The sequence below is a fragment of the Haliotis cracherodii genome, unplaced genomic scaffold (assembly GCF_022045235.1).
Source record: "Haliotis cracherodii isolate W230 unplaced genomic scaffold, xgHalCrac1.p SCAF_13, whole genome shotgun sequence".
NCBI classification, from domain to species: domain Eukaryota; kingdom Metazoa; phylum Mollusca; class Gastropoda; order Lepetellida; family Haliotidae; genus Haliotis; species Haliotis cracherodii.
The window spans coordinates 13,691,215-13,979,572 of NW_027266268.1; the positions used below are offsets into that span (position 1 = coordinate 13,691,215).

The 288,358-nt window shown below is 39.9% G+C and overlaps 8 protein-coding genes and 1 pseudogene across 8 annotated transcripts; 8 read left to right on the forward strand and 1 right to left on the reverse strand.

Annotated features, from left to right (window-relative positions):
- Window positions 1–7,206: 7,206 nt before the first annotated feature.
- Window positions 7,207–125,469, forward strand: LOC139459655 (neuronal calcium sensor 1). Its single transcript, XM_071241260.1, has 8 exons — window positions 7,207–7,598; window positions 48,033–48,057; window positions 57,930–57,978; window positions 110,788–110,877; window positions 116,557–116,635; window positions 120,368–120,456; window positions 121,327–121,404; window positions 123,137–125,469. Exons 1-8 carry the CDS (start codon window positions 7,535–7,537, stop codon window positions 123,236–123,238), a joined length of 576 nt encoding a protein of 191 aa, XP_071097361.1. The 5' UTR covers window positions 7,207–7,534; the 3' UTR covers window positions 123,239–125,469.
- Window positions 125,470–133,461: 7,992 nt separating this feature from the next.
- On the reverse strand, window positions 133,462–158,313 carry LOC139459656 (protein GPR107-like). The gene is made up of 15 exons (XM_071241261.1): window positions 158,194–158,313; window positions 154,666–154,785; window positions 151,278–151,331; window positions 150,367–150,464; window positions 149,276–149,651; window positions 144,447–144,551; window positions 143,578–143,705; window positions 141,681–141,756; window positions 140,713–140,786; window positions 139,240–139,357; window positions 138,745–138,875; window positions 137,958–138,051; window positions 135,804–135,851; window positions 135,516–135,676; window positions 133,462–134,308 (listed from the first exon to the last, which is right to left on the reverse strand). The coding sequence occupies exons 1-15, from the start codon at window positions 158,296–158,298 to the stop codon at window positions 134,191–134,193; spliced, it is 1,806 nt and encodes a 601-aa protein (XP_071097362.1). The 5' UTR covers window positions 158,299–158,313; the 3' UTR covers window positions 133,462–134,190.
- An 8,378-nt stretch (window positions 158,314–166,691) lies between these two features.
- On the forward strand, window positions 166,692–170,204 carry LOC139458946 (uncharacterized). The gene is made up of 4 exons (XM_071240383.1): window positions 166,692–166,979; window positions 168,195–168,276; window positions 168,815–168,988; window positions 169,984–170,204. Exons 1-4 carry the CDS (start codon window positions 166,692–166,694, stop codon window positions 170,202–170,204), a joined length of 765 nt encoding a protein of 254 aa, XP_071096484.1.
- An 8,447-nt stretch (window positions 170,205–178,651) lies between these two features.
- Window positions 178,652–192,415, forward strand: LOC139459657 (uncharacterized). The gene is made up of 10 exons (XM_071241264.1): window positions 178,652–178,752; window positions 179,061–179,130; window positions 183,995–184,119; window positions 184,571–184,735; window positions 185,215–185,261; window positions 186,893–186,957; window positions 190,066–190,190; window positions 190,641–190,805; window positions 191,214–191,260; window positions 192,259–192,415. The coding sequence occupies exons 2-10, from the start codon at window positions 179,075–179,077 to the stop codon at window positions 192,325–192,327; spliced, it is 864 nt and encodes a 287-aa protein (XP_071097365.1). The 5' UTR covers window positions 178,652–178,752; window positions 179,061–179,074; the 3' UTR covers window positions 192,328–192,415.
- Window positions 192,416–195,141: 2,726 nt separating this feature from the next.
- Window positions 195,142–205,323, forward strand: LOC139459658 (uncharacterized). The gene is made up of 10 exons (XM_071241265.1): window positions 195,142–195,250; window positions 195,516–195,585; window positions 196,942–197,066; window positions 197,485–197,649; window positions 198,129–198,175; window positions 199,807–199,871; window positions 202,968–203,092; window positions 203,549–203,713; window positions 204,122–204,168; window positions 205,167–205,323. Exons 2-10 carry the CDS (start codon window positions 195,530–195,532, stop codon window positions 205,233–205,235), a joined length of 864 nt encoding a protein of 287 aa, XP_071097366.1. The 5' UTR covers window positions 195,142–195,250; window positions 195,516–195,529; the 3' UTR covers window positions 205,236–205,323.
- A 2,734-nt stretch (window positions 205,324–208,057) lies between these two features.
- LOC139458947 (uncharacterized) lies at window positions 208,058–211,761 on the forward strand. Its single transcript, XM_071240384.1, has 6 exons — window positions 208,058–208,166; window positions 208,432–208,501; window positions 209,858–209,982; window positions 210,407–210,571; window positions 210,981–211,027; window positions 211,610–211,761. The coding sequence occupies exons 2-6, from the start codon at window positions 208,446–208,448 to the stop codon at window positions 211,676–211,678; spliced, it is 462 nt and encodes a 153-aa protein (XP_071096485.1). The 5' UTR covers window positions 208,058–208,166; window positions 208,432–208,445; the 3' UTR covers window positions 211,679–211,761.
- A 9,531-nt stretch (window positions 211,762–221,292) lies between these two features.
- Window positions 221,293–241,019, forward strand: LOC139459481 (sushi, von Willebrand factor type A, EGF and pentraxin domain-containing protein 1-like). The gene is made up of 23 exons (XM_071240921.1): window positions 221,293–221,307; window positions 221,943–222,003; window positions 223,437–223,508; window positions 224,364–224,471; window positions 225,168–225,239; window positions 225,872–226,054; window positions 226,449–226,622; window positions 227,825–228,045; window positions 228,396–228,550; window positions 229,187–229,359; window positions 229,921–230,139; window positions 231,109–231,282; window positions 232,059–232,235; window positions 233,050–233,267; window positions 234,146–234,306; window positions 234,851–235,020; window positions 235,661–235,879; window positions 236,801–236,971; window positions 238,278–238,495; window positions 239,194–239,354; window positions 239,884–240,053; window positions 240,417–240,635; window positions 240,955–241,019. Exons 1-23 carry the CDS (start codon window positions 221,293–221,295, stop codon window positions 241,017–241,019), a joined length of 3,576 nt encoding a protein of 1,191 aa, XP_071097022.1.
- A 9,114-nt stretch (window positions 241,020–250,133) lies between these two features.
- On the forward strand, window positions 250,134–260,439 carry LOC139459482 (zona pellucida sperm-binding protein 3 receptor-like). The gene is made up of 12 exons (XM_071240922.1): window positions 250,134–250,344; window positions 251,352–251,522; window positions 252,851–253,068; window positions 253,767–253,927; window positions 254,458–254,627; window positions 254,991–255,209; window positions 256,218–256,388; window positions 257,698–257,915; window positions 258,614–258,774; window positions 259,304–259,473; window positions 259,837–260,055; window positions 260,375–260,439. Exons 1-12 carry the CDS (start codon window positions 250,134–250,136, stop codon window positions 260,437–260,439), a joined length of 2,154 nt encoding a protein of 717 aa, XP_071097023.1.
- A 2,311-nt stretch (window positions 260,440–262,750) lies between these two features.
- On the forward strand, window positions 262,751–282,433 carry LOC139458948 (uncharacterized; annotated as a pseudogene).
- Window positions 282,434–288,358: the final 5,925 nt, after the last annotated feature.

Sequence of the window (288,358 nt, forward strand, 5' to 3'; positions counted from 1 at the left end):
ATTGTCTGGAGTCAACATTATTGATTACATATTCACTGTGCAAGAATATCACATTATAACAAGCAACCAGTTCATAACATCACATAAACTGCACAAAAGCGAGAGGCCATACTTGATTATCCAGCGAGTGTCTTATATATCTCCTTTCTATGATACACTGTATAATCGAAAATGGCGTCTAGAATTTTTTGGCAAGTCTAGATCAAAAGAGTATGAATTAAGTATTGTTTTGGGTTCCATTTAGATATCATTTTGTTATTTTGTAGATATATATTTTTAAATAAAGATTTTTTTCTGGTACTAAATTTTTGCCTACCCAATCACCACAGGGATAACAAAACGAAAATAATGAACGCTTTTTAATAGTTTCGTTTGTTTGTTAGTATTCATGCTCTATAAAGAGACTGGATCACGCTTGACACAATTCCGTTACTCCGAGTATTTCCATGTAAAGACATCGGTGAATGTGTGAAAACGATCCGAGGACTAGAAGAAATCTATCGTTCCTGTCAATACGTCTCTATAAAACGCTGGGGAGCAATAAAAGAAAAGTGTTCACAGAAGAAAGAAACAGAGAACAAGCAGACCAACCGCGGACTGTCTGTATTGCAATGTAATTGAAAACAATGCCGCGACTGATTGGATCCCTCATAGAAAAAACACGCGGCTAGGAAGCCTGTTATGTAACACTGTAAGGGACATTTACGCGTTCTCGGGCGTTGGAACGACAATTAAATATTAAAGCGAAAGTAGTGAGAATGTCAGATTTGGCCACATTTTTGTAACTTTACCACAATGTATTTTTTTCGCAATCTCAACTTGTTAAAACAGGCCGAAATAGAAAATCGGGAAGGCGACATTTACATTTTTTTACACTTTTTTTTCATGTTCATCTTGCGTCCAAAAGTCGAGATCGCGGGAATGCCCCTTACCGTATTCCATAGTTTATCCTTTACCAAACTGCAACAATCCAGCGGTCAGCAGGGTAAGGCTCTGACTATGAGACTGAAATATGCGTTTGGGTAATGTTTGTGGTAGGTAATTAAATTTTTGTACCTACAGACTTTCGCTTAGATTAACATATGTAATGAAAATATTAGGAGATTCTTGATAAAAGTATAGAGTTCGACGTTTTCCTGGACGTTTCAATATGGTGCGGCTATCAACATATTTCAAGGAATTAATCTCTAATGAAAAGGCATATTCTGCTTTGCTCGTCACGCCGAAGATCCGGGTTAGATTCCCGACATGGCTACAATATGTGAAGCCCATTTCTGGTGTGCCCCGTCGTGATATTGTTGGAATATTGCTAAGGGGCTGTAAAACCATACTCACTCTTGTGAACGACTATCACATTATTGGGATTTGATATCACTAGAAACTGACAATGATACTATTATGTAATAAGTTGGGTGTATGGACAAAGCGTATTTCAGGGGACAGCGCGCCAATTCAAAGCGTATTCAATACATTCATGACAATGAACACTATTCAGTTGCTTGAATGATACTACAATGTCCCTCATCCAGCATGACACACGCTGACTTGGTTGATGCATGTCATCGATCCCAATTGCGTGGATCGATGTTCAGGATATCAATCACTGAATTGTCTGGTCCAGACTCGATTATTTACAGACCGCCGTCATATAGCTGGAATATTGCTGGAATATTGCTGAGGGCGGCGTTAAACAACAAACCAACCAACCAACCAACCAACCAACCAACAGCATGACAATGCAATGTATTCTTTTCAATGATACAACAACGCAGTGTATGCTATTCCATGGTATGACAATGCATCATATTCTATTCAATGACGATGTGGGTTAGCTATTGTCACATCACTGCAAAGCTGTACAATTGATTAGAAACACAGTTTCAGATTTCAGATGTTAGGAAAAAACCCAAAAAAACCCAACAAACCCAGAGCGACTGAAGAGTATAAGAAAAGGCGGACATTCGCTTAAAATAGAGAGGTCATTTATTGTTTATCAATGTCAATGTACAATATCAGCTTGTTTGTTTTCTTTGGCCACATGTTTTTGTTTTTATTTTCTAATACCGTGAGTGTAACGAAAGGAATCCTTCTTACCGGTTGATGGCAGTAGTTGCGTTGCGTCTCGTTATGATGTTTATGACCGTTTTTTGAAGCGATCTGCGTGAAACTTTAGCCGACGCCTCGCATTTATTTTACCCGCTACTCGCCCACATGCTCAGGAGATTTCATAAATGAATGAAATGATGTCTTAAACATCGATTATTATAACAATGACATTATAGATTGGGCGATTATGACACTCTTAGGTGGCTCCGTACCGTAATTATATTATCGTATAATAGGAAAAAAATATATGCATTACGATATTTACGATACATTCACCTAATAATCTCTATGTAATAATCTTGCTTCATAAATATCACCAGCAAGCATGCTTGTAGAAAGAGCAGACCTATTAATCACTGGATTGTCTGGTGTAGACTCGATTATTTACAGACTGCCGTCAAATAGCTGGAATATGCTGCGTGAGGCGTTAAACAACAAACCATCCAACCAATCAACCTAATTGATTACTGAGGATTGTGTGGTCACAATGTCCCCATTGTGTGCCACCATACCGGCGTATCACGCTGTTCATACCATAAAGGGTTTCGCTGAGCCAGATTCGATTATTTACTGGCCCCTGTTGGAATATTAATGACTGAGGAGCAAAACAACGCCGATTGTTTTGCATAACTTGTACATTAAAACTTATATTTTGCTGGACAATATTTTTTGCGAAAGTAATTGACTTAAAATATAGGGAAGAGTAATTTGTTTATAACACGCCAACGAAACATGTCGATAATTCGACATTGTTAGTTCAGTGTTGTTCACATATCGAATATTTCAACATATCTTTAAATGAAAAAAATAATAGATCCTGATTCAAGGCATTGTGTGAAGAGATAACTTCACACGACGTCTTCATCAATTCTTAAATTCTAAATCATGAATCGAGAACGTTTAAATTTTGCTGTTGGCCAGAAATATCGAATTCATGGACATGCATTATACATTTTTAATATTTCAGTCAATGCTGAATATCACGAAGAGGCAATAACTGTCCCATCGTCAAACACAAAAGCCACTCGTCATCCTGGAGGTGTTTGCTGAAACATGCACCACTGTCTCCCTCAAGTCGTACTTGTAAATGTCAAGGGCGTTCGAGATGCAAACATGGCGATCTCCGTCGCCAACAGCAGTGTACGCCCGTCTCCTTTAGTCGTGACACATGCCCAATGTATGACTTCATGAGACTTGTCGCATGCATTTGGCTTTTATCCGACCACTTGTAAAGAAATTCACGAAACGATAAAGGAACGGCTTTTAGTTGTCAGACGTTAACACTTTTGGTTAGATTTCTGGCATACCGACTCATTTGTTGCTTCAGCTCTGCTTGGCCTGCAACAACGGAAATGCTGTCATACTGTATGTATATATCCTCAGGGCAGCCAGGGATTACAACAAATATTTTTTTTGAATTAGGTTCGCATCGGATGTACCCAGATGAATCCCTTGAAAAAGGTCAAATGTCCAGTTTCTAGCATGCAGTCACAGAGGTAATACCACAAGGATCTAAAAATGCATTTGGAACTGGGGGAAACGTTCGTCGCCCACTTCGACCAGCTTAAATGTATGCGCGTGGACTTTCTTTTTCACTCTTTCTTCCATTTGATCACCCCTGGCCTTTATGTGTATGTATTGAGATTACTGCCCCGGGTCTGCTGTTTTCGCGGATACCACACTGTTTTGGGTTTTCGAGTGAGTGAGCTAGTTTGGTTTGACGCCGCTTTTAGCAATATTTCAGCAATATCACGGCGGGCGACACCAGAAATGGGTTTCACACATTGTACCCATGTCGGGAATCAACGTGACGAGCGAACGCTTTAACCACTAAGCTACACGACCGCCCCTTGGGTTTTTGACGTTGGTCTTGTAGTTTAATGGGTTACTGATATAACTTCAAGTGGCCATAAAGTAATTATTTTGGTGGTATTTATTTATTTTAGTGATACCGTCGAAAGCACATTTCCAAGAGCTTTCCATACATCTATAATGTATGATTTTCAAGAGGGCTCACGTGACCAGACCCTATTGCATTATGGTTTGAAACCGGGTTTGGATGTGCAGGCCTAGCGGTCGGGTAGCCTAGTGGTTAAAGAGTTCGCTCGTCACGCCGAAGACCCGGGTTCGATTCCCGACGTAGGTACCATGTGTGAAGCCCATTTCTGGTGTCCTCTGTCGTGATATTGCTGGAATATTGCTAAAAGAGGCGTAAAACGATACTCACTCCCTCATGTTGCTGGGAGAGGAATGAGTTAATATCTGGCACAAAGCAGCTCGGTGACAAATGCAGCCCCGTGTTTAATAGCCTCCTGCGTGCAATTAGGCGTCCACTGTCATGTTGGTATATACACCCACAGTGATATATCTGCTGATAGAACCAAACTACACATGAATATATCGCAGACTTACCACATGCCGTGAGAAATCTAATCACTCGCGTTGGTCTGCAGATGCTGTCTTCCTGGGCTATAGACGAATATCATATTTGTAAATAATCAACGATGACGAAGATTCCAGTGACAACTGTGTAGAATGGGTTTGCACTACACAGCGAATATTGAGCACTCACAACCAGTATTGGTTGTCGACATGTTTACCAGGTGTAGTAATCAGTGTGTGAGTGAATGTTGTTTATCGCCGCAGTTCGCAATATTCAAGTTACATTACGGCGATGAGTATATGAACAAGTCGCTGAAAGCACGAGCAACGGACCACGCCATTGGGGCACGATGACGCGCAAGCAGCCAAGTCACCAAGTCTGACCACCCAATCCCCATTCGTGGCATCTTATACGACAAGTATGGGTTCAAGGTACTATTCAACCCAGGAATCACTACGGGGATTATGCTTGTCATATGAAATTACTAAGGTGTATTGGGTGGTCAGACTTGGTGACTTTGTTGATAACCTGTCATCGTATCCGGCAGACAGAATGGGATGTTGCTCACACTATTGACCACCGAGCTGTGACATATTTCTGACTAAGGTGTAAAGCCATACAGACATATCAGACACTGCTTACACGTGAAGATCCCTCTTAGAATAGGTCTTCAGCAACCCAAAAGGCGACTTTGCTTGTCGTATAAGGCGACTGAAGGGATCGGGTGGTCAGGCTCGGTGACTTGGTTGATGCATGTCATCGTATCCCAATTGATTAGATCGATGCTTATGATGTCAATCACTGGAATGTCTGATTATTAACAGACCACCGTCAAATAGCTGAGTGCGGCGTTAAACAACAAACAAACACTCCATGGTTATGGAATGACTATTTATTTATCGATGTCTGAATGGGAAGACGATCAGCTGTCTGTTTCGAACTGGCTGCATCAGGTGAGCATCGTAACCAGGGGCAACGGGTGGCTCATTATGTGACTATAAAACGTCAACGCCAGTGAATAATCACTCTCCTTTATCTTCCGAAACAGACTTCATTGGCCGTAAAAAGCGAAATAGCGGTGAAAATTATATGAATGGATCACTGAAATGTCCTGCTCTTGTTGCACCCTCTACTCACACAATTTGCATAAAAGAATAAGTGTTTCTTTGTTGTCTGACGCAGAACAGCAATACTCCTGTAAACAAACCAGACAATCAAGTGATGGACCAGACAATACAGAGATAGTGACCAGTGAAGCACTTTACAATTATCTGGACACATTTGTGACTCTTATCTTAGTTGAAGCATAAGTGTGTGTGTGTGTGTGTGTGTGTGTGTGTGTGTGTGTGTGTGTGTGTGTGATCCCATCCCAATCCCCAGTTACGATAAGAGGTGACTAACGGGATCGGGTGGTCGGGTTTGCTAAACATGGTATCCGATTTGCGTAGATCATGTCAGTCATCGAATTTTCTGTCCCAGACTCGATTATCTACAGACCTTCGTGATATAGTTGGAATATTGCTGAATGGGGCATACATACAAACACACTGTAGTTATAAATTCAAATTAAATAATTAAATCAAAATTTAATTTCAGATCATGAAGCCACTATTATACAAAATCCCGGATTCGCCTTGCCGACAATTAATCCTTGTGAAAGTTGTTTTACGCTCTCATCAATATCACAGCTGTCATCATGGCGACTTGTGAAAAAACGAATCTGCGCATGTTTACAGTCTTTTTCATGGACTCAGTGTTTAATGTCATGCGACAGGTGCTTTTGCAGTCAGGTCTGCACATTGGACACATTCCATCTGTTCTGTTTTTACACCGAAACACTATCGAAACGATATTTTTATGATATTTTAAAATATTAATGTAGTTCATCGCTTAGCAGTTGCAGTTATAGAGTAAAGTGGTGAAAAACATTACCATGCTTACATGCACATAGACAGTTCATTATGATGACGCACATATTTTGTCCACAATATTGTTTTTTTCTGGTTTGTTGTCAAGGCTCCTGTGACTAGTAGTACCAGCCATAAGTCACATGGCACTGCCATAGAAAATCAGATACGAATAACATCATCATTATTTCTTTGAAAACATTGTTATCGTTTTTGTGAAGCCATAGTGTTCGAGTAAGTCGAACTTGGCCCCAACGGAGATTCAGATTCTTTGGGGTTGTGAGGGTTTATCTCCCCTTATCAAATCGATACCAGATTCGCTTTTAAATATCAAATTATTGCATTAGTTTGATTAAAAGGTGATGGTTAGTGGGCGCGCCTCTCCATACATCAACTCACTGACTCGCGTTAACTTCATGTATTGTAAGCCAACGATCAAATATAACGCTTCAGCCAACAACTTATTTTAGGAGATGCTCTTAAATGGGAACTCGGAAATTGTTAAAAAATAATAAATGTTAAACAAGTGACAATTTAAACCTTTCAAGTTAACAGCCAAGGTATGAGTTGTACATAAAAACACTAGCGGAGCATTCAACGACTTCAGTCAATGTAAAAATGTTAATTATATGGACCATTTCGTTGAATTATGAATGAAACTAGATCACGTTTCAATGCGATTACAAACATACCTTAGTTCCTCATGCATAGCCATCGGACGAGCGAGGATACGCAACAAGACACTCCCACAGAAGCTAAGAGGCCCAATTCCTCGAAGCCCTTTCGCTGCACGTGCCACGAGACCCTGCCAAATCACGTGACAGAAGTGTCGTCTGCTTGTGTTTTGATCACTGGCGCGAATCTAAGAATGGCAAAGTACGCAGGCATCGGACCGTAGGAGAATTGAGGGAGATCAGCCGACGCTAGGATGAATACTACTCTGGAGAAGCTGTGTATGAGAGGAATCGTGGAAGTTTGAGATCGGCAGTGGAAACGCATAACCAGATCGCGCGCCACAGACGAGAGGAACGGATTGAGTTACAGCCAAGTTGGGTTGTCAGCGTGATACTGTGTTTGTGTGGCTACTTGTTGTGTTCGCGTTCACGGACCAGTCAGCTATGATGGACTTAAGGACATCATGGGCAAAAAGAACAGCAAGCTAAAGCCGGAGGAGATTGAGGAGCTTAAACGGACAACCTATTGTAAGTACAAATGCAAAATTGGACAAGATTTTCCACCGATTTCCTTCTCTGACGGACAAGGGCGCCGAGTGTTCGCTCAACTTGCTCCGTCTATCAATATAGTGGGAAGTCGTTGTCGGATAATTAGCCAAGGGTAGTGTTGAGACGCTCTGATCTAGTGATCACTGCCGACTCCATGAGGTTTATGATACTGTGTAGCCTTTCTCAGATCCGAAAGTCAAGAAGAGTTTACAAAACAAAGACCAACATACTTAAAGCTCCGTCTCTTTGAATGTTTACCATTCCGCTTGCTGTCGGTGTTCTATATATAACACCATGACATTAACATGTTTAAAACGAATTTTGAAGACAAGATCCAAGCGTGAGGCAAAAGGTCGGGTTGGTTTTGCAGAAATTCGTTTTATTTCCAATATCGTATGCCTATGGCGTGCAGTTATATTGATTTCAACACACAGTCGGTGTTTAACTTGCGATTGTACTGTTAAAATGTTCTCTCCTGATGCCTAGAATACGCCGTATCTGCCTATGAACTAACCAGTGTCGAGCTGAATTGATAAGCGGCCAAACCTACCAACCCATGCATTTTAAAGTTGGACTTGATATATTCTGCAGCATGAAACATTATTCATTTTCAGATTCCCTGTGGCTATGAGTGATAGTAGGTTAGGGATCTGTGTTCTGTGGTGTTATTTATACCGTGCATGTTCAGCACTGATGGTTATTGCCTCAGGAATCGGAGAATTCAATGTGAGCAGCTATATTATACAGTCTAATTACTGCTGTCTATCCCTGCCCTGTAATATTCATATGTACGCGGGATGCTGAAAGTATTTGGAACATGTTTTTTGTCAGTTGCAATTTTGCACAATTACATGTTGAAAACTGATACATGGAGACAACCTGGTGAATAGTGTGTTCCCTCAATTCGAAACTAGCAACTGACAGCAAGTATTACATTCATTTAGAATGAATACTAATTATTGTGTCAGGCCATGGATCATATATAGGCCTGTGGTCAGGTTGACCTGGTCCTAATCCACAAGCCAGTCAGGTTTCTGGCCCTTGGGTGCTGGAAGTCTGTCACAAGTTGGCTGTCCAATGTTATGTTGGCTTGACATTTTGGTAAGAGGGCAATGTGCTGGCAGACCAAGAAGATTGAGCTAGGTACATCATCTGAATAGCCCGTCAACAACTGACTACACTACAGAACTACTTCTGACTACACAACTACTTCTGACTACACAACTACTTCTGACCACACAACTACTTCTGACTTCACAACTACTTCTGACTACACCTAACAACTACTTCTAACTACACAACTACTTCTGACCACACCACACAACTACTTCTGACCACACCACACAACTACTTCTGACCACCCAACTACTTCTGACTTCACAACTACTTCTGACCACACAACTACTTCTGACCACACAACTACTTCTGACCACACAACTACTTCTGACTACAGTTCTCAACTGCTTCTGACTACACAACTACTTCCGACCACACAACTACTTCTGACCACACAACTACTTCTGACTTCACAACTATTTCTGACTACACAACTACTTCTGACCACCCAACCACTTCTGACTTCACAACTACTTCTGACTACACAACTACTTCTGACTACACAACTACTTCTGACCACCCAACTACTTCTGACTACACAACTACTTCTGACCACCCAACCACTTCTGACCACCCAACTACTTCTGACCACCCAACCACTTCTGACCACCCAACCACTTCTGACCACACAACTACTTCCGACTACACAACTACTTCTGACTACACAACTACTTCTGACTACACAACTACTTCTGACTACACAACTACTTCTGACCACCCAACTACTTCTGACCACCCAACTACTTCTGACTACACAACTACTTCTGACCACCCAACCACTTCTGACCACCCAACTACTTCTGACCACCCAACCACTTCTGACCACACAACTACTTCCGACTACACAACTACTTCTGACTACACAACTACTTCTGACTACACAACTACTTCTGACCACCCAACCACTTCTGACCACCCAACCACTTCTGACCACCCAACCACTTCTGACTACACAACTACTTCCGACTACACAACTACTTCTGACTTCACAACTACTTCTGACTTCACAACTACTTCTGACTACACATCTACTTCTGACTACACAACTACTTCTGACTACACAACTACTTCTGACTACACAACTACTTCTGACTACAGTTCTCAACTGCTTCTGACCACACAACTACTTCTGACTACACAACTACTTCTGACTACAGTTCTCAACTGCTTCTGACTACACAACTACTTCTGACTACAGTTCTCAACTGCTTCTGACCACACAACTACTTCTGACTACACAACTACTTCTGACTACAGTTCTCAACTGCTTCTGACTACACAACTACTTCCGACCAAACAACTACTTCTTACTACACAACTGCTTCTGACTACACAACTACTTCTGACTACACAACTACTTCTGACTACACAACTACATCTGACTACACAACTACTTCTGACTACACAACTACTTCTGACTTCACAACTACTTCTGACTACACAACTACTTCTGACTACACAACTACTTCTGACTACACAACTACTTCTGACTACACAACTACTTCTGACTACACAACTACTTCTGACTTCACAACTACTTCTGACTACACAACTACTTCTGACTACAGTTCTCAACTGCTTCTGACTACACAACTACTTCCGGCCATACAACTGCTTCTGACTACACAACTACTTCTGACTGCACAACTACTTCTGACTACACCACACAACTACTTCTGACTACTCTTCACAACTACTTCTGACTACACAGGGCACCTACTTCTGACTACACAGGACACCTACTTCTGACTACACAGGACACCTACTTCTGGCTACACACCTACTTCTGACTACACAGGACACCTACTTCTGGCTGCACAGGATACATGTCTGACTACACAGGACACCTACTTCTGGCTACACACCTACTTCTGGCTACACACCTACTTCTGACTACACAGGACACCTACTTCTGACTACACAGGACACCTACTTCTGACTAAGCAGGACACCTACTTCTGACTACACAGGACACCTACTTCTGTCTACACAGTAATATTTGAATGACGTCATTAATACTATCTGGATGATGGCAACAATATGCTGGTGCCTGTGAAGTAATATTTCCACAAGTGCACATATGATTTGTATGAACTCTAACCCTATGGGTAATAAAAATAACTTATTATATAGTTGCCATTAGTTTGACAGATCTCTACCCACTATTTAAAAGGGCACGCCAGTCAAGGAATACTTGCATCTGTCACTTTGCCTCTGTAATTTTGTATTCATGTTTCTTGGATTATTAGCAGAAATCTTCTGGACACGATGTAGTTCACCTAATTTTGCTCTTCTGGCAGCAAATGTTAGAATGCCACTAGGCGGTTATTGATCAGAGAATTAATCACCTTGTTTGTTTCATATAGTCTGGAAATCTTCAGTCTTTCCCGAATGCTGTAGTTATTGAGATTAACATCAATAACAGCTTCTCATTCTCGTACAAAGCCAAATTACTTTCTTTGATTTTCGTGATAATTTCTTTTTGTTTCTTTTTGTTATTGAGAAACATTCCTATTGGTATGGAGGGTGCTTGTAAATATGCCAAAGTTTTCTCTTATTTAGAGTTAGTTACCAATTTAATCTTACATAAGCTATTTGTAGTGTTCTTGTCAGTTTGTTCTGATATATTCTGAGAGACAAAAGGTAGCCAATCTCACAGTTTACTCATCAGCTGACAAGTTATGATACGGATGGGGCACGCACATGTTCTCCATGTGATAAGGGTATCTGGAGAACTTCTCTCAACTGACATGGGCCTTCTGTTGACAACATACATAGAAACAAATGTAAATTCTTCTCTAATTATATTTAGGGCTTCAATAGCCTCGGTTTCAAATGAAACAAATAGGGTCCCAGCACTCTTGCTTGTTGTGAGAAGCAAGTTGTTTTTTTGTTGTTTAACGTTTAACTATATGATGGCGGTCTACCAAGTCAACGTGCTTGACCACCCGATCCCGTTAGTCGCCTCTTACGGCAAGCTTAGTCGCCTTTTATGGCAAGTATGGGTTGCTGAAGAACTATATTATCTCTGATCTTCATGGGTTGCCTGGTGGGTTTGAATGAGTGAGTAAATAAATGAATGTTGTTTAATCTTGCAGTTGACAATATTCCAGCTATTTTATGGCAGCCTGTAAGTGATCAAATCTTCACCAAGCAAACCAGTGATTGAGAGCATGAGCAACGATCCATATCATTGGAACATGATGACATGGTATCTATCAAGGTTGCTTTCAAGATTATTGCGCTTATAAAGTGACATGCATACATGTTTGGGTGTGGATGGCATGTACTAGTTCGGTTTTATAGTGCTAGTCCATTGAGACACCATGCCTCAGTTTAACATGGATGCCCCACTCAGACACAGTATACTGACTCCGAGACTACCAGCCCTTGTTTTATCTCCTCACTGCCAAACTCCAGGCATATTTACATCTTTTGGACTTGTGAATATAAGGGTTAGAAATAGGGTGGGACCATCCAAATTTACTACCCGGGTACCCACCCTCCTATTACCCCAACTCTAACTGGGTACCCATTGTAGGCCTCAAGAGATAGGTACAAAATGTCTGATTGGAAATTCTTTAAATATAGCCCTGGCAAAACGTACATGTATTTAGATACATGTATTAAACAATCTGGCCATGCATACACTGAAGTTGACTTAAGCTATATCTTTATTGAATCTCATTAAAATCAGATCAAAGTACTTGCAGCTGCTAAACAAAGATCTGAGGACATCACATTACTGGTCGTGTCAGAATGACCTTTCGCGAACTTTGACCGACCACTGAAATGACTAACAAGAAGTTGACATCAGCCAATTAGAAAGCAACTTTCTCAAGCTTTACTGCCCTCGTTTCACCCTGGCGACTTCCATTTGAGACTAAGTTTAATCTTTATTCAAAAATATAATAGTTAGAAGGAATGGGTGCATAGTCATAAAGTAATGCGAACATTAGTGACTTATAGTGTAGCCATAGAGTTCTAGATAATTTTTGTCATTAAACAATATATCACGTGACTAACCACGGGGCCAGGTAGTCCTGTTGGTACCCTGGTCCTACTCAGTACCCACCCGACACGAGTACCCGAGTTACCCGTCCCAGCCCTAGTTAGAAATGATCTTCAGCAATTCATGATTGTCACAAGGGCAATTAACGGGATCGAGTGGTCAGTCTCAGTGACTTTGTTGATGCATGTCGTGATATCCCTGTTATCGATGCTCATGATGTCAATCACTGGATTGTCTGGCCCCGACTTGATTATTCACAGACTGCCATCATATAGATGAATGTGACGTTCAACAACAAACAAACAATATTCAAACTAGGCTTAGAAACAATTGGCCTGTAAATAATCAAGTCTGTGCCAGACAAATCAGTGGTGTTATCATGAGCAACATCCAATGCCATCAAGGAACTAAGTCACCGAGTCTGACCACCCAATTATTTACTGACCACTGTCATAGAGCTGGAATATTGCTGTGTGCAGCATTACACAAACAAAGAAACAGCACAGGATCAGGTGGTGGTGTAGCTTAGTGGCTAAAGTATACACCAGTCACTCCGAAGGGTTCGATTAGGCATTTAGTTGAAATCGTACAATGGACTTTTATCAGAGATTTCTTATGATTATGGAAAGGGTTTTGTCACCTTTATCAATCAGTGGTAGAAACTAACAGTTTTAGTCGACTAGTCCTTATGATGATAACATATTGCAAAACCTTAAAAATGGCAAATTTCTACTTGTCCTTATGATGATACCTCAACTATGGGGCAGTTTGGCAAAAACTACAGGACTAGTGCTAATTTCTTTAGCTGTTAATTCAGTACAGTGTTTGAAAGTACAGTTCTGATGTCCTCTGCCGTGATATTGCTAGGATATTGCTGAAAGCGTTCTTAACTCAAACTCACGCATTTTACAAATGTAGATGTTGCTGTGACAGCCCTATTCGAAAGGGTAAAAGAGAACCCACAGATATACTTGACTAAAACAAATACCTGAAGATTTTGATGGGGTACAAATGCTCCACAATGCTCCTGTCTCACCATGATCAATACTTCACAGGCTTGTATTAACTATTGTATTCCGTGTTGTTTACGAGTCGATGAAGTATTAATGTCTGTCTCACTGTATCAACAATACTTCACAGGCTCATATTACCTGTTGTATTCCATGTTGTATACAAGTCTGTGAAGTATTGATGGTGGTCTCACTGTATCATCAATACTTCACAGGCTCATATCAATTATTGTATTCCACGTTGTATACCAGTCCGTGAAGTATTGATTTTGGTCTCACTGTATCATCAATACTTCACAGACTCATATTAACTATTGTATTTGACGCTGTATACACAACCGTGTGGTATTAACGTTGGTCTCACTGAATCATCAATACTTCACATGCTCGTATTAACTATTGTATTCCACGTTGTATACCAGGCCGTGAAGTATTGATGTTGGTCTCACTGTATCATCAATACTTTACAGGCTCGTATTAACTATTGTATTCCACGTTGTATACCAGGCCGTGAAGTATTGATGTCGGTCTCACTGTATCATCAATACTTCACAGGGTCGTATTCACTATTGTATGTCATGTTGTATACACAGCCGTATTGATGTCGGTCTCACTGTTGGCGTTGTCTATTTCAAGACATGATCGATGATTGATCGACCAGCACAGATTTAGATGATCAGGTGGACGCAGGAATGCTGTTGATGTGTTTTGTTGAACCAAGTTAGCCTGCTACAAAAGGATTGTATATTTGCAAATCATGTTCCTTGTGAAATTAGATCAAGAAAAATATTTATAGATGTCAAACAAAGAAATATTTCTCTGCAGTATGTTTAGGATGATAACATTGTCAATTGTGGTACTCTTCTTGGTTTGTTGGGAAAATAAATTAAATTATTAAAGCAAGAAAATAGTTCATTTCTTTCTCACATACAAGTTTCAAGTTTTAAGATGTACTCAAAGGATTTTCACTTGATGGGAGTGACTATTGAAAAGAATGAGTGAGTAAGTAGGATTTAATGCCTCTTTGAACAGCATTTCAGTTATATCTACTTAATCAAGTTGGACGAACAAAGAATCACTGTACCTGCACATATTTGTTGTTTAACTCTGCATCCAGCAATATTCAAACTGACCCATAAAGATCAGGGTTAGAATAGGTCTTCATCAACCCATGCTTGCCGTTAATTGCGACTATTCTTGTAAGAGGCGACTAACGAGATGGGGTGGTCAGGTTCGCTGACTTGGTTGACACATGTCATCGTATCCCAATTGTGTGGATCGATGCTCATGATGTTAATCACTGGATTGTCTGGTTCCGACTTGATTATTCACAGACCACCGTCATATAGCTGAATGTGACCTTAAACAACAAACAAACAATATTCAAATTAGGCCTGTAAATAATCAAGTCTGGGCCAGAAAGATTTGTGGTTGTTATCATGAGCAACATCCAATGCCATCAAGGAACAAAGGACTATGATTGTCGTAAGTTCATGTTAACGTATGGAGCTACGATTGTCTTAGCACTAAGATCACTTTGTGGAACAGGGCCCTGGGTGCTGTTGTACAAAAGAACCTTAGCACTATGACTGTTGTAGGTCTATGTTAAGGTATTGTAGTTACGTCCACCTTAGCGCTAACATCGCTTTGTACAACTGCATAACGACCTATTCTAACCTGTGTCCTCATGGGCTACAATCAGGAGAGAGCTAGTGACCTCTTCTAACGTGTCCCTAAGGAGTTAGACAAATTTGAAATAGAAAGGTGTAATTAAGAGAGGGCAGACCAAAATTTCTCAGGAAGGTTCAAGCACACTTTCAAGACCGCCACAACAGGGCAGGTCTCTCTGACAGAGATGGATATATGGACAAATAACCCTGCCATAACAGGCATCAGTTACGGGAGAGTCAGATGGTTATTTGACTTGGTCTAGTTATTGAAGTTGGAATTGGGTCGGTTGAGTGCGACAATCAATAGAGGCCCAGTATGGTCTTAATATAGTCTGTCTCACAGTCACTGAATCATATTATTTTCCCTTTTTTCCCAGCCCTTACTCTCATGGTATAGCTGTAGATGAAGCAAATCTAGATTTTCCCATGGTCCAGAAAGCTGGGCTCCTTTTCTTTATAAATGAAATTGCTTGTTTCTTTCAAAATTAATATTTTCAGAGACTGAGTCCAGATCTTACTACTAAGAGACGGTGTAACAGTAATTTCTGGAATGATTGTGCAAATGAGTGAGTGAGTGAGTTAGTTTGGGTTAATGCCAGGTTGATATTTCAGGTATATCATGTAGTGTCTGTCAGCTTGGTGTGGGGGGAAAGCCTGAATGTCTTTTATGTTTATCACTTTGGTGATACCAATGACAAACCAAGCATGATGCTGACAAACCAAGAAACATGATCAAGGCGAACCAATATTCAAACCCACGATCATAGGTTGCTGTGACAATGAAGGTCTGCACAGTGAATTGCAGCACCTTAGGACGACTGGCCCACCTGCACCCAAAGGATGTTTGATTGTTGATTGTGTTTGGAAGAGGTAGAACAAATGTACCTTGACAGATGCTGGACTCCATCTCCTTCTTGGAATGTTGAGAATTCTTATCTGCCATCATCCAATGGATGGATGGATCCAAACAAAGGGTGAGGTATGGTAAGTCGCTGATTAATTTGATTCTTTTGGGGGTTGGTGTGTGTGTGTGTGTGTGTGTGTGTGTGTGTGTTTTTGTTTTGTTTTCTATAAACAATAACTTGTTCCAGGACATATTTAACAAATATGATTTGGCTTCAGGCCAAATTACGAATTAGGCAATCTTTATTTATCCATCCCCCATCCCACCAACCGGATTGGCGAGCAAGGGCCTTTTTTGCACACTCACACCCCCCCACCCACCCCCGGGAAGATAATATGGGAATGGATCAAACCTTTTGGAAATTGATATGACACATATTAGATAAGTTTATATGAATGTGAAATATTCTTTTTGTCTTAGAATTGTATATATTGGACTTAGGTTGTTTCTAGTGTTATTCTTTCCACATCACAGCTAGGAACACCAAGAATTTCAAGGGCTTGTCACATTGCACCCACGTTGGGAATTGAACCTGGGCCTTCAGCACGTAGAGCCAAGACTTTCACCACTTAGCTACCCCATTGCTCCATTGTCATGATGTGAATATATCATAACAGAATACCTGGTGAAAAACAAATTAAGATATGCTTAGAAGAAAATTAATATTTTTTATGAATGTTTAAAAAATGGATTCCTGGAACAAAAAATAACATAAAACAGAAGGTGGAAACATTATTCCACAAAGGGGACAAACTAAAAATAAAAACAATGTTATAAAACACAGACCAAACAGGAAGAAAAGCAATTGGTAAGCAATCAAACTAGACAGCCATCATGACGCATGAAAGAGCAGGAATATGAGTCCTGGTTGACCTAGAGGGAGGATGATGCTAGCCAAAGCTGCTTGTCCAGCCGGGCGGTGTATTATCCCCCAGTGATGAGGAGGGACAGTCCTGGCATGAGGTGTGACAGTCCTGGCTGCAGCTTACATCGCCACCACTGACATCCTCCCCCCCCAGCCCCATGCGCTAATTACAACATCCTCTGTATTTACACTGACAGTATGCTGTTATTAAGTATTAATAGGTCTAAATAGGTCTCTAATGCTGGTCAGGAATGTGACATACAGTATATTTGCAATTTTGAGTGGTGGGCTTGTATTCAATTTTCATTTATCATCATACTTGTTGATGATAATATTTACAGTTACATTTACTTGCGGCAGTTTCTTGTGTGAGTTAAAGGTACAAGTTTTCTGCTGTCAGTGCTGGATCATTCAACGCATATGATGTGTTTTCTTGTGTTTAACTTTTTTTCTGAACATATTCATTACTTAGTAACAAAATACAATTCAAATTGTCAATTACTGATGAATAAGTATGAATAAGTGATGCTTTGCTATTTAAACTTAAGATGTAAGTATTGCAATACAGAAAGCTAGATAGAAGGTGGAATACATAGTATTTTATCAAGATCATGTGAACCAATCAGATCTCATCATTCTGACATGGACTTATAAATAATTATGCCACAGTCTTGAAATGAAAATACAGGCATAGACACCATTAGTCATATCCAAGTAGTGTGTATCTTAATTATTTATTCTGTTGTTTTTTTAAACTTTTGATTTTTGCCCGCAGCAATGATGTTTGGTGTGATCACTTAATAAAGTCAAAGAATTATTTGTTAAAATTATTCATAATGACATTATTCATTTTATGTCAGTCCAATCTGTAATGGAGAAATTGTGAAACTGTTGAATCTACTTCCGTAATAACCTATTGTTGCGTCAGTTTTACAGGTTGGAGAAAACACGCTTACGATGTTTTGGTAGACAGAGCATGCCCTTTGGGAGAGGGAAAAACAAAGGAGGCGAAGCCCCCGCGGTTTTTTCGACCCCCAGGGCATGCTCTGTCTACCAAAACCGAGGGAAAGTGTTTTTCCATACTTATAAACCGTCTTAATTGATTAAATGTTATAATGAGCATCTATAAATGAGGCGCTTCATTATAGCGCTTCCTTGAAGACGTGATATCATAACTTGCAGGTGAAATTTGCGAACTTGCCAGGCGGTCAAGAGCACTTGGATGTGTCAACAACAAAACACAACTAAAATACTTACTGTTAAATGAAAGTGAAGTCTTTAAATGTTTGTGTTGCAATATTCCACTTCTTTAAACTTTTCAAAATGAAAATTCGCAAATTTAAAAGGTGTCTTTTGCTTTACAAGATTTACGACTTTAAACAATCCAACTGTTACCTAGAGGTAGTTGTGACGTAACGGCTAGCAGTTACTTCACGAGCAAATTGTGCCGCATTGATGAGCACTTGTTTAAAAGCACGTTTTGAAATCTCGCTGTCCTTTCACCAGAGACTATTAAGTGGAAAGATGAGCGACGACGACTTTCATTTTGTTACCCAGTCTTCATTCACTGTACACATGACATTCAATTTTAATTGAATTAAAATTTTGAATTGCTACTTGTAGTCATTTTTTCAGTTACTTGGTTAAACCTGGGATTTGAGGTTTTACATTCAAAGTAAAACCTCCAGAACGAAAATAGAACCTCATAATAGGTTTTACTTTGAAAGTAAAACCTCTTAATAGGTTTTACTTTGAAAGTAAAACCTCACAAAAGGTTTTAATGCCTATAGAAAGAACTCTCTTACTTAATAGAGATCCCGATGAATAGGTTTATAATTGCACAAAATGTATGTTCACAATGACCAGTGAATTCCTGGCCCAGAATCAACTTCAACAACAATAGTGTGACATATTATGGAATTCAATTGAAAAAAAAACAAAGCCGGGAGCTCTGAAGTTCTCCTACACTCTCTATATTGAGATTGATGTGGGCAAACGGCGCCTGGTGATTCTCTGGCTGGTACATTTTGGTGTAAGCTGTGTGGGAGAGGAGATACTGTCCATCATATATATTATGTACAATAATATTGATGTTGGTAGTAAAGTCGGTGAGCAGTCACAGGGGCAGTTTTCACATCTTCTATAATTACCCTAGCAGGCCCCCAGGACTTGTGGCTGGCGAGGTGAACACTGAGCCTTGGAGGTCCTCATATTTAATATTCCATTCTCCGTGGAATGGTTTCTTTTTTGTTACTTGTTTTTGAGAGAAGTGTATCATTTGTAAAAATTCCATAAATGAAGTTCCCTTGGGAATTGATCCTGGTTGATTGGGCATCATGATTGAGTAGCTGGATAGCACAGATGAGGCACTTTTTGCCTTGATTGAATCATACGCTGTGTGGCAAATATGCCTCTCTTTTGTATGCCTCAATTTGTTTGTATGGCTTGACTAGCTTGGGGCATGAGGGGGTTGACACTGGGTGTATGCTTGACTAGCTTGTGGGTGAGGGAAGGTGACACTGGGTGTATGCTTGACTAGCTTGTGGGTGAGGGAAGGTGACGATGGGTGTATGCTTGACTAGCTTGTGGGTGAAGGAAGGTGGCACTGGATGTATGCTTGACTAGCTTGTGGGTGAAGGAAGGTGACACTGGATGTATACTTGACTAGCTTGTTGGTGAGGGAAGGTGACACTGGATGTATGCTTGATTAGCTTGTGGGTGAGGGGAGGGACACTGAATGTATGCTTGACCAGCTTGTTGGTGAAGGGAGTGACACTGGGTGTATGCTTGATTAGCTTGTTGGTGAAGGAAGGTGACACTGGATGTATGCTTGACTAACTTGTGGGTGAGGGGAGTGACACTGGATGTATGCTTGACTAGCTTGTGGGTGAGGGACAGACACTGGGTGTGTGCTTGATTAGCTTGTGGGTGAGGGAAGGTGACACTGGATGTATGCTTGATTAGCTTGTGGGTGAGGGGAGTGACACTGGGTGTATGCTTGACCAGCTTGTTGGTGAGGGAGAGACACTGGGTGTGTGCTTGATTAGCTTGTGGGTGAGGGAAGGTGACACTGGATGTATGCTTGACTAGCTTGTGGATGATTGAAGGTGACACTGGATGTATGCGTGACTAGCTTGTGGGTGAGGGAGAGACACTGGGTGTGTGCTTGATTAGCTTGTGGGTGAGGGAAGGTGACACGGGGAGTGACACTGGGTGTATGCTTGACCAGCTTGTTGGTGAGGGAGAGACACTGGGTGTGTGCTTGATTAGCTTGTGGGTGAGGGAAGGGGACACTGGATGTATGCTTGACTAGCTTGTGGGTGAGGGAAGGTGACACTGGATGTATGCTTGACTAGCTTGTGGATGATTGAAGGTGACACTGGATGTATGCTTGACTAGCTTGTGGGTGAGGGAGAGACACTGGGTGTGTGCTTGATTAGCTTGTTGGTGAGGGAAGGTGACACTGGATGTATGCTTGACTAGCTTGTTGGTGAGGGGGAGACACTGGGTGTGTGCTTGATTAGCTTGTGGGTGAGGGGAGTGACACTGGGTGTATGCTTGACCAGCTTGTTGGTGAAGGAGAGACACTGGGTGTGTGCTTGATTAGCTTGTGGGTGAGGGAAGGTGACACTGGATGTATGCTTGACTAGCTTGTGGGTGAGGGAAGGTGACACTGGGTGTATGCTTGACTAGCTTGTTGGTGAGGGAAGGTGACACTGGATGTATGCTTGACCAGCTTGTCGGTGAGGGAGTGACACTGGGTGTGTGCTTGATTAGCTTGTTGGTGAGGGAAGGTGACACTGGATGTATGCGTGACTAGCTAGTATGGAGTAAGTGCTTGTTGGATGAGGGATGGTTAGCACTGTTCTGCATTATCCCAATATTTCTTATTGTTTTAGTAACCTGGTTTGCAGATGCACCAACCCAAAATTTCACACTTGTGGAAAAACTTTCAAATGATGAAGAGGTTTTTAATCATCCCAAATAGCTGTTGACTCAGTTATGACAATAGGAAGGAAGTAATAGTTGGACTTAATGTTTTTCATTCTAATTTATATCACCATTGTTTATTTTAATATATTTTGATTATCTGACCTTTGATTAGGGAAAGAAAATCTATAAATGAAATAATAAACTGGTCTTACTGACAAAATAACGAACTCACCTTGGCCTGTGTGGGAAGAGGAATGAGTTACTACGGGCCAGCTGGTGAATTGTGTCAGTGAAAGTGACAACCCTTTCCAATTACATGACTATTCATCTGTGTCAGGAAAACGAGGATTCAGCAGCAGCGTTCGTTCTTGTTCCTCATTGAAAGGTGAGAGCACACATAATACTGTCAGTGAGTGAGTGAATGGAATTTTGAACCACATTCATCAATCTTACAGCGTTTTTCTGTACAACAGTGTGCAAAGCAATCCTGCCTCAAGGTCCTTATGAAGCCCTGTTTTCAATGGACATGACAATTGCCTTTTTCAGTAGTGGGATATATCTACCATTATAATTCTATTGAGTCCAGAAGTGTGGGTCGTTCTGGGTCGATCTGACTAAAACTGTATTGCAGATTTATGTGTAGTTGCCACAAAGTTTCTAATCCCATGTTGGATTGTGGGATAAAAATAAATATGTAATATAACAGTAATAGTTTCCTGACAGCTTATTTGATCATTAACACACAAACACTGTAGACAACAGTATGAAATCTGTGACATCATTCATTGCAATAATGCACAAGCTCCAACCTCTCTATCATCAGCCAGTCATGAAACAGTCGTCAGCTAGTGGGCATGGTCTATCATTTTAGGTTCATGGAAACAATAAAGCAAAAATAATTGCTTATTAGCCAATCAAATGCCATGGAATCACTTTCAATTTGTTTATTGAGGCTTATTTTGCCTATATTTAATGTGAAGATGCTTAGATTCACCTTGGGTGTCCTCCCACATTAAGCTGACATATGCTGTGATGTAACTGGAATACTGTTCAAGGTGGGTTAAAACCAACTCGCTCACTTACTCATTTTGGGTGTCCTCCCACATTAAGCTGACATGCTGTGATATAACAGGAATATTGTTCAAGGTGGGTTAAAACCAACTCGCTCACTTACTCATTTTGGGTGTCCTCCCACATTAAGCTGACATGCTGTGATATAACTGGAATACTGTTCAAGGTGGGTTAAAACCAACTCCCTCAATCATTCTTGTTGGGTACTGCTGTAGCAGCCATGAAATTTCTGTGTCTCATTCTGTGTCTCGGGTAGCCTATTGGTTAAAGCGTTCGCTCGTCACACTGAAGACCCGGGTTCGATTCCCGACATGGGTACAATGTGTGAAGCCCATTTCTGGTGTCGGATGGTCAGGCTTGCTGAATTGGATGAAGCATGTCATCATATCCCAATTGTCTGGATAGATGTCAGTCACTGGACTGTCTTGTCCAAACTTGATTATTTTACTAAACAAGTAGAAAAGCAATTATAGCTGGAATATTGCTGAGTGCTGCGTTAAACAACAAACAAACAAACAAAACTAGACACTGTTGTACGATACAACTCCATAACACAACCGAGTCACACAGCCGTCAGGTCTGTGTGAACTGTTTGAACTCCATGGGGAACACTGCTCTCAGGTCTCTGGACAATCTCAACTCTGTGAGGAATATACAACCCTGCTACACAATTGAAAGTCACACATCTCTTAGGTCTCTGTGGACTGTCTCAACTCCATGGGGGAACATACAATTTTGTTTGTTGTTTAACGTTGCACTCAGCAATATTCCAACTATATGATGGTTGTCTGTAAATAATCCAGTCTGGACCAGACAATAACAACTGAAAGTCACTGTGTGGTTTGTCTCTACTCCTTGGGGAGCATACAACTCCACTACACAATTGAAAGTCACACAGCTCTCAGGTATCGGTGGACAATCTCAACTCCTTGAGGAACCCTCAACTCCACTGCACAATTGAAAGACCCAGCTCTCTGGTCTGTGTGGACTGTCTCAACTCCATGAGGAACATACAACTCCGCTACATTAATGTAAATCACACAGCTCTCAGGCCTCAGTGCATTTTCTCAAGTTCACCACTCCTTTGGGAACATACATCTCCTCTACACAATTGAAAGTCACACAGCTCTCAGGTCTCGGTGGACTGTCTCAACTCCATGGGAAACATGCAACTCCACTACACAATTGAAAGTCGGACAGTTCTCTGGTGTGTGTAGTCTCAACTCCTTGGGGAGCGTACAACTCCTCTACACAACTGAAAGTCAGACAGCTCTCAGGAAGTAAATTGACGTGCAAGAAAATTGCGGTGTACCCATGTAAACAATGTTTCAAGCATATCAAGAAGTCTACATATAACATCTTAAGTATGAGTCGCAGAAACACACCGTTGTGTTTCCTGTAGAACTGGATGTGAAGGACTTGACATCTAATGTGATATTAACCTAACTGTAATACATGTCTCTGTTTGCAATAGTTAGCTGCAAAGCACCAAGGGTGATTACTTTGGCACTATAACAGTTTGTCTGCACTGCACCCATATTGGATCACTCTGATGCCTCAGCGTCAATACTGGAATCAATTCAGGCTACAGCCATCGTCTAAGAGTCTGTAGATTTAATAGCCTGATATTTGACAGAGATATATTGGCATACATGAAGGTCCAAAGGTTTCCCTAACTTCAGATATGTTCAAGGAGAAATGCCATCATTGGGGGAAATGCCTTGCGGGAATTGTGGTAATAACATGATTTCTACAGAGCATTTTTATTAAGGATTAATCAGATGACTGGAATATAATGTGTCTGTGGAACTGGATATTAGCTGGGCATTAAACTAAGGAATCCATGGAATTGGTAAATTACAATACTTGTCACCATTATAGGAATGTTGAACTCATGACTCTGGTAGACTTGACATGGAATGTTCCCTATTTACTGTGAGATGAAGATATGTTAAAGAAAACTTGCCTGAAATAGTATCTATGTACCCAAATTTGATGTAAGGAGAGTGTTAACAATATTGAGTTTGATTAATCAGATGACTGGAATATAATGTGTCTGTGGAACTGGATATTAGCTGGGCATTAAACTAAGGAATCCATGGAATTGGTAAATTACAATACTTGTCACCATTATAGGAATGTTGAACTCATGACTCTGGTAGACTTGACATGGAATGTTCCCTATTTACTGTGAGATGAAGATATGTTAAAGAAAACTTGCCTGAAATAGTATCTATGTACCCAAATTTGATGTCAGGAGAGTGTTAACAATATTGAGTTTGATTAATCAGATGACTGGAATATAATGTGTCTGTGGAACTGGATATTAGCTGGGCATTAAACTAAGGAATCCATGGAATTGGTAAATTACAATACTTGTCACCATTATAGGAATGTTGAACTCATGACTCTGGTAGACTTGACATGGAATGTTCCCTGTATACTGTGAGATGAAGATATGTTAAAGAAAACTTGCCTGAAATAGTATCTATGTACCCAAATTTGATGTAAGGAGAGTGTTAACAATATTGAGTTTGATTAATCAGATGACTGGAATATAATGTGTCTGTGGAACTGGATATTAGCTGGGCATTAAACTAAGGAATCCATGGAATTGGTAAATTACAATACTTGTCACCATTATAGGAATGTTGAACTCATGACTCTGGTAGACTTGACATGGAATGTTCCCTGTATACTGTGAGATGAAGATATGTTAAAGAAAACTTGCCTGAAATAGTATCTATGTACCCAAATTTGATGTAAGGAGAGTGTTAACAATATTGAGTTTGATTAATCAGATGACTGGAATATAATGTGTCTGTGGAACTGGATATTAGCTGGGCATTAAACTGAGGAATCCATGGAATTGGTAAATTACAATACTTGTCACCATTATAGGAATGTTGAACTCATGACTCTGGTAGACTTGACATGGAATGTTCCCTATATACTGTGAGATGAAGATATGTTAAAGAAAACATGCCTGAAATAGTATCTATGTACCGAAATTTGATGTCAGGAGAGTGTTAACAATATTGAGTTTGATTAACATTATATTTTTTTTGAATTTTGTTAAAACTATGATTTCAAGTGTATAATAAGTATCCACTAGTATCAACTCTAAAAATAGTTAATTTTCTTTTGCCCACTGCCCCATGGCCTATTTACTAAGAAAATCCTCAAAACAAGAAGTTAATTTGGTCTCGCTTGATAATCAGCAAGCATTATCAGATAATTTCTTGAAGTCTTAGGTTATTCCACACCAGAATGGATTTGGCAGATGAAATGGAAAGGTTTGGTCTGTCTGTCCCATTTATCTGCATGACCTTTGAATATCTGTACGAAACTTTTCACCCATCAAGCAAGTGCTGAAGTGGTGCAAAAAGTTATCTGGAATTGAAGATGCTGCTATTTTTCTATGTTGTATAGCAAAGATTTGGAAGCTCGAAAGTTCCTTGAAATATGTTAGGTCTGTGATGTTGTTTGTGCTGAAGGCATTTTACAATGTCTGAAGCCAAAGGGGCTCTTATTTGGATACTGTCTAGGAAGGGTGGCATGTAATTATTCTTACCAAGCTCCCCACAGTGACTTTTCATTGCTTATTTGTCGAGGTTAACAATGTGTCCCGAAAAGCATTGGAGTGCTTACACACAAATTAGTTCTTTGTTGTGTTTATGAGGGCTGGCTGAAAAGTTCTGAGCCTTGTTTTTAATCAACTGCCCTGATGGAGTTGGCTGCTAGTTGTATTTCAACTCAATCGCTTCCGAAGTCCACATACTTCTGATAAATATACTGAAGTGCCTGGATCCCATGAGTGTAGAAGACTTACTCTTGGTGGTGTAAAATACCTGCTTCAGTAGAAATGACATCATCATTATTTGCACAATGCTTGCCAAACAGTTCTTTCTTCAATTTTGGCAAGAGGTGCAAATCTGATGGTGCCAAATCTGGTGAATATGGAGGATGTTCATTGAGTTGAAAACTGGTTGTTCAGTGATTGGTGCTGGTGGAACAACCCACCTTCAGTGAGTATTCCACGTTGTTCAGCCTTGATATTCTTACAAAGTTGCCTTAGTAGATCAGTAGTTGTATAGTCTCTGGCTGATAGTTGTGAACCCAACAAAAATCAACAAAATCAAAATCCATTTTCATCGACAGGGAATACCCATTTTGATGCCTGCAGAAATATGCTGCCTGCTTGGGTACTTGGTTCAAATTCATCCTGTTAGCATGGAAAGTATTATACTAAATACATACTGTTAAGGACATTACTGTTCTTATTTCATAGGTTAACTCAGAAGTTTTCACCTTCCTTCGTATTTGCACTTTTACTTTTACAACACTTTTACAACATATTTTAATGAACTGATTAAGCCCTCTGGGATTGCTTCAATGCCTGTTTTGGATGGAGGAAAAAAAGTTTCATTTTAGGATTTGGTTTCCAGTTTCCAATTGGAGATGTGATTCTGCACATTAACGCAATCCAGCTTTCATCTAGACAGTTATGCCAGTTTCTCAAAGGCCCTAAACATCATTAAGTTTGAATTAGGGTCCCATGACCTGACATTGAGGCTGTGCATGAGGGTATGTAAAAGTGCTCTCACATCTGTTTCACTTTGAATGGCATTTCTTTCTTTTGAGTTGTATATTATGCTGGATAAATGCAGGACACTTTTCTTGTGCAAGTATGCATCACCTATACCCTAAAAAATTCAAGCTGTTAGAAAACATGAAGGATGGAAGAAAAGTTGAATATTCTCTTCAAGGTGTCTAGAATTACTTAAACTTGCAGTGAGTGGCAAAGTACATTCAACATGGTTGCTTATAATGTGGAAACATCAGTTTATCCAGAATGCAACAATGTAACGTACATTATTAGTAGTATATATATTATCCCCTCATTGTTGGTTACATGGTTAACTCTGCTATGACAATAATATATAATGTACATTAGGGTGGGGGGTGGGGTGGGTGGGGGGTGGTGTGTGTTACTCGAGTACCCACCTCTCTATTACTAGACCCTACCTGGGTAGCCACTGTAGGTTCAAGAGATATAGGTACAAAATGTCTGATTGCGAATAGTTTGACCGTAGCCCTTGCAAGAAGTATTTAAATACATGTATAAAACGATCTGGTCATGCATACACTGAAGTCGTGTGAAGTTTAATCTTTATTCAAAAATATAATAGTAAGAAGGAATGGGTGCATGGTCAGAAAGAAATGCGAACATTAGTTACTTGTAGTGTAACCATGGAGTTCTAGATATTTTTTGTCATTAAACAATATATAATAAGACTAACAACTGGTCCGGGTAGTTCTGTGGTTATCCAGGTCCTAATTAGTACCCACCCGACCCGAGTACCCAAGTTGCCCATCCCTGCCCTAGTACCCAGGTCCTAGTCAGTACCCACCCGACCCGAGTACCCAAGTTACCCGTCCCTCCCCTAGTACCCAGGTCCTAGTCAGTACCCACCTGACCCGAGTACCTGAGTTACCTGTCCCTCCCCTAGTACCCTGGTCCTAGTCTGTACCCACCTGACCCGAGTTACCCGTCACTGCCCTAGTACCCTGGTCCTAGTCAGTACCCATCCGACCTGAGTACCCAAGTTACCCGTCCCTCCCCTAGTACCCAGGTCCTAATCAGTACCCACCTGACCCGAGTACCTGAGTTACCCGTTGCTGCCCTAGTACCCTGGTCCTAGTCTGTACCCACCCGACCCGAGTTACCCGTTGCTGCCCTAGTACCCTGGTCCTAGTCTGTACCCACCCGACCCGAGTTACCCGTCCCTCCCCTAGTACCCAGGTCCTAATCAGTACCCACCTGACCTGAGTACCTGAGTTACCCGTCCCTGCCCTAGTACCCTGGTCCTAGTCAGTACCCCCTGACCCGAGTTACCCGTCGCTGCCCTAGTACCCTGGTCCTAGTCTGTACCTACCCGACCCTAGTACCCGAGTTACTTGCTGCCCTAGTATCCTGGTCCTAGTCTATACCTACCCGACCCGAGTACCCGAGTTACCCGTCGCTGCCCTAGTACCCTGGTCCTAGTCTGTACCTACCCGACCCGAGTACCCGAGTTACCCGTGGCTGCCCTAGTACCCTGGTCCTAGTCTGTACCGACCTGACCCGAGTTACCCGTCGCTGCCCTAGTACCATGGTCCAGAGCTCCAGATAAGCTGCGTATCTGCGTGAAATACGCATCAGAAATCCAGAAATACGCAGTAAAATATATTCCAAGCGTATCAAATACGCAACGAACATTACAGATACGCTACAAAAATAAAACGTGTGCGTATCATCAAAATATTGTGAAGTAACCCTGCGTATTCGATTAGCAAATCAGCAGCTTATTTTGAAATTATAAACGGGCATTCCGTCAACCTTGCCAAACTCCACGATGACAGTCACATCATGATCATTTGCCATCACACTTTCTTGTGGAAGTATCGTAGTATTTTTGAGTCCTATAAAGCTCTCGAACCCACACGACACCAGTTTGCAGGGACTAGATGAATAGTGTTTTTAAATATTTAACTTAAATACCCACATGTGTAAAAAACTAGTGGGTAACAGAAATTTGAATACGCAGATAGAATTACTGATACCCAATGATTTTAAAATGCATGGGTAAAATACCCACAACACCAAAAGCTTATCTGGAGCTCTGATGGTCCTAGTCTGTACCCACCCGACCCGAGTTACCCGTTGCTGCCCTAGTACCCTGGTCCTAGTCAGTACCCAACTGACCCGAGTACCCGAGGCGAGTGACTCGTCCCAGCTCTAGTGTACATGCAGAGTAGACACCAATGTTCATTACCAGCAACTCCACAATCTCATTAAAATCAGATCTTAGTTCTTGCTACCACTAGACAAATTTCTGTGGTTGAAAATATGTCTCAAAAGTTTTGCATTATGACCTATAGTTACATCAGTTTTACTTGTTCAAAATGCACGTTTAGAATGGCTCAGAATCAACTGCAAGAACAGTAGCGTGGCATCATCACAATGGTTTAATGGTAGGGAAACATCAGTTTATTCAGAACAGATGACCATGGCCTTGAGTGATGGTGACATTATGCTCAGATTTTCCTCAATTACAGTGTAACATTATTCTGGATAAGGTAATGGCGAGATTACTCCAGAATGAGATGTCATTGCAAACAACATGAGAAATTGATTTGAAACCCCTGACATACTGCCAATATAGAGACTACTGTATAATGATTGTATTGATCAAGGCAGGCTGCTAAGTAGCGACCATTTTGGTCCCCAAATGTGACTTAAATTTAGGTCAATCATAGACTTATCTACTGCTCGCCACTTGACTACCTAAAAGTAAACATAACTGGCGACAATATCTGTTAAAGATACCTGTTGGCTCTTAAAAACTTTGGTTTGGCTCCTAAAATATTCATGTTAGGAACTTGGCTCCCTAACAAAAATACGAACTTCGAGGGCTGCAAGGAAATCCATTATGTATAGATGAATATAAATGGACAGATTTATGCCAGAACCTAAAAACCTCATGACAGACAAGATTATTGATGTAAACACAGTAGGATCCTGCTGCTGTATCAGATTGCTCATATTACAGGGTTTTACCTTACAAAACTGAGGGGCCAAGGCACCTCCAGTAATTAATTTCAATGTTTATTACGAGCTGTTTATAACATACTGACGGATATGGCAAACATATATTTTGGCCCCGGCCTTTTGGTGTATAAATGCTATATATATGCTTATAACCAAATTATAACAAATTAAAATTAGTGGTCACTTCAAGTATTTTATAACTGTAATTTATTATATTTAACCACAGGGATTTATCCAGACCTGCTCAGTGCCCAATATTTGGCCCAAGGTATGCAGCAAATGTAAAAAAATATTGGGAACTAAACATTTCCCAATTCACGTTACAATGTATTAATATATATAACTAATAAATAATTTTAGGGCTTTGTAGAAATAACCTGTATTCACTTATAGCAAGAACAATAAAGAGGACTAGGTGTTAATGCTTTGTATTAATATTATTGCATAAGTGCAATCTCAAAATACCTCTGAATTTAAGAAAATATGAACTAAGAACCCCAATTTTGAACAAAATAATGATTTTCTCCAATTTGCCTGTCAGGGGCACTGAATTAAGAATCCTAGATAAACCCCCTGACTTACAGCTCCTTCGTACGTACTTCTTCAGAATTTAGTAAAATGAATATTATTGTGCATCTCTTGGAACACAATACTTTTTCTTCTCTTTGTATACATCGTGTGATACCCTGTCATATTGCTAGCAGGGTTTTTCTCCGTGAAAGGAGGTTCATTTTGGTATCACTAGTTAAATGGTAAAGATGAATGCAGATACTTCACAAAGACATTTGGTGGAGGCTCGTGCACACAGTACCATCGGTGACCGTTAACTCGTTGACCCACATCTACTGAAGAAGTTTAAACAGGGAAAGTAGACATTTGGGCTTTGCCTTTTCATGCATCGTTCTGTGTACCGTGTTGTGACCTTGTTATCGAGATACGTATAGTATCACAATGAACTACGTGGATCCTAACTGCCTAAGCTGAAATGCTCCGTTTCCCAACTCATACTTTATTCACAAATCAGCTCTATGACTCAGAGATTTGACCTGTAGTGCTATTTTTCATCAGTTGTCCCAAGGACCAGCATCTTCAGTTATCCTGTGTATTATGTCTCCATTCCATTATGATGAAAATCATGGACCCATTTGCTGCTATAGCTTTGTTTTGCGACTGACTTGAATGGCACGATGCTAACAAAGGATTTAACAGGATTTAATTGTATTTTCAAATTAGCAATACTGTGTTGTTTGTTTGTTGCGCAACGCTGCACTCAGCAATATTACAGCTAAGACAACGGTATGTAAATAATGGTCATCGTATCCCAATTGCGTGGATCGATGTTCATGATGTCAATCACTGGATTGTCTGGTCCAGACCACCATCATATAGCTGGGATATTGCCGAGTGCAGCGTAAAACAACAAACCAAACCAAACCAAAACTAGACTGAGTGAGGCCAACCAGTGTTACGATCAGGTCAATGATTGGAAGGTAATCCAAAATGTCTCCAATTTACCCCATGCTTGCTGTACGAAGAGAAGTGAATTAAGGCTTGGTTGTTTTTACTGCTGGAATATTGGTGACTGTGGCATTGAACAACATTCACTCACTCTGAGAACTGTATGTTATTCTTCAAATCAGTGGGATGTGCAATGAAACAATTGTAGCTAAATGACTTCTGAAATCGGCCTAGATTGTTAAGTTTGTGACTGAAGTTGAATGGGCTTTAATGACTACAGTGGTTAATTTATCTAGCATTTCAAAATAACTGCCTGGGGCAGGCAAATTGGGAAATAAACATCATTTTGTATGAAGTTAGTTTTTTTTTGTCAAGTTATTTCCTTCATTTCAGAGGTATCTTAATATTGCATGCAATGCAATTGAAAATGTAAGCCGTAAAGTCTTTCTGTTTATTGGTAATGTTATTACAGTGAATTACAGGTCACATTGTGAAGCTAACCCAATCTTTATGACTTTGTTTTGAGAGCCTGATTTGGGTAATTCCAATTCCTATAAGGAATATTTACTGACTTTTGGTGACTTTGGGCTGAATATTGGCTTCTGAGAATGCCTGACAAATCACTTACATGATCATAATATTGAAAATAAATATTGGTTTACATTTTCAGGAATTTATTCCTTGTGAATGCTGTAGGTCTAGTGGTAAAAGATGAACAGCACTTTACTTAGGGCACAAAATATTATGTTATATCATACTCATCAAACAATTAATTCATTTTATTATAGTTATCATTATGTTTCCAGCTAGGAAATAGTGATGGGCATTGACCTGAATTCCTGTTGCAATTTTTACTACAATATTTTTCATTTGTAAGTGCTTAAGAACATGAAAACAAACCACATTTCCTCTGGACATTTTTAATAACGTTCAGAGCTCCAGATAAGCTTTGGTGTTGTGGATATTTTACCCATGCATTTTAAAATCATTGAGTATCAGTATTTTCTATCTGGGTATTCAAATTTCTGTTACCCACTAGCTTTTACACATGTGGGTATTTAAGTTAAATATTTAAAAACACGATTCAACTAGTCTCTGCAAACTGGGTTTGAGAGTTTTATAGGACTCAAAAATACCACGATACTTCCACAAGAAAGTGTGATGGCAAATGATCGTGATGTAACTGTCATCGTGGAGTTTGGCAAGGTTGACGGAATGCCCGTTTATAATTTCAAAATAAGTTGCTGATTTGCAAATCGAATACGCAGGGTTACTTCACAATATTTTGATGATACTCACAAGTTGTATTTTTGTAGCTTATCTGTAATGTTCGTTGCATATTTGATACGCTTGGATTTTATTTTACTGCGTATCTCTGCATTTCCGATGCATATTTTATGCAGATACGCAGCTTATCTGGAGCTCTGAACATTGTAGTTTGTTGGATGTTGGTATGGCCAGTAATCGACACATTATACAAAGGAAACTGGTCTCAAATAGTTTCGCACTTTTTATACACAGGAAACATTTACTAATTTCATAAGTTCATAATTTCTTTTTGACTTGTCCATTCTTATGTAAACTTTTCCAACAAGATGAAGATATGCATGATTTTGAAAGATGCAATATACTGGTATTTTCCAAGCATATTGTGATACATATTCTTTAGTATGTCTTGTGGTATACTGGTAAAACTGCACATCTCTTCCAGGAAATCACACAGCATCATTCTTTGTTGTTTGTTTGCTGTTGGTACAGTGGTCACATGGGACACACTTGTATGCCTGGGACCTCAGTTGGTTGTTTTGTTGTTTAACGCCGCACTCAGCAATATTCCAGCTATATGACGGTGGTCTGTAAATAATCGAATCTGGACCAGACAATCCAGTGATTGATATCATGAGCATCAATCCACGCAATTGGGATCGATGACATGCATCAACCAAGTCAGCGAGCCTGACCACCCTATCCCGTTAGTCGCCTTAATTGACAAGCATAGTCTCCTTTTATGGCAAGCATGGGTTGCTGAAAAAGAGGAGCTTGGGCTAATGGAGTAGTGTAGTAGTGTTACACTGTATACAGAGATGCCAATCATTATCATTTTGGTGGAATCATCATGATATTTGGAATGTAATTTTGTAAAAAAAACAATGTCAGTAATTTAATGTATTTAAAGACCTTTCTGTAGCATTTGTCACATGTCCAACGGATCAATAGTCAATTAAAAATCAGTTGTTTTACATGCAGTTTGTGATCGAAAGATTTCCAGATTTTGAGGAGTTGTGGAGATAACTTGAGTTAAAAAAGTGATATTTACTACATCATAAAGGAAGTTAAAGACAACCAATCTTCTACATCTGACTATAGCTTATCTGTCATGGCTGATAATGATTTAAGATGGCCAGGACAGATGAACTGTAGTCATATGAAAAAATCTACTTGATATAAACATATTTATTTTCATATAGTGGAGGGATTGGCAAACAAGAAAATTTTGCTTATCTGAATGCCTCTCCCAAACATGATACATATACAAATTACAATGTATTGAAAGTGACTTGAGAAATAGCATATATTATATACATGTAATTGACATTAAAGCTAAGTATTGTTCTGTTAGTGTTTAATTACTTGATTATCTTTCGTAACTACAGCTAGGTTATTATTTACATCCAGCACAACAACATCTCAGACAAAATCTCTAAATCGGCAAAATTTCAAGATTTGTTACAGGTGTTAAATGTGAATTACCATTTAGAATTGAATTTATATCGTAGCCTTTTATGAAATAATACATATTTTGCCTTAATGTACTGTTTAAGGGACACTTAAGAAATAAATAAAGTGCATCTTCTGTGTGATAGCCACAACATCTTGGGCTGTCGGATATAAATCTGGCAAATTTGTCGTTGTTAAGATCACTGCAGCCAAGCCTTAGGCGGAAGTGTATAACCTGACAGAATCTTGATCTGTAATTTACATCAACGTATATACCATTCTTATTATTGCTTTTTATTAAACTTCCTAAGCTACTGGCATTGGTGTATTCAATAGGGAGTGAGTTCCAAATAATAGCTGTATAAATGATATGGCATAATTATTTGTTTTACGCTTTATGTTTTGCAGCTGTAAGCTGTTTCTCAAATTATAATCACTTGCATCCGACACTCTATTTGGAACTAAGGATGAGAGATAATCCGGAAACTAGATTGTTAACCATTTTATAAAAGATATTTAACTTTTAAAAATGCCTTTTTTCTTCTTATGACATAAGAAAAAAATGTACCTTTAACAAGTCCTGTAAATCCGACATGGTTGGTTGCATATGATTATGTCGGATTAACATTTTTGTCGGATAAACGAAATTAAATTGTATCAGCGTTCGTGATAAAAAATCTGATAACTTCATGATAGGTAACGATACAAACACGTTATAAAAAAATGAGAAATTTAATGTTCATATTGTTATATTGTTTGCGGAATATGTTTTCTTATCAGGCAAACTCTAAAGCTAAACACAAAACTACAGTTAGGGCTGTATGGCTGATTCAAGATGTTTTGAAAAGCATAGTCTGGAATGGAAGTTGCCAGTTTGAAACTAGAGCCACAAAGCTCAAGAAAGCTGCTTTCTTAGTGGCTAATGTTGACTTCCTGTTAGTCATTTCATTTGTTGGTCAAAGTTCGCGAAAGGTCATTCTGACATGACCTAGCTGTATTGGGATGTCCTCAGCGGTAGCAGAGGACCACAGAGCTCGCTGATCACTGTCGGATCAACAAAACTAATTAATGAGTGATTTTGGTCATTCGTTGCAATTTAGGTGTGTCGGAGTCGGAGTGCGAGACTGTCGGATTAACGGGTCTAAATAGAACTGATTTAATTGGTTCCTATCATTAGTGTTGTGGGGGCACGGGTGGCCCAGTCATCTAAGGCACCAGGATTTGCTGTGCAGAGTTGCATCCCTTGGACACGCCAGAAATCTATGATTGTGGGTTCGAATCCCCGTTCGCCCCGATTATGTTTCTAGGTTTGTCAGCACCATACCCGTGCTTGTGGGTTTCACCAAAGTGGTAAACGTCTAAGTCCTGCATCACTTCAGGCTTTCCTCCCACATTAAGCTGACATGCCGTGATATAACTGGAATACTGTTAAAAGCAATGTTAAACCGAACTCACTCACTCACTCATTAGTGTCGGATTAACGAGATTTGACTGTGTGTTTTCATCAAAACCATATAGTTAATCATGCTGATAATGCATAGACTTTTTGGTTTTTGAAAATTACCAACTTCAGACACACATTAAACACATTATTCTTTATTGCCTCAATTTGGGCAGAGACTATATAAAGAGGGACAGGCCATGCCCATGAGTGTAATTGATACATTGGGACGCCCTGCTGCTTTTCTCCTGCAGAGGTAAGCACACATGCGCAGATACTCTTATCCAAGGACTTCCGTAGTCTAGCAAACAATCTTACGCAATGCTTAAATCCTGGGAGTTAATTCCCTTCGCTTCCCCTCTAGCTGACATTATGCTGATATTTCGAGTATTAGGCTGAGTGCAGTCAAAAAATAAATCGTATCGCTTCAGGAGAACGAACAGAAAATCGATAACACTCTTTGTCAATGGAAATGTGAAAATTGCAATAAAACATGTCTAGACATGATGATTTACCTTTTCAAATATATTTCTTCTTATGCTATTTGACCAAATTTACCTGTCGTTTAGCAGAGAAAGTAGTCAAAACATTACGTCTTTACAATATTAATTTCAGCAAACACCGTCTCTACATATTCAATGTTTTTTCTAAAATTCACAAAAATCAGATATGAACTTTTAAGATATTTGCTACATGCACAAAATACTGTTCAAATGTTATAATCTACTTTTAGTTTATTATGACAATGTTTAACCGAGATACATGTACAGTAAGATGTAGGGTAATGATGTGTGGTGGACAAAAAGTAATGAGGTAATGAGGTAATTATTGTAGTGATACTTTTTGATGAACAACCTTTACAAAACACCCAAATAGATAAACAAAAATTATGCCACTACAAAGAATTATCATAAATCTTCCGAATGACTCCAGTAAATAAGGACTTAGTTTTGTATTGAATGGAGTAATTTCTACTGGAAAATGGACAAATTGTGAATTTCTTGCTGGCTGCTATTTTCTTTTTGTATGATAGAACAATGGGATGTTGTATGATGTTTCTATTTGTGAATACGCAAGAATGTCAACGTATACATACAGTTATACATAAATGTCAAATGTCCTTTAAGAAATCAAGAAAACAATCATAACTCAACGTTTATATATTTGTAAAGGGTTGGACAGATGATTAGTCAATTTTCAGAAAATCTTGTAAATCGTCTTGCGAGAAAGTGCCGCTTGGTCTTACCAGGCAGTAATCGATCACCAACTAGCCTGAGGCCTATCACAGGTGTGGTCTCTCATTTGGGGTTGGCATCTGTGTGTTTTACCCTAGATGGTCGAGGATGATTTTAGTTTCCACAAGCCCATGCATCCACTTCCTGTCAATGGATAGATGTAAGCAGTTGTCAGACTGACATTCTGTGATTGTCTCAACGTCTGATTGATGGTCTGATTGTCTGGTATTCCAAGTTTCTTGGACACAAAAAAGATATGAATGCAAAAATGGTACTACCATATTCAATCTGGAAATGGTACTACCATATTCAATCTGGAATAATGAACTAGCTGCAATGAATAATATTCTGCTGTCAATTTTTTTACCCATTCTGTGGCCAATGAACTATTCAAATTTTTTCATGTTAACATTTTTATGAACAGCTTTATCTTAAAGCTGTCAGCTATGAAGTTATGTCAAAACATCACTGACTGACAGACTGACTGACTCACTCACTCACTGACTCACTCACTCACTCACTCACTCACTCGAGTAATTACAAATTACTCAGTCTAGACAAAAGCTGTTTATAGGCATTTCAAGATGAAGATCAACACATGTCAGCCAACATTTGAATTTATTCCAGGATTAGACTGCGTTACCATGATGTGAGGAGAGCAGTGTCTCACAAGTCTGTATTCATGTACTTTGTGCATGAAATCGTAAAGCTGCAGCATGTTGGAGTTAAAATGTAGCAAATCAAATCACTGATTAATTAGTTCTCTGTCAGTCAGGTTTTATGTTTTACAATACTTAGTTTGAGGTTTTAGATTTAACATATTTGCTTTCAAGGATGAAACCCTCTTTTGACTACAGTTTGACTACAGTTCAGTTTAACTACAGTTCATTTTGACTGCAGTCAGTTTGACTACAGTTCAGTTTGACTACAGTTCAGTTTGACTACAGTCAGTTTGACTACAGTTAAGTTTGACTACAGTTCATTTTGACTAGTCAGTTTGAATACATTTCAGTTTGACTACAGTTAATTTTGACTACAGTTCAGTTTGACTACAGTTCAGTTTGACTACTGTTCAGTTTGACTACAGTTCAGTTTGACTACAGTTCAGTTCGACTGCAGTTCAGTTTAACTACAGTCAGTTTGAATACAGTTCAGTTTGACTGCAGTCGGTTTGAATACAGTCAGTTTGAATAGTCAGTTTGAATACAGTTCAGTTTGACTACTGTTCAGTTTGACTACAGTTCAGTTTGACTACAGTTCAGTTTGACTACAGTTCATTTTGACTAGTCAGTTTGAATACATTTCAGTTTGACTACAGTTCATTTTGACTACAGTTCAGTTTGACTGCAGTTCAGTTTAACTACAGTCAGTTTGAATACAGTTCAGTTTGACTACAGTCAGTTTAACTACAGTTCAGTTTGACTACAGTTCACTTTGACTAGTCAGTTTGACTAGTCAGTTTGACTGCAGTTCAGCTTGACTACAGGTTCAAACTCCATCATACTAGAGAACAACCTTAATACAATCAAAACTTGACATAAAGCTGAATAATTTAAAATATCCTGCTCAGGAGTAGCTTAGGGGAAGCACTCTTTGACTGAAGCAGCAATTATTAAGAAGCTTAGCTAACCCTTCTGAATAGTCTCTCATATGTCTTTTGATGATTTTTGTATAAAAAACATTAAACCACTGATTATGTCAAATATCAATCTCATTCAAATCAGATCTAAGTTCTTGCTGCCGCTAAACAAAGATCTGAGGACATCCCATTACAGGTCACGTCAGAATGAACTTTCGTGAACTTTGACCGACCACTGAAATGAGTAACAAGAAGTTGACATCAGCCAATTAGAAAGCAACTTTCTCGAGCTCTACGGCGCTTGTTTCTACCTGGTGACTTCCTGAAAACTGAACAAATGAACATTCCGGAATGTCTAATATATGGTTGAGATTGTCTGGCAGTGCTTCCCATGTACTGTGCAACGCCTCCTCCATTCAAATGTTTTCCCTTCGGAAGCAAGAGATAGACGATAATTTTGATGGAATCAATCCTACGGGCTGTGACAAACATTCAGTTCAACCTGGCGACTTCCATTTCAGACTATGCTTGAAAAATATGTTGACACAGTTCTCGATTAAAATTTTGAAAACTGAACAAACGAACATTCCGGAATGTCTAATATATGGTTGAGATTGTATGACAGTGCTTTCCACGTACCGTGTAACGCCTCCTTCGTTCAAATGTTTATCCCACAGAAGCGAGAGATAGACGATAATTTTGACGGAATCAGCTCTTTGGGCTGTAATTGTCGTTCGGAATACCCCATGTTAACATTTTCGATGTTGCATGATTAGAAAACACAATCTGGCTGTCACTTTCATGATCTGGTAAGCGACGCTTTGATTAGTTGGATGAAAGGTCGTTCTGATGTTACCCGTAATGGGATGTCCTCAGATCTTTGTTTAGCGATAGCAAGAACTAAGATCTGATTTTAATGAGATTGTGTCAAACATGTGCCTTACTAATAACAACAACAAAATTATATCTTTACAGTTATTAGAGTTTATACTCAGGGAGTAATGAACTACTTTCAGATTTCTGAGAAACACTGCAGGGACTATTAATTATCACTGGATGTGATTTTATTAACTTACTGTAACTAAAGGAATATAAGTGTTATAAGTGTTTCTGAAGGGGTCAGCTTATCACCCCTCTAATCACTGGTGCATAACTTTGTTTTGATAACACTGTACAGGGGTAGAAACTAACATTTGTAGTCCACTAGTCCTTACAATGATAACATGTAGTAAGACCCTTAAAAATGGCAAATTTCTACTTGTCCTTATGATACCTTAACTATTGGGCAGTTTGGCAACGACTACAGGACTAGTGCCAATTTCTAATTCTGCTGTAGACGAGTGGAATCACTGGGATGTGCATCAGACTCAAGTACTTAAATTCATTATCCCCCACCCCAACAAAGTTTGACGTCCATGCGTCTGTGTGTGCATGCGTCCCGAAATCGTTTCCGGAGCATAACTCAGAAACCGTTATATTTCTCTATGAAACTTTGCTTGTCTATCAGATTCATCCTGAACTGGTTCCTTTTGCTATTTAGGAATTTTCGAAAATTTTATTTTTAACGTTTCCATGGCAACAATTGGATGAGGTTCTATAAGGGTGGTGTTCGTTTCTGGAGCGTAACTAAAAAAACGTTAAATACTTTCTTACAAAACTTTGCATGTCTACCAGGCACATACTGAACTGGTGCCTTTTGATATTTAGCACTTTTAGAATTTTTTATTTTAGAATGTTCATTGCAGCTATTTTGACATGGGTTAAGAGAAATGTTGGGTCAGTTACCTGGTTTGGGACCATAACGTGTTAAAATGGGCAGGGGATATAGATGACTTCGTTGACTATACGCTTGTTCATGATTCTAACCAAAAGACAAAAACTTGTCTTGGTATTGAAAGAATAAATACCAATTACCAATGTTGAGAAAACTGTAGCAGCAGCAGCCACATTGACAGACCATGAACAACTTCAGTAGAATGATTCACTGTGTGACTGAGCATTGATGTTATGAGCATCTATCTTATCAATTGTGATGTGATGACATGCATCAAACAAGTCAGCAAGCCGTTAGTCGCCTTTCATGACAAGCATGGGTTGCTGAAGACCAGTTCTAACCCGGATCTTCACGGGGGTATATATCTCAGTGTGTCTATCAGCTTCATGAGGGAGTTTAGACATTTACCTTTGGTAGTAGACATTTACCTTTGGTGAAATGAGCACAGGTATTGTGCTGACAAATCAAGAATCCTGATCATGGAGAATAATTAGAACCTATCTGAATTCTGACATGAATTAGGGCAATCTCATTAAAATAAAATTCTTGATCATTACCGCTACTCAAAGATCGGAGGACATCTCGTTACAGATTTCGTCAGAACTAATTTTCATCCGACCACTCAGAGTGTCTCTTACAAAAAGGTTAAGACTTGGCATTCTGAACGAGTATTACATGCTGTACAACTGATTCCGAATGCATGATATCATCTATCTGTTGTTTCAATGGGACAAAAGTTTGAAACAGAAGAGACTTTCCACAGCCAGAGGAAAGTACTTTCAGACAAACTCAGCCATCTATTTGACATTCCAGACTTTTTGTTTGTTCAGTTTTCTAATTTTAAATCGCGAATTTTGTCAAATTATTTTTCATAGCATAGTCTAGAATGGAAGTGAAACGAGTGCCATAAAGCTCAAGAAAACATCCTTGCCTTTTTGTTGTCAGTTTAGAGCCACCCTCAACTTGTTCCAACTATATGTATATGATGGCAGCCTGTACCATGTTTTCCTGAGTGTACTGTGCACCCAAGTATAATGCTCACTCCCCTCCCCAGATTTAGTATTTTGAAAATAGGAGAGATTTGTTTGAGTAATATGTGTAGAAAAAGATTACATCATATCCCTTCAGCAAATAAGGTAAATGGACAGGTGACAACAAACTTGATCAGTACCAACTTAAATTTAGAGATAAAACATCACTAGACATGTTGATTTACTGTTTAAATTGTATTTCCTGTTCTTGTATTGTATTTCCTGTTCTGTTAGACATTGTTTTACATGTGTATTTTCTCAGAAACTAAGCCGTAAACAGCATTCAGCTATACACAAGTTTTCTCCCAATCTACTGGTGATTTGGTAAAAAATTACCCAAGAACATAACTTCAAAGCATTTTGATGCAATGATCGGAAGAATTTTATCTGAAACTATTATATTATCAGGAATAATATATTCCAATATCGTGTTATTTTACTTGTAGATTTTACTATATTTATTTACAATGGTAATAACCATAAGTGTAGCACTTTGGAACAGCTGATTGCTATTGCCAGATGTTTTTGGCGCTTGGAACAATTTGATCAGTCACTGTCAAGGCTCCAATGCTAGCGATCGCAAAATCTTCATGTAGCCATGTAGTCAAACTTCAACAAATATGACAAGTCAAAGTATGGCTTTTATGATTTTTATATGTTCATGATAATGTCTTTACTTTGGGGAAAACAACATCAAAACTCATTATGGCGTGTATAATGTGCACCTACCTCCACACAGCGGTGTTTTTATTTAAAAAAGTGCACACTATACTCAAGAAAATATGTTATAATTGAATCAGGACCAGACAATCTAGTGATTGACATTGTGAACAACGATCCTTGCCCTCGGGGAAGGAGAACATGCTATCAACAACTCACTGAGCCTGACCACCCAATCCATTTGGTTGCCACTTACGACCATCATAGCTTACTGGGGACCAATCCTAACCTGGAGCCCTCATGGGTCCATGCTGTGTCAGTACTAGGAGTTTCACAATGTGCCAACGTTGCGTATCAATACACATACTTGATAAATGGCTGCTAATAAGTATCGTGATACTTACTTTGAGCGTTTTTTGCATGCACTTCTCACTATTCCAGGCTGAGAAGGGGTTATTGCTATTGCCAAGTTTTTATTAGACTTGATTGTTTGTTTGTTTGTTTGTTTATTGTTTAATGCCACCCTCAGCTATATTGAAGCTATTTGACGACAGTCTTTAAATAATCGAGTCTGAACCAGACAATCCAGTGATCGATATCATGAGCATTGTTTACTCACTTGGGATACGATGACATGCATCATCCAAGTCAGCTAGCCTGATCACCCGATCCCGTTAGTCGCCTCTTACAACAAGCATAGTGGCGTCTCACGGCAAGCATGGGTTGCTGAAGTTCTATTCTCTACCTGGATCTTCAAGGTCTAAACTTGAATGACTCATTACAACAATTTTATGCAGATTTAACATCATGTTTCACAGTAGATGGTAAGGAAATGCTAGACAGAGTAGTTATCAGATTAAGTTATTGCGAAACTCCATTAATATTAATTTTTGAAAATAGATACAGCCTTAAAACATGCATCGATATGTGGGTAGGCGTATTGTTATTGTACCCAACTTGTTGCCTGCCAGGAAGTGGCTGATAAAAGATCCTGTTTGGTAACAGCCAGTTTATGCCTGGCAGCCATTGCAAAAAAAGCCCCATGTAGTGTGACAGTCAAATTTGGGCAATAAACTGTCTTGGCGTGAAATAGCCGTGATAGAAAACATTCGCACACAACTAGTGACATTAACTTAACAAAATAACACTTTGTTGTGGCGTTCTTTAGACAGTCTGCAAGCTTGTTGTCACATACGTGCAATTAAGATGTTTGGGGAAAAAAATCCTGGGTATAAAGAAAACCAAATGGCTCCCATTTGCATTAGATTCTGTCATTTGTCCTATAGCTTGAGACTAGTGAAATGTTGGAAGGATTAGGAAGAAGCAGTAACATATCACTGACCAACTCATCTGAAATGAATTGTGCTTTTCATTATTTCATGGAATGTACATTGTGTACAATGTAAAATAATGCTTAACAGCCTTAAAAATATTGTTATGACATATCTGGTGTTGTAAACCTTTTGTTGTTTCTTACATTATGTACAGGCTCTTTAAGGTTGTTGATCAAATGTACAAACTTTAAACTGATTTACCCAAATATCAATAATGATGGCTCCTTGAATAGAATCCGACCTCGGAAATGTCGAACAAGTCCTTTTCACGTCGATTATCTGTACCTTTTCGGCTAATACCGATTGTCATATCTCTCCCATTTTTGGATGCGATCGTTCGGCCACTGCGTTTATCTGTATAGCCCAGCTTCATCTGTGGGGAACAACTTACTAGACACTTCCCTCTAAAAAAAACGTCTCCAATATATGACGTCATCAAGTTGCGAGCATATATTCGAATCTATAGAAATGACGTCATGATAGAACAATATTTTAACATGAATTAAACCACGCTTCGTTCTTCATTGTTCTTTGCGATTTATAGCGTAGCTTTCTTATATACGGCAATACAGATCATATTGTTACAGAAAATGAAGCCTTATTTAAGACAGTCCAACACTATTTATGTAGTACTAAAAGAGCGTTCATTTGAAAATGCGCTTCTGGTGACCGCCATGTTGATTTCGAGTGTGGAGGTGAATCACAGTGTACAAGACTGTTCATGAGGTATGAATTCCCCTCCCCCCCCCCCCCCCCCAAAAAAAATAACCAAGCCCCATTTTTTATTATCGCTGCATAGGAAACAACCTCTTTTAGACACTTGACACTTCTTGAGGTATGTATTTATCTCCCGCCCAAACAAAGTATTGCAAGGCAACAAATTGGTCTATGGCAGGTTGGTTTGGTAGGTAACTCATAAACTGGTCAACATTTGTGCATCAAACCTAGTTATACACATCAGGCATGCGCTGAATAGGTAACGTTTGCTATTCTGGAATTTTTGGGTATTGCTATTTTTTCATTTCCAAGGCAGCAATTTGGACTAAGCTTCAAATGAGGGTAACAATCATTTTGGAGCATAACTTGTAAACTCTTCAATATGTCTTTGTGAAAGTTTGTATACACATCAGGAAAGTGTTGATCGGGTGCCTGTTGCTATTCAAGAATTTTATAATATTCGTTTTTTGCAACAAGTTGTACTTCAGGGTTCAAATGAGGTCTTCAGGGTTCAAATGAGGTCTTCAGGGTTCAAATTAGGTCTTAAGTGTTCAAATGAGGTCAAGGTTCAAATGAGGTTAGGGTGTGTTTCCTGAACAAAACTTGTGATTCATTATGTGACATTCGACTCTGAGAGCATTTAAGTTACTCATAAAGTCAATCACTGGATTGTCTGATCCTAACACAGTTATGTTCAGGCTGGTGGAATTCTGTTGTGTAAATTTTCAATTGCGCAAGCAATTGTATTTATACACATGAGGTACATTTTTATAGTACCTGTGCCGACAACAAGTTAGTCATCCAAATTTCAGATGTGGTGTTGGTGTGTTCCTCTCTTTAGGGATATCTGTTGGCCATTTCCTTCTACATGTAACTTTGTTATTGTTTGTGTGAAGTGTATGAGATGACTCAAGTACTCTGTGATATGCCAGGTATTCTCATTTACATGTGAGCCAAGTGTATACACTTTACAATGAGGGCGTATATTGGGAAGTTACTCACCATATAGACATTTAAGAAAAAGAATTAACATTAGCATCGTATTTATCAAGAGTAGCACACATGGATGAAATCTGCATGAAATTTGCTTTTGGTCACTTAAAAAGAATGTTTTATAATTTAAAGTCAGAGTTGATTAAAGACTGCTATTTTATATCACAGCAAGATTACTGCTAACTACGTTTTAAGATTGCTGTTACATAGTTTGGATAGTCACCAACTGTTACATAGTTTGGATAGTCACCAACTGTTACATAGTTTGGATAGTCACCAGCTGTTACATAGTTTGGATAGTCACCAACTCAAATGCTTCATCCTCTGTGGGGATTCAGGGGTAGAATAGGCAGGTTGTATGAGGTGACGATGTGGATCAAGTAGTCATGTAAGCATGTTTTTGTTCATCCCATTTTAGTTCCGGCTTGGAACAAATATCAGGAATAAAAGCAAAAAATTGCTGTGTTCCCACCCTGTAGAGAAAAGTTCCGGTTAATTTTATCAGAAATGTTAACCGAATTGTCAAATAGGAATTTTCACACATACGCTATTTGTTCCAACTGGAACAAATATGTTGCAAGTATTTGTTCCATGTTAATGCCGAGCGCCAGGCAGGGTGACAACAAGTACCATCTTTTAACGTCTTTTGGTATGACGCGGCTGGGGATTGAACCTCGGGCCTTCCGCTTTCCAGGCTGACGCTCTACCACTAGACCATGGAGGCAGTCCTGTTAGGCATGACGAGCCACTAGATCCCACAGAAATTGGACATTAAATACAATGAAATACAAGGTAATATTGCCCATCCTTACTGCTACCAATTTTTACTGTCAGCCACCAGCAACAATTGACAACAGCAAAGTCCCCCCTAGATTCTTATTGACTTATAATTGCGATAAGGTGTCAGGTGACCTCAAGGACAATCCCATCCAAACCAGACTTATTCAAAGTGTCCACTTTCTAATGTGCTCAAACCAATTAGATAGACTTGCCTGTATTTATAATCTAGATTGGTTTTGGTTAGATTAAATTAGATATTCCACAGTCATGATGAACGAATAGCACCTGTGAAATAACTAAATATTCATACTGCTAAATTGGGCAACACACTAACAAATAGATACTTTGTCCACAAGAGTACATAGCTGTATATACCGTAGTTGGCATAATAAGCACCCAGGGCGATATTTTACTAATATATTAGCTAGTGAACAATCCCAATTAGCACCCTCTCTGATTGACCAGTGTACACAAGACTTATTTATTCATGCATAATACGCACTCGTGTGTTATATGCATCATTAATTATGGGCATTTAAATTTTAGAAAATATATGTCGTGTATAATACACACAGACTTTTCTTTTGTATCATATTGTCAGCATAAACCACAATATTAACAATGTTTCAACTCTGTTACCAAAACTATATTCTAATAGGAGCCCCCTTTTTCTAATTTTCAGAGAGCCATGACCGCTTATTACGTCGATTTCGGTATATTGAAAATATATATATCGATCAGTGCTTCATAGGAAACATGCATCAACGTTTTCATTTACCCTGTACTTTGTCACTGTTCCTTATTCAAACAGCCATATATAAGAGCACATTTTTATAATGCGTCATACAATAGGTATGTCAGGGACATTTTTCCTTGTCATTATATATTAAGTTAAGCTGTTTTTCTATGTGTTAGATACGTCAGAGTTATATTGGTCACTTTCCCCACTGATTCAGAGACGTAAACAAGGACTTTAGGATACAAGGACCAGTTCTCAGCATATTACATCAGTCATGAGAATTGCATTACGATTTATTATTGTAATTTGTCTCTCCTCTGGGTGGTACGCTCAAAGAACTACAACTGTTATTATTAAACAGTGCAGCCGGACAGGCTCCTGTAGAAATATTTGAGGTAGAGATGACACACGTCAATTCTGTGTTCGAGTTATTAGATTCTGCGTTCACTTGTATAGTAATCAAATTGTGGAAGCAAAATAGAAAGGGAGCACTTGCTTTCATTTTAGGGTTTTGAGAGTTTGTATCATCGAAGGCTTTGATATGTACTTCTGCATCAAAAACAAATGTTTTTGTTTTGTGTTTGAAATAATGAAGAAAAGATGCCGTTTTTCAATACCAAGTTAAATGTCTGAAATAAGGATCGCTACAATTACAGTTTTTGTTAATTGTGAAATATACCGTATTCGATGCAATAAATGCCCAGGGCGCTCTCAATATTAGAAATAGGGGGCTCTTATTAGAATATTATTTTGGTGGAAAAAACAGAGTTGAAAGATAAATTTCATGGTTTATATGCTGACAGCCTGAAATGTTTATATACGACAGATATATTTTTCCAGAATTTAATTGACCATAATTAAGGGTGCATATATCACACGAGTGTGTATTATACGTGAAAAAATAAGTCTTGTGTACATTGATCAATTGGAAGGGGTGCTAATTGGGATTGTTCACCAGCCAATATGTCAGCAATTATCGCTGTGGGTGCTTATTAGAGCGGGATGCTTCTTATGTCGAATACGGTAAGCTACTTTGATCTAAAGTATGTATCTTATTAATGTACATGTGAGATTTCTCTTTGCAATTCATTTGAATTGTTATGTTTTGTGTTTTTGATGTGCTATGGCTACACATGCTCTGATTATATACTGTCCTCCATGTATTATGTCAGTTATTGCTTTTTCACCATCTCCTCGGAAACCAATGTGTTATCTTGGTTACATTTGTGTGATGACCTCAATACTCTAACCTATCCGTGCTTGTTTCAAGCATGCATATGATAAGATAAAATCTGTGAGCTCTCAGGAATAGCTTGCAATGAGAAAACAAACTGTTATACGTGTATTCACATATTATTCCAGACACATGAAGATCCAGGTTAGAATCTGCCTTCAGCAGTCCATGCTTGTTGTAAGAGGCGACTAACGGGATTGGTGGTCTGGCTTGCTGAGTTGGTTGATGCATGTCATCGTATCCCAGTTGCCTGGATCGATGCTCATGATGTCAATCACTGGATGGTCTGGTCCAGATTAGATTATTTACAGACAACCGTCATAGAGCTGGAATATTGCTGAGTGTGGCGTTAAAAAACAAACAAACAAGACATTACATTCTAATGAATTACTTTAACTGACAAACATTCCCCTGGCTGCTTTTCAGCTGTTTATAAACAGGGACAAGGCTCTGAATAAACATAGATTAAATATAGCCAATGGCTTAGTTATAGTAATTGAAAGTGGATAAGACACATGTTTAATTCATTTCATTTTTTGTTCCAGTTTCTGAAGGAGAAATCAGGCAATGGTGAGTACTAGGTTTCCTGTCTTGATCGTAACCTAAAACTCTGCCTGGACAGCTGGTGGTTAGATTCTACTAGAAGCATCATTTCTGATGTGAATTAAAAAAATAAATTAAAAAATATGAGCTGTATTTTCCCCTCATGCATGGTGTGTTCCCAAATCATATAACCTCTGGGGCACACTATTGTATGACTGTTTCGGATCAGTGTTGGAATCAGTTTTATTGTTTTGTTGTATGTTCTTGTTTTAATATTATGTTGTAGTACTGTATTATACTGAAATGGAACTTGCTCCTGTCTAGACTGTGGATTGATTGAAATGCTTTTCCTGTTCTAAATTGCACATGCAGGATTGGAATTTACAGTCCTTAGACCATGTTATTTTTCTTCCCACCTAGCTATTACTGTGGTGCTATACATATAGTCAAAATGAAACAAGTCTAGATTTTCCTCAGGTTCAAGAAACTCCCATCTCACTTAGGATTCTTTTCAATTTAGTTGCTTGTTTCTCTCAAATTATATATTTTCAGAGACTAGAAGCTAGTCTAGCCCCAAATCAGAAGCATATCTTATAATATACTGAAGAACAAGATTTTCTGGGTGCTTGAAGACAGATCAATGTTAAGGAGTTGAGCTGGTGATAGGAATTAATTTTAATCATAGTTTGCCTCGTTCTTAAATAGGCTGGATTTTTCTATGGATGTGAAACGTTTTATTTTCAAGCATGAAAGAGTGTGACCAGCTAGCTTACAGATAAAATCACACCTAGAATTCTATGGCTGTTACCTCTGACGCTTTGGTCTTGTTTTACCTCTAAAAACATTTTACTGGATCGGAAATATTTTCTTTTCCAGAATGAAATAATGACTACTTTTACGGGTTACCGTAATTTAGATACAAATATTCATTTACGATATCACACCCCAAATCCATCTTTTTCATCAATTTTGTCTTGAAGCAATGTTGAGGTGATCATGTGAATTTGGGATTAATAAAGGCCCCACAATTTGATATTGATTGGTGCGGGATGAGACACAGATTTTGTTTGAGATAGGATGGTTTTTTTCAGTCACTGTTTCAAAACATGTAATTTTGTTCTAGCCCCTCGATTTAAAATGAAATTCTAAAATTATAGGACGACCAGCATGTCCTACAAGCAAATTATTTTTTCAGTGAAACCAAAGGACACATGTTTCAATCCGTTTTACAGGAAAATACGAAAATTTCAGGGCCTCTTGCTCCAAGAATATAAAATAGTTAGTATCAAGGCCAGTTTTATCAGCAATAAATTTTTAGTGTGAAGTTTACACAATATAAGGCTTTTCCTTTGGATGAGAGGTCGGTCATATGACTGGGAAACTGAAGTGCACAAGTGTTTAAATGATACAATTTGGCGTTCATATGGTGTTCACAATTCCTTGGGGATCTTCGTCAATGCCCTTTCACGAATACATACAGAAGTGTTGTTTCTGATCATTTATACCCTTTAATGTTGGAGTTAGCGTTTTAGAATACATTGATAAACGTCAAAGTGTTAGACTTTATGATCGTTCATGAATATCCTTCATGAATATAAGTGAACCAAACAAAAAAATGCGGGACATCCAAACTATCGCAGTATCGACTTAATCAGTTTCTAGACTGACAGTGACACTCTACAACAATCTGTGAATTTACCTTAGTGTCTATTTGACACATCTTAATATTCACCTTTCAATGATCGGCCAATTGATCAATGATGACTGACACATGTAACTGTCACAGGTTCATTAACAACTTTGGAAATCTCTCCCATCATGTTTATCGTGTCGTCCATTTTGATGTCTTGTACTTGGGGTTCCACCTGAACTGATGGTGGAACTTGGTTTGTTTTGTTTGTTTGTCTGTTTATTGTTTAACGTCGCACTCAGTAATATTCCATCTATTTGACGGCGATCTGTAAGTAATCAAGTCTGTACCAGACAATCCAGTGATTGACACATCTTTATATTCACCTTTCAATGATCGGCCAGTTGATCATTTATGACTGACACATTAACTGCCACAGGTTCACAGACAATCCAGTGATTGACATCATGAGCATTGATCCATGGAGAGATACTCTACACAGGAGATGTACTCTGGGTAGCTGTTCTGCCCCAGAATCTACACAGGAGATGTACTCTGGGTAGCTGTTCTGCCCCAGAATCCACACAGGAGATATACTCTGGGTAGCTGTTCTGCCCCAGAATCTACACAGGACCTATACTCTGGATAGCTGTTCTGCCCCAGAATCCACACAGGAGATGTACTCTGGGAAGCTGTTCTTCCCCAGAATGTACACAGGAGATGTACTCTGGGTAGGTGTTCTGCCCCAGAATCTACACAGGAGATGTACTCTGGGTAGGTGTTCTGCCCCAGAATCCACACAGGAGATGTACTCTGGGTAGCTGTTCTGCCCCAGAATCCACACAGGAGATGTACTCTGGGTAGCTGTTCTGCCCCAGAATCTACACAGGAGATGTACTTTGGGTAGCTGTTCTGCCCCAGAATCCACACAGGAGATGTACTCTGGGTAGCTGTTCTGCCCCAGAATCTACACAGATGTACTCTGGGAAGCTGTTCTGCCCCAGAATCCACACAGGAGATGTACTCTGGGTAGCTGTTCTGCCCCAGAATCCACACAGGAGATGTACTTTGGGTAGCTGTTCTGCCCCAGAATCTACACAGGAGATGTACTCTGGGTAGCTGTTCTGCCCCAGAATCCACACAGGAGATGTACTCTGGGTAGCTGTTCTGCCCCAGAATCTACACAGGAGATGTACTTTGGGTAGCTGTTCTGCCCCAGAATCCACACAGGAGATGTACTCTGGGTAGCTGTTCTGCCCCAGAATCTACACAGGAGATGTACTCTGGGTAGCTGTTCTGCCCCAGAATCTACACAGGAGATGTACTTTGGGTAGCTGTTCTGCCCCAGAATCTACACAGGAGATGTACTCTGGGTAGGTGTTCTGCCCCAGAATCTACACAGGAGATGTACTCTGGGTAGCTGTTCTGCCCCAGAATCCACACAGGAGATGTACTTTGGGTAGCTGTTCTGCCCCAGAATCCACACAGGAGATGTACTCTGGGTAGCTGTTCTGCCCCAGAATCTACACAGGAGATGTACTCTGGGTAGCTGTTCTGCCCCAGAATCTACACAGGAGATGTACTTTGGGTAGCTGTTCTGCCCCAGAATCTACACAGGAGATGTACTCTGGGTAGCTGTTCTGCCCCAGAATCTACACAGGAGATGTACTCTGGGTAGCTGTTCTGCCCCAGAATCCACACAGGAGATGTACTTTGGGTAGCTGTTCTGCCCCAGAATCCACACAGGAGATGTACTTTGGGTAGCTGTTCTGCCCCAGAATCTACACAGGAGATGTACTCTGGGTAGCTGTTCTGCCCCAGAATCCACACAGGAGATGTACTCTGGGTAGCTGTTCTGCCCCAGAATCCACACAGTAGAGGTAGAGGTATGGTCATTTTGGGAACATTGTGCAACATTTTGTGATAAAACTCAGGATCATGGTTAATATTTCTTTGAAGTTTATCATTCTTAACTTTTTCTGCAAGAAACAACATGAAGAATCATTGGTAAAATTAGCATGTTTGTACATAAAGGCTGTAGAGATTATTTGCCGAGCGTTTCCTTGTAGTGAGTATCATCTAGTTGGAATAAGAATGTGTATGAGACAGAAACACAAGGATATCTCTTTGTCATATCATGTCACTCTTCAAGTAATCAGAGTTTAAGGTGTATCTATGTTCAGTAAAACACCAGCAAAGCAGGCAATGCCAGGATGAGCGTCCTCATTTGTTATGTAGTGCCAAATGATTTGCAGTCATGTTTGTTTACCTGAGCTCTCAATCATCCAGGAAACCTTTGTTTAAATTTTATGGGAAGATTGGCGGCCCAGGTGGACCTGTCATCTGAGGCACTGCAATAAGCTGTGTAGAGTTGCATCCCTTGGGCACTGCAGAAACCTATGACCATGAGTTCGAATTCCGGTTCACGCCGATTAAGTTTCTAGGTTTGTCAGCACCATACCCATTCTCGTGGGTTTCACTAAAGTGGTAGATGTCGGAGACCTGCATCACTTTGGTCTTTCTTCTCATATTGAGCTGACATGCCATGATATAACTGGAATTCTGTTCAAATTGGCGTTAAACCCAACTCACTCACTCACAAAGGGCCATTGCTGGTCAGCAAGTAGGCGTCATAATGATGCATGGAGCTGACTCAAAGTAGTTCCTGAAAGGTGACCTCATTTGCATATTTCAAATCATGACACCAATTTTATTGAATTGTTTTTTTTGCATCAGAAACTGATGATAAAGCTACCAATTTCTGCCTCAAAAACACCAAATCACAAATGAAGGCTCTACTAAAATCCCAACCTTACAAGTAGGATGTTTGATCAATTAATTTCTTCGGAATACATGTACTCCGCTTTCCCTCTCTTTAAGCAACTGATGATAAAGCTACCAATTTCAGCCTCAAAAACATCAATTCACAAATGAAGGCTCTTTTTTAAAAAAAAAACTCCTTACAAGTAGGATGTTTGATTAATTAATTTCTTCGGGATACATGTACTCAGCTTTCCCTCTCTTGAAGCAAAGAGGGTTTTAGCCCTGGCCTATGCAGGTTTACTCGGTATGCTATACAAGAGAAGGGCTTGAGGCCTGCAGTGCCCATTGATTTTGCACTTACAACCCAAAACAAGATTACGCAAGGCAGCTCTCTCCTGCAGACTTGTAAAACACCAGTGGACCAGAGCAGCCATGTTAGCCTTTAGTAAGAGAAGTTGTGTTTTCTTGTGATCTCATCAAATATTCTGCAACTAGGCTTTTGGGAATTAAATGTTTCATTTTCTATCATAAGGATGCACTGAACTTGGTTTAAATTCAATCATGTTTCTACTTTCATGTTTCTAAATTCTAACTAAGATGTTATAAATTTAAAAAAATAATTTTTACACCATGCCTTCAGCAGGGATATAGCTCTTTGGGGAATGAAGGACAAATTTGTCGTCACTGTTCTGTACATTCAATACAAACCATTAAACACAATGAGCTGAATACCTGCCCTAACAACATAAACATAATGATCATGTTTCCAGCTCAGATCCCAGTTGTCTAAGGTGCCACATCCCTGGGGCATGCCAGCAACCTATGATTGTGGGCTTAAATCCTGGTTTGCCTCGATTATGTTTGTATGTTTGTCAGCACCATAACTGTGCTCATGGTTTGAGACCTGCATCACTCCAGACATACCTCATACAGTAAGCTGATACGCCCTGATGTGACGTGAATACTAGATCTATTTCAAAGCGACATTAAATCCAACTCTCACTCACTCACTCACTCACTCACTCACTCACTCACTCACTCACATGATTTTAATCCATGCACAAGCAGTTGGAATATGATGCTACATGAAAATCTACATGAATTTGGACATTTTTTACAATAACACAATGTTAGTTATTAGACAAATTATTACAAATACTAATGTAATGGATGTAGAGCAGAGTTGTCCCTTATGGCTGCCCGGATTTCTTTGGTCATCGGATCAACTCTCAGTTTGCCCCAGTTGGATTAGTGAGTGAGTGAGTTTGGTTTTAGCAATATTCCGGGAATTTCACGGTGGGGGACACCAGAAATGGGCTTCACACATTGTACCCATGTCCTGAATCAAACCCTTGTCTTCCACATGACGAGCGAAGGCTTTAACCATAGGCTCCCCCGCCGTCCCCCAGTTGGATTAGACCCACGGTGTGTGAGACAGGGATTTACCTCGGTCCAGGGGACACTCAGTAGGGGTACACATATGTTAGGGGTACAGGGCATGAACATGGGGATCCATTGCGGGCCACAGGTGACACACTTCTCTTGAGAAGTTTAATGGTGTAGTGATGTCATTTAGTTCCATAGGTTCAGAAGCCTTTAGCCTATTCATTCCTGTATTATAGATTGATATTTCAATGTTAAACAGTAACACTAATTTGAGTGTACCTTACAAGAATAAAAATATCAGTTACATGTCACATACAATGTACAATTGTGACAGCTTTTAATTTGCCTATAGTAGTGTCAAAAACAAATCAACATGTTAAAGGTTAAATTGTGCATAACTTGACGATTATTAGGGTAAGTTTGGTAAACTCTCCTTTGATTTGAGTAAGCAGGTGAGATGAAGTGAAGTGTGGTTTATCGTTGCATCCAAGATTATTGCTCTTATATAGCGATGTGCATACATGTGTGTGTGCGTGTGTGCGTGTGTGCGTGTGTACTTGTCCGGACTAATGCCGATTTTATAGTGCTAGCCTACTGAGAATACCATTCCACAGTTTAACATGAATACCCCACTGATACATAGTATATTGACGCCGAGTCTTGTTTAGCCCCTTTTAGCCAAGCACCATGCAGGGTAACAACAAGTACCATCTTTTTAATGTCTGTTGGTATCGAACCCCGGATCTTCCCCTCTACCACTAGACCAAGGAGGCGGCTTTGAGTAAGGAAAAGTTGCCTGTAGGAACATGTGTGCTGAAGGCTTAAAGTGGAGATTAAAATTATCTGGAATTGCTCCATGACCATGACCATGACCATATTATCAAGATCCTCATTTCGATTTCAGTGCAGTAGCACAACTCCTGCAATAGGAAAGCCTGGGAGCTGACTAATACATTTTCCTGGAATCATACCCACCTCATATCATCAATTTCAACTTTTGAAATTTATTTTCTATTTTTCTCCTATGGATAATGATCATTCATTCATACTAATATGCCTCCCCAATCTTGATAGCATGTTTGATATAAAACCAGAGCTCTCTCCTGCAGTGATTGGAATCATTTTGAATGGTAGGGTTAATCTACAGCTGCAAGGACCGATTGACATTTTGGAATTTTACAGATTTACTGTAATGTAACGTTAACAGAACCAAATTATTAACTCTTAACTGATTGCTTAATGTGAAATTTGTATCCATGGTTACCATGACCATCCCATCAAGGTCCCATCCCACCATGTTTATAACAAAACAAGTAAGTTCTGCAAAGTTTCAATATTTGCTAATATTTCCCGTCTGAATGTACTACTTTTATGAAACTAGATGGATTATTTATTAGCTTTGAGTAAATGTCAGTTTTGGTATGACGTCTTTCACCGTCACAATGACATTATGTAAAGGTCAAGTAAATTTATGTTTACCCTTTTAGATTGAACCTTTCTATTTCCAACTCAATTGTCAGTATTTCAATGATAAAAATATCTTGTATTTCCCAAAACATTTTGGTGATGGGCAATCAGTGAATGCATAATAGCATCAGATGTAATGTTTAAGAAAAAAATAAATTGTTTGGGTGCATATATTTTTTTCAGCTTTTAAATTACTGTCAGGTCAGATTAAGAGGTGGGAGGACAATTTGTATCAAGGCTGATTTATTGTTAATTACTGAAACAATTCTTGAAATGAAAGGTTAAACAAAAGGACAAAATGGAGCATGGGTTTCAATAGAACAAAGAAATTTTACTCTGCAAAATTATAGGTAGGCTTATTTGTAAAATAACAAAATAAATATATCTGTCTAACCTGATGATAATTTCATGTACAATTTTACAGATCATGCTTTGAATATGTAATCTGAAAACACTATTAAATGACTAGTTATACAAAACTGGTAACTTTCAAAGTAAGCATGTATTGTGACAAAAATGTTTGTATTTAATAACTACCATACTTTACTGAGAACAATACACTCTTTAAAAAAAAGCAACTCACAGGTAGTATGTACTTCACTGAACCTGACAACACAAAAAATCCGGTATATAAATTGGATTTACATTATTGGAAAATCTTGGTGGCCTGATATTAGACAAATGGTGGGTCAAAACGCAGCCATTGTCGATTTGCAATGTCTTAAACGGCATTGTTTTCACACTTGTTAAAAAATGTCATGGGGGAAAATAGTAGAGCAAAATGCACGTGCAAGTTATGGCTTTCGTATCTCGTGGTAGTGATTATATAAAGGCAAGCATAAGCCAATAATTTTTCATTCAATTGTCAGCATTTTTCAAGTTCGAAAATGCCGAAACTCAGCGCTTCTGATCATAACATCGCCATAGGACGTATACAGAATGGGGAATCACAGTCTTCTGTTGCACGCCACTTCAAAGTCCACCACAGCACCATTTTCTGCCTTTGTGACCAATACACACAATTCAGTTCCACTGCAACTGCCTGAGAACAGGCCAACCAAGAGTTACCACCCCTGCACAGGATCGCTACATTCGAACGTTCTGTCTACGTCATCGCAATGCCACAGCTACGGAGACTGCAGGACGCATCCATGGTTTGAGGAGGATATCGGACCAGGCTGTAAGGACCCATCTCTGCGAGGCTGGAATCCGACCCAGAAGACCAGTTATCGTTCCTGTTTTGCAACAGATCCATCGACAGTGAAACTTGCGTTGGTGGCATACCTTACAGCCTTGGAATTTGAGAAACTGGAGACAAGTGTGGTTTAGCGATGAATCACGATTTCTTCTTCACTGGCGAGATGGACAACAACGTGTTTATCCTCGCTGAAATGAGCATTTTGCCCCACATTGTGTATGTGAATTAGACAATTTTGGTGGCTGTAGTGTCATGGTGTAGTGGGCTATATCTTACACCACGAGGTCTGACTTGGTTGTGGTTCAGGGAAATTTGACAGCAAATCGGTAGATGGATCAAATTCTTTAACCTCACCGTCTTCCAATCATTGACCGCCAGAGGGAGCTGTTTCAACAGGACAACGCTCCACCGCACACAGCTTGTGTCACGGTAGGCTACCTCCATAAAGCCAACATCAACACCTTGCCCTGGCTGTCGACATCTCTAGATCTCAACCCAATCAAACAGCTCTGGGATGAACTTGATCGACGTGTACATCAACGTCAGAACACGCCGCAGACACTCCCACAACTGTCCAACGTGTTACAAGCAGAACAGAGCAGAATTCCACAGGACAGAATTCGTACACTTGTTCAGTCAGTGCCAAGGAGATGCAGAGCTGTGATTGCTGCCCAGGGCTGTCACACGAGATCAGCGCCACCTTGTGGTCTTATGTGACATGACAATGAACAGTTTTCAATGCCTTTGTACAACGACAACATGTGACTATCGAGCTCCAAAATTTCATATTTGTATCCATGATATTACATTAAATATATCGGCTTTATTAGGTACAATAAATTTACTAAAAATCTACATGTGAGTTTCTTTTTTTGGAGACTGTAAGTGCTGCTCCCCATGGTGATCCTGGGTTGGAATAATGATCCAAAGCTGGTCTTGAAAGGTGACTAAATGGATCGGCTTGTCAGGCCCAGTGACTTGATTGATCACATGTCATCCTACCCTGATGGCAAGGGATGGAGCTCATGATTTCAATCACTGGTTTGGGTTGCCCAGATTATTTATTGGTTGTGATTATATAGCTAGAGGGAGTGAAGTGGAATGTTGCTAAAGGCGGCATAAAAACTCACTCACTCACTCACTCACTCACTCACTCACTCACTCACTCACTCACCCACTCTGTAGTTAGAATATTGCTGAATGCTGTGTTGAACATCAGACAGACAAACAAGTGCTGTCAATTGCATGTAATCCCAGGGCAAAAAAGGTGAAAAAAAGTGAAAGTGAAATCTGTTGATTTTTTTTCTCATTCAGTCAGTCACTGATTTGCCTGGCCCAGATAAATTGGTACCAGCATTAGATGTGCAACAAAGTGATTACGCAACAAGAGACAATGTCACCAACATTTGTACTATAAATTTTCAATTGTGTATCTGTTTGTTTCTGGTCTTGCAGGTACAAAGGTTTTATGAAGGATTGTCCTGATGGAAAGCTCACCCTTGAGGTAGGTTGAATTTGAACTATATTTGCAATAATTGAGAACACGCATGCACGCACACACACAGTCACACAGTCACACAGTCACACACACACATGAGACACACAAACACTCACACACACCTAGACACACAAATGCACGAACACGCACAAACACGAAATAAAATAGGAAAAAGATATAATAAAAAGAAATGATTGTGTTTCCTGTTGCCAAACCAATTCATTGTTACACTAAATTAAATTGTGACCATTAAAATGTCATCACAGCTTACAGTCTGAGACATTAATGAGTTACTTGTAAATAAATAATTACAGACATCTTTCTGTAAAGTTACTTGTAACAAATGTTTGGGGCCTTTGAAGTATGCTCCGACAACAGACACTTCTTCCATGTAATTGACTTCTGGTGTTCAACTCTTGGGAGTCTGGTGTCATTGGCAACATGTGTCATTGGTGTTAAGTGTCATTGAAATCAGGTGCCATTGGCAACATGTGTCATTGGTGTTAAGTGTCATTGAAGGCAGGTGTCATTGGCAACATGTGTCATTGGTGTTAAGTGTCATTGAAGGCAGGTGTCATTGGAAATATGTGTCATTGGTGTTATGTGTCATTGGCAACATGGCATGTGAAGGCATGTGCCATTGGCAACATGTGTCATTGAAGGCATGTGTCATTGGTGATGTGTCATTGGAAACATGTGTCATTGGTAATAGGTGTCACTGGAAATGTGTCACTTGAGACATGTCATTGACAATCTGTCATTGGAGACATTTCATTGGTTATGAGCTTCAAGTGTCTTTGTGTCATTGGCAATCTGTCATTGGTGACAGGTGTCCGTTTATGACATGTGTCATTGCAAACGTGTCACTGGAGAAATAGAGCAGGAACTTATGTTATTTTAGATGTGTGTCGTTTTGGATACGTATATCAGGATATACACATGTCAATGGAGTCATATATTTGTAAAAAACAAACAAATATAAGCTGGGATTATCATTTTAGTTTATGTTTTAACTCTTCTCTTTTGGTTGATGTAAATATTGTGCGTGTTGAATCTATTGTGGAGATGGTGGTGTTGCAGGGTTTTCGACTTTTTGAATAAAATGTCTCAATGGACAATGGTTCTCATGGTTACAAACATGGTTACATGGTTACTATCTTGTCTTCGTTGCTGTGTTAATCAGAACTATACCTTTTTAACTTTACAGTTTACAAATCAGGGATAGAAACTAACAGTTAAAATTTTAGTCCACTAGTCCTTACAATGATAACATATAGCAAAACCCTGAGAAATGGCAAATTTCTACTAATCCTTGCGGTTTGGCAAGGACTATAGAACTATAGACTATAGAACTAATGCCAATTTCTATAATGCTGTTGACCTTGAATTGAATTTTTCTATTTCTCTAGTTGTCTTTTATTTTGGATTGAGATGGATTGTTTTCTCTTATGAAACTATTGCTTGTTCTTTGTTATGTAATAATGATGTGAGTGAGTGAGTATTCCTGTCCATGACTTGTCGGCTCAATGTAGGAGGAAAGCTCAAAGTGATCGCAAAGTGATGGCAAAGTGATCGCGGTCTTAGATGTTGACGACTTTGGTGACACCCATGAGTGTGGGTATGGTGCTGACAAACTTGGAAAATCAGGGCGAACCGGGATTTGAACCCACAATCGTGGCTAGTCCAAGAGACACACCTCTGCATATCGAATTGAGGCACCCGAAACAACTGGGCCGCCAATGCCCCCCACAACTAGATGTATTAATTTTCAGAAATAATTTTAAAGAATATATCTGTTTAGCTACATTGTGATTGAGAATTCAGTTTCTCTGTAACTGCTGTTTTCTCTTTCAAAGTTTAATCTTATCTGATGCCTGGAAAACGAAAATTTTATAGTCATGCGAACAAGTCAATCTCAAGTTTATGTTTGTCTGTGATGGTATAAGGTATGTTCATTCATATCCTACTTATCACACAATGAGTTTCCTGCCCTCTCACTGTCCCAGCTGGGAGGTCTGTAAATGGCCGAGATTATGGTTTGAGAACTGGGAACATCTAGCAAATTCAGGGGATTTAACATCCATGGAGTGTAATGAATGCACCATTGGAAAAGAAATTCTAAACATGCCTAAAAGTCTTTAATGTGATTTAGCAGGAACTCCTCTAACCTTCACTTCAGATTACATCGTCATAATGGCCTGTGTTCTGCCTGCATGACTTGCTTGGCTCCCATCTCCCAGCAGTTACACAAGCCAGCTGGTGCACCTCGACTCCCACCAGCCCCTATGCCAGGCCTGCCAAAACCATGACGATCCCACCGATTCATTAACTAGATAGCTGTCTGTTTCCCTATCTTGGACTGAGGATGCTACATAACACAAGTGTTGTTGTATATATTTACAAGTTTTGGATCTTAGAAGAAGACTGGTATCCTGGTACTGCTCTAAGGGAATACTACAAACCTGTTACTTCTCTTAAAGGAACACTGCAAAACTGTAACTTCTCTTAAAGGAACACTACAAATCTGTTACTTCTCTTAAAGGAACACTACAAACCTGTTACTTCTCCTAAAAGAATACTACAAACCTGTTATGTCTCTTAAAGGAACACAGCAAAACTGTTACTTCTCTTAAAGGAACACTACAAACCTGTTACTTCTCTTAAAGGAACACTGCAAACCTGTTACTTCTCTTAAAGGAACACTGCAACCTGTTACTTTTCTAAAGGAACACTCAAAACCTGTTACTTATCTTAAAGGAACACTACAATCTTCATGCTTTTCTCAAAGGAACACTGCAATCTTCATGCTTTTCTCAAAGGAACACTGTAATCTTCATGCTTTTCTCAAAGGAACACTGCAATCCAGTTACTGATGGTTGAAGAAACAAGCATTCATGCATCCTGGAAGAGTTTTGGATGCTATTTCAACAGCACAAATGTTTTATTTGTATGTAACTCTGATAAACTTGTGTAACTTGTATTGAGGTTAATAGATTTGTTGAATTCAAGGATGGTAACACTGATGACAGTTTTGTTTCTTTCCCCCAAGAACACAGGTGTTGGTTTATAAAATCTTTCGTCTAGCAGCACCAACTAGTTTTGAAGAGAAGTAACATTTAAAGTAAAATGTCCTTGGCATTGCCTTTTTGTGGAATAGTAGAAATAGATATAGCATGTTGATAAGCCTGTGTACAAAAACCCTTTTAGTTTGGAAAACTTCACCTTGAATTCCAGCAATATCACAGCGAGGGACACCAGAAATGGGCTTCACACATTGTATATATGGAAAAATCAAACCCTGGCCTTCAGTGTGATGAGCGAACGCTTAAACAGCAAAACTACCCCACCTTGTAGACAACCACAGGGAATGTTGTTTATACATTTGCAAATGGAAATTGCTACATACCCATTCAGTATTCCAGAAATTTGTTGATACAGGAAATTCAACTGGAAGCTACCGTGTGGGGGTCCTACTGGCTGACTTTTCCCTCTCGATTACAGCTGGGTAGAGGGCTGTGTGTACAATCGTATATGCAGAAAATTAGGTTTTTACACTTTCTACTAATAAGAAACATTACCTCTACCATATAACACCAGAAATAGCAGGTCAGCAAGTCTGTTTCCGTTGTTGTAACACAATTTTGTAATAAAAAATATTGAGGGAATAGTTATTGCTATTTCTGGGTTATTTTATGAGTCAGACACAGTAATATTGTTTAGTGTGTATCATGAATGATTAGTGTAATAGAAAATACCTTTATTATTGTAAATGATAATGCCTACAGTTATCTTTTATTGCAAAATTTACATCAACATTTTGACCAAGTTTGTTGGCTCCAAACGATGTAATTTTTAACTGCACATTATACACAAGACTTGTTGCCTAGAATGTGTGTTTAAGTGTATACTATAATCAAGAAAATATGGTAATAACAGGCCCACTGCTTTTTCTGCTGGCCACAGGCCAAAGGGCTAGAAGTAAGTAAAGCCTAGGATCTTTTCTTCGGGCAGCTCCTGATGTCAGCAGGTGCTCCTTGTGAGTGTCAGAGGTGTTCTGTCAGGCTCTATGACCCGCGAAACCTTCTGCAGCCGCCCAGGCATTTATCTAGGGTTCAAAACTGTGCCCATGACAGCCATTTGAAAAGGAATCATTTTTTTATTTAAAATTGGGATTTTTAAAAAGTAATTATCTTTTTGAATTATGAGAAAGTTTAACACTGTAGTTTAGCAATACATTCAATGCAGTAATGTAAAACTAAGCATTTAGCATCATCCTCTTGGTTGGCCTTGTTATAAGTGACATAACATTCTAATGAGACGAAAACTTGGTCTATGAAAATACTTTTTAAAATTGTAATCTATTTCTTCAAAAGAAACTTTCCTCCTCTGCTGTTTTCATAATAGGACTAAGTTTAGTTTTATCTAGTTTTATTTTTTATATAAATTCCACGGTCATGGCACAGGACTGAATTCAAATCTACCAGAACTAAGTTTCACAAAGCGATTCTAGTGCTGTGACTATCATAAGGCCTATACTTTAACATTGACTTTCAACAGTTGTAGTGCTATGACTATCATAAGGCCTATACTTTAACATTGACTTTCAACAGTTGTAGTGCTATGACTGCTCTGAGAAATGAGGCCCTGAGTATAACATTGGTTATAACTATAATAACATGACTTGGGGAAAGTTTTAATTCCAATTTAGGAACTTTTCCGACATTTTTTTGCAGACTTGGGGTGGAATATCTGCCTCCGAGCATGCCTAGATCAATCCCTGCCTAGCGCCTGCCCTCTGTCTGGCTCAGCTCCTTGAAGCTATATACTTGATGACAATGGATATTGACATACCGCTGCTTTATGTGTCAGTGTCAGTGCTCCCTTTACAAAACTAAAATGCATGATTACTAAATCAGTGATACTTGTTGTCACTGACCAAAGTTAGAAACATGCACAAGTGCTATTGTTTGAACCTGAAGTCTAGTGGTTTATGTACTGTATCTGCAGAATTAGTATAAATTCAGTTTGACTGGAATTTTTCTTTTACAGATTTTTTTTCAGTTAAAACATTGGACTTAACATATGGATTATATTTAGCTGAGTTTACCAGACAAAAATGAATTCAGCTCAGCTTTGTATTGAGTGGCAGTAATTGCACAGTTTGAAAAACAGCTTTTCTTTATGTACCTCCAACCAAACACGGGGAATGACGTGACCATTTTGTTACCATGCAACCAAATACAGGGAATGACGTGACTATTTCATTACCAACCAACCAAATACAGGGAACAACGTGACTATTTTGTTACCATCTAACCAAATATAGGGAATGACGTGACCATTTTGTTACTATACAACCAAATACAGGGAATGACGTGACTATTTCGTTACCAACCAACCAAATACAGGGAACGACGTGACTATTTTGTTACTATACAACCAAATACAGGGAATGACGTGACTATTTCGTTACCAACCAACCAAATACAGGGAACAACGTGACTATTTTGTTACCATCTAACCAAATACAGGGAATGACGTGACAATTTTGTTACCATGCAACCAAATATAGGGAATGATGTGACTATTTCGTTACAACCAACCAAATACAGGGAACGACGTGACTATTTTGTTACCATCTAATCAAATACAGGGAATGATGTGACCATTTTGTTACCATCCAACCAATTACAGGAAATGACCTGACTGTTTCGTTACCATCCAACCAAATACAGGGAATGACGTGACCATTTTGTTACCATCCAACCAAATACAGGGAATGATGTGACCATTTTGTTACCATCCAACCAAATACAGGGAACGATGTGATTGTTTCGTTACCATCCAACCAAATACAGGGAATGATGTGACTATTTCGTTACCATCCAAGGAAATACAGGGAATGACCAATGAACGCCTTTGTAGTTAGACTGACGATAAAGAATAAATCTAATATATTAAATCTTTCTCTTTATATTAAGCATGCATTAGCCAAAAGAAATGAATTAATAAAGCAATGTGTATATCCCAATGTGTAACATTTATAATTGTATCTACATGCGTAACTCTTTCTTGTACATGGGCCGGAGGCCTTTTGTACAATAAACATCTTTTGACTTGAATTTAACTTTGACCAATCATCCAGCTGACTTATGAAATGTGTGGACTGACAGTTACACCTGTATCCCTTCCCCAGAACATAAGGTTCAGTAAATGTACTAAGTGCTAGGGCTGTACTCCCCATTATCTCCTTTACGAGGAACATATTGCTACTGAAGTTACTACTTGTTTGGTAACCTGTAATATCTGTCAAGTAGGAAAGTGAAAAATATAGATTGAGAAATAAGATGTTAAGGCCACACAAAGTCAATTATTTGTTCAGATATTTTATACCTTTTGTTTGTTGTTTGATTTCACACTCAGCAATATTTCTGCTATTTTTACAATAAGCATAGTCGTCTTATGGTTAACATCAGTTGCTGAAAAACTATTCTTCATGTTTGAAACTTCTTTTTAAAAAACTTACATGTAGTTATTTTTTTATCCAAAATGAAAAAAAGAGAGGAAATTGAACAGATTTTTTCATTAGTGTGATTTTTTTTACTGTTAAATTTATGGTATAGTCTTTTTTAGAATGAAGGAGAGAAAGCTGCATGAGCACTGCCCCAACCCAACTCCATCCTCTCCATGGGCATGCACACCTTACCCCACTGGACCCACCCCTGGCTTACCATGTGCATCGAATTGGGGGTGAAGGGAGCGTCAAGTATGTTCCCTCACACCTTGAGAGGGGCCAGTTTCACTTGGTATTCAGACACTTTGCTAAGTGAGACATTGATGTGCAAAGGTTATCAGTATATGGAAAAGGTGAAAATAAACTTGACATAAAGTCGCAATCTTTATGTCCCTCTGAGGAATATAACTCTCATAAAATCTGGTGTTTGAACGAACTTTGGTGTCACTATTTTGTGTTTTGATGAGAATTTTATTGTACTTGATGTTAAAATGAAGAATTTAGTGGTCACTTCCTTGAAACTGCCAATCTCTACTTTGCAAATATTGAAACAGGGTGATTGTTATTGGATTTGATATTGAATTGTCATTTTGCTGATGTCAGTTGGAAGTTACTAATTTAGAAACCATTGCACTTTTGGTATCACTTTGATTCCATTTGTTTGTCATCATTATTTGAGGTAAGAGGTACTTTGTTGCCAAATCAATAGATGGGTGACAGCGTTTGGCGAACTTATGTCCTAAGAGGTGTTTGGGCTTCCGTCCTGCCCAATACTGAAACACGTCACATGTACTGTCTCATGAGTCCATGAGCCAGACCCCAAAATTTTATTAAGCGGTACTAGTTAGGGTGGCAAAATCTCACTGTGATTATTTGAAAGTCATATATATTCATAGATGAAAAAATCCTTTGAACCTGTAACTCGCAGCTTAGTGGTAGAAATCACCACATAAAAGCGGACACCTGAGACGAATCCGAGGGACTCGATTTCGGGGTAGGGGAAACTAGGAAGGAAATAATCTCCCCACCCCCCTGCCCCAAATTAGATTAGTTCTACCGCTGACATATGCATACATACAATTTTTCAATTATGTTTAACAACATTCTCCAGGGACCGAACATTCAGTATTCTGGGAGTGGGAGGGATATTTGTTTGGTTACTGCTTTGAAACAATCCTATTCTGTGAAAGGATGAGGCAAAAAAAAAAAAGTTTTTTTTTTTTTTCTACAGGTCATCCTGCATTTTCAGTGGAAGATGTTATTTTTCTATAAAACATGACAACAAAATATTTTTCAGGAATTTAAAGAAAAATATAATATCCTAATATTAAATGGTTGATCCCTTGTATACTTGCTCATTTATCATAACACTGTGGTGGGAAGTCCTTCATGCCTGGACAGCAAAGTCTCAATTAATTGATTGTGGGTGTCCACTGTGTGGTATTCATACAAAATGACCGAAAGCCGGGCAGTACCCTACTGATCCACTGAAAAGACGCTTTGCATAAGAATCAAAAGGACAAGGCTCTGCCTGAAGGTTACTTTCTGTCAGACCTTGTCTCTGGTTTATTTCTATCACTATGTGCCCTAAATGACTCACAGATTTATCACTTTCCATCCTTCAATCCCTATTTAGTATGCTCCATAATAGAGGCTGGAAGATTGGATCTGGCAATTTGAGGGAGGATGGGATATAAATCCTCCTTGTTGATTTGTTATGTTATTGTAACATCCCCTTAAGCCTAAGGAGAGCATAGACACCTAATACCCTTTATAGGAGAGGCAGTCCAGGTCTTTGAGTGCTTGCGGAACAGGCTGTCTGTCAGTGATCTGAGGAGCTGCAATTTGCTGTGCAGAGTTAGGTCCCTTAGGCATGCAAGGATCCTCAGATTGTTTGACTCTCGTGTTCTTCTTGATTATGAACCCCTTGCTCATTGGTTTCCTCCAAATGGTAACCAAATACCACCTGTAAACTTTAGGTCTTGATTCCAAGAGATGTTGAGTGCAATTTGCCATGTGAAGATCCGGGTTAGAATTGTTCAACCAATGCTTGTCGTGAGAAGAAACTAACAGGATCAGTGGTCCCATAGACTTTCTGATGCATGTCATCGTATTCCAATTGCATAGCTCGATGCCCATGATGTCAATCACTGGATTTTCTTGTCCAGATTTCATTATTTGCAGACCACCATCATATAGCTGTAGTATTGCAAAGTGTGGCGTTAAACAACAAACAAACAAAACATATGTATTTTGTCCTCATACATTTGGGAAACAGGTGTCCACTTGTCTATGGCATCACAATATGCCGTATAGAAGGTGTTCCTTAGGTGTACAAGATTCTAATGATCATGAGTTTGAATCCCAGTGACTATGTTTCTAGGTTTGTCATCACCATGTCTGTGTACTCTCTAGTTCACCACAGTAGTCCTTTAAGACCTGGTAAGCTTGTGGTTAAGCCATTCGCTTGTCACGCTGAAAACCCAGGTTGGAAAGTCACATGGTTACAATGTGTGGAGCCCATTTCTGGGGTCCCCTCGCTGTGATATTGCTGGAATATTGCTAAAAGCGGTGTAAAACCCTACCAACTCACTCACTCACTTGACATAGGATGTACAATTTATAGTATACTGGGATACATTTAACCTTTTCGTTTAAGGTGCCCCACTTGCTGTGCAGAGTTGCATCCCTATCATTGTGGATTTGAATCCCAGATTCGCCCTGATTAGGAGCGGTCAGGTAGCCCAGTTGTTAAAGCATTCGCTCGTCACACCGAAGACACGGGTCCCAACATGGGTACTGTGTGAAGACCATTTCTGGTGTCCCCCGCCATGATATTGCTGGAATACTACTAAAAGCGGCATAAAACCATACTCACTCACTCGCCCTGATTAAGTTTCCAGGTCTGTTGATTTCATCAGATGAGCTACAAACTGATGGACATTTTGGCTTGATCACATGAAACCATTTATGCAGTCTGTTTAAATCTGTTTTACTGTTATATGGAAATTATTCTTTTTTTTGTTTTGCAGATATTATGGACAATACTGCAAAAGGTCTAAAAGCAAAAAATATGTTTTGGATTTGAGGTAACTGAGGGTATTTACAAATGCAATCTTTTTTCACATTTTCAAAACAGTTTCAGGGTAGTCTCTTCTATGAAGCAATAAAATGAATTGCCTGGCCTAAGAATACATTCATGCAATTTTCACTGTGAAACAGTCACTTAGTGTATTGCAATACATATCATATAGCGTGACTTCAGTGTTTTCTTTCAGGCATAATGTGACCCATCATCATTCAGCTGGTAATGGGTGCTTTGTTGCTTGCAGACTTGACAAACAATGAGTGATCACTGACTGTGATTAGCTGCTTCCAAAGTCGTAATGACCACAAGCTGAAATTGATTACTGCCAGAAAAGAACCCTGCCAATCAAATGTGAAACTCAATTACTGCGTGTAAGCATCACAAGTCGTTTGTATAAAAGTAACATGGAATTTCTCTTTGCAAAAGTAATAAAGTTCTTGGCTTGATGTTTAAATATAGGTTTGAGGCATGGAGATTGGAGGAAGGAGTGTGTTAGATTTGCTGGAATATTGATTTTGTTTGTAGTTCATGGTCACCTACTTTTCCATGACAGTTTTGAGGAAAATAAGGATCTCATTGTGGAAAGTTTTGAAAGAATCACAACTTTTTGCGAGAATTTTGTTATTGTGTTTTCTCCCTTAGATGGCTTTGGTATTAAACTTGGTGAATAGTTCATGTTGTTCCACAGTCTGTGTGATGAGAGTATTTATGTGGTTGAAAGGGTCTTGATGTACAAACTGTGAAGAATATCATGAAGTAGTGATTGTCTTTATGTTGTTGAAAGGATGTTCATATATAAACTGAAAAATATCATGAAGTCAGTATGTGGATGAAAGGTTGTGAGTGAGCGAGTCCTCATTTGGATGAAAGGGTCTTCATGTACTAGCTGTGGAGGTCATAAAGTCAATAGGTTAATGAAAGGTTGTGAGTGAATGAGTGAGTCTTTATGTACATGAAAGGGTCTTCATGTACTAGGTGTGGAGAAAGTCCTAGAGTCAATAGGTTAATGAAAGGTTGTGAGTGAATGAGTGAGTGAGTGAGTCTTTATGAAGATAAAAAGGGTCTTCATGTACTAGCTGTGGAGAAAGTCATAAAGTCAATAGGTTAATGAAAGGTTGTGAGTGAGTGAGTCTTTATGAAGATAAAAAGGGTCTTCATGTACTAGCTGTGGAGAAGGTCATAAAGTCAATAGGTTAATGAAAGGTTGTGAGTAAGTGAGTCTTTATGAAGATAAAAAGGGTCTTCATGTACTAGGTGTGGAGAAAGTCATAGAGTCAATAGGTTAATGAAAGGTTGTGAGTGAATGAGTGAGTGAGTGAGTCTTTATGAAGATAAAAAGGGTCTTCATGTACTAGCTGTGGAGAAAGTCATAAAGTCAATAGGTTAATGAAAGGTTGTGAGTGAGTGAGTCTTTATGAAGATAAAAAGGGTCTTCATGTACTAGCTGTGGAGAAGGTCATAAAGTCAATAGGTTAATGAAAGGTTGTGAGTAAGTGAGTCTTTATGAAGATAAAAAGGGTCTTCATGTACTAGCTGTGGAGAAGGTCATAAAGTCAATAGGTTAATGAAAGGTTGTGAGTAAGTGAGTCTTTATGAAGATAAAAAGGGTCTTCATGTACTAGCTGTGGAGAAGGTCATAAAGTCAATAGGTTAATGAAAGGTTGTGAGTGAGTGAGGGAGTGAGACTAACTGTGAAGATCATGAAGTCAATACATTGATAAAACCTGGGACTTCTTTATATGGTTGAAGTGAGTGAGTGAGTATCATTTTACACTGCTTTTAGCAATATTCCAGCAATATCACAACGGGGGGCACCGGAAAATGGGCTTCACACATCCATCCATGTGGGGAATCGAACCCAGGTCTTCAGCGTGACAAGCCAACGCTTTAACCACTAGACTACCATATGTGGTTATAAGGATGTTCGTGTAGAAGCTGTGAAGAATATAAAATTAATGATATGCTGTTGAAACTTGTGAGTGAGCAAACCATCCAGGAATATTCCAGCTATATCCTGGCAGATTGCACTTAGTCAATACCAGGCAAACCATTGACTGAAAGCGAGAGCATTAGTGGTGTAACGATACGGGGATACAGTATTGTATCCCGATGCACAGCCCAAGATACGATGCATCGATTTGGAAAGCATGTATTGTGATACATACGATATTTTTACTTACCGTATTTTCTTGAGTATAGTGCGCACTTTTTTCCAAAAAAACACAGCTGTGTAGAAGGGGGTGCGCATTATACACAAATTAATGAGTTTTGATGTTTTTTCCCCCATGGAAAGACATTCCCGTGAGCACGTAACACCGGAAATACCATGTCAACAAATCCATACTGAAGTACGCAAAATAATCATGTAATTACACTGTCTGGCTATAATAAGTGTTCTTTGTATATCTGGACTTTTGTTTGTAACTTATTTCATTAATTTTATTCAAAATTCCTTTTAATATTGTTTTAATTAATTTCGGCGAAATCGTGTTTGAAGCGATTGGAAGATCGCACAACTCACCGTTATTAACAGCAACCACAGTCAGATTACCGCTATTGACGCCTTGAAACAAACTTTAGTTGATAGATAATGGACACATATATCCTAAATGCCATACTTTGATTCGTTAAAAGTCGTATTTGTTTTTGTTGGACGATTCTATGTCAACACGTAATTCTCGCGATCAAGAGATCACGTGCACGGGAGCCTTGACGGTGACTGGTCAGACTGGTTGCATGTAAAAATAATACACGGCAATAGCGATCAGCTGCTTCACTTAGGCTTATTATTATTTTAAATATGTTTAGTAAAAGCTGCATCTAAATTAACAAGATATTGGAATATATTATTACTGATAAAAAAAATAGTTTCAGATACAACTTTTGCTGATCCTTGCATTAAAATCCTGTAAAGTTATATCATTGGGTGTGTCTTGACCGAATCACCGGTAGATTCCAAGAAAACGTGTGTACAGCTGATTGCTGTGTCCGGCTTAGTTTACAAGAAAATACACAAGGTAATCAATCCCTGGATATAAAACAATGCCTAGCTGAACAAAAAATACAATTTAAATGGTAAATCAACATGTCTGGTGATTTTTTATCTCAAATTTTGAATTTGTACTGACGAAGTTTCTCATCACCCGTTCGTTTGCCGGACTTCGCTGAAGGAGTAGTGTAATTTTTTTCTGCGCATAATATTCAAATTTATTTTTTTTCCAAAATATTGAATCCCCTAGAGGGGGGTGCGCACTATACTCAAGAAAATACATGAAATACGTTTAACAGTTTCAAAGCCAGTTTGTTGTTTCAGTAAAACATACTGTATTGCTGACAATTTGCTATAACAGTAAATAAACACATTAAATCTTCTTCAACTGTACTTGTCACATCTTTTAGAGAGCAGAAAGACATCAACTTGGCTTAGCTTGTACCAGTAAACACTGTATCGTGATACGTATCGTATCGCGACCCCTGTATCGCGATAAGTATCGTGTCACGACCCTCCCGTATCGTTACACCTCTAGAGAGCATGCTCGCTGTTTTCTCTTACTGTTGAATACCATTTTTAAAATTATTTAACACAAAATTCTTGTTTCTTTGAATAATTAAAGTGTGCTGACTTTTAGTATGGTTTTTAAATTCTAATACTGTCATCTATTTTTCACAAAGTATAGTGAAATATTTCTCTTTCCCATCGTTACTGGTGCAAGGTAGTGTTTTTAATCACTGTCAGTCCATATGATTATTATGAAAGGACACAATAATTCTGCATAGCAACTTCCAGCACACAAAATATCCTGAGAACTTATTATACCCTGGAAGAAATTGTTTAGGCCATATCAAATCGATTTTTGTTCTTCAGACTTTTTCCAAAATTGGGGATATAGTGGATTAAATATCTTGTTTTCATTTAAAGATTTGATGTTTTCTATAGATAGTGATTCAAAAACACATGCTCATGACATAGTCAGAATTGTACAATAGACTCTGCTTTTAGCAGAGATTTCTTATGATCATGGAAAGGGTTTTGTTGCTTGTATTTGATAGATGTTAATTTCTAAAAAATTACTTAATCAAGGATGAAGAATTAGATTTTATTGATTTTGGATCAAGTATTTCCTTCTAACAGAGGGTAAATTATGGTCTTACCGCCTATTTGCCCAGCCAGTCTTAGACATGGTAGTTTGTAATTACCGTAAGTACTCAAAGATGGTAACCAGTTCATGGTCGGAAAATCTCTGCAAACAAATGTGAAAATTATTTTTGGAATACACGATAACATTGTGAAGAACTAATGATTTCTTTGTGAAGTGAAAGCACATAGTTAGATAATGACCTACAAGCTACAAGGAATTACACATTTTATGTGAATGAATTTGCTCCGGCAAGGGATTTTTGTCAATGTTTCATGTGGGGCAGATAATCCATCATTCTGGGTTGTGGTAAAAGTTGTGCGTTTCCTGATCTCAAGCGGCAACATCAACTTCATGAACCTGTGACATGACATTGTCACTTTAAACTGTCTGTAATGTCATGACGCTGGATGACGTCTTCTTTAATGGTGGTACACTCTTCGTGGTGAAAACACATGTGACTAACCATGAGATAAGGGCCTTATGGGTGCAACATCACGTTTTGACTTTTCATTATATTTTTAAAACTACAGTATCTTCAGAACACTAAAATACAATTAACAATATCAATTCATATTTATTACAGAGTTACATGACATCAAACAATTGGATCCATTTTCTGACGTATAAATGTTATGTAATAATTGCAGTTTTTAGACATAATGTCTGATGAATTAAAAGTAGACATCTATGCTGAAAGGTTTTTGAAATAAAGTTTTGGTTAGATTACAAACTAACGAGAGAAGAACAAGATATTTTTGTACAGTCTGCACACATGGCGTTCTTCACTGAAGTTAGTTGACGTCAAACGTCTTTATGACGTCAGAGCACAATTGTATCCTAGCACCCCTTAGGCCCTTTTCTCCTGGTGGGTCACATATATTGTAATGCACAGTGAGAATTACTGAAAACAAACTCCCTCATAGTAGATGGCCTATGGGTAATAATAACTGATTCTTGTATGGTGAAGCTAATATTATACTTAGTTATGCATTGAAGCGTGAGTGTGTGTGGAAAGGCATTTCATATGTATACAGTGCAGGAGACTCCCAGGGGAGCCAGGGAGAACCGCCTACATGCTGTCTATGTGATTCACTTAGAGTAATGATTCACCACAATCACTGGTGCAACTTTTAGAAAGCAAGGGGGAATTATGTTTAACATTTAAGTGCAAAATAAGTGCAAATAATCCACGAAGCAATCTGCATTTGTTTAGTCGTGCTATTTGTTAATACAATCTCACAAATGAGTTAAGTTATGGTAGTGTAGTGTGTTTACATTTAGTATGGCTGATCTGTTCTTCAGCTTCAAAATGTATAAATGTATCTTCAGTTTGCTTGAAATATGGGTGTGTGTGTGTGTGTGTGAGAGAGTGGGGGGGGGGGGGGGGGCAGGGTAGGGTAGAGATCAACCCTGTACTCCTCTCTCGATCTATACATACTTGCCATTACATCGTCATAGCGAGCTTGTGTAATGATCGCCATATACCTTCAGTCCATCCATCCATCCATCTATTAATCCTTCCATCCATCCACCAATCCATCCATCCATCCACCTACCCAACCAACCATCCATCCATCCATCCATTCATCCATCCAAGCACCCATCCATCCATCCATTCATCCATCCAAGCACACATCCATCCATCCATTCATCCATCCAAGCACCCATCCATCCATCCATCCATTCATCCATCCAAGCACCCATCCTCCATCCATCCATCCATTCATCCATCCAAGCACCCATCCATTCATCCATCCAAGCACCCATCCATCCACCCACCCATCCATCCTCCCATCCATCCATTCATCCATCCAAGCACCCATCCATCCATCCACTCATCCTCCATCCATCCATCCATTCATCCATCCAAGCACCCATCCATCCATCCACCCACCCATCCATCCTCCCATCCATCCATTCATCCATCCAAGCACCCATCCATCCATCCACTCATCCTCCCATCCATCCATCCATTCATCCATCCAAGCACCCATCCATCCATCCACTCATCCTCCCATCCATCCATCCATTCATCCATCCAAGCACCCATCCTCCCATCCAAGCACCCATCCTCCCATCCATCCTCCCATCCAAGCACCCATCCATTCATCCATCCAAGCACCCATCCATCCATCCATCCATTCATCCATCCAAGCACCCATCCATCCATCCATCCTTCTATCCTCCCATCCATCCATCCTTCTATCCTCCCATCCATCCTCCCATCTGTGTAAATTTTATAAGTCCCTTATGCATGTTTTCTGTATTGAATTGATGTACAAAGACTTTGAGCTGCAATTGGGGATCAATGGTGGTCCAGTGATCTGAAATGGCAGAATGCATTGTGTAAAGTTACATCCCTTACCTGTGCCAGGATCTGCTGGTTATGGGGTTTGAATCAAATATTCAACCGTATAATGGTCCTGAGTCACAATAAACTGATGTACAGTGATGTAACTGAAATACTGTTGCGTTAATCACAACTTTCTTTGACTGACAAGGTGATTGTAGTGTAGGTACTACAGGCATTATGTAGTCCAGACCAAGGACAGGAATTTATCTATATTGACACCAAAGTAACTACCACCAATGCTACTCCATGGCCTTACTGTACTGTGTGGAAGGGTGATATATGACTATAACTATGTAGAATTAAAGCCTTGCGATGTGATCTATGGAATATTTTACAGTATCAAACTGTCATTTGTATGATTATGGGCCATGTGTTCTGCGATGAGTGAATATTGAATTAAGACTGACAATAATACAAACGGTCTGTGGCTCAAATGGGTTATTTGCAATCATCCTTCCTTTGATGGCGTCTTTGTACAGAAAGTTGTCATGGTATCACCATCTTCCCTACTGGTTCTACGTAACAGCGTCGCCTTGTGGGCCGATATAAATGTAACTTAGCTGGAATTATCCATGCAGTGCTGTAATAAAGACGTTCTCACAGAATATTGAACCGGTATTATGGGAAGTTTCTTGGTTTAGAGATTGATGGGTTCTAAATTTGGACTGAGCCCTGTGGCTCAGTTGTCAAATGTATCCTAACTGACTGTCAAATTGCATCCCTTAGCGTTGCCAGGATCTGCAGTTTTTGGCTTGAATCTGGATTATGGTCGAAGATGTGGCAATTGTCTGGGCACAATTGAATCCCTTAAAAACATATAGGTATGCATGTTGTTATCCTATTGTTTTCAAAAAAAGTATTTCATACATTTTTGTAGGCAAACAACTTAAAATTATATTGCATATTTTACACAAATGTACATCTTACCTGGAGCTCTGTTATACTGCTTTTCATGTTATATGGTATAGCTTGGTGTTTTTTTTTATCATGTTACAAGATTGTAAGCACAAAAAACATGTTCAACATCAGCATATTTTCAATTGGACAGAATTTTTGGTTTAACTCTTGCAAAGTTCAGTGGAGGATCATCTGTTAAATAATGACATTTAAAATTTAAAGCTAAATAATCATAGGAAAATGTTAAAATATTTTTATCTTGGAAATTGTTGCCAAGAATTTTTTTTGGTCAGGGTTATTCATATTGTAAAATGTTCAGAATAAGTATATTTTCAATTGGACAGAATTATTATACATGTATATCTAATTTTTGCAAAATTCAGGATGATCTGTATAGCAATAACATCTTCCCTGTAGGAAATAAAAAATGGAAAGTTTTTTCTATCTTGAAATTGTTGTTGAGAGTATCATTCATATTGTGTACTGTCTTCCATGCAGACAAAACCATAATATGTTTTCAGTGTAACACAACTGGTACACAACCTCAAGACAAGTCTTTACTGTTTTTCAACAATTCATTTCTCACCTGACAAGAATGTTTGTCCGTGTTGACATGATGGAACATCCTCGGATGTTGTTGGTTGTTTCTTGAAGGATATATTGACCCTCAACACTGACCTAGAGAAATAGGTTTACAAAAGGATAACGTGATGAAGGTGCTGAAAAGCTGCTGGCTCAATGCTTGTAAAACTGACAGTGTGGTTTATGTGATTACAATAAGAAATGTTTCAAAGCTTGACAAGGAGGTTAATTGATGTGACAGTATAAATGTAAGTTTACTTATCTTAGGTTTAGAAAAACTGACAATTAGATAAAACATTTCTTGCCACCATCTGCTCAGTGAATATGGTTGTCCAGTGCATATGAGTGCGTGGAGTCCACATGTGTCTGATAATCGTGGAATAAAAAAAAGTGGCGTAAAATTGTCCTTCTATCACTGATTAGTGATACTTAATTCAATGATGAGATGGATTTGGTACACATGACCAAAGTAAGAAGATGCTATATGAAAGTATTGAAAACAAATAAGTACGATTTTCAAACTTGGAAGACCAGGGAAAGGAAAGAAATTAGAATGTGTATTTGCACTAAACTTTTCATCAGTGAGAACTTTGTTATTACCTCTGTTGTGTATAAGTGATTTGACAAAACACTTCTATTTTTAACTTCATGGATAACAACTTCTGGTTTATTGCATTTGCGACTGTTTTATATAGATTCATACACCGTTTTCATGTGGAATGGCAGGTATTCATTCCAGCTTAAGAACGGTGTAAGAATACATTGAAACGTTGCTGTGCAATAAACCAGAAGTTGTTAACCAAAAAGTTGTATGTTTTCTTATTTACTCACCAACTTTTAGAATGCCAACATCTACTTCTATATTTATCGTATTAATTACATTGAATGAAAAAATGACAGGAATATCTAGGAAAACTAGAATAATTATTTATACTGACACACAAGTTGTTATTATATTCAGTAAGATTGTATTTAAGTTTAGTCAGTATTTTGTGCAATATAATTTTTTCTAATTCTATAAGAATAAAAAGATAGAGTTGTAGGAACTTTCAAACTCATGTACTTAGTCTCTGACAGACTGCAGAGCTAATAAACTGGCAGACAAAGTATACACTTGAAAACAGTATTTGACAAAAGAATTGCAATCGTTATGAAAACAGTCTCGAAAATACTGCGAACTTAATTTCCAAAACGCAACTGTGATACCTGTATCAAATACACCACCATCGAACAATGATTTCTTGATTGTTCCATTGTTAGCCACCATCAAACATGGCCGGGTGTATACTTTCTTTTGCCTGGCAGTTTATTTGATACAACAACCACCCCTTAAAGTATTCCCCCCTCCCTTATTCTAAACTTATCAGCCTACACTCATCCACTTATCAGCTCAACTGAAATATTGTTCAAAGTGACTTCAAACCCAGCTAACGTCACTCATTCAACAGGCATTATGGACTTTGACGTAAGATGTCGCTACAGGTCACAATGTCAATACAGGTCACAATGCCACCATAATCACAATGTCACTACAGTCACAATGCCACTATAGTCACAATGTCACTACAGTCACAATGCGACTATAGTCACAATGTCACTACATGTCACAATGCCACCATAGTCACAATGTCACTACAGTCATAATGCCACCATAGTCACAATGTCACTAAGTCACAATGCCACTATAGTCACAGTGCCACTGGTGTCACTGGTTTGGTTTGTCAGCGTCATTCCTTCAGTGAACATCTACAACCTATCTCTGGGGTTTTCTTCCAACATTGACCAAAGTGGAAGATGTCCATGACCCTCGGCTTTCCTCCAACATTGACCAAAGTGGAAGATGTCCATGACCCTCGGCTTTCCTCCAACATTGACCAAAGTGGAAGATGTCCATGACCCTCGGCTTTCCTCCAACATTGACCAAAGTGGAAGATGTCCATGACCCTTGGCTTTCCTCGAACATTGACCAAAGTGGAAGATGTCCTCGACCGAGGCTTTCTACCAAGATGTAGAGATTCTGAGCCCAGTTCAGAATGTTTTAATAGGCTTCTTCATAGGTTTTAGCTGCCCAATTTGAGAGTTAATATAAACTAAATTATCAAGCGACTTCTGACCTACTGTGCATCAGGAATTCTAATCTGTTATTCAAATTTGTGAAATTGAATTGTCCTGAATTCAATTTAGGATCTATTGCCAGTGCTAGACAATCTTGCAAGCAGCTGTGAATTGGGAATTCCAACCAATGGATATGAGAGAGAGAGAGAGAGAGGTTTAGGATGCTTTGAACAGTATTCTATTTGTATCACAGCATGTACGTCAGCTTGTGGGAGGAAAGCCCGAAGTGATGCCGGTCTCAGGTATTTAACACTTGGGTGAAACCCACGAGCATAGGTATGGTGCTGACATTCCTAGAAACATAATAGGGGTGCTACCCGTGTCCACCATATGGTAAAAAGAATAATCTTGGGTGCCCTATGGATCCCTGTTAATATGCCTTGGACCCCCAACAATATTACTGAACGTCGAAAATAGATAGAACCTGCTATGTCCTTGGACTTGCTAATGTTTAGATTTTCTCTTGAAGATGAAAATATCAGGGTAACGAATACGAATATTAATTCACGAATATAATAGCAAGTTAGCAGTTGATGTATTTTTTTATGTTATTTAGTGAACCATTAACAACATAAATTATTTGACATGGTTTGTTAATTATGAATATATTGTAGATTTATATACTGTACTTACCCCGGTATTAGTATCTGCTCAAATGAGACAATTATGGGTATGTAAATGCACATGCTTGCATATTCATAAATATTCGATTCTAGTGGCCACAAATAATAAATTCAATTCATGAATAGATACGGTTTGATTCTTCGAATCCACGAGAGAGAGAGAGAGAGAGAGAGAGAGAGAGAGAGAGAGAGAGAGCATCTACTCTTGATGCTGGATTCCCAACTATTAATCTTTTAAATACTTATACTCTGACACAAACATGGATATAACTAAAATAGAAACTGGAAATTCCCTTCATAATTGAAATATAGAGGGATATAAGCTTCACTGTCAGTACATTTGAAATAACATCCTTACAAATTCAACATATGTTAAAAATTAAATTTTGGCGTGTGTTTGTGTGCATTGTTTCCAATGTATATTTGGTTGGCAAGACTGGGAACCCATGACAGCATATCATTTTACTGTGTCTAAAACTAAGTGTTCCCTTATTCAGTTTCATGAGGATATATACTGTGTATGTTTTGCAGAAAAACTATATTATGGCCTTATCCTATACTTCAGCTGTTTTTTCTTGAATAGAATTTTGATACCTGCTCCAAGACCACCCCTACTTTTAAATCCTATGTAATTGATCCCAGCTAGTTTTTAAGGCCTAAAGCAGTTGTATAATCCAGACCAAAGTAGAAGGACTTTAATGTTTTCACATCCATTCTGTAACGCCGCAATGCTTAAGGATCTAAGTCAGTTTCTTTCCAATATCTCTGTGAATTTGTCAGTTCTGGCTTTCCCCTTCTTATAAGACAACGGTTTCAGTTTCAAGTTTTCTGAAAACCTTTTTTGCCAAAACAGACATCTTGTTTCAGCAGAAAATATGAGTTTTCACCATCTTTCCCAGTTCTGAATTGATTGTTTTCTAATTTGGCATGATACTTCTTATTGCTCTACATTTCATCGAAAGCTGTACCAGAATATCAAATTTATCTGATAATAACAGATGAAGTCAGCTAGCCATCTTTTTCCTTTGGTCACATATCTAGCTACTCTGGGGTGAGTTGGAAGAATTGTTGTGCTTGAGAAAGTTGAAGCATTTAAAGTGGCGATAATGTTTTTTAAAGTTGTTATATTAGTTTACCAAGTTCCTCTATGATGAAGAGCAGCACTTTGTATTGAGCACTAGAGCATGGGGTTCTCTGGGTGCATGGGGTGCACATCTGCACTTTTCCTTTTCTCTGATGGTAGCATATAAATACAGAGCTGATAGCTACTTGCCACAGCTCCAGATAAGCTGCTTGTTTATGTAAATTAGGCCAAATATATCACCATTACCCAGTTATTTTTAGCCAACGATATCCCTTACCTTATGTGATTACCCTAAATTTCGTGATTTCCTACACTTCTATTCAAATACTTGTGAAAAATAAAAAAGAATGCAGGTATAGTATAACTGCATAATAACCCAATGTAACCTTTTCAGCTTGCAGATGTTTACTTAGATGATAGGATCACTTTTCTTCACTTTACCATCGAAGTGTACCCTGGGTACACAATAATCTATTGAGTTGTACCCAGATGTTTCTTGCCATCTTTTTGTACCCAGACCATACCTAAGTGTACTCCAAAATATTATATAGATACTCTCCCAAAAATGAAACGCACAGGGGTGAATCTTAGAATGGAAAACATTTATTATGAATAAAGATAGCAAAGCGAAAATGAATCACACAGATGTGAAATATCCCATGATTAGAGTCACTGGTCAGCTGATGACAATACTCATAATCTCATAATACAATAACTCATAATCACCACAATGGTAACACTGCACAAGACAGCGGCTTTGATGTTACGTGTCTGTTGTGGCCACAGTTAGCTTGTAGCACTGCTTGGCATTGACAGTATAAGTCTTTATGTCCCTGCCTTGGGTATTCTAGCCCATTTCTCCTGTAATGCTGGACAAAGTTGTCGCCAGACTCGTCGATCGAGATCATCCCATAAGTGCTCAATGGGGTTTAACTCCAGGGATTTAGACAAAAATCGAAGCACTGTGATGTTCTGATTAGTGAGAAAGTCCATGGTTATGAGTGCTGTGTGGGGCCTGGCATTGTCCTGTTGAAAAAATCTGTCTCTGTCGATTAATAACTGGAAGAAGGTGTAGGTCTTCCTCACTCTAACAAAGGGCAGTTAGATTGCCTTGCACATGCACTAAGTCGGTTCTGCGGTTGTAGGAAATTTCCGCCAACATCATCACACTTCCCCCTCCAAATCTGTGCACTTCAACAACACAGTTGTGGGCGTCACACTCATTTCGTCGTCTGTGGACTCGGATTCTACCGGCACGATGTTGCAACTGGAATCATGATTCATTGCTGAACCAAATTCTTTGCCAGTTACCCTAATTCCATCCTTGGATGTTTCTGCACCAATGACAGGCGATGATGACGTTGCAGCACAGGTCCAGCATAAGGTCTTCTTTCACAAAGTCCACTTTCTCGTAGGCAATTTTGTATTATCTGTGCAGACACTCTCCATAGATCTGGGACATTTCCTGCAGTTTCAGTTGCTGGGACTGACCTGTTGCACCCGGATTTAGCGACCCTGCGCTGCTGTTGTGATCTACCAGTTCGAGGACGGTCGCGGGTGGATCCAAGTTTTTGGTGACGCCTCCAGTGGCGTGAAACAGTGCTGAGGTTTAATCATTGAAATGACGTGCAATGGATGATTGTGATTAGACGTCCGATGGCGAAGTTTCAGTCTTCTGTACGCAATTTTGTCATATTGTATGTCTCGAAAAAAAACCCAAAAAGGTGAATTCTCTGTACCCTGTGTCATCCCTTAATATGTAACCCCTCATCTGGAAACACAAATTCTCCAATTTTTACATGCATCATGCATTGTGATCCTTTTCCACTTGTAATTTTTATGCATTTGGGAAATTTATATGTTTAGGGTTAATGTTTCATCATGTAGTGTGTTTTGGTGATTGGTTATGATTATGAACTTACGTTCAATGTGATTTGTGGTGGAAAACAATTATTTAATAATTTCAATTTACATGAACTTAATTCAACATTTATGTTACACCTGTGCATTTTTTTGGGAGGGAGAGTCTATTAAATTTTCTTTTCAATATAGGTTTATATATAGACTTTGATTACAGATGATCAATTTGTTTGCTCTTAGTGTTCCGTTACCTTATCGTCCCCTGTCTCTTTTGTATCCACTGACATCAGTCTGAATGTTAAGGTAAAACTTTGATATCTGAGGTTAAACTCTTTTTGAACCTGGTTTTACAATCCACTGACTCCTAAAAATTTAAATATAAAAACTAGGGCTGGGACGAGACCAAATTTACTACCCGGGTACCCACACCCCTATTACCAGACCCTACCCGCGTACCCGCTGTTGGTGTCAAGAGATAGGTACATAATGTCCGATTGGGAATAGTTTGACCATAGCCCTGGCAAAATGTATTAAGATACACATATGTGGTCATGCATACACTGAAGTTGACTGAAGTTTTTGGTTTGTTCAAACATATATGTCAGAAGGGCCGTGTTCATAGTCATGAAGAAATGCGAACATTAGAGACTTAAAACTGTCGTGTAACCATGTAGTTATATAGTGAATTTTTGTCATTAAACAATATATCACGTGACTAACCACGGGTCCGGGTAGTCCTGTGAGTACTCAGGTCCTACTCAATACCGACACCACCTGAGTACCCGTCCCAGCCCTAATGAAATCATTGTAAAAGAAAATAAAGGCAGTGTTTTGTATTTTTCAGCCGACCTGAAAAAAGCAACATGTAAAAAACTAACCATCTCATTTATTGTCGTCATCAGTATTAAGTATTTAAACTACTATGATTAAAACCTGTTGAAAATTTATCTTAAAAGTGTTCAAACACAAGAAATTATGCCAAATCGCGAAAGATCTGTGTATATCAAGCTCCTCACAGCAATAGTCCGTTTGTGGAGCTCTCTATACTATCACCTCACTGTGATAGGTGGCTACAACCATGCTTAGAGTTATACTCCAACTGACTGACCATTATATTTACAAACAAGTGATGAAATTTCTATTTCATTTCAACTATCATGTAATTGGTATAGTAGAAATGTAAAGGGGAAGTTGGGTGTTTTTCCATTCGTCTGCCATCTCGAACCAATCTCACCAAAGAAACAAAAAGTTTAATTCATCTGGAAAATATGGTCAGTCATAAACATTTTCAAAATTCAATATGCTGGCATTCCCAAAGACATAATATAAACAAAAGTATAAATGTTACTACATTTAATTTTAAAGGGCAAATTTCAAGATTCTTGTAATGGCCACTCCCACACCGATGGCAGCGATGTTACCGTGAGTGTAACGAAGGTGTCACGTACTGGGAAGGAACTTGTGTGTATATAACAGAAGGGAGGTAACTGTAAGCTTGTTTCTTTCCCGATCCCTCCCACCCCCACATTCTCTTTTCCTACCAGCTTAATAATTTGAGGAAATAAAAAATGTCCTTTTGAAAATCTCTCTTAGTTTTAATATTTTGTTTCGACCTATGGACCTGAATTTTTGGGCCTGAGTGCTTTTAATACAGATCAACTATTTGTATTAAACATAATTCTTTCAGAACTTTCATGGACGTTGCATTAAGAATACTTTCTTTGGGGAAATAACTCTAAGCTTTTTTCTCTCTCTCTGTTCCTAAATTTCTTTGATGTTTTTCAATAAACTGATTAGACTTCCCTGCAATTCTTCAGAGAATGAACATATTGATCTGATGATGCCAAATTCTGTCTTTATACCACAGACTGCATCCTTTGAGCACAGGTCAACACCCAGGGAAGATTTTGGTTAATGTTTGGTGTTGCATACGCTGTGACAAGCATTTAGTGAAAGTGCCATAATTGACAGTGTATTTCACATGGTATTATGAATCACCCTGAATGAAGAGACAGTTTTAAAGTGTGGAAAACTATTGAAAACTACCCATTCCTCAGGGACTGACCTGAAATGTCTAGCCCTAGCAATGTGAAAAAGGTAACATTCGCTGGACAAGCTGGATATCGTCCAAAAATGTATTGGGAGAAGCAAATTGGCTCCTTCTTTAGAGTTAAAATTGTATTTGCCTTAAAGCAGTGACTAAAAATGATTCTGTCTAACAGGCCACCACCATGTTGACATAGACAGTTGAAACATATAGTCAAAATAAATGAGTGAGTGAGTGAGTGAGTTTGGTTTAGGATGCTTTGAACAGTATTCTATTTGTATCACAGCATGTACGTCAGCTTGTGGGAGGAAAGCCCGAAGTGATGCTGGTCTCAGGTATTTAACACTTGGGTGAAACCCACGAGCATAGGTATGGTGCTGACATTCCTAGAAACATAATAGGGGTGCTACCCGTGTCCACCATATGGTAAAAAGAATAATCTTGGGTGCCCTATGGATCCCTGTTAATATGCCTTGGACCCCCAACAATATTACTGAACGTCGAAAATAGATAGAACCTGCTATGTCCTTGGACTTGCTAATGTTTAGATTTTCTCTTGAAGATGAAAATATCAGGGTAACGAATACGAATATTAATTCACGAATATAATAGCAAGTTAGCAGTTGATGTATTTTTTTATGTTATTTAGTGAACCATTAACAACATAAATTATTTGACATGGTTTGTTAATTATGAATATATTGTAGATTTCTATACTGTACTTACCCCGGTATTAGTATCTGCTCAAATGAGACAATTATGGGTATGTAAATGCACATGCTTGCATATTCATAAATATTCGATTCTAGTGGCCACAAATAATAAATTCAATTCATGAATAGATACGGTTTGATTCTTCGAATCCACGAGAGAGAGAGAGAGAGAGAGAGAGAGAGAGAGAGAGAGAGAGAGCATCTACTCTTGATGCTGGATTCCCAACTATTAATCTTTTAAATACTTATACTCTGACACAAACATGGATATAACTAAAATAGAAACTGGAAATTCCCTTCATAATTGAAATATAGAGGGATATAAGCTTCACTGTCAGTACATTTGAAATAACATCCTTACAAATTCAACATATGTTAAAAATTAAATTTTGGCGTGTGTTTGTGTGCATTGTTTCCAATGTATATTTGGTTGGCAAGACTGGGAACCCATGACAGCATATCATTTTACTGTGTCTAAAACTAAGTGTTCCCTTATTCAGTTTCATGAGGATATATACTGTGTATGTTTTGCAGAAAAACTATATTATGGCCTTATCCTATACTTCAGCTGTTTTTTCTTGAATAGAATTTTGATACCTGCTCCAAGACCACCCCTACTTTTAAATCCTATGTAATTGATCCCAGCTAGTTTTTAAGGCCTAAAGCAGTTGTATAATCCAGACCAAAGTAGAAGGACTTTAATGTTTTCACATCCATTCTGTAACGCCGCAATGCTTAAGGATCTAAGTCAGTTTCTTTCCAATATCTCTGTGAATTTGTCAGTTCTGGCTTTCCCCTTCTTATAAGACAACGGTTTCAGTTTCAAGTTTTCTGAAAACCTTTTTTGCCAAAACAGACATCTTGTTTCAGCAGAAAATATGAGTTTTCACCATCTTTCCCAGTTCTGAATTGATTGTTTTCTAATTTGGCATGATACTTCTTATTGCTCTACATTTCATCGAAAGCTGTACCAGAATATCAAATTTATCTGATAATAACAGATGAAGTCAGCTAGCCATCTTTTTCCTTTGGTCACATATCTAGCTACTCTGGGGTGAGTTGGAAGAATTGTTGTGCTTGAGAAAGTTGAAGCATTTAAAGTGGCGATAATGTTTTTTAAAGTTGTTATATTAGTTTACCAAGTTCCTCTATGATGAAGAGCAGCACTTTGTATTGAGCACTAGAGCATGGGGTTCTCTGGGTGCATGGGGTGCACATCTGCACTTTTCCTTTTCTCTGATGGTAGCATATAAATACAGAGCTGATAGCTACTTGCCACAGCTCCAGATAAGCTGCTTGTTTATGTAAATTAGGCCAAATATATCACCATTACCCAGTTATTTTTAGCCAACGATATCCCTTACCTTATGTGATTACCCTAAATTTCGTGATTTCCTACACTTCTATTCAAATACTTGTGAAAAATAAAAAAGAATGCAGGTATAGTATAACTGCATAATAACCCAATGTAACCTTTTCAGCTTGCAGATGTTTACTTAGATGATAGGATCACTTTTCTTCACTTTACCATCGAAGTGTACCCTGGGTACACAATAATCTATTGAGTTGTACCCAGATGTTTCTTGCCATCTTTTTGTACCCAGACCATACCTAAGTGTACTCCAAAATATTATATAGATACTCTCCCAAAAATGAAACGCACAGGGGTGAATCTTAGAATGGAAAACATTTATTATGAATAAAGATAGCAAAGCGAAAATGAATCACACAGATGTGAAATATCCCATGATTAGAGTCACTGGTCAGCTGATGACAATACTCATAATCTCATAATACAATAACTCATAATCACCACAATGGTAACACTGCACAAGACAGCGGCTTTGATGTTACGTGTCTGTTGTGGCCACAGTTAGCTTGTAGCACTGCTTGGCATTGACAGTATAAGTCTTTATGTCCCTGCCTTGGGTATTCTAGCCCATTTCTCCTGTAATGCTGGACAAAGTTGTCGCCAGACTCGTCGATCGAGATCATCCCATAAGTGCTCAATGGGGTTTAACTCCAGGGATTTAGACAAAAATCGAAGCACTGTGATGTTCTGATTAGTGAGAAAGTCCATGGTTATGAGTGCTGTGTGGGGCCTGGCATTGTCCTGTTGAAAAAATCTGTCTCTGTCGATTAATAACTGGAAGAAGGTGTAGGTCTTCCTCACTCTAACAAAGGGCAGTTAGATTGCCTTGCACATGCACTAAGTCGGTTCTGCGGTTGTAGGAAATTTCCGCCAACATCATCACACTTCCCCCTCCAAATCTGTGCACTTCAACAACACAGTTGTGGGCGTCACACTCATTTCGTCGTCTGTGGACTCGGATTCTACCGGCACGATGTTGCAACTGGAATCATGATTCATTGCTGAACCAAATTCTTTGCCAGTTACCCTAATTCCATCCTTGGATGTTTCTGCACCAATGACAGGCGATGATGACGTTGCAGCACAGGTCCAGCATAAGGTCTTCTTTCACAAAGTCCACTTTCTCGTAGGCAATTTTGTATTATCTGTGCAGACACTCTCCATAGATCTGGGACATTTCCTGCAGTTTCAGTTGCTGGGACTGACCTGTTGCACCCGGATTTAGCGACCCTGCGCTGCTGTTGTGATCTACCAGTTCGAGGACGGTCGCGGGTGGATCCAAGTTTTTGGTGACGCCTCCAGTGGCGTGAAACAGTGCTGAGGTTTAATCATTGAAATGACGTGCAATGGATGATTGTGATTAGACGTCCGATGGCGAAGTTTCAGTCTTCTGTACGCAATTTTGTCATATTGTATGTCTCGAAAAAAAACCCAAAAAGGTGAATTCTCTGTACCCTGTGTCATCCCTTAATATGTAACCCCTCATCTGGAAACACAAATTCTCCAATTTTTACATGCATCATGCATTGTGATCCTTTTCCACTTGTAATTTTTATGCATTTGGGAAATTTATATGTTTAGGGTTAATGTTTCATCATGTAGTGTGTTTTGGTGATTGGTTATGATTATGAACTTACGTTCAATGTGATTTGTGGTGGAAAACAATTATTTAATAATTTCAATTTACATGAACTTAATTCAACATTTATGTTACACCTGTGCATTTTTTTGGGAGGGAGAGTCTATTAAATTTTCTTTTCAATATAGGTTTATATATAGACTTTGATTACAGATGATCAATTTGTTTGCTCTTAGTGTTCCGTTACCTTATCGTCCCCTGTCTCTTTTGTATCCACTGACATCAGTCTGAATGTTAAGGTAAAACTTTGATATCTGAGGTTAAACTCTTTTTGAACCTGGTTTTACAATCCACTGACTCCTAAAAATTTAAATATAAAAACTAGGGCTGGGACGAGACCAAATTTACTACCCGGGTACCCACACCCCTATTACCAGACCCTACCCGCGTACCCGCTGTTGGTGTCAAGAGATAGGTACATAATGTCCGATTGGGAATAGTTTGACCATAGCCCTGGCAAAATGTATTAAGATACACATATGTGGTCATGCATACACTGAAGTTGACTGAAGTTTTTGGTTTGTTCAAACATATATGTCAGAAGGGCCGTGTTCATAGTCATGAAGAAATGCGAACATTAGAGACTTAAAACTGTCGTGTAACCATGTAGTTATATAGTGAATTTTTGTCATTAAACAATATATCACGTGACTAACCACGGGTCCGGGTAGTCCTGTGAGTACTCAGGTCCTACTCAATACCGACACCACCTGAGTACCCGTCCCAGCCCTAATGAAATCATTGTAAAAGAAAATAAAGGCAGTGTTTTGTATTTTTCAGCCGACCTGAAAAAAGCAACATGTAAAAAACTAACCATCTCATTTATTGTCGTCATCAGTATTAAGTATTTAAACTACTATGATTAAAACCTGTTGAAAATTTATCTTAAAAGTGTTCAAACACAAGAAATTATGCCAAATCGCGAAAGATCTGTGTATATCAAGCTCCTCACAGCAATAGTCCGTTTGTGGAGCTCTCTATACTATCACCTCACTGTGATAGGTGGCTACAACCATGCTTAGAGTTATACTCCAACTGACTGACCATTATATTTACAAACAAGTGATGAAATTTCTATTTCATTTCAACTATCATGTAATTGGTATAGTAGAAATGTAAAGGGGAAGTTGGGTGTTTTTCCATTCGTCTGCCATCTCGAACCAATCTCACCAAAGAAACAAAAAGTTTAATTCATCTGGAAAATATGGTCAGTCATAAACATTTTCAAAATTCAATATGCTGGCATTCCCAAAGACATAATATAAACAAAAGTATAAATGTTACTACATTTAATTTTAAAGGGCAAATTTCAAGATTCTTGTAATGGCCACTCCCACACCGATGGCAGCGATGTTACCGTGAGTGTAACGAAGGTGTCACGTACTGGGAAGGAACTTGTGTGTATATAACAGAAGGGAGGTAACTGTAAGCTTGTTTCTTTCCCGATCCCTCCCACCCCCACATTCTCTTTTCCTACCAGCTTAATAATTTGAGGAAATAAAAAATGTCCTTTTGAAAATCTCTCTTAGTTTTAATATTTTGTTTCGACCTATGGACCTGAATTTTTGGGCCTGAGTGCTTTTAATACAGATCAACTATTTGTATTAAACATAATTCTTTCAGAACTTTCATGGACGTTGCATTAAGAATACTTTCTTTGGGGAAATAACTCTAAGCTTTTTTCTCTCTCTCTGTTCCTAAATTTCTTTGATGTTTTTCAATAAACTGATTAGACTTCCCTGCAATTCTTCAGAGAATGAACATATTGATCTGATGATGCCAAATTCTGTCTTTATACCACAGACTGCATCCTTTGAGCACAGGTCAACACCCAGGGAAGATTTTGGTTAATGTTTGGTGTTGCATACGCTGTGACAAGCATTTAGTGAAAGTGCCATAATTGACAGTGTATTTCACATGGTATTATGAATCACCCTGAATGAAGAGACAGTTTTAAAGTGTGGAAAACTATTGAAAACTACCCATTCCTCAGGGACTGACCTGAAATGTCTAGCCCTAGCAATGTGAAAAAGGTAACATTCGCTGGACAAGCTGGATATCGTCCAAAAATGTATTGGGAGAAGCAAATTGGCTCCTTCTTTAGAGTTAAAATTGTATTTGCCTTAAAGCAGTGACTAAAAATGATTCTGTCTAACAGGCCACCACCATGTTGACATAGACAGTTGAAACATATAGTCAAAATAAATGAGTGAGTGAGTGAGTGAGTTTGGTTTAGGATGCTTTGAACAGTATTCTATTTGTATCACAGCATGTACGTCAGCTTGTGGGAGGAAAGCCCGAAGTGATGCCGGTCTCAGGTATTTAACACTTGGGTGAAACCCACGAGCATAGGTATGGTGCTGACATTCCTAGAAACATAATAGGGGTGCTACCCGTGTCCACCATATGGTAAAAAGAATAATCTTGGGTGCCCTATGGATCCCTGTTAATATGCCTTGGACCCCCAACAATATTACTGAACGTCGAAAATAGATAGAACCTGCTATGTCCTTGGACTTGCTAATGTTTAGATTTTCTCTTGAAGATGAAAATATCAGGGTAACGAATACGAATATTAATTCACGAATATAATAACAAGTCAGCAGTTGATGTATTTTTTTATGTTATTTAGTGAACCATTAACAACATAAATTATTTGACATGGTTTGTTAATTATGAATATATTGTAGATTTCTATACTGTACTTACCCCGGTATTAGTATCTGCTCAAATGAGACAATTATGGGTATGTAAATGCACATGCTTGCATATTCATAAATATTCGATTCTAGTGGCCACAAATAATAAATTCAATTCATGAATAGATACGGTTTGATTCCTCGAATCCACGAGAGAGAGAGAGAGAGAGAGAGAGAGAGAGAGAGAGAGAGAGAGAGAGAGAGAGAGAGAGAGAGAGAGAGAGAGAGAGAGAGAGAGCTTCACATGCTCATATCTCATTAATATATAAATTGGAGGAAGTGATCTGCACTACTTGGATGTGATCGTCTCCTTCGCTTAATGAGTCCTGGTAGTCTTCAGGAACTACATATGGCATACGTGATTCATCTTGCTGTTGTAGATTTGGCACTTACCCCTCAAAATAATATTCAGTATAATGTAGTTTACAATCTTGCATACGTTATTACCCTGATATCTACAGGAAATGTTTAGGAGTACAAGATTACTGTTTATATGTACATAAACATCCATTCCCTCAAGTCTGCAACATAGCTGATTTGATGAACAAGCTGTACATATCGTGGGCGGAATTATGTATTCCTTTACTTCATAGATATAGGACTAGGAAGAGTGTTTGTGATATGCCCGTGGGAGAAATTATTCAGGATGCTATTCTTGATAGCTACATGGGTCATTTGTTGACCTGGTTAACACAGAGGAGGCCCAGTGGAAAATAATGCTGCCACTCACTCTCAGAGTTGTGTCCCTTTGCCGTCATAGACCCTCAACGAGTTTAGTGATGCTGATCATAGATGTTTACCATTTTGTTAAAACCCATGAATATGAGTATGGTGTAGACTGATATTTAGTCCCTGAAATAAAGTTCAAAATAAAACCCAATGGAGCCTGAACCGTGCTAAATTTCCTAGAGCTGAGGCAATCTAGATTTGCCCAATAATTCTAAAGTTGAGCTGAATCCATTTTTTTGTTGTTGTCTAAGGTCAGTGAAACAGACTAGGGTATGGTGCTGACATACCTAGAAACATAATCATGACATGATGTTTTGGGCATATATAAGGGATGGGATTCTTCAGGGTAGTATTGTACCCTCTGGTGGCAGATTGGTTAGATTGATTAAGGGAGACCACTGGAGTGTGTAGTATGGCAGTCCTGATTGTTGCGTTAGGTGTTGCGATCCCATAGTGCTTATGCAGACAGGTCAATCACTGAATTAAATCAGAATATTCATGAAGTTGCAGCAGGTCTTTAATAACCACATAACTATAAAGTGTAATAGATTCAGGAAAATACCCTGAAGGAAGTGATGTTTATTGTCCCAAGTTACAACCGAGGCTAATTGAAACAAGATTTTCAAGTGCAGGGTCTGAGCATGACAGTCTATTTCTATTTACAAAAAATATGATTCTTCATTTTTATTTTTATTTTCATTAAATTTGATCAATTAAGCTATTTGTGAAGAGATATATTGATGGTTTGATAATTGAACTTGACAGGGCGAGTTTGAGAAATACTTAAGTAGCTATCTGAAATAGAATAAAAACTCAAAATTGATATGTGCATGACTGACTCAAAACCGTGTGAAGTTAGGGAGAGTGTCAAAAGTTGATTTATCCAATTTCAACTTTGCAGATATATATGCTACCAGAGGAAGCACTATTTATGATCCTAGATGTAATGAGACTTTTGGGGCACAATAGGTCGCAAACCTCTCTGTGCTTGATAGAGAGTAGTAAAACTAGAATTGGACAGGCACACTCAGTTGCCAAATAAGATAAATGCTGCCATTTATTTTTGAGTAATCATGACATGGTTCAAAAATACAAATTTATATTATTCTGTATAAATGTTGCTTGAAATGGGTTAATGTTGCCTTGTTTTGTTTATTTGTTGTTTTACGCTAGGTCAACAATATAATTCTAAGCAGACTCTTCATGATCAAGTTTCACGTGGCCTGGGTACAGTGACATACAATCAGCCAAGTCACACAGCCTAAGACATAATATACTACTAAAAATAAGTAAAGGACCGCCTGACGCTTTCATACAACTATAGTTACTCTGTCATGGCATGAAAGATTAACTATCATAAAGAAAGAACTGGATGGTCCTTAGCGTTTATAAGTTAACATGGCATACACTGCTCGCCCTGGGGATTCTGAGTCAGATGCTCTATCCACTAGACCATTGTGAGTGAGTATGGTATTTTACCATCTTTTAGCAATGTTCCATCAATATCATGACGAGGGACACCAGAAATGGGCTTCACACATTTACCCAAGTGGGGAATCGAACCCGTCCCTTCGGCGAGAAAAGCTAATGTTTTAACCACTAGGCTACCCGACCGCCCTTCTAGACCATGGATGCGGTCCAGTAAGTTGGTGGATGAATGTATTGAATTGTGGAGAAGTATTTGGATTAATCTCACCCTTCTAACTCAAATCACCAATACAGAACCACAAGAATAGAATAAGCACCTTCCCTTGATGACATCTCTACATGACCTCATCTGTACAGTTCTGATGAAATGGTTGAGGTGGGCCAGGCTCTGTGACTTTCTTGATTGCGTGATATTGTACCCTGACAGGGTGCTCACAATATGTATCACTGGATTGTTTGGTCCAGATTCAGGTCATCATCAACCAAACAACAAACAAATAAAGAAACAAAACCCTCACACCAAAAGTCAACAAATTAAGCGAAGGTCTGTTTCTCATATCTGACACTTCCATTGTACCCGCTTTACAAACTAAGTTCACCTGTTTAGATTGATAGATTATGTTTGTAAGATGGGTACAATGGCACCCAAAAACTAAGCATGCTATGGGAATCAGACCTTTGATTAATGTTAATATGTGAGTTTGATTAAACATGCCATAGCATTTCGGGTATATAGCTGTTTCTGAGATAATGGTGCTGATAGACAAAGGATCATTATTGGGGTAAATCTGGGATTCAAACCAGTGATCATATGATTCTGCTTGACAAAGGGATGCAACTCATATACCAATGAGCACCCATCTTGCAGAATGCAACAGATTGAGTTGATGAAAAGTGCTGATGGTGCAAAAATGTTTGACATGGCCCCTGACCATATTAGTAGTTGTATTGTGGAGAAGAAGCCAGGAATCTTAAATCATGTTGGAATAATTGTCAGTCGTTTATTGAATATGTGATGCAGTCACTAGTTACGATCAATCAAGCCAGTTTGAGTGGCTGTAATTCAGCGTGATAGAAAGGCTGAAACATGCAGCCTTCAGGCCAGGCCTAATCTACCATAGTAACGGTTTTAATCTAGTCAGTACATTTGGCTCAGTGGGGGAATGAGATGGCCTTGAGCCAGGGTAGCTCAGTACTGACACATTAGTGTGCAGGATCACCACTGTATAAAAACATTCATTATCAGATTTTCCTTTTTCATTTTGCCTCTGTGTTTTGGGCATAGTTTGAGAAATATTTAGGAATTGACTTCATATTTTTTTTGTGGTTTTGGAGATAGAAACCAGTATGGACACTGTGTAAACAGAACAGCAGTTTCATTAACTCAATAAAAGTGGAGAACGAGATGAAATCGGTGACATGTTTCCTGTGCAGTAATGCAATACAAGTCTGGTAGAGGATGTGATCTAATTGTTTTGGGTTGATGGAAACATGAACGCAAAAAAACAAATTGCTTGGTAATTTATTTATTCATTAATAGACATAATTTTACTGCAAAATATGTGAATTTTGAACCATTTTTTTTCCCAGTGTTTGACAAAAACGATGTCCGATGCATTTCTTTATTTTGAATTGTAGCAGATGTTCTCATGATTTTTCAGGTGAACGATTGACTTGAATGTGTTTTGGATGGGTGCCACCCTCAGGGCAGAATACACTCTCCTTTCCATGTACACCTGGTATCATCACTATTTGATAGTGATTTATAAACACATTCTCATGAAATTGGAATTGTACAAGCCCACTCTGCTTTTTTGCAGAGATTTCTTATGATTATGGAAAATGTTCCAGTAACTGAAGCATGAACATGATCAGCCATGTGACAGAGCTCAGCCAAGATCCCCAGCTGCGGCATACCAAAAGACGTTAAAAAATTGTACTTGTTTTTTCCCTGTCATGTGCTCGGGATTAAGGGATTAAAACAAGGACTGGTTGGCTCGGACTCAGCATACTGTGTATGAGTGGGGTATTCATGTTAAACTGTGGCATGGGGTCTCAGTTGACTAGCACTATAAAACCAGCATTAGATCGGACTAATACAAGCAGCTACACATACACACGTGAATTGTACCTGACTTTATAAGTGCAGTAGTCCGAACTAGTACAAGCAGCCACACACATGCGTGCACGTTGCTTTATAAGTGCAACTGTCAAACACCACCTCACCTCATCTCACCTCACCTCACCTCACCTCACCTCCATATTACCCACTCTCTTTTTAGGATATAATACTCTCTGAAACATCAAAAGAAATTATTTAGATTTCAGCACATCTTTGAAAATACAATGGACCCATTTTTAGAAATTTTCCTGAAAGGCTACCCTTACATGTTATGGGATGAGGACATGAGATGCCAGAGGCGCGTTTGGAGAAGGCAACAAAGCAATACCATAGACCAAGTCTGTGAATCTACCATGGTGCTCCCCCTGCGTGGTTCAGATGTTTATAAATATAAACATACTCCTGGCCATTCTACCTGCAGCGTAAGAAAGGTGTATCTAGAGGTTATATTCTTGTGACAAAGGGCACCTGATGTTCATTGTCCATGTGATAATGCCAGATGGATCCAATTGAGGAGATTGTGCCTTAGATTACCAGCTGGCCTCTTTGTGTTTGACTTTGTATGTATGATGTGGAAATAGCATGAATATGTTGATTTTTGTATGAAATTGAGGTGACTTTGAAAGAAATTTGTTTTTCTATAATATTTAAGATCTGGATATATCTACACTACAGAAAATCAAAATATGCATAATTATTAATGTAAGGCAAGATTTTTGAAAGGAATCTTGGATTTTCAGTAGCTAACACTTTCTTCTACCAAGGTCTTGGTCCAAGGTGACCAACCAAACATGCATATTTTTGTGCTTGTATCAATTACACTTTCATGTTTGTATGGTAAGCATATAGAGTATATTGACCAGGCATATTTCTATCTGTGGCGGGGCACGGATAGCAAAGTCGTCTGAGGTGCCATGATTCGCTGTACAGAATTGCGTCCCTTGGGCACACCAGAAACCTATGACTTTCCTCCTACATTAAGCTGTCATGCCGTGATAGAACGTGAGCGTGAATTGAATGTGAAAAATGATAGTTGTCATTGCTCGCATTATTGAACATAGCATTTATATCAGGGGTCCGGAAACCGTCATATGCGCCGGACATGTCCGATTGGGAATCTCAAATGTCCGGTTTAAAATATTGCTTACCGGACATTTAAATTTTTTTGTCTGGACATTTTAAAAAGTATTGTCCGGACATTCTTAAATTTTGACCGGACATGATCAACAGTTAGGACTGAGCAATTTCTGTCTGCAGTTGTAACACAATGAAGATTATCTACACTGACAAGCTTTGTTTGTTTTGATTGCTGTAAATACATCGTACCTAGAATGATAGTCCAATCGGTCAATCACTGTAATAGGCAATAAACTGAGTTGACACTGATTAATCGAGGATTTATTACTGAGAACATCTTGTTAATTTGAGTAAAATTTGTTTACAACTGTACATAAATACCTTGCATCATCGATGTACCTCATTATCCTCACAATGCTACGATACGTAACCTCAGACAAGAAGCGAAAGCGTGACGACAGCCAGTCGACCGATGCAGATCAGTCGAGCGGATCTGCCAAACCCTCAAAGTCTGAATGATCATTTTGTAAGTCGTGGCTAACGACTTTCACTTGGTTGACATACAATGAGGATTTGCAGATTTTATTGTTTTCAGTAGCTAGTCGTATATTGAATCTTGATTGACCGCCATTTTGCTTTCTGTGACGATCGATATCAAATTTTTTATGGTCAATAATTAAGTAGAGATGAAAAAGTATTCAAATAACTATTGCTATCATAAATGAGATATTTTGGATAGCAGAAATACTAACTTAGACATACGCTGAAAACAAACAAGTATATAAACAATGTCATTCAAACACTCATTACATCCTGAGAATTGTCACTGCTGGGGTCAAGACAAGAGCTCTACTCACTTATGTCATCATTGACAGACGCCACCCACGCAACACGGTATCTTTGTTCTTTGCGACTGTGTCAAAGGCCGGCACGAGCCAGTGCGCATGTATTGTTTTAACGGAAGTACTCTACTCATCGCTAATAAGCGATACTATTTGGTGTGTGATTGGATTAATGTAAGGATGGATTAAGGTGAGGATTCTCCTGTAAACCTGACATAGTACATTTTCTTTAGATAGAAATCAACTGATGCTTGAGAGGAAGGGGGAATCGCATTCATATTGATTTGCATTTTTGGGTAGGGGCCAGTGGTCGCTAAAGGAGTGAAGTTAATTTTGCTCACGTGAGGCAGTGTCTTCATCAGCTGATGAACGTCAACAAATACAACTTCAATCCTTATATTGACAGATTCATAAATCATAACAAAACAATCCATTAAACATCAAACTTTGATTATTGAAAGGGAACTATATAAACGAGGAGAGTCGTGACGTTGTGACATCATCCGTCCCAAACATTCCATTTGGAGTGACATCCCTTAGTTTCAGAAATGGCAGAAAATGGCGGCTACCGCAATGTCATTCACTTGAAATACAAGTTGCACCCAGTAAAGTTAGTGTTGGAAAGAAATCAAGATCCGGCTCATGCTGAAAATGGATACATGTTAACGTTCTGTGAACTTTTGGTGTGTGTTTGAGTCATAAAACGGCTGGCGATGACGGGGATTACCGCTTGAGGTGGCGTGGTTGGATTTCCCGTGGCATGACAGTGTGGAGCTCGGTGATTTCTTTTGGTAAGTCGAGCATTCTCTGTTATAGCTTCATTTCGGTGATCTGTCTGACTTCAAAGCCTGCATCATTCGTAGCCTACATGGATGTGGCTCTCAGTTATTTTTAATGTTATTTTTAGACATTGAGGAATTCTGCTAAAATAGTTCTGTATGTCTCTGCACAGTTGACAATGTAACGACGTGACATACTGACATTCATCAGGAAATGAACGACAGTCAGCTTGGTAGTGTCGAGGCGAGGTCAACGCTACTGTCAATATATTCTTTTGGAGACACATTAATTTCACTATTCACAGTATTTCTTTGGCTGAAAATGATCAGGAAGCAATATAGGACCCATACACTAAAAGAGGTTTTAATCCCTTGGTACTCATACAGTTAAATACCCAAGCTAGTAAACATCATTTTTACTTTTCTGGACACACTTTTAAGAGATAAATCACTTTTACAATTGATTTTAATTTTTTTGACTGATTAAGGACTTCAGAACAAGGTTTTGGTATATTTGAAAATATACATTGAGCTTTATAAAGAGGATGGTTGGTTTTGTGAGTGTTATTAATAGGATGATATACACCAGTGATGTCCAGGTGTAAGCTGTTAACCAATCAGCAGGTGTCTAGACGAGGGAAGATATGGGGGAGGGGAGGGATTACAGTATGCAGTGCATACCTTGCCACAGGAAGCTGACTCAGCAATTCTTAGATGCATAGGGGATGTATATGTAGTAGTTATTTTTCATCAGATATATTGACTTGGATGCAAAAAAAGAATTGCTGTGTGAAGTCTATTCCGATAAGTACATGTAATACAACCAAAGTTCAGATTGTCCATTTCCGATTTTCTTCACTCAATCACTAAATTATGTGTCAAACAAGGAAAACACTGCAATGTTTGAGAATCATTAAAATCTTAAACGTGTGGAAATTGAGAGTGCCACATTTCGCCAGCCTTCAGATGTCGGGGAGGTCATCTATGTACCTGTTTTTGTTCTATTCAGATTCACACGAAGTATTGATCTTGCAACCAACTTTTATCATAACTGAAAAGAAACATCTATTTGTGAGAAGTAAATAATTATAATTGGTAAATATGAATTTTCTTGTCAATTTGTACCAAATTTATTGTAAGTGAACTATAATGACTGTTGGTTTCCGGATTAAGCTCTCCCCCCCCCCCCCCTTCCACACACACACACTGATTGTGACACTGATATGATTTGTGTATGTGTTATATGGAGGCGTCTAACTGGCTGCATCAAGATCTGATCCATAGAAGACATGGCAGGTGACTGTTCTGATCAGCTTTCTAACGGAGCCTTCTTGAAAATGACATCTGGAGAATTATCTCTGTTTTCTTTTCCCCCAAACAAACCTTAACAGGCAGTTTTGAATGGAGAATAACAGACAAACTTGCTAGGTTGTGGACATTAATTACCCTGTCGTTTCTGTGAGCCATGCAATACCCCAAAAGGAACTTATTGTGAATTTTCTTTGTTGAAAGTCACTCACTAACTCACTCGCTCCACGCAAACACTCATGGGCCATCCACTGAATAACACACAGTTTCTTAGGAACAAAATTCATTTGATTTTCCACTTTCAGAGATTTTTGCATTTTAGAAGCTCTCAAGCAATCTGTAAGGTTTAGCAGCATTATGCCTACGTGCTGAAAATCATCAACTATTGCTTTCCAAGTTCCGAGTGAAGAAGTACATGTCATGACATACAAGACCAAGTAATTGCCATGTTAGCAAGTCCATGAATATCAGGCAGGACAGCTCGGTGATCGCTTGAAACAGTGCCAGTGTGACAGTTTTTTCTCTTCCTATGCTGGGTTGTCGGGTTGCCTATTGGTTAAAACGTTCACTTGTCACACCAAAGACCCTGGTTTGATTCCTGACATGGGTACAATATGTGAAGCCCATTTCTAGTGTCTCCCGCCGTGATATTGCTGGAATATTGCTAAAAGCGGCGTTATGACAATGCTCACTCGCTCTTCCTATGTTAATTCACTCGACTGATGATTCCTGCCACAAAAATTAGATGAATTCTTCCGTTGTTAAAGAATTTATATTTTGTTGATTTTAGTTTTAGCCATTCATTTTCAATTAAAACCAGACATGTTTTTATTTCTTGGTTCATAGTTTTATTTGTTTTATTTTCCTGGTTAGAAGGTTTGAAATATGATATAATACCTTCTTTGTGTGTTTTTCTCATTGTAAAACATAAGCAACCTATTGTCTTGCATGGTACACTTTTATTTTATTCCTGTACCGCAATGCTAATAACTTTTTTATTTAGGTAACAGGTCTTAGGACTTTTTTACAATTCCACTATGTTTGGAAATGATGTCATTCGACTGGAAATGGATTTAGATCCTCAATATGTCAGCCAGAGACTAGATACTTTTAACTGTATATCCCAAAACTGAAGGTAATGCATTGCGCCGTACTGATTCTGCTGCTGTTTTTACAAATATTTGCAAACACTTTTCTAGCCATTTTGATGACATCACACAGCTTATGTCATAGATCGCCAAAGGCAAAAACACTATATGTTTTACAATTAGCTTCAGGTATTTAAACCACAATGTAGTACATTTGTTTTTACATACTTTGATAATGATACATAATTAAACAAAGTTAGAATACTGTGATGTCATTGTTTGAGGAATGTTGCAGCACTACTCTCATTCACTTTTGACATCAGGATAATGCATGACCTGTTGTATAATAAGAGTTAATGCACGTTTTGTTTGATCTACAATGCCGTCTCTTTGATTTGACTTGAGTCTATGATTCTCACCTGTATCACTTTGTTTGGTGATGTTTGTTAAGGGAGAGTTAATCTGATATTCCTTTTAATTTATTGTCTAATTGCAACATTAGCATTATTTCCATTTTTCCCCAATATGTCATGTATTTATTCTGAACTTAGCACAGTGTTCCTTGTTATTGTGTTATGTTTCTTTATCCATCAAGTCATCAACCAATCAGTGTTGGGTTCAGATTCCACTGGACAGTATTTCAGGTTCAGATATTGATAATGGATCATGATTATATTTATTTCTGATGCTTGTTGTTCAATTACTGACAGATCAATCCTGTAATGTCGGCCATGATAGATGGTTTCTAGGGGCAGGTTGTCGCTGCCCAACTGGCCCTCCCATTGATTAAGCAATTACACTAGATGTTTATGGAACTGAAGGTCCTCAGAGAACCATTAGTGGGTGGTAAGGAGCATGGAGGCCACCATGTTGAACTTTGGGGAGTTTTTCATGGTAATAATTGGTTTGGATAGGTTGAGACTTTTGAAAAACATTAAACATGAATAGAAGTGTGGTTGTGGTGACATGGTCCTCAAGCCTGGGGATGGGGGCTTGCAGGGTGATTATGTTGCTGATTTTAGCTCACCTTACTGCAAGTATAGTCAACTTACGACGTGGCATGTTGTCTGTTGTAGTGCTTTGTGTGTGTCTGTGTGCGCCTGGTCTGTGCACATATATTGAAATGCTTACCTCAATATACTGCATGTGTACTTTCATCTGTAATTTCTTATGCACCTGAATATCAATCATATCATATTTGACAGCTTTGAAGTCTTCTTCCTTTTTGTTGGATGGTGCAATGAATGGTCACAATGCATGTGTCATAGACACTTTATATGCAAGAAGCTTGTCATGAATAGTTTTGTTTTTTCACAGGAATCAGTTGCTAATTTCTGAATTTCATACCGGGCACAGGTGGCCCAGTTGTCTAAGGCGCCACGATTCGCTGTGCAGAGTTGCGTCCCTTAGGTGCACCAGAAACCTATAATTGTGGGTTCGAACCCCAGTTCACCCAGAGTCACTCCCACATTAAGCTAACACCCGAAACGCCACGATATAACTGTAAAACTGTTAAAAGCGGCGTTAAACACAACTCACTCACTCACTAAGTTTCATACTTTCTCTTGGGCTTGTCACTTAATGACTTATGTAAACTTTGTCAACAAGATGAAAATGTGCATGATTTGAAAAAACGTAATATATACTGGTCTTTTCCAAACATGTTTTGGGACATATTCTTAAGTATTCAAATTGTGGTATACTGGTATTACTACACCCCTCTAGTTAATTATGACTCTGTTATGGGTGGTTTCAGCAGACAGAAGGGGAAGTGCGGACCAGTTGTTTTTCCTATTGCTTTGTAGGGCGCTGGGCTAGCCTAGAGGCAAATGCATTCGCTCATCACGCCAAAGGCATGGGTTTGATTCCCTACATGGGTACAATGTGTGAAGCCCATTTCTGGTGTCCCCCGCTGTGATATTGCTGGAATATTTGTTAAAAGTGGTGTGATGTACTTAGAAGACACATATGTGATAAACTTGCCTAGAAATTTGGATGTATGCATGGTACCCTATGCTGATTCCAGTGTAGACAAGCATATAGTCTATGAATCTTTTATTGACAATACAGTTCTCTCCTCTAAATGTTTCACCTGATTCTGATTTGATAGAATACTGCTGGCTAGGCTTGCCTGTTATAATCTAAATTGGTTTTGATTTCAGTCATAGACAGGGATAACTCAGTTGCACTATATAGGTAGCCTGTGTCTTATTGTAATGATTGTCGTAAGTCTATGGTAAAGTATGAGAGTTATGTAGACAGTTGTAGCACTATGTGGTTAGGTGAAATGGGGTTTAAATATTTTGCTGTGTGTGTATATGTGAGTGTGTACTAGTCTGGACTATTTCTGTTTTATAGTACTAGTCCACTGAGATACTATGCCGCAGTTTTAGCCTTTATACCCCACTCAGATACAGTATGCTGACTTCAAGCTAACCAGTCGTTTTATTCGGCCAGGGAGATGAACCACAAATCTTCTGCTCTCCAGGCAGATGCTCTATCCACTAATCCATAGAGACGGTCCAGTAAGTTTGGTGACAGATCCACTAATCCATAGAGACGGTCCAGTAAGATTGGTGGCAGATGCTCTATCCACTAGACCATAGAGTCAGTCCAGTAAGTTTGGTGACAGATCCACTAATCCATAGAGACGGTCCAGTAAGATTGGTGGCAGATGCTCTATCCACTAGACAATAGAGTCAGTCCAGTAAGTTTGGTGACAGATCCACTAATCCATAGAGACGGTCCAGTAAGATTGGTGGCAGATGCTCTATCCACTAGACAATAGAGTCAGTCCAGTAAGTTTGGTGACAGATCCACTAATCCATAGAGACGGTCCAGTAAGATTGGTGGCAGATGCTCTATCCACTAGACCATAGAGTCAGTCCAGTAAGTTTTGTGACAGATCCACTAATCCATAGAGACGGTCCAGTAAGATTGGTGGCAGATGCTCTATCCACTAGACCATAGAGACGGTCCAGTAAGATTAGTGACAGATCCACTAAACAATAGAGACGGTCCAGTAAGATTGTTGGCAGATGCTCTATCCACTAGACCATAGAGTCAGTCCAGTAAGTTTGGTAACAGATCCACTAATCCATAGAGACGGTCCAGTAAGATAAGTGGCAGATCCACTAAACCATGGAGACGGTCCAGTAAGATAAGTTTCAGATGCTCTATCCACTGGACCATAGAGACGGTCCGGTAAGATTAGTGGCAGATCCACTAAAGCATAGAGACGGTCCAGTAAGATAAGTAGCAGGTCCACTAAACCATGGAGTCAGTCCAGTAAGATAAGAGGCAGATCCACTAAACCATAGAGTCAGTCCAGTAAGATAAGGTGCAGATCCACTAAACCATAGAGTCAGTCCAGTAAGATAAGTGGCAGATGCTCTATCCACTAAACCATAGAGTCAGTCCAGTAAGATAAGTGGCAGATGCTCTATCCACTAAACCATAGAGTCAGTCCAGTAAGATAAGTGGCAGATGCTCTATCCACTAAACCATAGAGACGGTCCAGTAAGATAAGTGGCAGGTCCACTAAACCATGGAGTCAGTCCAGTAAGATAAGAGGCATATCCACTAAACCATAAAGTCAGTCCAGTAAGATAAGTGGCAGATCCACTAAACCGTAGAGTCAGTCCAGTAAGATAAGTGGCAGATCCACTAAACCATAGAGTCAGTCCAGTAAGATTAGTGGCAGATCCATTTAACCATAGAGACGGTCCAGTAAGATAAGAGGCATATCCACTAAACCATAGAGTCAGTCCAGTAAGATAAGAGGCATATCCACTAAACCATAGAGTCAGTCCAGTAAGATAAGTGGCAGATCCACTAAACCATAGAGTCAGTCCAGTAAGATTAGTGGCAGATCCACTAAACCATAGAGACGGTCCAGTAAGATAAGAGGCATATCCACTAAACCATAGAGTCAGTCCAGTAAGATAAGTGGCAGATCCACTAAACCGTAGAGTCAGTCCAGTAAGATAAGTGGCAGATCCACTAAACCGTAGAGTCAGTCCAGTAAGATTGGTGGCAGATCCACTAGACCATAGAGACGGTCCAGTAAGATTGGTGGCAGATCCACTAGACCATAGAGGCGGTCCAGTAGGATGATTGTGTTGAATTGTGGAGAAGTACTTGTATTAATCTCATTATCCTACTTCTTGAAGTAGAACTGACTCAAATCACCAATACAGAACCACAAGAATAAAATGGGCACCTTGCCTTGATGACATCTCTACATGACTTCATCTGTACAGTACATTATCTTTGGCATGTGGTCAGATTGCTTGGGAATTGTGGAATTCACACATTGTAACCATGTGGGGAATTGAACCTGGATCTTTGGCGTGACAATCGAATGCTTTAACCACTAGGCTACCCCTCGTGACACAGTGTGATGACTTTGGCATAAATCAATGTTCACTCACGCAATTATGGCCCAGAAATTAATAGTTTATTATTCCTGAAATAACGTCTCCACTATTAGAAGCGTGCCTTGTGTTTCATTTTCCTGTAAGATTGGTGGTGCAAGCAGCGCCATTAGACTAATGTTTAGTTTCTAAAAATATATAATTTTGATAGAAACAAGCAACTTCATTTAAATTGAAAAGGAGCTTCTTTTCAGAACCTCAGCCAGTGGAAAATATAGACTTTCTTCATTTAGGTTAATTGCATTACAGTAAGAGTATGGGCGAAAGGGAAAATAATCAGTGACTGTGAGACAGGCTAGCAATGCTGTGTGTGAGAAGAGAGGTGGTTGAATGATTGATAACAGAGATGACTTTCCCATATAACCCACTCTGACTTTTACATACAACCAGGACAACTTTTACATACAATTGGCAGTTGAGTACTGTATGTGTCAGTTATGATGTATGTATGGTCAATTCATTAGTCATTTATTGTTGTGGGCGTGGGAATGTTGATGATGGTAGCAGTAAAGATGGAGTTTGTGTGTTTGGGGTCAGATGAACCAAGAAAATGCTTCTGTGTAATTTGAGTTCTGTGTGTGAAAGTTTGGTTTGGCAGACGTGATGATTGTTGTTGTTCGACATCAACAAATGATGGATTGTTGAGTAGTTTGTGCAAGGTGTTGAGCAGTTATACTGCTTTAGGCCAGAGCCATTTGCCCATCTGTTCTTCACTGTCTGGATTCTGGGAATCAGTCATTAAAAGGTGAGGTGAGGTGAAATGGGGTTTAACGTCGCATCCAAGATTATTGCAATTATATAGATGCTCAACCACTAGACCACGGAAGCAGTCCAGTCATTAAAGGAGTTGTACTCGGAAAAAAATGGAAAATACAGTGGCAATGCTTCAGACCTATGTGAGGGTTCCCTCGCAGAATAGATGGCCAGTATCCCATGATTGTCATTACATGGATCACCCCTTGAAGGTCCAGGTTAGAATCAGTCTTCAGCAACCCATGCTTGTCTCAACCGTGAAGGTCCAGGCTAGAATCAGACTTCAGCAACCCATGCTTGTCTCACCCCATGAAGACAAAGGTTAGAATCAGTCTTCAGCAACCCATGCTTGTCTCACCCCATGAAGACAAAGGTTAGAATCAGTCTTCAGCAACCCATGCTAGTCTCACCCCATGAAGACAAAGGCTAGAATCAGTCTTCAGCAACCCATGCTTGTCTCACCCATGAAGACAAAGGTTAGAATCAGTCTTCAGCAACCCATGCTTGTCTCACCCCATGAAGACAAAGGTTAGAATCAGTCTTCAGCAACCCATGCTTGTCTCACCCCATGAAGACAAAGGTTAGAATCAGTCTTCAGCAACCCATGCTTGTCTCACCCCATGAAGACAAAGGTTAGAATCAGTCTTCAGCAACCCATGCTTGTCTCACCCCATGAAGACAAAGGCTAGAATCAGTCTTCAGCAACCCATGCTTGTCTCACCCCATGAAGACAAAGGTTAGAATCAGTCTTCAGCAACCCATGCTTGTCTCACCCCATGAAGACAAAGGTTAGAATCAGTCTTCAGCAACCCATGCTTGTCTCACCCCATGAAGACAAAGGTTAGAATCAGTCTTCAGCAACCCATGCTAGTCTAACCCCATGAAGACAAAGGTTAGAATCAGTCTTCAGCAACCCATGCTTGTCTCACCCCATGAAGACAAAGGTTAGAATCAGTCTTCAGCAACCCATGCTTGTCTCACCCCATGAAGACAAAGGTTAGAATCAGTCTTCAGCAACCCATACTTGTCTCACCCCATGAAGACAAAGGCTAGAATCAGTCTTCAGTAACCCATGCTTGTCTCACCCCATGAAGACAAAGGTTAGAATCAGTCTTCAGCAACCCATGCTTGTCTCACCCCATGAAGACAAAGGTTAGAATCAGTCTTCAGCAACCCATGCTTGTCTCACCCCATGAAGACAAAGGTTAGAATCAGTCTTCAGCAACCCATGCTTGTCTCACCCCATGAAGACAAAGGCTAGAATCAGTCTTCAGCAACCCATGCTTGTCTAACCCCATGAAGACAAAGGTTAGAATCAGTCTTCAGCAACCCATGCTTGTCTAACCCCATGAAGACAAAGGTTAGAATCAGTCTTCAGCAACCCATGCTTGTCTAACCCCGTGAAGATCCAGGCTAGAATCAGTCTTCAGCAACCCATGCTTGTCTAACCCCGTGAAGATCCAGGCTAGAAATGGTTTTCAGCACCGTGCCAATAGTAAGAGGCGACTAACAGGATCGTTTAGTCAGGCTCATCATATTCCAATTGCATAGTTTGATGTTCATGATGTCAATCACAGGATTTTCTGGTCTTGATTATTACAGACCACCATCATATAGTTGGAATATTGCAGAGTATGGTGTTAAATATATGTATTTATTCATATATTTTTTTATATTAAAATGACAATGAGTATTTTATAGAATAACCTACTTGATACAAAGATTTATGAATGATGTGCCTATCATGAATGAACGCTGTAAGTTCCTTGTCGAAGGCTAACACCATTCAATCACTCAGGACAGATATCTATAATTCCTTGTTGCGTGTTGCTTATTCTATATATTACTCCTTGCCATGTTAAGATAGAAAAATGAAGAAAAATGTGTGAATTGTCAACCCCTCAAAGAAACTTCACTGAAGTCAACCTGTTGTTTAAATTGTGTGATACTTAAAATTTACACCAGCGAATCAAAAGAGAGAAGTGTGGATCCTGTCATCAACCACTTTCTAGACTGGTGAGATACAGGTGTTGGTTCATGTTGACAAAAAACTAGAAATTTATTTGGTGTGGCCTAATTGCTGAATGCAAAATAATGCTGCAAAAGTCATTTTCTCATATTTCCTACTCTTCACAAAGTGAATATATAATAGAAATTAACAATGCTGTGGAACACATGTTTACTTACCAGTGCATAGGTGGTATTAAGTACTGATAACTGAAGCTTTATGATAATGGAGACCATTACAGTTGCTCTTAATTATTCACATATACTTACGTTCAGCCAAGCGGTAAATGAAGGAGAATAGGATTACTCAACAGATAGCCAATCTCCTGCAGCAAACAAAATAACTGTTATGTATTGATAGATGTTTAGAGAGTGCCAGAACCACTGCAAACTGTGTTGTGGGTGGAGTAGATGACGCTGTGGCAGCATTGCATTTCTGAGTGGAATTCTGCTTTTTACTTTGCCATATTTGATGTCAGTAATGATCAATATTATCCTTCATCATAAGATTTAGCTTTCTGATTGGCTGGCTGCCATTGTGACTGTAGTAACATTGTTACTATAGTGGCATTGTGACTAGTGACATTGTGACTGTAGTGACATTGTGACTATAGTGGCATTGTGACTGTAGTGACATTGTGACTGTAGTGACATTGTGACTATAGTGGCATTGTGACTAGAGTGGCATTGTGACTGTAGTGACATTGTGACTGTAGTGACATTGTGACTATAGTGGCATTGTGACTGTAGTGACATTGTGACTATAGTGGCATTGTGACCTGTACCGACGTCTTACGTCTGTTACATGTCTTATTTGGAGATAATAATTTTGTATTGTGTATATCAGGTGTTGTTTGTATAAAGTTTTAAGGTATTAATATATAAATAGAAAGTCAAGTGTTCATGAAAAAGGGTAAGGATCTCCTGACCCACCAGTAGCACCCTCACTCACACAATTTGCACATTAATGGTGGGGTGAGGTGAAATGGGTTTAACGTAGCGTTCAAGATTGTTGCATTCATTGTGCGACGTGCATATATGTGTGTATGTGTGTGTGTGTCTGTCTGTGCTAATGCCGATTTATAGTGCTAGCCCACTGAGATACCATGCTGCAGTTTAACATTATTACTCTGCTCACATACAGTATACTGACTCCGAGCTGACCAGTCCTTGTTTTCCTCTCTTAATGCTGAGCGCCAGACAGGGTAACAACATGTACCATCTTTTAACGTGCCCCTGACCTTCCGCTCTCCGGGCAGATGCTCTACCACTAGACCACAGAGGCGTTCTTGTATAAAAAAGCGAGTGCATGTTAGTTGGCCAGTGTTTTCTGGGGATGTTTTCACCAATGTGATGTTGTTCTCAGTATTTGTTCTTACCTTCTTGTACATAATTGATAATTGAGTATTGTTGAGTGCTTCTTTGATAGGCATTTAGAAGTTGGAGTACTAAGTAAGGATAAGAATTTATGGATGAACAACTTCTTTATTACAATTAAGAGCGACGTTTTGGTGTAGGTTCTAACACCGTCATCAAGCAAGTGATAACGGTGTTAGAACCTACACCGAAACATCGCTCTTAATTGTAATAAAGAAGTTGTTCATCCATAAATTCTTATCCTTACTTTGTTGAGTGCTGTTAAGATCCACATGTTGTGGATTTCACCTAAATTGGAAAATGTCTCAGACCTGCATCCATTTGAGCTTTACCCCATCACTAATCTGACATGCTGGGATAATGTCAAAATACTGTGTTCAGCAGCATAAACACAAATTACAAATGACCCATGGATTTATTCAAATTTAAAGTGGAAGACTGAGTTGTTTTGTGAATCAATTAACTGCTGTGAATCATTAATGTCCCCAGACTATTGGCTTTTCAACTAGAATGTTGCTTTTTGTTTCTCGTTATATATTCCAAACAGACACGTTGCCACAATGACTGCAAGCTTGAAGTGTTTGTATTTACACATGCTACATTTGATGCCAAGTAAAACTCAATATTTTGTCTCACAATGACAGACAGGTGTAATCTTCTTAACAAAACCATTGGCTGCAAATCTGAACTGGCATTGAACTTTTTATATGGAACAAAATGCAATGTTAGCTCACCTGGATCTGTTCAAAAGTCAGTCTGCGACTTGAGCCACTTGTCCAAGGCCGAGGCTAGTTTAATCATGTATTTTCATCTAATAAATTCAACTCTAAGTAGCCAAGATATTAACATTAAAAGCCCTCAAACATGTAGACTGAGAAATATGTGATTTTTATTCATGAAATTTGCATGATCTGTGTGTAGGAAAAGACAAGGGAATTCTTGGTGAGCTACAGTACTTTATTGAGGAATCTCCAGTCACTCTTCAATATTTGGGGGCAGTTGGGTAGCCTAGTGGTTAAAGCGTTCGCTCGTCACACTGAAGACCCGAGTTCGATTCCCGACATGGGTACAACGTGTGAAGCCCAATTGCTGGAATATCGCTATAAGCACCATAAAACCACACTCACTCACTCACTCACTCACTCTTCAATATTTGAATCAGCTTGAGAACATGGTGGTATGTTGATTAAAGGCACAGATGGGAAATAAGAATAATATATAATATTTTGAGAAAGCAGTTGTTTAATATATATATTTGCTTATTTTGTGAAAACTTGTAAATGTTTTAACCATTTGCCCCTCTTCCCACTCAATTTTAGATTTAAATATATGTGATTTTGCACTTCAAAATGGACAGTTGTTGCTCTTGACTCGATAGTTACGTGGTTCACTATCGCAATTAACAACATTTCTGACATTAATCTGTGGTGTGTTCTCTGTGTCGTTGAAGTGTCGATTCAAAATCACACATTTTAACACAAAAAAAAATATAGGCAATGTTTGAATGTAAAGCAGATTATTTATGTGAAACAAACCCTGTCTTGCACACCATTTTGTCAAGTTTATACAGGAACTACGCAACCTTAGGTTACTTACGATTCGTCCGGACTAATTGTAAGTTTCGGTTGTAGCTTACAGTGATCTTAGCCTGCAATCGCTTTGTGCAATAGGGTGGCAATTGTAGCTGAAGCCTAAGATCGCGATCTTAAGGATTTACAATAACTGTGGCGCTGAGATTGTTCTGTGCAAGTATTGTTCCTATTTGATTGTGATTCATGGACACATACTTTATAGTCCGGAATCGTACAGTGGAATATTTAAGTAGAGATTTCTCATGACTATGGAAATGTTTTTTATCGCTTTATTTTATGTTGTGCTCAGCTGATCTGCAACCTGGGTTTCTGTTGGTTTTCTTTAGGATGACACGCTTTGATATAATTGAAATACAGGTCAAAGCCATGTGTAACAAAACTCACTTGTTCTCTCTCCAACCAGTTGAGCTCTCTCCCTTTCAGATGTGTATTTAATCACATGCACCAATGTTTCCTGAAGGAAACATGTAAGTCAGTGGCTTGTTAATTGCTTCTTCAATGCAGAAATCGATCATCACAGAATGAGAGTCGTTAACGTTGACACCCAACATGAAACTTGATACAAATAAACAAACCTTTCTTTCAGCAAGTACCAAAAAAATCTGTGATTTAAAGTCATTATGTAAAACACTTTGAGATGCTTCAAAGGCAGGAATGTTCTGATGGAGAAACTTTATATGCCACAAATATGTGAACTCCACCTGATGGACTTTTAGTGCCAAAATTTCAATGGGTTAAAAAAAAGGATTGGTATAAAGCATGCTAGAAATGGTGGAGAAGGTAGAAGCATTGTTAAAGTCACTGCGCTAAGATGATCGTACGTTATCTCCATACGTTAACATAGACTTGCAATGATCGTAGGGTTAAGATCGGTTTGGGGAATGAGCGCAAGGAAGACCTGCTGTACTTAAAGGCTGGGGATGGTCGGGAAGGGTTGGGGTAGAGGTGATGGGGGAGCTTGAAATATCTTGACATTTTGATCACATTCTTGTAGTAACATGGGGCTTTTATGTTGGTAATGATAGCAGAGAGTGATTGGTGGGTGAGGATGGTTGGTAAGGGTTGGGTCAGGGTGATATGTGGGTGAGCTTACTGCCTCTATAGTATTGGTTTCACACATTGTTTCCATGTGGGGATCGAACCTGTGTCTTTGGTGTGACGAGTGAACGCTTTAACCACCAGGCTACCCGATGTCCAACTCACACTAGATACATGGCAACATATCACTATCACTAATATACAACAAGGAAAGTTGATATTTATTCAGTTGCCCCCTCCCCACCAAACAAGCACCAAACAAGCATGTGTGTAAACAAAGAAATAGTAAAGGCCTTGCCAAATAAAGAGTCAAAGGCCCTAATTTACTGTGTGGAGACGTTTTGTGTGGAAATGAAAATAAAGAATGATAAAATGGCGTTTGCATCCTGATTTTGTACATGTGTTCTGGCTTGGCAACAGGAAGCAATATATTTCGCATCAGTCCAACAAGTAGTATGTGATGTTATACACCATGTGCTATCTTCTGTTCAAGACATATTTCTATTTGTTTCAGGGTTTTACCAAGATATACCAACAGTTCTTTCCATGTGGGGATCCCAGCAAGTTTGCATCCTTTGTGTTTAATGTTTTTGATGAAAACAAGGTAAGCGGGAATTAAATATTTATGTCATCTGATGGTAACGTTGGGATTGACTGACCTTGACTGTCATGCATGCAATGTCCTAACCATGTAGAAATAAGCAACCACTTTTTTGTTTCTCTGATTTAAGATTTGAAAGACTGGAGCAATAAGCTCATTAAATTTTTTGAAAAATGCTGAAATTAAATTTTAGTTTAGCACACTGTTTTTCAATAGATACAATAAGATATAAATTCAAGTAACTATTAATTTTTAAAAATGATAAATGATGATTGTATGTAGTTTCTGGCGTCTTAAAACCTTGTATGAAAAAAAGCTTCTTAGAAGTAAATACCTACATATTAACATGTTCTCAAAATCCTACAGTACAAGTATTTCGAAGATGCTTCGGTGAATGATCAAAGGCGCCGACTGTACTTTATCCTGTGATAAAGTACACTTTTTGAGTTACGTTATAACAGGCCGATGCCATGACGCTCTTCAAATTACCTCCCTGTGATATAACGTATCCTGGTAATATATGCATACTTGTGCTGTAACTGTAATAGTTCTGAGCAAAACTATACTTTATTACACTACACATTGGGGTAGAGCAAACTTTTTCTCTTAAATATATTCCCACCAAACCGACTTTGATTTAGACTGAAAATGGCGGTAGTCCTCGTTTCCAGAGCAGATCTTGAAAACCGTACCATATTTCTTCACCAAACTGGGCACATAGATAGATCTAGTGGGGAACTGGTGCCTTTTGATAGTTTGGGATTTTTAAAAAAGTTATTTTTCGAGTTTCCATGGCAACGACTTTGATTTAGACTGAAAATTGCGGTACTCCTCGTTTCCAGAGCAGATCTTGAAAACCGTACCATATTTCTTCGTCATACTTGGCACATAGATAGGTCTAGTGGTGAACTGGTGCCTTTGGATAGTTTGGCATGTTTAAAAACAATATTTTTTGAGTTTCCATGGCACTGACTTTTTTATATTTAGACTGAAAATGGTAGTAGTTCTCGTTTCCGGAGCAGATCTTGAAAACCATACCATTTTTCTTCACCATATTTTGCACATTGATAGGTCTAGTGGTGAACTGGTGCCTTTGGATAGTTTGGGATTTTTTTTAAAAGTTATTTTTCGAGTTTCCATGGCAACGACTTGATTTAGACTGAAAATGGAGGTAGTCCTCGTTTACGTAGCAGATCTTCAAAAACGTACTATATTTCTTTACAAAAAGGCCCAGTGAACATAGTTCACAGGAGCTGATGCATTGCACACACCTGACATGTCATATTGACGGGGGATGTGAGTATTTCATGCTTGTTTTCATGAGAACATTCGGACTTGTAAAAAGTATTGTGTTTCTTGTCCCCTCGCTGGCTTTCATATTTTCCAGGTTTTTGACCAATGGTAGGTAACTTTACCAACTGTCCCAAAAAAACATATCAACTACAAATGACACTCAATTCGATGCCTCTTGTCATTTTGTGTCTGTGCAGGTCTTGTGTGTGTGTCTCAAGATTGTGAGGTCTCATGGGCTTGCTGAGTGCAGTTCAGACATCATTCTTCTGACAGTTGGCTGCAAAAAGATTATAGGAATTTAAGTTAAAAAAAACCCAACAAAAACCTGTGTTGTTGTTCCATTTTAGACCAAACCAAAAGACCAGAAACATTATACTTTTTGGGGGCCTTTTCTTGGGTTTTTCAAATACAATGTATTTTTATATATACTCTGTAAATGAGAAATGCAAGAGTAGTAAAATTGGAAATATCTAACAGAACGTTGCTGACATCCATGCAAAATTTATACCAAAAATGAAATGGTCTCTTTCTGCGTGGATTAGGATTGATTTGTGTGGAAAAAATAAGGTACTGCAGAAATTTGGTAAAAAGATGGAAAAATCGCTACGACACAACCACATGAGAACTTGGAGCTGAAACACTCCAACATGACATGCATGTGCATGACTTGTTGGGCTATTAAAACGTTGAGTTTTCATTTGCATGCCATTACATTCTTACAGCGAAAACATGCCATAACTGACAGAAGCCCAAGGCAACAATGCCATCGGCCGTCTGCAAACAGGAGAATCATCTTCAGCTGTAGCCAGTTTTTTCCAGTTGCGCCAAGCACCATTAAAAACCATCATCAGAAACATGGGATAACATTTGACCTTCCCAGATCCAATCAACCATGTATCACTAGCAGAGCACAAGACAGATTCATATGGCTAATGTTCCATGTTTGTCATATGGAACCTGGACCAGTGACAATGATGTGTGCCAATTTTGAACATGTGATTACCATCTGTTGATTATTTATGTGATACATAAAATAAACATCTAAAACCACTTTTGCATTTCTTTTTTTGCAGAGTATAGACATACCTCGGCATTAGTCATGCTGTGTGCTTTGTATGTTTTTGTCAGTTTTTTTCTTCAACTTTGCTTTTATTTGATTCAATTGCAATAATCAGTTTTTCCTGGCCAGCACCACCAGTACAATTAAGCCAATGAAGTGAGTGAAATTTCCCAAGGCTGGCTAAAAGCGGAACAGTTATCCAGTGAGGTGAAGCCATTATTGTGTAAGCTGTACTCTTGGGGAAGTCCTTGAAAGTATATTTCCTAATGATACAGACATCTTGTTGTGTTTTTATTCCAAGTAAATCCCCAAGCAAATTGCGAACTGTGGCTAATTTTATTATTCGTTTGGAATGGCTGCAGTTGATACTATATTCCTGTAGACTGATAAGATAGCTAGGGGGCAGGCAGCAGAGGACTTTCAATCATTCACAGGCAGTCCCAGGGGTATTGCATATGTTATTGTAGAACTGGGGGACTCATGATATATTGCTGGAGCTATGATATCCCAATAAAGTTAACAGTTTATCAGCTTTATCAATGTATACTTTAATACTGGTATGTGTTGCATTCTTTGTGATTGTCTCTAACCTGTAATTGTCTCTATTTCAGTAGTTGTGAGGTTACCTGTTAATGAACCTTAGGTAGGGTTATCTGATGCAGAAGCCTGTGTTTTTGATGCAGGAAGAGCAGACCAAATGGATTTTTTACAGAATTTCTTGGTCAGTTTGAAGAGAAGGAACGAAAAAAGAAGAACATTATCCTTATTCGTTTAAGTTATTAATTACCGTATTCGATGTAATAAGCGCCCAACTCTAATAAGCGCCCAAGGCGATATTTGCTAATATATTGGCAAGTGAACAATCCCAATTAGCATCCTTTTGGATTGATCAATGTACACAAGACTTATTTATTCGTGTATAATACGCACTCGTGTGTTATATGCACCCTTAATTATGTGAAATTAAATTCTGGAAAAATATATCTGTCGTATATAAACAGTTCAGACCGTCAGCATAAACCACGAAATGTATCTTTCAACTCTGTTTTTTACCACCAAAATAATATTCTAATAATTTCTAATTTTGAGAGTGCCCTGGGCGCTTATTACGTCAAATACAGTAACAACTCTTGAAGATACCATTTTAACTGAAAATAGGAAAACTAGTGAATAAAATATACAAATGTATGAAAAGTTTGCATAAAGCATTTATTTGTTTTTTCGTTTTTGCTATTCTGTAAAGATAGTAAACTGACGTGGCCAAATGGACTAAAGATTCAAACCCTCTGTGTTCTATGACTCAAGACATTTTGCACAATCAGCATAATTAGGAGTTTATGATTTGTTTGTGTTTTTCAGTTTATTGGATCGTAGCTTTGTGTTAGCACTGCTCATGTATTATTTTTATCAAGTGAAACATTTGTTATTACCATGGCTCCCAAAATTAATGTTTTACTCACGATATATTTCTATGACCATGAGTTTAAAGACATGCTTGGTGAAACCCTTGAACAAATCCCTACACAAACACAGGGCTTAGCATTGCTACATGTGGGTTGATGTTAGACAAAGTTAATTTAGTCTTTGACCTACGATTACCATGAGGTCACTTTGCAAGCATGAGTTGATAGAAGTAGTTGTAAGGTTACATATATTTTCCTGAGGCCGACCTGTAGAGACGCAGCATGTCATCTTAGCTGCATGGTGTGTTGATGCTGATAACTACATGAATGTCAGAATCTGCCCACACCCCCCAGTCACACTTAAAGGTCACTTTTCTGACTTCATAACGGATGTTTGCATGTAGACTTGGACAAATTTGTTTGGCAAACACTATTTCTGTTAGCTTTTTTTTTTATAGGAGATAACCCTTCCTACTAGATTTGCACAGTAAACATTTCTGGGATCTCCAAGAAATGGTGGTGAAGTGGCTGTGTCTGTTTTTTTTCAATCACTTGCAAACTTTTTTTCAGGTTGAAAAAAAAGGAGCAACAAAATATCAAGATTTTCTTTCAAGAATTATTTTTTTCATGGCAGTAACCCTTCATACTAGATTTGCTCGGTATCCTAATGAAACGAATTGAAGCTCCATAAGATCTCCCCCATGTCTCCCCCGTACTGCCGTCAATCTCCTGAGAGGAAGCGTGAAGGGAGGTGCTATGAGTGGGCAAGATAAGCTGACTGACGGGTGCAGGAGTGTTAGGAAGTGCAGGATGTAATAGACAAGCCAGAATTGAGCAAGAGGAGAATCTTTCTGCAGATTCCTACCAGCACTCCAGGCATTCTATCAAACTATATGCAATGACAGTGCTGCAAATGAGGTGTCTTCCAAATGTGCCTACAGTCCCATTCTACTTACAGTAAAATCATGAAATGATATGGTCTGATGCTCAAAAAGAGATATTTGTTCAAGAGTTTCGAATCCGATTTATTTTTGACATTTGCACTTTCACTCAAGACTGGTATGATATAAGTGGAGCATTATCCATGCATGAAGTATGCTTCCTTAGGGCCTTGGGGAATTCATGAGGCACATGTCATGAGAAAGTCAAAGGTCAAGGTCACAAGATGAAAAAAAACCCAAAACCAAAAAATACTCACCGAAATGTTTGTTGTTACGGTCCACTTCTGAATAGGAATTAATTCTTATTTTTTTATCATTTTCTTGGTGTTGTTGTACCTCCTCTATACTTAGAAATGGGTTTTGGGCCAGGGATTAGTCAAATGTCACGGTCAGCACTTGTGGTTGTATCAATGTCAGTGTCTGAGGATCCGGAGCAGAATAGGTCTTCAGCAACCCATGCTTGCCGTAAAAGGCGACTATGCTTGAAGTAAAAGGCGACTAACGGAATCGGGTGGTCACGCTCGCTGACTTGGTTGATGCATGTCATTGATCCCAATTGCACGGATCGATGCTCATGATATTAATCACTGGATTGTCTGGTCCAGACTCGATTATACTTTCAAACGCCTCTAGTTATTGAGTTATTTAGATTTTTTTCACATTTGGTATCTTAATTTTAAAATAAAAAATAGAATCCCAGAGAGTTTAGTAGAGCTTTTAGAACAACTCTAGATATGATGTATGCGCAGTCAACCACAACTTGCTTATAGTGAGTGAGTGAGTATGGTTTTAAGCGATCATTTATGTTTTAAGCGATCATTCCAAGAATATCACGGCAGGGGACACCAGAATGTTCTTCACACATAGTACCCATGTGGGAATGGAACCCATGCCTTTGGCGTGACAAGCGAATGCATTTGCCACTAGACTGCCCCTCAAACTGCTTGTAAAACAGTGTTATACAACATTATGAATCTTATTACAGGATGGTTACATAGAGTTCCACGAGTTCCTGCAGGCGCTGTCAGTAACGTCCAGAGGCAATGTAGAGGAGAAACTGAAATGTAAGTATTGGCAGATTCAATTTAGCTCACCTAACTGGCTCCATAAATATTAAATTTGATTTTAGGCCTGACTTTCTTTATGGTGCACCCCTGCTCCCCATCCTCCCTAGTCCGCGCCTTGATCCATGTGGTATCCCAAACACCTGGCGTCATAATGAGTGATGCATTCATATAATGTTTGCTGCTATTTTGCCATTTATCTGTTTTGGTGGATAATTGAGACTGGTTATTGTCTGGCGTTGACATTTTTACAGACATCTGTTGACCATCTTCTCACTCTTCTTCCATCATCTTCTGTGATGCTAAAGTACCTATGAAGATGAAATATTGCAAAATGAATCAGGTTTTGGATGTGTACCCTTTTGTTGAAACCCATAAGCACAGTATAGTGTAGTCTGTGCCACAGTCCCTGAACCATATTATTTTCCCTTCTGCACAACCCTTAATGTAACGATACAGCCCTAAATAAAGCAAGTCTAGATTTACCTCAGGTTCTGAATCTCACTCTCACTCAGGCTCCTTTCAATTTAAAGGGCGTTGTTTGTTTCTATAAAAATTATTTACTTTCAGAGATTAAATGTTAGTTTTAGTGTAGCGCTGACAAACCTAAAATCATCATCTGGGCAAATCTTGGATTCCAACCCCAAATCTTCACATCCTGGCACACCTAAGGGACAGAAGTCTGATGTGTCATCTGAAATGACTGGGCCACCCATCTTATCAACAATGGTTATGACATCACAGCATGTTATTGTTGACCACTTTTAGCTTCTAAAAATAGTTGAAAGAGTAAATGAAACTGGTTGAATTTCACTTTGATCAGTGTCTCATATATCATGGCATGTCAGCTTGAGTGAGTGAGTGAGTATGGTTTTCTGCCACCTTTAGCAATATTCCAGCAATATGGTGGCAGGGGACACCAGAAATGGGCTTCACACATAGTACCCATGTAATCGGACACAGGTCTTTGGAGTGATGAGCAAACGCTTTAACCTATCGGCTACCTAACCACCTCCATGTCAGCTTGAAGGTGAAGGAAAGTCTGAAGTGATGCAGACCTTAGACATTTAGTCTTTGGTGAAACCCACAGGCACAAGTGTGGTGACAACAAATGGAGAATGATGATCAGGCGAATCTGGGATTCAAATGCCAATTCTAGGATCCAGGCACACCTAAGGGACATATATATATATGTGTGTGGTTGATTGGATTATTAGAAATGATATATCAAATTATGATAAATAACAATGAGTGTTAATGTAATGCATGTCATTACTGCATTGCCATGTGACATTTAAAAGCAAAATATACAAATTTGAACAAAGGTACGGTAGATTTACATGATGATGACAATAATTCAATAAATTGTAGATGTGTAGGGCTAACATTATATTGAGTGTGTAGATATTTATTTCTAAGCTCTGAATAATCTTCTCATTACTGTGAAAAATGATTGTCATTTTCTGTAATATTATTTCCAAAACGTAGGCAGTTGGCACAAACTCGATTTAGCTGATCTTTATTTCGATGTCTACAACAATTATGATGTCGCACGTTGACCCTGTTCACTCCTGGCCATTGTTTCCGATTAAGAGGATACTACTTCTTCACTACTTATTCTAAAATGTGGACATAATAAACAGATTATTACATTCATGAATGTATATTGAGTTTACTCGCATGGGAAAAAAAATATCTTGATATGTGAATCAGTATGTGTCAACACACAAACACTCATGAAACAACCTACTTGTTTGCTGTATCACACTGTTACAGATTCTCACACTGGAACTAGTTGATAGGCAAGTCCTATCTGATGCTGCCCTTTTTCATCATGGCACTATCATCACTAACATATTACTAGCTGTGCTCCGCTAGCATGCCGCTTCACAGCGATCCAATTACTAAGATATATGTACATAAACTCATTGCAAGGGCCTATCATACAAGCCATTTAACACTCCTGTCAATATTCCATAATCATGATGTAGTTTTAGTGCTTTTTCATGTTGCAGGGGAAGAAATGGCCTGATTACTATTGATGAATGTGTCAAGGAGAAAGTTAATGGGGAACTTATGTGATAATATTTTCATGTGATTACAGAGTATCGCAGATATTTGAAACCAAGATATCTGACAAAAGAAAAGTTGGTTGTTTGAAACCATATTTGATCAATAATAAGGCGTGTGACGATTTTGTGGGCGTGTCATTTTGTTAAGCTGTTAGTAAGTGATGCCATGTGCTTAATATGGTGTGATTATTGGTATTTTTACTCCTGGTGTATGCAGCATTTTACCTTCATGACAACCTGTTATGGAAAGGAAGAAATAACATGATTAAAAATCGAACACCAGCCAACACGACAACTGTTTAGCTCACCTGGATAAAGCCTCAGTTAGCATTTAAATGTGGATTTAAATTAAATAATAATTTGTTCCAGACAACAATTAAAAAAATTATATGTCTTATACAGATCCATCTTTAGTAGTGTTTCCCTCCTTAGGGTAGTATTATTAGATTCGTCAATATATTTGGAGGGACAGCAACTAAAAATAAGTTCTACAGGTCTGACAATATAACACCGCTTTATATATGAAGTAGTCCCTAAGTGATGCAGGTCTTCCCTCTTTACTGAAAGGGTTTGGAGCTGACAAGCCTTGAAAAATCTTGAATCCAAACTCACAATCATCTAGGTTTCAATCTAAGGGACAACTGGATAACCTGGTCCTGGTTGGAATCTTGAAGCTTTAGACCAAGGTTGTTATCCCCCGCCCAACAAAGTTGGCGGGGGATTTAGAAATGGGCTCAGTCCGTCACGTTTCGTTTCCGAAGCATAACTCATACACCGTTCAATATTTTTTCATCTAACTTTGCAGGTCTGTCAGGTACATGCTGAACTGGTGCCTTTTGCTATTAAGAAATTTAATTTTTTTTTATTTGTTTCAATGGCAACAAGATGGACTTAGGTTCTGCGAGGGTAGTGTTTGTTTCCGGAGCATAACTCATAAACCGTTCAATACCTTTTCATCAAACTTTGCAGGTTTGTCAGGTACATGCTGAACTGAACTTGCTATTTAGAAATTTTAGAAATTTTATTTTTTTCTGTTTCCATGGCAGCAAGATGGACTTAAGTTCCAAACTCTTCTTTTTTTTACAATTTCCATGACAAGTTCCTCCTCGGTTAAAAAAGGTTAGGGTTTGTTTAGATTTAATCATGTCATAAATTGTGCAATAGGGGCGGGGGATATAGCCATGTTAGTGGCAAACTCTTGTTCACCTTGGAATGACTCTCAACATTATTGCATATATATGTATATGTATATGTATATATATATGTATATGTATGTGTGTGACATGTTATGTAATCTTGGTCCTGCTGGTTGATAGAGACTGTATTACCTCTTAGGCATATTTTGATTATTTTGATGCCGACTTTGACCTTTTGCCTTTACATTGCCTGATTTATAAATGGTTTTTCTGCCTTTTATTTTCTTATCTGCAACTACTGTACATATATTGCTCAAAAGAAGTTAAAGAACATGCAACTTTGTCAAAATGACTAAAGTCTCTTATAGCATGACATATTAAATATAGTCATATGAAAAATATCTGGAGTTCTTTAACTTGTTTTGAGTGGTATACATGAAATTGAAATTTAGTGTATATGATCCCAGCGATAGCATCTCTCAAAAGTGTTCCAATTGTATTTCGACATGTCTGTCTCCCACTAGGGGCCTTTCGGTTGTATGACCTCGACGCAGATGGCTTCATCACCCGGACGGAGCTGCTTGACATCGTAGATGCTATCTACAAGATGGTGGTAAGACTACCTCCATGAACATGGAGACATGTTGAAGCATTACCTCAAATCGATAATTAGAAGAAAATAATATCTTAATTATGTCACAGACAGTAAGAATTGTTTTGATATTAGGACCATTTTCAAAATATTTAGCATTGACTGAAATGCTTAATTGAAACACTATCTTGGGCTTCGTTGTTTTCTTGAATACATGTATTTAAAAGAAATTACTGACAAAAGTACTGATATGTCAATTTCAACATATTGTTTAAATGACCAGAACAGTGAGACTTGTCTTTCCACCTACCAATGAAATGAATTGAAAATGAATTGGGTGGTCAGGATCAGTGATTTGGTTGATCTGTTGAAAGCCTAGAGTGTCATCGTTACCAATGTGGATTTGAAATCTGGGCGGGGGAGAGGGGAATTGAAATATATTTAGTTTTCGTTAATTTTTCAAAATAGAAAGGGGCTTTGAGAATTGTTTGAGAATTATTCCAGCTATGTGACGGCATTCTGTAAATAATCGAGTCTGGACAGTGGTTGACATAATGAACATTGATCTACCCATGCTACGACAAACATGGGTTGCTACTTGCTAGAGACCAATACTAATCCGGATCGTCATGGCAGTATAATGAGAGTGAGTGAGTTTAACACTGCACTGATCAGCATGTCAGTTATGTCACTGCATGCCAGCTTTGTGTGGGAGGAAATCCTGAAGTGAGGCAGATCTAAGACGTTTACCCACGAGCATGGGTATGGTGCTGACAGACCTAGAAAACTAACCAGGGAGAATCTGGGATTTGAACACAGAATTTACCCCAATAGAATGGAGCTAGCCTACAATGGCTAATGGCTGATATTGTGTTGTGATGGTATTTACAGGGGGGAATGGTCAAGCTCCCAGAAGAAGAGAATACACCAGAGAAGAGAGTCAACCGGATATTCGAGGTCATGGATAAGGTGATAGGATACTTTTACTACATCATTAAGTAGATTTCTATGAAATATTTAAATCTGTCCAAATGTTTATGAATGGAAAAAGAGTGGTCTCACACATTGTTATAATTTGTTTTGTTTTGTCATAATTTTTCACGAGGTAAAATATTGGTTGTATGATCATCTTGCCTAATTACTACTCAACGCATGATAAATATACACTGTTATGTCAGATATATTTTAGACGTACACTTGACATATACTGAACAAAACAAGGTAGGGATCATGAATATTTTTTGGGATATTTTTCTGAAATTATGAGTGAGTGATTGAGTTATGTCTCCCCCAGAATGGAGGGAGACATATTGTGTTTGGCACGGTTCCCGTCGGCGTTGGCGTCGGCGTCGGCGTCGGCGTTCCCACCTTTTCCGGACCATAACTCGGAAACAGTTTAATATTTTTTCGCAAAACTTTGTATACACATTAACCCAGCACTGAAGTGGTGCCTTTTGCTATTTAGAGATTTTTGACATTTTTATTTTTTCTCGTTTCCATGGAGATAAGTTGAACATAGGCTCTGAATGGGGGTAAGCTTTGTTTCCTGACCATAACTCAGAAACCGTTTAATATTTTTTCGCGAAACTTTGTATACACATTAACCCAGCACTGAAGTGGTGCCCATTAGTTGTTTGAAATTTCTAGGAGTTCTATTTTTGTCTCTGTTGTTTAGTAATGGAGGGTGGGAATGAAGAGATGGGGTTTAACGTGAAGTAAACGAATGAATGGGGGTTAGGGGAGTGGGGGGAGACATATGTTTTTACGAGTAAAAACACTTTCTAGTTGGATTTTACATTGCTTTTAGCAATATTCCAGCAATATCACAGTGGGGGACACCAGAAATGGTATGAAATTGTGTGCTCAGTCTTCACAACAAAGAAATCTCCTCCAAAATATTCATGACCCCTAACTGTTTTTGTTTTTTGTATGTTACGAAAATCAGTTTTGTGTGTCATAGAAAGATATCCCCGTTAAAGTCGCACAAGGTGCAATGTTGATTTAACATAAAGTTGCACAATGTGCACTGTTTGTTTTATTCAGTAGGGGCGGTGGGGTAGCCTGGTGGTTAAGGTGTTTGCTTGTCATGCTGAAGACCCGGTTCGAATCCCCACATGGGTGCAATGTCTTATACCATTTCTTGTGTCCCCTTTCCGTGATATTGCTGGAATATTGCTAAAAGCAGCATAAAATACAACTCAACCCTCATATTCAGTCAAGCATCTTGCATGTTCAGACTGAATGATCCAAGATATTATGATGCAATTTTAATAGCCATTATCGTAAGGACAGGATACTTTTATGGTTGGCAACTTCTTTATTGCTTGTAACGACGTGTATGGTCTACGGCTTGCCCCTTCATCAGGGGTAAGCATATTGAGTTTATATATATATGTATGCTGATTCATCTTTACATACAATAATGAAGTTGTTATCCAGACAAGTGTCATGTCTGCGTGCTCTTCCAACTTCTAAATGCCTATCAAAGACTTAACATTATCCTATGTTGTATTATTTTTATGGGAAAAGTAATCACAACTGCACTTTTCGGAAATTGAATGCAGTTTGGTTCTCTTTGAAATTTACTTTTATGTCTATAAGCTTTATCTGTTGAAAAAAAGTCCTGTTGTATGTTACATTTAATTGATTTTGTTAAAACTTAATTATGATGAAGTTTGAACTTGTGTTGATTAATTTTCAGAATAGAGACAATCGGTTGACATTTGACGAATTCCTTGAAGGATCCAAAGAAGATCCCACAATAGTGCAGGCACTGACTTTATGTGATGCTGGTCGAGGATGATACAGATGGGGCTCCTGAGGGGGAGGAGGGGTGGGGTACATGCATTGAAGACGAACATCTCAACTCATTCTGTGATGATGGAGTGTTTCAGACAAATATTTCTATGTCAGTTATGTATGAACATTTTTATCAATTTTTGTCATGTCTACATGTTTGTTCATCCAGTTTATAACTGACAGAGATTCATCGACAACAACAGCATAAGCTGATGCATCTGGGAAGTGTGGAGGTTGCTTAAACTGCCTCTTTTATTGTGGAGGTCTGTAGTGTAGTTGTTCATTAGGACACAGCTTTAAAGATCAAGGTCATGGGAACCACAAGGTCAGGAACTATTGATGGTCCTTATGAAGAAGCTTGAAGATGCAAACAGCTCTTAGCAACTGAACTAATGTCATAACAGGGTGTCCTCACAGGCAGACATGGTTTAAAGCTTGTATTTTCATCAACATTGTGACGTCCAATACACAATTGATCATATGTATGGATATATTGCCACACCACCAAGTTACCCCTTCAGCAAACCATTAATTGTGGTTTCTTGGCTCTTGATGAAATGTAATTGATGAAAATTAACATATCTGTTAACATAACTAAGAAAAAGAATATCTGTTAAGAATTTAACTTAGAAAAAGAAAGCAACTCAAATTTAAATGAACCCAGACTGGAACTGTTGTGTTTGGGCACAGGTGGCCCAAGTGGTCTAAGGTGCATTTTGCTGTGCAGAGTTGCTTCCCTTAGTTGGTCCAGGATTGCTGTCATAAAGTTTGTATCCAAGATGTGCTCTGATACTGATCCTTACAGCACACTGCCGGTTCTCAAAGTGGTAAACGTCTACGGTCTGCATCACTGGTCTTTCGGCTCACATCAAGCTGACACACTCTGATATTACTGAAATACTGTTCAAGGCTGTGTCAGACTCTAATCAGCTGGGATGATGCAGTTCTTGTTTTTTTCTCTGCATTATTGCTTGTCCATCGTCACTTCTCTCATCTTCTTGCTCTTACAGTTGGCTGTAACTTGCCACTGGTCTGGGCTTTAGGTGTCATCTGTTAAGTCTGTGTTTTTTTTTCAGAACTTCCATAATTTTACTCATCGTTCTGCATGGTCGCCTCCTGTCATCCTGTGCTAGTTATAATCAGGCAGAACAGTCATTGTTTGAGTCTTCTATTAATCTATTTAGAAACACTGACAACTTATTTCACTTAAGCATTTGATTTTAGTTTTTTGTTACATTTATGGAGGTATAAACATGAACACCAGTGTGTACAGTGTAAATCCACATCATTAAAAAAAATGTTTTGAAATCAATTCTTCTAAATACATCAACAATAACAACTAAAGATTGCTTTTTTAATCATAAACTTATAACCTACTGAAGACAATAATACAAAATCAGTGACATCGTTCAGCGCAATAATGCAACTCAAGCCCCACTCAGTCTATTATCAGCCAATCAGGAAACGGCAGTCTCTTGGTGGACATGGCCTGATTTTTTCGATTTATGGAAACATAAATACTAAAACTGCTTAGTTTGCCAACCAAATGACATGGATCACTTGCTATTTATTTGTTTGATAATAACTATGTGAAAATGAATTTCAAGTTCACTTTTTCCCATCACCACTGTTCATAAAGTGACTAAGGTAATTCCCCAAAAGATCTCTGTGTATTCCAGGGAAAATGAGGGTTAGCTACCAGTAGTTAGATTTGGTCACTTGGCGTATGCATACTATTATGCTCATGATGTCAGTCACTGGTTTGGCTAGTTTGGTTTCAAGTAGGCAGGGACGAGTCCATATTTACTACCCAGGTACCCACCCCCCTTTTACCCGACCCTACCCAGGTCTCAAGAGATGGGTACAAAATGTCCTGTTGGGAATAGTTTGACCGTAGCCCTGGACAAAATTTATTAAGATACACGATACATGCATACACTGAAGTTGACTGAAGTTTTATCTTTATTCAAACATATAAAAGTTAGAAGGAATGGGTGCCTAGTCAGAAAGAAATGTGAACATTAGTGACTTGTAGTGTAACCATGGATCTAGATCATTTTTGTCATTAAACACTATATCACATGACAAACCATGGGTCCAGGTAGTCCTGTGGGTACCCAGGTCCTTCTCTGTACCCTACCTTACCGAGCACTTGAGTTACCCGTCCCAGCGCTAGTCTCCAGCAGCTGTGATCTTCCTGGCTACAATATTAAACTGCATTCACTCCTTCCAACTTGTGCCGTTTTCAAGTGGACAAAGGGACATAACTATGTAAAGTTCTAGTTTGATTCTAGCTGCCTCGTGTTGTGGTTGATGATATCGGAATTTCCTTGTATCAAAATAATAAACTGAATTCATGAGGGCAGGCAAATGAAATTAGGTTAGAATTGCAATTTTTATATTGTCTTTAACATACTGTACCTTTAATATACACTTCTGGTACTAAAAAGATGTTAAAGAGCACCCATTTTTTTCATATGACGATAGTTAATCTGTATGTCATATGAAAAAAACCCAAGGTATTCTTTAACTTCTTTTGAGAAGTATACATTTATTGTCTAGAAGAGAAAAATTATGGAGGTTTTGAATGTTGCTAATGCTAAAGCAGAGAAAGCCGTATGGCAACGTGTTTTGTTTTGAGCAGATTCGCTAGATCTTAATACAGTATTGGATTTTTGCTGTGCAGCTTTGACAAACAAATACACACAGTTTCAAGGTGGGCTGAGTACTTTAGTCAATGATTATGTGAAATAAGTTGCATATTAATGAGCAGATGGGACATAGAAGGCTTGAGGATAAATAATCTGCCTGAGACATTACTGGCGGTGGTATAACAGACAGTCTGCTGTGTCAGTTGCTACATGACTGATGGGTGGCGGTGATTGGGTTGACACATGTCATTGTATCTCACTTTCGTAGATTGATGCTCATGATTTCAATCACTGGATTGTCTGGTCCAAACTTGACTATCTACAGACCGACGCCTTATAGCTTGAATATTGCTGAGTGCGGCATTAAACAACAAACAAACAAAACAAAACATGACTGATGGTCCTATTTCTGAAAAACATTCTTTCACTCTATGTCTCTATGTCTCTAGTTTGATCTATGAAACTCTCAACAATAGCATTGAACTGACCAGGATCATGGCTAAGTAATTTTATGTCCACTACTATTGCACACAAGACAATGTATCTGTATTCAAGGTATTCAGCGTCCAGGGGGAATAAGGACTCTTTTTAGAGACTAGCGGGTTCACTTTGTTTTAATTAGGATAGACGCCCTAGTGCTCCTTATATAGAAATGATAATTCAGATGAGAAGGAAATCACTTTGTGTTATCTTAGGGCTTTTTACTTTCTGTAGTTTGCATCCGATCAAAACTTGCTGGCAGTTTGAAAACAGCTCTCCATGTACAGTTAGGTGGAATGATTAGATTCTCATCCACATTTTAAAAAAATGTGAGGCAGGGAGTCTAATTTTACATTTTAAGTTATTAAACAAACCATTTGAAGGCAGTTGTGTACAGAAACTGCTTTCTGATGTGGTTCACATCTTGTATTCTCGTCAAACGATATTCCCAACACGGAGATATTTTTGGAATGACAGGTTAATTAGAAACAGAATGCCAATTTTACCATATGCAAGTTTTTACAGCCAGGCTGATTGCTGAATGTAGAACATTTTTTTATGATTTCATCAAATATATAATAAGCCAACACTTGAAGTGATTTTCTTCTCTGTGGAACTTTGGGACAATAATATTATGTGAGGGGTTTTTGGTTGTGAGGTGGGAGAGGATGAAAAATAATAAATCATGGCGTAATACGAGTTTATGAAGGAGAGGCAGTGATCAATAATAGTTTGTTTCCGAAACATTGGAGGACGTTTAATACATTGACCACAATATGTTTACTATTTCACCTTACATTTCAGATTTCCATGTCTTTGTTGGTTGTTAAGTGTTATTGTGTATGTTTACATTTTTCTTCCAACAACAGGAAGCTAGCTCATCATATCAAGTGTATTGTATGGTACTGTAACTATGATTTGCATAGCTGCCAACAACTGTGAAGGTGTAAAATACATGGGTTCCTTCATCACAAATGACCACTGACCTACAACTGTATTATGTGTGGGATGAAACACTTCCATTCAGGATTCTAAATCTCATAAAACCCTGAGGAGAAGTAGGTATCAAGCTTTTCAACAATGGAGCAGAGAATGCACTGATTGGTTAAATGGTTTCTGGTTGGCACTATGCATAGGCTGATTCTGGGACGTTATCTGTAGGGTTAACATGACAATGAATAATATAAAGGAATAACCTATTTGAAATTCAGAATTTCAGATTATTTGTTCCTTGTGAATGAATGCTGTAATGCCTTTGCCACATTCATTCTCTCAGGACAGGTGATATGTCATTTCATAGCTCGTTAGTATTTTCAAAGTCTTTCACGATGGAAGTGTCTTTGCACCATTCGTAGATTGGGGTAGGGTCCATGGGTGGCCCAGTCGTCTAAGGCGCCACCATTTGTTGTGTCTTTTGGTCAGTCCAGAAATCTGTGAATGTGGGTTCAAATCCTGGTTCGCCCCAATTATGCTTCTAGGATTATCAGCACCATACCTGTGCGTGCGTGTTTCACGAATGTGGTAAACATTGAAGATCTTATTCACTTGGAGCGTTCCTCCCACTTCAAGCTGACACGCCATGATATAACTGGAAAACTGTTAAATGAGGCGTGAAAACCCAATTCACTCACATACTTGTAGAATTGGGTCACGCTTGGAATGTCTGGTAACTGGGACAATATTTTATTTTACACTTTACTCAGAACTGTTTGTATTAGCAACCATGACTCATTCTTCACTGTGTTGTCGAGTGGTTGGGTGGATTGTGAACTGCAAGTGTTTGATTCTAAGCAACCACATCAGTTTTCATGGTGTTATTTATTAATGAAAAATAGCTTTTGGCAGTTATGCTACTTGTTACCATTGTAAATGACAGGACTATGATTTTTCCATCTCACTATGACTCTGATCGGCTATGCATTTGACTGGATGAATTTCTGTGTTGCAAATTATTTGTTATTACTATACGGACATGTCTTCTAGATGACCTTCGCATTGCCACAAATGCTCAATTTGATGAAATTCAATAATCTTTTTCAGAAGTTCTCTTTTATATTGGGTCATTTCTATGATAATATACCTTTTGCTTTAATTATCTAAACTATTTTGTTTTGCTTGTGCATAGATGGTTCAAGGATGTTATTGATATATTTGTTTTTACAAATGGACTTTATATATTTTATTCTGATTTAGGCGATAACTATCACCCAGTGCCAAACCAAATTTAATCAGTTTTGTTTGCAATAATGTGAAAAGTATTTCAATAAATCCCTTTCTCTGTGACACTGTGTTATTTGTGTTTATCATGAAGACCAATTACTATGTTGTTCTTGTATTTCAGTCAAGAGGTGAGGTGAAATGGGGTTTAACGTCGCGTCCAAGATTATTGCACTTATATAGCGACGTGCATGTACGTGTGTGTGTGTGTGTGTGTGTGTGTGTGTGTGTGTGTGTGTGCGCGCTTGTACTAGTCCGGACTGATGCCGATTTATAGTGCTAGCCCACTGAGATCCCATGCCGCAGTTTAACATGAATACCCCACTCAGACACAGTATACTGACTCCGAGCCGACCAGTCCTTGTTTTAGCCCCTTAATGCTGAGCGCCAGACAGGGTAACAACAAGTACCATCTTTTGGTATGACGCGGTCAGGGATCGAACCCTGGACCATCCGCTCTCCGGGCGGACGCTCTATCACGAGACCACGGCCAAGAAGCAGAAAGGGACGAAATGTAGATGTTCAAGGTTGATTTGAGAGTAATATTTCAAACATGTTCATTGTGCACGCAGGCAAACATACATACTGGTTTGTGTGTTTGTTGTTTAACGCTGCACTCAGCAATATCACAGCTATATGACAGCGTTCTGTAAATAATAGAATCAACCCAAAAAAGTAATAGAATCTGTACTTTACTAAGAAAGTGTTATCCCAAATATAACATTAGTTACATTTGACCACTTTCTAAATGGCATTGTGTATTCATTGATGTGGAAGGAAAGCCCGAAGTGATGCAGGTTTTAGACATTTACAACTTGGATGAAACCATGAGCATGAGTAAGGTGCTGACAAACCTAGAAACATAATCAGGGCAAGCTGGGTTTCTATGCCACAATCATGTTTTGGGCATGTTTAAGGGAGGCTAGTCTGCACAGCGAATTGCTATGCCTTAGACGACTGGGCCACCCAAGCCCCAGATTCTGTCGAGGAGACAACTAAAGAACTATGACATTTACAATATATATATATATTTATTAATTGAATGAAGACTTATTTACATACATGCAAATTAAAGACGACACCGAGAACAGTCTTTCTGTACAAAACAGATGCATTTTTTAGACACTCCACAATCATACAATGCATGCTGAAGAAGGTTTTAAAGACATACCCCATACAAACATCAACTACATCAACATTATGAATTCCAAAAATATCCCAATCAAAAACCAAAAACCAACTACTGAACTCCAGAAAGAAAAAAAAAACTAGCCACATAAAGCATTGAAAGAGAAATTACATTTGCTTACATTGGCCTTGTGAGTGACTGTGGTTACATTTAATAACAATGTTACTTAATATTACATGACACCTGTGATTGACTGCTGTTTCATTTAATAACAATGTTACATAATATTACATGACACTTGTGATTGACTCCGTTTCATTTCAATGATATGAACATTTTAGGATAAATGCAATAGCATTGTGTGTTGTCAGGTAAGGTAAAACATATAACATTACATGATCCTAGTGATTCACTGTGTCGTATCATTTCATGTTATATTATATACCACTCCACTTTTGATGGGGATGTTTTATCTCTCCATGATTCACAAAACTGATTCTCATAATAGGCCAAATGTGTATTTAGATAGGGATAATCGAATATGTCATCCTATCAAATATGGAGAAGTATATCACATTACTCTTGCAACCTACACCAGGGAAGATGAGACACTTTTGAAAACCAAGAAACGGTTGAAACAGCAGTAAATTGGGTTCAATGCTGATATGAACGATATGTGAGTTACAACATGGTACGTGTCAAAGGCATTTACCACATTGGTGAATGCCCTTCCTGGAAATGCTACTTGGAAGCCAATTACATGTACAGGACTTCACTAACATCCAACCATTTGACTACAAGGGATACCAGAAATGGGCTTCACACATTGTACCTATTCGTTGTGATGAGTGAACACTTTAACCACTAGACTACCCCACCGCCCACCAAGCTTAGAGTTGGATGACACAAGCATGACCTATCTCCACAGGGCGACCACACACCCCAGTTTAAGGGTCTTGTTCCTTAGAGTATTAGGACCTCAGCAACCACAAAACAGTGAGTTTGGTTCAGCACTGCTTTCAACAGTATTTCAGTTATATTGTGGCATGTCAGCATGATGTGGGAGGAAAGCTCATAGCAATGCAGCTCTTATACATTATGGGGAACCCACAAACACAGATTTGGTAGCAGATAAACCTAGAAACAATCAGGACAAAGCCAGGATTCTAAGTTCTGGCACGCCTAAGGGACGCAACTCTGCACAGTGAAATCCGATGCCACGACTGGGCCACCGAGTCCTCAAAAGAATGAGTGAGTGAGTGAGTATTGTCATCAAGTCTGCAGCAATATGGTGGGAGGCAGAACAGGCAACTGATGGGTTTGCTATACAGGTAAAACACAGGTAAAACAGGTAAATCACGTGGACTTAGTGTTGGACACTGGAATGGTACCTACATACACAAGCATGATACAATATAGATTTATACAAAATAACTTTTACCCATGAAATATAAATTCCTATTTACAAAGACTAAAATATCATATACAGTGATATACAGTTGACTTTGACTGTACAGAGCAGAAAGTATCAATTACATGTGTACTGTGATATGTAAGACTATGATCTATGGCCGAATCTCAGAATGAGGAGGCATTGCATGGTATAGCATTCCACAAACATAAGTATCAAATAAGTCACAGTTTGTTCAGATATCAACACCCATCATAAAAAGTTAACTTTAAGGGTGAGTGAGTTGGGTTTAATGCTGATTAGAACAGTATTTCAGTTATATCACAGTATGTCAGCTGATGTGAGAGGAAAGCCAGAAGTGATGCAGGTATCAGACGTTTACCACTTTGGTGAAACCCACGAGCACTGGTATGGTGCTGACAAACCAAGAAACAATCTTGGCGAAATGGTATGTGAACCCACGAACATAGGTTTCTTTTATGCCCAAAGGAAGCAACTTTGCACTGCAAACTGCGGTGCCTTTGATGGCTCAGCCACCGTAAAGATTGACAAGTACCCACAATAGTATAGGGTGAAACCATGTGGCAATATAACATTTGACAATCAGCCACTGACTTGCCATAGATACTAGTCAAACATATGCAAACACTCACATAAGAATTTAACACACACATGATGAGAGTGTACAACAGAGTTTAATACTGATATCATTGAGATAATCAACGAACAATAAATATTAGGATACTTAATCTTGACATTTAATGTAATACATGACATGAATTACTACCATAAATATGTGCACAAATACACGATTGTCATTGAAAGCTACATAGTCTGCACTTATTGCATACAAATCCCTGCACCACAACCTTCTCCTTGACAAAATATATAGCTGTGTCAGCATTTTGATCTTAGTACTACTTAGTCGGGGACAAAGTGAGTGAGTGAGTATGCTCTTACGCCGCTTTTAGCAATATTCCAGCAATATCACGGCGGGGGACACCAGAAATGGGCTTCACACATTGTACCCATGTCGGGAATCGAACCCGGGTCTTCGGCATGACGAGCGAACGCTTTAACCACTAGGCTACCCGACCGCCCCTCGGGGACAAAGGGTAGGGATGAGTTAGTGAGTGAGCATAGGAGTTTCAGTGGCAAGATTAATCTGAAGATGGACTACAGCATGACACCCTAACTAGAAATTTCATCATTACATTATAACACATATAACACCGAAATATGACATAATTTGTTAGTATCAATCAAACAAATTTCTTTTTACTAAATCTTTTTACTAAAATAGTTATTATTGCAATAGTCTAAAAATTAAAAAAAAAAATTAAAAAAATTCCAATTGAAAGTGTCTCATTTTTCATGACCCCTCCCTGAAATATACTGAACAAGAAAAGTTAGGGATCATGGATATTTTTAGGGAAATTATTTTGTAATGAAGACACAGCACACACTTTCATAAAAATATCCCCCCTAATTTTCACAATCCCTTACTTTTTTGTTAAGTATATATAACACTGAAATCTATTCTGAAAGATATTTGTGCTTTGAAGTGTGGCAGGAACCTACATCAAGATGCACAAAGCAGAAAAACCCACCATCACAGCAGCCAAGCTGTCAGTCTGATCAGGCACAACCAGTTGTCAGTTTCAAGTTTACTCAATAATACATCAACACACAGCCATTGAGCACACTGGTACTGACTTTCTAACAACATGCAACATCCAACATCCAACATAACAGCATACGGTCCTGATTGCTGTAGCCTCAGAATGCCACTGTACAAATGTGAAATAAATGACTTTAACAAGGTTTTTATTCATTTAGCACATTTGCAAAATATCTACATCAACACTAAATATGTATATTGTGATTTGAATAGTTAAAATCTGAAATCACATCAGCAATATTGCAGCCATATAGTGATGACACAATAATGATATATATATTTAGAATTTGTAATATTTGTCAGCTAAGAAAATTATTTGAAAAAAAAGATCATTCCATTTTCATTTTCCCTGCGAATCATACCTCAAGAGTTTTTTTAAAAATTATTTTTTTGGCAATTTCTCTTTCTTTGACCTGAGTGTGTTTTGAAAAAGGCAGCAACAAATAGGATATCTACACTTCATTCACTGCCTCCTATAGTTATAGGTAAATATTCTTCTCCCTAAAAGGTATAAAGATTTCTACCATGTCCATCCTCTATAAAACCGGGTATGTTATCTCCATTCTATTATGATAACTACCCTGGACCCATTCACCACCATCGCTTTGTTTTGGAAGTGACATCTCTCTTAAAAACAAACTAAGCACAGTATTCATTAACTGAAATTCAACAACCAATCAACATGCTTCTTCATTTGCCAGTTTGGTTAGATCTACATTTACAATATCACGACCTTGCATATTAGAAGACGTCACAAAGTTGAAGCTGGAAAAGACGATTTCCTAAGTAATGGGGTTCCTTATCCAAGATGTTTTGGTTGTATTTGAGGCGACATTGAAACCTGTGTGATTTTTTCACTTGTTTCAATCGTAAAAAGTACAGAATAATTTACATTGGATGTCTATTTTTGTTGTTGTGTCAATCGAATAGTTTCAAAACAAACGTATGATAGCGAATTCATCCAGGGTACTTATGTTATGATAAGAGAATGGAGACTTAATACACTGGACAATGAGGCTGTACCCACTGTACCCGATTTCATGGCCTTCTACCACACTCAGTCAAGGTGCTTTTTAGTTTACAAAATAATGATAACTGATTTAATAGGACAGTCTTTTCTTGTATGATGTGAAAACTCATACCAGAGACACAGTTTTGTCTGAATGGAACAAATTCACTTTCATGGAATGAGTTTATACTGATGTCAGAACCTGTGCATCAAGAAAATATTTTCCACCATACAGTCTGACTGAACCCCAGGTTAACGACCTGGCGGACAGACTTTTCAAATATGACATCAATAATCATCTTAGAACCCTGCCTCCTTGTGTTCCCTGGTTCCGTGTGTTCCCATGTCTCTGTTGTGTTCACCGGGCTTGTTCTATCTTCAGTCGTACTCGTGGCTACTTTCCCTCTGTTTAATGAGCGGCTCCGTACTCTCCGTCTTCTCCTCGTATCTCTGGTTCACCTTCACCACACTGTCCATCAGTCCTGTCTGAGTCAGCCTACAAAAACGTTTGTTTGTTGTTTAACGTTGTGGGTAACAATCCATGCCATAGGGGTACGAGGACACGCTATCAACCATTACACCAAGCCTGATCACCTGATACATACAACAGCACAGGTTGCTGGGGACCTATTCTAACCCCAAATCCCGAACCAGATGTCATTTTCATTATGCAATTTTATTTGGAATATGCACCGACTCGTTAGTCAAGCCAAAATATAGCTCTGAAATTCCAGCCTAGTTAGGCAGGGATCAAAACTGGCCTTTTATAGTTTGTTAACTCCCTTGCCTCGAGAAGATGCACTTTCCTACCCAGAGTTCCATGCGCCCTGTACAGTGTGATTAATTAATAATAAAAAAAATAAAAATAAAAATAAAAATAAAAATAAAAATAAAAATAAAAATAAAAATAATTTTACCAACAGTGAAATGAAGTGCTTCTAACCAATAAACCTCAGGCTAAAAAAAATAATTATCTTGGTTCTCAGGCACATTCCACATCATCATAAAGTTCATTGCACGTTTGGTTTTTGTTTCCATTTTCATTTTGTTTTGTGCACTGTGCTTGGTGCTTAAGTATGAGGATTTTTATATTTTTTTGAAAATGGAAATAAACACAAACTGTGTGGTAGACTTTATGATGATGCAGGTGGTGCCTGAGAAGACTATTATTATCTTTTAGCTGGACGAAAACATGTAACACCATTCCACGCCAACACATGTGTTTTAGACATGTTACATATAACTGCACATTTCTTGTTGAATTAGGTTCATATTATGCAGTTGTTGGATATTTGAATTTCTGCCCCCCAAATGCCTACAATGTGCAAACTTCAATGCAGTGAAGCACACGACACCCATCGAACTACAGTTCCAACTTCGGAGTTACCTCCCTTCCCCGTTAGATTTAAAAAAACTCTTTCGGTTACAATATGCAAATATGCAAATAAGCCTGTGGCAGTGGAGTTATGCTAAGACACCGATGCGCTGGAGTGTGGGGAAGATGGTACTGTGTAACATGCAATCTACAATTTGGAATAGTTCTAACTTTCTGTGATCCAACAGGAGTACTAACGTAAATAATTTGCATCCAATCCTAATTTGCATTTGTACAGGATGCAAAATATTGTGATCGGTAAAACCCTGGGTGATCACAGTGAACTTAACAATTTTAACAAGAAAAATCTATAACCATGGCAACTTACACCTCCTCCATCTCGATCTCATCGTCACTGTCTTGAGGGACCTGGAGGTAGGGGTTGTCAGAGGCGGGTCGGAACTTGTACCCAGTCACCACGAAGAAGATCAACGTGGCCAGTTCCTTGAACAGTTCGGTCAACCATTCCAGCTTGAAGGGCAGAGTGATCTGCAAACAGGTACATGTACTACAAGTTTAAGAGTTACCCTTCGGTAGTAATAGGCGATGTTAAATATTTAGGGATTGCTACGACAGACAGACAGATGGAGTGAGGGATGGTAAAAGGCAAACTTACCTTCAGCAAATAAACTATTATTCTCGTAAAATAGATGAAACACACAATCTGAAAATGAGAAAAAATGAAATTCTTGTCAGTAAATAGAAATAATCAGCAATGCAATGTGGACTGACTTACCAGGTTAGTTGATTAGGAAATTGTCTTAGTTACCAGTTCGTGAGTACATGGGTTTGGTTTCAGTTGTATCAATTATCACAGCATGTCAGCTTGTTACGGGAGTAAAACCTGAAGAGATGTGGTAAATGTTTACCATTCTGGTGAAACACACAAGTACAGGTATAGTGCTGACAAGCCTATAAACACTATCAGGGCAAATCGGGGATTCGTACTGCAAAACCATCTGTTTCAGGCACATGTAAGGGATGCAACTCTGCACAGAGATTTGCGACACCTGAGACGACTGTGCCACCACTGCCTGACATACGAAGCTTCTGAATGGAACCTAATGCAGAATACATTTCCACATCAGTATGAGTTGAGGTATTGCTGTTTGTTTCGCAAATGAGAGTAACCTGATTCCACAGAAATTGTCTGGATTTCCAAATGTCAGGATTTATTTCTTTATTTATTACTCAGGAATTTGAGTTGAGTTTATACTGACATGCAACATTTGCTTATGACATGAATGAGTACGTACCTAAGGATGGCATGTGTCTTTTATACACTACATCTAGTCTTTATTTATTGTTAAGTATGTTTCTTACAGTTACAGATTCATGTTATTGGACTATGGTAGTTATAATTAGAATGCAAGGGCAGTAACTCGCACCACACATCTCATCTGCGCATTGCAATGCGCATGTTCCTCATTTGTTTTGTTCATTATCGCCATTGCTGGTTTCCCTATATTCCTGTCATATCGTGGGTATCACACCAAGAATTAGTGACATACAACCTTCCTAAGTGAGAACCTAACAGCAAACAATTTTAGTCCGCTAGTCCTTATAATGATAACATATAGCAAAACTGTTAAAAAGGGCAAATTTCTACTAGTCCTTATGACACCTTAACTATTGGGCAGTTTGGCAAGGACTATAGGACTAGTGCCAATTTCTAACACTGCCTAACATGGACTTGAGAGTCATGGTTGGTTGGTTGGTTTGTTATTTAACGCCGCACTCAGCAATATTCGAGCTATATGACGGCAATCTGTAAATAATCGAGTCTGGATCAGACAATCCAGTGATTAATATCATGAGCATCGATCCACGCTATTGGGATCAATGACATGCATCAACCAAGTCAGCGAGCTAACCCTCCGATCCCGTTCGTCGCCTTTTACGGCAAGAAGAGTTGCCTTTTACGGCAAGCATGGGTTGCTGAAGACCTCTTCTACCCCGGATCTTCACGGGTCCAAGAGGGTCATGAGCAAACTCTTCAACGCCTAAACTACACTGTCTGCCACAGGCCCTAGAGTTGGCTTGCTGAGTGAGTGAGTGAGTTGGGTTTAACGCCGCTTGTAACAGTATTCCAGTTATATCACGGCGTGTCAACCTAATGTGGGAGGAAATCCCGAAGTGATGCAGGTCTCAGACGTTTACCACTTCAGTGAAATCCACGAGAACGGGTATGGTGCTGACAAACCTTGAAACATAGTTGGGTTGAACAGGGATTCGAACCCGCAACCATAGATTTCTGGTGTGTCCAAGGGACGCAACTCTGCAAAGCCAATTGCGGCGCCTTAGATGACTGGGCAGCCTGTGCCCCCGAGTTGGGTTGCAGAAGCATGACAGATCTCCTCAGGGCTACCCCACCCCCGAGTGTAAGGGCCCTCGGACTAACAAAGTTTATGAAATCTTTCATTACAAAACATATTTCTCTCCTCTTTAATTATAACAAATAGTTTTCCTGGTGCTGATTTAAAAGCTTGCTAGACTTCCTTTTATATAAATCTTAGTAGACACAATAACACCGAAATAAGAATACCGAAACGTCACCAAAATATAGAAGTTGTTATCCATAAATTGTGGCTACTTTGTTATCCGTCAACTTCTAAATGCCTATCAAACGATTTCTATAAATCTAGATTGGTTTTGTTTTCATAAAATACATATATTCCACAGTCAGGGAGCAGGCCAACATGGCCCCCAGCTGCCACCGAGGGGTGAATCTGGTTTCATGTCACTGTGAGCAGTATTTCAGACTACTTACCAGTATATAAAACTGTCTAAATAGTTTAAGTTTGTTGAGATTCATAGCTGCCTTGCCATCTGTGCGTGAAGCTTCCTGGAGATGCCGGATAGACCTGGAGAGGATAGTGGAGTAAGTGAGTTGGGCTTAATGCCAGTTTGAACAGTATTCCAGTTATATCACAGCGTGTCAGCTTAATGTGGGAGGAAAGCCTGAAGTGATGCAGGTCTCAGACGTTTACCACTTTGGTTAAACCCACGAGCACGGGTATGGTGCTGACAAACATAATCATGCAAACTGGGAGTGGAACCCACGATCAAATGTTACTGGCACACCCAACTGATGGAACTCTGCAAAGCAAATTGCTAATGACTGTGCCACCTGTGCTCCTTGCTATAGTTTAAGAATAACTAGCTATGAACAACCACAGATTATCTGTCCCAAATGAAGGAATGGTGCAAAGCCAGAGTCACTGGCAGCGTCTTACAGCACTCTTATGAACAACTGGTGATGTCATACAATATTGTTCTTAACAATGAGACAATGACATCATCTTGCTTCAACTGACCATTCAGCTACATCCCAGCAGATGTTTTTTTTTTTAACAATACAAGACAACTTGTTATGCCTTGAAACGTTACATGTATCCAGGTCTTAGACATCTATCAATGTGATGCACCCCAAGAAACATAACCAGGGCCATGATCACTGGTTTCTGGCCTGCCTAAGGTAGGCAACTCTACTCAGTTACTTGCAGCATCTGAGACCACACACAAATGGAAATGATGTTTTCATAAATTGAACTAACCAGACAACTGGGAAGAGGATTGCTCCACAACACAGAAGGTCAAAGAGGATGAAGATTTCCTTCCACGTGGTGTACAACACCTGTCCTTCTTCACTCTCCTCGACGATCACCCATGCCACCTGGTCCAGCACCTGGCAACACAACGACACAGCTATACAGTGTGGGATTTCTGATCTAAGGATCATAGGTTTATGTGAACTGGAAGGTTGAACCCTGAGCTAGAAGGTTTAACCCCTTACTTGCAGTGCTGGCAACACTGTTCGATGCATCACTTTATGTGAGCTGGAAGGTTTAACCCTTTACCTGCAGTGCCTGCAACACTGTTCGATGCATCAATTTATGTCAGCTAGAAGGTTTAACCCTTTACATGCAGTGTTGGCAACACTGTTTGATGCATCAATTAATGTGAGCTAGAAGGTTTAACCCTTTACATGCAGTGCCTGCAACAGCGTTTGATGCATCAATTTATGTGAGCTAGAAGGTTTAACCCCTTACCTGCAGTGGTAGGACAATAAGGAAGAGTTTCTTCTCCTTGTGACTCAGCATGTGCTTGATGAAAGCCCAGCCTGCACCAATCAGGAGGATGGTTACAAACATCAACGCTCCCCGGAATCTGGATATGACAAACATCATTATCAGTCTTTCAGCATATATCTGTTAACACCAAACACTGGATACCATAGAAACATTTTAAGGAATGAAATATGGATAAGGCCTTAATAAATTAATTACTAGATTTTTATATTTTTCTTAAATATCACGCAGGAGGCATTATAATTCTTTTTTTACAATATGTTCACGGGATATGATTACATTAACTGGCGATTCAAATGAAGCATGAATGTTTGGTAGAACGATGTATATGGGGTATTTCATCAAGAAAAGGGGGCACGGGTGGCCCAGTCGTCTAAGGCGCCGCAATGTGCTGTGCAGAGTCGCGTCCCTTGGGCATGACAGAAACCTATGATTGTTGGTTCGAATCCTGGTTCGCCCTGATTATGTTTCTAGGTTTGTCAGCACCATACCTGTGCTCTTGGGTTTCACCAATGCGGTAAACGTTTGAGACCTGCATCACGTCAGGCCTTCCTCCCACATAAGGCTGACATGCTGCGATATAACTGGAATACTGTTAAAAGCGGCGTTAAACTCAACTCACTCACTCACTCACTCACTCAAATCACAAACAAGTAAACACACAAAGTTTATTCTTTTCATCTGTAGTTTCTTGAGGACAATACAATGTTGTAAGCATAGTGAGCATGGTGAGGTTGGATGTAATAAGAGTGATATTCAGTAATTTACTTATTTCTCAGTGATGACCCAAGCAGGGAAGTTAGGTCGTCTGTTTCTCATCTCAAAATTCTATCGCCATCCACCACTGTGTGTGACATCATGGCTATTTTTAGTAGCACTAAGTGCGCACTCGAAATATTCACATATTTTTACACACTCGCTCAAATGTTATTTGATAGAAATTCGAAATTACCAAATATTATTTAATGTAATATTAATACAGTGTACTTCCAGACAGGGTGTCAGGTTAATCTACAAGCTAATTACACAAAATGTGAGGAGTAAACTACAAAAGATATGCTTTATCTTTTTTTGTAATAGTTGACTTCATCATCCTTATAAAATATTATTTAGGTTAAAATCATAATGATTACATTGACATTCTAAAGGTAGGCCCCTCTGTATATCCCATTAATGGTCATCTAACCCTTACTGGGAAAACACTTAAGTGACCAAGGACTGCATACTAAGTGGGGCTGCACAGTCCTGGATACCCCACTCTGACTCAATCTACTGACCCCGAGCGGACCAGTCCTTGTTTTATCCCATGCATCAGGCTGGGTAACAACAAATGCCATCTTTTAACATCTTTGCATATTACACGGGTAGGCGCTCTATCCACTAGACCACAGAGGCGGCATAAGGACGGTGAAAGAGTGGAATTGTCCTACTCACAAGTACACAATATAGTATAGGATGGCCCAGGTTTCTTCGTGGATTCCCGTCACCTCAATGAAATAGCTGTTCACCTGAATTATAAAAACTAACCAGTTTGGGAAAAAGAAACAATAATTCATAACAAGGAGGACAGTAGACAAACAGGTATATATTTTCTTCACTATAGTGTGCACCCAAACATAATGAGCACCCCCTTCAAGGGGAGGTATCAGTATTTTATTCTGTGTGTCGGTTTACGGCAGACACGCTTGTGTTATGGTTTATCCACAGGAGCAAAAATAATTGAAATCTTATGGCAGCGTGCATAAGGCACACTCCCCTCTAAGCTGCTTCTTTTTGAGAAAGCAAAGAGTGCGTATACGCTAGAAAATATGTAAATATGGTAGTTCATTATTTACCCAAGAGTGACGCATTAAAAATGTTCATTACTTTGTATGATTCTAAGTTGCATGATGCCTTAAGAATGCCAAACAATAATCTAATCAGGGCAGTATATGTTCAAAACTTTTCTTCTGCATGTTCTGACAATCCAGTGATTGACTTCATAAGCATTGATCGACACAGTTGGGATACGATGACATGCATCAACCAAGTCAGCGAGCCTGACCACCCAATTGCCTCTTACGACAAACATGGGTTGTTGGAAGCCTATTCTAACCTGAATCTTTGGATCGTATTAAGCAGTGTCCCAATCAAGATGAAGGTATTCTATTACCTCTCAAAAAACAGAAGGATGAAAAAAAATAAAAATGAGTGAGCAAGTTTGTTTTTTTCAACAAAATATAATATATTTTGACATCAGAACATTCAGGAATCTATTTCCTTTAATCGTATTGGAGGAATTTGGTTCAAAGTAATCACCAAAATTGTAATGGTCAGCATCTCTGTATATGTAAAGTCTGCAGTAATGCTACAGAACATGGGCTTACAAACTGGGGTGGGAAAGAATGGAGGCGTACACCTACCCCATGGAAGGCGCTGGAGAGACTTTTCACAAAGACGACAGCCAGCATGAGGAAGTGGATCTTGTACACCTCGCTCCTGTACACAAGATACACATGGTCACACAATGAGTCACCAGGTCACAGAGGATTTTAGTTTGGTTTGTTGTTTAATGCCGCACTCAGCAATATTCCAGCCATATGATGGCGGTCTGTAAATAATCGAGTCTGGACCAGACAATCCAGTGATTAATATCATGAGCATTGATCCACGCAATTGGGATTGATGACATGCATCAACCAAGTCAGCGAGCCTGACCACCCGATCCCGTAAGTCGCCTTTTACGACAAGCATAGTCACCTTTTACGGCAAGCATGGGTTGCTGAAGACCTGTTCTAACCCGGAATCTTCATGGGTCTGGTCACACAATGAGTCACAAGGCCACAGAGGAGGTAAAATAGGTGCTGCATCACAGTCACCAAAGTCATATCATGTGGGAGTGGGTGGATGTTAGTTCAGCAATATCACAAAGGTGTAAATAACTTGCAATAATCAAGTATGGACCAGGCAAATCAAGATCCATGTCACCAGGTCACAGAGGCTGCTGAGCCAATTGCCACCTTAATTGGCAAGCATGCAGTGTTTTATCTAGACCTGCTTAGAGGCAGCTATTTGGCCCAAAGTCAGCAGTATGTCAAATGCTTTGTAGAGGTGACTGAGATGGGAATCCTGGGATTTTTGTAATCAAAATTGTGAAATTGTACTGTCATCTGGTAATTTGATGAATACTTGGGGTCTGATCTGGTCTAGACAAATTCCTGAACTTGTAGTGCAAGCAAATCTGACTGGAATATTCTTGGAAATTATAACAGTTATCTGAAGTAACCGTATCCATATTCTCTACTGTGCCAATGTACTCTGTGAATCCTAACCTCCAAGTAAAGTGTCTCCAAATCATATACTCCATTCCATTGAAAGTGAACTTTAAATATGCATTCCAGATCGAAACCCCAAATAGGTAATGTTTCATGGTAGCTGCCATCTTGTTTTCCAAAGCTAATAATACTTATTTGTTTTTGATGATCTCACTGATCAGCAATAAGTTCAGCTTCATAGGCCATGTGTACAATTCTACAACAGGACAGGACAGGACAGGACAGGACAGGACAGGACAGGACATGCATGAAAGGAAGCGTTGATAACCTGCACAGACCTTTGTGAGTGATATCCCTGACACAGTGGATGAACAGCTGACCAGTACTGGGGGGCGGAGATTTAAAAACAAATTTATATGTAGCCAGCAGGCTTGCTCCTTTTAAAAGGTTACTGGCCCTTCTCCAAACTGCCTACAACAAAATGGTGGAGGCCACGAAGTGGCTGAACCTGAGGTTGCATAGCCACCTAGCAGGGCTCTGAAAAATTTAGAACTCCTCACCCCTGAAATGTTTTTTTCCTGCACTCTGAGATTTAATCTCAACTTCCATTTGCTTCATTTCATGGTGATTAGTGAGAAAGATGTTTCACACAACATTACAAAATGGCGGCTGTTTGTCATTCAACCGAGATAATCGTCATATATCTTTCTTTGAGGTAACCATTCACAAGACCTCCTATCTGCTAAATATTTTCTCATCAAAATTACATGATTCATGAGAAAGTGTCCAATAAAAAAAAATAAACATACATGAGAAGGGGTGGAATTTTGACTAGCTAGATGGGCCTTCTACTTTACATTTCAGCAAGCCCTTTGTAATCTTAACTGGCCACGGGCCAACGGGCCATCTGATATCAGAACCTCACTGGAATCTACATGAAAGTACTGTCAGGATATCACAAGCTTCTGCGGTGATGGAGATAACCTTCAATTGACAACAAGTCCGTGGGAGAAGACAGCAGAGAGGAGAATAAACATACACTGACTTTTTTATCACACCGAGCCACAAACATGCAGCGATGAAGAAGATGAGGCTGAAGGTGAAGTAGAGAGCTGGCTCGGGCATCTGTCCTGCAGACAGGAAGTTGCCGTTGTTGTCCTCTGTAATCTCCAGCTGTGGATGGAAGCAACATCATGTGTGATGACCTCATTGTGAATAATTAACATAGTTTAAGACTATGTATTATGACATATCATGCATATCTTGTGATTATGACTTTGTAACATGCATATCGTAATTACAATGAAGAATAATTACACTGATATGGTTTTACTAGGTTATTGTTACAACATGCAAGTTGTTGTTGTTTGTTGTTTAATGCCGCACTCAGCAATATTCTAGCCATATGTACCGGACAATCCAGTGACTGACATCATGACCATTGATACACGCAATTGCAACACGATGACATGCATTAACCAAGCCAGCGAACCTAACCACCTGATCCCGTTAGTCGCCTCTTATGACAAGCATAGTCACCTTTTACGGCATGCATGGGTTGCTGAAGACCTATTCTACACCAGCTCTTCACGGGTCCAACATGCATGTACCACATGTATGTCATATGTACTGGTTTAGTTAGTTTCTTGTTTTAACACCTGACTCAGCAATATTCCAGCAATAGGACAGCAACCTTTAAATAGCCGAGTCTCGACCAGATCAAATGTTTGGTATTATGAGCAACGATCAATGTCGTCAGGTACGATGACACGTGTTACAAGTCTGACAAGCAAATCCATTCAGTTGTTCTGATGGCAAATACAGGTTGCTGGGGCCCAAATCTAACCTGGAATCACCACATGGGCTGGACAATGCAATGATCTGACACCCCCTACAGGTACTTATGGGACTTACAGAGAGGTTGACCATGGACTTGGCCTTATGGTCATAGTTGTAGCAATTATGGAAGAACAGGTTATATAGCCCCTCCTCCTGCTTGGTCTTGATAGCTACAAGAAACTGCAAAAAAGAAAGAATTTATATATATAAAAAAAATTTCATGCTGGTCAAATTCCAGTCATATCCCAGACCAATATAACATCATGAAGTTTCAGTTTCATCCTCGATTACCCAGGGTATTATATCTCTATTCTATGAGGATAAATACCCTGGCCAATCAAATTTTACAGTTCTTCATATTAATGATAGAAACAAGCTTCAATATCACAAATTGATAGTGAACAAGTCTACTTTTATTGAAAGAGGCAAATGAATAACTGTATCAGCGAGTTATTCTGTTCGCCATTTGCAAAAACATGTGATCAGCTGTTTCCTGTGACGTCACAAATGGTGACCACTGTGATTGCTTCCTGTTGTTTAAAAAGCAACACGGTACACAAGGAAAGAAGCACTGATAATAACGGGCCGATTGGTATTGTCATGTTGTTTACACAAACATTTTCAAGTTGTGGGTGCTTGACTGGCATTCTCATCATGAGTTCAAAACGAAAACGCCACGCTTACGATGCTGTATTCAAACTACGAGTCGTCGCGGAGGAAGGAAAAGACGTGTTTTTATTTGTTGGTACGGTTTCTCACGGGTTCATAATTCTATATACACCGATTCACAAAATGGCGCTTCGTTGTTGATGGCAACAAAAAACGATCATAATGAGATTAAAAAAAGACAAGAGAAACAGCTTCCCACATTATGAAAGTGGATGACTGGTTTGTTAAATCTCTATTAGAAATAATAATGACTTTTACAATATAATCTGCGAGTACCAGCACATGTCTTGCAGTCCGACTTCGCAGTGTTTTTTTCACTTCCTGGTTCGGCTTGTGTGCGGGGTCCTATCATTTTCATTCGTATTTCAATGGTCAAGCCAACACCTAGGCTTATCTACGGGGTCGACTTATCCGCGGTCATATACGGTACTGTATATCGCTGTCTACAATGCAAGTTTTTGGTACCTAGGCTGAGGGGGGGTAGGAAAGGGGGGTCGTACTATGCACTTGGTAGAAGATCAATGTTTGAGGTTCCACTGGCTGTGTCAGCCAGCCAGCCAGTCTAAAGTAAGAAAGGCACGTATCCATTCAGAAAAGGTACATATTATTATAGATGACAAATATAATCAGAGTTTCCTAACTTAATCCTATCATCCACAAATCTGCTTCATCTGGGACTGGGTAGATGTATTAAGATTCTGTCATCATGTCAAATAGTGCAAGAAAATCTAAGTTGTAAGACACACTTTTGCAATACCAGAATTTTAGTAAAATCAAAATATTTTTTACATTTGTATACTTATCTTGCATTACTCCTTAATGCATTCACTGCTTACCTTACGACAACAAGAAGACAGCGCAACTGCGATGGTCTTGAGTGAAGAAATAAAGATGTTGTTTTGAAGTCCCACTTTTACATGGACCACCACTGCTGTCATGTGACCTTGATGACATGAAAAGTCACCTTCTTTACATCACCAATCACTGCCTGTGCCCGAGCTTAAAAAACATACTTTTGATGTTTCTGTAGCCAAAGCGGGGATGCAAGTCTGCGACAGGTGGGTCCTTAAACGTAGTAATACAGGATAAGTATACAAATGTAAAAAATATTCAGATTTTACTAAATGTTTTACTCATCCTGCATTACTCATTAATGCATCTGTATCGGACGGTTTTGAGGCGGGTAAACCTTCAGAAATACAGAAACCTCAATAATTCACACCCAGAAAACATCACACAAGTTGGTCGATAAACCTTGAAGCGGGAAAGTTCAGAAAAACGCCATTACGGTAGGTTTGTTTAAATATCAAACAGATTGAACATAAGAATTAAAGAGTAGTTCCCTATACATATTTAGTAATTAAGAAAATAACAGCTAGCCAACTAATTCTTTACTTACTATGTCATAGAGCCGAGGTCTGACAAATAAGATTGTCTCATATTCTTCTTCTGACCGAAATCTCAGCGACTAGCACAGGGAAGTATACTGCCTTTGATGTCCTCGAGAGCCAAATCGCTAAGATAATGACTAGCAAAAACTGTGTTGGACCTCAAAAACATCCTTCAATGACTGTTCTAACAGAACAGTTGCTGTGTAAAGCCATGGTAGAGGCTAGTGCCCAAATCTCATGAGGGTTATTCGCTCTCGAGGGATACAGTTTGGCGATCTCATAAGCATCACATCTATGTACGACTCGATCCACATGTTCCTCAGGTGTAGATACGCTGTTATTGGCTTCATTACCCGGTACTTGTGTAAATAACCATGTGGCCACTGAAATGCCAAATGGGAACACTACCCATTGGTAGTGAACCCCATTGAACTGGAACCTGAGGAACCTGCGGTCGGAGGGATGATAGGTATATGCCAGTAGGCATCCTGCAGGTCTAGACTGATCAAGGAATCGAATGCCTTTATGCTGGTTCTGAGCAGTCTCAATGTGATGAGGCGGGAATAAGATGGACGCTTCAGGTACGTAACATTCATTTAACATGGAGAGATTGTGAATCATTCTCATCTTGTCTAAGTCTTTCTTGGGTACCAGGAAGATGTGAGAATAGAAGCCTGGTGTTAACGCTGGGGTGCGTACAATCTCTGCAGCTCCCTTTACCAACAGTATGTCTATGTTGGCTTTTAATAGTTTAAATGCTTGAACTTGAGTCCCAGGTAGATAGCACTAAATAGTCAAGTCTGCGTGTGACAGTAATCTCCACCAGGGCAGCTTTTAGGTGATTCCCCATGTTGTCAATTTGACGCTGTTGGAAATCCACTTTAGTTTGGAGATGATCTAATCAGTTAGGGTTGTCCTCTGATAGATCCTGCTCTACTGCACGTGTTGACGATGCTAGTGCTGAGATTTTAATACCCATCTGATTTCCGTTTCAATAAACACAAATCTGGTATCCTGAACCTTAAGAGTGGTTGGCCTTGTAGAGCCTGTCATCCTCTGTATGTCATCAAAAGTATGAGCCTGGTCTGCTACCGCAAATTCATAGATAGGACACTCATCTTTCCTAAACTTGGGTGGCATAAATGACGGCGCAAATGTGAGCTTGGAGAAATCTTCATCCAATGACCTAGACATACCTGTCAGCATAGTGTCGGCCGGAATCGATGTAGGATCCGACCATATGGTGTCCTTTTTATCCACCCCGTTACCAGGGGAAGGCACCGATACGAGACGGTCTGCTACTTGTATGACGTGCAATAGGTGCACTGTAGACGTTAGGTGCCGGAGTAGGTGCTAAGCCGTGTGCCATGGTTGTAAGTGACGCAGGCGTCTGATACATAGGAGTAGGCATGGGCGCAGGATACAGGTGTGCAATTGTGACATCTTTCTCGACACATGACGGGATTGCTACAAAATATGTTTGTGAGTAACCTGCTTTTATACTGTGAAACTCGCTGGAGAGAGATTTACACACAATTTACTTTTAGAACTTGGCAAGCAAGTCTGTTTGCAAGCCAAACAACGTGGATGGGGGGCTTTGGAAGATTTTATTCCACGCCAATTAGGGCAGGGCACAAGCATAAGTTATGCAATTAAAGAATTGTTGAAGAAACAGGGCTGGAAAGGTGCAGAAGAACTGAATAATATTCTATCAGCAAAATGTTTTTTACGCGTTGAATGTGTATACAATATTGATATACGCAACTCAATGTAACGCCAGAGCTACTAGTATTTAAAAATACATGAATATGTTATACATATGTAGCTGGGAAGTGTAAACAATTTGACTACATTGGCAGGCAAACAATTTTAACACAAATTCAAAATGGTGGACAACAACAAACAAGTGGCGGGAAAAAAGACAGAGTCTTTTAACACCTAAATAATCCACATAAAACTACACAACATGGTGAAAGTAATATGAAATGAAAACATCCCCCTTTGCAGATCAATTTTAGAATTATAGCCAAAAACTGAAGGTCTAAATTAATCCAATTAGAAGGGCTCCGCTGAGACACGTCCTTGCTGTAGCGCAACAGGCAGTGATGTGAAGGAGGTGACCTTTCATGTCATCAATGTCACACGACAGCGGCGGTGGTCCGACAACATCTTTATTTCTTCACCCAAGACCATCGCCGTTGCACTGTCTTCTTGTTGTCGCAAGGTGAGCAGTAAATGCATTAAGGAGTAATGCAGGAAAAGTAAAAAATTTACATGGTGCACAAATGTGCATCCAGTATGCACAAATGTATAGAATAGAAAAAGATATTGTGTCCAAAGGGACGTATAATAATATTCAGTTTACAAAATTCTAAACAAGACATACAACATGTACAAAGGTCCTGTAATTCAAATACATAAAAAAAATAAAAATGTGACAGTACAGTACTCCAGGTAAACAACACCATTTCCTGACTTTACAGGACCCTTGTATTTCCTGTAATGACCCTTGAACCCCCGTTTTGTAAGTCAATGTAAAACCTGAATACTATTGCAATAGTCAGGAAGTTGTACCAATGTTACATTAGTATAGCAATAGTGTGTTGATATTGATGTGAACTTGGTGAGTGAGAATGATTTTATGCCGCTTTTAGCAATATTCCAGCAATATCACAGCATAGGACATCAGCAATGATCAGAAATAGGATTCCTATTGCATCCATGTGGGCAATCTAACATGATCCTTCTGGTGACGAGTGAATGCTCTTTCCGCTAGGCTACCCCACCGACCCAGGTGGAATAAGCTAAGGATGACAAAGCCTGGCTGACGGCATACATACTTACATGTCCAGTCAACACTCCGTCAGTTTCGTTCATTTTGAAAACCAGAGTGCCATTGGGGGACGGTTTCAAAGTACTTTTTCCTGCAGTGTGATTGGAATTTGATGGTGCTGATGTAGCTGCTGATGTAGTTGCTGATGGTACTGATGTAGTTGCTGATGTTGTTGCTGATGCTGTAGTTGGTGCATCCCCGGCAGCCCGGCGCTTCTGCCTGTGGAGAAGAGACTTGTCGGAGAGGGATTTGACGATTTGGGAATTCTTGACGGCTGATGTGTCTCTGCGGTGGAGGTTGTTGTTGTCAAGGTAGGTGTCTCGGTCAGTCTCTGTGATGAGGAGGAGGCTGGAGACCTTGTCCCCCTGTCTGTGCTTCACGATCAGCCTGGAGGAGGAGGTACACGGGTACAGGGCAAGAAATATTTTTGTTTTCAAGTGTACAGTGTGGCACATGTTTAAGGATTACCTTCCGAATTTAACATTTTGTTTTGTTTGTTTATTTGTCGTTTAACGCCGCACTCAGCAATATTCCAGCTACATGAGGCGGTCTGTAAATAATCGAGTCTGGACCAGACAATCCAGTGACATCATGAGCATCGATCCATGCAATTGATATACGATGACATGCATTAACCAAGTCAACGAGCCTTACCACCCAATCCCGTTAGTCGCCTCTTACGACAAGCATAGTCACCTTTTACTGCAAGCATGGGTTGCTGAAGACCTAGCAACCATAAATTAATTTGATGTGTGTGAGTGAGTTGGGTTTAATGCCGCTTTTAACAGTATTCAAATTATATCACGGCCTGTCAGCTTAATGTGGGAGGAAGCCCGAAGTGATGCAGGTCTCGGACGTTTCCCACTTTGGTGAAACCCACGAACATGGGTATGGTGCTGAACAAAAGAGAAACATAATCGGGGCGAACCGGGATTCAAACCCACAATCATAAGTTTCTGGCGTGCCCAAAGGACACAACTCTGCGCAGCGCCTTAGACGACTGGGCCACCCATGCCCCAGTATATTAATTGTTCAAAGCTGTTTGACTATGTATATGTTATTCAAATATGCAGCTGATCTGGAGCACTGGTACAAGACTTACTCTTTGTGCACTTGATCTATAATGAAGAAGACCATGGAGACTGACTTGTCTGCTGGAGCCTGGGATTTGTTTAGTATACAACTGTCTTCCATGTTCTCCTGAAACAGACACAGAATAAATCTGGAGCTATTCATAGACTTGAATCAACCTGGAGCCATTCACAGACTTGAATAAATCTGTAGCTAATGGTAGACACGAATAATTCTGTAGCTATTCGTAGACTTGAATAAATCTGTAGGCATTCACTATGTTCAAGAACATGAATAAATCTGTAGCTATTCATACACTTGAATAAATCTGTAGGCATTCATACATATGAATAAATCTGTAGCTATTTGTCATGTTCGCAGACTTGAATATATCTGTAGCTATTCGTAGACTTGAATAAATCTGTAGCTATTCGTAGACTTGAATAAATCTATAGCCATTCACACAAATGAATAAATCTGCAGCCATTCATAGGCTTGAACAAATATCTAGCCATTCACCGACTTGAATAAATAGCCATGCATCGATGTCTTCAGAGGGCACATGGGTTAGATCATAGTGTTCTCAACTGCAAGCTTTAGGCGAAACTTTCTTAAATTTTACGTTTTTGATCATCCACATGATTCAGAGCCTAAAGTCATTCTGATCATGCTGACCACTAAAAAAATGTATTGATTAATTTTAAATGGTCCTGTTAGTGATTGAGTTATTAGTGTCACCTAAATAAATAAAAGCTGATTTAGAAAAGTTATTGTTACCATGATAACAGATATTGCTTCAGACCTGGCTCAAGAGTTCAGTGTCAAGAACCCCTGTCTGAAAGCCCCATAGATATGATAGTCTTAATCATTAAATAATAATTGACTAGATAACATTTGCAGAACCCATGTAACAATACATCCTAATAATCCCCTTGTACTTACAATGTAGGACGAGACCTCCTTTGTTTTGCTCTTGTCCAGAGTAAAACCAAATACCTGTAATAGATCAGAAAAAAATTCACACCACGTCATAGTAACTATTATACAACAACTGATTGAAGAATGTGGTGTAAACTAACCTGTAACGTATAAGTGATGAATTCATCTGTAAAATACTAGTTTCTGATTGTATCTGTAAGTTCTCAAGCCATTTGTTCAAAAGACACAAGTTTCGACAATATGTTTTGGTTAGATATTTAGAAGATAGAATACCCATTTCAAATACACCTCCTCAACCTCAACGACACAGAACGTGTAAAAATGCCATGTTATGTATGGCATCACAGCTAAAGTAAAAAGACATATACTGTAAATCTTGAAATTAACGCGAGCGTGAATTAAATGTGAAAAATGCGAGTGATCTTTGCTTGCATTCTTAAACATCGTACAGTCAAGTCTCGTTCATCCGACACTCGGCTTTATCTGACACAAATGATGGGAACCGATTGATTCAGCGCTATTTAGTCCCGTTAATCCGACATTCTCGCACTCCGACTCCGACACACCTAATTTGCAACGAATTACCGAAATCACTCATTAATCAGTCTCGTTAATCCGACACAGTGGTCAGCGTACTCCGTGGTCATCTGCCCGCGAGTACACAACCCCGTGTTTTGACACGCACTGGCTGCAGAGATTAACTTTAACAATTAACAGGAAAAGCTATTCAAACCTGTATGTACAAAGCTATACAAATGTAGTTTACAGATTGAAGCCAGATAAATGTGCATGAAGCCAGTTTAAAATACGAACAGGTATATAAAACATGGTCGACTGGTATGTAAACAAGAAAGCATTGATGATTTCATTAATATTCAAAGCCTGGCTACTCATCTTGGATCGACAAATGCGATTGGAGTGATGCCACGTGGTATTGCTGTTGGACAGCGCCCCATCCCAAGCTACTGTCGACACAACTAATGTGAAATGTCACTTTTTGCTACCAAACACTACATCGCACATTCAGCCACTAGATGCCGGGATCATAAAGAATTTCAAGCTTTATTATAAGAAACCGGAAAAGGAAATTACACCTCGACAATGTTGATGCTGAAGAACCACAAGCCCTAGACGTCAAGCGAACAGGGGACTTTGAGAAATGTGCCTTCAAAATGTGAGAAACAGAAAACACTGACAGACTATTTTAAGTAGATGAAGCAAGTTGTTAAGACTGTAGCACTTGCATTTACACGAGGAAACGTGTTTGGTTGATGTGATATATTCAGTGAGTAATGTCTCTATTGTTACGTATAAATGGGAAAATTATTATTATTATTGCAATGTCATTAATTATAAATTAAGGAATGAATGAATTAACAACAACAATATAAATATTTCGTTTTTAATGATTTTATTACAAGGTACACACGGTTATTATCTATCGTGAAGATGTCCGATTTTCGATCACAAATCACTTAATTTCGTTAATCCGACATACTCGTTAATCCGACACAATCATGTGCAACCAACGATGTCGGATTAACGAGACTTGACTGTATTTATATCAACAATAAGACATTTTGGATAGCAGAAATACCAACTTAGACATATGCTGAAAACAAACAACTATGTATTCCACATGACTGTTTATTGAGCAGCACTTGTAACAAGTATATAAACAATGTCATTCAAACACTAATTACATCCTGTGAATTGTCACTGCTGGGGTCAAGACAAGAGTTCTACTCACTTATATCATCACTTATCACACCTGCAAGTCCAGACAGACACCACCCACGCAACAGAGAGTCTTTGTCCTTTTGCGACTGCGTCAAAGGCTGACACGAGCCAGCTCGCATGTGTGGTTTTAGCCGAAGTAATATACTCAGCCCTAATAAGCGGTGCTATTTGATTACACTATTGGATTAATGTAAGGTTGCATTAAGGTGAGGATTCTCCTGTAAACCTGACAGAGGGCATATTATTTAGATATAAATCCACTTATGCTTGAGAGGAGGGGGTGTCGCATTTATATTGAGTCACATTTTTGGCTAGGGGCCAGCAGTCGTAAACTTTTGGAGACGCATTAATTTCACAATTAACAGTATACTATTTAAAAGAAGCTAATGAACACCTGAATCTTTTTAATTACTATAGTTATTCTGTCATGGTGTTATGACAGCACCAAGAATAACCAAGGGTAATGATATTAAAGATAAACACGACAAATAAAAGGTTATATCCCATTAGTTAGACGTCCCAATTGTTAGACATTTTTCTTTAGGCAAAGAGGGAATATACCTACAGGTGTAATGGATCAGTCCTAATTAGAGTAAAGTACTGAGCAGGGATAGGGGACTCACAGCTTAGGGAGTATATATATTACAATTTTGTTTAATTAACCTAAATTACCTTACTCTCAGCACAGGTTCAATAGGCATGAGATTAACTATGTGAACTAGGGAGTAGCTTAATTGTCTTACTGTATGATCAGTTGAAGGAGTTGAGTTTAGATTATCTACTTATCAAACAAATGAAAATGATCTTGGGGTACGTATCATTATCAGTATCGATATGGCTGGTTTAAGGAAAGTAGAGATGTGTCGTCAAGACATGCAATGGGAAATGTACGACTGTCGGTGACTTTCTTCGCAATCAGTCGGAACATAACCATCCGCCTGAAGATGAAACCAGAGTGAACTTTGTCAGTAATCTTCATAAAATAGCGCGAGAAGAAACCACACAGATGCAGGCATTGTACGAGGAGCAAGTCACTCAAGTAGATGAAGCCAACATCCCAGCGATGCCATCATTTCAGAGCGTGAAAAGTGCACTTTACAGGTAAATATCATCCCGTATTTTTGACTTGGTTAGAATTAACTTCTTCTTTTTTAGGTCCCACATAACTTGTTTCGCTCTTAACCGTTTCAAGTTAATGAAATCATTATCAATATTTGATGTGACATATGTGTAACCATGGTAACAGTTCCTTTGTTCTTTTTCAGGCATCGTCACAAGACCATTCCAATGTTACCCAGGTCGCAGTCAGCAGTAGACATTAAAGACAAATGGTCAGAGACATTGTGAGAACCTGGGTGGATGATGACGCCAGATTCCCAATACGCATGTGGAACCATTTCGAAACTGATGGACCCATGTGATCATGAGGATAGACAAAATACGCATTAATTAGGATCTAAAATGGTTCAATTTTAGGGTTTAGATTACTGCACTGGTGTCTGTCATATACCATATATGTTACAACTCAAAAATCATATGGTATCAGACAGCCTCTTGTGTGGTAATCTCTATATATAATGGCAGTCTAGAAAGTGACCAAATATTGTAGAAATTTTATGTATGAAGATAGAAAAAAACAACAGTATCTTACAGGAGTCTTGGGTGAAATTCCAGATGGGAACTTGTAGGAGAACCCTGTGATCTTCACATCCAGTGTTCCCTTTTGCAGAAAACCAAATGTGCTGAGCGTGAACTGTTTTCGGTCATCATTCTGAAAAAGGGCCATCTAAATTGTATTACATGTATCACATTCAACCCACTACATGTCCTGGAAACTTGAGGATGTCTACTGGTTTGTACCATATTACCATGATTAGAGATTTTTCTAGGATTCCAAACCAGAGACCATATAATAGAGGGAAGGCCCTCTAGCCTATGCGCGAAACCATCAGTGCTACGGCTTGTACTGCGCAGCCTGTCCGGAAGCGAGCAGAAACGCGTTCACTGCAGTCATCGTTGTCGCCTTTTTTTCCCATGCAAAAGATATATTTCACAATACATATTTACACTCATGTATTTCTTAACATTGTTAACATTACAACTGAGATTTGTTTGTGCCCTAAAGCATGTCGTTGTCACTGTATTTGATGGCTGTGATCACGCTTTGTCTTTGTCCGAGAGAACAAAATGGCGCACATGTAAAATCGGCAAAAGGGCATATTTTGATTTTCAATAATGACCTCTAATTCGCAATGAAAGTCCTTGGTTACCTAGGTGTATAAGAAGGAGATATGTTAACAATTGGCTCGGTGCCATTAACAAATTTAGGGCGGATGCGAAATTTCAGAATTTGACTCCAGAAATGGGACTAAATCTGAATTTTCCCGAAATAATTACACGCCAACTCTTAATTTTCGCATGCTTTCAGACGAATGTGTTCCTATTATCGGTCCTGAATTAAAAAGTTTTACATTCATCACGATTTCCCCTTTGGCTTGGTACCAAAGTTATTAAGGTACGATCCGTAGTTTTTTTTGTATGATTTTTGGCGCAAGGCCATATTTTACGTCACATATTTTAAGTAAATTACCATATAGCAGACGACATAACATGAATTTAGTCTGTGATCAACCACATATATCGTTTGAAACATTCTACAATGTGACTTATAGTGTATGATATTAGAATTGTTTTTGTAAGACGCATATTTTTTTTACCATTGACTTCGCCATTTCTTCGTAAGTTTAACTTTGTTTCAGTTAGGCTTCTATCACATATCGCTCATATACTACATACTACAATACTACATATTTGTTATCTTCTGTAGATTTTGTCTGTATTAATCATGACTACATTTAATCAATTATTTATTTTATGCCGTGTAAATATTGATTATGAAGAAGGATTATATCGGCAGTCGTCGGGAGAGAAGTTCGAGACAACACGGTCGAAGGTGTCATTCAGTAAAATAAAAAGATGGTCTATTGTCCTTTTCTATGAAAAATACATTTATATATGTCAGAGTTTGTGATGTTTTGTTTTGTTTTAATAGTAATAGTTGCATGCCTCGTTCAAGGTTAGAGTTTAAAGTTTGTTTTTCATTGATCAGATATAAATAGAAAACTATGATGAAACAATTTTGAAAACTACTAACGTTACAACAGTTTACGATATACTAGTATATATCTGGTACTATGCTCGTTGAAGCTATATTGTTACCTGAAATACCTAATTATTTGTATGCTGAAATATCAAACTAATCGGGTAATATTAAATAACGATTGTAAAATTACAATCGTCCTCTTTGCTTTGGAATTTAACAGTAGCCTCCCTTTGAAAAAAACCCAATAAGGTTTGATTCCTTCGAAGCACATTGTTGGACGCATCGAAAATTCATTGAACAACGCTCGTAGTTTAATGTGTATTTGAAATTCATTGGAACTATTAGCATTACAAAATAGTAGCGAATTTACATGAAATAAAAACATTAATATGGCGTCATTTGTTTCTGGCTAATAGTAAAGCATTTACACCAGGCGGTGATCATGCATTTTTGCAAGTAAATCTAGTCTGGACTTATTATAAGATATGAAGTTAATCTGGAGATATATTTTGTGAACATCGGGAATATGGTGATATGTTACAAGTGTCTTCCTTGCTTCTGGATGAGTTTTATTTACACTTCCTGAGTTCCTGTGCAATTTACCGGATCGTAGTTTTCTGTGGCGTTCGTAGTAGATTTGGTATATTTGTTTATATATAATAGTTAACAATTGCAGCATAAAATGAGGGATTATTAACTGATTGTTAAAACAAATAGAATACATTATAAAATACTTTTGATATCGGAACGCCCTCGAAACCTTACGCTTGTGGACAGACGTCATATTTTCATTTCCCATCTTTTTCTTTGAGTGAAACCTTTTGGGAGGTATTTACCAACGGCTTGGTAGTGGTAACATCACTGTCATTCTATTTAGACCAAGAGTCATCCGAAACCAACCCCGGATCGAAGAGCGGGAATTCTTCAAGTGGCATATCTAGGTCCAAGACGAAATCGTCCCAGTGAATGTTGTCATCCATGGCTGTGGCGAATGTAAATTGAAATAAATGTCCCGGAAGACACACATGTTCAGCAAACAATTTGCAGCCAACTGACATGTGCTAATGAGAGATATCATAAAAAATCTTTGTAATCCGCTAAGAGACGTCCATTTATTCGATTTTCGCTGGTCGTAGTCGGAGAAATCTCGGCTAAGGCAATTAACTCTTACCCCGGATATTATGTAATATTGTTTACGTGGTTACCAGAATGGTCAGTCGTGAATGTCTGCGCATCTATTGCGCATCTGCAGCGGTACAGGGAGGTTGACAGCAGGGTGTCGGGGTGTATCAGTTACATGCCAGACCGTAGCGCTGATGGTTTATGATAAACTGTTGGTGAGGGCCGTCCCTCTATTATATGGTCTCTGTTCGAAACTAAATGCCCTTGGTAGAAAAATTGGGAAAAACATCAGAATTGTTTAATTCTGTTCAAAACTGGGACTTAAAAAATTCCTTGTTTTCATAAATTCAGGGTTTTTTTAAACTTCGTTCAAAGCAAAAATATTAAACTTAACTATAATGCCTCTAATTGTTTATTGGTCCTGTTGTCAGTGACCAATGGAGAGCCAGAAGATCAGTCATAACTATAAAAACATAACTTTATCATGTTTATGATACATCCTCGCTTCTGCTTCTGTTTATACATCCAGGAGAAAATAAAAATACCAAGCTACAGAAACAAGGAAATGCTTTTAAAATACGCGCATCGTGAGAATAGCAAAACAAAATGTTTCTATGGTGACGTCATTTGGTTATGTTTTGTGGACGTGTTTGCGACAAGTGACTTGGCCTTATAGTCTAAGGCTACTGAGTGACACTTGTCTGAAAATGTAGTGTTATGGCCAACTATCTGTATTATGCAAACAACATAATAAGAAATGTCGCAGGTCATTTTCACGTTTCGATGCAATAAGTGAACCTGAAATGACCAGTGTGTATAAATATAATCTAATAATTTGCAGATAACACATCGCCACGGGCACAAGTCAAACTGTTTACAATCCGTTCGGTTGAATTTTCACCACGAAACTGCATTTGGTAGAATAGACATGCTTCAGAAAATGTAAAATATTACCACAAGATCGTATTTCAGTATTTTCCCGTAACACAAACTCAATGAGATGACCAAAACGAGCAGCTTTTTCATTTCGAGTCTGAATATCTTCGTCTTATGCTCCATGTTGGAACATATGACGTTTCCGGTCTGGTTGATTCGTTACAAATCATTCAACTGGCTGATATGTTTCGCCATTGGCCAATCAGAATGTCGCTTACAAAAAGTGTAAAATGAACATATCGTGTACATAAAGAGTACATATTCCACAATGTACACGATATTGAGTAAATAACAGACAATTTATCACAATATGCACTACATCGTGTAAATAACAGAACTTTAAAATATATGCACGATATATAGTGTAAATAATGAAACATTTACCATAATATGTACGATATCGTGGGAATAACAGCACACGATACTCACACGTTATGGTATCACAGGTTATATTATTCGATCTATCAGCAGCGATTACGAACATTTTATCAACTCGCTATATATATATATATGTTTGCGGTTTATAGGCCTAGTATATACACAGATCAACACATCGATGTTAGAACCAACAACACTGTTTTTTAATGATACTCGTTGATAAAATCGAATATAATAAATATTAAAAGCAATCATCTACTAGTATATCTATATATATACAAATACATATTTAATCATTTACACATCTTATTTATTGGGTACATTTTACATTTTACACATATTCAATGCAATTATAGTTATATTTCATACGTAGATATACATGTATATCAAATCCAAGAATCGCTTACATTAGTTTGATTGTTTGAAGTATTTAGTATCAACATTTTAATTCATGCTGATGTTGCTTTTGAAATTCCAAACATTCTTGATTTACATTATCGTATCAAAATTATCAAAATTTGGCTTGTTGATTCAAAAACTCTGAATTTGTGTGGATTTAAAAACTCAAAAATGTTTTTGTCACACACTATACGTATTCACAGGTTACTTTAAAGTGTTTCCTGGGTTTAAGCGGAACAATAGACTTATATTAAATGTACGATGACACGTTAAGTATTTATTTCAGTTTAGTTAGCTTGAATCAATTTATACTCTGTTTACATTATGATGCAACTCGGAACCACATAATAGGTATTTGTCGACTTTCTCCATCTTGATCCGCCCTATAACAATAATGATCTACTTCATTCTGAACAGTTTATACCATTGAGGAAGTTATGCGTAATATACTCGCGGTGACATTATACGTGAGCAAAATATCTAGTAGCGCACATGCATGGAAACGTGCACGCTGTTTTCATCAAATCACATCTTGTCAAGATTAGCAAAATGTAATCTAAGGGATTTTGGACGTTTGGGTAAACGCTAAAAAAGGTTTTACGCAACAGAAGTGCGGTCATCTTCAGTACCTTTCGATCGTAAACATAGGAAACAAAGATCACATAATTGCGTAACAACCAAACTGAATAATTATGCGTTCAACTATCAAATTTAGAACGGAAATTTCCGCCAATTATGAAACGAACTCTACCATTGAAACTCCTATCTTCCAAATTAAGTAATGCTTGTGCGACATTTTTACTATATATGAAAACAATTAATTGAAAAAACCCATAAATAACACTTATGCCATGTAATTTAATATATTTGTAGAGATTTAAATGATACCAAATATTAAAGAACATATCTCTCTACGACGAGAGATTATTTATCAATACATTCAAATTTGTAAATTACGAACACAGCAGAAGCATATGTATACATATCTTATCGCTTGTGGGAATTTCATTATATCCTCTATATACGCATTTGAACTTTGAGCATGGGTTTGGAAAACTACTAATTTTTAAAAATGGATTCCAATTATTGAATGGATTGGCAAGTCATGCAGCAAATTGACATGATACTTTCAGATAGACAGTATGCAATACAAAATGTTTCAGCTTGCTTTGACAACCCGATTGCATCAGTAAGGTACACGACTGAAGCGCACGTAAACACTTTCCAAGGGAGTTAACTCCCTGATCTTTTAAGTATAAATAGCCACAGCTTTAACAATATCGAACTAATGGGCGATCTTTTTCAATTTATCTTCCCTTCACTAACCCGCTAGGTGCGCTGACCCGGACGGTCCAACCTTAAACTGACGGCGCATGTGGTATGCGCCATACGAGCACTACATGTTACTATGACGCCTATAGACAGTTAACTAGTACAACCTTCACCTCTGTCGGCAACGGTCACACTTGTGTGCGGACAGCATATCTTTTCGCCTAAACAATTATTTATCTATTGCCATGTCCGGAAATAAATGTTCCTTGATATAATTATACATCAGGGATGACCACGACTGATTATATTGTATAGTTAACCACTAGATAGGCGTTCGAAGCGATGCGGTGAAATCAGCTGATCGTTCCTCCCAGGTCGCTTTGTTGACGTTTTGCAATCGGTACTGCAAGTGTTGCCCTTGATGTATGATTATGAAAATTAAGTAGATTTTGTATACGTTACTCCTATATCTATGTTGTAGCATCGCCGAGCAGGCCACATCATATGCATGCATTTCATTATGTAAAACTGTGAGGCGATACGTTACGCGAAATGTGAAGGTCTCATGCAACGTTGCCCGTAGGCTCAATGTTGTGAATATTGACAGCAACACATGTAAGTATTTGTCAGATATATAACTGAGAGCAATGAGAAAAGTTCTCAAGAAATTGTAAGAGTAACAGGCACTGTAAAATTACGTCATCAACTAGATATCATGATACAATCTTCAAAATAAAAGAAATGGAAATCACTGAAATCTGTTTTGATATTTAAGGGTTAATTGGTGCATGTTGTATACAAGGATTTTTATGTATATGAATGGTAGCTGTTTGTTGCCAAATACTACCATGATTATATTTCAATATGATCAATGAAAGATATATATTATTTTGGCCTTTTTTTAATTTTACAAAGCAGAAAAAACCCAATTCAGACACAGGGGACCCTATAAATTAGTTAAAATACATATTCAAGAGTATTTGTACCAACTACAATTTTTATAAAATAAAACAATATATTCATACTAAATGCCAATCTCTATAATGTTTTTTGTGTATTAACAATGCAGTGTCTACATCCAGTTTGCATTGACAATAATCATATGATTGTGACACAGATACAGCTGATTCTTAACTTCATTAGGCCTTGCTTTTTATGTTTCCTTGTTCTAAACTGATGTTTCAAATTCCAACAAACAAATTAATAATGTTTTTCTTTTTTCTCTTCACAACAAAAGATATCAGCATTGCACAATGACTCTTATTATTTTATTTAATATCTTGGCACACTTGAGCATGTGTACTAGTATTGGGACTCTGGTATTCTTTCAGGTTTGGAAAATCAATCAATTCATTGTGAAAACATTTTTAATTTCTTACATAAGTTACTTTGATCTTGATAAGATCAAACTAGAACCAAATTAATTTGAGAAGATTAAATTATGCAGTCTATACATTTCAGCCTGTCTGTCTAAAATCCGGTCCTATTTTTAGTCAATAATAAATGAATGAAAATTTAAGAAAAAATATACCTTACCTGGGTGAATCAGTCAATATGCATATTGACTGAAATGTTCAGTCAAAATACATATTGCGCCTGATTATAGACACTGACTGTAAAATATGTAAGTATAATCTGTTATATGCAAAAACAAATAACATAAATAAATTCATTATCTACATGGAATGACTGTGGGGTTCAATTTCCATTTATTTAACCATCGGAAGATTTGATGATCAACTTTCATATTCATATTTTCATATAAAATTCGTATTTGCTATATGATAATAATAACTACAAAATATACTTTAAACTACAGGTGTCTTGAAGTACTGTTGAATGAAAATCAGGATACTTAGATACAGCAGGATAGTGTGTGGGTTTGTATGGGAAATTTGTCAACATTAAAAAAAATATAACGTTACTAAAACAAGAAGATAAAACTTTGATTTAGATATATTTATGCATCATACACATTTTGTGGGGTAGTCAGTATGATTTGTTGTTTGTTGGGACACATCTCTGTAATTAACTACTATTTTAAGAGCATGAGTGTCAGAATTCTGTAAGAAATGATGGATCAATGAATTAACACCTGTGATGACCCAGAGCACTTAATGGTGGGACACATGTTATAAGGGGCAGAATAATATGGGTAAATCTCTTATTTCAAAGTATGATGACTAGTTGCATGTTGCAACTGAGTAACTGATTGCTTAATAGCTGCATGGTAGATGTTCATTAGGCCTATTTCTACAAAAATAATATAAATTTAAATATTCAGATGCAACTTTAACTTTGATATAAAAAGTAACATTTAAAATCAGTTTTATTATTTTGAACGTTATTTCTTCTTAAAATATTTGTAAAGGCACGGATGTATACTTACTATATAGATCATTGGTAAAGGCCTGTCAAAGATGTCTGTGTGCTGCAAATGTTGGCGTATCACTAATTTTATTAAACTGAAGTTCGTGGTAGTATTTGTTGAGATTTGAATGCATGAATTGTTGTAGGAAATAACACAAAGGCTGATACATAAAATTTGCATTATTTCATCGATGCAATATGTTAGCCCAGACTGACAGAATGCCTCGCTGTTTTCTGACGTAGAAAATACCGTGACAATATACCATTTTTCATGACGTTTTCCCCGCTATATTCCAAAGTGACAATTCGTCTTGTAGTTGAATACTCAACAAATATTGATATTATAAACTAATAATCACTACAAAATATGTGCTAGTTAAAAATATTCAGTTGTAAACGACCGTTTTTGAACGAAGGTGCAACAGGATAACTCTTTAGCTTGGCTCCGTCTCTACATGTCAGTCGTTGTCGCAGCGCGCATTGATCCGGGAACCAGACCGGAAGCGACAGGTTGGACCGTCGCTTATATCATTTCAAAAGGAGAGTTATTGCCCTTTGGAACAAAAAGATCGCCCATTGACTGCCATATTTTAAAAATATCTTGTTAACATTTAAAATTATGAACAATTGTTCGTAATCAAGTGTTTCTAAACAATCAATAATTCTTACATACAAACATTACATTATATTATTCATCATGGATTTCACCAAGATCGCAAGTTGTAAAGACAGATTCTCTTCTGATGTGTATCTTAGAGTTATAGCAAAAGTGTCCTGAACTTATCCATGGAGCATTCATTAACGATTTATATTATCTTTCGAATGTTAAATGCACATTTCTTGGTGTACATTTGATTTTAATTCGGCATTACTACATAGGAATCTTTATGTAGGAACATAGGAATCTAGGACGTAACTCATTTTTTAAATGATACTTTCATTATCCTGGAACACATTAAAGATTAATATCTGTACATAAAAACGTGAAGTTTAATCAAAATACTATTGTGCGAACACATTGCTACCACAAATATATTAACACATTTCATTTCTCATTTAGTAGGCTTTTATGCAGGAAAATGTATTGGTATTTGTAAACAAAAAACCCATTTCCTTTAGAACATTTCTCTGAAGTGATAGGGATTGCATAATAACAGCTCTACAAACAACATACCATAATTCTTTGCAATAACATTACATATATTCCGCTACAACGCGTGATATACTTTTCATGTAAATCACGACGCGGAAAATAAATGCTTGCTTCAGATTGCTTGCTCTTTTGCAGAAAGTTCGCAAATTTTGTTTTACCAGAAGGTTCGTAGTATTTTAATAGGGGAAATTATGTTTTGATTTTAATTGGTTCAACAAAACTAAACTATGAATATTCTGGTTCGTTAAACTAGTATCTCATTAGATAAAGTATGTTTACTCAAAATATTTATGATCTCTGTGTTCACAACATGTCTGTACGACTGCAAAACTTTTAACTAACTGTGATACCTGGTTTATCTACCGTAGCAAACCTTTATATCTTCACAGATGTTTAGAGAAGAAATTACAATTTTATCAACAAGTAAAGAATTTTTATTATCTTTGAGATATCTTTTTAGAAATGATAACCGCACTATGGTGTAGAGTTAACATTTTGGGGAGTAATATACAATGTATAACTTTCGGAGCAGGTTTCGAACAACCGCTCTACGGAAACCTTCCTATAGCAGCTGTATACTTTAGCGTATGGGGACTCGGCTTCAATCAGCCGTGTTTGTTTGTTGTTTAACGCCGCACTCAGCAATATTACAGCTATATGACGGCGGTCTGTAAATAATCTTGCATGGACCAGACAATCCAGTGATTGATATCATGAGCATCGATGTAAGCATTTGGATATGACTTGCAAGTCAGCAAGCCTGACCACCCGATCGCGTTAGTCGCCTCTTGCGACAAGCATAGTCGCATCTTAACACACTGCCATTGTTTTATCTGATAGGAAACAGGAAAACACATATTTAACATACAAGACCATGCATGCATGCAGTTTTCTTAAAAGCCGACCTATTCAAGGCAAATCTGCTAGAAAATCATATCTATAATTGTGGTTCCGATCTTAACAATATTCTATACATGCTATGTGGCGAACCAGTTTCAAGCTAAAAAAACAGAGTCGTTGAGTTCCTTATTGAATCTGTACATATACTATCGACTAAAAAATTTAAACAATTCATGCTTTTGTCTCCAATTATGTTTGTTGTAAGACTGTTGATTGCATGTTGTGGTCTATTGATAAGACTGTATGCTCCTGAAGTTATTTGCCTATTGATTGTCCATATACTGATTCGACAACCACGACGATGTCTATGAACGAAGTCGCATTAAGTATGACATTAACGCATTTTGAACGCATATGATTGGAACTAATAAATAGTATTGTAACAATACAATAGTAACTAGTTTTACAATCGCCAATCTTCATGGTATGACGAAGTGTTGTACATAATATCGATTTCAGGGATAAACCTAAAGATCTTTACACAAATGCATTCTCGTAAACCTTTATTGCATGCAAATACTTTTGCTTGAACGCGGTGCATTGATCATGAAATTAACACAACAGAGTATGTGAGTATTGTTTAACGCCACTTTGAACAGTATTCCAGTTATATCAAGGTGTGTCAGCTTAATGCGGGAGGAAAGCACGAAGTACTGCAGGTCTTAGATGTTTACCACTTTGGTTGGTATTGTGCTGGCAAACCTAGAAATAATCGGGGCGAACAAAGATTTGAATAACAAATAAAGATCCCCGAGACCATAAAACTTACAACCAATGCAGAGACGGTTCCATGAGTGAGTGAGTGAGTGAGTGAATATGGTTTTACGCCGCTTTTAGCAATATTCCAGCAATATCACGGCGGGGGACACCAGAAATGGGCTTCACACATTGTACCCATGTCGGGAATCGAACCCGGGTCTTCGGCGTGACGAGTGAACGCTTTAACCACTAGACTACCCGACCGCCCCTCGGTTCCATGAACTTGAAAGTGTGTGTGTGTGTGTGTGTGCGTGCGTGCGTGCGTGCGTGCGTGCGTGCGTGCATGTGGTGCGTGTGCTCGGGTTCGTGTGCAGGTGCGTGCGCGTGCACGTGCATGTCCGTGTACGTGTGCGCGTGTGTGTGCATGTGCATGTGCGTGTGCGTATGCTTCTATGAACTGATCAAGCATATCCAACCAACCCTCCTACTATTTAATCCTGGGTAATTGGTTTGTTTGTTGGCTTCCTCGGTCGTTAATCCTTCACCCACTGTAACAAATTCTACACCATGTCCATTATTCCGTCTTGCTTGACAACGGTAAAATGATCTCTACCGAAACGTCGCTATTATATATTTATAGAGAAGTTGTTATCTATAATATTTTGGTCTACTTTGTCAATGCCTATCAAACAATTGACATATGCTAGGTCAGCCTGTTAAGTATCAGTACATTAAGTGAGTGAGTATGGTTTTACAGCGCTTTTAGCAATATTCCAGCAATATTACGGCGGGGGAGACCAGAAATGGGCTTCACACATTGTACCCATGTCGGGAATCAAACCCGGGTCTTCGGCGTGACGAGCGAACGCTTTAACCACTAGGCTACCCCACCGTCCCCGGTCAAATGGAAATACAGGAGTTAACGTAACCCGATCCTCATTGGTTTACTGTTTAAATTACGTTAAGCAAGTGTATATTATCTTTATACTCGTGTCTCGCAGTCAATATTCGTAAACATTGTTTTAAGCAATATTCCACGAACTGACTTCGCACAATCATAGCAGGACATTCGACGTGACGAGCGAACGCTTTAACCACAGGGCTAACTACAGTTCCATTGACTTCATATTCGGTAAAACAGTAAAATAATCTATCATGTTCGATGCAGTCATACATAATATATAATACGTAATGAGGTTACATCTGTATTTGGTCAATCAATATTTTCCTTTCGGCGCTTAATTACCGTACATACATCAATAGTTAAGAAGAAAAGATAATAGTTTATCATGTCATTTCAAAACACTGTCTGTTTAGAAGCTGTTGGAAAGGGCTACACTGCGCGATGCTTGACGTGCTTGTACTAGGGTTCAGTTTCGGGAGCCTTGTGGGAGGGTATTGTCATCCTGGTAATATGGCGGGGAGGGTTGCAGGGGGTGCTTCCCTGTTCTATCAGACCCCCGGGTCAGACGTGTACAGGTGCGCAAGCGACTGTCTCAGCTTCAAAGTGTGTCAAGCCTTTGATCTGCGACGGAGCGACAGGGTGTGCTCCTTATACGCGAAGTCGACAAACGAAAAGGAAGTGGTGATATATGACGACTACGTCTACGATGACATCATTAACTGGTTACAGGTAAGCTGACAATGATCATACGTCTGTATCAAACTCTTTGTTGTCTTGTGCAACTGAGTTAAATGTCAGATGGGTGATGGGTGTGTGTTTTGGAATGAGAACGGGGATGGGGGTATGTTGGCTATCAGATGAAACCGGGGATGGATGGTTGTCGTGTCGTGCTAAGGACAAAAAAATATTGCATAACTTAATATTTTTGAATTTACATGAATAAAGAATGTTGGAAAAAATAACTTGTCAGATCGTCAGGGAATCTCAATGCAGTATGAATAACAAACTTTCTTTCTTGATCAGTAAAATAACTTTAGTGTAACAATGTTTCGACGAAAACCAACAACTATTTGATAAAGGATATTATGTGTTTTTTCGTATATTAAAGAAAACATTTTTCGCGGTTTGACTATTTTTTTTCTTTAGTGATATTTCTCGTAGGTTATGACACTTCAGCTTGCATGGAAAAGTACATTCTATTTAATATTACCGAATTGTCTTGCTACATAATTCTCTGTTACGCATGAAGTGTTCCTCTGTCATATGTTTCTCTGTAACGAATGACGTGTTCCTCTGTTACGAATCACGTGTTCCTCTGTCATATGTTTCTCTGTTACGCATGAAGTGTTCCTGTGTTACGCATGACGTGTTCCTCTGCTACGAATGAAGTGTTCCTCTGTCATATGTTTCTCTGTTACGCATAAAGTGTTCCTCTGTCATATGTTTCTCTGTTATGCTTAAAGTGTTCCTATGTTACGAATTACCTGTTCCTCTGTCATATGTTTCTCTGTTGCGTATGACATGTTCCTCGATCTGTTACGCATGAAGTGTTCCTCTGTCATATGTTTCTCTGTTACCCATGGCGTGTTCCTCTGCTACGAATGAAGTGTTCCTCTGTCATATGTTTCTCTGTTACGCATAAAGTGTTCCTCTGTCATATGTTTCTCTGTTACGCATAAAGTGTTCCTATGTTACGAATGACGTGTTCCTCTGTCATATGTTTCTCTGTTACGTATGACATGTTCCTCTGTTACGAATGACCTGTTCCTCTGCCATATGTTTCTCTGTCACGCATGACGTGTTCCTCTGCAACGAATGAACTGTTCCTCTGTCATATGTTTCTCTGTTACACGTGAAGTGGTAGACTGACGTGTTCCCCTGTCACAATTGACTTGTTCCTCTGGTTCACGCATATCTGTTAACGTGCAGTTTTCCTGTTTTCAGAAGGTCGCGGGTCAATGTGCAGGGCATTCCTGTCCTCCGCAGACGCGGTGCCGAGTCAGTAGGACCAATGTCCCTCTCTGTGGTATGGGTGCTTATAGCTGCGTTTGTCGTACGCCTTCATCCATTCACCATAGGTTAACAGTAATATTGGGTCTACGTATCGACCCATTAGAAATGTCTGCCATTGCTAAATGTTCACTGTTAATTTACCATCGGTTACCATCAAATAATTTAAAACCTACATACCTATCCCTTACTAATCCTTACCCCCCAAGGCATGTAATTTATTTAAAAGTGAGTGAAAAAGGAAAACATATAGACCAGTTGATAATAAACGATGAACAGACGAGGTGAGGGATGGGGGCTCCAAGACCCCCATCCCCACCTCACCCCACTCACCACTCCCTGGGTTCGCCTGTGCCTTAAACTGTCATTTGGAAATAGTTGGCCTATCATTTACGATATGTCATTAATCTTTTAAGAAATAATAAACATTATCTATGCTACTGAAACACAAACAACACAATTATGTAGTCCCCGTAATTAAAAATCCTTACATGTTACTTGTTTTCCAAAATATGCTTCGATGATTCTCAGAAAACAATTCGTTGTTTTGACAGAGGACTGGAGCCCTTGCCTTGTTCAAGGACGCACAAGGTACTGTCTTCGTTTGATCCCTCTTAAGAACAACAGAAGCTTGGCGACAGAGATTTGCGCTGCGCAGGGATGGCACCTGTCAACACTGGACACCGAGGAAAAGAATAAGCTTTTCAAAGTCTACATTGGAATAACAGGTTTGTTGACTTTTTATTGACACGCACAGAGCAGTTAGAGACCCATTACATTATATCTTTCAGTGGCATTTAAAAATCATTGATTTTCCAGTGTGTCATGTCTCCATTTTTGTATCCTCGTTAGTGGGGTTTGGCTCTGTTTTCACCACAGCTGCATTGGATCTGTTAAGGGCCCGTCATTACATGATATCCCTACATAATGTACACATGAGCATTAATTAAGCACGGATATGTGCTACAATATAGAATGACTGGTGTGCTTCATTATTGGCGGGGCGATGGGGTAGCCAAGTTGGTAGAGCGTTCGTTCGTCACGCCGAAGGCCCGGGTTCAAATCCCCACATGGGTACATTGTGCGAAGCTCATTTCTGGTGTCTTCCGACGTGAATATTGCTAAAGGCGGCGTAAAACAATAGTCACTCAATTTGTAGGAGAACAATCGTTCTGCACACGAACCAGATACCACCCAACACCTGTGCCTTCAGCTAGAGCACCGCTTCTTTCGAACTCCGGATAGCACCACGTGGTATAATGCTATGCATATTTACGAATCTTTATGGATATTTTGGCCATATATATCATCGCTTGTCTTGCCCCCCCCCCCCCCCCCCCCCCCTCTCTCTCAATGAGAGAGAGAGAGACACACAGAGAGACACAGAGAGAGAGAGAGAGAGAGAGAGAGAGAGAGAGAGAGAGAGAGAGAGAGAGAGAGAGAGAGAGAGAGAATCTACTCTTGATTCGGGATTGCGGGATTGCCAACTATTAATCTTTATTTACTTATACTCTGACACAAACATGGATACAACTAAATTAGAAACTCGAAATTCCCTTGATGATTGATTTTTACCTGTAGAACACATTTAAGAGAGAGTTTGTTACTTTTCCTAACATTTCAAATCCTGCCTCTTACGAAGGATTAGTCAACAAACATTGGATGTCCTGAGTACTGAGTTAACCCAGTTTTACTGTACTATGCCATTCATTTTGCATTACAGAAAACAGCAACGTCAATGTGTTTGTAGCAGGCAACGAAGAGGATGGGACTTGGCTATGGAGCAACGGTCGGCCGTTGGTATATGGTGACTGGACCCTCAGTCAACCAATCACAATCCGCAACAAAGAGAATTGCATCGTGGCGGGTGCTTTAGGCTGGAGATCTAGGTTATGCTCAACTTACGTCAATCACGTGTTGTGCGACTTGACATATACTGTATGAATAGCATGTATATTCTATAGCCACCTTCAAAGGGGTTAGGTATGGTCCAGATTGGCACCCTAGATCAATTCAAGTTATTCAAAACCGGTTTTGTTTTTCAGTTAACATGTTTTTATCGTCCAAAACTGGCTCCCACAGGCGGTATCGCTTGGGTGAGATCAAGCGATATCTACACTGTAGATATCACTGCAATGAAATTGCATCACTATGCTTTGAAGACCATTGTGACGTCATTGGTTACCATGACGTCACAATCAAATGACATCACTAACGGCTCTGCTACTGAAGCTGTAAGCAGTACTTTTTTACACTTAGACACTGCTAATTACTGTCTACAAACTGAAAAAGTTGGAAGAATGATGTTGGATGATAAAAGTGGAATAAATCCTCGGCGAGCCTCGGAGTTTTCCCACTTTTATCAACTCGTGTTGATATATTTGATATCAAAAGACACTCGGGTGAAATTCTCTATATAGCACAGAACACACCAGTGTGGTTTATTATCTCCGTGACTAAAGACTGGCCACAGGATGAGTGAGTGATTTGGGTTTTACGCTTCTTTGAACAGTGTTCCAGTTCTTTAACGGCTGAATGTAGGGGACAAACACGAAGTGATGCATGTCTCCGACGTTTGAAACGTCGGTGAAACCTAATAGCACGGGTATGGTACTGACAAACCTAGAAACATAATCGGGCGAGCCGGGATTCGAACCCACCTTCATAGGTTTCTGGCGTACCCAAGGGACGCAACTCTGCACGGAGAATTGCACCCCCTTGGAAGAATGGGCCATCCGTGCCCACCGAGCATAAATTAGAATTCACAGAAATATAATTTTTAAATGAAAAAATATGCCATGTTATTTAACCGCTTTACTTATATGTACAAGAGAAAAATATTTCCCATGTGTCATTTTTCACATATTTAAATGTATATTTTTTTAACTTTTAAATCTGTAAAAACCGAACTTCTTTTGGGATCGAAAACGATTATACGAAACAGTATATGTCATAAGCTGATAGATATTACACATTTAAATACAAACCGTCAATGCCAGAGTCTCGATTAACACTGATCATAACATGACATGTGAAGTATATATGATAAATAACATTTTGATACAACATCTTCCTCTTAGGTCTTCTGGCTTTTCCTCATCTTTTCCTTACTTTTTTTTAATCTTTTCTTTTTACTTCTGGTGTTTTTCTGATGCTTCCTCTTTATATTTCTTACACTTTCTTCTTAACTTCTTCTGTTTTTACTATTCTTCTTCGCACGTATTCTTCTTCTTCAATTTTTCTCATTCTTACTTCTGCTAGTCCACCAGTCCACTTTACAGTTATGTCGAGCAGTACTCCGGCAGGACCTGTCTTTGGAGCCAACATTTCACACAATCCCTTATTTTGACTTGTTCGTTCAGGTGAACACGTGCCTTGCCTCTGCGTGTGTTAGTGACTGTTGCCACCGGACTGGTGTGACTGGTTCCATGTTATACTCACCTGTTCAGGTCCACCTGGTATCATTAAAAAAATAGATGTTTAGGGTGCAACAGACGCTGCTTTTAGCTGTGATTTCATATGCTTCTGGGAAAAGGTTTTGTCGCATTGATTTTGTATATGATATGTATATCTGTCTAGACACATAATATGTGTCGACACAGATATACATATTATATACAACAACTTTTATGTGAGCAGTTGTGTGTTTTACTCATGTGACTTTTGAACTCGACGTACCTCTAAATTCTGCTGACACAACATTTAAACATGTACTCATACCACTGGTGATAATAAAATTGAAATTGATCCATTGATTAACTAGATCTTGTTTTAATACTACACAGTAAATACATCTATGTCGACAATATGTTGCCTTTTCGTCTCTCATGTTTAAAATGATCTCAGTTGTGTTTAACATGATCTCAGTTGTGTTTAACATAATCTCTGTTGTGTTTAACATAATCTCAGTAGTGTTTAACATGATCTCAGTAGTCTTTAACATGATCTCAGTAGTGTTTAACATAATCTCAATAGTGTTTAACATGATCTCAAAAGTGTTTAACATGAACTCAGTTGTGTTTAACACAATCTCTGTTGTGTTTAACATGATCTCAGTAGTGTTTAACATGATTTCAGTTGTGTTTAACATGATCTCAGTAGTCTTTAACATGATTTCAGTTGTGTTTAACATGATCTCAGTAGTCTTTAACATGATTTCAGTTGTGTTTTACATGATCTCAGTAGTCTTTAACATGATCTCAGTAGTGTTTAAAATAATCTCAATAGTGTTTAACATGATCTCAATAGTGTTTAACATGATCTCAGTTGTGTTTAACATAATCTCTGTTGTGTTTAACATAATCTCAGTAGTGTTTAACATGATCTCAGTAGTCTTTAACATGATCTCAGTAGTGTTTAACATAATCTCAATAGTGTTTAACATGATCTCAAAAGTGTTTAACATGATCTCAGTAGTGTTTAACATGATATCAGTTGTGTTTAACATGATCTCAGTAGTGTTTAACATGATTTCAGTTGTGTTTAACATGATCTCAGTTGTGTTTAACATAACCTCAGTTGTGTTAACATAGTTTCAGTAGTGTCTCAACATATCCCCAGGAGAGATTACATAATTTCAATTGTTTTTATTATTATTGTTATTTAACGCCGCACTCAGCAACATTCCCACTATATGACGGTGGTCTGTAAGAAATCGAGGATGGACCAGATAATCCAGTAACTGACATCAAGGGCATCAATCTACGCAATTGGGATACGATGACATGCATCAGCCAAGTCAGCGAGGCTGACCACCCGATCCCGTTAGTCGCCTCTTACGACAAGCATAGTCGCCTTTTACGGCAAGCATGGGTTGCTCTAGACCTATTCTAACACGAATCTTCACGGGTTATAATCTCAGTTGCATTTAACATAATCTCAGTTGCCTTTAACATAACCTCAGTTGTGTTTAACATAATCTCAGTTGCCTTTAACATAACCTCATTTGTGTTTAACATAACCTCAGTTGTGTTTAACATAATCTCTGTTGTGTTTAACATAATCTCAGTATTGTTTAACCTGATCTCAGTAGTGTTTAACATAATCTCAGTGGTGTTTAACATAATCTCAGCAGTGTTTAATATAATCTCAGTTGTGTTTAACATAATCTCAGGAGAGTTAAACAAAGTATCTGTTTAGTCGTCCTCACCAGCAATCTCCTGAACGCCGAACACTGCGGAAGATTGCCGAACACTGCAGAGCATTAACGTTATAGTATTGTAATAGTAGTGTTCTCATATTAACGTCGTTATTACCAAGGGACGCAACTCTGCACGGTGAATCGCGGTGCCTTAGGCGACTGGGCCACCCGTGCCACCAACGCTTGGATGTCCATGCCCGTAGGTTTCATCCAAGTGGTAAACGTCTCATCTTCTAGTGGCAAGGGAGTTACCTGACTATAAAAGTCCAGTTGCCGAACAAGGCTGGAATTTCGTGGCTCGATCGTAGTGCCACCAGTGGCTATTACGAGTTATGTCCCTTTGTGTCCCTCCTATTGACCAATCAGATTCCACCTCTCATATCCCTTGCATTTGCTTCAAATAAAATGGCGGCGCACAGTCAAGACGATCTGATAAAGTTAATCGAACATAAATTTCACATTTCCTGTCACAGAAACTCTGTTGTGTTTAACATAATCTCAGTAGTGTTTAACATGATCTCAGTAGTCTTTAACATGATCTCAGTAGTGTTTAACATAATCTCAATAGTGTTTAACATGATCTCAAAAGTGTTTAACATGAACTCAGTTGTGTTTAACACAATCTCTGTTGTGTTTAACATGATCTCAGTAGTGTTTAACATGATTTCAGTTGTGTTTAACATGATCTCAGTAGTGTTTAACATGATTTCAGTTGTGTTTAACATGATCTCAGTAGTCTTTAACATGATTTCAGTTGTGTTTAACATGATCTCAGTAGTCTTTAACATGATCTCAGTAGTGTTTAAAATAATCTCAATAGTGTTTAACATGATCTCAATAGTGTTTAACATGATCTCAGTTGTGTTTAACATAATCTCTGTTGTGTTTAACATAATCTCAGTAGTGTTTAACATGATCTCAGTAGTCTTTAACATGATCTCAGTAGTGTTTAACATAATCTCAATAGTGTTTAACATGATCTCAAAAGTGTTTAACATGAACTCAGTTGTGTTCAAAATAATCTCAGTTGTGTTTAACATGATCTCAGTAGTGTTTAACATGATATCAGTTGTGTTTAACATGATCTCAGTAGTGTTTAACATGATTTCAGTTGTGTTTAACATGATCTCAGTTGTGTTTAACATAACCTCAGTTGTGTTAACATAGTTTCAGTAGTGTCTCAACATATCCCCAGGAGAGATTACATAATTTCAATTGTTTTTATTATTATTGTTATTTAACGCCGCACTCAGCAACATTCCCACTATATGACGGTGGTCTGTAAGAAATCGAGGATGGACCAGATAATCCAGTAACTGACATCAAGGGCATCAATCTACGCAATTGGGATACGATGACATGCATCAGCCAAGTCAGCGAGGCTGACCACCCGATCCCGTTAGTCGCCTCTTACGACAAGCATAGTCGCCTTTTACGGCAAGCATGGGTTGCTCTAGACCTATTCTAACACGAATCTTCACGGGTTATAATCTCAGTTGCATTTAACATAATCTCAGTTGCCTTTAACATAACCTCAGTTGTGTTTAACATAATCTCAGTTGCCTTTAACATAACCTCATTTGTGTTTAACATAACCTCAGTTGTGTTTAACATAATCTCTGTTGTGTTTAACATAATCTCAGTATTGTTTAACCTGATCTCAGTAGTGTTTAACATAATCTCAGTGGTGTTTAACATAATCTCAGCAGTGTTTAATATAATCTCAGTTGTGTTTAACATAATCTCAGGAGAGTTAAACAAAGTATCTGTTTAGTCGTCCTCACCAGCAATCTCCTGAACGCCGAACACTGCGGAAGATTGCCGAACACTGCAGAGCATTAACGTTATAGTATTGTAATAGTAGTGTTCTCATATTAACGTCGTTATTACCAAGGGACGCAACTCTGCACAGTGAATCGCGGTGCCTTAGGCGACTGGGCCACCCGTGCCACCAACGCTTGGATGTCCATGCCCGTAGGTTTCATCCAAGTGGTAAACGTCTCATCTTCTAGTGGCAAGGGAGTTACCTGACTATAAAAGTCCAGTTGCCGAACAAGGCTGGAATTTCGTGGCTCGATCGTAGTGCCACCAGTGGCTATTACGAGTTATGTCCCTTTGTGTCCCTCCTATTGACCAATCAGATTCCACCTCTCATATCCCTTGCATTTGCTTCAAATAAAATGGCGGCGCACAGTCAAGACGATCTGATAAAGTTAATCGAACATAAATTTCACATTTCCTGTCACAGAAACTCAGTGCATGTGGATTGTAGCACAACACTTGAGCACATTAAAATGTTTCGAACATATCTGTCGGCGTCTCGTTGACGGTACACGTGTTTTGCAAACGCTGCAGTCGAGCGAAATCGGTACAACAGTCGCCATGTTGTTTACGAACAGGAAGGCGTTTTCGACACGCGATTTTGATTAGACAATGCACAGACCCGTTGTCCAGCCAAAACGTAACTCCGAAATTCAAGCCTAGTTTGGCAAGTGTGGAAACTGGACTTCTACAGTCAGTTAACGCCCTTGCCTCGCGAAGATGTAAACATCTAAGACATGCATCACTTCGGGCTTTCTTCCCACGTCAAGTTGACAGTCCCAGATATAAAATATTGCTCAAGCGGCAGAAAAAACAACTCACTTACTGACTGTGAAACCCTGTTTAGTGTTTATGAATGAACAAAGAAGTTCCAAAAACCATTTTATGAATTGACCCGCCCGAGATCAGTGTTGTCCACTCAAATAAAAAGCCACACTAGCTTATCAATTAACACACATATAGCGTAGGAATTCCATGAATTGACCCAACCGAGTTATCCAATCAAATCCAACCTAAAAGATATCAACACGCATGACACAGGTGTGGCGGAGGAATGAATGTCACCACCTGTCTCTCGACCACGTGGGTTTTACATGTAAATGGCGACTTTTCTCAGCTCAGCCGTTTGGTATAAGAAAGTCACACAACATACATTGCTTTAGAAATCTGTTAATAATTATAAAAATATCTTTCTCGCACAAATGCTGAATCGGTTTGTGCAAAACCGCATGTGCATGACCCGGATGAAGGGCGTGACCATAGACTGTTATATACGATGACCCGGATGAAGGGAGTGACCATAGACTACTATAGAACAGTTGACATTTCACACCAAGGTGTGCCTTGAGAATATCTTGATCTGGTATTCTCTACCTAATACACTAGCGGACACTACAATTGTCAATGCTATTTTCACTCAAGATTTCCTGATATTGTTTCAAGGTTTGTCAGGTTCGGTCGTGTAGCCTAGTGGTTAAAGCGTTCGCTTGTCACACCGAAGACACGGGTTCGATTCACGTACAATGTGTGAAGCCCATTTCTGTCCCCCGCCGTGATATTGCTGGAATAAAGCGGCGTAAAGCCATATTCACTCTCTCACTCAAGGTTGGTCAGCACCATACCCATGGTCGTGGATTTTAGAAACGTGACGAACACCAGAGACCTGCATCACGGGCTTAGCTCCCATACTAAGCTGACACGCCGTGACATACCGTATTCGACGTAATAAGCGCCCGCGGCGATATTTGCTAATATACTGGCTAGTGAACAATTCCAATTAGCACCCCTTCTGATTGATAAATGTACACAAGGCTATTTATTCGTGCATAATACGTTTGTTATATGGGCAATTAATTTCTGGAAAAATATATCTGTCGTTTATAAACATTTCAGCATAAACTACGAAATTTACGCTCTCTGAACTCAAAAATATATATTCTAATAAGAGCTCCCTATTTCTAATTTTGAGAGCGCCCTGGGCGCTTATTATGTCGAATATGGTAACTGGAATTAAGTCTCCGCATCACTTGTATTCGCATGAAGGCGAATCGCGGTGCACTTTGAAGTTTCCTGTTGTTTTACTTGTGTTTATTTTAGGGATTAAGATTGAGGGGCGGTGTCAAAAACGGACCTGCGCTCGACTGACGTGATTACTGAACTTCGTTCACTTTACCTTAATATACACTCACCGTGTGCAACACTTGGACCGTGAAAACATTAACGTATCTAATTTATATCATTTAGAGTTAGTGAGTGAATTGGGTTTAACGCCGCTTTGAACAGTGTTCCACTTATATCACGGTTTGTCTGTCAACTTAATGTGGGAGGAAGGGGGCACGGATGGCCCAGTCGTCTAAGGCGCCGCGATTCGCTGTGCAGAGTTGCGTCCCTTGGGCACGCCAGAAACCTATGATTGTTGGTTCGAATCCCGGTTCGTCCCGATTATGTTTCTAAGTTTGTCAGCACCATACCCATGCTCGTGGGTTTCACCGAAGTGGTAAACGTCTGAGATCTGCATCACTTCGAAAAATTCGCTCCAACTCTTCTCAGTTACATACGCGGGCGTGGACCGATGCTCATGATGTCAATCACTGGATTGTCTGGTCCAGAGTCGATTATTTACAGACCGCCGTCATACAGCTGGAATATTCGGGAGTGCGGCGTTAAGCAACAAATAAACAAACAAACAAACATACGCGGACGCAGGGTGCGCATTTCTCCCCGTTGACGTATACTTTTAACTTAATCATCTGGTAACATGTTTCCAAACAAAAGCAGCAATAAATTGCTTTCCGAATGATATGCCAGCACTTTTGTATTTATAGTGCTCCCCTCTTGTCCCCCAAAGTCGTGATTCCCTCTTACCAGTTAATGTGCGTGCGTGCGTGTATTCTGCACTGTACATATATCATGTACAAACTTTATTCACAAATGTACTATATTTCGTACGGAGACACGCACGCCCGCCCGCACACACGCACGATCGCCCGCACACACGCACGAACGCCCGCACACACGCACACATACATATATCACAATGTAATGAAATGTAGACAACCTCGTAAGAGCTTATGCCAAATCCATTTGATTTTCTCGCATACAATATTAATAAAACAACTCGTCAAACAGATTCGTGTGCTAGCGGACTTGTAATAAGATGATGAAAAATTGAGGAGACATGTAACAAAACTGAACCACACATTATAAGCATAATTTACATAACATTTGCCATGGCTATTTTAAAATTATAACCACCACTCCCTAAAATAAAGATTTTGAAAGTTCCATGTATGCATATATATTGTAAAACCTACATATATGAGTCATACAATCAGGTGACAATAATTGTGAACATGGATACATGTAATTGAATGGTAAAGACGTTCAGTTTAGTTCCTGTCGCTCTGGTTTTTATCTAAGATAAGTCCTATTGACGACCTTTATTCTTATCAATCGGCCTATCCGAGGAGAATGTCTATATAAATACTCGTGACTGAAGTATCACTCCTTGCGGAAAACCATCTGGCCAAGGTGAGTATATCGTTTTCAAAGTCGATTCACTGGATTAAAAAATATAAGTCCATAAAAAGAAATGAACCTTGAATGGCAAAAACCTGAATTAAAATTGAACTTAACTGTAAAATATACCTGAAATGGTTTTACAAACAAATATCGAAACTATATAATATTTTCTATTCTCTGATTACATAATCCTTAAATTAGAAAAGAGTATATCGTTCACATACATCACATTTATTAACTTCCAATAATTGAAATGAAATAACAATGAGATGACCCCGAGAAATTATTTTTCAGTTTTAATATTATTTATTTTCCAGCGTGATCTTGCACAATGAACTGTCTGACTGTTATCTGTTTGTTCGTGGGAGCCAGTTTGTCCTCGGCTCAGTAAGTAAAACGGTTTTTCCTTCTATTCGGTTTGATCATTTTTGTCCAAATGTCAGGTCGATAGGTATAAAAAATGAAAAATGAAAAATCCCTTTTCAAATAAAAACTGCCTTGCAAAGAAAAGTACACACCCAGGGTTGATGGTGGCTAGACTGAAAATAACAGATATGTTTATTCGAAGGTCGTGTATTTGATATGTTTTGTATGTTTGTTGTTTAACGCCGCACCCAGCAATAATCCAGCTATATGACGGCGGTCTGTAAACAATCGAGTTTGGTCCAGCCAATCCAGTGATTGATATCATGAGCTTCGATCTACGCAGTTGGGATACGATGACATGCATCAACCAAGTCAGCGAGCCTGACCACCCGATCCCGTTAGTCGCCTCATACGACATGCATAGTCGCCTGTTTCCGCAAGCATGGGTTCCTGAAGACCTATTCTACCTCAGATCTTCACGGGTTGTATTTAATATGGACATCATAGGCGATACTACATCCATCATATCCATGAGATTCTCATACCAGATAAGTACAGTAACGTTTTGATAACGTGTAATTTTTGGTTCGAATTCAATTTTTAAGTGAATACTTTCTTTTGCTGGGCAGTTTATGGTTTCTAGTTCCTCTCACGATTTGTTATAATTGTTTTGACGTTTTTTAGATACATTCACAACACTCAACTCCCCTAAACGTCTGCTGAACTTGACAGGTATTTGTCGTCATGTGAAAAGATACAGGGTAGCCTTGCTGACAATACGGGGCGGTCGGGTAGCCTAATGGTTAAAGCGTTCGCTCGTCACGCCGAAGACCCGTGTTCGTTTCCCGACGTGGGTACAATGTGTGAAGCCCATTTCTGGTGTCCCCCGCCGTGATATTGCTGGAATATTGCTAAAAGCGGCGTAAAACCATACTCACTCACTCACTCATGACAATACAATTGTAATAGTTGTACGCGTATTGCAACAGTGTCTCAGCTGTTTCAACATAATCTCAGCAGTGTCCTGACATAATCTCAGTAGTGTTTAACATAATCTCAGGTGTGTTAACATAATCTCAGCAGTGTCCTGACATAATCCAAGCAGTGATAAAACAAAACTTTAGTAGTGTTACACATGGTCTGAGTAGTGTTTATCATAATCTTAATTGTGTTTAAAATAATCTCAGTAGTGTTTAACATAATCTTAATTGTGTTTAACATAATCTCAGTAGTGTTTAACATAATCTCAGTAGTGTTTATCATAATCTCAGTAGTGTTTAACATAATCTCAGTAGTGTTTATTATAATCTTAATTGTGTTTAACATAATCTCAGTAGTGTTTAACATAATCTCAGTAGTGTTTATCATAATCTTAATTGTGTTTAACATAATCTCAGTAGTGTTTAACATAATCTCAGTAGTGTTTAACATAATCTCAGTAGTGTTTAACATAATCTTAATTGTGTTTAACATAATCTCAGTAGTGTTTAACATAATCTCAGTAGTGTTTAACATAATCTCAGTAGTGTTTAACATAATCTCAGCAGTGTTTATCATAATCTTAATTGTGTTTAACATAATCTCAGTAGTGTTTAACATAATCTCAGTTGTGTTTAACATAATCTCAGTAGTGTTTAACATAATCTCAGTAGTGTTTAACATAATCTCAGCAAGGTTTATCATAATCTTAATTGTGTTTAACATAATCTCAGTAGTGTTTAACATAATCTCAGTAGTGTTTAACATAATCTCAGCAGTGTTTAACATAATCTCAGTAGCGTTTAACATAATCTCAGTTGTGTTTAACATAATCTCAGTAGTGTTTAACATAATCTCAGCAGTGTTTAACATAATCTCAGTAGCGTTTAACATAATCTCAGTTGTGTTTAACATAATCTCAGTAGCGTTTAACATAATCTCAGTAGTGTTTAACATAATCTCAGTAGCGCTTAACATAATCTCAGTTGTGTTTAACATAATCTCAGTAGTGTTTAACATAATCACAGTTGTGTTTAACATAATCTCAGTAGTGTTTAACATAATCTCAGTAGTGTTTAACATAATCAAAGTTGTGTTTAACATAATCTCAGTAGTGTTTAACACAATCTCAGTTCTACTTAACATAATCTCAGTTGTGTTTAACATAATATCAGTTGTGTTTAACATAATCTCAGTAGTGTTTAACATAATCTCAGTTGTGTTTAACATAAACTCAGTAGTGTTTAATATACACTCAGTAGCGTTTTAACATGATCTCAGTTGTGTTCAACATAATCTCAGTTGTGTTTCACATAATCTCAGTTGTGTTTAACATAATCTCAGTCTACTAGTGTTTAACATCACCTCAGTAGTGTTTTAAGCATCCCCAACAGCCTTTAACATAACCCCAATATTTTTTGACATAATTTCAGTTGTGTTGTAGGCTGGTTGAGTTTATTACGTGGGTTAGTGTGTGAGTAGGCTGATTGAGTTTATTGGCAGGGTTAGTGAGTGAACAGGCTGATTGAGTTTATTGGGTGGGTTAGTGCGTGAGTAGGCTGATTGAGTTTATTGGGTGGGTTAGTGCGTGAGTAGGTTGATTGAGTTTATTGGGTGGGTTAGTGACCGAGTAGGTTGATTGAGTTTATTGGGTGGGTTAGTGAGTGAGTAGGCTGGTTGAGTTTATTTGGTGGGTTAGTGAGTGAGTAGGCTGATTGAGTTTATTGGGTGGGTTAGTGAGTGAGTAGGCTGATTGAGTTTATTGGGTTGGTTAGTGAGTGAGTAGGCTGATTGAGTTTATTGGATGGGTTAGTGAGGGAGTAGGTTGATTGAGTTTATTGGGTGGGTTAGTGAGTAGGCTGATGGAGTTTATTGGATGGGTTAGTGAGTGAGTAGGTTGATTGAGTTTATTTGGTGGGTTAGTGAGTGAGTAGGCTGATTGAGTTTATTGGGATGGGTTAGTGAGTGAGTAGGCTGATTGAGTTTATATTGTGGGTTAGTGAGTGAGTAGGTTGATTGAGTTTATTTGGTGGGTTAGTGAGTGAGTAGGCTGATTGAGTTTATTGGGATGGGTTAGTGAGTGAGTAGGCTGATTGAGTTTATATTGTGGGTTAGTGAGTGGGTAGGTTGATTGAGTTTATTTGGTGGGTTAGTGAGTGAGAAGGCTGATTGAGTTTATTACGTGGGTTAGTGAGTGAGAAGGCCGATTGAGTTTATTTGGTGGGTTAGTGAGTGGGTAGGCTGATTGAGTTTATTGGGTGGGTTAGTGAGTGAGTAGGCTGGTTGAGTTTATTGGGTGTGTTAGTGAGTCAGTAGGCAGATTGAGTTTATTGGGTGGGTTAGTGAGTGAGTAGGCTGATTGAGTTTATTGGGATGGGTTAGTGAGTGAGTAGGCTGATTGAGTTTATATTGTGGGTTAGTGAGTGGGTAGGTTGATTGAGTTTATTTGGTGGGTTAGTGAGTGAGTAGGCTGATTGAGTTTATTACGTGGGTTAGTGAGTGAGAAGGCCGATTGAGTTTATTTGGTGGGTTAGTGAGTGGGTAGGCTGATTGAGTTTATTGGGTGGGTTAGTGAGTGAGTAGGCTGGTTGAGTTTATTGGGTGTGTTAGTGAGTCAGTAGGCAGATTGAGTTTATTGGGTGGGTTAGTGAGTGAGTAGGCTGATTGAGTTTATTGGGATGGGTTAGTGAGTGAGTAGGCTGATTGAGTTTATATTGTGGGTTAGTGAGTGGGTAGGTTGATTGAGTTTATTTGGTGGGTTAGTGAGTGAGTAGGCTGATTGAGTTTATTGGGATGGGTTAGTGAGTGAGTAGGCTGATTGAGTTTATATTGTGGGTTAGTGAGTGGGTAGGTTGATTGAGTTTATTTGGTGGGTTAGTGAGTGAGTAGGCTGATTGAGTTTATTACGTGGGTTAGTGAGTGAGAAGGCCGATTGAGTTTATTTGGTGGGTTAGTGAGTGGGTAGGCTGATTGAGTTTATTGGGTGGGTTAGTGAGTGAGTAGGCTGGTTGAGTTTATTGGGTGTGTTAGTGAGTCAGTAGGCAGATTGAGTTTATTGGGTGGGTTAGTGAGTGAGAAGGCTGATTGAGTTTATTGGATGGGTTAGTGAGGGAGTAGGTTGATTGAGTTTATTTTGTGGGTTAGTGAGTGAGAAGGCTGATTGAGTTTATTTTGTGGGTTAGTGAGTGGGTAGGCTGATTGAGTTTATTGGATGGGTTAGTGAGTGAGTAGGTTGATTGAGTTTATTGGGTGGGTTAGTGAGTAGGCTGATTGAGTTTATTGGATGGGTTAGTGAGTGAGTAGGCTGATTGTGTTTATTGGGTGGGTTAGTGAGTGAATAGGCTGATTGAGTGTATTAGGTGGGTGGGTGCACGTGAGTGAGTGGGATGGGTGAGTTTATTGGGATGGTTAGTGAGTGAGTAGGCTGATTAATTTTCTGGGTTAGTGAGTGAGTGAATAGGCTGATTGAGTGTATTGGATGGGTGGGTGAGAGTGGGGTGGGTGAGTTTATTGGGTGGGTGAGTGAGTGAGTAGGCTGATTGAGTTTATTGCGTGGGTTAGTGAGTGAATAGGCTGATTGAGTGTATTGTGTAGGTGGGAGGGTGGGTGAGTGAGTGGGTTTGATGAGTTTATTGGGTGGGTAAGTAAGTGAATAGGCTGATTAAGTTTGTTAGGTGGGTGGGTGGGTGAGTGAGTGAGTGGGATGGATGGGAGGGGTGAATTTAGGGGTTAGTGAGCGGGGTGGGTGAGTCTATTTGGGGGTGGATGGGATGGGTGAATTTAGGGGGTTAGTGAGTGGGGCGGGTGGGTAGATGTTTTATTGAGGGCATTATATGTGAATTCCGATAACTTTCATGACAGTTTCTAAACATTTGCGTCATATTGGAATTGTTATAATGTTTTCCAGAACTATCGACCTGAGGCCCTATGACATCACTGCCCAGAATCTCTTCACTGTCAATGACGTTGATAAGGACCAGGAAATGTCCCATTCTGAACTGGTCCTGTCCTTCAATGGCTACGATGCTAACTGTACGTATGTGTTTGTGTTTGTGTTTGTTTGTGTTTTTGATAATTTTAAACGTTTTCTCATTTTTTTTCTAATTCACAAATTCAAGGGGTCTAAATGCCCGAATAATATTGGCTTGTTTGTTGTTAACGGCGCAATAAGCAATATTCAAGCCATGTGACGGCGGTCTGTAAATAATCGAGTCTGGACCAGACAATCCAGTGATTGGGACCATGCACATCAGTCCACGCAATCAACTAAGTCACCACGTCTGACCACCTGATCCGTTTAGTCGCCCTGTACCACCAGCATAAGTTGTTCGAGAGTTGTATATCTTAACCCGGAATCCCCAGGGGATGCTTGTATATTAAATAATACCACTTCCTCATTGGAAAGCAATGCTGACCAGCTCGGGTAAACTTGCCATTTGTTGCTGTTATTCGCTCCTCTCTAAACTCACCATTATACTTACAGTTGACGGTGTAGTATCACGTGAGGAATATACTACGTATACCACTCACCAGAACCCCGCCATGTTTGTTCTCACGCATGCGCTGTACGACATCTACGACAGTGACAAGAACGGAGTTCTGACAGAGTATGATTACGAGCAGCTGTACAAGTTGTGGGATGGAAACGGTGGGTTAAACTTATTTCTTTATCGTATCTAACTATAATCTTTGGATTTGAATAATGGGATTCTGATACCGATAAAGGCTATGATCTACGGTATAATGCCTCTTGCTAGGTTCAGCCTGCCCTCCTGTCAAATTATAGAAGAAACAACGCACAGCTTGCTGCGCGAACCAACAGTGGAACCAGTTTTGTGTAGGTTTAGCTGTGTAATGAAGGCTATCATTAACTGATTAATTGATGACGTCGAACGTCTACCTCTACTGCGGAAGATCGGTGGTTCGATCCCCGGCCGTGTCATACCAAACGACGTTAAGAAGACGGTACTTGTTGTTTCCCTGCCTAGAGCTCGTCATTAAGGGGCTAAAACAAGGACAGGTCGGCTTGGAGTCAGTATACTGTGTCTGTGGGGTATTCATGTCGCTATATGATCTTTAACGCAACCTTTAGCCCCCATTCAGCTCACTGGTGTTCTACTGTTTCAGAAAATGGAATTGTGAGCGAGTTGGAGTTTGTTCACTGGTGGACAGTTGTAAGTAGTGATTCATTCTATTGGAACATTTTCAGTGGATAAAACCCAAGCACCATGCACACTCGAAAATATAGGTATCCTTAGTTAAGCGGGGAAAAATATTAATTCTGATTGCGGTGTCAAGGCCATAAAATTCAATTATAAACAATATTTTAGCGTTAATGAGGCTTCAAGGCAGGCGACCAAGAGATATTTTTAGCATTAGCTTTAGTGCTAAATTTTGTACAATTTTGATTCTGAGTGAGTTGTGGTTTACGCCGCTTTGAACCTTATTCCATTTTTTTTCGCGGCGTGTCAGCTTAATGTGAGAGGAAAGCCCGACGTGATGCAGGTCTTAGACGTTTACCACTTTGGTGAAACCCACGAGCACTGGTATGGTGCTGACAAACCTAGAACAAGAATTGGGACGAACTGGATTTCGAAAACACCATAATATTTTTCTGGCGTGTCAAGGGACGCAACTCTGCACGGCAAATTGCAGCGTCATGGACGACTTTGTTTCTGAAAACTCATGTGTCACATGTCTACAATCTCATTAAAATCAGATCTTAGTTCTCACTATCGTTAAACAAAAATCTGATGACATCCCATTACGGGTCACGTCAGAACAACCTTTCATCCAACCAATCAGAGCGTCGCTTACCAGATCATGAAACACACTCCGGCGCTGTGGTGACTCAGCATAACACCACTGCCACAGGCTATATCACGTGACCGGACTTTTCTCTTGTTTGTAAACAAACGCGCTTTTTCAGAAATCAGTATGGAACGGACTAAAGTAAGTATTTGGGGCGCTTTACATGTTGTTTTGCATAATTATATAGATATGCAACTACAACCGCGACAGTGAGTTGCATGACAATATATATTTATATATCAAAGTGACCGTATCGCTAGCTCTCCGTTGGGCTTCGATGACAGCACGTGGAGCCGTACAACCAATGTAAACAAAGGATAACTACGCAAAAAGAAGTAGATGTTCACGTATGAGGATACTTATGATGAACCGTAACCATTCTTTGACATTTGTTTATAAATATGTGTAGACTTGTCAAACATGAAACGGATGAAAAGCTTAATTTATGCAATATCTTGAATGGACTGTGAAAGATGTGACGATGTTGAGTGTCACATGGCGCTGGCCTGTGGCAGAGGTACTATGCTGGCTGGCTGCTGGCCGCATGGTACTCTGGATAGGAGAGTGATCATGAATCTGACGACGGAAGGTGTTTTCTAATCATGCAACCTCGAAATATTTAACTGTTACGGGTTTTATGATTATATCCATACAATCTAGTCCATCTATAAGCCATAACAGAATGTTCTTTTTGTCAGTTTTAAATTTTTTAATCGAGAATACGTCAAAATATGTTTCGAAGCGCAGTTGCCAGTTTGAAACTTGTGTCGTAAAGCTCGAGAAAGCTGCCTTCTGATTGGCTAATGTCGATTTCTTGTCAGTCATTTCGTTGGTCGGTCAAAGTTCACGAAAGTTCGTTCTGACGTGACCGGTAATGGGATGTCCTCAGATCTTTGTTTGGCGGTAGCGAAAACTAAGATCTGATTTTAATAAGATTGTTTTTTATATTACCTGTTTTTGTATGTAAACCCTTCTGTTTTGTATGTCCGAGCAGACACTGACGTCACTTGATCACCTTCATCACCCTGACGCCACTTTCGCTCCATCCCCGGCCACCAAGTAGGTCACGTGACCAGAGCTGGCAACACGCAGTGTTGTCATGATGGAAGGACAATCGTTGTAATAAAAACAATAAAACACATAAAACAGAAGTTTATTCTTTGAGACATCCATGGGCAATATCCTGCCATGTGACCCAGTCTGTTGATGACCTGGTGTTATGCTGCATTATTCGTCGTTCTTGTGTCCTGTCCGTTGCAAGCATTTACATGCTTGATACTCCCGGGTTTAACCGAATGTTGACTGAATGCTGTCTTTGTAAGCAGCCTAACTTTCCACAGCTATTCTCTGTCTGGTTTGAATTGTTGAAAGTTGTGACTGACAAACAAGACACTGACTGGTCACTGAAAGGACATCGACATCTAATATAGACTAGACAACTTCGAAGTATTCCATTTCGAATGTTGGTTAAAAGACAAGGCGAGAGCCAGATAATTTGAAAATTGGTGGTTTTACTGTGAATGCATCTTTCCCCATGCCTACACGTATAACGAATTTTTTTATATAGAATCGAATAGGTGAGATTAAACATCACGTTTCGCATTGTCACTACCTAGCGAAATATACAATTATTTGACAATGCGAGATATTTTATGTGTGTCAAACTGTCTCTGTGAACGTACTAAAGACACAAGATTACCGAATGGTGGCCGAATATCGCGTTCTCTTAAACGGGCACTTATACTTTTTTCTCTAGTACCAATAGGTCGAAATTGCAAAAAAGCTCAAAACGTGGGTCGATGCTCATGATGTCAATCACTGGATTGTCTGGCTCAGATTCGATGCGTGCGTCCGTGCGTGCGTGTATTCTGCACTGCACAATCTTTATTTACAAATGTACTACATTTCGTAAGTACGCACGCCCGCACGCCCACACGCCCGCACGCCCTCACGCACGCACAAACATGGATTTTGGAGCGTTCCGTAAATAGTGTTATAAGGTATGTATGTATGTATGTATGTATGTATGTATGTATGTATGTATGTATGTATGTATGTATGTATGTATGTATGTATGTATGTATGTATGTATGTATTGTCATGTATGTCCCACGTATGTATATATTGTCATGTATGTCCCATGTATGTATATATTGTCATGTATGTCCCATGTATGTATATATTGTCATATATGTCCCATGCATGTATATATTGTCATGTATGTCCCATGTATGTACATATTGTCATGTATGTCCCATGTATGTATATATTGTCATGTATGTCCCATGTATGTATATATTGTCATGCATGTCCCATGTATGTATATATTGTCATGTATGTCCCATGTATGTACATATTGTCATGTATGTCCCATGTATGTATATATTGTCATGTATGTCCCATGTATTTATATATATATCGTAACCCCTACACATATGAATCATAGAATAGAGGTGACAATAATTGTGAGCATGGGTACATGTAATGGAATGGCAAAGACATTCAGTTCCTGTCGCTCTGGTTATTATGTAAGATAAGACACATTGACGACCTTTCTTCTTATCAATCGGCCTATCCGAGGAGATGTCTAGTATATAAATACTCGTGACTGAAGTATCACTCCTTGCGGAAAACCATCTGGCCAAGGTGAGTACATTGTTTTGAAAGGCGATTCACTGGATTAGAATTGTAATTCCATAAAAAGAAATGAACATCGTATGGCAAAAACCGGAATTAAAATTAAACTTTACTGTAAAATATAAAATGGTTTAACACAACGATTATGGAATACACATGAAAATAGAAAAAAGTCACGAGTAAGTATATCGTTCACACATATCACTTTTATTAACACCAAGAAAATGAAATGAAACGGTGAGGAAGTGACCTCAAGCAATTCTTTAATAATATTTATTTTCCAGCGTGATCTTGCACAATGAACGGTCTGACTGTTATCTGTTTGTTCGTGGGAGCCAGTTTGTCTTCGGCGCAGTAAGTGAAAAGGGTTTTTCCTTCTTTTTTGAGTTGATGATTTTTGCCTAAATGTCAGGTGGGCAGAACGAACAAAATAATATTAAACAAAATCCCTCTTCAAATAAAGAGTGCCGGACAGAATAAAGTATACACTCAGGTTTGATGGTGCCTAAAACTGAAACAAACAGAAATGTTTATTCGATGGTGGTATATTTAATACGGGTATCATAGACGATATTACACCCGCCATGGCAATGAGTTTCTCACAACAGATAAGTCTAGTGATGTTTTCATAAAGATTGTCATGTTTTGCTTGAATGCAAGATACCAATCTCATTAAAATCAGATCTAAGTTCTCAGACTACGCTTGAAAAATATGTTGACACATGTACAGTTCGCGATAAAAATTTTGAAGACTGAGCAAACGAACATTCCGGAATGTCTAATATATGGTTGAGATTGTCTGGCAGTGCTTCCCATGTACTGTGCAACGCCTCCTCCGTTCAAATGTCTGTCCCACGGAAGCGAGAGATGATAATTTTGACGGAATCATTCGTACGGGCTGTAACTGTCGTTCGGAATACCGCGTGTTAACGTTTTCGAGGCTGCATGATTTGAAAACACATTCCGACTGTCACTTTCATGATCTGGTAAGCGACGCTTTGATTTGTTGGATGAAAGGTCGTTCTGACGTGACCCGTAATGGGATGTCCTCAGATATTTGTTTAGCGATAGAGAGAACTAAGATCTGATTTTAATGAGATTGGAACCGTTTGCGATTGGCAGGGAAGTTACCTCAATACATAGTTTACTTACCTTAACCCATTTCTAAAATTAATGATATTTGTGGGCTTTATGGAGGGAATGAGAGGGATCGATGACTTTACTAGGTGGGAGGGTGAGTTTACTGGGTGACTTAGTGTGTAGGCTGATTGAGTTTATTAGGTGGGTGGGTGAGTTTATTGGGTGACTTAGTGTGTAGGCTGATTGAGTTTATTGGGTGGGTGGGTGAGAGAGTGGGTTGGGTGTGTCTATTTGGGGATGGAAGGGATGGGTGAATTTAGGGGGTTAGTGAGAGGAATGGGTGAGTTTATTGGGTGGGTGTTTTTATTGAGTGCATAATATGTGAATTCCGATAACTTTCATGACAGTTTCTAAACATGTGCGTCATATTGGAATTGTTATATTTTCCAGAACTACCGACCTGAGGCCCTATAACATCACTGCCCAGAATCTCTTCACTGCCAATGATCTTGATAAGGACCAGGAAATGTCCCATTTTGAACTCGTCCTGTCCTTCAATGGCTTCGACTCTAACTGTACGTGTGTGTGTGATTGTGCGTGTGTGCGTGTGCGTGTGCGTGTGCGTGTGTGTGTGTTTGATGACTTTGATAGTTTCCTCATTTTATAAAATTGATAAATTCAAGGAGGGGCTAAATACCTGAACAATATTGGTTTGTTTGTTGTTAAATGTCGCACTCAGCAATAATCCAGCTATATGACGGGACTTTGTAAACAACCATGTGACTGGCATCATGCACATCAGTCCACGCAAATCAACCAAGTCACCACATCTGACCACCTGATCCATTTTGTCGCCCTTACGACCAGCACAAGGTGTTCGGGGCCTATGTATCCTTACCCGGAATCCCCGGGGGATGCTTGTATAATACCACTTCCTCATTGGAAAGCAATGCTGACCAGCTCGGGTAAACTTGCCATTTGTTGCTGTTATTCGCTCGTCTCTAAACTCACCATTATACTTACAGTTGACGGTGTAGTATCACGTGAGGAATATACTACGTATACCACTCACCAGAACCCCGCCATGTTTGTTCTCACGCATGCGCTGTACGACATCTACGACAGTGACAAGAACGGAGTTCTGACAGAGTATGATTACGAGCAGCTGTTCAAGTTGTGGGATGCAAATGGTGGGTTAAACTTATTCCTTTATCGTATTTAACTATAATCTTTGGATTTGAATAATGGGATTCTGATACCGTTAAAGGCTATCATCTACGGTATAATGCCTCTTGCTAGGTTCAGCCTGCCCTGCTGTCGAATTATAGAAGTAACATTAACTGATTGATTGATGACGTCGAACGTCTACCTCTACAGCGGAAGGTCGGTGGTTCGATCCCCGGCCGTGTCATACCAAACGACGTTAAGAAGACGGTACTTTATTTTTCCCTGCCTAGGGCTTGTCTTAAAGGGGCTAAAACAAGGACAGGTCGGCTTGGAGTCAGTATACTGTGTCTGTGTGGGGTATTCATGTCGCTATATGATCTTTAACGCAACCTTTAGCCCCCATTCAGCTCACTGGTGTTCTACTGTTTCAGAAAATGGAATAGTGAGCGAGTTGGAGTTTGTTCACTGGTGGACAGTTGTAAGTAGTGATTCATTCTATTGGAACATTTTTAGTGGATAAAACCCAAGCACCATGCACACTCGAAAATATAGGTATCCTTAGTTAAGCGGGGAAAAATATTAATTCTGATTGCGGTGTCAAGGCCATAAAATTCAATTATAAACAATATTTTAGAGTTAATGAGGCTTCAAGGTAGGCGACCAAGAGATATTTTTAGCATTAGCTTTAGTGCTAAATTTTGTACAATTTTGATTCTGAGTGAGTTGTGGTTTACGCCGCTTTGAACATTATTCCAGTTTTTTTCGCGGCGTGTCAGCTTAATGTGAGAGGAAAGCCCGACGTGATGCAGGTCTTAGACGTTTACCACTTTGGTGAAACCCACGAGCACTGGTATGGTGCTGACAAACCTAGAACCAAGATCGGGGCGAACTGGATCTCGAACACACTATAATATGTTTCTGGCGTGTCAAAGGGACGCAACTCTGCACGGCGAATTACAGCGTCATGGACGACTTTGTTGTTGACTTTGTTTCTGAAAACTCATGTGTCACATGTCTTCAACTCGTTTTTATACAATCTCATTAAAATCAGATCTTAGTTCTCGCTATCGTTAACAAAGATCTGAGGACATCACATTACGGGTCACGTCAGAACAACCTTTCATCCAACCGATCAGAGCGTGGCTTACCAGATCATGAAAGTGACGCCGGAAGGTGTTTTCTAATCATGCAACCTCGAAATATTTAACTGAGGGTAATCCGAAGCGCAGTCGCCAGTTTGAAACTTGTGTCGTAAAGCTCGAGAAAGCTGCCTTCTGATTGGCTAATGTCGATTTCTTGTCAGTCATTTCGTTGGTCGGTCAAAGTTCGCGAAAGGTCGTTCTGACGTGACCGGTAATGGGATGTCCTCAGATCTTTGTTTGGCGGTAGCAAAAACTAAGATCTGATTTTAATAAGATTGTTTTTTATATTACCTGTTTTTGTATGTAAACCCTTCTGTTTTGTATGTCCGAGCAGACACTGACGTCACTTGATCACCTTCATCACCCTGACGCCACTTTCGCTCCATCCCCGGCCACCAAGTAGGTCACGTGACCAGAGCTGGCAACACGCAGTGTTGTCATGATGGAAGGACAATCGTTGTAATAAAAACAATAAAACACATAAAACAGAAGTTTACTCTTTGAGACATCCATGGGCAATATCCTGCCATGTGCCAGTGTGTTGATGACCTGGTGTTATGCTGCATTATTCGTCGTTCTTGTGTCCTGTCCGTTGCAAGCATTTACATGCTTGATACTCCCGGGTTTAACCGAATGTTGACTGAATGCTGTCTTTGTAAGCAGCCTAACTTTCCACAGCTATTCTCTGTCTGGTTTGAATTGTTGAAAGTTGTGACTGACAAACAAGACACTGACTGGTCACTGAAAGGACATCGACATCTAATATAGACTAGACAACTTCGAAGTATTCCATTTCGAATGTTGATTTTAAAGACAAGGCGAGAGCCAGATAATTTGAAAATTGGTGGTTTTACTGTGAATGCATCTTTCCCCATGCCTACACGTATCACGAATTTTATTATATAGAATCGAATAGGTGAGATTAAACATCACGTTTCGCATTGTCACTACTGAGCGAAATATACAATTATTTGACAATGCGAGATATTTTATGAGTGTCAAACTGTCTCTGTGAACGTACTAAAGACACAAGATTGCCGAATGGTGGCCGAATATCGCGTTCTCTTAAACGGGCACTTATACTTTTTTCTCTAGTACCAATAGGTCGAAATTGCGAAAAAGCTCAAAACGTGGGTCGATGCTCATGATGTCACTGGATTGTCTGGCCCAGACTCGATTATTTACAGACCGCCGTCATATAGATGCATAATTGCTGAGAGCGGCGTTAAAAAACTAATAAACAAACAAAAGCAATAAATTGCTTTCCGAATGATATGTCAGCAGTTTTGTATTAATACTGCTCCCCTCTTGTCCACAAAAGTCGTGATTTCCTCTTACCAGTTAATGTGCGTGGGTGCGTGGGTGCGTGCGTGCGTGCGTGCGTGCGTGTATTCTGCACTGCACAATCTTTATTTACAAATATACTTTATTTCGTACGTACGCACGCAAACCCACAAGCCCACACGCCCGCATGCCCTCACGCACACACACATGGATTTTGGAGCGTTCCGTAAATAGTGTAATAAGGTATGTATGTATGTATGTATGTATGTATGTATGTATGTATGTATGTATGTATGTATGTATGTATGTATGTATGTATGTATGTATGTATGTATGTATGTATGTATGTATGTATTGTCATGTATATCCCATGTACGAGGGCTGGCTGAAAAGTTCTAAGCCTAATTGGGATATCTCAATTGGATTAAAACAAACTTTTGCCACCAACAAGTACAATCATTTAATGAATTATAGACATAAGAACTGCAACTGTAGTGTTATTATTGTCTTTGTATCAGACCATTTTGTGAACGTACCCATTGAAATCACCAGAAATGGACAAAACTGGCTATAGGGCAGTCATGAAGTACCTCCAACACAGATACATGCTGACATGGTCTCCACTTTAGGAGATGACGCCCCTTCCGATTCCACCATAAAGAAGTGGGCTGCGGAATTCAAGCGTGGCAGAGAGAGTCTTGACGATGACCCGCGTCCAGGAAGGCCTTCAACAGCAACCATTCCAGAAAACATTACACGGGTGCATGACATGGTGATGGCTGATCGACGATTGACCACTCGACATATTGCCAGTGATGTGGGCATCTCTCATGAGAGGGTTGAGCACATTATCACCAACGAGTTGGGAGTGACAAAAGTTTCTGCGAGATGGGTGCCAAAGCTCTTGACAGCGGATCAGAAACGTGTCAGATTCCTGACGTCCTGTGACAATTTATGCCGTTTTGAAGCAGATCAAGGATGAATTTTTGGCCCGATTTGTAACCATGGATGAGATCTGGATTCAATACTTGCAACCAGAAACCAAAATTGTCTAAACAATGGAAGCATCCGGATTCACCAGCCCCCACAAAAGCCAAGTCTGTTCCTTCTGCTGCTTTTGGGATTCCGAGGGTATTCTGATGATTATCCAAGGGTATTCTGCTGAGGAGTCCTGTTCTAGCAAGACAATGCTCCTGTTCACAAATCGGTGGTTGCCATGTCAGCGATCCATGATTGTGGCTTCGAACTCATTGACCATCCCCCTTACTCACCCGATTTGGCCACGTCAGACTTCCACCTGTTTCCCAAAATGAAAAAGGAACTAGCCGGTCGCCATTTTCCTAGTAATAATGACGTCATTTCCGCTGTGAATGACTTTTTAAGGGTGGCTGAAGAAAATTTCTTCTTGACCGGCATCCAGGCCTTGCAGCATCGCTGGCAAAAGTGTGTAAACCTGGAAGGGGACTATGTGGAGAAATAAATGAAAAACATCGACTTGGTACGGGTCTTCCACAGTTAGGCTTAGAACTTTTCAGCCAGCCCTCGTATTTATATATATTGTCACCCCTACACATATGAATCATAGAATAGAAGTGACAATAATTGTGAGCATGGGTACACGTAATGGAATGGTAAAGACGTTCAGTTTAGTTCCTGTCGCTATGGATATTATCTAAGATAAGTCCCATTGACGACCATGTATGTCCCATGTATGTATATATTGTCATGTATGTCCCATGTATGTATATATTGTCATGTATGTCCCATGTATGTATATATTGTCATGTATGTCCCATGTATTTATACATATCGTAACCCCTACACATATGAATCATAGAATAGAGGTGACAATAATTGTGGGCAAGGGTACATGTAATGGAATGGCAAAGACATTCAGTTTAGTTCCTGTCGCTCTGGTTACTATGTAAGATAAGACACATTGACGACCTTTCTTCTTATCAATCGGCCTATCCGAGGAGATGTCTAGTATATAAATACTCGTGACTGAAGTATCACTCCTTGCGGAAAACCATCTGGCCAAGGTGAGTACATTGTTTTGAAAGGCGATTCACTGGATTAGAATTGTAATTCCATAAAAAGAAATGAACATCGTATGGCAAAAACCGGAATTAAAATTGAACTTTACTGTAAAATATAAAATGGTTTAACACAACGATTATGGAAAATAGAAAAAAGTCACGAGTAAGTATATCGTTCACACATATCACTTTTATTAACACCAAGAAAATGAAATGAAATGGTGAGGAAGTGACCTCAAGCAATTCTTTAATAATATTTATTTTCCAGCGTGATCTTGCACAATGAACTGTCTGACTGTTATCTGTTTGTTCGTGGGAGCCAGTTTGTCTTCGGCTCAGTAAGTAAAACGGTTTTTCCTTCATTTGGGGGGTTGGTGATTTTTGCCTAAATGTCAGGTGGACAGAACGAACAAAATAATATTTCGAAAAAAACCCTTTTCAAATATAGAGTGCCGGACAAAATAAGTATACATCCAGGTTTGATGGTGTCTAAAACTGAAACTAACAGAAATGTTTATTCGATGGTGGTATATTTAATACGGGTATCATAGGCGATATTACACCCGCCATGGCAATGAGTTTCTCATAACAGATAAGTCTAGTAATGTTTTCATAACGATTGTAATGTTTTGCTTGAATACAATTTCTATGTGTATACTTTCTTTTGCTCGGCAGTGTATGTTGATTAGATGGTTATAATTGTTGTGTTTTTAAGTTTTTAAGACACCAATCTCATTAAAATCAGATCTAAGTTCTCGTTGCCGCTAAACAACGATCTGAGGACATCTCATTACGGGTCACGCCTGAACGACCTTTCGCCAACTTTGACCGACCACTGAAATGACAAACATTCGGTTCAAACTGGCGACTTCTATTTCAGACTACGCTTGAAAAATATGTTGCCACAGTTCTCGATTAAAATTTTGAAAACTGAACAAACGAACTTTCCGGAATGTCTAATATATGGTTGAGATTGTATGACAGTGCTTTCCAAGTACCATGTAAAGCTTCCTCCGTTCATATATTTCATCCCACGGAAGCGAGAGATAATTTTGACGGAATCAGCTCTTCGGGCCGTAACTGTCGTTCGGAATACCCCGTGTTAACGTTTTCGAGGCTGCATGATTTGAAAACACATTCCGACTGCACTTTCATGATCTGGTAAGCGACGCTTTGATTGGTTGGATGAAAGGTCGTTCTGCCGTGACCCTTAATTGGATGTCCTCAGATAGAGAGAACTAAGATTTGATTTTAATGAGATTGGAACCGTTTGCGATTGGCAGGGAAGTTACCTCAATACATAGTTTACTTACCTTAACCCATTTCTAAAATTAATGATATTAGTGGGCTTTATGGAGGGAGTGAGAGGGATCGATGACTTTACTAGGTGGGAGGGTGAGTTTACTGGGTGACTTAGTGTGTAGGCTGATTGAGTTTATTAGGTGGGTGGGTGAGTTTATTGGGTGACTTAGTGTGTAGGCTGATTGAGTTTATTGGGTGGGTGGGTGAGAGAGTGGGTTGGATGAGTCTATTTGGGGATGGAAGGGATGGGTGAATTTAGGGGGTTAGTGAGAGGAATGGGTGAGTTTATTGGGTGGGTGTTTTTATTGAGTGCATTATATGTGAATTCCGATAACTTTCATGACAGTTTCTAAACATTTGCGTCATATTGGAATTGTTGTAATATTTTCCAGAACTATCGACCTGAGGCCCTATGACATCACTGCCCAGAATCTCTTCACTGCCAATGACGTTGATAAGGACAAGGAAATGTCCCATTCTGAACTCGTCCTGTCTTTCAGTGGCTACGACTCTAACTGTACGTGTGCTCGTGTGTGTGTGATTGTGTGCGTGTGATTGTGTATTTGTGTTTTGATGACTTTGATAGTTTCCTTGTTTTATAGAATTGACAAATTCAAGGTGTGTGTGTGTGTGTATGTGCGTTTGCGTGTACGTGTGTGTGCGTGTGCGTGTGCGTGTGCGTGTGTGTGTGTGTGTGTGTGTGTGTGTGTGTGTGTGTGTGTGTGTGTGTGTGTGTGTGTGTGTGTGTGTGTGCGTGTGTGCGCCCTTACGTCAAAGCACAAGGTGTTCGGGGCCTATGTATCCTTACCCGGAATCCCCGGGGGATGCTTGTATAATACCACTTCCTCATTGGAAAGCAATGCTGACCAGCTCGGGTAAACTTGCCATTTGTTGCTGTTATTCGCTCCTCTCTAAACTCACCATTATACTTACAGTTGACGGTGTAGTATCACGTGAGGAATATACTACGTATACCACTCACCAGAACCCCGCCATGTTTGTTCTCACGCATGCGCTGTACGACATCTACGACAGTGACAAGAACGGAGTTCTGACAGAGTATGATTACGAGCAGCTGTACAAGTTGTGGGATGGAAACGGTGGGTTAAACTTATTTCTTTATCGTATCTAACTATAATCTTTGGATTTGAATAATGGGATTCTGATACCGATAAAGGCTATGATCTACGGTATAATGCCTCTTGCTAGGTTCAGCCTGCCCTCCTGTCAAATTATAGAAGAAACAACGCACAGCTTGCTGCGCAAACCAACAGTGGAACCAGTTTTGTGTAGGTTTAGCTGTGTAATGAAGGCTATCATTAACTGATTAATTGATGACGTCGAACGTCTACCTCTACTGCGGAAGATCGGTGGTTCGATCCCCGGCCGTGTCATACCAAACGACGTTAAGAAGACGGTACTTGTTGTTTCCCTGCCTAGAGCTCGTCATTAAGGGGCTAAAACAAGGACAGGTCGGCTTGGAGTCAGTATACTGTGTCTGTGGGGTATTCATGTCGCTATATGATCTTTAACGCAACCTTTAGCCCCCATTCAGCTCACTGGTGTTCTACTGTTTCAGAAAATGGAATTGTGAGCGAGTTGGAGTTTGTTCACTGGTGGACAGTTGTAAGTAGTGATTCATTCTATTGGAACATTTTCAGTGGATAAAACCCAAGCACCATGCACACTCGAAAATATAGGTATCCTTAGTTAAGCGGGGAAAAATATTAATTCTGATTGCGGTGTCAAGGCCATAAAATTCAATTATAAACAATATTTTAGCGTTAATGAGGCTTCAAGGCAGGCGACCAAGAGATATTTTTAGCATTAGCTTTAGTGCTAAATTTTGTACAATTTTGATTCTGAGTGAGTTGTGGTTTACGCCGCTTTGAACCTTATTCCATTTTTTTTCGCGGCGTGTCAGCTTAATGTGAGAGGAAAGCCCGACGTGATGCAGGTCTTAGACGTTTACCACTTTGGTGAAACCCACGAGCACTGGTATGGTGCTGACAAACCTAGAACAAGAATTGGGACGAACTGGATTTCGAAAACACCATAATATTTTTCTGGCGTGTCAAGGGACGCAACTCTGCACGGCAAATTGCAGCGTCATGGACGACTTTGTTTCTGAAAACTCATGTGTCACATGTCTACAATCTCATTAAAATCAGATCTTAGTTCTCACTATCGTTAAACAAAAATCTGATGACATCCCATTACGGGTCACGTCAGAACAACCTTTCATCCAACCAATCAGAGCGTCGCTTACCAGATCATGAAACACACTCCGGCGCTGTGGTGACTCAGCATAACACCACTGCCACAGGCTATATCACGTGACCGGACTTTTCTCTTGTTTGTAAACAAACGCGCTTTTTCAGAAATCAGTATGGAACGGACTAAAGTAAGTATTTGGGGCGCTTTACATGTTGTTTTGCATAATTATATAGATATGCAACTACAACCGCGACAGTGAGTTGCATGACAATATATATTTATATATCAAAGTGACCGTATCGCTAGCTCTCCGTTGGGCTTCGATGACAGCACGTGGAGCCGTACAACCAATGTAAACAAAGGATAACTACGCAAAAAGAAGTAGATGTTCACGTATGAGGATACTTATGATGAACCGTAACCATTCTTTGACATTTGTTTATAAATATGTGTAGACTTGTCAAACATGAAACGGATGAAAAGCTTAATTTATGCAATATCTTGAATGGACTGTGAAAGATGTGACGATGTTGAGTGTCACATGGCGCTGGCCTGTGGCAGAGGTACTATGCTGGCTGGCTGCTGGCCGCATGGTACTCTGGATAGGAGAGTGATCATGAATCTGACGACGGAAGGTGTTTTCTAATCATGCAACCTCGAAATATTTAACTGTTACGGGTTTTATGATTATATCCATACAATCTAGTCCATCTATAAGCCATAACAGAATGTTCTTTTTGTCAGTTTTAAATTTTTTAATCGAGAATACGTCAAAATATGTTTCGAAGCGCAGTTGCCAGTTTGAAACTTGTGTCGTAAAGCTCGAGAAAGCTGCCTTCTGATTGGCTAATGTCGATTTCTTGTCAGTCATTTCGTTGGTCGGTCAAAGTTCACGAAAGTTCGTTCTGACGTGACCGGTAATGGGATGTCCTCAGATCTTTGTTTGGCGGTAGCGAAAACTAAGATCTGATTTTAATAAGATTGTTTTTTATATTACCTGTTTTTGTATGTAAACCCTTCTGTTTTGTATGTCCGAGCAGACACTGACGTCACTTGATCACCTTCATCACCCTGACGCCACTTTCGCTCCATCCCCGGCCACCAAGTAGGTCACGTGACCAGAGCTGGCAACACGCAGTGTTGTCATGATGGAAGGACAATCGTTGTAATAAAAACAATAAAACACATAAAACAGAAGTTTATTCTTTGAGACATCCATGGGCAATATCCTGCCATGTGACCCAGTCTGTTGATGACCTGGTGTTATGCTGCATTATTCGTCGTTCTTGTGTCCTGTCCGTTGCAAGCATTTACATGCTTGATACTCCCGGGTTTAACCGAATGTTGACTGAATGCTGTCTTTGTAAGCAGCCTAACTTTCCACAGCTATTCTCTGTCTGGTTTGAATTGTTGAAAGTTGTGACTGACAAACAAGACACTGACTGGTCACTGAAAGGACATCGACATCTAATATAGACTAGACAACTTCGAAGTATTCCATTTCGAATGTTGGTTAAAAGACAAGGCGAGAGCCAGATAATTTGAAAATTGGTGGTTTTACTGTGAATGCATCTTTCCCCATGCCTACACGTATAACGAATTTTTTTATATAGAATCGAATAGGTGAGATTAAACATCACGTTTCGCATTGTCACTACCTAGCGAAATATACAATTATTTGACAATGCGAGATATTTTATGTGTGTCAAACTGTCTCTGTGAACGTACTAAAGACACAAGATTACCGAATGGTGGCCGAATATCGCGTTCTCTTAAACGGGCACTTATACTTTTTTCTCTAGTACCAATAGGTCGAAATTGCAAAAAAGCTCAAAACGTGGGTCGATGCTCATGATGTCAATCACTGGATTGTCTGGCTCAGATTCGATGCGTGCGTCCGTGCGTGCGTGTATTCTGCACTGCACAATCTTTATTTACAAATGTACTACATTTCGTAAGTACGCACGCCCGCACGCCCACACGCCCGCACGCCCTCACGCACGCACAAACATGGATTTTGGAGCGTTCCGTAAATAGTGTTATAAGGTATGTATGTATGTATGTATGTATGTATGTATGTATGTATGTATGTATGTATGTATGTATGTATGTATGTATGTATGTATGTATTGTCATGTATGTCCCACGTATGTATATATTGTCATGTATGTCCCATGTATGTATATATTGTCATGTATGTCCCATGTATGTATATATTGTCATATATGTCCCATGCATGTATATATTGTCATGTATGTCCCATGTATGTATATATTGTCATGTATGTCCCATGTATGTATATATTGTCATGTATGTCCCATGTATGTATATATTGTCATGCATGTCCCATGTATGTATATATTGTCATGTATGTCCCATGTATGTACATATTGTCATGTATGTCCCATGTATGTATATATTGTCATGTATGTCCCATGTATTTATATATATATCGTAACCCCTACACATATGAATCATAGAATAGAGGTGACAATAATTGTGAGCATGGGTACATGTAATGGAATGGCAAAGACATTCAGTTCCTGTCGCTCTGGTTATTATGTAAGATAAGACACATTGACGACCTTTCTTCTTATCAATCGGCCTATCCGAGGAGATGTCTAGTATATAAATACTCGTGACTGAAGTATCACTCCTTGCGGAAAACCATCTGGCCAAGGTGAGTACATTGTTTTGAAAGGCGATTCACTGGATTAGAATTGTAATTCCATAAAAAGAAATGAACATCGTATGGCAAAAACCGGAATTAAAATTAAACTTTACTGTAAAATATAAAATGGTTTAACACAACGATTATGGAATACACATGAAAATAGAAAAAAGTCACGAGTAAGTATATCGTTCACACATATCACTTTTATTAACACCAAGAAAATGAAATGAAACGGTGAGGAAGTGACCTCAAGCAATTCTTTAATAATATTTATTTTCCAGCGTGATCTTGCACAATGAACGGTCTGACTGTTATCTGTTTGTTCGTGGGAGCCAGTTTGTCTTCGGCGCAGTAAGTGAAAAGGGTTTTTCCTTCTTTTTTGAGTTGATGATTTTTGCCTAAATGTCAGGTGGGCAGAACGAACAAAATAATATTAAACAAAATCCCTCTTCAAATAAAGAGTGCCGGACAGAATAAAGTATACACTCAGGTTTGATGGTGCCTAAAACTGAAACAAACAGAAATGTTTATTCGATGGTGGTATATTTAATACGGGTATCATAGACGATATTACACCCGCCATGGCAATGAGTTTCTCACAACAGATAAGTCTAGTGATGTTTTCATAAAGATTGTCATGTTTTGCTTGAATGCAAGATACCAATCTCATTAAAATCAGATCTAAGTTCTCAGACTACGCTTGAAAAATATGTTGACACATGTACAGTTCGCGATAAAAATTTTGAAGACTGAGCAAACGAACATTCCGGAATGTCTAATATATGGTTGAGATTGTCTGGCAGTGCTTCCCATGTACTGTGCAACGCCTCCTCCGTTCAAATGTCTGTCCCACGGAAGCGAGAGATGATAATTTTGACGGAATCATTCGTACGGGCTGTAACTGTCGTTCGGAATACCGCGTGTTAACGTTTTCGAGGCTGCATGATTTGAAAACACATTCCGACTGTCACTTTCATGATCTGGTAAGCGAAGCTTTGATTTGTTGGATGAAAGGTCGTTCTGACGTGACCCGTAATGGGATGTCCTCAGATATTTGTTTAGCGATAGAGAGAACTAAGATCTGATTTTAATGAGATTGGAACCGTTTGCGATTGGCAGGGAAGTTACCTCAATACATAGTTTACTTACCTTAACCCATTTCTAAAATTAATGATATTTGTGGGCTTTATGGAGGGAATGAGAGGGATCGATGACTTTACTAGGTGGGAGGGTGAGTTTACTGGGTGACTTAGTGTGTAGGCTGATTGAGTTTATTAGGTGGGTGGGTGAGTTTATTGGGTGACTTAGTGTGTAGGCTGATTGAGTTTATTGGGTGGGTGGGTGAGAGAGTGGGTTGGGTGTGTCTATTTGGGGATGGAAGGGATGGGTGAATTTAGGGGGTTAGTGAGAGGAATGGGTGAGTTTATTGGGTGGGTGTTTTTATTGAGTGCATAATATGTGAATTCCGATAACTTTCATGACAGTTTCTAAACATGTGCGTCATATTGGAATTGTTATATTTTCCAGAACTACCGACCTGAGGCCCTATAACATCACTGCCCAGAATCTCTTCACTGCCAATGATCTTGATAAGGACCAGGAAATGTCCCATTTTGAACTCGTCCTGTCCTTCAATGGCTTCGACTCTAACTGTACGTGTGTGTGTGATTGTGCGTGTGTGCGTGTGCGTGTGCGTGTGCGTGTGCGTGTGTGTGTGTTTGATGACTTTGATAGTTTCCTCATTTTATAAAATTGATAAATTCAAGGAGGGGCTAAATACCTGAACAATATTGGTTTGTTTGTTGTTAAATGTCGCACTCAGCAATAATCCAGCTATATGACGGGACTTTGTAAACAACCATGTGACTGGCATCATGCACATCAGTCCACGCAAATCAACCAAGTCACCACATCTGACCACCTGATCCATTTTGTCGCCCTTACGACCAGCACAAGGTGTTCGGGGCCTATGTATCCTTACCCGGAATCCCCGGGGGATGCTTGTATAATACCACTTCCTCATTGGAAAGCAATGCTGACCAGCTCGGGTAAACTTGCCATTTGTTGCTGTTATTCGCTCGTCTCTAAACTCACCATTATACTTACAGTTGACGGTGTAGTATCACGTGAGGAATATACTACGTATACCACTCACCAGAACCCCGCCATGTTTGTTCTCACGCATGCGCTGTACGACATCTACGACAGTGACAAGAACGGAGTTCTGACAGAGTATGATTACGAGCAGCTGTTCAAGTTGTGGGATGCAAATGGTGGGTTAAACTTATTCCTTTATCGTATTTAACTATAATCTTTGGATTTGAATAATGGGATTCTGATACCGTTAAAGGCTATCATCTACGGTATAATGCCTCTTGCTAGGTTCAGCCTGCCCTGCTGTCGAATTATAGAAGTAACATTAACTGATTGATTGATGACGTCGAACGTCTACCTCTACAGCGGAAGGTCGGTGGTTCGATCCCCGGCCGTGTCATACCAAACGACGTTAAGAAGACGGTACTTTATTTTTCCCTGCCTAGGGCTTGTCTTAAAGGGGCTAAAACAAGGACAGGTCGGCTTGGAGTCAGTATACTGTGTCTGTGTGGGGTATTCATGTCGCTATATGATCTTTAACGCAACCTTTAGCCCCCATTCAGCTCACTGGTGTTCTACTGTTTCAGAAAATGGAATAGTGAGCGAGTTGGAGTTTGTTCACTGGTGGACAGTTGTAAGTAGTGATTCATTCTATTGGAACATTTTTAGTGGATAAAACCCAAGCACCATGCACACTCGAAAATATAGGTATCCTTAGTTAAGCGGGGAAAAATATTAATTCTGATTGCGGTGTCAAGGCCATAAAATTCAATTATAAACAATATTTTAGAGTTAATGAGGCTTCAAGGTAGGCGACCAAGAGATATTTTTAGCATTAGCTTTAGTGCTAAATTTTGTACAATTTTGATTCTGAGTGAGTTGTGGTTTACGCCGCTTTGAACATTATTCCAGTTTTTTTCGCGGCGTGTCAGCTTAATGTGAGAGGAAAGCCCGACGTGATGCAGGTCTTAGACGTTTACCACTTTGGTGAAACCCACGAGCACTGGTATGGTGCTGACAAACCTAGAACCAAGATCGGGGCGAACTGGATCTCGAACACACTATAATATGTTTCTGGCGTGTCAAAGGGACGCAACTCTGCACGGCGAATTACAGCGTCATGGACGACTTTGTTGTTGACTTTGTTTCTGAAAACTCATGTGTCACATGTCTTCAACTCGTTTTTATACAATCTCATTAAAATCAGATCTTAGTTCTCGCTATCGTTAACAAAGATCTGAGGACATCACATTACGGGTCACGTCAGAACAACCTTTCATCCAACCGATCAGAGCGTGGCTTACCAGATCATGAAAGTGACGCCGGAAGGTGTTTTCTAATCATGCAACCTCGAAATATTTAACTGAGGGTAATCCGAAGCGCAGTCGCCAGTTTGAAACTTGTGTCGTAAAGCTCGAGAAAGCTGCCTTCTGATTGGCTAATGTCGATTTCTTGTCAGTCATTTCGTTGGTCGGTCAAAGTTCGCGAAAGGTCGTTCTGACGTGACCGGTAATGGGATGTCCTCAGATCTTTGTTTGGCGGTAGCAAAAACTAAGATCTGATTTTAATAAGATTGTTTTTTATATTACCTGTTTTTGTATGTAAACCCTTCTGTTTTGTATGTCCGAGCAGACACTGACGTCACTTGATCACCTTCATCACCCTGACGCCACTTTCGCTCCATCCCCGGCCACCAAGTAGGTCACGTGACCAGAGCTGGCAACACGCAGTGTTGTCATGATGGAAGGACAATCGTTGTAATAAAAACAATAAAACACATAAAACAGAAGTTTACTCTTTGAGACATCCATGGGCAATATCCTGCCATGTGCCAGTGTGTTGATGACCTGGTGTTATGCTGCATTATTCGTCGTTCTTGTGTCCTGTCCGTTGCAAGCATTTACATGCTTGATACTCCCGGGTTTAACCGAATGTTGACTGAATGCTGTCTTTGTAAGCAGCCTAACTTTCCACAGCTATTCTCTGTCTGGTTTGAATTGTTGAAAGTTGTGACTGACAAACAAGACACTGACTGGTCACTGAAAGGACATCGACATCTAATATAGACTAGACAACTTCGAAGTATTCCATTTCGAATGTTGATTTTAAAGACAAGGCGAGAGCCAGATAATTTGAAAATTGGTGGTTTTACTGTGAATGCATCTTTCCCCATGCCTACACGTATCACGAATTTTATTATATAGAATCGAATAGGTGAGATTAAACATCACGTTTCGCATTGTCACTACTGAGCGAAATATACAATTATTTGACAATGCGAGATATTTTATGAGTGTCAAACTGTCTCTGTGAACGTACTAAAGACACAAGATTGCCGAATGGTGGCCGAATATCGCGTTCTCTTAAACGGGCACTTATACTTTTTTCTCTAGTACCAATAGGTCGAAATTGCGAAAAAGCTCAAAACGTGGGTCGATGCTCATGATGTCACTGGATTGTCTGGCCCAGACTCGATTATTTACAGACCGCCGTCATATAGATGCATAATTGCTGAGAGCGGCGTTAAAAAACTAATAAACAAACAAAAGCAATAAATTGCTTTCCGAATGATATGTCAGCAGTTTTGTATTAATACTGCTCCCCTCTTGTCCACAAAAGTCGTGATTTCCTCTTACCAGTTAATGTGCGTGGGTGCGTGGGTGCGTGCGTGCGTGCGTGCGTGCGTGTATTCTGCACTGCACAATCTTTATTTACAAATATACTTTATTTCGTACGTACGCACGCAAACCCACAAGCCCACACGCCCGCATGCCCTCACGCACACACACATGGATTTTGGAGCGTTCCGTAAATAGTGTAATAAGGTATGTATGTATGTATGTATGTATGTATGTATGTATGTATGTATGTATGTATGTATGTATGTATGTATGTATGTATGTATGTATGTATGTATGTATGTATGTATGTATGTATGTATGTATTGTCATGTATATCCCATGTACGAGGGCTGGCTGAAAAGTTCTAAGCCTAATTGGGATATCTCAATTGGATTAAAACAAACTTTTGCCACCAACAAGTACAATCATTTAATGAATTATAGACATAAGAACTGCAACTGTAGTGTTATTATTGTCTTTGTATCAGACCATTTTGTGAACGTACCCATTGAAATCACCAGAAATGGACAAAACTGGCTATAGGGCAGTCATGAAGTACCTCCAACACAGATACATGCTGACATGGTCTCCACTTTAGGAGATGACGCCCCTTCCGATTCCACCATAAAGAAGTGGGCTGCGGAATTCAAGCGTGGCAGAGAGAGTCTTGACGATGACCCGCGTCCAGGAAGGCCTTCAACAGCAACCATTCCAGAAAACATTACACGGGTGCATGACATGGTGATGGCTGATCGACGATTGACCACTCGACATATTGCCAGTGATGTGGGCATCTCTCATGAGAGGGTTGAGCACATTATCACCAACGAGTTGGGAGTGACAAAAGTTTCTGCGAGATGGGTGCCAAAGCTCTTGACAGCGGATCAGAAACGTGTCAGATTCCTGACGTCCTGTGACAATTTATGCCGTTTTGAAGCAGATCAAGGATGAATTTTTGGCCCGATTTGTAACCATGGATGAGATCTGGATTCAATACTTGCAACCAGAAACCAAAATTGTCTAAACAATGGAAGCATCCGGATTCACCAGCCCCCACAAAAGCCAAGTCTGTTCCTTCTGCTGCTTTTGGGATTCCGAGGGTATTCTGATGATTATCCAAGGGTATTCTGCTGAGGAGTCCTGTTCTAGCAAGACAATGCTCCTGTTCACAAATCGGTGGTTGCCATGTCAGCGATCCATGATTGTGGCTTCGAACTCATTGACCATCCCCCTTACTCACCCGATTTGGCCACGTCAGACTTCCACCTGTTTCCCAAAATGAAAAAGGAACTAGCCGGTCGCCATTTTCCTAGTAATAATGACGTCATTTCCGCTGTGAATGACTTTTTAAGGGTGGCTGAAGAAAATTTCTTCTTGACCGGCATCCAGGCCTTGCAGCATCGCTGGCAAAAGTGTGTAAACCTGGAAGGGGACTATGTGGAGAAATAAATGAAAAACATCGACTTGGTACGGGTCTTCCACAGTTAGGCTTAGAACTTTTCAGCCAGCCCTCGTATTTATATATATTGTCACCCCTACACATATGAATCATAGAATAGAAGTGACAATAATTGTGAGCATGGGTACACGTAATGGAATGGTAAAGACGTTCAGTTTAGTTCCTGTCGCTCTGGATATTATCTAAGATAAGTCCCATTGACGACCATGTATGTCCCATGTATGTATATATTGTCATGTATGTCCCATGTATGTATATATTGTCATGTATGTCCCATGTATGTATATATTGTCATGTATGTCCCATGTATTTATACATATCGTAACCCCTACACATATGAATCATAGAATAGAGGTGACAATAATTGTGGGCAAGGGTACATGTAATGGAATGGCAAAGACATTCAGTTTAGTTCCTGTCGCTCTGGTTACTATGTAAGATAAGACACATTGACGACCTTTCTTCTTATCAATCGGCCTATCCGAGGAGATGTCTAGTATATAAATACTCGTGACTGAAGTATCACTCCTTGCGGAAAACCATCTGGCCAAGGTGAGTACATTGTTTTGAAAGGCGATTCACTGGATTAGAATTGTAATTCCATAAAAAGAAATGAACATCGTATGGCAAAAACCGGAATTAAAATTGAACTTTACTGTAAAATATAAAATGGTTTAACACAACGATTATGGAAAATAGAAAAAAGTCACGAGTAAGTATATCGTTCACACATATCACTTTTATTAACACCAAGAAAATGAAATGAAATGGTGAGGAAGTGACCTCAAGCAATTCTTTAATAATATTTATTTTCCAGCGTGATCTTGCACAATGAACTGTCTGACTGTTATCTGTTTGTTCGTGGGAGCCAGTTTGTCTTCGGCTCAGTAAGTAAAACGGTTTTTCCTTCATTTGGGGGGTTGGTGATTTTTGCCTAAATGTCAGGTGGACAGAACGAACAAAATAATATTTCGAAAAAAACCCTTTTCAAATATAGAGTGCCGGACAAAATAAGTATACATCCAGGTTTGATGGTGTCTAAAACTGAAACTAACAGAAATGTTTATTCGATGGTGGTATATTTAATACGGGTATCATAGGCGATATTACACCCGCCATGGCAATGAGTTTCTCATAACAGATAAGTCTAGTAATGTTTTCATAACGATTGTAATGTTTTGCTTGAATACAATTTCTATGTGTATACTTTCTTTTGCTCGGCAGTGTATGTTGATTAGATGGTTATAATTGTTGTGTTTTTAAGTTTTTAAGACACCAATCTCATTAAAATCAGATCTAAGTTCTCGTTGCCGCTAAACAACGATCTGAGGACATCTCATTACGGGTCACGCCTGAACGACCTTTCGCCAACTTTGACCGACCACTGAAATGACAAACATTCGGTTCAAACTGGCGACTTCTATTTCAGACTACGCTTGAAAAATATGTTGCCACAGTTCTCGATTAAAATTTTGAAAACTGAACAAACGAACTTTCCGGAATGTCTAATATATGGTTGAGATTGTATGACAGTGCTTTCCAAGTACCATGTAAAGCTTCCTCCGTTCATATATTTCATCCCACGGAAGCGAGAGATAATTTTGACGGAATCAGCTCTTCGGGCCGTAACTGTCGTTCGGAATACCCCGTGTTAACGTTTTCGAGGCTGCATGATTTGAAAACACATTCCGACTGCACTTTCATGATCTGGTAAGCGACGCTTTGATTGGTTGGATGAAAGGTCGTTCTGCCGTGACCCTTAATTGGATGTCCTCAGATAGAGAGAACTAAGATTTGATTTTAATGAGATTGGAACCGTTTGCGATTGGCAGGGAAGTTACCTCAATACATAGTTTACTTACCTTAACCCATTTCTAAAATTAATGATATTAGTGGGCTTTATGGAGGGAGTGAGAGGGATCGATGACTTTACTAGGTGGGAGGGTGAGTTTACTGGGTGACTTAGTGTGTAGGCTGATTGAGTTTATTAGGTGGGTGGGTGAGTTTATTGGGTGACTTAGTGTGTAGGCTGATTGAGTTTATTGGGTGGGTGGGTGAGAGAGTGGGTTGGATGAGTCTATTTGGGGATGGAAGGGATGGGTGAATTTAGGGGGTTAGTGAGAGGAATGGGTGAGTTTATTGGGTGGGTGTTTTTATTGAGTGCATTATATGTGAATTCCGATAACTTTCATGACAGTTTCTAAACATTTGCGTCATATTGGAATTGTTGTAATATTTTCCAGAACTATCGACCTGAGGCCCTATGACATCACTGCCCAGAATCTCTTCACTGCCAATGACGTTGATAAGGACAAGGAAATGTCCCATTCTGAACTCGTCCTGTCTTTCAGTGGCTACGACTCTAACTGTACGTGTGCTCGTGTGTGTGTGATTGTGTGCGTGTGATTGTGTATTTGTGTTTTGATGACTTTGATAGTTTCCTTGTTTTATAGAATTGACAAATTCAAGGTGTGTGTGTGTGTGTATGTGCGTTTGCGTGTACGTGTGTGTGCGTGTGCGTGTGCGTGTGCGTGTGCGTGTGTGTGTGTGTGTGTGTGTGTGTGTGTGTGTGTGTGTGTGTGTGTGTGTGTGTGTGTGTGTGTGTGTGTGCGTGTGTGCGCCCTTACGTCAAAGCACAAGGTGTTCGGGGCCTATGTATCCTTACCCGGAATCCCCGGGGGATGCTTGTATAATACCACTTCCTCATTGGAAAGCAATGCTGACCAGCTCGGGTAAACTTGCCATTTGTTGCTGTTATTCGCTCCTCTCTAAACTCACCATTATACTTACAGTCGACGGTGTAGTATCACGTGAGGAATATACTACGTATACCACTCACCAGTTACCCGCCATGTTTGTTCTCACGCATGCGCTGTACGACATCTACGACAGTGACAAGAACGGAGTTCTGACAGAGTATGATTACGAGCAGCTGTTCAAGTTGTGGGATGCAAATGGTGGGTTAAACTTATTCCTTTATCGTATCTAACTATAATCTTTGGATTTGAATAATGGGATTCTGATACCGTTAAAGGCTATCATCTACGGTATTATGCCCCTTTCTAGGTCCAGCCTGTCCTTCTGTCAAATTATAGAAGTAACTTCAACTGATTGAATGATGACGTCGAACGTCTACCTCTACAGCTGAAGATCGGTGGTTCGATCCCCGGCCGTGTCATGCAAAACGACGTTAAGAAGACGGCACTTGTTGTTTCCCTGCCTAGGGCTTGTTGTCTTTAAGGGGCTAGAACAAGGACAGGTCGGCTTGGAGTCAGTATACTGTGTGTGGGGGGTATTCACACCGCTATATGATCTTTAACGCAACCTTTAGACCCCATTCACCTCACTGGTGTTCTACTGTTTCAGAAAATGGAATTGTGAGCGAGATGGAGTTTGTTCACTGGTGGACAGTTGTAAGTAGTGATTCGTTCTGTTGAAACATTTTCAGTGGATAAAACCCAAGCACCATGCACACTCGAAAATATAGTTATCTTTAGTTAAACGGGGAAAAATAACAATTCCGATTGCGGAGTCAAGGCCATAAAATTACATCATAAACAATATTTTAGAGTTAATGAGGCTTCAAGGTAGGCGACCAAGAGATATTTTTAGCATTAACTAAATTTTGTACAATTTTGATTCTGAGTGAGTTGTGGTTTACGCCGCTTTGAACCTTATTCCAGTTTTTTTCGCGGCGTGTCAGCTTAATGTGAGAGGAAAGCCCGACGTGATGCAGGTCTTAGACGTTTACCACTTTGGTGAAACCCACGAGCACTGGTATGATGCTGACAAACCTAGAACCAAGATCGGGACGAAATGGATTTCGAACACACTATAATATGTTTCTGGCGTGTCAAAGGGACGCAACTCTGCACGGCGAATTGCGGCTCCATGGACGACTTTGTTTCTGAAAACTCATGTATCACATGTCTTTAACTCGTTGTTATATTACATGTTTTTGTATGTAATCCCTTCTGTTTTGTATGTCCGAACAGACACTGACGTCACTTGATCACCTTCATCACCCTGACGCCACTCTCGCTCCATTCCCGGCCACCAAGTAGGTCACGTGACTAGAGCTGGCAAGACGCAGTGTTGTCGTGATGGAAGGACAATCGTTGTAATAAAAACAATTAAACACATAAAATAGACGTTTATTCTTTGAGACATCCATGACCAATATCCTGGCGTCATACTGCATTATTCGTCGTTCTTGTGTCATATCCGTTGCAAGCATTTACATGCGTGATAGTTTTATCCCGGAAGAAACCGAATGTTGACTGAACGGGACACAGAGGAGACACTGGCCGGACACTGAAGGAACGCTGACAGGACACTGACGTGAATTTATGAGCACATTGACGGGACACTGATGAGAAACTGACGAAACCGCTTGACTTTAACGGACACTGACGAGACACAGCTTACACACAACTGGACACTGACTGACCACGGACAAGACACTGACGGGACACTGATCGGACACTGACGGAACACCACACTGACGGAACACTGACGGAACATTGACGGTACACAGAGGAGACACTGACCACACACTGAAGGAACATTGACGGGACACAGAGGAGACACTGACCGCACACTGAAGGAACATTGACAGGACACAGAGGAGACACTGACCACACACTGAAGGAACATTGACGGGACACAGAGGAGACACTGACCGCACACTGAAGGAACATTGACAGGACACAGAGGAGACACTGACCGCACACTGACGGAACATTGACAGGACACAGAGGAGACACTGACCGCACACTGACGGAACATTGACAGGACACAGAGGAGACACTGACCGCACACCGAAGGAACATTGACAGGACACAGAGGAGACACTGACCGCACACTGAAGGAACATTGACAGGACACAGAGGAGACACTGACCGCACACTGAAGGAACATTGACAGGACACAGAGGAGACACTGACCGCACACTGAAGTAACATTGACAGGACACAGAGGAGACACTGACCGCACACTGAAGGAACATTGACAGGACACAGAGGAGACACTGACCGCACACTGAAGGAACATTGACAGGACACAGAGGAGACACTGACCGCACACTGAAGGAACATTGACAGGACACAGAGGAGACACTGACCGCACACTGAAGGAACATTGACAGGACACAGAGGAGACACTGACCGCACACTGAAGGAACATTGACAGGACACAGAGGAGACACTGACCGCACACTGACGGAACATTGACAGGACACAGAGGAGACACTGACCGCACACTGAAGGAACATTGACAGGACACAGAGGAGACACTGACCGCACACTGAAGGAACATTGACAGGACACAGAGGAGACACTGACCGCACACTGAAGGAACATTGACGGGACATAGACGAGGCACTGACCGGACATTGACAGAACATTGACGGACACTGACGAGACACAGCTTGGACACAACTGGCCACTGACGGGACAAAACTGGGGCACTAACTAGACTATACCGGGACGCTGACACAGCTCAGCTACACAGGGGAGACTGGAGGAACATTAAAGGGGCATTGGCGGGATACAAACAAGACACCGACAGTAGATTAAATGGACAAAGACGGGTCAGTGACGGGACATGACAGGGTACTAACGTGGCATTGACAGCGCATTGGCAACAGGATATGGACGGGAATCTGACAGTACACTAACTGAGACAACAGGACATTGACGGGACTCTGACAGCACATTAACGGAGACAACAGGACATTGACGGGACTCTGACAGCACATTAACGGAGACAACAGGACATTGATCGGACTCTGACAGCACACTAACTGAGACAACAGGACATTGACGGGACTCTGACAGCACATTAACGGAGACAACAGGACATTGACGGGACTCTGACAGCACATTAACGGAGACAACAGGACATTGACGGGACTCTGACAGCACATTAACGGAGACAACAGGACATTGACGGGACTCTGACAGCACATTAACGGAGACAACAGGACATTGACGGGACTCTGACAGCACACAACTGGACATTGTAATAACTTCGCTGCACACGCCTTAACACACATTTGAAACTTGGCTCACATTTCATTATACAACACAATGACGATGTTATCAAATAATGTCAGAAGATAACCTTCCAATGATATGCTTGACTTTATATAGCATGTGACCTTGTGCAGCCAGCTGGGTAAGTTTGGAAAGAGATAGGTTTGTCACGACATTCACACAGTAATTAAGGCGAATGTTATAAGGCCTGTGGTACGTGTTGTTTAGTATCTTGTTTGTTTGCTTGTTGTTTACCACCGCACTCAGCAATTTTACAGCAATATGATGGCGGCCCGTAAATCGATTCTGGACTAGACAAAGAAAGGATTGATATTCCCACGCATTTGGGGTACGATGGCACTCACAGCCAGTTACTGATGAGTTTCTTATCATGTCGTGAAAGCATTTATTTTTTAAAGTTAGTTTAACATCTGTGTGATTACACACACATAAGGAGCGCCCTATCAAATAGGATAGATAGCGTCGCCCGTTGTAATGACTCATTGCAATGATGACATTATTACAAAATTTTAACTCAATTTCATTGTTCACTCATACACATACAATTATTTTAGTCTCATTGATATTTCCATGTTTATAAGCTTAAATTCAACGTCATAATGATCTGGCTCACGGTCGCTTGTGTGCTACTTGGTTCTTCTCGATGTTTTACCCAGAACGTAAAATACAATTACAGCGAAACCCCTGTATCCCTGACACCTCGCATTCCGGACATTACTACAAAGGGACACTATTAAATAATTCTGGAAATTGCCTAACCCGGGATGATTATTTGGAATAGTTCAGATTAACGTATGATAGGCTGGGAATGGCACAGTTCAGTCTGTATTAACGGAGGACTAGGCTGGGAATGGGACGGTTCAGTCCGCATTAACGGAGGACAAGGCTGGGAATGGGACAGTTCAGTCCACAATAACGAAGAACCAGGCTTGAAGTGAGTGAGTGAGTGAGTGAGTTTTGTTTTACGCCGCTTTTAACAATATTCCAGCAATATCACTGCGACACGGGCTTCACACATTGTACCCATGTCGGGGTTCGAACCCGGGTCTTCGGCGTTACGAGCAAACGCTTTAACAACTAGGCTACCCGACCGCCCCACTAGGCTTGGAATGGGATGGTTCAGTCAACAGTAACAATGTGACTAGGTTTGGAATGGGATAGTTCAGTCCACAATAACGAAGAATTAGGCTTGGAATGGGACAGTTCAGTCCACAATAACGAAGAACTAGGCTGGGTATGGGACAGTTCAGTCCACAATAACGAAGAACTAGGCTGGGAATGGGACGGTTCAGTCAACAATAACAATGGGACTAGGCTGGGAATGGGACGGTTCAGTCAACAATATCGAAGAACAAGGCTGGGAATGGGACGGTTCAGTCCGCATTAAAGGAGAACTAGGTTTGGAATGGGACGGTTCAGTCAACAATAACAATGGGACTAGGAACAAATAACGAGGAACTAGGCTGGGAATGGGACGGCTCAGTCCGCAATAATGGGGAACTAGGCTGGGAATGGGATGGTTCAGTCAACAATATCGAAGAACAAGACTGGGAATGGGACGGTTCAGTCCGCATTAAAGGAGAACTAGGTTTGGAATGGGACGGTTCAGTCAACAATAACAATGGAACAAGGAACAAATAAAGAGGAACTAGGCTGGGAATGGGACGGCTCAGTCCGCAATAATGGAGAACAACATGTAGGATGGGAATGGGATGGTTCAGTCCACAACGAAGAACTAGGCTGGGAATGAGATGGTTCAGTCCACAATAATTGGGGACTAGGCTGGGAATGGGACGTTTCAGTCCACAATAATGGTTGACTAGGCTGGGAATGGGACGGTTCAGTCCGCAATAATGGGGCACTAGGCTGGGAATGAGACGGTTCAGTCCGCAATACCGGAGGACTAGGCTGGGAACGGGATGGTTCAGTCCACAATAACGATGGGACTTGGCTGGAAATGGGACGGTTCAGTCTACAATAACTGAGGCCCAGGCTTGGTGTGGTACGGTTCAGTCCGCAATAACAAGGGGACTAGGCTAGGAATGGAACGGTTCAGTCCACAATAACGAAGAACTAGCCAGGGAATGGGAGGTTCAGTCCATAGTCACCGAGGACTGGGCTGGGAATGGGACGGTTCAGTCCACAATTACTGAGGACTAGGCTGGGAATGGGACGGTTCAGTCCGCAATAACAGACAGTTATTAACTATTGCCCACACAACCAAGAGAAAATGTCTCACGCATTGCACGGAATAGAAAGTCAAGACCAAGAAACAATGTTTCACGCATTGCACGTAATACAAAGTCAAGACCAAGAGACAATGTCTTACACATTGCACGTTATACAAAGTCAAGACCAAGAGACAATGTCTTTCACATTGCACGTAATACAAAGTCAAGATCAAGAGACAATGTCTCACACATTGCACGTTATGCACTGTCAAGACCAAGAGACAATGTCTTACACATTGCACGTAATACAAAGTCAAGACCAAGAGACAATGTCTTACACATTGCACGTTATACAAAGTCAAGACCAAGAGACAATGTCTTTCACATTGCACGTAATACAAAGTCAAGATCAAGAGACAATGTCTCACACATTGCACGTTATGCACTGTCAAGACCAAGAGACAATGTCTCACACATTGCACGTAATACAAAGTCAAGACCAAGAGACAATGTCTTACACATTGCACGTAATACAAAGTCAAGACCAAGAGACAATGTCATACACATTGCACGTAATGCACTGTCAAGACCAAGAGAAAATGTCTTACACATTGCACGTTATGCACTGTCAAGACCAAGAGACAATGTCATACACATTGCACGTAATACAAAATCAAGACCAAGAAACAATGTCATACACATTGCACGTTATGCACTGTCAAGACCAAGAGACAATGTCTTACACATTGCACGTAATACAAAGTCAAGACCAAGAGACAATGTCATACACATTGCACGTTATGCACTGTCAAGACCAAGAGACAATGTCTCACACATTGCACGTAATACAAAGCCAAGACCAAGAGACAATGTCTTACACATTGCACGTAATACAAAGTCAAGACCAAGAGACAATGTCTCACACATTGCACGTAATACAAAGTCAAGATCAAGAGACAATGTCTCACACATTGCACGTTATGCACGTCTCACACATTGCACGTAATACAAAGTCAAGACCAAGAGACAATGTCTCACACATTGCACGTAATGCACTGTCAAGACCAAGAAACAATGTCTTACACATTGCACGTAATACAAAGTCAAGACCAAGAGACAATGTCTTACACATTGCACGTAATACAAAGTCAAGACCAAGAGACAATGTCTTACACATTGCACGTAATACAAAGTCAAGACCAAGAGACAATGTCTCACACATTGCACGTAATACAAAGTCAAGATCAAAAGACAATGTCTCACACATTGCACGTTATGCACGTCTCACACATTGCACGTAATACAAAGTCAAGACCAAGAGACAATGTCTCACACATTGCACGTAATGCACTGTCAAGACCAAGAAACAATGTCTTACACATTGCACGTAATACAAAGTCAAGACCAAGAGACAATGTCTTACACATTGCACGTAATACAAAGTCAAGACCAAGAGACAATGTCTCACACATTGCACGTAATACAAAGTCAAGACCAAGAGACAATGTCTTTCACATTGCACGTAATACAAAGTCAAGACCAAGAAACAATGTCTTACACATTGCACGTTATGCACTGTCAAGACCAAGAAACAATGTCTTACACATTGCACGTAATACAAAGTCAAGACCAAGAGACAATGTCTTACACATTGCACGTTATACAAAGTCAAGACCAAAAGACAATGTCACACAAGTAATTGCACGTTATGCACTGTCACGCAAAAGAAAGTATACATCCATGTTTCATTGTAACTACAGATAAACAAAGAAGAAAGTTATTTCATGGGGATGTTTTTGGTACCCATTTCAAAGGTTTGGACCTTACAGTGTATCTGCGACCTAGTAACGTTTGGATAAGGTTTGTATGTTGTGGTCAAATCCCAATTATTATGTGTATTATGTGCCCGGCAGTTTACAAAGTGTAGACAAAGACTGGACTCAGACCTTTGAGGATAGACTCTCGCCTTAATGTCGTTTCACTGAATGAAATAGTCTGTAATTCAATTACAAATACCATCTCCAACGAAAGTCACATCTGAACTGGCATTTGAACGTTGTTATTAAAAAAAGTTCCATATAGAAACATCAATGGCATATGTTGGAAATATGACGAAACAATAAATGATCAAATTAAAATACAAACTGTTATTGGATTGACCTCAGATCATATAACAACGCACCAAAACTTCTATTCGATGCCAGTGATCTCCTGGGCAGAAATCCATCTCTCATTTCAGGCATACGATTCCAATTGTAAGTGTAATATTTCTCCGTTTAACCGCGAAAGAAAAGAATTCTTTTATCCTTATACGATTCCGTGGTCTAATGGTAAAGCGTCCACCCGGAGAGCGGAAGGTTCGGGGTTCTATCCCCGGCCGCGTCATATGAACAGACCTTAAAAGATGATACTTGTTGTTACCCTGTTTGGCGCTCGGCATTAAGGGGCTAAAGCAAGGTCTGGTCGGCTTGGAATCATACATATTGGTCTGAGTAGGGTATTCATGTTAAACTACAACATGGTATCTCAGTGGGCTAGCACTATAAATCGGCATCAGTCCGGACTAGTACAAGCAGCCACACGCACGCACGCACGTACATCGCTATATAAGTGCAATGAACACAGACGAAATTTGAGCCAATACGCGATGTCAACGTCAAATATCAAATGTCAGCTTTATGAAACGATTCAAATCTATTTCTTTACCTCCTCGACGTTTCGGTATAGATCCTCATACCGTTGTCAAGACTTGCTTGACAACGGTATAAGGATCTATACCGAAATGTCGCCTTTACAGTAATTAAAGTTGTTGTTATCCATAAATTGTGTCTACTTCGTCGAATAGCTAACTCTCAAATTTTCAACATGGATGTTTTCTTGTATTAATAAAACTTACATACGAATACTATTTTTTCACAATGCTGATTGTTCTATTGTTTAACGCCGCACTCAGCAATATTCCAGCTATATGACGGCGGTCTGTAAACAAATCGAGTCTGGACCAGACAATCCAGTGATTAATATCATGAGCATCGATCCACGAAATTTGGTCCGCGAGCCTGACCATCCCATTAGGTCACCTTTTACAGCAAGCATGGGTTGTTGAAGATCTTTTCTTTTTCCTGATCTTCACAAGTGAGTGAGTGAGTGAGTGAGTATTTTTTTAATGAGTATATTTAGTCAAGCGCTCTGTAATATAAATGAAATGTTTTCAAATCGGCCTTAAACAAAGATCATACATTCGTTGATAACGTTGGCCGAATGAACACCCAGTGGTCACATTGGCTGCTTAGCTTAGCAAGGAAACTCTCGGTTATCCTCCCAAGTTGGCGGTGGGGAAGCGTTCGCTCGTTAGCGAAGGGCCGGGTTCGATACACTCATTCACTCAATTACGCATGTACATAACAATACAGACTTGGTAGATTTTTACGTAGTTACGAGTTTACCATGATATGTGTAAAGAAAATAGTTAATTCGGAATTGTATGAATTTGTTAAAAGTTTAGTTCAAATCAATGAACATTCTGAAGGACCCGTGAAGGTCCGGGGTAGAATAGATCTTTAGCAACCCATGCTTTCCGTAAAAGGTGACTATACTTGTCGTAAAAAGGCGATTAACGGGATTGGGTGGTCAGGCTCGCTGACTTGGTTGATGCATGTCGTCGACCCCACATTGCGAGGATCGATGCTCATGATGTCAATCACTGGATTGTCTGGACCAGACTCGATTATTTACAGACCGCCGTCATATAGCTGGAATATTGCTGAGTGCGGCGTTAAACAACAAACAAACAAACAAACAAACACACATTCTGTAGAAATCCCGTGTAGGGGCCCTCGTCAACAAACCTAATACCACTACAATTTGAGTGAGTTTTAACACCGCTTCGAACAGTATAACATTTATATCACAATGTGAGCTTGAAGTGGGAGGAAAGCTAGACGTGGTGCAGATCTCAGACGTTTACCACATTGGTGAAACGCAAGAGCACGGGTATGGTGCGAAACATAATCGGGGCGAACCGAGATTCGAACCCACAATCATAGGTTTCTGGCGTGCCCAAGGGACGCAACTCTGCACAGGTGAGGTGAAATGGGGTTTAACGTCGCGTCCAAGATTATTGCACTTATATAGCGACATGCATGTACGTGTGTGTGTTTGTGTGGCTGCTTGTACCAGTCCGCACTGATGCCGATTTAAAGTGCTAGCCCACTGAGATACCATGCCGCAGTTTAACATGAATACCCCACTCAGACACAGTATACTGACTCCGAGCCGACCACTCCTTGTTTTAGCCCCTTTCTGCCGAGCGCCAGACAGGGTAACAACAAGTACCATCTTTTAACGTCTTTTGGTATGACGCGGCCGGGAATCGAACCCCGGACCTTCCGCTCTCCGGGCGGACGCTCTACCACTAGACCACGGAGGCGGTCCAACTCTGCACAGAGAATTGCGGCGCCTTAGACGACTTGACCATCTGTTTCCCACCAATTAATGAACAATCTGCAGAAAGACTGTAGGTACAGGGCCGTCATCAGGGAACCTAACACACTAAATAAATAGAAAATAGATACATGATTACCTGTTATTTGAAATTACTTTTGCTATTCCGAAAGGGTGACAATTTTAAAGTTACAGGTATAATTTAAAATATATTTTATTCACAAGCTGTTAAACATTGAGTGTTGTGTCGTGATTAAATCATACATACTCATCATATTCTCTGTTACGTCAAATGTCAAGACCTAAAGCAGTATCGACGGAGTTTCAAAGAAATATTCAATCGCATATGAGTGATAGACAAAGAAAGTGTTCGGTTACACCACAAGAAGCAATTCATAAGTCCGTGGCGTAACCGGTACGATCTTCACGTGCGCGATGGTTGCGTTTGGGCGAAGGGAACACATCGTAAGTCGAGGATGTTTTTCACACGGGTGGTTGATCATATGAGTAACGTTCCCAACGCCGATTTTATTATTTGTCTGTTTGTTGTTTAACGCCGTACGCCGTATATTCCAGCTATATGACTGCGGTCTGTAAATAATCGATTATGGACCAGACACAATCCAGTGATTGACATCATGAGCATCAATCTACCCAATTGGCATACGATGACATGAATCAACAATAAACAATTAACAAACACTTGGGAAATCTGTGTGCAAACAAACTCGTTTACGTTACTACTAGTGGCACGCGTCAATGAATGCCTGCCTGTAGCGTTGTCATGTCTGAAAAATAATGATTCTATGGAATACCTATTACCGTAACAGAATATGCTGAAATCGTCGTGCACACCGGACAGCACACCTGTCACAGAACATGGTATGCTGGAACTGAAGTCGAGAACGGGTTGGTCTCGAGTGAATACGCAAGTATGGTGACAGGGTATAAAAGCATAAGCTCCCCCCTACCAGTTTGACATGAGCTATACTGAGGCGAGCACTCGCGATGTCTTCAGTACGTGTGAGTATCTTCTTAGAGTTGGATTGAGAACGCAGGACTTTATATTGGGTGGGAAAACATTAACTGACTGTGCTTTATCCCTCTTCACTTTGTTAATATGAAAGTTGTTTATGAAATGTTTTGATGGCCTCGTCGCTATATGGATAAAACGAAGTCGATGCGGCGTTCCATATTTGTTCGTCTACTTGTATGTGTATGTGACAAGTTTACTTTGTTACATGTGAACAATCGTCTTGTATTGGATTTTCATGTGTTTGTGACGGGGCCCACCTGGTATAATATTTGGCGATTCATAAATACATATTCATGATCACAATCGACTATGCTTTTAGCATAGTGGCTATTGGGGCGGTCGGGTAGCCTAGTGGTTAAAGCGTGCGCTCGTCACGCCAAAGACCCGGGTTCGAATCCCGACATGGTTACAATGTGTTAAGCCCATTTCCGGTGTCCCCTGCCGTGATAATGCTGGAATATTGCTTAAAGCGGCGTAAAACATACATGCTAGCTCATGTGAGCTATTGAAAGCGTCTTGTCGCTTGCATTTACAGGCAGCGATCTCGTATCGACTGTATGCGAGACCTTCAACTTTGAAACTCCTTTCTTGGTTCTCAAATTGTTTGTTGGTATATTTTCAGTCAACCAGTTTGGTGTTGTCCTGTCTGGTAGTGCTTGTTCTATGCAGATGGACGGCTGGAAGTAAGTACAATAATCACTAATAGCCACCTCGTACTGTCTACTTGTGTACAGGCAGATGAGATAGATTAAATGTTGCCGATGGCGCCCAAAATCGCCAGCATGAAAACGCCATGTGAAAATAGGTCTTGTGAAACGTCGGAAGAACGCGAGGTCATACTCATTGTGCATTCCAAATACCAAATCGGTCCCGCCTTGCACGTGAAATGCGTCCTTGTACCTGTTTCACGTTTAAAAACGTGCGTGTATCTCGGTCATGTAGCCTCCGCTTCCAGTATTTTACGACCAATTTTAAAGTCTTAACGCCCTCTCACCTAGTTTCCTAGCTAATGCTCCGTAATGTAACGGACCCGTGAAGATCCGGGGTAGACTTGGTCTTGAGCAACCATACTTGTAAGAGGCGACTAACGGGATTGGGTGGTCAGGCTCGCTGACTTGGTTGATGCATGTCGTTGTGTCCCAATTGCGTGGATCGATGCTCATGATGTCAATCACTGGATTGTCTTGTTCAGAATTTCTTATTTACACACCGCCGTCATATAGCTGGAATACTGCTGAGTGTGGCGTTAAACAACAAACAAAATCCACAAAGTAGCATCGGTGGCTACAGCGATTTGAAGAAACAACAAAGCATCGGTGCAATTGCATATGCCTTGTACCGCATGCTACCGTGTTCTTCAGGTGAACAATTCACTTGCCTCTGCATGTCTTTGTGACAGTACCTTCAGGAGGGCAGAATGCGCCCATCTTTTCAGATACCTGCGGTATCGTCACTATTAGATAATGGATCATAAACACGTTTGGTCAGAATCGTACAATGGACTCTGCTTTTAGCAGATTTCTTATGGATAAGAAAGTTGTCTCATTTATACGATAAGCGTTGCCGCCACACAACCCAGTTAAATACCGTCTCTCCGGGGTAGAATTAATCTTAGTTGCCAAGCTCGACTACACTTTTGGCGATACGTTTTAGAAAGGTTATTTAGCAACCATGCTTGCTGTGAAAGGCGCCTGTGCTAGTCGTACGAGGCGACTAACTGCTCGGTAGGTCGGGCTCGCTGACCTGGTTGATCCGTGGATCGATGCTCATGTCAATCACTGGATTGTCTCGTCCAGCCTCGATATAATTACCGTCGTAGTTATAGCTATTGCTGAGTGCATCGTTTTCACAAACGGCAAATGCGCGTCATATCTGACACATCGGGTACAAATGGATAAGCTAATGTCGTATTAAAAATTAAAAGATAGATCATGACACTATGACCCGCTAATTTCACCCGAGTGACCATGTTCTCACTTGTTCGTTCACCTAAAGTTACCCGAAGAGACCTTCTTGTGAACGATCCATGTTTTTGAGACATAAATGCAGAGTTAATGAGCAAAGCGCCCCCCCCCCCCCCCCTTTTTAGATTTACAATTTATCGTATTTCTTGCAGAATCATGCTCGAAGAGCTGTCCAAGCCCACTGGTCTTATACACGGCCAACTGCGTTTGCGTTCCATCATTCGGTGAGTATTCCGTGGTGGTTCTGGTAAGAATTCGTCCCAAGCAACTTTCACTGGCGACGTGTGGATCGAGTGGATCAAGCGGTCGGACTGACTGGCATGTCAATGTGTAGATTGTCTGGTCCAAACGAGATGATTCAACGGCCGTCTTCATTATAGGTTTAATATTGCTGACCGCGGCTCGGACCAGACGTGTGATTTTAATTATAATATATTCACTTCTGATTTTCAGTTTATTCAGTGCAAATGTTAGCCATCGGCCCATGCTAATTATCTTGTACAGTTTTCATTTCGGTCCATTTATACATAACACTTGGAGCTTGCAGATAATCAACTTTTTATATATTTTTATATTTTTTATATATTTTAAACATTGTTAATTTTTTTTGTAGCTAAAAATCAACTATATTTTTTATCCCATTGATGGATGGACATATTATGGAGTAGGTACATTTGGCGGAAATCTTTCTACATATTACAAATTAGCAAATTCGTCTCAATAGAACCGAAATAACAAACCTTCCAGTCTTTGTTCTTAGGATCCGGGGTAGAACAGGTCTTCAGCAACCCATGCTTGCCTTAAAAGGCGACTAACGGGATCGGGTGGTCAGGCCCGCTGACTTGGTCGGTGCATGTCATGGTATCCCAATGGCGTGGATCGATGCTCATGATGTCAATCACTGGATTGTCTGATAGACTCGATTATTTACCGCCGTCATAGTCGAAATATCGCTGTGTGCGGCGTTTAAACAAACTGTTCTCTACGTACATGTTTCGATTCATAACTGAGCTACAGCCGACTTGTGAAATAGCATACTTGAATTTACTTATTGTTACTGCATTTATATTCCCTTTCAGTACAATGCTTCAGACAAGATGAGACCAATTGTACGGCAGTCACAAAAGCCAAGTTTTGCAACACTCCGACCTACATGGTGTCGTGTCCACACAGCTGCGGCCTTTGTAGTAAGTGTATTTTCCTTGGTTAGATTCAATTGGAAAGGTCGGGTCTCACCGACCCTTAATCTCGGCCCCTAAACCTTCACCGGTTGCATCATATCCATCCCTATATTATCCATTTTTTAATGCCACTATCGTCAATCTGTTCAGAAATCCATTGGTCTTGGAATCGATACCACTTTGGTTTTTGTGTTTAACATTCTGGACTCGTATTTCTCGACACAGCAATGACTTAATGTGAAACGGCGTTTACCGTGCACTGATATCCGTAAAGACGGGAGGTAACATGGAATATTGCAAATTCAATTGATAAATGTTTACTGAAATGTGTTGCAGGCATTGGGCCAAAAAATATCGTCTTCTCGACTCCTAATCCCCCGACTATATAGATAAACATCTAGGGAAAGTACAAATCCTGAAACCTGGCCTATTGAGCCAAAATATAAATCGTAGGATTTAGATACCTGATGTAAATGTTCCTTAGACATAAGGACGTCTTTCTACTTCAACTGTTACCTAGTTAATCTGTCATTCGAGAACCTTAACGCATCTTGGTCAAGGCGTAACCCCAGTTTATTAATACTCTGGCATTCCATCTTTTCCAACTGTCAAGGGGATTTTGTCACTTCCATATTTGTACATGTATTACGCCCTCATATCAGCCCTACCCCTTTACATTTCTCCACGTCTGACAATTTTCAGAATCGGACTATGTTCCATCCTCCAAACTGGCAATCGCTTTCTTCTCGGGGAAATCGGCACTCGACTTGTACCGTAAGTATATCATGCAAATGTGGTGCCTAAACCTGTCCAAGGAATTGGTTCGCATTGCCTCCTGGTCTGGTACACGCCAGTGTACATACCCGTGGAAATCCATGTTAGAACTGGACTTCAGCAACCCACGCTTGCCCTAAAAGGCGACGAACGGAATCGGGTTGTCTGGCTCGCTGACTTGGTTGATGCATATTGTCGTATCCCAATTGCTTGGATTGATGCACGTCAATCACTGGATTGTCTGGTCCAGACTGTTATTTACAGAACGCCGTAATATAGTTGGAATGTTGCTGAGTGCGGCGTTAAACTGAAGTCACGTTGCTAAATATGCTAGGTAAATGCAGAGTGGTCTGACATTTTGACATGAGGTTTATACCAATCGTTCAAAGTTTCCCGTAGGCCAAACCGTATCGTAACTAACTTTACCTAAACTTTTTAAAGATATCCCGATTCATGAGAATACTGTAGTTAATGTCATGCCATATTAAAATATTTTTGCCACAACACAAATTACTCTTTGGTTCTCGGCAAATGTATATTTCGAGCCATCGTTATAGTAAAATATTGCTGACACTCGTAATTAGCTGACGTTTATTACAAGTCTGTTTATGGAATGTTTGCATTTTTTTAAGTGGGTAACTGTGGCGCCCCCCCACGCTTGGCAAATGGCGTCTGCAGGGCAACGCTTGGTAAGCATGGTAAACCTGCTGCCGTAGCAACCTGCGCCTGCAAACCTGGCTACAACCTCGCTGGACATGGTCTCAGTCGCTGCCAGAATAATGGGAAATGGTCTGCCCACGCCTCGACCTGCATCAGTAAGTACATGCAGAAAAACATTTGTACCACTGGGTATTACATTCAGTGTGCCCTGTTTGGAAGTGTCCACAATACCTGCTACACCTGTGAAGATCCAGGCTAGAACAGTCCTTCAGCAACCCATGCTTGTCGTAAAAGGCGACCAACAGGACGATGGTCGCTGACTTTGTTGAAGCATGCCATCGTATCCCAATTGTGTACATCAATGCTCACTAATTAAATAGCTGATATATTTCTTTGTGCGACGTGAAATTATGATTCACAATTAGCCAGATATCCGTATTTGTAATTTAAACATGTGATGTCGTCATTGTTAGATTGGTTAATAAAATCTTCAACCTATGAAGATTGTCTAACCATGTTGTCTTCAATCACGTGTTTTTTGTTTCATAGTTAAAAAGTGTGGCTCGCCTCCAGTGGTTGCTCGTGCAACTGTAAGCGCCCCTGTCACGACATTCGGCGCAACAGCAACGTACACATGTAACGTTGGATTCAGACTTCGCAGCTCGCCTTTCTCCAGATGCAAGGAGGATGGTACCTGGACGGCCATGGGTCGCATTTGTACACGTGAGTGCTTCGGCAAGCCATAACTACTGCTGCTCCTTTATCATTATTTACAAGAAATTCTTAAAATTAGAATGTCATTAAACCAATTTAACGAAGATAATTTTACAGGTTTGATTTAAAATGGTGGCACAAATGGCAGGCGTCGCCCAGACCACTATTACATTTAGCACAGAAATTGTCAATGGGTACATTATCCCCCGCCACGTAATGGAGCTTTTGGTGTGGGAACTGTCTTGGCCCATCCACTTCTCGATGGCACAAGTTTGAGAAATGAAATATTACCATGTTAGTCTGGAATGAATCGCTAAGAATGCCGTCTTAAATTCAGTGTTTAGTTAAAGCCTTTGTTCCACGATGTCTCGCTTAGTGCATGCGTGACATGACATGTGAAGTTTCCTGTTAAGAATGGCACTTTGCAATCTAATATACTTATCTAGATTTGCGTTCAAAATGTTTTCCATCTGGTCTTCACTGGAAACCAAAACTACATGAAATTTTGCATGATTATGGAAATGCTTGACAAGACGAGAGAAAACTAACGTTCCCGGGGCAGTTTTAATAGGTACCATTCACAAGTTTTTGCTTTCGATGACTTGCACTCTTCTAAAGAGGTCATGGTAGTGGTATAAACATTTAGAACTTTTCTTAATGGCGCAAATATCCATTTCCATATATCATTCCCGCTACTTGCCTTTCCCAACAAATGCAAGAGTAAATATTTGAGGAAGTTGAAAAGACGGGCTTTTGCGGCAATATGCCAAAATAATATATTTTAAATGCTTATATAAATGATTCCAATTGGTTTACATCCAGACCGTACTGAAACCCGGTCAAGAAAATTTGAAACTCCTCGGTGCACAAATGTCATTTCCTCTCTATTGCTAGGACGTCAAACTGAAGGGTGACATATGGAAGTGTACACAAAACATGACCTAATGTCATTTCCTTAACAGACAGTATCTGAAGGTGTTTGACGCCGCATTCAGCAATATTCCGGCTATATGACGGCGGTCTGTAGATAATCGAGTCTGGACCAGACAATCCACTCGTATCGTAAACATCGATCCACCCAATGGTATCGATGACATGCATCCACCAAGTCTGACCACCCGATCCCGTTAGTCGCCTCTTACGACAAGCATGGGTTGCTGAAGGCCTATTCTACCCCGGAATCTTCATGGGTATAGTTTCTTTTCTTGCAGATTTCGTGTACCGGAAAAATCTGATGCTGGTGCTCCGTATTGCTCCCCGAAATGGCGTCAGCAGTGTCGCCACATGGAGAGACGACGCCATCGCCCACGATAGCCCACTTTTGTCCACCTCCATCCCGCCGGGATGCTTCGTCATGCAAAAATCCAAGGCTTGTTCAACCCACTTTAAAAGTAGCATCGTCAAAAGCTGGGAAAAAGCTGGCATTCAAGAGGTATGTGTTTCCGTTCCAAACATGAACTTTAAAAACAGTTGCAAAACAATTCTTTTATCTCCCCCCCCCCCCCCCCCCTTGGTATATGGTTTGTAAGAGTAGAAACGGAGTGCATCATTATTTGTGGATAATGACCACTTCAAGGGACTTTTGGGGGGGGGGGGGGGGGGTGGGGTGAGGTGAGGGGGTGAGGAGAGGAATCGGTGTTCCTTAAAACACGTGCTTGTAAGAGGTTTCTAGCGGGATCGCGTCATTCTTCGTCATGTCATCAACATGTCTTTTGTATGGCAACGGCAAGACCTCACTCACTCACTCCTTTGGTAATACACATTAAAATGGTCGCCTTTCAGGTTTTTGTTATCTTGTCCAAGAATGGAAAAAGTCGCTATATCAGATTTGATGGCCGGGGCACAAGTCGCTGGAACTGGTTTCAGAAGTCCAGAATCGTATCGTCTTCATGGCCTAGAATGAAAACACAAACGTATAACAAGTTCGGCATAAGCATGTAAGTATAAGTTTCCTTCGCTTTATTGGGTTGAGCTGCGACGTAACACGATAACCTTATAGCTTGAACGTGCATTCCTGCCAATTTCGAGTCGCCCCATTTTATAAGGTCATTTACCTCCCTTTACTCTTGCCATGCTGTTTTTATTTTGTTTTAAAACATTTACCGTTAGTATCTCTTCTAAGGCTCAGTTTTTGAACTGACTGCTTTTCTAGATAGTGATACAGTGCCACGTCATATGTATGCGCACTTGCAAGCAGCCTCTTTCTTTTCTGAAAGGCTTTTTCTAAGTGTCGGGCCGCTGTTACCCGTCATGGGACAGGCTGTGTTCCTCTGTTTCTGCTGCATCACTGCAACGTAAGCTAGAGCTTGCCATATCGGACGGGGAAAATATACGTTATAAACCAAGTTTGCCCTGTCAAAAGTAGCACATTTACGAGCTTCAAACGACTCATTTCTCAACGCAGTGAGTCTGTGCTTTCCGACACATTCCTCTTGCTGTAATGGCAATGTTGCGACCGAGCTGCTCCGTTCCCAGTCGGATAAGCATCGCTCGCCCAACAAGCCCCCAAAATATCGAAGGAACAAAACGACCTACGTGCCTCGGGTTTCATTGTTGTATTTCACATGTTGCAGGTATGGATACAGAAACTGGTACATCAACCAAAGGTGGGGTAGTTGTTCTTGGGATTATGGGTGGCTGGTCGTCAAGGACACTGCCAAATCTGGGCCATGTAGATATGACAGGATCAAGAGCTTCCCAGTGATACGGTTCTCCAGCTCGGACAAATACTACTCGAACACAAACGGTACGTACAGTTCTCATTTCGGCTCATACTTGCCCATCTGTACACATTCTAGTTCATTTCTAGTTACAATGTGTGAAAGCCAATTTCAAGTATCCACCCACTGCAAGTGTCGTGAATAGTTCTCACTACCCTTTACAACAGTGATAAAAGGCGACTGAGATTGGTGTGGTCAGATTCGCTGACTCGCATGTCGTCGTATCAATTCTGTTTACTGATGTTCCATAACAAATCGCTGGAATCTCTTGTCCACTCCATTTCCAGAATAACATAGCTGGAATAATGCTGTGTGCAGCGTTAAGGCTAAGACAAATGGCCGGTGCAAGAGAATAGTTTACATCATCCGAATTGGAAAATCAACCGCGGGACTATTCCGTACACAGCCAATTCCAAACCATGGAATGCTTCTTGAAATCCTACCCTTTGCTTTAGGCCACCTACTCGACCAATTTTAGGTCTTTCCTGTTCAAAATACTTGTAACAAATTTAACCCCTTGGTTAAACTATTTGTATTAATAACCTTGCACATATTCGTTCCATCAATGTGATCTCTAATGTTATCAGGTTATAGGGTTGCTGATGCTATGGCAGTCTACGTTAAACTGGCCTCCGATGTCTGTGGCTCACCACCCACTCTGAAAGGAGCAACGGTAGCATATTCTTCAATAGCTATTGGTGCCAAGGCAACCTATTCATGCCTCAAATTCTCGGCTCCCAAAAACTCACCCGTGATAACCTGCCAAACAGATGGAACGTGGACATCGCTCAAGTTTACCTGTACATGTAAGTTCACAATTAACACTGACGCATGATTTGAAGGCTTGACAGAATTTAAGATTAAGCCATCCAGAGCTGTCCCGAAAACAATACCTTTTGCTCCCTCTTAAATCTGATTAACTCTTCCATCAGCTGGATAAGGAGCTATGATTTAGAACATCAGTATTCAATTCATGTGAATCTTCACAATTTTACTGCTACATGTACATCTCGCATTTCCACAAAGACGTACAACTCGTCGGCAAACTTTGCTTAGTTTGCATGTATCGCTACTTCACGGCGGCATTTTTTTCTTAACCCTGCTGCCAGACCACATTACATATGCTTCTCGTAAGAGGCGACTAACGGGATCGGGTGGTCAGGCTCACTTGGTTGATACATGCCTTCATATACCAATTCCGTGGGTCGATGCTCATGTCAATCACTTGATTTCTTGAACAAGGCCCGTTATATAGCTGGAATACGGCGAGTGCGGCGTTAAACCTTTTCACAACCTCGTATATTTCCAATCGACTATTGGGACACGGATACCTTGGGCACATTCGCTTTCATGTTGTCCTTTGGGCACCTAAAAGATTATGGCTTCAACCCCACGATTATTTATAGGTTTGTCGGCACCAAACACAACTTTGAGACCTGCATCCCTCCGGACTTTGCTCCCTCCAACTGTTGTTGCTCTCGGTCGTCGATAATATTTGGTTGAGGATAACAATTATGTCCACATTGGTTTAAAATGGTTAAAACTTTATATTTCATTATCACGCTTGGCATTGTTTCAACCCGGAATCCATTGCTCTTTCTGAACTTAAAAGCAAAACTGACAAAAAATTACAGTGCGATTTTTATATATTTACTTGCGAGATCCCTTCAGTCTCGGATTTTCGTCATTTCTCATTAACTTTTGCGCAAAAACTGAACACTACCTCCTCACTACGTTACACCCCAGGACTTTGTCATGACAATGCAATATTTCAGTACACGATTGCGGTGCACCGAAAGCCTTGCCCAATGCTGTGTCTTCTTCACCTTCAACCGCCGTCGGCCAGATAGCTACCTACACATGCAAACCTGGCTATACCGCAAGCGGCACACGCACAATCCTCTGCAAGGCTGGCAGTACTTGGACTACAACAAACTTCAATTGTACCAGTATGTATCTCCAACGTCAGCAACGCCTTTCCCACCTTACGGTACAAATGAAAATCTAAGACGCCACTACAGTTGGTATCGCTTACTTCAATGACGTCATTGCAATGTTACAAGTGAAATGATGAGCATAGGGACCATAACTTACAGGATTGTCTGGAATCGACGTCTAACAACCTTTTCCAATCATCATGTTTAACATATTACGCTCTTCCTAAACTTAAGATTACCACTTGTAGTTTGAATCCCATGGGACTCGACCCGAGTCGGGCACCTGACCACCAACGGTCTACGAACTAAACCAACTCGGCCATCTACTTGTATTAGAATTTGTACTGGGGTGGTCGTGTAGCCTAGTGGTGAAAGCGTAAAGCGTTCGCTCGGCACGCCGAAGACACGGGTTCGATTCCCCACATGGGTACAATGTGTGAAGCCCATTTCTGGTGCCCCCCCCCCCCCATCATCCTGTGATATTGCTGGAATATTGCTAAAAGCGACGTAAAACAATACTCGCTCACTAGAATTTGTAATAAGTATGAACTATATTTCACTATTCCAAAGCTTCGTTACAGTCCTGGCATCAAACTTGCCTATGACACGGTGCACATTTTCCGTCATAACCACATGGATCATATGAAACATTGAGGTAAAACGAGGCTAAAACGCCTAAATAAATATTGATCTCAACATCACAATTCTATATGAAATGACCCATTTTAATGAAATGTCTTGCCTTTCATTATAAAACCTGAACAATTCGCGTCATTTAATGTTTTCAGTCAAAAGCTGTGGTACACCCACTGCCGTCACGGATGCTACAGTGTCGGCACCAACTACCACCTTCCGTTCTAACGCCACATACACCTGCAACCAAGGATTCAGAAGAAGATCGGGTTCTCCCAAAGTCGTCTGCTTGTCAAGCGCCAGATGGTCTACTACTAACTTAAAGTGCTCCCGTAAGACCGCACATTTCTGTTTAAACGTTGAAGTTTCAGTTGCCTCGGCATAAGGGCGACAATGCCTTCTAGAAACAAGTGCTGGGGCTGCCCCATTGTTAAAATTCCTTAGGACTAGCAGTTTCGTATTTAGCCTACCACAAGGCACTAAAGCTCTTTCCAAGTGTTCACATCGGTACTTTCCGATCCTTTTTCTACTTTAGGTTTTGCTAGTATGTATCTGCATAATCTCCCTTTGCTTCAAAATTCAAATTCTGAATGTATAAATCTACTTTCCATATTTATGGGAAGATAGTATTTCACTGGTACAGTGTCATCTTTCCTTCGTCTTAGAAGCATAGTTGCTGAATACTAACCCGAATCTGTCTAACGCCTCACTCGGCAATATGACAGTTGTCTGTAAATGAGTCTAGCTGAAACAATCCAGTGATGTCATCGATGGGATATTATATGCATCAGTCAAGTCGGCGAGCCCGACTACCCAATCCCATCCGACGCATTTTACGACAAGCATTGGTTGCTGAAGATCTATTCCACCCCGAATTTTCCCGGTTATTAAATGTACAGGTATTACTTGACCAGCTAAAATGGAATAAATATCCAACTTTGATTAAATAAAAACTTAATTTGCCCAACTATTTGCGATACAATGCATTTCGAAAGCTTCATGAACATTCCTGTCACACGCTTTGACCCTCGCCTCGAACGCAGATGCTTTTTATCGGCAAAAGTTACTGCACTTTGTCTAAATAGTCAACTTGTCATACCTCTACAGCTAAAATTTCTATCGTCATATACAATTTTTCCTTTGCAGAATTTGCCTACATAAACGGGTATGTTTTGGGTATGAGGATTATTCCTGGTAACGGCGTCAGCTCTGCCAACACTTGGAAAAATCCGTCTATCAAGCTGGACTTCCCTGTGCCCGCGTCTCTGCAGCCTGGTTGCCTAGGGCCCGACACACGTCTCCCCTGTAAGACGCATTTCAGGAGCACGCTGGTTAACTATTGGTCAAAGATCGGCTTACAGAGGGTAATCTGACAGAATTCATTGTGCCCAGTATTTGTCTTTGAAACGTCAGATGCATAACCATTGGTGCATAACTATTTCAAATTTCCCGGATGTAATGTGTACATATATCTACAGGCGCTAATCAAGGTATAATCATTTTTCGGTATCGCTTTCTATTGGGTAGCTCTACAACCGAATAACTTATTACTGGTTATAACTATCAACCTTGCCAGAAGATAACGATATCTTGTCAAACAAGTTGTCCAGTCTCAACCCACGCCGACCTGGGCAGGAATGTCTTGGCTCAATTGTCGAGATATATCGCTCGCTAATGGTCGCTCGGTACACGTGGGCGACCCTAGGGCGTGCAGAGTTGCGTCACTTCGCACACCAGAAACCTGTAACCGGACGTTCATCACATCAGTCTATACCATCCGACCGACAGTGATAGTTACAATTTAATGTTGCATCGGCATTGTTTCAGCCATTTAGCGACAAGACAATATTATTAACAAGTGTTTAACGCCGCAATCGGCAGTATTTCGGCTATATGACGCAGGTCAATAGCCTGGATCAGACAATCCAGTGATTGACATGAGGATCGATCGATGCAATTGAGATACGATGACATGCAGCGACCAAGTGGGCGAGCCTGACCACCCGATCCCGTAAGTCGCCTCCTACGACAAGCATAAGTCACCTTTTACTGCAAGCATGGGTAGCTTAAGACGTTTGGCTTGTTTTACCACAGAGCTTCACGGCTCGTATTGACAAATGACTTGTGAATACAATGGTGACTTACTTAAATGCTGTTCGAAGCGGTATTAGCCCCAACTCTTATTTTGAAAGGAGATGAACTTGGAAGTTTTACAAGACGTGGTTCATTTTTTTTCTTACAGGTGCGCATCGTCCTCCTCAAAAATAGAAAGGCAGTAAGGATATTGGAATTCAACGCAAAAGGAACGAACTACCTCACTTGGTTCTCCAGACACAAATTGATGAGATCCACTTGGAAAAATCTTCCTTACAAATCTTCAATGAACTATTTCCGGATCCTTGGGTGGGTACCTCTTGTAATTGTAGTATACTCTACTATCGCTGCTAAATTTGATAATATTAATATATTGACGTTAACGGACCTGTCGCTACAATGAAACGCAATAGGAACATGGCAGCCTCGCCCTAGGCTTCAGTTGGACAAAACTCAATATATAGTATTGAGAATACCTACTGATAGGCAGACCGCCTCCGTTTTCATGTGGTAGAGTGGAAGGTCAAAGGGTTCGAACCCGGGCCCCGTCATATGAACATGCGTTAAAAGATGGTACTTGTTACCCTGTCTGGGGGCTCGGCATTAAGGAGTTAAAACAAGGACTGGTCGGCTCAGTCGGTATACTGACTGAGTGGGGATATTCATGTTAAACTGAGATATGGTATCTCGGTGAGCTAGCACTATAAATTGGCATCAGTCCCGTCTAGTTCAAGCAGCCACACGCACGCCGCTATGTAAGTGCAATAATCTTCGTGATGTTAAACCCAACATCACCTCACTGTTGGCAGACTTGATGTCGCTTTACACTTTCTATTTCACTATTTTTTTGCAGGCCCTCATCCTACAGGAACTGGTACATCAACAGAGGATTTGGCGGATGCAATAACGACAACGGATGGCTTGTTGTAAAAGATTCAGCTGCTGGTTATTGCTCGTACGATAAAGGAAAGAGTTTTCCGAGGATACGTTATTCAAACTACAAGAACCATGAAAGAGCAACGGGTACGTACCTACTCGTTTTATATAAATTGAGATTATATATATATATATATAAATTTTGACATACCGTCAAGTTTACATGACGTTCCATTCCTAGTATGATATATAGGAAGGCGTTCTCGCCGTGCCACATTGCCTCCCTGCCACATTGCCTCCCTGGTTCAGTTAAGGCATCTGCCTGGAGGTCGGTACTTCCATACCGAAAGAAAAGATACTTGCAACCTGCAAGAAGACCTCCCCCCCCGACAGAATCGGGTGGTCAGGCTCGCTCACTTGGTTGATGCATGTCATTGTATCCCAATAGCGTAGATCGATGCACATGTCAATCACGGGATTGTCCGGTCCAGACTAAATTTACAGCTGGAATATTGCCGAGTGCGGCGCTTTTAAACAATGTAACTGCCTTGCTTAATCTTCCATACACGATTATCAACTGTACTATAAGTCAAAACGGAATGTATTGGCCGCAAATATTCGGCGAGCTTAAACGGGATCTGTCGTTCGTCAACTGCTTAAGACAAGCAGTCGCCTTTTACGGCGAGCGTGTGTTGCTAAAGACCTATCCTAACCCGGATCTTCACGGGTCCCTTTATCCACTAAATCTTTATTTTGTGAAAATGTAATCAAATGACATTGGTTTTAGGCTATGCCACGGCTGACACCATGCTAATCCTCCTAAAGCTGGCTACTGACGTCTGTGGCCCCCCTCCCGCTGTACCCAACTCTCAGGTCGCCTTTCCCTCGCTAGCTGTGAACACCGTTGCCACCTACACCTGTAATGCTGGCTACAACCTTATCGGAAAAGCCACCACCCGCTGTCTTTCGGACAGCAAGAGAGAAGCCCCCGCATTTTCCTGCAAGAGTAAGTCCACAAAGCCAGACATCGAGTCTCCGCACTTGATTGCGCAACTAGAACTGCCGTTTACAAGAACTCGGCCAAGTCATTGACAGGGTTGGCCTAATGATTGTTTTCATTGATTACGTCACTTCACAAATGGGTATTGGATAGGTATATGATGTCGTGTACCGATCTGTGTACAGATACATAGTCTGAGACACTACAAAATGTCCCATGCCCCGACGAAGTTTCACGGATTAAAAACCCATTGACTAGCAGACGACATACAAAAAAAGTTACTTCCCTTAACCTAGGTTCATCGGAAAGCATTAGGTAAACTTCAGCTCAACGATACTTGTGCCAAGTGAGCAAGTTGCCTAAGGTCTTAAGAATATTTCTCAGGCGCTACAAGGAAAGTAATTGCCTGCTTTAACAAAAATCAAGTCTTTTAGACCTCGGAACTTAAATAAATGCAGTTAATATACAAAATATGTAAATATTCAAACTACTCGATCAGTGCTAATTGGGCCGTGGCACAAATACAGCGTATCTTTTTTTTTTTTTTTTTTTTAATGCCTATAGTCTGTTTCTGCTATGTCAATTTGGACTTAGTTTTATTTTGAATGTTGAAAGTGCCAACAAATTACCTCCTGTAAAGTACATTTTGTATTGAGCACTGAGATAAAACTAGCACATCAAGACTAGTACTTTTTCAGTTATTTCGTATTTACAGCTACGTAACACTGTCGATTTTTAAATTGAGAAACAGTTGGTGTTTTTTCCATTTCCGTGAGTACTTTAGTATCTTGATGTAAGGCGAGATAAACATGGTCCATATTTGCTAATTTAGATGTCGTGGTCCTTAACAAATGTACTCAACCTTTACTTATGTAATGGATCCTTAAATATTCACCGTTTTTTATGGCTGTTTTTGTTTTTTTAAAGAAACGGATTGCGGGAAACCACCAGCAATAACCCACGCTACAGTAGCTAAGACGCCTTTCTCATCCATTGCCACGTACACATGCAACCAGGGATACATAAAAAGATCTGGCTCTACCACTATTGCCTGTCAAGCAAACGGGAAATGGGCTGCAAGCAATTTAAGATGCTCTTGTGAGTAATTTTCATGGTTCAAAGTGATTCTTCTATTATAGATATAAGTAAAGAATAAACTCCGAAGACGCGTCAATAGTTGTGCACGGGGTTTGGTCAGACAAGATATAAACGGATACACAAGATATAAACGGTAACTTTGAGAATTTATTAAACAACTCTCCCGCGTATGATGATGACGGCAATGTTGGTACAAGTAATCTATGACCAAATTGCCTAATCACCCTGATGAGGAACTGAAGCTTTTGCTTTCTTCGGTCGGTGCAACATCCACTGGCAATTTCCACATAGAACTCGGCACTTCATCTGATGAAATTATTCCTTGCAGTCAAGGATTTAATACTGTGGAGATTGCACGACAAAAAGCAGAAACTCCCCTGCCACCTCCCTTAAGTCTGGTATCGCGCCATTTCGGTGGGCCACTCTCTTCATTTGAATTGCAAGATTTGGAAAGATCTGCTAAAAGTAAAAATACTTTTAAAAAATGTGACTGGTCCTTCGGTTACTGTCTACTTGGTACAAAGCAAAATGGAAAGGACAAGTAGACATGTATCTTTTACAAGCGTCTGACGGCGAGTTAAACCAAATGTTTATCGTCTTCATAACGGAGGTAAAAAAAATAAAAGGTGAAGACTACCATGGCAATAACCTCCATGCCGCCTCCCCCCACCCCCCCTGCTTATCTACTGCTGGAACACCAATATAATGCCACCCTCCTATCGTATCATCCACACGTGGTCTGACTGTTTCCGTCCCGCTGGAAATTTGTCTTGAGCGTCTGTCGTATGTGTAAATGTTCTAAAATGCTGATTATGCATTGTAGGAACAGTTGAAGCCACACTTCGAACAATACAGACCCGTCAAGATCCGGGGTAGAATAGGTCTTCAACCCATGCTTGCCGTAAAAGGCGACTATGCTTGTTAGGCGACTAACGGGGGATCGGGTGGTCATGCTCGCTGACGTGGTTCATGCATGTCATGGTTTCCAATTGCGTGGATCGATGCTCCTGTCATTCACTGGATTGTCTGGACCAGACTCGATTATTTACAGACGGACGTCATATGGCTGGAATATTGCCGAGTCCGGTTAAACAACAAACAAATCGAACAGTACATTGAACGACCATTGTCAGTGTATGAAAAAAACAAGTTGATTTCAACCCATATCTCTAGTACAGCATTTCTATTAACTGCCACAGTTTAAGCCTCTACGGTAAATACACGAGTAGTTTTCGTGAGACATTGCATCCATGTCTTAATATTGTGCTACCCAGAGTTGGAGATGTGCAATGGATTTCTACTTCAGATTTCGTATACATTGGGAACAATATACTCGCTATGAGGATAGTATCTGGAAACAGAGTGTCTTCGGTATCTACGTGGAAGAACAAAAAGATATTCTACGATGCCCCGATTTCAAAGTCGTTGCAAGCCGGATGCCTCACAGGAAATGCAGCTCTACCCTGCACTAAACACTTCAGAAGTGTCCTTGTCAACAACTGGTCAAAAATTGGAGTCAAGCAGGTAATTTCAGTCCGCTGAACATTCCCTCCAGTTGGAAACACTTAAACGGTTGCCAGTTTCCCTCTAGTCCCTATCAATTGTAAACGAGCATAATAACCAAGTTCTGAACTAAAAAAATCTTTCATCGTAGTTATCGTCGCTTGTGGTTTTTTTCTCCTTTAAATTTTACATCGCTCAACCATATTCCCTTTATATTCATAAACCTTTTTTTTGCTAACCTGTCCAATATGTTCGTAAAAGATACTACTCTCAACTTTAATGACCATAAATACATACATACACCATGAAGATCCAAGGTAGCATGGGTCTTGAGCAACCCATACTTGTAAGGGGCGACCTACGGGATCGGGTGGTCAAGCTCGCTGACTTTGATGCATCGTATCCCAATTGAGTGGATCGATGTTCATGATGTAAATCACTGGTTTGTCTAGTCCCGACTGGATTATTTACAGAGTGCTGTCATTTAGCTGGGATATTACCGAGTGCGGCGTTAAACATCAACAAACGTAGTGATATCCGTGTTCGCACGACTCGCATACTAAATGAACACACGCTTATGATGGCATGATGTTATACAACCGATTGTTTATGGTAATGGTTGTCACTTTTATTTATTAAACATTGTCGTGTCGACTTTTTACAAGCACTCGGCAATATATTTCGATTTTTAAATGGATAAGATTGATTATTTTTCTTAGGTCCACGTCTTGATCATGAAATCTGGGAGGTTGATGAAGAAATTGATATTCAATGGTGTTCGTTCGTCCTCGACCAAATGGTTGTCAAAATCACGACTCCTAAAATCGTCGTGGAAAGATTTGGGAAAGAGAAGCCGTACGAACTACTTTTCCTTAAACGGGTAAGAATTTTATTGCCTGACTGAATTGACCTTCACGATACCGCGTTAAAAATGATCTGAAGCAACCCATGCTTCAGTGGGGCGACCCCCCGCATGCTTATCCTTATATCCCAACGGGGTGGATCGATGCTCATGCCAATCACTGGATTCTCTGCTCCAGACTTGCATCTACACTAGCATGCTTGACAATCAATTCGATCCTGATGTATTTACTTTGTGGGTTCTTGAACACGGGGAATACAGTGTCGTGGGTGTTACTTCAGAACTAACTCGAGCAAACGCTGAGACGGACAACTGGCCGTAACATTTAGGCGGTCTGTTAGCCTAGCACTTAAAGCGTTCGCTCGTCACGCCAAAGAACTGGGTTTTATTCCTGAAAGGGATGAAATATGTGAAACACATTTTGGTGCCTCCCTCCCCTCAGAACAGTCTGTCTTGGTTGATTTGATGCTGACGAGTGAAATAATTACTGGCAATGTATAAGATTCATCTTGCAAACTTTTCTTTAATTCAAATGTCTTCCATCCAGGGCCAGATCATTTAGGCGGTGGTACATCAGTCGATCCTGGGGCGGTTGCAACTCTGATAGGGGATGGCTTCTGGTTAAAGACTCTGCATCAGGCACATGTAGATACGACAAGGGGTCCAGTTTTCCGAGAATTCGGTACTCGCGCAAGTCTACATATGACAAGTCTTACAGTAAGCAGTCCATCTAACTGGAAACTTATGGTTGGTCTCGCTGCATCACTTTCTACTTGCCTTGAAAAACTACAGGCAACTAAATGCAACGTGTAGACTGTGGTCACGAGATTAATGTCTTGTTGGACATTGCTGAAGTCCATACCTGACATTTGTTATTTTTTCGTAAATATACATTGGCTAACTTTTAAGGTGTAAGTTGTTACAAAGATAAACTATTGCCTTTTTTTTCTCGGTGAAAAGTTCCATTTGGCCCTCCGATTTAAGTATATAATTTTAATAAAATATATTTTTTGATAACATTTGACAATATTATAATGCTTAAGATACTATCGTAACTTCTCTTCCCAATTCTTTATACAGAATACGCAATGGCGGATACTATGTTAATACTTCTAAAACTGGCTACCGATGTATGCGGCCCTCCTCCAACTGTTAAAAGATCAACCGTCAAATATACCTCCCTCGCTGTTGGCGCTAGGGCTGTATACACATGCCACAGGGGATTCCAAGCTACACGCACCCCATCAATAAGATGTTTAGCCGACAGCACCTGGACAAAAGTCGCCTTTAGTTGTAAACGTGAGTATTTGAAGACCTGGCTCTGTTCGCGTTTTAATCCCTGTGGAATGCTAGGTAAGAACACATTTGTAAGATTAGCTTGTCGGGCTAGCTTACTTCATGTTGTCGTTCCGATGACGTGAATCGCATTTATGACCCGTGAAAATCGGGGGTAGAATAGCTCTTCAACCCGTCAAATAGCTGGAATACTGCCGAGTGCAGTTTGAAACAATGAACGAATAAAAAACAAAGCATCGGTGCAATTGCATATGCCTTGTACCGCATGCTACCGTGTTCTTCAGGTGAACAATTCACTTGCCTCTGCATGTCTTTGTGACAGTACCTTCAGGAGGGCAGAATGCGCCCATCTTTTCAGATACCTGCGGTATCGTCACTATTAGATAATGGATCATAAACACGTTTGGTCAGAATCGTACAATGGACTCTGCTTTTAGCAGATTTCTTATGGATAAGAAAGTTGTCCCATTTATAGGATGAGCGTTGCCACCATACCACCCAGCTAAAATGTATTGCGTTTACCGTCTCTCCGGGATAGAATTGGATAGAATTAATCTTAGATGCCGGGTCATAACCAGTTGTAAGTACATTAAGGTGACCTATGACACCTTGACGACAGGTGACAACGGGTGCATAATGCCTATAGTCTGTTTCTGCTATGTCAATTTGGACTTAATTTGTTGGCACTTTCAACATTCAAAATAAAACTACCTCCTGTAAAGTACATTTTGTATTGAGCACTGAGATAAAACTAGCACATCAAGACTAGTACTTTTTCAGTTATTTCGTATTTACAGCTACGTAACACTGTCGATTTTTAAATTGAGAAACAGTTGGTGTTTTTTCCATTTCCGTGAGTACTTTAGTATCTTGATGTAAGGCGAGATAAACATGGTCCATATTTGCTAATTTAGATGTCGTGGTCCTTAACAAATGTACTCAACCTTGACTTATGTAATGGATCCTTAAATATTCACCTTTTTTTATGGCTGTTTTTGTTTTTTTAAAGAAACGGATTGCGGGAAACCACCAGCAATAACCCACGCTACAGTAGCTAAGACGCCTTTCTCATCCATTGCCACGTACACATGCATCCAGGGATACATAAAAAGATCTGGCTCTACCACTATTGCCTGTCAAGCAAACGGGAAATGGGCTGCAAGCAATTTAAGATGCTCTTGTGAGTAATTTTCATGGTTCAAAGTGATTCTTCTATTATAGATATAAGTAAAGAATAAACTCCGAAGACGCGTCAATAGTTGTGCACGGGGTTTGGTCAGACAAGATATAAACAGATACACAAGATATAAACGGTAACTTTGAGAATTTATTAAACAACTCTCCCGCGTATGATGATGACGGCAATGTTGGTACAAGTAATCTATGACCAAATTGCCTAATCACCCTGATGAGGAACTGAAGCTTTTGCTTTCTTCGGTCGGTGCAACATCCACTGGCAATTTCCACATAGAACTCGGCACTTCATCTGATGAAATTATTCCTTGCAGTCAAGGATTTAATACTGTGGAGATTGCACGACAAAAAGCAGAAACTCCCCTGCCACCTCCCTTAAGTCTGGTATCGCGCCATTTCGGTGGGCCACTCTCTTCATTTGAATTGCAAGATTTGGAAAGATCTGCTAAAAGTAAAAATACTTTTAAAAAATGTGACTGGTCCTTCGGTTACTGTCTACTTGGTACAAAGCAAAATGGAAAGGACAAGTAGACATGTATCTTTTACAAGCGTCTGACGGCGAGTTAAACCAAATGTTTATCGTCTTCATAACGGAGGTAAAAAAAAATAAAAGGTGAAGACTACCATGGCAATAACCTCCATGCCGCCCCCCCCCCCCCCCCCCCCCCTGCTTATCTACTGCTGGAACACCAATATAATGCCACCCTCCTATCGTATCATCCACACGTGGTCTGACTGTTTCCGTCCCGCTGGAAATTTGTCTTGAGCGTCTGTCGTATGTGTAAATGTTCTAAAATGCTGATTATGCATTGTAGGAACAGTTGAAGCCACACTTCGAACAATACAGACCCGTCAAGATCCGGGGTAGAATAGGTCTTCAACCCATGCTTGCCGTAAAAGGCGACTATGCTTGTTAGGCGACTAACGGGGGATCGGGTGGTCATGCTCGCTGACGTGGTTCATGCATGCTGACGTGGTTCATGCATGTCATGGTTTCCAATTGCGTGGATCGATGCTCCTGTCATTCACTGGATTGTCTGGACCAGACTCGATTATTTACAGACGGACGTCATATGGCTGGAATATTGCCGAGTCCGGTTAAACAACAAACAAATCGAACAGTACATTGAACGACCATTGTCAGTGTATGAAAAAAACAAGTTGATTTCAACCCATATCTCTAGTACAGCATTTCTATTAACTGCCACAGTTTAAGCCTCTACGGTAAATACACGAGTAGTTTTCGTGAGACATTGCATCCATGTCTTAATATTGTGCTACCCAGAATTGGAGATGTGCAATGGATTTCTACTTCAGATTTCGTATACATTGGGAACAATATACTCGCTATGAGGATAGTATCTGGAAACAGAGTGTCTTCGGTATCTACGTGGAAGAACAAAAAGATATTCTACGATGCCCCGATTTCAAAGTCGTTGCAAGCCGGATGCCTCACAGGAAATGCAGCTCTACCCTGCACTAAACACTTCAGAAGTGTCCTTGTCAACAACTGGTCAAAAATTGGAGTCAAGCAGGTAATTTCAGTCCGCTGAACATTCCCTCCAGTTGGAAACACTTAAACGGTTGCCAGTTTCCCTTTAGTCCCTATCAATTGTAAACGAGCATAATAACCAAGTTCTGAACTAAAAAAATCTTTCATCGTAGTTATCGTCGCTTGTGGTTTTTTTCTCCTTTAAATTTTACATCGCTCAACCATATTCCCTTTATATTCATAAACCTTTTATTTGCTAACCTGTCCAATATGTTCGTAAAAGATACTACTCTCAACTTTAATGACCATAAATACATACATACACCATGAAGATCCAAGGTAGCATGGGTCTTGAGCAACCCATACTTGTAAGGGGCGACTTACGGGATCGGGTGGTCAAGCTCGCTGACTTTGATGCATCGTATCCCAATTGAGTGGATCGATGTTCATGATGTAAATCACTGGTTTGTCTAGTCCCGACTGGATTATTTACAGAGTGCTGTCATTTAGCTGGGATATTACCGAGTGCGGCGTTAAACATCAACAAACGTAGTGATATCCGTGTTCGCACGACTCGCATACTAAATGAACACACGCTTATGATGGCATGATGTTATACAACCGATTGTTTATGGTAATGGTTGTCACTTTTATTTATTAAACATTGTCGTGTCGACTTTTTACAAGCACTCGGCAATATATTTCGATTTTTAAATGGATAAGATTGATTATTTTTCTTAGGTCCACGTCTTGATCATGAAATCTGGGAGGTTGATGAAGAAATTGATATTCAATGGTGTTCGTTCGTCCTCGACCAAATGGTTGTCAAAATCACGACTCCTAAAATCGTCGTGGAAAGATTTGGGAAAGAGAAGCCGTACGAACTACTTTTCCTTAAACGGGTAAGAATTTTATTGCCTGACTGAATTGACCTTCACGATACCGCGTTAAAAATGATCTGAAGCAACCCATGCTTCAGTGGGGCGACCCCCCGCATGCTTATCCTTATATCCCAACGGGGTGGATCGATGCTCATGCCAATCACTGGATTCTCTGCTCCAGACTTGCATCTACACTAGCATGCTTGACAATCAATTCGATCCTGATGTATTTACTTTGTGGGTTCTTGAACACGGGGAATACAGTGTCGTGGGTGTTACTTCAGAACTAACTCGAGCAAACGCTGAGACGGACAACTGGCCGTAACATTTAGGCGGTCTGTTAGCCTAGCACTTAAAGCGTTCGCTCGTCACGCCAAAGAACTGGGTTTTATTCCTGAAAGGGATGAAATATGTGAAACACATTTTGGTGCCTCCCTCCCCTCAGAACAGTCTGTCTTGGTTGATTTGATGCTGACGAGTGAAATAATTACTGGCAATGTATAAGATTCATCTTGCAAACTTTTCTTTAATTCAAATGTCTTCCATCCAGGGCCAGATCATTTAGGCGGTGGTACATCAGTCGATCCTGGGGCGGTTGCAACTCTGATAGGGGATGGCTTCTGGTTAAAGACTCTGCATCAGGCACATGTAGATACGACAAGGGGTCCAGTTTTCCGAGAATTCGGTACTCGCGCAAGTCTACATATGACAAGTCTTACAGTAAGCAGTCCATCTAACTGGAAACTTATGGTTGGTCTCGCTGCATCACTTTCTACTTGCCTTGAAAAACTACAGGCAACTAAATGCAACGTGTAGACTGTGGTCACGAGATTAATGTCTTGTTGGACATTGCTGAAGTCCATACCTGACATTTGTTATTTTTTCGTAAATATACATTGGCTAACTTTTAAGGTGTAAGTTGTTACAAAGATAAACTATTGCCTTTTTTTTCTCGGTGAAAAGTTCCATTTGGCCCTCCGATTTAAGTATATAATTTTAATAAAATATATTTTTTGATAACATTTGACAATATTATAATGCTTAAGATACTATCGTAACTTCTCTTCCCAATTCTTTATACAGAATACGCAATGGCGGATACTATGTTAATACTTCTAAAACTGGCTACCGATGTATGCGGCCCTCCTCCAACTGTTAAAAGATCAACCGTCAAATATACCTCCCTCGCTGTTGGCGCTAGGGCTGTATACACATGCCACAGGGGATTCCAAGCTACACGCACCCCATCAATAAGATGTTTAGCCGACAGCACCTGGACAAAAGTCGCCTTTAGTTGTAAACGTGAGTATTTGAAGACCTGGCTCTGTTCGCGTTTTAATCCCTGTGGAATGCTAGGTAAGAACACATTTGTAAGATTAGCTTGTCGGGCTAGCTTACTTCATGTTGTCGTTCCGATGACGTGAATCGCATTTATGACCCGTGAAAATCGGGGGTAGAATAGCTCTTCAACCCGTCAAATAGCTGGAATACTGCCGAGTGCAGTTTGAAACAATGAACGAATAAAAAACAAAGCATCGGTGCAATTGCATATGCCTTGTACCGCATGCTACCGTGTTCTTCAGGTGAACAATTCACTTGCCTCTGCATGTCTTTGTGACAGTACCTTCAGGAGGGCAGAATGCGCCCATCTTTTCAGATACCTGCGGTATCGTCACTATTAGATAATGGATCATAAACACGTTTGGTCAGAATCGTACAATGGACTCTGCTTTTAGCAGATTTCTTATGGATAAGAAAGTTGTCCCATTTATAGGATGAGCGTTGCCACCATACCACCCAGCTAAAATGTATTGCGTTTACCGTCTCTCCGGGATAGAATTGGATAGAATTAATCTTAGATGCCGGGTCATAACCAGTTGTAAGTACATTAAGGTGACCTATGACACCTTGACGACAGGTGACAACGGGTGCATAATGCCTATAGTCTGTTTCTGCTATGTCAATTTGGACTTAATTTGTTGGCACTTTCAACATTCAAAATAAAACTACCTCCTGTAAAGTACATTTTGTATTGAGCACTGAGATAAAACTAGCAAATCCAGACTAGTACTTTTTCAGTTATTTCGTATTTACAGCTACGTAACACTGTCGATTTTTAAATTGAGAAACAGTTGGTGTTTTTTTCCATTTCCGTGAGTACTTTAGTATCTTGATGTAAGGCGAGATAAACATGGTCCATATTTGCTAATTTAGATGTCGTGGTTCTTAACAAATGTACTCAACCTTGACTTATGTAATGGATCCTTAAATATTCACCTTTTTTTAATGGCTGTTTTTGTTTATTTAAAGAAACGGGTTGCGGGAAACCACCAGCAATAACCCACGCTACAGTAGCTAAGACGCCTTTCTCATCCATTGCCACGTACACATGCAACCAGGGATACATAAAAAGATCTGGCTCTACCACTATTGCCTGTCAAGCAAACGGGAAATGGGCTGCAAGCAATTTAAGATGCTCTTGTGAGTAATTTTCATGGTTCAAAGTGATTCTTCTATTATAGATATAAGTAAAGAATAAACTCCGAAGACGCGTCAATAGTTGTGCACGGGGTTTGGTCAGACAAGATATAAACGGATACACAAGATATAAACGGTAACTTTGAGAATTTATTAAACAACTCTCCCGCGTATGATGATGACGGCAATGTTGGTACAAGTAATCTATGACCAAATTGCCTAATCACCCTGATGAGGAACTGAAGCTTTTGCTTTCTTCGGTCGGTGCAACATCCACTGGCAATTTCCACATAGAACTCGGCACTTCATCTGATGAAATTATTCCTTGCAGTCAAGGATTTAATACTGTGGAGATTGCACGACAAAAAGCAGAAACTCCCCTGCCACCTCCCTTAAGTCTGGTATCGCGCCATTTCGGTGGGCCACTCTCTTCATTTGAATTGCAAGATTTGGAAAGATCTGCTAAAAGTAAAAATACTTTTAAAAAATGTGACTGGTCCTTCGGTTACTGTCTACTTGGTACAAAGCAAAATGGAAAGGACAAGTAGACATGTATCTTTTACAAGCGTCTGACGGCGAGTTAAACCAAATGTTTATCGTCTTCATAACGGAGGTAAAAAAAATAAAAGGTGAAGACTACCATGGCAATAACCTCCATGCCGCCTCCCCCCACCCCCCCTGCTTATCTACTGCTGGAACACCAATATAATGCCACCCTCCTATCGTATCATCCACACGTGGTCTGACTGTTTCCGTCCCGCTGGAAATTTGTCTTGAGCGTCTGTCGTATGTGTAAATGTTCTAAAATGCTGATTATGCATTGTAGGAACAGTTGAAGCCACACTTCGAACAATACAGACCCGTCAAGATCCGGGGTAGAATAGGTCTTCAACCCATGCTTGCCGTAAAAGGCGACTATGCTTGTTAGGCGACTAACGGGGGATCGGGTGGTCATGCTCGCTGACGTGGTTCATGCATGTCATGGTTTCCAATTGCGTGGATCGATGCTCCTGTCATTCACTGGATTGTCTGGACCAGACTCGATTATTTACAGACGGACGTCATATGGCTGGAATATTGCCGAGTCCGGTTAAACAACAAACAAATCGAACAGTACATTGAACGACCATTGTCAGTGTATGAAAAAAACAAGTTGATTTCAACCCATATCTCTAGTACAGCATTTCTATTAACTGCCACAGTTTAAGCCTCTACGGTAAATACACGAGTAGTTTTCGTGAGACATTGCATCCATGTCTTAATATTGTGCTACCCAGAATTGGAGATGTGCAATGGATTTCTACTTCAGATTTCGTATACATTGGGAACAATATACTCGCTATGAGGATAGTATCTGGAAACAGAGTGTCTTCGGTATCTACGTGGAAGAACAAAAAGATATTCTACGATGCCCCGATTTCAAAGTCGTTGCAAGCCGGATGCCTCACAGGAAATGCAGCTCTACCCTGCACTAAACACTTCAGAAGTGTCCTTGTCAACAACTGGTCAAAAATTGGAGTCAAGCAGGTAATTTCAGTCCGCTGAACATTCCCTCCAGTTGGAAACACTTAAACGGTTGCCAGTTTCCCTTTAGTCCCTATCAATTGTAAACGAGCATAATAACCAAGTTCTGAACTAAAAAAATCTTTCATCGTAGTTATCGTCGCTTGTGGTTTTTTTCTCCTTTAAATTTTACATCGCTCAACCATATTCCCTTTATATTCATAAACCTTTTATTTGCTAACCTGTCCAATATGTTCGTAAAAGATACTACTCTCAACTTTAATGACCATAAATACATACATACACCATGAAGATCCAAGGTAGCATGGGTCTTGAGCAACCCATACTTGTAAGGGGCGACTTACGGGATCGGGTGGTCAAGCTCGCTGACTTTGATGCATCGTATCCCAATTGAGTGGATCGATGTTCATGATGTAAATCACTGGTTTGTCTAGTCCCGACTGGATTATTTACAGAGTGCTGTCATTTAGCTGGGATATTACCGAGTGCGGCGTTAAACATCAACAAACGTAGTGATATCCGTGTTCGCACGACTCGCATACTAAATGAACACACGCTTATGATGGCATGATGTTATACAACCGATTGTTTATGGTAATGGTTGTCACTTTTATTTATTAAACATTGTCGTGTCGACTTTTTACAAGCACTCGGCAATATATTTCGATTTTTAAATGGATAAGATTGATTATTTTTCTTAGGTCCACGTCTTGATCATGAAATCTGGGAGGTTGATGAAGAAATTGATATTCAATGGTGTTCGTTCGTCCTCGACCAAATGGTTGTCAAAATCACGACTCCTAAAATCGTCGTGGAAAGATTTGGGAAAGAGAAGCCGTACGAACTACTTTTCCTTAAACGGGTAAGAATTTTATTGCCTGACTGAATTGACCTTCACGATACCGCGTTAAAAATGATCTGAAGCAACCCATGCTTCAGTGGGGCGACCCCCCGCATGCTTATCCTTATATCCCAACGGGGTGGATCGATGCTCATGCCAATCACTGGATTCTCTGCTCCAGACTTGCATCTACACTAGCATGCTTGACAATCAATTCGATCCTGATGTATTTACTTTGTGGGTTCTTGAACACGGGGAATACAGTGTCGTGGGTGTTACTTCAGAACTAACTCGAGCAAACGCTGAGACGGACAACTGGCCGTAACATTTAGGCGGTCTGTTAGCCTAGCACTTAAAGCGTTCGCTCGTCACGCCAAAGAACTGGGTTTTATTCCTGAAAGGGATGAAATATGTGAAACACATTTTGGTGCCTCCCTCCCCTCAGAACAGTCTGTCTTGGTTGATTTGATGCTGACGAGTGAAATAATTACTGGCAATGTATAAGATTCATCTTGCAAACTTTTCTTTAATTCAAATGTCTTCCATCCAGGGCCAGATCATTTAGGCGGTGGTACATCAGTCGATCCTGGGGCGGTTGCAACTCTGATAGGGGATGGCTTCTGGTTAAAGACTCTGCATCAGGCACATGTAGATACGACAAGGGGTCCAGTTTTCCGAGAATTCGGTACTCGCGCAAGTCTACATATGACAAGTCTTACAGTAAGCAGTCCATCTAACTGGAAACTTATGGTTGGTCTCGCTGCATCACTTTCTACTTGCCTTGAAAAACTACAGGCAACTAAATGCAACGTGTAGACTGTGGTCACGAGATTAATGTCTTGTTGGACATTGCTGAAGTCCATACCTGACATTTGTTATTTTTTCGTAAATATACATTGGCTAACTTTTAAGGTGTAAGTTGTTACAAAGATAAACTATTGCCTTTTTTTTCTCGGTGAAAAGTTCCATTTGGCCCTCCGATTTAAGTATATAATTTTAATAAAATATATTTTTTGATAACATTTGACAATATTATAATGCTTAAGATACTATTGTAACTTCTCTTCCCAATTCTTTATACAGAATACGCAATGGCGGATACTATGTTAATACTTCTAAAACTGGCTACCGATGTATGCGGCCCTCCTCCAACTGTTAAAAGATCAACCGTCAAATATACCTCCCTCGCTGTTGGCGCTAGGGCTGTATACACATGCCACAGGGGATTCCAAGCTACACGCACCCCATCAATAAGGTGTTTAGCCGACAGCACCTGGACAAAAGTCGCCTTTAGTTGTAAACGTGAGTATTTGAAGACCTGGCTCTGTTCGCGTTTTAATCCCTGTGGAATGCTAGGTAAGAACACATTTGTAAGATTAGCTTGTCGGGCTAGCTTACTTCATGTTGTCGTTCCGATGACGTGAATCGCATTTATGACCCGTGAAAATCGGGGGTAGAATAGCTCTTCAACCCGTCAAATAGCTGGAATACTGCCGAGTGCAGTTTGAAACAATGAACGAATAAAAAACAAAGCATCGGTGCAATTGCATATGCCTTGTACCGCATGCTACCGTGTTCTTCAGGTGAACAATTCACTTGCCTCTGCATGTCTTTGTGACAGTACCTTCAGGAGGGCAGAATGCGCCCATCTTTTCAGATACCTGCGGTATCGTCACTATTAGATAATGGATCATAAACACGTTTGGTCAGAATCGTACAATGGACTCTGCTTTTAGCAGATTTCTTATGGATAAGAAAGTTGTCCCATTTATAGGATGAGCGTTGCCACCATACCACCCAGCTAAAATGTATTGCGTTTACCGTCTCTCCGGGATAGAATTGGATAGAATTAATCTTAGATGCCGGGTCATAACCAGTTGTAAGTACATTAAGGTGACCTATGACACCTTGACGACAGGTGACAACGGGTGCATAATGCCTATAGTCTGTTTCTGCTATGTCAGTTTGGACTTAATTTGTTGGCACTTTCAACATTCAAAATAAAACTACCTCCTGTAAAGTACATTTTGTATTGAGCACTGAGATAAAACTAGCAAATCCAGACTAGTACTTTTTCAGTTATTTCGTATTTACAGCTACGTAACACTGTCGATTTTTAAATTGAGAAACAGTTGGTGTTTTTTTCCATTTCCGTGAGTACTTTAGTATCTTGATGTAAGGCGAGATAAACATGGTCCATATTTGCTAATTTAGATGTCGTGGTTCTTAACAAATGTACTCAACCTTGACTTATGTAATGGATCCTTAAATATTCACCGTTTTTAATGGCTGTTTTTGTTTATTTAAAGAAACGGGTTGCGGGAAACCACCAGCAATAACCCACGCTACAGTAGCTAAGACGCCTTTCTCATCCATTGCCACGTACACATGCAACCAGGGATACATAAAAAGATCTGGCTCTACCACTATTGCCTGTCAAGCAAACGGGAAATGGGCTGCAAGCAATTTAAGATGCTCTTGTGAGTAATTTTCATGGTTCAAAGTGATTCTTCTATTATAGATATAAGTAAAGAATAAACTCCGAAGACGCGTCAATAGTTGTGCACGGGGTTTGGTCAGACAAGATATAAACGGATACACAAGATATAAACGGTAACTTTGAGAATTTATTAAACAACTCTCCCGCGTATGATGATGACGGCAATGTTGGTACAAGTAATCTATGACCAAATTGCCTAATCACCCTGATGAGGAACTGAAGCTTTTGCTTTCTTCGGTCGGTGCAACATCCACTGGCAATTTCCACATAGAACTCGGCACTTCATCTGATGAAATTATTCCTTGCAGTCAAGGATTTAATACTGTGGAGATTGCACGACAAAAAGCAGAAACTCCCCTGCCACCTCCCTTAAGTCTGGTATCGCGCCATTTCGGTGGGCCACTCTCTTCATTTGAATTGCAAGATTTGGAAAGATCTGCTAAAAGTAAAAATACTTTTAAAAAATGTGACTGGTCCTTCGGTTACTGTCTACTTGGTACAAAGCAAAATGGAAAGGACAAGTAGACATGTATCTTTTACAAGCGTCTGACGGCGAGTTAAACCAAATGTTTATCGTCTTCATAACGGAGGTAAAAAAAATAAAAGGTGAAGACTACCATGGCAATAACCTCCATGCCGCCCCCCCCCCCCACCCTCCCTGCTTATCTACTGCTGGAACACCAATATAATGCCACCCTCCTATCGTATCATCCACACGTGGTCTGACTGTTTCCGTCCCGCTGGAAATTTGTCTTGAGCGTCTGTCGTATGTGTAAATGTTCTAAAATGCTGATTATGCATTGTAGGAACAGTTGAAGCCACACTTCGAACAATACAGACCCGTCAAGATCCGGGATAGAATAGGTCTTCAACCCATGCTTGCCGTAAAAGGCGACTATGCTTGTTAGGCGACTAACGGGGGATCGGGTGGTCATGCTCGCTGACGTGGTTCATGCATGCTGACGTGGTTCATGCATGTCATGGTTTCCAATTGCGTGGATCGATGCTCCTGTCATTCACTGGATTGTCTGGACCAGACTCGATTATTTACAGACGGACGTCATATGGCTGGAATATTGCCGAGTCCGGTTAAACAACAAACAAATCGAACAGTACATTGAACGACCATTGTCAGTGTATGAAAAAAACAAGTTGATTTCAACCCATATCTCTAGTACAGCATTTCTATTAACTGCCACAGTTTAAGCCTCTACGGTAAATACACGAGTAGTTTTCGTGAGACATTGCATCCATGTCTTAATATTGTGCTACCCAGAATTGGAGATGTGCAATGGATTTCTACTTCAGATTTCGTATACATTGGGAACAATATACTCGCTATGAGGATAGTATCTGGAAACAGAGTGTCTTCGGTATCTACGTGGAAGAACAAAAAGATATTCTACGATGCCCCGATTTCAAAGTCGTTGCAAGCCGGATGCCTCACAGGAAATGCAGCTCTACCCTGCACTAAACACTTCAGAAGTGTCCTTGTCAACAACTGGTCAAAAATTGGAGTCAAGCAGGTAATTTCAGTCCGCTGAACATTCCCTCCAGTTGGAAACACTTAAACGGTTGCCAGTTTCCCTTTAGTCCCTATCAATTGTAAACGAGCATAATAACCAAGTTCTGAACTAAAAAAATCTTTCATCGTAGTTATCGTCGCTTGTGGTTTTTTTCTCCTTTAAATTTTACATCGCTCAACCATATTCCCTTTATATTCATAAACCTTTTATTTGCTAACCTGTCCAATATGTTCGTAAAAGATACTACTCTCAACTTTAATGACCATAAATACATACATACACCATGAAGATCCAAGGTAGCATGGGTCTTGAGCAACCCATACTTGTAAGGGGCGACTTACGGGATCGGGTGGTCAAGCTCGCTGACTTTGATGCATCGTATCCCAATTGAGTGGATCGATGTTCATGATGTAAATCACTGGTTTGTCTAGTCCCGACTGGATTATTTACAGAGTGCTGTCATTTAGCTGGGATATTACCGAGTGCGGCGTTAAACATCAACAAACGTAGTGATATCCGTGTTCGCACGACTCGCATACTAAATGAACACACGCTTATGATGGCATGATGTTATACAACCGATTGTTTATGGTAATGGTTGTCACTTTTATTTATTAAACATTGTCGTGTCGACTTTTTACAAGCACTCGGCAATATATTTCGATTTTTAAATGGATAAGATTGATTATTTTTCTTAGGTCCACGTCTTGATCATGAAATCTGGGAGGTTGATGAAGAAATTGATATTCAATGGTGTTCGTTCGTCCTCGACCAAATGGTTGTCAAAATCACGACTCCTAAAATCGTCGTGGAAAGATTTGGGAAAGAGAAGCCGTACGAACTACTTTTCCTTAAACGGGTAAGAATTTTATTGCCTGACTGAATTGACCTTCACGATACCGCGTTAAAAATGATCTGAAGCAACCCATGCTTCAGTGGGGCGACCCCCCCGCATGCTTATCCTTATATCCCAACGGGGTGGATCGATGCTCATGCCAATCACTGGATTCTCTGCTCCAGACTTGCATCTACACTAGCATGCTTGACAATCAATTCGATCCTGATGTATTTACTTTGTGGGTTCTTGAACACGGGGAATACAGTGTCGTGGGTGTTACTTCAGAACTAACTCGAGCAAACGCTGAGACGGACAACTGGCCGTAACATTTAGGCGGTCTGTTAGCCTAGCACTTAAAGCGTTCGCTCGTCACGCCAAAGAACTGGGTTTTATTCCTGAAAGGGATGAAATATGTGAAACACATTTTGGTGCCTCCCTCCCCTCAGAACAGTCTGTCTTGGTTGATTTGATGCTGACGAGTGAAATAATTACTGGCAATGTATAAGATTCATCTTGCAAACTTTTCTTTAATTCAAATGTCTTCCATCCAGGGCCAGATCATTTAGGCGGTGGTACATCAGTCGATCCTGGGGCGGTTGCAACTCTGATAGGGGATGGCTTCTGGTTAAAGACTCTGCATCAGGCACATGTAGATACGACAAGGGGTCCAGTTTTCCGAGAATTCGGTACTCGCGCAAGTCTACATATGACAAGTCTTACAGTAAGCAGTCCATCTAACTGGAAACTTATGGTTGGTCTCGCTGCATCACTTTCTACTTGCCTTGAAAAACTACAGGCAACTAAATGCAACGTGTAGACTGTGGTCACGAGATTAATGTCTTGTTGGACATTGCTGAAGTCCATACCTGACATTTGTTATTTTTTCGTAAATATACATTGGCTAACTTTTAAGGTGTAAGTTGTTACAAAGATAAACTATTGCCTTTTTTTTCTCGGTGAAAAGTTCCATTTGGCCCTCCGATTTAAGTATATAATTTTAATAAAATATATTTTTTGATAACATTTGACAATATTATAATGCTTAAGATACTATCGTAACTTCTCTTCCCAATTCTTTATACAGAATACGCAATGGCGGATACTATGTTAATACTTCTAAAACTGGCTACCGATGTATGCGGCCCTCCTCCAACTGTTAAAAGATCAACCGTCAAATATACCTCCCTCGCTGTTGGCGCTAGGGCTGTATACACATGCCACAGGGGATTCCAAGCTACACGCACCCCATCAATAAGATGTTTAGCCGACAGCACCTGGACAAAAGTCGCCTTTAGTTGTAAACGTGAGTATTTGAAGACCTGGCTCTGTTCGCGTTTTAATCCCTGTGGAATGCTAGGTAAGAACACATTTGTAAGATTAGCTTGTCGGGCTAGCTTACTTCATGTTGTCGTTCCGATGACGTGAATCGCATTTATGACCCGTGAAAATCGGGGGTAGAATAGCTCTTCAACCCGTCAAATAGCTGGAATACTGCCGAGTGCAGTTTGAAACAATGAACGAATAAAAAACAAAGCATCGGTGCAATTGCATATGCCTTGTACCGCATGCTACCGTGTTCTTCAGGTGAACAATTCACTTGCCTCTGCATGTCTTTGTGACAGTACCTTCAGGAGGGCAGAATGCGCCCATCTTTTCAGATACCTGCGGTATCGTCACTATTAGATAATGGATCATAAACACGTTTGGTCAGAATCGTACAATGGACTCTGCTTTTAGCAGATTTCTTATGGATAAGAAAGTTGTCCCATTTATAGGATGAGCGTTGCCACCATACCACCCAGCTAAAATGTATTGCGTTTACCGTCTCTCCGGGATAGAATTGGATAGAATTAATCTTAGATGCCGGGTCATAACCAGTTGTAAGTACATTAAGGTGACCTATGACACCTTGACGACAGGTGACAACGGGTGCATAATGCCTATAGTCTGTTTCTGCTATGTCAATTTGGACTTAATTTGTTGGCACTTTCAACATTCAAAATAAAACTACCTCCTGTAAAGTACATTTTGTATTGAGCACTGAGATAAAACTAGCAAATCCAGACTAGTACTTTTTCAGTTATTTCGTATTTACAGCTACGTAACACTGTCGATTTTTAAATTGAGAAACAGTTGGTGTTTTTTTCCATTTCCGTGAGTACTTTAGTATCTTGATGTAAGGCGAGATAAACATGGTCCATATTTGCTAATTTAGATGTCGTGGTTCTTAACAAATGTACTCAACCTTGACTTATGTAATGGATCCTTAAATATTCACCTTTTTTTAATGGCTGTTTTTGTTTATTTAAAGAAACGGGTTGCGGGAAACCACCAGCAATAACCCACGCTACAGTAGCTAAGACGCCTTTCTCATCCATTGCCACGTACACATGCAACCAGGGATACATAAAAAGATCTGGCTCTACCACTATTGCCTGTCAAGCAAACGGGAAATGGGCTGCAAGCAATTTAAGATGCTCTTGTGAGTAATTTTCATGGTTCAAAGTGATTCTTCTATTATAGATATAAGTAAAGAATAAACTCCGAAGACGCGTCAATAGTTGTGCACGGGGTTTGGTCAGACAAGATATAAACGGATACACAAGATATAAACGGTAACTTTGAGAATTTATTAAACAACTCTCCCGCGTATGATGATGACGGCAATGTTGGTACAAGTAATCTATGACCAAATTGCCTAATCACCCTGATGAGGAACTGAAGCTTTTGCTTTCTTCGGTCGGTGCAACATCCACTGGCAATTTCCACATAGAACTCGGCACTTCATCTGATGAAATTATTCCTTGCAGTCAAGGATTTAATACTGTGGAGATTGCACGACAAAAAGCAGAAACTCCCCTGCCACCTCCCTTAAGTCTGGTATCGCGCCATTTCGGTGGGCCACTCTCTTCATTTGAATTGCAAGATTTGGAAAGATCTGCTAAAAGTAAAAATACTTTTAAAAAATGTGACTGGTCCTTCGGTTACTGTCTACTTGGTACAAAGCAAAATGGAAAGGACAAGTAGACATGTATCTTTTACAAGCGTCTGACGGCGAGTTAAACCAAATGTTTATCGTCTTCATAACGGAGGTAAAAAAAATAAAAGGTGAAGACTACCATGGCAATAACCTCCATGCCGCCCCCCCCCCCCACCCTCCCTGCTTATCTACTGCTGGAACACCAATATAATGCCACCCTCCTATCGTATCATCCACACGTGGTCTGACTGTTTCCGTCCCGCTGGAAATTTGTCTTGAGCGTCTGTCGTATGTGTAAATGTTCTAAAATGCTGATTATGCATTGTAGGAACAGTTGAAGCCACACTTCGAACAATACAGACCCGTCAAGATCCGGGGTAGAATAGGTCTTCAACCCATGCTTGCCGTAAAAGGCGACTATGCTTGTTAGGCGACTAACGGGGGATCGGGTGGTCATGCTCGCTGACGTGGTTCATGCATGTCATGGTTTCCAATTGCGTGGATCGATGCTCCTGTCATTCACTGGATTGTCTGGACCAGACTCGATTATTTACAGACGGACGTCATATGGCTGGAATATTGCCGAGTCCGGTTAAACAACAAACAAATCGAACAGTACATTGAACGACCATTGTCAGTGTATGAAAAAAACAAGTTGATTTCAACCCATATCTCTAGTACAGCATTTCTATTAACTGCCACAGTTTAAGCCTCTACGGTAAATACACGAGTAGTTTTCGTGAGACATTGCATCCATGTCTTAATATTGTGCTACCCAGAATTGGAGATGTGCAATGGATTTCTACTTCAGATTTCGTATACATTGGGAACAATATACTCGCTATGAGGATAGTATCTGGAAACAGAGTGTCTTCGGTATCTACGTGGAAGAACAAAAAGATATTCTACGATGCCCCGATTTCAAAGTCGTTGCAAGCCGGATGCCTCACAGGAAATGCAGCTCTACCCTGCACTAAACACTTCAGAAGTGTCCTTGTCAACAACTGGTCAAAAATTGGAGTCAAGCAGGTAATTTCAGTCCGCTGAACATTCCCTCCAGTTGGAAACACTTAAACGGTTGCCAGTTTCCCTTTAGTCCCTATCAATTGTAAACGAGCATAATAACCAAGTTCTGAACTAAAAAAATCTTTCATCGTAGTTATCGTCGCTTGTGGTTTTTTTCTCCTTTAAATTTTACATCGCTCAACCATATTCCCTTTATATTCATAAACCTTTTATTTGCTAACCTGTCCAATATGTTCGTAAAAGATACTACTCTCAACTTTAATGACCATTAATACATACATACACCATGAAGATCCAAGGTAGCATGGGTCTTGAGCAACCCATACTTGTAAGGGGCGACTTACGGGATCGGGTGGTCAAGCTCGCTGACTTTGATGCATCGTATCCCAATTGAGTGGATCGATGTTCATGATGTAAATCACTGGTTTGTCTAGTCCCGACTGGATTATTTACAGAGTGCTGTCATTTAGCTGGGATATTACCGAGTGCGGCGTTAAACATCAACAAACGTAGTGATATCCGTGTTCGCACGACTCGCATACTAAATGAACACACGCTTATGATGGCATGATGTTATACAACCGATTGTTTATGGTAATGGTTGTCACTTTTATTTATTAAACATTGTCGTGTCGACTTTTTACAAGCACTCGGCAATATATTTCGATTTTTAAATGGATAAGATTGATTATTTTTCTTAGGTCCACGTCTTGATCATGAAATCTGGGAGGTTGATGAAGAAATTGATATTCAATGGTGTTCGTTCGTCCTCGACCAAATGGTTGTCAAAATCACGACTCCTAAAATCGTCGTGGAAAGATTTGGGAAAGAGAAGCCGTACGAACTACTTTTCCTTAAACGGGTAAGAATTTTATTGCCTGACTGAATTGACCTTCACGATACCGCGTTAAAAATGATCTGAAGCAACCCATGCTTCAGTGGGGCGACCCCCCGCATGCTTATCCTTATATCCCAACGGGGTGGATCGATGCTCATGCCAATCACTGGATTCTCTGCTCCAGACTTGCATCTACACTAGCATGCTTGACAATCAATTCGATCCTGATGTATTTACTTTGTGGGTTCTTGAACACGGGGAATACAGTGTCGTGGGTGTTACTTCAGAACTAACTCGAGCAAACGCTGAGACGGACAACTGGCCGTAAGATTTAGGCGGTCTGTTAGCCTAGCACTTAAAGCGTTCGCTCGTCACGCCAAAGAACTGGGTTTTATTCCTGAAAGGGATGAAATATGTGAAACACATTTTGGTGCCTCCCTCCCCTCAGAACAGTCTGTCTTGGTTGATTTGATGCTGACGAGTGAAATAATTACTGGCAATGTATAAGATTCATCTTGCAAACTTTTCTTTAATTCAAATGTCTTCCATCCAGGGCCAGATCATTTAGGCGGTGGTACATCAGTCGATCCTGGGGCGGTTGCAACTCTGATAGGGGATGGCTTCTGGTTAAAGACTCTGCATCAGGCACATGTAGATACGACAAGGGGTCCAGTTTTCCGAGAATTCGGTACTCGCGCAAGTCTACATATGACAAGTCTTACAGTAAGCAGTCCATCTAACTGGAAACTTATGGTTGGTCTCGCTGCATCACTTTCTACTTGCCTTGAAAAACTACAGGCAACTAAATGCAACGTGTAGACTGTGGTCACGAGATTAATGTCTTGTTGGACATTGCTGAAGTCCATACCTGACATTTGTTATTTTTTCGTAAATATACATTGGCTAACTTTTAAGGTGTAAGTTGTTACAAAGATAAACTATTGCCTTTTTTTTCTCGGTGAAAAGTTCCATTTGGCCCTCCGATTTAAGTATATAATTTTAATAAAATATATTTTTTGATAACATTTGACAATATTATAATGCTTAAGATACTATCGTAACTTCTCTTCCCAATTCTTTATACAGAATACGCAATGGCGGATACTATGTTAATACTTCTAAAACTGGCTACCGATGTATGCGGCCCTCCTCCAACTGTTAAAAGATCAACCGTCAAATATACCTCCCTCGCTGTTGGCGCTAGGGCTGTATACACATGCCACAGGGGATTCCAAGCTACACGCACCCCATCAATAAGATGTTTAGCCGACAGCACCTGGACAAAAGTCGCCTTTAGTTGTAAACGTGAGTATTTGAAGACCTGGCTCTGTTCGCGTTTTAATCCCTGTGGAATGCTAGGTAAGAACACATTTGTAAGATTAGCTTGTCGGGCTAGCTTACTTCATGTTGTCGTTCCGATGACGTGAATCGCATTTATGACCCGTGAAAATCGGGGGTAGAATAGCTCTTCAACCCGTCAAATAGCTGGAATACTGCCGAGTGCAGTTTGAAACAATGAACGAATAAAAAACAAAGCATCGGTGCAATTGCATATGCCTTGTACCGCATGCTACCGTGTTCTTCAGGTGAACAATTCACTTGCCTCTGCATGTCTTTGTGACAGTACCTTCAGGAGGGCAGAATGCGCCCATCTTTTCAGATACCTGCGGTATCGTCACTATTAGATAATGGATCATAAACACGTTTGGTCAGAATCGTACAATGGACTCTGCTTTTAGCAGATTTCTTATGGATAAGAAAGTTGTCCCATTTATAGGATGAGCGTTGCCACCATACCACCCAGCTAAAATGTATTGCGTTTACCGTCTCTCCGGGATAGAATTGGATAGAATTAATCTTAGATGCCGGGTCATAACCAGTTGTAAGTACATTAAGGTGACCTATGACACCTTGACGACAGGTGACAACGGGTGCATAATGCCTATAGTCTGTTTCTGCTATGTCAATTTGGACTTAATTTGTTGGCACTTTCAACATTCAAAATAAAACTACCTCCTGTAAAGTACATTTTGTATTGAGCACTGAGATAAAACTAGCACATCAAGACTAGTACTTTTTCAGTTATTTCGTATTTACAGCTACGTAACACTGTCGATTTTTAAATTGAGAAACAGTTGGTGTTTTGTTCCATTTCCGTGAGTACTTTAGTATCTTGATGTAAGGCGAGATAAACATGGTCCATATTTGCTAATTTAGATGTCGTGGTTCTTAACAAATGTACTCAACCTTGACTTATGTAATGGATCCTTAAATATTCACCTTTTTTTAATGGCTGTTTTTGTTTATTTAAAGAAACGGGTTGCGGGAAACCACCAGCAATAAGCCACGCTACAGTAGCTAAGACGCCTTTCTCATCCATTGCCACGTACACATGCAACCAGGGATACATAAAAAGATCTGGCTCTACCACTATTGCCTGTCAAGCAAACGGGAAATGGGCTGCAAGCAATTTAAGATGCTCTTGTGAGTAATTTTCATGGTTCAAAGTGATTCTTCTATTATAGATATAAGTAAAGAATAAACTCCGAAGACGCGTCAATAGTTGTGCACGGGGTTTGGTCAGACAAGATATAAACGGATACACAAGATATAAACGGTAACTTTGAGAATTTATTAAACAACTCTCCCGCGTATGATGATGACGGCAATGTTGGTACAAGTAATCTATGACCAAATTGCCTAATCACCCTGATGAGGAACTGAAGCTTTTGCTTTCTTCGGTCGGTGCAACATCCACTGGCAATTTCAGCATAGAACTCGGCACTTCATCTGATGAAATTATTCCTTGCAGTCAAGGATTTAATACTGTGGAGATTGCACGACAAAAAGCAGAAACTCCCCTGCCACCTCCCTTAAGTCTGGTATCGCGCCATTTCGGTGGGCCACTCTCTTCATTTGAATTGCAAGATTTGGAAAGATCTGCTAAAAGTAAAAATACTTTTAAAAAATGTGACTGGTCCTTCGGTTACTGTCTACTTGGTACAAAGCAAAATGGAAAGGACAAGTAGACATGTATCTTTTACAAGCGTCTGACGGCGAGTTAAACCAAATGTTTATCGTCTTCATAACGGAGGTAAAAAAAATAAAAGGTGAAGACTACCATGGCAATAACCTCCATGCCGCCCCCCCCCCCCCCCCCCTGCTTATCTACTGCTGGAACACCAATATAATGCCACCCGCCTATCGTATCATCCACACGTGGTCTGACTGTTTCCGTCCCGCTGGAAATTTGTCTTGAGCGTCTGTCGTATGTGTAAATGTTCTAAAATGCTGATTATGCATTGTAGGAACAGTTGAAGCCACACTTCGAACAATACAGACCCGTCAAGATCCGGGGTAGAATAGGTCTTCAACCCATGCTTGCCGTAAAAGGCGACTATGCTTGTTAGGCGACTAACGGGGGATCGGGTGGTCATGCTCGCTGACGTGGTTCATGCATGTCATGGTTTCCAATTGCGTGGATCGATGCTCCTGTCATTCACTGGATTGTCTGGACCAGACTCGATTATTTACAGACGGACGTCATATGGCTGGAATATTGCCGAGTCCGGTTAAACAACAAACAAATCGAACAGTACATTGAACGACCATTGTCAGTGTATGAAAAAAACAAGTTGATTTCAACCCATATCTCTAGTACAGCATTTCTATTAACTGCCACAGTTTAAGCCTCTACGGTAAATACACGAGTAGTTTTCGTGAGACATTGCATCCATGTCTTAATATTGTGCTACCCAGAATTGGAGATGTGCAATGGATTTCTACTTCAGATTTCGTATACATTGGGAACAATATACTCGCTATGAGGATAGTATCTGGAAACAGAGTGTCTTCGGTATCTACGTGGAAGAACAAAAAGATATTCTACGATGCCCCGATTTCAAAGTCGTTGCAAGCCGGATGCCTCACAGGAAATGCAGCTCTACCCTGCACTAAACACTTCAGAAGTGTCCTTGTCAACAACTGGTCAAAAATTGGAGTCAAGCAGGTAATTTCAGTCCGCTGAACATTCCCTCCAGTTGGAAACACTTAAACGGTTGCCAGTTTCCCTTTAGTCCCTATCAATTGTAAACGAGCATAATAACCAAGTTCTGAACTAAAAAAATCTTTCATCGTAGTTATCGTCGCTTGTGGTTTTTTTCTCCTTTAAATTTTACATCGCTCAACCATATTCCCTTTATATTCATAAACCTTTTATTTGCTAACCTGTCCAATATGTTCGTAAAAGATACTACTCTCAACTTTAATGACCATAAATACATACATACACCATGAAGATCCAAGGTAGCATGGGTCTTGAGCAACCCATACTTGTAAGGGGCGACTTACGGGATCGGGTGGTCAAGCTCGCTGACTTTGATGCATCGTATCCCAATTGAGTGGATCGATGTTCATGATGTAAATCACTGGTTTGTCTAGTCCCGACTGGATTATTTACAGAGTGCTGTCATTTAGCTGGGATATTACCGAGTGCGGCGTTAAACATCAACAAACGTAGTGATATCCGTGTTCGCACGACTCGCATACTAAATGAACACACGCTTATGATGGCATGATGTTATACAACCGATTGTTTATGGTAATGGTTGTCACTTTTATTTATTAAACATTGTCGTGTCGACTTTTTACAAGCACTCGGCAATATATTTCGATTTTTAAATGGATAAGATTGATTATTTTTCTTAGGTCCACGTCTTGATCATGAAATCTGGGAGGTTGATGAAGAAATTGATATTCAATGGTGTTCGTTCGTCCTCGACCAAATGGTTGTCAAAATCACGACTCCTAAAATCGTCGTGGAAAGATTTGGGAAAGAGAAGCCGTACGAACTACTTTTCCTTAAACGGGTAAGAATTTTATTGCCTGACTGAATTGACCTTCACGATACCGCGTTAAAAATGATCTGAAGCAACCCATGCTTCAGTGGGGCGACCCCCCGCATGCTTATCCTTATATCCCAACGGGGTGGATCGATGCTCATGCCAATCACTGGATTCTCTGCTCCAGACTTGCATCTACACTAGCATGCTTGACAATCAATTCGATCCTGATGTATTTACTTTGTGGGTTCTTGAACACGGGGAATACAGTGTCGTGGGTGTTACTTCAGAACTAACTCGAGCAAACGCTGAGACGGACAACTGGCCGTAACATTTAGGCGGTCTGTTAGCCTAGCACTTAAAGCGTTCGCTCGTCACGCCAAAGAACTGGGTTTTATTCCTGAAAGGGATGAAATATGTGAAACACATTTTGGTGCCTCCCTCCCCTCAGAACAGTCTGTCTTGGTTGATTTGATGCTGACGAGTGAAATAATTACTGGCAATGTATAAGATTCATCTTGCAAACTTTTCTTTAATTCAAATGTCTTCCATCCAGGGCCAGATCATTTAGGCGGTGGTACATCAGTCGATCCTGGGGCGGTTGCAACTCTGATAGGGGATGGCTTCTGGTTAAAGACTCTGCATCAGGCACATGTAGATACGACAAGGGGTCCAGTTTTCCGAGAATTCGGTACTCGCGCAAGTCTACATATGACAAGTCTTACAGTAAGCAGTCCATCTAACTGGAAACTTATGGTTGGTCTCGCTGCATCACTTTCTACTTGCCTTGAAAAACTACAGGCAACTAAATGCAACGTGTAGACTGTGGTCACGAGATTAATGTCTTGTTGGACATTGCTGAAGTCCATACCTGACATTTGTTATTTTTTCGTAAATATACATTGGCTAACTTTTAAGGTGTAAGTTGTTACAAAGATAAACTATTGCCTTTTTTTTCTCGGTGAAAAGTTCCATTTGGCCCTCCGATTTAAGTATATAATTTTAATAAAATATATTTTTTGATAACATTTGACAATATTATAATGCTTAAGATACTATTGTAACTTCTCTTCCCAATTCTTTATACAGAATACGCAATGGCGGATACTATGTTAATACTTCTAAAACTGGCTACCGATGTATGCGGCCCTCCTCCAACTGTTAAAAGATCAACCGTCAAATATACCTCCCTCGCTGTTGGCGCTAGGGCTGTATACACATGCCACAGGGGATTCCAAGCTACACGCACCCCATCAATAAGGTGTTTAGCCGACAGCACCTGGACAAAAGTCGCCTTTAGTTGTAAACGTGAGTATTTGAAGACCTGGCTCTGTTCGCGTTTTAATCCCTGTGGAATGCTAGGTAAGAACACATTTGTAAGATTAGCTTGTCGGGCTAGCTTACTTCATGTTGTCGTTCCGATGACGTGAATCGCATTTATGACCCGTGAAATTCGGGGGTAGAATAGCTCTTCAACCCGTCAAATAGCTGGAATACTGCCGAGTGCAGTTTGAAACAATGAACGAATAAAAAACAAAGCATCGGTGCAATTGCATATGCCTTGTACCGCATGCTACCGTGTTCTTCAGGTGAACAATTCACTTGCCTCTGCATGTCTTTGTGACAGTACCTTCAGGAGGGCAGAATGCGCCCATCTTTTCAGATACCTGCGGTATCGTCACTATTAGATAATGGATCATAAACACGTTTGGTCAGAATCGTACAATGGACTCTGCTTTTAGCAGATTTCTTATGGATAAGAAAGTTGTCCCATTTATAGGATGAGCGTTGCCACCATACCACCCAGCTAAAATGTATTGCGTTTACCGTCTCTCCGGGATAGAATTGGATAGAATTAATCTTAGATGCCGGGTCATAACCAGTTGTAAGTACATTAAGGTGACCTATGACACCTTGACGACAGGTGACAACGGGTGCATAATGCCTATAGTCTGTTTCTGCTATGTCAGTTTGGACTTAATTTGTTGGCACTTTCAACATTCAAAATAAAACTACCTCCTGTAAAGTACATTTTGTATTGAGCACTGAGATAAAACTAGCAAATCCAGACTAGTACTTTTTCAGTTATTTCGTATTTACAGCTACGTAACACTGTCGATTTTTAAATTGAGAAACAGTTGGTGTTTTGTTCCATTTCCGTGAGTACTTTAGTATCTTGATGTAAGGCGAGATAAACATGGTCCATATTTGCTAATTTAGATGTCGTGGTTCTTAACAAATGTACTCAACCTTGACTTATGTAATGGATCCTTAAATATTCACCTTTTTTTAATGGCTGTTTTTGTTTATTTAAAGAAACGGGTTGCGGGAAACCACCAGCAATAACCCACGCTACAGTAGCTAAGACGCCTTTCTCATCCATTGCCACGTACACATGCAACCAGGGATACATAAAAAGATCTGGCTCTACCACTATTGCCTGTCAAGCAAACGGGAAATGGGCTGCAAGCAATTTAAGATGCTCTTGTGAGTAATTTTCATGGTTCAAAGTGATTATTCTTTACTTATATCTATAATAGAAGAAACTCCGAAGACGCGTCAATAGTTGTGCACGGGGTTTGGTCAGACAAGATATAAACGGATACACAAGATATAAACGGTAACTTTGAGAATTTATTAAACAACTCTCCCGCGTATGATGATGACGGCAATGTTGGTACAAGTAATCTATGACCAAATTGCCTAATCACCCTGATGAGGAACTGAAGCTTTTGCTTTCTTCGGTCGGTGCAACATCCACTGGCAATTTCCACATAGAACTCGGCACTTCATCTGATGAAATTATTCCTTGCAGTCAAGGATTTAATACTGTGGAGATTGCACGACAAAAAGCAGAAACTCCCCTGCCACCTCCCTTAAGTCTGGTATCGCGCCATTTCGGTGGGCCACTCTCTTCATTTGAATTGCAAGATTTGGAAAGATCTGCTAAAAGTAAAAATACTTTTAAAAAATGTGACTGGTCCTTCGGTTACTGTCTACTTGGTACAAAGCAAAATGGAAAGGACAAGTAGACATGTATCTTTTACAAGCGTCTGACGGCGAGTTAAACCAAATGTTTATCGTCTTCATAACGGAGGTAAAAAAAATAAAAGGTGAAGACTACCATGGCAATAACCTCCATGCCGCCCCCCCCCCCCACCCTCCCTGCTTATCTACTGCTGGAACACCAATATAATGCCACCCTCCTATCGTATCATCCACACGTGGTCTGACTGTTTCCGTCCCGCTGGAAATTTGTCTTGAGCGTCTGTCGTATGTGTAAATGTTCTAAAATGCTGATTATGCATTGTAGGAACAGTTGAAGCCACACTTCGAACAATACAGACCCGTCAAGATCCGGGGTAGAATAGGTCTTCAACCCATGCTTGCCGTAAAAGGCGACTATGCTTGTTAGGCGACTAACGGGGGATCGGGTGGTCATGCTCGCTGACGTGGTTCATGCATGCTGACGTGGTTCATGCATGTCATGGTTTCCAATTGCGTGGATCGATGCTCCTGTCATTCACTGGATTGTCTGGACCAGACTCGATTATTTACAGACGGACGTCATATGGCTGGAATATTGCCGAGTCCGGTTAAACAACAAACAAATCGAACAGTACATTGAACGACCATTGTCAGTGTATGAAAAAAACAAGTTGATTTCAACCCATATCTCTAGTACAGCATTTCTATTAACTGCCACAGTTTAAGCCTCTACGGTAAATACACGAGTAGTTTTCGTGAGACATTGCATCCATGTCTTAATATTGTGCTACCCAGAATTGGAGATGTGCAATGGATTTCTACTTCAGATTTCGTATACATTGGGAACAATATACTCGCTATGAGGATAGTATCTGGAAACAGAGTGTCTTCGGTATCTACGTGGAAGAACAAAAAGATATTCTACGATGCCCCGATTTCAAAGTCGTTGCAAGCCGGATGCCTCACAGGAAATGCAGCTCTACCCTGCACTAAACACTTCAGAAGTGTCCTTGTCAACAACTGGTCAAAAATTGGAGTCAAGCAGGTAATTTCAGTCCGCTGAACATTCCCTCCAGTTGGAAACACTTAAACGGTTGCCAGTTTCCCTTTAGTCCCTATCAATTGTAAACGAGCATAATAACCAAGTTCTGAACTAAAAAAATCTTTCATCGTAGTTATCGTCGCTTGTGGTTTTTTTCTCCTTTAAATTTTACATCGCTCAACCATATTCCCTTTATATTCATAAACCTTTTATTTGCTAACCTGTCCAATATGTTCGTAAAAGATACTACTCTCAACTTTAATGACCATAAATACATACATACACCATGAAGATCCAAGGTAGCATGGGTCTTGAGCAACCCATACTTGTAAGGGGCGACTTACGGGATCGGGTGGTCAAGCTCGCTGACTTTGATGCATCGTATCCCAATTGAGTGGATCGATGTTCATGATGTAAATCACTGGTTTGTCTAGTCCCGACTGGATTATTTACAGAGTGCTGTCATTTAGCTGGGATATTACCGAGTGCGGCGTTAAACATCAACAAACGTAGTGATATCCGTGTTCGCACGACTCGCATACTAAATGAACACACGCTTATGATGGCATGATGTTATACAACCGATTGTTTATGGTAATGGTTGTCACTTTTATTTATTAAACATTGTCGTGTCGACTTTTTACAAGCACTCGGCAATATATTTCGATTTTTAAATGGATAAGATTGATTATTTTTCTTAGGTCCACGTCTTGATCATGAAATCTGGGAGGTTGATGAAGAAATTGATATTCAATGGTGTTCGTTCGTCCTCGACCAAATGGTTGTCAAAATCACGACTCCTAAAATCGTCGTGGAAAGATTTGGGAAAGAGAAGCCGTACGAACTACTTTTCCTTAAACGGGTAAGAATTTTATTGCCTGACTGAATTGACCTTCACGATACCGCGTTAAAAATGATCTGAAGCAACCCATGCTTCAGTGGGGCGACCCCCCGCATGCTTATCCTTATATCCCAACGGGGTGGATCGATGCTCATGCCAATCACTGGATTCTCTGCTCCAGACTTGCATCTACACTAGCATGCTTGACAATCAATTCGATCCTGATGTATTTACTTTGTGGGTTCTTGAACACGGGGAATACAGTGTCGTGGGTGTTACTTCAGAACTAACTCGAGCAAACGCTGAGACGGACAACTGGCCGTAACATTTAGGCGGTCTGTTAGCCTAGCACTTAAAGCGTTCGCTCGTCACGCCAAAGAACTGGGTTTTATTCCTGAAAGGGATGAAATATGTGAAACACATTTTGGTGCCTCCCTCCCCTCAGAACAGTCTGTCTTGGTTGATTTGATGCTGACGAGTGAAATAATTACTGGCAATGTATAAGATTCATCTTGCAAACTTTTCTTTAATTCAAATGTCTTCCATCCAGGGCCAGATCATTTAGGCGGTGGTACATCAGTCGATCCTGGGGCGGTTGCAACTCTGATAGGGGATGGCTTCTGGTTAAAGACTCTGCATCAGGCACATGTAGATACGACAAGGGGTCCAGTTTTCCGAGAATTCGGTACTCGCGCAAGTCTACATATGACAAGTCTTACAGTAAGCAGTCCATCTAACTGGAAACTTATGGTTGGTCTCGCTGCATCACTTTCTACTTGCCTTGAAAAACTACAGGCAACTAAATGCAACGTGTAGACTGTGGTCACGAGATTAATGTCTTGTTGGACATTGCTGAAGTCCATACCTGACATTTGTTATTTTTTCGTAAATATACATTGGCTAACTTTTAAGGTGTAAGTTGTTACAAAGATAAACTATTGCCTTTTTTTTCTCGGTGAAAAGTTCCATTTGGCCCTCCGATTTAAGTATATAATTTTAATAAAATATATTTTTTGATAACATTTGACAATATTATAATGCTTAAGATACTATCGTAACTTCTCTTCCCAATTCTTTATACAGAATACGCAATGGCGGATACTATGTTAATACTTCTAAAACTGGCTACCGATGTATGCGGCCCTCCTCCAACTGTTAAAAGATCAACCGTCAAATATACCTCCCTCGCTGTTGGCGCTAGGGCTGTATACACATGCCACAGGGGATTCCAAGCTACACGCACCCCATCAATAAGGTGTTTAGCCGACAGCACCTGGACAAAAGTCGCCTTTAGTTGTAAACGTGAGTATTTGAAGACCTGGCTCTGTTCGCGTTTTAATCCCTGTGGAATGCTAGGTAAGAACACATTTGTAAGATTAGCTTGTCGGGCTAGCTTACTTCATGTTGTCGTTCCGATGACGTGAATCGCATTTATGACCCGTGAAATTCGGGGGTAGAATAGCTCTTCAACCCGTCAAATAGCTGGAATACTGCCGAGTGCAGTTTGAAACAATGAACGAATAAAAAACAAAGCATCGGTGCAATTGCATATGCCTTGTACCGCATGCTACCGTGTTCTTCAGGTGAACAATTCACTTGCCTCTGCATGTCTTTGTGACAGTACCTTCAGGAGGGCAGAATGCGCCCATCTTTTCAGATACCTGCGGTATCGTCACTATTAGATAATGGATCATAAACACGTTTGGTCAGAATCGTACAATGGACTCTGCTTTTAGCAGATTTCTTATGGATAAGAAAGTTGTCCCATTTATAGGATGAGCGTTGCCACCATACCACCCAGCTAAAATGTATTGCGTTTACCGTCTCTCCGGGATAGAATTGGATAGAATTAATCTTAGATGCCGGGTCATAACCAGTTGTAAGTACATTAAGGTGACCTATGACACCTTGACGACAGGTGACAACGGGTGCATAATGCCTATAGTCTGTTTCTGCTATGTCAGTTTGGACTTAATTTGTTGGCACTTTCAACATTCAAAATAAAACTACCTCCTGTAAAGTACATTTTGTATTGAGCACTGAGATAAAACTAGCAAATCCAGACTAGTACTTTTTCAGTTATTTCGTATTTACAGCTACGTAACACTGTCGATTTTTAAATTGAGAAACAGTTGGTGTTTTGTTCCATTTCCGTGAGTACTTTAGTATCTTGATGTAAGGCGAGATAAACATGGTCCATATTTGCTAATTTAGATGTCGTGGTTCTTAACAAATGTACTCAACCTTGACTTATGTAATGGATCCTTAAATATTCACCTTTTTTTAATGGCTGTTTTTGTTTATTTAAAGAAACGGGTTGCGGGAAACCACCAGCAATAACCCACGCTACAGTAGCTAAGACGCCTTTCTCATCCATTGCCACGTACACATGCAACCAGGGATACATAAAAAGATCTGGCTCTACCACTATTGCCTGTCAAGCAAACGGGAAATGGGCTGCAAGCAATTTAAGATGCTCTTGTGAGTAATTTTCATGGTTCAAAGTGATTATTCTTTACTTATATCTATAATAGAAGAAACTCCGAAGACGCGTCAATAGTTGTGCACGGGGTTTGGTCAGACAAGATATAAACGGATACACAAGATATAAACGGTAACTTTGAGAATTTATTAAACAACTCTCCCGCGTATGATGATGACGGCAATGTTGGTACAAGTAATCTATGACCAAATTGCCTAATCACCCTGATGAGGAACTGAAGCTTTTGCTTTCTTCGGTCGGTGCAACATCCACTGGCAATTTCCACATAGAACTCGGCACTTCATCTGATGAAATTATTCCTTGCAGTCAAGGATTTAATACTGTGGAGATTGCACGACAAAAAGCAGAAACTCCCCTGCCACCTCCCTTAAGTCTGGTATCGCGCCATTTCGGTGGGCCACTCTCTTCATTTGAATTGCAAGATTTGGAAAGATCTGCTAAAAGTAAAAATACTTTTAAAAAATGTGACTGGTCCTTCGGTTACTGTCTACTTGGTACAAAGCAAAATGGAAAGGACAAGTAGACATGTATCTTTTACAAGCGTCTGACGGCGAGTTAAACCAAATGTTTATCGTCTTCATAACGGAGGTAAAAAAAATAAAAGGTGAAGACTACCATGGCAATAACCTCCATGCCGCCCCCCCCCCCCCCCTGCTTATCTACTGCTGGAACACCAATATAATGCCACCCTCCTATCGTATCATCCACACGTGGTCTGACTGTTTCCGTCCCGCTGGAAATTTGTCTTGAGCGTCTGTCGTATGTGTAAATGTTCTAAAATGCTGATTATGCATTGTAGGAACAGTTGAAGCCACACTTCGAACAATACAGACCCGTCAAGATCCGGGGTAGAATAGGTCTTCAACCCATGCTTGCCGTAAAAGGCGACTATGCTTGTTAGGCGACTAACGGGGGATCGGGTGGTCATGCTCGCTGACGTGGTTCATGCATGCTGACGTGGTTCATGCATGTCATGGTTTCCAATTGCGTGGATCGATGCTCCTGTCATTCACTGGATTGTCTGGACCAGACTCGATTATTTACAGACGGACGTCATATGGCTGGAATATTGCCGAGTCCGGTTAAACAACAAACAAATCGAACAGTACATTGAACGACCATTGTCAGTGTATGAAAAAAACAAGTTGATTTCAACCCATATCTCTAGTACAGCATTTCTATTAACTGCCACAGTTTAAGCCTCTACGGTAAATACACGAGTAGTTTTCGTGAGACATTGCATCTATGTCTTAATATTGTGCTACCCAGAATTGGAGATGTGCAATGGATTTCTACTTCAGATTTCGTATACATTGGGAACAATATACTCGCTATGAGGATAGTATCTGGAAACAGAGTGTCTTCGGTATCTACGTGGAAGAACAAAAAGATATTCTACGATGCCCCGATTTCAAAGTCGTTGCAAGCCGGATGCCTCACAGGAAATGCAGCTCTACCCTGCACTAAACACTTCAGAAGTGTCCTTGTCAACAACTGGTCAAAAATTGGAGTCAAGCAGGTAATTTCAGTCCGCTGAACATTCCCTCCAGTTGGAAACACTTAAACGGTTGCCAGTTTCCCTTTAGTCCCTATCAATTGTAAACGAGCATAATAACCAAGTTCTGAACTAAAAAAATCTTTCATCGTAGTTATCGTCGCTTGTGGTTTTTTTCTCCTTTAAATTTTACATCGCTCAACCATATTCCCTTTATATTCATAAACCTTTTATTTGCTAACCTGTCCAATATGTTCGTAAAAGATACTACTCTCAACTTTAATGACCATAAATACATACATACACCATGAAGATCCAAGGTAGCATGGGTCTTGAGCAACCCATACTTGTAAGGGGCGACTTACGGGATCGGGTGGTCAAGCTCGCTGACTTTGATGCATCGTATTCCAATTGAGTGGATCGATGTTCATGATGTAAATCACTGGTTTGTCTAGTCCCGACTGGATTATTTACAGAGTGCTGTCATTTAGCTGGGATATTACCGAGTGCGGCGTTAAACATCAACAAACGTAGTGATATCCGTGTTCGCACGACTCGCATACTAAATGAACACACGCTTATGATGGCATGATGTTATACAACCGATTGTTTATGGTAATGGTTGTCACTTTTATTTATTAAACATTGTCGTGTCGACTTTTTACAAGCACTCGGCAATATATTTCGATTTTTAAATGGATAAGATTGATCATTTTTCTTAGGTCCACGTCTTGATCATGAAATCTGGGAGGTTGATGAAGAAATTGATATTCAATGGTGTTCGTTCGTCCTCGACCAAATGGTTGTCAAAATCACGACTCCTAAAATCGTCGTGGAAAGATTTGGGAAAGAGAAGCCGTACGAACTACTTTTCCTTAAACGGGTAAGAATTTTATTGCCTGACTGAATTGACCTTCACGATACAGCGTTAAAAATGATCTGAAGCAACCCATGCTTCAGTGGGGCGACCCCCGCATGCTTATCCTTATATCCCAACGGGGTGGATCGATGCTCATGCCAATCACTGGATTCTCTGCTCCAGACTTGCATCTACACTAGCATGCTTGACAATCAATTCGATCCTGATGTATTTACTTTGTGGGTTCTTGAACACGGGGAATACAGTGTCGTGGGTGTTACTTCAGAACTAACTCGAGCAAACGCTGAGACGGACAACTGGCCGTAAGATTTAGGCGGTCTGTTAGCCTAGCACTTAAAGCGTTCGCTCGTCACGCCAAAGAACTGGGTTTTATTCCTGAAAGGGATGAAATATGTGAAACACATTTTGGTGCCTCCCTCCCCTCAGAACAGTCTGTCTTGGTTGATTTGATGCTGACGAGTGAAATAATTACTGGCAATGTATAAGATTCATCTTGCAAACTTTTCTTTAATTCAAATGTCTTCCATCCAGGGCCAGATCATTTAGGCGGTGGTACATCAGTCGATCCTGGGGCGGTTGCAACTCTGATAGGGGATGGCTTCTGGTTAAAGACTCTGCATCAGGCACATGTAGATACGACAAGGGGTCCAGTTTTCCGAGAATTCGGTACTCGCGCAAGTCTACATATGACAAGTCTTACAGTAAGCAGTCCATCTAACTGGAAACTTATGGTTGGTCTCGCTGCATCACTTTCTACTTGCCTTGAAAAACTACAGGCAACTAAATGCAACGTGTAGACTGTGGTCACGAGATTAATGTCTTGTTGGACATTGCTGAAGTCCATACCTGACATTTGTTATTTTTTCGTAAATATACATTGGCTAACTTTTAAGGTGTAAGTTGTTACAAAGATAAACTATTGCCTTTTTTTTCTCGGTGAAAAGTTCCATTTGGCCCTCCGATTTAAGTATATAATTTTAATAAAATATATTTTTTGATAACATTTGACAATATTATAATGCTTAAGATACTATTGTAACTTCTCTTCCCAATTCTTTATACAGAATACGCAATGGCGGATACTATGTTAATACTTCTAAAACTGGCTACCGATGTATGCGGCCCTCCTCCAACTGTTAAAAGATCAACCGTCAAATATACCTCCCTCGCTGTTGGCGCTAGGGCTGTATACACATGCCACAGGGGATTCCAAGCTACACGCACCCCATCAATAAGATGTTTAGCCGACAGCACCTGGACAAAAGTCGCCTTTAGTTGTAAACGTGAGTATTTGAAGACCTGGCTCTGTTCGCGTTTTAATCCCTGTGGAATGCTAGGTAAGAACACATTTGTAAGATTAGCTTGTCGGGCTAGCTTACTTCATGTTGTCGTTCCGATGACGTGAATCGCATTTATGACCCGTGAAAATCGGGGGTAGAATAGCTCTTCAACCCGTCAAATAGCTGGAATACTGCCGAGTGCAGTTTGAAACAATGAACGAATAAAAAACAAAGCATCGGTGCAATTGCATATGCCTTGTACCGCATGCTACCGTGTTCTTCAGGTGAACAATTCACTTGCCTCTGCATGTCTTTGTGACAGTACCTTCAGGAGGGCAGAATGCGCCCATCTTTTCAGATACCTGCGGTATCGTCACTATTAGATAATGGATCATAAACACGTTTGGTCAGAATCGTACAATGGACTCTGCTTTTAGCAGATTTCTTATGGATAAGAAAGTTGTCCCATTTATAGGATGAGCGTTGCCACCATACCACCCAGCTAAAATGTATTGCGTTTACCGTCTCTCCGGGATAGAATTGGATAGAATTAATCTTAGATGCCGGGTCATAACCAGTTGTAAGTACATTAAGGTGACCTATGACACCTTGACGACAGGTGACAACGGGTGCATAATGCCTATAGTCTGTTTCTGCTATGTCAATTTGGACTTAATTTGTTGGCACTTTCAACATTCAAAATAAAACTACCTCCTGTAAAGTACATTTTGTATTGAGCACTGAGATAAAACTAGCAAATCCAGACTAGTACTTTTTCAGTTATTTCGTATTTACAGCTACGTAACACTGTCGATTTTTAAATTGAGAAACAGTTGGTGTTTTTTTCCATTTCCGTGAGTACTTTAGTATCTTGATGTAAGGCGAGATAAACATGGTCCATATTTGCTAATTTAGATGTCGTGGTTCTTAACAAATGTACTCAACCTTGACTTATGTAATGGATCCTTAAATATTCACCTTTTTTTAATGGCTGTTTTTGTTTATTTAAAGAAACGGGTTGCGGGAAACCACCAGCAATAACCCACGCTACAGTAGCTAAGACGCCTTTCTCATCCATTGCCACGTACACATGCAACCAGGGATACATAAAAAGATCTGGCTCTACCACTATTGCCTGTCAAGCAAACGGGAAATGGGCTGCAAGCAATTTAAGATGCTCTTGTGAGTAATTTTCATGGTTCAAAGTGATTCTTCTATTATAGATATAAGTAAAGAATAAACTCCGAAGACGCGTCAATAGTTGTGCACGGGGTTTGGTCAGACAAGATATAAACGGATACACAAGATATAAACGGTAACTTTGAGAATTTATTAAACAACTCTCCCGCGTATGATGATGACGGCAATGTTGGTACAAGTAATCTATGACCAAATTGCCTAATCACCCTGATGAGGAACTGAAGCTTTTGCTTTCTTCGGTCGGTGCAACATCCACTGGCAATTTCCACATAGAACTCGGCACTTCATCTGATGAAATTATTCCTTGCAGTCAAGGATTTAATACTGTGGAGATTGCACGACAAAAAGCAGAAACTCCCCTGCCACCTCCCTTAAGTCTGGTATCGCGCCATTTCGGTGGGCCACTCTCTTCATTTGAATTGCAAGATTTGGAAAGATCTGCTAAAAGTAAAAATACTTTTAAAAAATGTGACTGGTCCTTCGGTTACTGTCTACTTGGTACAAAGCAAAATGGAAAGGACAAGTAGACATGTATCTTTTACAAGCGTCTGACGGCGAGTTAAACCAAATGTTTATCGTCTTCATAACGGAGGTAAAAAAAATAAAAGGTGAAGACTACCATGGCAATAACCTCCATGCCGCCCCCCCCCCCCTGCTTATCTACTGCTGGAACACCAATATAATGCCACCCTCCTATCGTATCATCCACACGTGGTCTGACTGTTTCCGTCCCGCTGGAAATTTGTCTTGAGCGTCTGTCGTATGTGTAAATGTTCTAAAATGCTGATTATGCATTGTAGGAACAGTTGAAGCCACACTTCGAACAATACAGACCCGTCAAGATCCGGGGTAGAATAGGTCTTCAACCCATGCTTGCCGTAAAAGGCGACTATGCTTGTTAGGCGACTAACGGGGGATCGGGTGGTCATGCTCGCTGACGTGGTTCATGCATGCTGACGTGGTTCATGCATGTCATGGTTTCCAATTGCGTGGATCGATGCTCCTGTCATTCACTGGATTGTCTGGACCAGACTCGATTATTTACAGACGGACGTCATATGGCTGGAATATTGCCGAGTCCGGTTAAACAACAAACAAATCGAACAGTACATTGAACGACCATTGTCAGTGTATGAAAAAAACAAGTTGATTTCAACCCATATCTCTAGTACAGCATTTCTATTAACTGCCACAGTTTAAGCCTCTACGGTAAATACACGAGTAGTTTTCGTGAGACATTGCATCTATGTCTTAATATTGTGCTACCCAGAATTGGAGATGTGCAATGGATTTCTACTTCAGATTTCGTATACATTGGGAACAATATACTCGCTATGAGGATAGTATCTGGAAACAGAGTGTCTTCGGTATCTACGTGGAAGAACAAAAAGATATTCTACGATGCCCCGATTTCAAAGTCGTTGCAAGCCGGATGCCTCACAGGAAATGCAGCTCTACCCTGCACTAAACACTTCAGAAGTGTCCTTGTCAACAACTGGTCAAAAATTGGAGTCAAGCAGGTAATTTCAGTCCGCTGAACATTCCCTCCAGTTGGAAACACTTAAACGGTTGCCAGTTTCCCTTTAGTCCCTATCAATTGTAAACGAGCATAATAACCAAGTTCTGAACTAAAAAAATCTTTCATCGTAGTTATCGTCGCTTGTGGTTTTTTTCTCCTTTAAATTTTACATCGCTCAACCATATTCCCTTTATATTCATAAACCTTTTATTTGCTAACCTGTCCAATATGTTCGTAAAAGATACTACTCTCAACTTTAATGACCATAAATACATACATACACCATGAAGATCCAAGGTAGCATGGGTCTTGAGCAACCCATACTTGTAAGGGGCGACTTACGGGATCGGGTGGTCAAGCTCGCTGACTTTGATGCATCGTATCCCAATTGAGTGGATCGATGTTCATGATGTAAATCACTGGTTTGTCTAGTCCCGACTGGATTATTTACAGAGTGCTGTCATTTAGCTGGGATATTACCGAGTGCGGCGTTAAACATCAACAAACGTAGTGATATCCGTGTTCGCACGACTCGCATACTAAATGAACACACGCTTATGATGGCATGATGTTATACAACCGATTGTTTATGGTAATGGTTGTCACTTTTATTTATTAAACATTGTCGTGTCGACTTTTTACAAGCACTCGGCAATATATTTCGATTTTTAAATGGATAAGATTGATCATTTTTCTTAGGTCCACGTCTTGATCATGAAATCTGGGAGGTTGATGAAGAAATTGATATTCAATGGTGTTCGTTCGTCCTCGACCAAATGGTTGTCAAAATCACGACTCCTAAAATCGTCGTGGAAAGATTTGGGAAAGAGAAGCCGTACGAACTACTTTTCCTTAAACGGGTAAGAATTTTATTGCCTGACTGAATTGACCTTCACGATACAGCGTTAAAAATGATCTGAAGCAACCCATGCTTCAGTGGGGCGACCCCCGCATGCTTATCCTTATATCCCAACGGGGTGGATCGATGCTCATGCCAATCACTGGATTCTCTGCTCCAGACTTGCATCTACACTAGCATGCTTGACAATCAATTCGATCCTGATGTATTTACTTTGTGGGTTCTTGAACACGGGGAATACAGTGTCGTGGGTGTTACTTCAGAACTAACTCGAGCAAACGCTGAGACGGACAACTGGCCGTAAGATTTAGGCGGTCTGTTAGCCTAGCACTTAAAGCGTTCGCTCGTCACGCCAAAGAACTGGGTTTTATTCCTGAAAGGGATGAAATATGTGAAACACATTTTGGTGCCTCCCTCCCCTCAGAACAGTCTGTCTTGGTTGATTTGATGCTGACGAGTGAAATAATTACTGGCAATGTATAAGATTCATCTTGCAAACTTTTCTTTAATTCAAATGTCTTCCATCCAGGGCCAGATCATTTAGGCGGTGGTACATCAGTCGATCCTGGGGCGGTTGCAACTCTGATAGGGGATGGCTTCTGGTTAAAGACTCTGCATCAGGCACATGTAGATACGACAAGGGGTCCAGTTTTCCGAGAATTCGGTACTCGCGCAAGTCTACATATGACAAGTCTTACAGTAAGCAGTCCATCTAACTGGAAACTTATGGTTGGTCTCGCTGCATCACTTTCTACTTGCCTTGAAAAACTACAGGCAACTAAATGCAACGTGTAGACTGTGGTCACGAGATTAATGTCTTGTTGGACATTGCTGAAGTCAATACCTGACATTTGTTATTTTTTCGTAAATATACATTGGCTAACTTTTAAGGTGTAAGTTGTTACAAAGATAAACTATTGCCTTTTTTTTCTCGGTGAAAAGTTCCATTTGGCCCTCCGATTTAAGTATATAATTTTAATAAAATATATTTTTTGATAACATTTGACAATATTATAATGCTTAAGATACTATCGTAACTTCTCTTCCCAATTCTTTATACAGAATACGCAACGGCGGATACTATGTTAATACTTCTAAAACTGGCTACCGATGTATGCGGCCCTCCTCCAACTGTTAAAAGATCAACCGTCAAATATACCTCCCTCGCTGTTGGCGCTAGGGCTGTATACACATGCCACAGGGGATTCCAAGCTACACGCACCCCATCAATAAGATGTTTAGCCGACAGCACCTGGACAAAAGTCGCCTTTAGTTGTAAACGTGAGTATTTGAAGACCTGGCTCTGTTTGCGTTTTAATCCCTGTGGAATGCTAGGTAAGAACACATTTGTAAGATTAGCTTGTCGGGCTAGCTTACTTCATGTTGTCGTTCCGATGACGTGAATCGCATTTATGACCCGTGAAAATCGGGTAGAATAGCTCTTTAACCCGTCAAATAGCTGGAATACTGCCGAGTGCAGTTTTAAACGATGAACGAATAAAAAACAAAGCATCGGTGCAATTGCATATGCCTTGTACCGCATGCTACCGTGTTCTACAGGTGAACAATTCACTTGCCTCTGCATGTCTTTGTGACAGTACATTCAGGAGGGCAGAATGCGCCCATCTTTTCAGATACCTGCGGTATCGTCACTATTAGACAATGGATCATAAACACGTTTGGTCAGAATCGTACAATGGACTCTGCTTTTAGCAGATTTCTTATGGATAAGAAAGTTGTCTCATTTATACGATGAGCGTTGCCACCATACCACCCAGCTAAAATGTATTGCGTTTACCGTCTCTCCGGGATAGAATTGGATAGAATTAATCTTAGTTGCCGAGCTCGACTAGACTCTTGGCGATCCGTTTTTGAAAGGTTCTTCAGCAACCATACTTGTCGTACGAGGCGACTAACGGGATCGGGTGGTCAGGCTCGCTGACTTAGTTGATGCATGTCATCGTAGGATGGATGCTCATGATATCAATGACTGGATGGTCAACCAACTATATTTCTGATTTATTTTAAAATCGATTTTACAGGCCAGCATATAGAACTCCCGTAAAATTGTCCTCCATGTGTCGACTTCTTGTCGACCTTCACCTGAACCATTTGACTGGTACTCGTTTCAGCCAACACCTGCGCCAGTGTCAAGAAGTGCAATGCTAAAAAAGATGGAGAATACTGGATATACCCCACGCTGCTCAGGGGCGCCAGTTTGAAGGTTTACTGCTATAATATGAAGTCCCGCAGTCCCGTGCATTACATTACGCTAGTAAGAAGAAACTATGCCAAGTATCCTGCCACGCGAAACACAAGATGCACCGGCAAAGACGTGCCTCTTCCTAAACCTAACAAGTCCGGACTCACTACATTCTCCAAGGTTCGGATCTACGTATCGGTGAGTACCCTGTCGCCTTAAGTATCCGAAGTGCATGCAAGATAAAATGTCTTCCATTCCCCTCCCTACAGACCCTAAACCCGTCACTCATAGTTGCTCCATTGCCTTGCACTTTGACGAAATGTGGCTACTTTCATTCTTTGAAAACTTCTGTCATAAACGCACTGGCAGTGTCGAATGCAACGGGAAAGATGGCTGAAATACCGTCAAACGAACGCTAAAACAGATTAACCAAAATCTTGAAGTAAACTATGTTTTTGGCGACAAGTTTCCATATACCACACAGGCTAATAACAATTTTTGACAGTCTTTTACTATATCCCGACAATATAAGTATATTTTAAAACTGCATACAAGATTCTAATTTACCAAGCACGTTGTTTTGGTGCAGTTTACTTTGTGCCACTTTCGGTAAATACGTAAAATAACCATGTTCTCTCGTGAGTTCAGACCCATACCGTAAAACCACAACCATCATAAAGGCTGCGAACACATTGTTTGTTATATATATATATATGTATATATAACAAATCTCAACCGTTTATATATTTACAGAACTTATTTGCACAACGTTTCTCAATAGGGCATTCTTGTCAATTTGTCCGACACGCTGTTCGCTTTACACGGACAAATTAATGACGGGATTACTTCAAGACTACTTTCTATTTCTCGTACGTTGCCACCCTGTCGACCTACCTTAGGTTTAGTGCAACTGTACTTGCATGGATCGATGCTCATGATATCACTACATCGTTTGGTCCAGACCTGCTTATTTACTAACTGGAATATTGCTGAATGCGGCGTTAAACAAACATTACTGCACCAGCATCTTCAATATTCGATTTTTCAAATGTACGAATACATTACCTGCACGCACTTGAATGATGACATCGTATCCTAACTACGTAGATCATGTCGGTCAATAGATTCGCTGGTCCAGACTGCCTGCAATATTGCCGAGCATGGCAACAAGCTTCTCTTCTCTGCCAAAAACGGCCCGGTTGAAATCTGTAACCATGTCTCGATTGATAATTTTCAGACAATGCAAGTCATCAGAAGCGACTTGAGATTTGCCAGATCAACTGGCACCGCCCAGCATTTTGGAGTAGCGTACGCCTGCCACTCTAAACGAAACAAATGCAAGAACAAAGGAGTTGCTGTTGTGGACTTCAGAGGCACTGGACTTGGAATAAAATCTGTGAGTAGCATTCATTTAACTTAATTTAACAAAGTACCACACATATCCACACATATTTGAAGACATGTTTTTTCGGAACCCGATCGCCTTACTTTTCGTGGGATTGCACTTAACAGGGCTACTGTGGTATTTTTTAAATCCATTTCGGAAACGGCCCGCAACTCTGTAGCCACAGACTGTAAGCACCAACATCTGTATATATCCCTTTTATGCCACCGCAGCTGACGTAACGAATAAATATTTATGTATAGAATCTCTCGTCTAAACATCATGAAGGCCAAGTATTTCTTTCCCTCCACACACGAAAATAAACAAATGATTCTGACAGATTGCAGCTAACAATACATAAGGTTCTGTCCTAGTTTACGGGGACTCCCCGCAATTACGGGAAATTATTGCCGACTAATTTGAACATTCACATAATGTCCTTGCTATAAATTTATAAATCATACATTGCAGACGGCAGTCTTGAAAACAGGGTCATCCCCTTCTGGATTCACCTCTCACAATGGATCGAAGGCTTATTACAAGCTTGTGTGTGGCGGTTTCTGCGGAGGTTGCTATATGCCTGGAAGGATCCGCATGAAACGAATTTACTCGCCAAAAGCAAGCAGCGCTAGAAAGGTCAAATGTTGAACATTGGGGTTTGGACATCTTAATACATGTACGATGTGAAAATAAAATGTCGTGACAAATCTTTGTTTAATACTTTACCTACTATATAGGGGTGTTTTGGAAATAACAAAGTTCTTATTTATAGCAGGCAATTTTTCACTAACTAAAGCGTTTCAAGACTTTAAAGTTTAAATCCATTGCCCCCAAACCTCAATAGTTTGTCCATAATGTAATCATGAACACAAGTTTGGATCGGATCCATCCAAATTCACCTAAAACCCGTGCTTCTGAATACCCCATGTGAAAGAACGATGAAAGGACCAACGCATGTGATTAACAATTGTATTACAAATTACTGAGATCCCTGTTAGAATAGGTCTTAAGCAACCCATGCTTGCCGTGAAAGATGACTATGCTTGTCGTAAGAGACGACTAACGGGCTCGGGAGGTCGGGCTCGCTGACTTGATTGATACAATTCTCCGTAACCCAATTGCGTGGATCTATGTTTATAATATCAACTTTAAACAGCTGTCATAGGGTGGCTGGAAAATTTGAGTGGCGTTAAACGGTATAATCTGTTTTTGAGCAGAAGTAAACTTTTAACTTGACAAAAAATGGACAATGGTTGCTGTTAAACGGATCCTGTGCACTGTACCTGCATATGCAACAGGTCTACATGTTCCCGAGGTGTTTTGTCGTCTCTCTTCTCAATATCGCCAACAGTAATGGTGCTTATATTCAAATCAGTCTCTTCACGTTTACCTGATAACAGTTCAATATTCACTGCAGAAGCAAACGCCATTTTTACATCACTTAAATATATCAGTAATCAATCTAAACATAAACAATTCATACTGTTTTCAGATTCTTTCATGCCTTCAGGCAATTAAAAATATGTCATCAAAACATCCACTTTTAATCCAAATTCTTGAGTTATTTAATTATCTTGCTACTGGCCAATATGATATCATTTGTTGGTTACCAAGCCATGTTGGTATCAAAGGTAACACAATGGCCGATAGTGCTGCTAAAGCAGCGCTCAACAAATCTGTGACACCACTTCTGATCCCATACACTGATTTCAAACCCATGATTCGATCTTACATCCGAGATCTTATGCAACAGAAGTGGGACGCCCAAGTAGGTATCAATAAATTACATGAAATTAAACCAAATATCGGTTATACCTTCTTGGGCTGTCAGTCCAGATTTGAAGAGGTCATTATGCGACGATGTCGTATTGGCCACAGCATATATACTCATGAATATTTACTAAAAGGTGAGGATCCTCCGTTTTGTATCCCTTGTGATGAAGGAATCACAGTCAAGCATGTCCTGCTTGACTGTTTTTACATTGAAATATTTATCCCTTGTGATAGAAAAATCAACACAATTAAGGACCTTTTTAATGATAATCCTCGTTTAATATTATGTTTTTTAAAGGAAATAGAACTTTTTCATAAATTTTGATGTGTTCAATGTATTGTTTTAAAAATTGGTAGTGCGAAATTCATAACTTAGATTGTTAGTGGCTGTACCCTTGATAAGTATCATAAATGTAACTTCTCGTCACGATATGGCTGAAATATTGCCCATGTGACGTTAAATAATAACTCACTCACTCACTCAAATCAATACCGTTGCCACAAGTGATAAATAATGGCGTAAACGTCTTGGCTTTGTCAACAGTATAGAAGAAAAACCTTTTGCATAGTTTGTTTTCACATATGATTTTGACCGTATCGCCTCAAGCCCAACTAAATTTAATTGATCCATGTGTTCTGCAAATATCTCTAACTGGCAACGCCCCCGCCCCTAGTTAACCATCTTGATGAAAGGTATATGGAGCCCTAGGATGGTTTGGTTGTACGCCGCACTCGGCAATATTCCAGCTATATGATCTTGTCTGGACCAGACAATCCAGTAACTGACATCATGAGCATTGATCCACGCAATTGGGATATGACATGCATTAACAAAGTCGGCGACCCTGACCACCCGACCCCGTTAGTCGCCTTTTACGACAAGCATGGGTTGCTGAAGACCTATTCTACCCCGGATCTTCACGGGATGTAAATAGCATGCGTACCATTATGTAACCATGCGTCACTTGACAATATTCCAGCTATCTGCCAGAGTGCTTTAACCAAGAGGCTGTCCCATAATACATGGCATCTGCGTATTACAATCAAAGGAATTTGAAGAGCTTGGCGAAACTTGTATAAAATGACGAGTATGTAGGTTGGGGTTGTGAGGGCGTCTTAGGGTTCGACTGCCCCTTTGGAACCAACTATCGCTATAGAAACCCCCTGTTTCTGAATGGATGACTGAAGTATCCAAGACCTATATTATCGTAGCCCTAAGATCAAGTTTGTCGTAAATCTAAGATAGCCCCATAGTTGTCTTGGCGTCATACTTTGCCAAACAAATAGTTTGCTTACGTCCGAACATTGACATTTCATTTGGTTAAACTGTTTCAAATTCACACTTCGAAAACACGAACGCATAAATGATTTCACGTCAGGAGTGTTCTCAACCTCATTGTGCCTCGCCGTCAGCTAGCTTTGTACATCGCTCAGTGCCGCATTGTGACGTCGCGGTTTCAAAAACGTATACATTGTATCAAGTGTTACAGCGTTATTTCTTCAGTGTAACTGGATTTGATCGTCTTTCCAACAGCATCTAAAGTCAATAAATTCAAGATTTATCGCAGCTCGCATCGGAAACACATTCGAGGACACAACGATGCTCCGATGTCATTTTAACAGCTTGCGGGGATAACCTCGTTTTGGAGTTTGACCTCAGGGTCGCGCATAAATATTAAGAGACGGCTTGTATTGTAAGTTGCCTACTTTTCTACATTATCGCAATATGGAAGCACCCGACTGTGGCAAGACAAGTAATCTAAATGACCCAATAATTCATTGCAAAGTACATATCGTAACGGTGTTAGACATGACATTTATGTCTAAGTACATTCATTGAAAATTGTCCGTGATTTATATTTGCCGATAAAAAAATCCGATGAAATTGTTGGTGTTTTGACGTTAAAACTAATTGCCGGAAGTAGTCGTGATTAGTTCATACGCAGACTGTCAAAGATTGTTACAATACGAATACGTCTGGAATGTATATCTTGAAGAAACCCTGGTAACGTCTATGTAGTTTTCAGCGCCTGTGCTCTTTCGTTAGTGATAAAAAACAACTTCGGGGTAATTGACACAATGTGTGACATGGCTAATCAATACTCAAATTGACATCGCTCAATATCCGACATAATTATTTCCTATAATTAACAAGATTATACTCACGTACCACCACCAAAGAGTAAGCACGCGTACATTCAATCAAAATCGTTGAAACGTTTTCATGGGCAGCAAATCTATTCAACGAACCTGTTTTCGATCACTCGTAACTCGGCCGCCTTAGCACATACAAGCATTGCTTCGTTGTGCGATCACAGACCGCTTCCAGTGTTGTGATGTTAATGGTTTAAATCAAACTTATAAAAAGCTTGAAACAAGACAATTTTAATACTTGAATTTGAAAGCTCAAGAATCGTAGAGTGGGCTCTTTTTTTTAATACGGATATGACCAAATGTTTTATGTCCAGGCCATTTGCTGTATAACTACTTATAACTGAACTGACGAACTAAAAATAGTGGTCCCTTTCAGTTCGTCATAACTGTACAGGGAAATAATAACTTGTACAGGTGAAAGAAGGCATTATTATTATTATTATTATTATTATTATGTTACGTGTCAGTACTGTGTAGATTAAGTGAATGAGAAAATTACAAAAATATGAATTACTTCGATTAAAGTAGTCTTAAATGTATATACGGTTCATGTTCTAAAAACCCTGAACAAGTTTGCTTCACTATGACCATAGTAAACATACATCCTCGCCTCAGCTTGTATTTCGCACTTGGCTACCCACTTAAGGTATTTGCTAAGCACTTGCTTGTATGGCCAGTCCATGAAATACAACTTTTTCTTTCATATTGTGTTAGTGTAAATACACTTAAAGTCGTTTTTGTATGTTTGCACATGTATACATTCAAGAACATACGTGATAGTTTATTTCCAGTACAGTTTCTCATTTCATCCGATTCTACAAAGGAAAAGTTTGAAATAGATAATGATTGTAGGTCAATGGAAAAATGAAAAATATATTCTTGGTATTGAAATTCGAAAACATAACTAGCAAAATCTTTAATATGAATGGTTTTCAGTTGTCTTTCCTTTCGGCCTAGCTTAAACTACAGCTTCGAGGGAACATATACAATTTAAAATTGTGAAAAGAACCACAAGTATGCATTCATTTTGCTCTCAGGCAAGATGTTTTTTTACAAATTATATTTCTTACTGAGAATTCAAAGTAATTATAACTAAATACGTATGTCACTGATCGAAGTATTTGATAATTTAGATAATGCATGCAGTGACTTTGAAATAGATTTCATTTTTTTGTTTTCAAACAACATTTTTTTTATGACAATCACATTTACACTGAAAACATTTTGTCATTCAGAGATGGATTATCAAAATGTAACTTGCTGTTCTTAACCGAACCATGCGAGATTCTAATGTATGAGATATGAAAAAACACATGTCAACATACCAAATTGTGAAGTGGTAAACCGTCTCATTCACTCGTCGGTCGCCGTGCAAATCTTCCCAATCGTGGTGTACCAGATCTTTCTTGTTCAGTCAAAGAGGATATTATTTGGAAACTGAAAACACGTGTATCCATTAGACAACCACAACATTAGAGAAGCTGTTTGACATGACGTCATACACGTCACAACAAGCGAGCATTCGTGACCAACTCGTGTTATTCCGGGACAAGCCGAATAGCGACTCGTGCCCCTCTCGTGGCCATTTTTCGCAACTGGGCTCCGTCTAAGCGCTAAGGGAACTCGTTGCGTAATGACTCACGTATATTTTCCCCAAACACGTAAATATGATTTCCAGATGCTATTCAAAACTCATCGCGACTTACGGTATTACACAGCATGTTTGAACACATTTAACTGTATGTTGGGATTATGCAAGAGATATGTAATGTCAAAAACTGTTCCTGTGGGATTCTTAGACCCAAGTACTTTGGGTCAGACGCACTGTCAAATTTGTCATATTTTCGCACATGACATTCATCGATGAGGGGACGAGTCTTCTTGCAGGTTACGGAAAGGGGCGAGTGGTGACGAATGAACAAGCGAGTTCAAATCACGCGCACCTGTCCAGACGACATTTACAGCCGCAGAAAATCACCGACCGTCTACTAGCCTACACAAATAAATTTGCAGATTGTTACGTCATTGAACGAAAAAATATAAAGCGTTTACTCATTGCTGAAATTTCAGATAACATATCGAATAAGAGTTGAAGATTCGCTTTAGATTGCATTCTCGATTAACGTATGGTAGTCTACATCAATGATTTGTAAATCTAATATCAATTACATCTAATATCCATGGCAGCATGTTGGAAATAGAGCTGTCGTGTTATGATAATTCAATTTACTGAAATTTATAGTGTGTATTTGGTGATATACATGCACGCACACGCACACGCACACGCACACACACACATTTTTTAAAACGGTTTTTATTGTTCCCAGAGTTGTAGATTAATACAGTATTCCGTCAGACATATTTCGGATTGCATAGAATGGCACAATACACAAAGAAATACACAAATAATTAAAGGTTGGAAACAAACATTGTCCAGTTTCAAACCAAAAAGGTTGCTTATACATACACAATTGTTTATCAATTAACTTGTACAATCACAGCGTGTACCATATACGTTACCCACGGAAAGTACTTTCTGCAAACCAATCGTAGCTCCATATCACACTATTTTAATGAAAGGAAAGACAAGTCGAAATCTAACTTTACAGCACATCGTATCCATAACGATTAACCCAAATGCAGCTT

Excerpts from the sequence above, each read along its gene's own strand:
- LOC139459658 (XM_071241265.1), top strand. The coding sequence starts at position 195,530 with ATGAACTGTCTGACTGTTATCTGTTTGTTCGTGGGAGCCAGTTTGTCT. Across the intron at positions 195,586-196,941 it reads GCCAGTTTGTCTTCGGCTCA|AACTATCGACCTGAGGCCCT; the intron begins GTAAGTAAAACG and ends AATATTTTCCAG. Across the intron at positions 197,650-198,128 it reads CAAGTTGTGGGATGGAAACG|AAAATGGAATTGTGAGCGAG; the intron begins GTGGGTTAAACT and ends CTACTGTTTCAG.
- LOC139458946 (XM_071240383.1), top strand. The coding sequence starts at position 166,692 with ATGCTTGACGTGCTTGTACTAGGGTTCAGTTTCGGGAGCCTTGTGGGA. Across the intron at positions 168,277-168,814 it reads GACCAATGTCCCTCTCTGTG|AGGACTGGAGCCCTTGCCTT; the intron begins GTATGGGTGCTT and ends TTGTTTTGACAG. Across the intron at positions 168,989-169,983 it reads AGTCTACATTGGAATAACAG|AAAACAGCAACGTCAATGTG; the intron begins GTTTGTTGACTT and ends TTTGCATTACAG.
- LOC139459481 (XM_071240921.1), top strand. Across the intron at positions 235,021-235,660 it reads GAACCATGAAAGAGCAACGG|GCTATGCCACGGCTGACACC; the intron begins GTACGTACCTAC and ends CATTGGTTTTAG. Across the intron at positions 240,636-240,954 it reads AGTCGCCTTTAGTTGTAAAC|TACCTTCAGGAGGGCAGAAT; the intron begins GTGAGTATTTGA and ends TCTTTGTGACAG.
- LOC139459657 (XM_071241264.1), top strand. The coding sequence starts at position 179,075 with ATGAACTGTCTGACTGTTATCTGTTTGTTCGTGGGAGCCAGTTTGTCC. Across the intron at positions 184,736-185,214 it reads CAAGTTGTGGGATGGAAACG|AAAATGGAATTGTGAGCGAG; the intron begins GTGGGTTAAACT and ends CTACTGTTTCAG. Across the intron at positions 185,262-186,892 it reads TTGTTCACTGGTGGACAGTT|ACACTGACGTCACTTGATCA; the intron begins GTAAGTAGTGAT and ends ATGTCCGAGCAG.
- LOC139459656 (XM_071241261.1), bottom strand. The coding sequence starts at position 158,298 with ATGGAGCATAAGACGAAGATATTCAGACTCGAAATGAAAAAGCTGCTC. Across the intron at positions 151,332-154,665 it reads GAATTTCACCCAAGACTCCT|GTATTTGGTTTTACTCTGGA; the intron begins GTAAGATACTGT and ends GATCTATTACAG. Across the intron at positions 138,876-139,239 it reads TTATTGTCCTACCACTGCAG|GTGCTGGACCAGGTGGCATG; the intron begins GTAAGGGGTTAA and ends TTGTGTTGCCAG.
- LOC139459655 (XM_071241260.1), top strand. The coding sequence starts at position 7,535 with ATGGGCAAAAAGAACAGCAAGCTAAAGCCGGAGGAGATTGAGGAGCTT. Across the intron at positions 48,058-57,929 it reads GAAGGAGAAATCAGGCAATG|GTACAAAGGTTTTATGAAGG; the intron begins GTGAGTACTAGG and ends CTGGTCTTGCAG. Across the intron at positions 57,979-110,787 it reads ATGGAAAGCTCACCCTTGAG|GGTTTTACCAAGATATACCA; the intron begins GTAGGTTGAATT and ends TATTTGTTTCAG.
- LOC139458947 (XM_071240384.1), top strand. The coding sequence starts at position 208,446 with ATGAACTGTCTGACTGTTATCTGTTTGTTCGTGGGAGCCAGTTTGTCT. Across the intron at positions 208,502-209,857 it reads GCCAGTTTGTCTTCGGCTCA|AACTATCGACCTGAGGCCCT; the intron begins GTAAGTAAAACG and ends AATATTTTCCAG. Across the intron at positions 209,983-210,406 it reads CAGTGGCTACGACTCTAACT|TCGACGGTGTAGTATCACGT; the intron begins GTACGTGTGCTC and ends TTATACTTACAG.
- LOC139459482 (XM_071240922.1), top strand. The coding sequence starts at position 250,134 with ATGGCGGATACTATGTTAATACTTCTAAAACTGGCTACCGATGTATGC. Across the intron at positions 250,345-251,351 it reads AGTCGCCTTTAGTTGTAAAC|AAACGGGTTGCGGGAAACCA; the intron begins GTGAGTATTTGA and ends GTTTATTTAAAG. Across the intron at positions 258,775-259,303 it reads AACTACTTTTCCTTAAACGG|GGCCAGATCATTTAGGCGGT; the intron begins GTAAGAATTTTA and ends TCTTCCATCCAG.